Genomic DNA, 286,230 nt, shown 5'->3' on the forward strand with positions numbered 1-286,230 from the left:
ATGTTCTCCCACGTGCCCAACCCCCCAGTAGAACATTGGTCTCACCTGTGGGTATGCAGAGCTGGGCACAGGGAAGACGGCAGGCCGGGGCATATGAGGCATGGGGTGGGCAGGGTGAGCTGGGTGGGTGAGGTATTGAGGGCTGCAGGGCAGGTGGGGCTGTAGAGCCGTGTAGGGGTGCAGGCCAGGGGAATGACCATGCCCCAGTCCTGGACCCGGATATAAACTGGACCCCACCGAGATGACTGGCACCACTGTGGCTGCTGCTGTCACTGCTGCTGCAGCCACTGTAACCGGCTCAGTCCCTGGGCCCCCCCTGCCCTCAGGCAGCCCCCGCCCAGCCTCCCCACCTGCCCTGATCCCACTGGCACTACAGCTTGTAGCCCCTTCACGGGCTGTGGATGAGCCACCTGCTGTTTGCTCATATAGCCAGAACCACTGGTGAGCAACCTCAAACAACACTTCGGGGTATACACCCCCACCCTTAGCCGCCTCTTCCACTGCCATGCAGGCCTTCTCCAACATCAGGTTATCCTGGAAGGGAGGGGCATAGAGGGTTAGCCGGGAAGGGCTTTACTCAGGGATGGTTTTAGATGACATTCCAATGCCTCCCTTAGAATTGGCTGGTTCTCTGGGAGGCATCAGAGGTCAGGGCCAATGCTCAAAGTCAGTGTCAGAGCAGTGAATGCTTCACACAGATACTGAACAAATAACTACTTGCTGACCAGTAGAAGTCAAGACCCAGGTTATAGTCCCAGTTACAAACTAAGTTAGCCACTCCCCCCAATCCAAGTCCCATTATCTCCCCTAAGTATTCCATCCTGGTGATCATCTTGGTCCCTGAACTACAGACCTCCATTTCCTTATCTGTAAAATAAGAATAATCCTAAACTCAGAGTTGTAAAGCAAAGGAAGTAACAGATGTGAAAGCATATTAATACGTCAAGTGTCACTGTAAGAGGAAAAACTGAATAGTTTGTGAACTCCAGGATATGGGAATCAAGAGCTGGGTCATCAGCTTTTCCCATGCCCATCCTCCCTGCCCAGATGCCCCAAAGCAGGTCCCCGGACTGCCTGTAGAAATACCTGCTCCTTGCACTGCACCAGGGCCCGCTGGATCTCATTGGGGTTCAACGCATGGGCATGAGGGAGGCAGCTTAGGGCTAGCTCTGCTGCTGCCCTCACCATATTGGAATCTCGTGCCCGTGATGCCCTGTCAGCCAGGGATGCAACCTCAGGGGGCGTCAGGTGCCCATCCCAGCACTCTACCAGTATAGTCAGGGCTGCACTGCCAATCTCCATTGCCTGGCCTTCAGGGGAAGGAGAGAAATGCAGAGTGGGGTTAGCATAGCACCTCTGGGGAGTGGGAATGGTATCCCTCCTATCAGATTAATAATCCACAAGGATAATGCTCTTTTCTCTTATCAATTAACCCCCCTCCCATACCTAAATCAAGACATTGGATTTACCTGTAATCCAGGAAACGTGGGAAGAATAGGTACGTGAGAGCCAGTTAGGAGAAACAAAGTTGTGCAGGCCAAGGGCATAAAGCCCAATCTCGAAGGCGCAAAGGTGCAGGTTGCGGTGAGGACCCTGGTGGCCCCCTGAGGAAGATGGATGTGTGAAAATGGAAGTGCTGCTGTTGCCTCCTGCCTTGATCAGCACTGTCTTCGCCAGCTCGAAGTAGAAGTGTGCAGCTGCCTCTGACGGCTGATTGGGTACATGGGGGGCATGACTCTCGGGACGACGGCCCTTGTACCTGAAGGGGCAATGGGGTAGGGACGGGGATTGGGGTTTCTCTGAAATGGGTGTCCAGGTAGGTTGGGTAAGACTAGGGTATAAAAGTGAGGATGTTGCGGGGGACAATAGTTGGATTACACTAGGGATGTGGCTCTGAGGGTGAGCCAGATCAGAGGAGATGGGTATTTCTTCCCACTGACCTGCCAACTTCAACTGTCTTCGCCCGAGCCCCTCCACTGGCACTGGCCCGGCGACTTCCACTGGAGGATGAGGAGCCAAGGGAGTCCGAGGAAGAGCTGCTAATGCTGTCACTGTCCTGTCCTCGACCCCAGGAGGTAGGTGCCCAGCCCCCTCGAAGTGGCCTCCGGCTTAAGGTGGGAGAGCTATCTGATGTTGTTTCAGGGGCACTGCTGTCAATGCTGGCCATGCCTAACCCCACAAGACAAGTCAGTCTCAGAAGGCAGACTGCGACCGTCAGGAATATCCTTCCCTCCATGTCATCCCACAGGCTGGCATACCTGTGTGCTTCTTCTTAGGCCGCCCTGGGGAGCCCCAGCCCCGTCCATTGTAGCCTCCACGACTGCCAAGAGCCAAGCGGCTAGGAACCTTCCCTTCTGGCCTTGGGGTCAAAGCTGCCTCAGATGGGAGACCCTCACAGGGGGAATGTGGGGAACTCTCTAGGTGGGGAAAATAGGACACTGGGATGAGCCCAGGAAAGGGGATCCCAACATGACTCCATACCATTCATCCCCCCTGCCCAGTGCCCCCACCTCACCAGGCACATTCTTCTCTGTGAAGCCCTCAGCGGGGCCTGGCCCAGCCCCTGCCACACTCCCTGGCTGAGCAGGCCCTGCAGAGCCTGAGGTCAGTGGCTGCAGGGCCCCTGGGGCAGATGGGGCCCCATGCTTTGAAGGAGACCTCTGGCTGGCTGTGGCTGGGCGGCTAGATGAGTAGAACGAACTCAGTGTCTGTGGCTTATGCGTCTGGCTCTCTCGGTCCAAGAGTTTGTCTAAGATCTGGAGGACAGAGAAGCGGTGACAGGATGCCCTTTATCTCCTGACTTCTATTACCTTTCTTTCTCCTTGAAACAGCTTAAAACTATCTCCTCAGGAAGGCTTCCCCAGTAGGAGAACCTCCTGAAAGAGAGGCTGGGTTACATATCCTGGTGTCTTCTATAACACTTATCACAGGGCTGAGTATATTGATATTCAATAAATATTGAAATAAATGAATGAATGAACAAATTACTTTATGCCCTTTGCTTCTCCTTCACCCCTTGCCCAAGCACTCCTATAAGAGTCATTGGTCTCTCTTGTGCTTTATGAGGTGTACCCAAGATTCTCCACTTATTTCTTTACGGGCAGAATAGACCTTTTCTCATTGTACTCCCAAGAAAGGTGGTAAAATCTGCTCTCTTTGCCTGTCAAAATCCCTGTATCTCAATCTCTTACCTTTTTGAGTTTGGCCTGGTCATCCTTGTAAGTGATCATTAGTGCCAATGCCAGGTCACCCTTCTCCCGACGTGTGCCTTCACATAAGAGGGGGTGCTCTGCCTCACTCACTGTTGTCTTCATGCCTGTGAGAAGGAGGAGCCCATGGGGACTCAGAATGGCCATAACTCCTAAGACAGCAAAGATAAACAGGCCAGGGCTCCCCAGCCACCAGCATGTGAGGCAAGGAGTTCTCCTGGTCCAACTCACATCCCCTAGGGAAGGTCCCCATTGCCTATTATATCCAGCCTGAGCTCCGGTCTGCTTTTTAAGACCTTCATAACCTAGCCCACTCTACCTTCCCAGCATACCCATCACTTCAGAGAAGATGGACTCTCATTAAGATGTGATTGCCCCTGTGTAAACTTTACTCATAGTGTTTTTGTCCCCCTACCTAGAACTTAACTGATCTTTTAACCCACATTCCATATTCTACCTCCTTCCTGGGGCCTTTCCCTAGATTTCTGTTTTGCTGTCCTTCTAACACCCAACACCCATAGCACACATTTCTGCCCTAAATTCTTGACTGCTTCATAGGCATTACTTGGTTCATACATGTCATCCTGGCTTTCCCATTACCATAGAGCCCCTTCGGAACAAAGCCCATGCCTCATGTCCTTCAAGGCCCGAGCCAGGCTTAGCTCACAGACATGCTCAAGACACTGACAGACTCACCCAAGGCAGCAACTGCTGCTTCAAATCCCAGCTCCTCATCCCCAGGCATCTCATTGTTCCAGTTGCGACTTGGGGGCCGGGAACCCGTGGGGGAAACCACTGGATAAAAGTTGAGGTAAGTCAGGCAGATACAAGTAGCATGAAAAGAATGAAAGGGAGGGAACACAAGACCCTCATCATTCCAGACCCTCCCATGAAGCTGCCTCATGAGTCCTAAAGGCGATTCAGAGCCTTGGGGCTCTTGGTTTTTTCTTCAAGAAAGCTACCCCTACCCTAGTTCCTGATTTGCTGTAGAATCAGGCACCATACCTGGAGCACAGAGAACATCAAAGATGAAACTGGCCAACATGAGAGGCAAAACAGGCCGATAGTCACAGAGTGTCCCCTCCCGAAGTTCCTCTGCCCGGCACCGCATGGTACTCATCTCACTTGGACCCAAAGGAATCTTCTTGAGCAAAGCGGCCACCTCAGACTCCTGGTATGCCAGCTTCACCTAAGGGCACAGGAAGGACCATAGACCTCTAACAGCTCACTGGAGATCAATGGAGACTTCAGTACAAGGCTCAGACAGAATCTCTGACCTCCAAGGCCTTGGTAGAAGCTGGGGGCCTCTGGAGCTCCAAGGCAAACATGCCAACTCGGAAGGCCAGGTTGTGATGCTCTGGGCGCTCACTTAGCACTGTCAACAGGAAGGCTGCCTTGGTCAGGGTGTTGGTAGCCACCCAGGTCTGACGGCTTGTAGATACCTTGTTCTTCTTGCCCTAAAGAGGGAAGCACAAGGAGGCAGGCAGATGAGTCTGACTCACCTTGGTTGAGGGAGAAGGAAGCTCTCACTTGGGGTGGGGCATGGGAGAGGGTTAGGGATAAGTGGGGAGGGAAAAGGTGGGCGGTCTCTCTCACCTTGGCAGGGGGCGGCTCTACCTTGAGGTCAGGTGGGTTGGCTAGCAAATCCTGGGCAAGCTCCACAGTGAGACGGGAGGCCTCACTGCTGTAGCCATGTGCATGCAAGGCCTCAGCACAGGCAAATAATACCTGGAGAGAGGACATGGGCACCAGACATATTGAAGCCCCAACTTCCGGGGGCAGGACACCATACTCACTCATACAGCAAACATCCCCAGAGCACCTGCTATATATGTGGGCTCTATGCTGGTCCTGGGTGTACCACAGGAACTCACAGTCTGGTTAGAGAAACAAACACACAAACATACAAACCAGTGTGAAGCCAGCCGCTACTGGGAAAGGTCAAGAGGGGAGGTGAGTGGGATACCTTACTGGGACTTGGGGCAGAGAGGCAGTCTCAGGGAAGACTTCCTAGAGGAAGTGATCACTAAGATCTCTGAGACCTAAAGAAGGAATAGGAGCTAACCAGGTAAGGGAAGGGAAGAACATTCCAGGCAAAAAGGCCAATTTGTGCAAAAGTATGGATGCAAGAGAGAACATGGCAAGTCACAGGAATGGTGCAACTGACTGCAGTATAAGGGACAGAGTAGCTAGATGAGGCTGGAAAAGCAAAGATCAGACCAAACGGAGCCTCATAGGTCATGCCAAGGATCTTCATTTTTATCCTAAGGGCAATGGGAAACCACTGAAGAGTTTTAAGCAGCAGAGTGACACAATCAGATATTGCAGGAAAATCAATATGGAAGCAGTGAAGAGAATGGACTGCAAGCAGGGAAGCCAGTTAGGAGCCTGCTATAGGACTCGAATAGTCATGCTATGGTCCTGACACTCCCAACTAGAGCCAGATGGCCCCTCTCCCAGCTGTGGCTAAGGAGCACCCTCATAGTCCCCTCACCTCCATGCGGCTCTCCTGCTCCAGTGGCTTCAGCCCAGCAAACAGGTCGTGCTCCTCCCCAGCCCCGCCCTCGGCCTTCTCTTCCTCGCCCCCAGCCCCATCCTGGGCATTCAGATAATATGCCTGGTAGTCATCATCCTCCTCTCCAACAGCAGGGGCTGTCTCTTTGGTTTTGGGGAGCCCATTGCCACTCTCATCTGTGGAAGGGAGGTCATCCCGGGTACAGACCTCCCCAGGCAATAGGCCAGGGGGGCCAGCAGAGGCTGTGGGAGGCTCAGGCCCTTCTGAGAAGTACACGCCACCATCTTCTTCATAAGTATCTGGGGGTTCAGGAAGGAAGGTGGAAGGGCCTCGGGAGCCACCAGGGGGAGGGCAGGGTGGCGGGCTCTCAGGGAATCCGCCAAAGGTGCTGGCCTCTGCACCCAGGGCGAGGCTGCTATCATCCAGGCTCAACTCGGCCAGATCCGGCTCCAGGGAACTGTCTTCACTGCTCAGCCGTCGCTTGCTCCCACCGCCTGTGGAGCCCTTGCCCCCACTGCCAGCCCCACCCAGTGCCTTGGCTTTGCCCCCACCTGGACCCGTCTTATGCAGAGCCTTATCTCCCCCCTCAGCTGAGAGGCGGCGGGGACCCCGCTGCGATGAGGGGACCCCCTCACCCAATCCCTTGCGCTTTGCCCCAGGCTCCTTGGGCCGCACTGCTGGCTCAGCAGGAAGAGGGCGAGGCCGCTCCCGAGATTCCTCCAGGCCCCCAGATCGGGAGGCACTTGACCGAGGAGGCAGGGCCCGGGCCCAGCACAATGCCAGCTTCCGGTCAGTGCCGCTGTAGGTGACGCCGGGAAGTGGGTAAGCCTCTTCCCAGTTGAAGTAGCAGGCCTCCACTGCAGGCCGGAAGCCAGGGAAGAGCCGCTCCAGGGTCTTCTTGTGCTGTCCCCGCTTCACATTCTCAATCACCTTTAGTTGCCACTGGCGTAGTTGCACGCACAGTTCCCGGCGGCTGTGGGAACAAAGGGGAGGAGGCTGCGGAGGGCTATACTCTGCACCAAGAAGGGATGGGAGGGGATGGAGTAGGCATATATCCTGGAAGGGGGGCACAGGGAAGGACCTAGGGAAGCACTTTTTAAGCCCCACAGACATCACTCCAACACTTGTGAGTTTTAGAAAGCGGGTGCTATTTAAGGGAGAGAAGGAAGAAAGAAAAGCACTCATAAATCACTGGTAACCCTAATGCTCAGCACCTCCCATTGCCCTAGGACTAGAAGAATGTACGTCTTTATGTATACAAGGAGAAGAGGGCTCGGTCTGTCCTAGGCTGGCCCAGTCTCCAAGCTGTGGTGAGCTTAGGGGGAGACTCACCGCTGGGGGCTGAGTGCAGGGTCCAGCACAGCCAGCCTCCACAGTGTGACCATCTCGTCACACATGCTGGCACATGCATGGGCTGCCACCTCTGACTGCCCATTGCTACGGCCTGTGTGCCCACTGGCGCTGCTGTGTGAGGCTGAGGTGCGCACGCTGTACCACCAACCTGTTATCTGGAAACAAAGAGGGCTCTGAGATGAACCTAATAGCTTGGAGATAGAGTAGCCCTCCCCAGTGTCCCTGTCACCAAGAGGGGAATAAGGTTAAGTGAGGGAGAGAATGAACCACCATGGGGCTACCCAACTCTGGGGGATTACCTGTTCATAGGTGAGGCACTGGTCAGTGAGGATTTCCAACAAGGGAGCAGCATTGCTGTCCCTCCGTTTGAACATCTCCCGCACGATGCTAAGCAGGTTCCAGACGCCCTCTGGCTCACGGCCCCTCAGAGGGCGCAGCAGACATGCCCACTCAGCAGCAGCCGGAGGCTCCGTGGAAGACAAATACATGGAGTTCACATCACTGTGAAAGTAGCAAAGTGGAAAATGATGGCCCTAAGATGGGGCTGAATAAAGCAAATGAAAGTGCAACAGGGCTTTGACACATAAGGCGCTCTGACCCAAAATAGAGAGTACAGGGAAAAAAGAACGTCCATGCCAAAAATTCTTAATCTCCCTCTGCCTCAATTTCCCAATCTCAAATGAAGAAAAATAGCTCCTGTTGTACCTAGCAGACCACTCTGTGACTACATAAAATTATAATTGTGCACTGATTTCATTAGTGACATCTTCTGTGTGCCAGGCACCGTACCAGTGCAGTGAATAAAAGGTGGAAGATGCAGGTATTAACAAAGTATCTATCAACAGCCTGAGAGATGCTCCCCTTCCACCACAGAAACAGGCATGAAAAGATCCAACTTACCTAAAGACCACAGGAGAGGGGCCACAGAACTTGTGCAGTGTCTTCTTGATGTTGTCAGTGAGTGTCGATTCATCCAAATACCAAGTACTCTGGTCGGAGGCTGACGGCCCTGCTGTGGGGTCTGGGGACGATAGGCAGTCAGTCACCTAGAGATAGGGGCCTGGATTTGCCTGACAACAGCAAGCCTTTAGTAAGTGGCACTCTGCACTACCAGCTTGCTTTCTTCCTACTGCCCTTCTTTCTCACCACACTCACCTGGGGCTCCACACACTGTATTAATGGCTGTTGACTGGGAGGAGAGGAGTTCATCCAGGAGACGCTGGGCTGTAGGGAGGATCTGAGGAGGAAAGGGACAAAGGCATAGGTGACCCAGAGGCCTGGGCCTAACAGGAAGGCTGATATGCTGCCCTGGAGCTAGTTGGAGGAGGGTGTGCCAACCTAACTCACCTGCTGAGGGAGCTCACTGATGAGGTACTGAGCAAACTTCTGCAACTGGTCCCTCTGCAGCCGAGACAGGGATTCTGAGACTGGGGCCCGCAGGCAGACTGCAGAAGCCTGAAGGGGTCAGAGAGAAATGGAACAACCTGAGAAAAGGCTCACTGATGCTGGAGCTGGGGACAGAGAGGCAGAGTAGGGGAGGCGAGGGGGCTCACATTGTGGCCAGGCATGCAGCAGAGAAGGGGGGGATGGAGCGTAGGATAGGGCCGGGATAAATTGGGAGGGCCTCACGTTGTGGATGCGGAAGAGACAGAGTGCCACGACGTGGGTGCACCATTTGGCCCCAGCCCCACAGGTGCAGCTGCAGGAAGTGACCCGGCAGCGGTCAAACATCACAGCCACATTGTAGGCCCCTTTAGGGGGGACCATCTGAGGTGGCACCACTGTAGCACTCAGGTGGAACCCTGGGGAGAAACATGGGTATGGTCAGGGAGAGCTGCCAAGACATAGGTCTCTGCCCTTGACCCTGGCCCTGCAGTTATTCAGACAACCTGCTCCAGCTTCTTGCAGTAGGTCCTTAATTCATAACCCAGGAGATAAGAAGAGCAGGAGGTACCACAGGGCATGGTGAGACTCTTACCTATCTGCAGTGGGTCCTTCACAGCCCTCATACGGAACAGCTGATCCCCTCGCTGGAACTCATCTGCACTGCCGTTGGCCAGGCAGGAATACAGCCTGGGAGTGAAGAAGACAATACAGCCACAACTCAGCAAATAACCTACAGACCCTGTCAGAGACCACAATGCCCTGGGCACTCTCTCTCCAGTGTCACTCCATCCAGGCTCTCCCTCCTCCCCTTGTCTTCTGCTTACCACAGCCCCAAATACAGTATCTCCTTTGTTCTACAGGAAGCCCAGCATATGGTGTGGAACATCAGGACCCCACTCCCAGCCATCAGTCCTTTAGCCTCACCGAATATCCTCTTCATTCTCAGGGAAGCTCCAAAAAGCAATTCGGAGCTGTAGCTGCTCAGGCACTGGTGGGTAAACTTTCTCCACCACTTCAAATGGGATATGAAATGCCACCTGTTTTGCTGACAGCTCCACCAATGGGATCACCAGTCCATCTTTGGAAACAAAGGTTGAGGTGAAGAGAAAGAGAAGGGGAAATGAAAAGGGCCATGATTACTTAGCACCAAGGCCTATGCCACATCTAGGGTCCCACCTTCACTAAGAAAGAGAGGGGAGGGGCCAGGGCCAGCCTGGTGGCACAGGGGTTAAGAGCGCACATTCCACTTTGGCGGCCCAGGGTTCGCCAGTTCAGATCCTGGGTGTGGACATGGGACCGCTTGGCAGGCAATGCTGTGGTAGGCCTCCCACATATAAAGTAGAGGGAGATGGGCATGGATGTTAGCTCAGGGCCAGTCTTCCTCAGCAAAAAGAGGAGGATTGGCGGCAGATGTTAGCTCAGAGCTAATCTTCCTCAAAAAAAAAAAAAGAAAGAAAGAGAGAGAGGGGAGATTTGGATGAAATACCAAGGGGACCCTCCTGTCTGGATATACTAATTCTTAAGACTCCATCTGGGGGAGAGGAGCTAAACAATCCCTAGCCCACAGTCTGCTACCTAAGGTCTGAAACAGAGGATATCAGAAATATTCCAGAAACTCCTGACCAAACAGGTGTGTTCCAGGATCCTAGCAAGTAACCCCTCCCACATGGATTGGCATCTAATTTCCCATATACCTAGCACATTAGATTCATATTACATTGTTAATATCTCTCCTCTGGCATTCTCTTCTCTAACTGCTTTTTTTACTGTCGCTTTTTCTCTAGATGACTCCAGGCCTCCATCTAAAGTGGGAAGATAGGCCAGAGCCCAGAAGAGTTGAGAGAGGGACCTCCAGAAGCAAAAGAGTCTGCATTTCTTTTGGCACACCTGAACCCTGGCTTCCCACAATGGAAGCCTGGGGTGGGGTGGCGGTGGGGGGGCAGGGAATAGGTTATCCCAAGGGAACATAGCTGCTGCTCCTGGATCACCTGGAGAAGGATGAAGTTACCACTCAAAATTTCCCACACTGTTTTAATCAAAAAGCAGTGAAACACAACAGACTGCATATCTTACCAAACTGCTAGTCAGATTAGAAGACAGATCAGAAAATCATGGAGCTGAAAGGAACCTTTTTTAAAAAATTTTAATCTCCTTATCTTACAAGTGAGCAACTGAAGGTAGCCCAGGAAGGAATGGGGAAATGACATGCTTTCCTAGATTTTAACCTATTCAGGTAGATAGCAATATATTGAAACTCTTCACTACCATCCTCACCATCTTCAGTTACTTCTCTCAAAATGAAGGAGCTCTAAGCCCCAAGGCTACCCACACATGCCAAAATGAAAGAAGGGAAAGGCCAGAGATGACCCAGAGTGAAAATGCCTATGATCTGCATGTGAGTGTGTGTGCATGTGTGTGTGTGTACATGTGTGAACACAGAGCATATACTATCTCTCCAGCTGAAGTCGAATACAACTCCTAAAAAGTGACACGTGTAAATTTCTCCCTGAACCAAAGGGATGCTAGGAATCTCTGGAGGGAAGTTTGGAAAACAGGACTCTTGGAATAGCCAGAGTAGACTCACAAATTAAACCCTTTAACTGCTGAAAAAAGTTTCTCTTGAGGCCCAGGACAAAAACTCCGCCATGAGAATGGCAGGGAAAGGATGTGGTGAGTCCCGAGCCTGAGGGGCTTCTCTTACCATTCTCCTTTCTATCTCCTTTAATAAAAGCAAAATCCTTCACAGCACTAATCAGTTAATTCCCTGAAAGACTCACAAATGAAAGAAACTCACGGTGAAAAGCAGGAAGAGTGTTTCATAAGGAGACTCCAGAGACAATTACCCACACTCTTTCCCAGGCCCCAGATGATGTAAAGCTGAGGCTCTAATCCAGCGGTCCCAGCCTTGGCTTCTGACAGATGTTCCATATGGCCAGGAACCAAGTCTCTGATCTAAACCTATGTGACATCTCCTCTCACAGGCCAGTTCACCACCACTTTCCTCTAAGTGGAGTCCCTTCGTAGTGCAACTGGGATCAGAGATCATCACCCTGAATCAAGGAGCTCCCAATGCACTTTGCAATGGGGTGACACACCTAAAGTGGTCACTTTTTCATAGTCTACTCTCTACTCACATCCTCTTATGTCTACTTTCTGGCTTGCCTCAGGCTAAACTCGGTAAGTATTCCCAAGTGTGAGAGGAGATTCTTCTCCCTTACCCCATTTCTAAGGCCAATGAACGACAAGAGATCTACTTTCTGTCGCTAATCTTATCCAACCCAGGATTTCCCAGCCATCACCCCAACACACACACACACACACACACACGCTGGTGTGGAAAAGCCAACCCCAGGAAGACCGGAAAAGCGAGTCCTGAAGTCTGTTCTAAGCTTGGGACAGCTCGTGGTCCGGGACAGCTCCTGAGCAGGGACAGCTCTCGAGCAAGACTGGAGCAGGGCCTGCCCGCTCCCTTCCCCCGCGCTCACCCTCACCTCGCATTCTGGTACCGCCACCGCCACCTCCACCGCCGCCGCCAGTGGGGGAATTGGGCCCCGCTGACTGTTTGCGCCATCCCCGCCAGTTCTGGCAGAGGCTCTCGGCCTCGGAGATGAAGGAACAGAGCGAATCCTCCTCAAAGCGGTCCGAATCCTCGAATGAGAAGCGCTCTCCATCCTCCCACTCCGCGAACATCAGCTCCATGGGGCCCGCACCCCCCTGGGCCGGGTCCCCCCCCGCGGATCCGGGGCCTGGGCCGCCGGCCGGGGGCTGAGGGGAGGCCCGGGGCCTGAGGGGCGAGCCGGGGCTGGGAGTGGCCGGGGCGCTCAGGGCGGCCGTCCCGGGCGAGGATTTCAGGCCTGAGAGAGATAAGGTACAGTGCCTCGCCCACCTGCGAGGTGCAAATAGGGATCGTGGCCAGTCTCGGAGACTCAGGGCCCGGACGAAGCGCTCGGCAGCCGGGGCCTCTCCTGGGCTGCGGCGCCGCCTCCCCCATCAGCTGATCTGAACTTCCGGCCGCGCCGGCCACCACCACTTCCGCCCTCGCGTGCTCGGCAACCGGACCGGGTACGGGCGGATGTAGGGGATCTGTTTATTTAATTGCTGCATTTCCTGCTTTTTTTCCTCGAGCGCACCCTCAGATATCATTAGAGGAAGCCAACCCTCAAAGGTATACGAAATAACTACAGATCCCAGCGATAACTCGGAGTCCATAATGTCCCTAAGGAATAAACAGCCGCCACGCATGACGGGAATCGTAGGCTGTCAACAGACAACACAGAAATCACCGGGTGGAGTTACTGTCCCAACTCCGGATAGGCCCCGAGCCGCAACACATTGTGGGAATTGTAGTCCAGAAGTCTGCATTCCATAAGACTATTTTATAGGGTCTAATTGGGGAAGCACTAGGAAAAGAAGGCACTTTATTTCAGGAAGTGATTGTACTGTTTGACAGTGGGGCCTTTGAGTCTAGGGGTTCTTAGCCTTTTTTTTGTGCCACAGACCCTTTCCTAGCCTGGTGAAGTCCCTAGACCCCCGCTCCCTTCTCAGATTGTAAATGCACAAAATATTAGAATTACAAAAGAAACGAATTATGTTGAAATACAATTATCAAAATATTAATGAAAAATTTTGTAGGAGCTGGCCCAGTGGTGCAGCACTTAAGTTCACACATTCCGCTTCAGCGCCCCGGGTTCACTGGTTCGGATCCCAGGTGCAGTCCTATGCACTGCTTCTCAAGCCATGCTGTGGCAGGCATGCAACATATAAAGTGGAGGAACTTGGTCATGGATGTTAGCTCAGGGCCAGTCTTCCTCAGCAAAAAGAGGAGCATTGATGGCAGATGTTAGCTCAGGGCTAATCTTCCTCAAAAAAAAAAAGTTAAAAAAAATTTGTAACATGGTAGTAAGTTTTTATCTACACATTAAATAAGATCTAGCACTAAGTGTAATTACCATAATTTTGAAGCTAGTGATGAATATAAATAATATTGAGATATCTGTAACAAACTGTAACACGATATGAAAATACTGATTTCATATAGGTATTGCTAATGGTACTGTGGTTTGTTTCCCACAGTCCTAACTGAAATGCTAAACTCTGGTTGTGGTTAAAGATAAAAGTTTTTCCCATCCATGTTCACAGACCTCTTACTGGGAGTGTCTTGACCAGAGGTTAGGAAGTCCTAAGTCTAGTTCAAAGTGCCTAAGTACTAAGCTTCTTCCTATAGCTAAAAGCCTCAGCTTGCAGAACCAAGCAATTGCCCAATTGCTGTACCTATGGTGTATGAGGACTACTAAAAGAGGCAGCTGTGGCGGGTCAGGGAATCAAGACTCATCTTTATCTTAATAATTATCCCACTGGAGCTTTAAACCCCACTGATCCCTTCGTCCATTTAATACTGTGAAGTACATAGAAAAAAAGTTAACTCAGTTATGCCTGAAAGGGGAAAGTATACATAAATGCTATACAATTGTTTCTAATATCAGGGGGTCAGAAAAGCACATATCTTCCTTGACTTACAATGGGGTTACATTCTGATAAACCCATCATTAAGTTGAAAACATCGTTAAGTCTAAAATGCATTTAGGGGTCCGGCCCCGTGGCCGAGTGGTTAAGTTCGTGCACTCCGCTTTGGTGGTCCAGGGTTTCACCAGTTTGGATCCTGGGCACAGACATGGCACCGCTCATCAAGCCATGCTGAGGCGCCATCCCACATGCCACAACTAGAAGGACCCACAACTAAAAATATACAACTATATACCAGGGGGCTTTGGGGAGAAAAAGGAAAAATAAAATCTTAAAAAAAAAATTTTAAAATGCAATTAATACACCTAAGCTACTAAACAATCATAGCTTAGCCTAGCCTACCTTAAACGTGCTCAGAACACTTACATTAACCTACAATTGGGCAAAATCATCTAACACAAAGCCTATTTTATAATAAAGTGTTGACTATCTCACACAATTTATTGAATTTTGTACTGAAAGTGAAAAACAGAATGGTTATATGGGTACAAAATGGTTGTATCAGATGTTTACCCTCTTCATGTGTGGCTGACTGGCAGCTGTGGCTCACTGCAGCTACCCAGCATCACAGGAGAGTATTGTACTGCATATTGCTAGCCCAGGAAAAGATCGAAATTCAAAGTATGGTTTCTACTGAATGCATATGGCTTTCTCACCATCATAAAGTCAAAAAATCGTAAGTCAAACCATCGTAAGTCAGACCATCTGTAAATGCCTTCAGCAACCAGGTAGACAACTTAATGAGACTTAATAAGAGAAGTGGGCAGGTGATACACAAAGAAGATAATTGCCAATTAAGTCTCTTTCACCATTTGGGAGAGTCCTGTGGCCAGCTCCCTGGAGAATGGAGACAAATGATAATCAGCTCTACTTGATCATTGCTATGTGGGAATAAGAAACTAGGGTTGCCAAATCTCCTGTTTTCTTTCTAAAAGCTAAAAAGTGGATTCTTTATGACATTTTCCCTATTTTTGAATGTGGTCAGTTAATTTAAAAAAAGTTTTAACTGTGTGAGCCAAATAAAATACATCTGTAGTATCTTTCGGTCACGAGTTTGTGAACTTCTGATTATTCTGGCAGCACATTGCAGGCGCTACGCACAAAATAGGTAGTCACTAAATACAGATGATGGCAACAACCAGTATATAGACAGATTTCAACATCCTTAGTGCATCCAAAGGCAAGGGCACCAAATGGTGAAAACGACTTCAAATGCAGGATAAGACAGATCTTTGTCCCGCTCCTGGGGCAAATCAGGGAGCAAAGAACTTCTAGGGGAGGATACAGGGTTCAAGTATGAAGGGAGTACCTAATCCACAACAAAAGGCCAAGTTCTCTTCAGAGGATTTTATTTCAAGATAAAGCATAACTTCCACAGAGACAATGGTTCCAAAGGACAAAAAAAGTGGTTTTGTCTCCTTTTACTCTGCAAAGAGAGTATAACAGTGCAAATGTTTCTAAAATGCCTCTGCATAATTCTCAGAAGCTACAGTCCCGTCATTGAAAAGGCTTCTCCATTTTCAGCTGACATGAGGTTTGTTAGGAAACCTCTGTAACAAATTATTAATTTTCTTAGGGGGTAAACTCCCGGACTCTCCCAGGTTCTCCTGGATTGATCTCATCTTTCGGGCTGCCTGAAAACACAGAACAAAACAAAAATGACAGCTTTACAGTTTGCCCTGACGTAAGCCAATAGTTCTCTCCAAGTCCCAAAGCACACTAAAATATTAACCAGCCTGAAGAGATTTGTGTCTCCTTTCAACAAAAGGGGCTTGGGACCTACAAATGACTGTATGATCTGAAACTACCATGCCAGCTGGCAACTCAGTCTAGGCTGAAAACCAAACAACCTGTCCTTCACTATCTTCAATTCTATTTTAGACAATAATGTCAGTTTGAAAAGCAACTTTAATTTTACAAAGTGGTTCTCCCATTACTTCCTTCATTTGACACTCGCAAAATTCTGTGAGGTGGGTGTTTAATACTAACTTCATTTCACATCTGATAAAGCTAAAGCTCAGTACAAAGAAACAATTCGCTCAAGATGACATTGTCTTCAAAACCGTAACCTTTCCCACTTCGGCGTAGGTGAAATAGCTCCCAAAACTTTCCTCACCCTTCTAGAATGAGAGGGACTTTTTTTTATCACCCAGCAAGAGGCAAGGAGAACCATTACTATATCCCCCCCATTCTCCTCCCAGGAGCATCCGAGGAAGCTTGTCACCTCAGCCTTCGAAGCACAATCGAAGAAGGCCTGGATCTCTTTTCTGCAAGCTTCGTCGCGGAATTCATTCCGCTTCCAGCAAGCCATCATTACCGACATCTCCGTGATACAGGTCGCCTCTGAAGGGGCAGAACCGGGAGACCCTCAGTCACAAGGAGACCCCCTTACCTTCCGGTCCTCCCCCCCAGCCGCCCCCTGCACCCCTCCGGCTTCCGCTCTGGGGCCTCCACGGCTCTAACTGCTCACCGCCCCTCTCCCGCCGCCGTTCCCCGACACGGTTAGTGAGGATGAGGGGCTTGTTGGGCTTCAGTATAGGTTTCCGTGCGTTTCCAAGCCGCGCTAGGCGACCCCTAAGGCTGGGCGTCGCCATTGCACACCGAGCTCCCGGCGGGCTCCGCGGCGCAGTGCGTGAGCCTGCGTGACCCCTACGAGCTCGGCGACGCTCGGCGCGCGGCCTAGAGCAAGCTCCGCCCAGGCAGCCCCATGCCCCTCCTTCTTTTCTTTGCCGGGTCTCCCGGATGCTGGGTTGGGACACTGGTGGATCCAGACTGTCGTGCAGGTCAGAAGGAGACTGTTTGGAGCCCGTACCCTGACTTAGGCCGCTCTTTTGTAGGGTCTGGGCCCTGAACTCTCGGAGCAATGCCAGGCCGAGAACACGCAGGAAAGGGCCCCGATACGTAGACACTAGTTTCTCGTGGCAGCAGGCGGGACTAGAGGGTGATTGACATAGGCAAGGGCAGAGACAATGGGAGCGAATCAAAATAGGCGACTTTGAGATGTTATGTTGGGAAAGATTTTTGCTTTATTTTAATGAACCTTCAAGAATTGTTGATTTTGATGCTGTGGTAGGCGTCCCACATACAAAGTAGAGGAAGATGGGCACGGATGTTAGCTCAGGGCCAGTCTTCCTCAGCAAAAAGAGGAGGATTGGCAGCAGATGTTAGCTCAGAGCTAATCTTCCTCAAAAAAAAACCCCCTCAGTCCAAAGATGTGCCATGGATTCTCTAAGGCATTTACAAATAAGCAAGAATGTTTCTGGTAATGGAAGTGTAACCTGAACAAGCCTGCAGTTCATAAGATGACGACTTTGGAGGTGCAATATTTATTTGGTTGTGTAAATTTAGTGTGCTAAAATCAGGGTGCTGGCCAAGTGGCTACTGGTTAAGTTCGCCTTCTCTGCTTTGGGGACCTAGGATTTTCAGGTTCATCCTGGGTGCGGACCTACACACGGCTCATCAGGCCATTCTGTGGTAGTGTTCCACATACAAAATAGAGGAAGATTGGCACAGATGTTAGCTCAGGGCCAATCTTCACACACAGACACACACACACAAAATCATTTATCACGTTTGGAATCTTCCCAGTGATCTCCGCATCACTGGTTCTTTTTCTTCTGTTGAGTCTGAGAAGCATTCCCTGACTTCCATCCCCACCAGTGTCGACCTGTTTTATTTTCTTCATAGCACCTATCATAGTCTGAATTGTCTTGTTCATTTATCTGTTTAAAGCCCTACCCTCAACACCCATTGTTAAAAATTTTTTTAATGTTTTTTCTGAGGAAGATTTTGCTGAGGAAGACTGGCCCTGAGCTAACATCCATGCCAATCTTCCTCTACTTTATATGTGGGACGCCTACCACAGCATGACTTGCCAAGCAGTGCCATGTTCGCACCTGGGATCCGAACTGGTGAACCCCAGGCCGCTGAAGCAGAATGTGCAAACTTAACCGCTGCGCCACTGGGTCGGCCCCTCACACCCATTTAAAATATAAGCACCACGAGTGTAGGGACCTTGTCTATATTGTTCAGTGCTGAATCCCCAGTGCCTAGAGTAGTGCCAATAAATACTTGTTAAATGAACAAATGTTTGAAATATTTTTACAAGTCTCCAGCTTTATCATGCTCAACCCAGAAGTATAACCAAGCAGAAGACACTGTTTAAAAGAAGCCATTTATTACACAAAGTGAAACCTGAGATAATAGAAAATAGCAACACCTGGAGTAATAAAGGAATCAGCCCCATGCTCCACCCCCGACTCCAGCAAAACAAATAAAACTGATTCCTGTCAGACACTTCTACCACCAGTAACCCCAAGCCTGCTGCTGTATACAGAGCAGGCTGGGCCCCACCAAACCAGAGAAAATTCACAATGCTTGCTTTCTCCAGAGAAGAAATGAAGCCTAGTAGTTAAATACCATGTGGCTATTCCTGATTCTGCTTTCCCTTGTGGAAATGTAGCACCTGGTTTACCCTGCTCTTTTGTGAATACTTTTATGGTGATAGCAATAAAGGAGAAAGTCTAGGAAGCACTGACTACAAAGCAGGCATGAGTCTTCAGCCACAATCATTCATAATCAACTGGCCCACTTTGTACATAAAAGTGCTAAACGAATGGCAATGTGAACTGGTGTAATTAGATAAGGGTGAGTCTACACCTTGCATAACCATTACTTACCCCTTGTATTGCACATGATTAAACTTGAGTCCTAACCTTAGTTTGCACTTGGGAAATACATATTTTGCGCTATAAAGCAGCACCTGCATTGAAATAGATTGCAAGCTTAGAAATCAGAGTCCCGAATTTGACTTCTTTTGTGGATCCCTACTAAATCAAATTTTAACATAAGTATTTTTGAAGGTCTGTCTTTCCCTCTTGTTCTTTTCTGCAAAAGTCCAAACAGGGTAAGCAAACTTTCCATGCTGTTTTGAAGAGCACTTTTATTAAAGAATAAGATGAAAAAAGAACTGCCATGGCAGTGAAATCCAGCCTAAATTATAGCTTTTCCACATCTTTAGATGTCACAATAAGTATGAGACCCTCTTGAAGCATCTAATATATATACATTTATATATCTGGTTGTAAGTTAATGTGTGTGTGTATACATATACATACACACACACACTAAACTAGATATATTGATAAGCTATGGGACTTCTCTAGTGATAATTCATAATACAGCATTACAACCAGGGTAGCTCTAAGGTCCAATGTCTAAGGTCTTGTCCCTCTGCCCCAGGAAAAGCTCCCTGCCCATTAAGCTGTATGTTCAAACCACAGCAATAGAAGCATTTAGCTACATCCCCAAATCTGACTAAAAGCTTTTTATTTAGCTAGCCACTTGTGGTAGCTTAAATCTCTTGCCTCGCCTTTCATCACCTTGAGCTTAGGGCCTTGGGTGGGCTCCATCAAAATGCAGACTCAGTAAGTACCATAAAGTTGTATAGAAGGATATCAACTAGTAATAGAATGAATGAAGTTGGAATATTCATCCCACTTAGAGTGAAAAGTGCTAGAGAATATGAGATGATTTTTAGAGCTATATTGCTGGGCTGGTTTTTTGACCATAATTTTCATGACTCTTTGGGGGAAAATGAGACTTGTAGTATATAAAAATAATAAAATAGAGGGAATAGTTCACTAGGTAGACAAAAGAACAAAGACCTATAAAAATTTGCACTTTGATTTACATTGGCCTATTTTAACATTTCAAAATCATTTAAATATTTTATGTATATATATATATATATATATATCTTTTTCTGCCATCATTTCCAGCCTTAGTCTCCATCTGAGCAAGACAATTCATTAAACTGACATGGCATACATTAGCTTCTGAATCTTGCTGTTCACGAGGAGAGAAGGCATTCCAGATATGCCCTAGATAAGAAGCAAACACTCAGTAAGAAAAGCTGTCAAATCTATAACCAGTTTAATGCAGGAGAGAATGAATGTGGGAATGGTGGCAAGGCTGTTGCATCTCCATCAGAAATTGTGGAAAACCAGGAAAGAAAAAGCCATTTAAAGGAAAAAGTTTGACATGAAATGCAAAGTAAATGATGTAAAAAGTACAACTCCAGAGAACCAGAATACAACCCACCAGGAGTTTTGCTTCGCCACCAGTGTAAAAGTTTATAAAGCAAGGGATGAGGAAAATAGATTAGGAAAAGTATTGAATAATGAAGGGTTTGAGGAATAGCACCGAAATTTTAAGACCCTAAACCTGGCTCATCTTACCTCATTCATAGCCAAGTAGTAAGGTATTGTTCCAATCACAACTGAGAGGATGAAATTGCTAGCGAAATAATCAGTTCTTTAAAAATTCTATTGGATCAGCACCTTGAATCAAATGGGTGTTTCAGGCTTCTGTTTCCCACTATACCATGAACTGGATGCCTCCATCTCTTCTTGAGTGGCCCTATTACCAAAGGCTGAGACCCTAGCTATACATCATTAGGATAAAATATCAGTGGATATAACTGGAATTCTTTGAATTCATGATAAGACAGTGTTGAATGAGAGTTTGTGCAGCGGATGCCTCTCATGTCCCATGGTAGATTAAGGACTTCCATCTCCTAAGCTCTACCAAGTTAAAAGCTCTCACAAGGGTAATTAGAGATTTTGGTTCCTTTTCATGAAGATTTCATGTAGGTAATCCCAAAATTTCCTCTGCTGTGTCTCATTGTTGCGGATCATGGCAGTAAGAGCTTCCCCCTGGTCCAGACCTTGCCAATAATCTTGCAGCCACATCTCCTTCCAGCTGAAACATCAAAATGGGTGTTGGATTATGGAACCTCAGCACAGCTGAGTCCTGCCTTTCTCTGAATGGGGCTAAAGAATCTTAAGCAGATACAGTGGTCCCTGGCTAGGACAGGCTTCTGCTTCAAAGCAAAGGAAACGTGAAGTAAATCCAGTACTAGTCCAGGTGACATGCAATAAGCCACAAACACGAATATATCACACAACCCACCCAATGAGTTAAACTTCCTGACTTGCCTGCTGTTGGTTCCCAAGTGTGGAGGGAGGTCAAAGGCAGGCAAGGCAAGGGGCCACACTATAGAAACAAGGGAGCATATTTAGATGGTTACCTTTTAAGTTGCACCTTTATTTTTAATAATCAAAATGAAGGTGCAGTGGCTTCCAGTGGCTAGATAAGACATAGCCTGAATGTTATTTTTTTTTTAATGTTTTACACTTTTCCTCTAGTAAATCATATTATGTTCAGCACAAACTAGATACAAATTACTTGATGGAGGACTCCACTCCCAGGGCCAGTGTGCCAGCAGCATATATCAACAGCCCTCTGCTGCCATCCACTGTCCAAGTCAGTCTCTGCAGCCCATTCTAGCAGCATCTTTCTTAAACTTAATAATCTTTTATGGCCTCTCCCCCAAACAGGTGTGGTTTGATGAAAGTGGCTTCAACATTTTCCTACCCTACCTCCCCTGCTGACCTTGTTTCTCAATGCCACCACCTTCTGCCACCTCCTGCAATAGCCTCCTCACTTCCCTTCCAATCCACACTGCTCACCATTGTTAATTATCTTTTGAAAGCATTCCTTCTATTCTGTCTAGGGTGAACATATAATTTATCATCCAATTCATGGTAATTTTAAGAGTGAAAGGAGGTGCTATATAAAATTACGCCAGGTTACCAGATGTAAACCCTGACTATTGCAGACAAACCTCCCTAAAAACACTCATCTTTGTATTTTTCATCCTCATCCCTACCAAGTAGAAGGTGCTCAATAAATAGCTGAGTTGATTTTCAGGACAGTCCAACTCCCCAGCCTGGTATTCAAGCTATATATAGCCTGGCCCCAGTTTGTCTGCCCAACTTTGTCTCTCCCGCATCACTTCCCTGAACAGGTCCTCTGCTCTGATTGAAGGGTTTTTGAATCACTATTGCACATACTGTCCACAAAAGCTGATTTTCATATGTTGTTGCCCTCAATTATATTTTACATCTTTTACTGAGCTTTCTCTTTTTGTCTTACCTACCCAACTAGATTCTTGACACCTTAAAGGCAAAGTGATCCCATGTCATAACTTCCTTATAACAACATTCCCTCAGCACCTAGTGCTAGTTCATTGCACACAGTAAGCAAGTAAGTACATCATTTGATTTGATGGCCGCAGGTAACCCCAGCTACCATTACCTGTCATTCTCAGGAATCTCTTCCACACTGCCAAAGCCAGGTGTGGGCATTGGGCAGTCCAGGTGTGAGAGCTGGGCAATGTGAGGCTCAGGGAGAGGAATGTCTCCAGGAGAGGCAGCATGGGCTTTCTCGGCCTCCAGTCGAGCCAGTTCGTGGTCACAGACGAAACACTCGAAGCCATTGAGGTAGTTAGGCAATAAAGGATCATTCACTCCCCACTCCCGATGCTTCAGACTATCCAGAAGGAATTGGTTGGTGATGCCCCCAGGTTCCTTGTATGCCAGATATTTCATATATTCCTCATCGTTCTTATCCAGAAAGTCAATAAACTCTGCCAGCTTCTGAGGTGATTCAAAGTCGTCAATGAGGATGATGGAGTGATTGTTGGGCATCCAGTCCCTCACAGAGGGAGAGCCGCGGTACACAGGCACAGCACCGAGGTGCATGGGGCGCCACAGTTTTTCTGTCATGTAGTCGTTACAGATGGCATTTTCGAGGGCCAAATGGAACTTATAGCGGGACAAGAAGGCCAAGAGCTCTGGATCCTCGGTGGTGGCTGTGGCTGTGTCCTGTAACCGCGGAGTGGGCAGCTCCCGATTTTGCAGGCATTTCCCGTACGAGTCCACCTAAGTGGGGTAGAGGACAGTACTCAGGAGGGTACGGCATGTCGGCCCGGACACCACCGGTCCTGGCCTCCGCCCCCCTCGCCCCCGACCCCCGCCACGCCCTCACCCACCCGGATGTAGCGCATGAGCTCTCGCACGTAGCGGTCCCGGTCCGCAGGCACGTCGCAGTGGGACTGCAAATAAAGCAGCGGCGCATAGCCGCGACGGCGCCACTCTGCGCGCTCCTGGAGCGGCGGCGCGGCGCTGCGCAGATAGACAGTGCCGGGCAGCCACTGCAGTGGCAGCGGGTAGTCTGAGTGGCGGCTGAAAGTGGCGGTAAGATTAAAGAGGCGGATGCCCGGACCATGGCTCAGCAAGAAGTTGTTTAGGGGCGACTCCTCATGCAGGAGCGCCCAGCTCTGGTGCCCCATGCGCGGTAGTGGCGCCTCAGACGCGCGGAAGTCGGTGCCGTAGAACAGCAGTGCGCGCGTCCGCGGGTCTCCCCGCATCCCTCGGTCTCGGGACGCCAGGCACGCGCCGCGCGCGCAATCGATGCGCTCCGAGTCTCCTGGGAAGTGGGGAAACAGCCCTGGGCTCCACCACAGCAGCACCGGCAAGTCCACGGCCTCCTCCCTCCCCAGCCGCGGGGTCCCGGGCTTGCGCGCCACCCCCACCGCGCCCAGCGCTGAGGGCGGCCGGAAAACCGCGCCATCCCACGGCTCCGCCCACCCCGCGTCCCCACCGGTCTCCCTCTCCGCCTCGGGCCCCGGGCCGCTGACCGCACAGACACTAAGCACTCCCAGGGCGGCAAGTACAGCCCCGGTGCGGCTGGGCCCCATATCCACTCTGGCAGCCGGCACCCCTCAGCTAGCACTGGACTCCGCCTCGCAGTGAGTCGCCCGGGGACGAGGTCCTACGCCACGGGAGCAGATTGCGCATGCGCAGCTCCGCTCTGCCGGCCACTCCCCAGGAGCTGCTAATCCTGGCAGGAAGAACTGGAGGGAAAGTGATAGTCGCGGGTAAACATGAGACTACTGGTTACATCTTAATTTATTTTATTTCTTTACAAATTAAAGATGCATTGAAAAATAAACCAATGAAGAGAAATGAGAGGTCCAGAGCAGGGGCATCCCAGGCTGGGAGCAGGCAAGCCTGGCCACCGTCAAGCCTAGCCCTTGTCCTGCCCCAGCCACTTCGGGTTGGAAGATAACTGTCAGCCACTCTGTCAATACCAAGGCCTGAGTGGTGTCCCAGCAGGAGAGGGCAGAGCTCCAGCCGCCTTTGCCTCTCTCCACAACAACCCTCATCTTGAGGAAGCAGTGTTTCCAGTGGGAGCTCAGAGTGGGATGTGGGCTGGCTCTGTGAGGTATTGCAAGTTGATGACCAGGCTCCCTAAAGAACCATCCAGTGTTGGGGCCTCTCCAGCTGGAAAGAAGGCTGATACCTCTCACAGGTATTAATATACTTTGCAACTCAGTTCCCAGGCTTATTCATCTCTGACATTGTGCCTCTGTCCATGGAGTGATCACCAATCATTGCAAGAGAAAGAGCAGTGGAAGCAGAGAGAGAAAACTAATCAACCACTCTCAGTAACTTTGACTTGGCTTGCTGACTTCCAGGCCCAAGAAGGACCAACCACTTTTCTCTCCACCATCTATGGTCTATACCCCAGCTCTTGTGCACCTCTATGTTTTATCCCTAATATAGGAAGTTGTTGAGGACACTGAGCTAAATTAGCCACTCCCCTCACAGTAACGCTGGGATCTCCACTCCTTCTTGCCTGCCCCTTTCTTCTTGGAGGCTAGTCCAAAGGGATATGTAATATTGCAAGGGTCTGGGTGCCTCCAAACCCCCCAACACCAAATCATATACAGTGAACTGAGAAACTACATTCATTATGCAGGATTAGCAGGAAAAGGAGGATAAAGTGAGGGGATAGGGACACCTTCCATCAGCAGGACGTGACAGAGTGTAGGATAACTTGAGCCCAGAAAGAAGGTGTCTCCTTACACTTTCCCCTCCCCACAAAGAGACTGAGGTCAGATTACATGACTTATTAGATATGGGACTGTCCCGATTTCTCTGCTGTCCTGGGTACTTTCTGGAAGCTGGCCTGGGACCCTATGACATTTACCCACTTTCTCTAGCTCAGTAGCTGCCGAATCTCCTTGTGCATATGACAGAGAAAGTCCACATAGGATGCTCCCCCACTCAGGCTCTTGTCTTCCACCAGGAAGTGCTTGAACAGCATCTCCAGCTTGTCCTCCTGTTTCACCACGATAAGCTATGGCCAGAACACAGGGTCATGAGGCAGAGCCAAAAGGAATTAAACATGCCCTGAAATCCCATTATTCAGTCACTTACTCACTACCCACCCCCTTTCCAGGTGAGGACTTGACAAGGTAAGAAATCTAAGGTTCAGGATCAGTGTTACCTTCATGTACCGCGATCTCTGTGCCCTTAAGCTATCAACGAGGCCTCGCACCTTCTTAGATAGCGGATTATCCAGAACTGGCAGAATACTCTGGAACACAAAATTCATTTATCCTTATGGTAAGGTACACTGAGTCCAGTCAAGATGGGGCAGCAGAAATGTATGCATCATCTAAAACAAGGAAGCCTGGAAAGAATGACAACACCCTTCCTCCCCTCCAATTGTCCCCTGATATTTAAGGGGACTAGCACATGAATTTTATTGGCTCCTAATCATATCACAAAGTGCATTTCCACACCCATTTCTCCTTGACTCCCTGCTCTCACCAAGCCACTGGTGATCTGACTGAAGGAGGAGACGCTGAAGAGGCTCTGGACCACACCTTGTTGGACACTTGCTCCCACCCAGAGGAAGAGGTTGAGCCCATTCTCCAGCAAATATATATCCCCATCACTTAGACGTTCTTCAGATGCTCGAACTGCTGGTGGTTCAGTAGTACTCTCAATGGGAGACTTTGTCTGGACAAAAGGAAGGGGTGAAAGGTTACCAAGAACCATAAGACATGTTTGGCTCATATACACACACAAAATTTGAGAAAGCTAAGTCCCTCAGTAACTCTCAGTGTGAAAATTACATCAGATAATGTAAGTAAAAGAATAAATTCATTAGTGTCAGACACAGATAATGTTAACCCTTCCCTTCCTCCTTCTATGATGCCTCTTTCTCAGTGCAATGTCTCAGACTTCAGCCCTCAGTCGCACCAATGGTAGAAGCCGAGGATAAAAGAAGACATTGGTCTCAGCCACATCCATGGAGGTAACCAGCTGTCGGACATAGGCACGGTCATCAGTAGTGACTTCAGCTCCAGGCTGCAGGACATCACTCTTCAACACACAGTTTAGGTAAACGGGGAGTAGCTTCATGCACTCAGGAAGGATCAACTGAGGGGGTTATCAAAGTAAAGATAATGATCATGAGAAGTCCCTCCCAAATGCAAAAATTTGTCCCAAGAACTCCTCCACTGACATGCTTGCCCTACCTGTCCTGCAGAGGAGGGGCTGGCACAGTTCTTTCTGTAACAGGCCAGGATCTGGGCACACTGGGTGATAAGAGCATCACGAACAGTCTTCACAGGGCTGTTCAGGACCCCTCGGTATGCTGGATGGGAAAGGGAGATAGCATAGTCACCAGTCAGCCACTCCATCACATGTGCCTTCCCACCACACCTACCCACGAATGTTGAATCATTGACTATCCTGGACCTTTCTCTCATCCCTAAGCCCACCCTACCCTGCCTCTACCCTCACCAAACTTGGCCATGTAGTTGATGAGCGTGTCAGTCTCACAGTTTCGATACAAATCAGCCAGCTGGGTGCAGCAGTTCAGGGCCAGGTTGTGGATGCGGAGCCGTCGCTGCCCTGCACAGCTGGTGTAGAGCAGGGCACACTAGGGGAAGGGAGAAAGGGGGAACTCACACCCCTCCCTCACCAAAGCCCTCTGAAAACTGCCCCTTTGCTATATTATTAAACTAGAGGAAAGACATGAGCCATCCCTTCCCCAGCCTCTTCTAGTCCTCTCTGCTCGCCCCCTCCCTCTTCCTTGCAGCCTTATTATATACAGTGAAATGACACCTGACACTTCCTCCCCAGCCCCTGCCTTCCGCCTGCCACCTGCAGGAGGGCTCCACTCTCTTCATTGAGCCGATCATCATGCTTGAACTCCACGGTCACCGTCTTGTCTCCATCCAGCCCAGCCAGCTCCACATCTGTTGTGTTGCTCATGTAGAAAGCCCCAAAGAAATCTACAGCACGGATACCTGAGGCCACAGGGACAGAGCCAAAGGTATGACAGGTGCCACTTGCTTCACTCCCAGATTTGGCCCCCTACCTGCTCTTCTCCAACCAGGACTGACCAGTGCTTGTCCGGACTCGCATCACAGCATCAAAGCCAACGACCTTCTGGACATCCCGACGCAGGTCACTCAGGAACCGTTCCTGGTCATTCTCTACCTGTAGCACCCCAGGCCCAGAGTCACATCACCAACTACATAACATCCTGCAGACAATCTCCCTGCACCCCCTCTACTCTACAAGCCTGCTGAATCATAATAACAATAACAGTGAAGATGATAATAATGATAATGATAACTTTGAAGCACTTATTACATGTCAGGTGCCACATTAAGTACTATACTTAATCCTGTTGATAAATCCTAATTAATAAGTATTAAAATCCCATTTTATAGATGAAGAAACAAAGGAGAGAATAATTAAGTAATTTATCCGAGGTCATCCAGAGAGTTAAGTGGTAGAGCCAGAATATCAACACTTGCGGCTCTTTTTTTTTTCCTAAAGATTTTATTTTTCCTTTTTCTCCTCAAAGTTCCCTGGTACATAGTTGTATATTTTTTTAGCTGTGGGTCCTTCCAGTTGTGGCATGTGGGATGCCGCCTCAGCATGGCTTGATGAGCGGTGCCGTGTCCATGGCCAGGATCCAAACCAGCGAAACCCTGGGCTGCTGAAGCAGAGTGCACGAACTTAACCACTCGGCCGTAGGGCCGGCCCCTTGTGGCTCTACTCTTTACACTATGCAGTTTCTCTTCCATTCCTATTAATGAGTCAGCAGCTAAAGAGCCACTCCACATCTAGACAGACATTCCCAGTCCTGCTTCTACCTGCCACCCAGAGTCCCATGCTGTACCTGAAAGCAAGCATATTTGTAGACAGAGCCACCAGTGAGTTGGGGAACAACACAGAGTGTGGCCACATCCACATACTGGTTAGGGAAGAGGAAGAGGTCTACACAGCAGCCTTGGGCCACACACTCTTTGGCCAGGGTCTGATAGGCACCTGTCTGAGGCTGGAACAGAGTCTAGGGAGGAATAGAAGAAAATGTTCAAATATCTCAGCTCCACCCTATTTGAGAACTGTATATGTAATACAGAACATTCAAATAAATGTAAGATTTCAGATCTACCTCATAGGAGTTTGCAATAGTAGTACAACGTTCTCTAAAAAAAGGGGTACCAAGGGCTTTGGGATAAGATGGGATAGAGAGGTGTGGGAGCGGTGGAGAAGGTTGGCAGTCACGATGTGACATGGGAAAGGGCAGAATGTCTAGTTCCAGTCCCTCTCAAGAAACTTGAGAGTATTGCATTGTGAAGAGTCACCACCTTCCTCTATAATGGAAAATCCTCCCCATCTCCCAATCCCACACCTTCTCCTTGTCTGTGTTGATCAACTTCCTGTCATCTCTGTTCTTCAGTTTCCCTGGGGCCTCTGCAATGGGCAGGGAGGTGTGGAACAGAAACAGCTTCCCTGCACACTCAGCAGCCTAGAAAAGAAGAGAGGACTACTTGTTCATTCTTTCCTTTATTCATTCATCCCTTCCCTTGTCATTTATTCACTGCCAACTATGTCAGATGGCCTGACTCACTGGACAGTCATCAATGGCTGAAGAAATTGGGGTTGTATCCCAGGGGGTAAGATGGTCAGGGGAAAGTGGGGCAGAGGAGGTTGCCAGGGAGTCTAGCCCTACCTTCAGAGCCTCCATTCCAGCCTGGATAACTGGGGCAAATACTGTCTCCGTCTCCCTTGTGTCTGCAAACATTTCCGGAATCTGATCCAATAAGCTGAAGAGATAGGTGATGTGAGGCAATCAAAACTGCTGTCCAGATTCCAGATTCCTCCGTCCTCAAGAGTCTCTCAAGAGTCATCTCACCCCCAGACTCTGAAAACACCTGAAGCACAGCCCCTGTCCATTTGCTGACCTCTTTGCTCAACTCTCTGGCTTTCTGTGGTTGTACCCACCCCAGCCTCGCTTTACCCCACAATCTGGCTCTTACCTGGTGATGACTGCCCGTGACTCATTGACATTGACCAGGAAGCCATCCAGCAGTGGCACAAACATGTCAGCCACATCAGATACAACCATCATCTGTGGCTGGGCCAATGAACTCTTCACATTGTAGAAGTGGAGCACTTTATTATAGGTGACAAAGCCAACGCGGATTGCTGACTCTTCTGCCCTGCCCTCCCTGTAGAAGGTGACATTGTTACCCAAACTTGCCACCTTCTCCACCACCCAACTTCATGACATGAGGTGCCATCTGCTGAGTCAACCCAGGCCACCCACCCCCATCATTATCCAAAGGAAGCACCTGGGCTCCATAACTCTCACCTAGGTAGACAGTCTAACAGTGACTTGAGCTCCTCACAGAGGAGCCTAACAAGACCACTCCTGATGGCATTGTAGGAGACGTCAATCATGAAGATGAAGGCAGGAGGGCTGGGAAATTTATTATTCTGCAAAGGAAGGAAATGTTGGGGGGAGCGAGGTATTGGTAAGCAGTGCACTTGACTAGTGAGAAGTCAGCATCAAAGGGGACAACAAAGGGTTCAGGGAAATGATCACAGCAATTCTTAGTTGTCTCATTATCCTCCACCCACTGCTCCTCCCCATGCTACCTTCCCTCACCTTGCAGTAATCTACAGTGGCCAAGAATTCATAAGAGCCCAGGGATAGCTCAGGACGGTCATAAGCATCCACACGTTTGCCGGTATGATCCAGATGTTGAAAATACTGGGGGGGAACTGTGGGGAGTATGACAGAGTGTTACTCAAAGGTCAACTCTCAATCTTAGTAAATCTGGCCCTGGCTGAGCTCGCTCTACTGCCCCATATCCCCATATGTGCCCTACTTCCCCAGTTCCTGAACAATGGACCCTCGTCTATCTAACTAGAAAGAGAAAAATGAAGATGCAATCCAGATCTTTCCCCCAGTCCCAGCCTCTGTGAACATACCATCATTGATACAGCTGCAAAAACAGCACTGGAAACGCCTCCCTCCCTCAATGAACTGCATGAAGGGGCACATGTATGCTTTGCAGCGATTGCAGCGCAAAGGGCCAGATTCTCCATGATCGACGACATACGGTGAAGCCTAAGGAGCAAAGGGCAGGGGCTCAGACACAGAGGGAAGTTATGGTGGGTTGAGACACGTGGCAGTAGATGAGGAGGAACAACCTGAATGGAGAAGAGCATGGCTCAGATATTCTGTGTGGGATGGAGTACAGTGAAGGAGGATGAGGACAAATGATGAGGGTACTGGTCACAGGAATGTCCCTAAGAGTTTAAATTCTATAGTTCCTGCTCCTTGTTCCTCATCTCCAGAATTTCACTTCTTCTTGAAAGAGAAGAGAGACTGTAAAACTGGCTCTAACAAGCCAGGGGCTGCCATGGGCATATGAGGAGAAAGCCAAAGATTACCTAGGATTCTCCTTTCTGGCCCTATCTTCAATTCCCTTCACTCTTGCCCTAGGGATCTTGACTCCTGCTTCATTCCCCAACCAAGTATCTATGACACTTGTCCTCCCCCATCCCTGGGTTTCTGTGACACCTACTGATGTCCCAGGCAGATGTCATCCTACAAATAAGAGACCAGCAGCCAGGTGTCCAACCATCCCCACTGAGATCCAGGAAGAGAGAAAGAGATAAACACAGAGCAAGACAGAGAGAAAAAAGCAAGATGTAAAGTGAGCCTTGAGCTTCCAGTTAGAGAGCTATCCACCCTAACTTTGATAAGCTAGGCATGAACATGAGGGTATCCTACCAAGGCCTGGCAGAGCAGCTGCCAAGCTCTTTCTCTTTTCATGCTGATTTCAGGTATTAGGGTGACAGATCAGGGCCCAAACTAGGTAAGAGAAGGACTACTGGATCCTAATCTACCTTTTTTCTTACATGTTCTCCTGACATTCCTAACCTACCTGAGATGATAGGATAGCATAAAAGAAAAAATAGAATGATGTGCTTCTAATCATCTGGAGGTGACCATGCTATGTGAGACACCTGTAGCCAGCTGTCTCTTCCCCTACAAGTTGGCCCTGCCTCTTTTCATATTGTTTGTTTTTCCTATGGACCCTGCTCCCATCCAGCAATTTCCTGGGCTTTTGCTCTCATCCCTACCACCCGCTTCAGGCATGGGCCCTTGGATAGAAAGTTACTGAAGATACTCTCTCCCCACACCCAACCAAGATTCTTCCTTTGTGATTGCCAGAATCACATCTAGGAAGACATCTTATTCCCCCACCCTTCCTCCCTTTCATTATACTCTAGTGCCTTCCCTGACTTACCTCCTCTGGGGGTAGCCTTGCTAGTGGCTTGATGACAGCTGCCAGAGGCACCTGAGCCTGCTTAGCCATGTCAGATGTGCAAGGGATATTATAAGATGTGCATCGGATGTATCGGGGACTTGCATTCCCTGAAGACAGAGGAAGAAAACCTGAGTCAGATCATAGAATCCCTCCAGACACCAGCTCTCCATTGTCAATCCACCCCATTACCCCCACAAATACTAGAGCAGATTGTGGCTTTTTTCCCCTAGAGAATAATGAGGGACTGGTCTCTGATTAAAGATTGACGAGCCCCATCCATAAGCTGATAATCTTGGAGAAAAAGCCCTGTAGGGAGGAGTTAACACCCTTCTCACCTTGGTCTTTCACCAGGAAGTTGGTGGTGACTAAGGGTGGCACCTGGCCCCGTACTCCAGTAACAAATGGCTCTGAACCCCGGTTATTCCTGTCATCCTCAATAACCTGAATCTGTAGGGAAGAAGTGACATGAGTAAAGTGACAGAAGAAAAGGAAATACCAGGTCCCAGAGAGCCAAGAGAAAGAATGGCTGGAGCTGAAGCACAGAAACTAATAAATTGCCAAGGAACATCTCATGCACCAGAACTGCTTTCTTTCTGGAGATAATATAAAATGCCACAATACCAATCTTTTGCTCTATAGTCAGCAGCAAAATGTTGGACGGGCAACACTGAGAATGGGCTTCTTTATGAATCACCCTGAACCCCAATCAATGGTGATCACCCTGTTATTCCCCCAACTCCAGGAAAGCTCCAGCGCTAATCACAAACCTTCAAACATGATCAGATTCCACTTCCCTCCCCAGCAAGCATTCCCCTCCCCTTCTCTCCCCAGGACACATTTTGAGTCAGAGCAGGAAAACAGACAACAGTAACCATGTAAAAATGAATCTACCTGGAATGACTCTACAGTCAATGAAAGTAAAAGGGACAGGGTGAGGAGAGGATTAAACAACCAGAAATGATCAGGTAAGGTGAGGAAGCCGATGCTGCCTTATTTTCAGGTTAAGCATCAGTGTGTAAATATGGGAGAAGAGGATAAGTACCCAAGGCTTATAGCCCAAACCTCAGTCCCCCACATTTTGACAGACCCAGTGAAGGAAAAAAATGTTTTGCAAAACTGGTAACCAGATCTTTGTGCAGGCTGATAACCTGTGGTCAGTTACTTCAGGATGGGTTTGGTAAAACCAGAAAAAGTAAAGGGAGACTAAGACTCTGTATCTCATAGCAGAAAGAGTTGAAGCTTAGAAATATATCAGAGTCAAAAAGACTCTCTAGATGAGAAAGTGACCCACACTTTCCCAAACCAGCAGTCCCTTTCCCTGTAAGAAATGCTAATATCCCAAACTTGTACATTAGTGGCCACCTACCCAAATGTTTCTCCACAACAAGCTGTAGACAAATCAAACCCAAAAGAGAAAGATCTACTGCTCAGCTTTGTCCTGTTCCACCATATGTCACATGCAGGCTCCTAGAGGAGCCAGAAAGCCTAAAACCAAAGCATAACGTGCCACCTGACCCCGCCCTTAGAGCGTGACTTTCTACCATCCCATACTTAGGGCACTGCTAATAGCTTGCTACTTCTCCATTACATGGCAATTTGAGGCATGCACATCCTTCTAGTTTGTAAAAGTGAGGGTCTATAAGGACTAAGGGAAGAGGACAGAGAGGGATGGACATGGTGGATGAGGCGAAGATGAGGTCACAGGCATGCATGGATGGCACTAATACAGGATGACACGCACACGCACACACCCCCACCCTCTGCACTTACTGGACTAGGAATGGCATCAGGGTCTATTCTGTGCCTGGTTTTCTGCTGAGGAGGCAGCTCAGTGAGTTGCTTTTAGTGTTTTAATAATAAAGGCAGCAGGGGAATACAGGGAGGGAGACAAAAGAACAAGAAGCAGATGTTACTTCTCTCAACCCTGATGAGTTAGACATGAACAGCTGGAGCCCAGCTCAAGCTGCTGAAATCGGGCCCCCTCTAGATCAGAAACTCCAAGTCTTTCTGGCCCAACACAGAGGCTTTAATGGCTCAGACTATGATGTAGAAAGATAAGGAAAGGTGCAAACAAGAGGCAAGCAAGGGTTATACAGGGAGGGGCTGAGTGGGAGAAATCTTAAGAAAGAAGACGAGGGATGTTCCCTCCAAAAGGCCAAACCTCCCATATCTAAGGACTATTCTTATACTGAAAGAAGCTTCCTCTCACATCCAATCAGATTCTCCTTCTCACTGAAGAAGGGGAAAGGAAGGAGGGGTTGTTTAATCCTTTCAGGTCCCCTTTAACCAACAGGGTCCCTCACCATGGTAGTTCCTCAAAGGAAGAGGGAAGAGAACAGAATGGAATATGGCAATGGCTAAGCATGGTGAGGTAACTGACATAGTAAATGTTGCAGAAAGAACCCTAAAGTGGTCCCCACTTGGGAGTACAGTCCCACCCTCTATTCCAAGTATGATAAGGAAAGCCTGAGGATTCTGATGGCTCCAACGGTGAGGTTCACTTTCTTCCTGGGAGAAGCAGCTTGCCCTTATTGCCTTGGTAAACTATAGATCACTCTGCCCCATCAACACAGCAGGAGCCTAACAAACAAAAGTACTGGAGGCTTCCTCTTAAAACACTGTCCAATTAGGGGCAGAGAGAAACCAGTGGGGCTTTCCTTCTCTTAACACCTAACACCAGAGAATTCTCACCAGCTCTACCCATTAAGAAGACTGCTATCCTACTAGATCTAAGCGGACAAGACTTGGACTTAACGAGTACTCCACAGAAGGGCAGAGGTTACTATGCTATGTCCAATAGTGACAGAATGCAGCATTCAACCCAAAGCTCTAGTGAGAGTGCTCATCACTCTTGGCTTCCTTCCCTTCCTTTCCTGGCCAGCTATGGAGTAAAAGTGCCCCCAAAAAACTTCTGAGGCCTCAAGTTCCAGTTCAAAGAGTCAAAAATTACACCTAGGTTCTAGACCTACAAGATGATGAATGAAAAGGGAAAATAATCAGAAAACGCTAGGCAAACCATCCATCTAGGTTGATTCACTTACTTGGCAGTTACAAACTCCTTCCCCAGGACCACATAAAGTATCTACTTACAGGGCTCGGGATGGCATCAGGGTCCAGGCGCTTAGGAGGCAGTGGTTGAGGAGGCCCAGGCTGACTGCCAAAAGTGGGTGCTCCTGGGTAGGGACTTCCATAATTGGGCTGAGGGCCCCGACCTGGTCCAAAGGAACCTGAGAGACAAGGGCATAAGGTTGATGAACTCAGAATCTCCTCCCATCTCTTCTTAAGTCCTCAGAGAAATGCCTAAACTCCTATAAACGTAGAATTACGAGGTACAGTGATGACCATTCAGAGATAGACTACACTATATGAATTACAATAAAAAAGACTGTCCTATAAACCCCACATCCTAGGACTAATTCCCTGAAGCTATCCATTTAGTTCACCACTTAGCAAGCAATACTAAAAGCAAGCAAAAACAAAAAACATCTTAAAAGTGAAGCCTTTGGCTCCTAAATAGACCTTGGGAAAAACTCACCATTTTGTTGTAGCTGATAGCCTGGCTGCTGGGAGGAGTGCATAGGTGGTGGTGGTCCCGGGGGCCCAGTCATCTGGGTGCCAGGGGGCAGAACTTGAGGAGGAGGTGAGGACACATGATTGGGCTGGCTCACTGGGGGTCCCCCAAAACCCTGTCCAGGCAGGAGTGGACCACTCATTGAAGGCATCCGAGGACCCCCTGAAGCTGGGGGTGTGAAGCTGGAGGCCTGTGGTAGGGCAGATCGCTGGGGAGGCTGGGCCCCAGGATGACCCTGGGTCTGGCTAAGGGGCGGAGCCTGGCCCTGAGAATAGGAGCCATACAGACCAGAGTTAGGGAAACTTCCTGAGGCTGAGGCCAGCGATGTTGGTGGGCCTGGGAAGTAGAAGAGCTAGAGTCAGAACCCCAGTCATTCTGTCTCCTTGTTCAGTAAATCACTTCCCTTTCCACATAACAGGAGCAGGAATGAATGTCCCATCTGCTGGGCTCAGAGGCACAAGAAATAAGAGATTCAGGTATACCCTCAGAGCCTGATGCTTCTAAAAAGAAGGGGACAATAACATTCCTGTGGTCACAGCTACTCACCATAGCCTAGCCCCAAAGTAGGAGGGGCTGGGGCCATAGCACCACTGATCTGCATTCCAGCCAGCTGGGCAGTCACCTGTGAACTTGTCGGGAGAGGGCCATAGGGCTGAAGGACAGTTGGCTGGCTGACCACAGGGGCCAATGGGGCTGACCCAAATGGCTGAGACCCAGAGAGCCTGTGAAAAGAAGGGAGGAGAGGTGACCACTAGGCTGGGATACTCTTCAAAGTTGGCAGAAGCTCCACATCATACAAGAAACTATGTTGTTTTACAGCATCTTACTCTCATCTTGAGCTCTTTTATGGCTTCATATTTTTGTATATTTGTGGATAAATTACATTCCTGATGATCTACACTGTGATTATTCATGGCAAATCTTGTTTTCCATTAGGTTCCCTCCACAAACATATGCTGAGCACCCTCAGATCAAAGACTATTTACTCTACTAGTTAGATTATCACCTCCTCGACCTTTTGTTGACAAACCACCTCAGTTTTGTGATCAGAAGCCCTGAAGGAGTTGAAAGGGAAAGTGCACAGGAGCATTAACACAACAGATGCTTAATAAATATAGGATCAAACAAATGCAGTTTGATTAACTTTTAAACCAAAGTATTTATTAGTTTATCCTGGGAGAGGTGTTAGAAAGATCTGTAAGACCAGAGAAGCAGGTCAGCTGAGTATGGCATTCTGTACTACTCAGAAAGAAGGTGATAACTCGACCAGAAAAGGACTAGAGAAACAGGACATAAACTAGGTAGTCTTCTAGCTGGGTCTATCTAGCAAAGCCTCCCTGTTTGGATAGCTATGGGGACACTCGCATGGTATCAGATGGCACACTAAAATATAAATACAAAATCACTCCAGTATCATTGTACACCAACTAGCAACTGCACTGGTGTTTACAGTGATATTACTGCAAAATCTATAACATAGATTATTATACATAAGCTCCTTCTGGGATTTCAAGAATAAATCAAATTCTTCACAACAGTCTCTGTTACATTGAAATTCTGATTTATCCTCCCTTCTTATTTTGTCTCTACTAAATATCTGGTCTTTATTAACTTTGCTCAGCTTCTGTTAGTTCTGCAGTTTAACACTTTTCTTTGATTCATTCAGCTAAGACACTCTTCACCCAGATCTTTGGATAGCTCCCTTCATCATTTCACTGAGGTTTCAAATATCACTTCAGAGAGGCTTTCCTTGACCAATGTATTTAAAACAGCTCCCAACCTCCTCACCAGTCATTCTCCATATGTTTACTCTCTTATTTCTTATTTATATTTGTCTACTTGTTATCTTCTGTGTACTCCACTAGATTTTAAACTCCATGAGGGCAGAGACTTGGTCTGTTTTGTTTACTGCTTCATCTCCAACCTCTAGAACGACGTCAGACACATAACAGTACAAAATAAATATTTCCGAGTGGATGAATGACTGAATGACTACCCTATACTGCTTCTGAGTTTTCTAACAGACAGGGTTAAGAAGAGCTTCCCAGACTCTTTCTCACGCTTACATTCAATGGTAAAAATGCATATCCTGGACACACAATAAAACTGTCAGAAAATGACTTTTCCACTACCACACATTCTACCCATAGTTATACTTTATTCTTTGTTTACCAAAAAACAAACAATACTCCAACAGAGAAGACTGCCCTCCTTTAATGGACTTCCATGGGAAGACAGGGATTTACTGAATCATGCACCACCCAACATTTCATCATTCATGTCGTTTTCCCTTGAGTATCTTTCTTTTCATAACTTTTTCATGGTCACACTCAAACTTAACCAGTAAGTCCTACTAAGTGCCTGATTTAGAAGATAAGGGGAAGTCAGAGAAGAAATAAATAATCCTGAGGTCCCTTCTTTCTGTTTCTCCCTTAGGGTAGGCTCAGTAGGACCACAGCAATTATTGAAGACATATGTGTAGTCAAGGAAAAAATTCAAGTTCATGGAAAGAGAAAGAATACACAAAAGAACCAAGTACTAAGATGGGTCAATAATCCGGAGTGGACACCAGCAGCACCTATAACCTGGAAAAATAAAAACAAAATACAAAAAGTTGGAGGGAAGAGAAAAAGAGATCTAAGGGAAAGGCAAAAAAAGAAAAAGAAAAAGGAAAAGGAAATAGGCCCTCACACATTCCTAATCCTTCATTTCATCAGACCAATTTTAGGTTGACACAAATACATACCTCTGCATCTGAACAGTGGAGCTTGGCCCATTCTGTACATCTCCTTGGCCAAACTGGCCATATGCAGCCTGGCCACGAGGGGTCTGTGCTGTCGTTGCTGGAGGTGCTCCCGAAGAAGGTGGGGCTCTTGACACACCTAAGGGTAAAGGACAGAAACTAAGTGAGTGAGAAATAACTCACTCCTCTACCCTAAGCAAGGAATACAAAGCAAGGATCAATAAGCTCAGACCTTCACTGGCCCAATACTACAGCTTTGTGTTTTTTGAGGGGGTTTTTTGCTGAGGAACATTTGCCCTGAGTTAACATCTGTTGCCAATCTTCCTTTTTGTATATGAGTCACCACCATAGCATGGCCACTGATGGATGAGTGACGTAGGTCCGTGCTTGGGAACTGAACCCAGGCCATCAAAGCAGAACACGCCAAACTTAACCACTAGGCCACCAGGTCTTGCCCCCAATACTACAGTTTTGCAATGAAAACACCACCATCAACAAGCAACTCCAGCTACAGCAGATTCCAAACACAATGCCCAGCCAGATAGCCTCCACTCTCCTAGACAGGTATACTATAGGTGAAGCTATAGCTAGAGACACAAGAATGTAGGGCCCTCCTATGATCACCATACACTCTCACTCAATCCAGGACAGTCTAATGTTCTTACCCTAGACAAAAAGTCAACTTTTTTAAGGAAAAGATCCTACTCCAGAAATTTAGAGCATATAAGAGAAAGGTGGCACAGAAGACGACCAAATAATATACTCAACTAGATTGTAAAGAAAGGCACCTCTTGGAAAGACTATTCTGCTAACTTCTTCTTCATATAGTCTACTTATCCTAACCATCTTCTTTTTCATCCTCTTCTAAATGTTGACACTCCTAATAGCACATGACTCAGGAAAGTGTTCTCATAGATTGGAGACTCCCTTTCTGCCCAATAGTTTAGTCAGGACAGTTGGCCTGCTCTCTCATTAGCGCTGCCACCTATGTCTTCACAAAAGCTGTACTCCATTCTTTCCACTCATCAAAGCTGCCATCAAAGCTACTTCTACTACCCCCAATCATCCTTCCTGCATACTATCCCCAACCATCCTTCTCACATGAAATGCAGGAAGAAAGTGATTAGTTACTTGGCACATCCCTTTGAAACAATTGTTTTGATCCCTGCTCAAACAATTGCTTTTCTTTTCCTCTGTCCTCAGTAGAGATTAGACACTATAGAACCTACCTATAGGAACACAATTAATCTGAATCTGCTCTCTAGCCATCACAGAACCACATATGTTTTCCTCTTAATAACAAAGCTTCCTCTTGAGACAATGCCAAACTCCATCTTGATAAGCCAGGACTCGACAGATCAGAGGTGGACTCTGTCCAGCCAAAGTCCCAACCTAGAGTAAGGCTCTTCCAAAGACCTGAGACCTAATCTCACCACTTTGTTATAATTAAAATAGTAATACTTCTTTTACTTCCCAAATCTTACCTATGGTAACTTTTTTTCCCTCCATATCCCTTTATGCAATTTACTCTCTTAAAAAGCATTAAGTGGGGCCGGCCCAGTGGCACAGCAGTCAAGTTCGCACATTCCGCTTCTCGGCGGCCCGGGGTTCACCAGTTTGGATCCCGGGTGCTGACATGGCACTGCTTGGCAAAAGCCATGCTGTGGTAGGCGTCCCATGTATAAAGCAGAGGAAGATGGGCATGGATGTCAGCTCAAGGCCAATCTTCCTCAGCAAAAAGAGGAGGATTGGCAGTAGTTAGCTCAGGGGTAATCTTCCTCAAAAAAAAAAAAAAAGCATTAAGTGTTTGCCATATCTTAAGTCCTCAGCTAGCCTAACCAAAGATCTACTGTTAAGCGTTTTCTAAAAGGGGCTTATGGATAATCTGTAGTGTACCAGCTCCTCTTCTTAAAAAAGTAACATAAAAGCCAAACACTGATCCTAAGTCATCACCAGATTAGTTTTCTCTAGTTGCCCTGAAATTAAAGACCATCTAAACAGCAGAGGAAATTCAAGCAAAAGAAAAGGAATGAAGGGGCAGGCCCCGTGGCCGAGTGGTAAAGTTCCCATGCTCCGCTGCAGGCGGCCCAGTGTTTTGTTGGTTCGAATCCTGGGCGCGGACATGGCACTGCTCATCAAACCACGCTGAGGCAGCGTCACACATGCCACAACTAGACGGACCCACAATGAAGAATATACAACTATGTACCAGGGGGCTTTGGGGAGAAAAAGGAAAAAAATGAAATCTTTAAAAAAAAAAAAAAAAAGAAAAGGAATATCAGCAGAAAGATATGACAGGCACCAAAAATCAGGCACACAAACACCACACTTTTCATTTATGAACTAGCTCCTTTTGTCCCAGAGTCACTTATAAATAGAATCATTAATCCAATGAGAGATATTATCAATATACACGAGGAACAAGTGATTTCAGGGAGACTTTAGGTCACCAGGAAATATTCAATCCTGGTCACAGGCCCTGGAGGAGCTGTGACTACAACCCTTTCATCTAGCTATGAACAATGCAGGAGAGGCTGCACAGGTAACACCCATAGGAAGTGAACTGCCATTGAGCCTGGAAGATGTGCTCCCACTAGATGTCTTAAGGCAGAAACACAGTCACCCTATACAAAAACAGGGAAGGGAAGACTGCCCACAGGCCTCTCGGTGACCAAGAGCCAGATTCATGTTCCTCAATCCCAGTGACTTCAACTCTTTAGGCAGTTTAGGCAGGGCAATACAACCCAACCTGAAGACTACCGATTCCCCTTCTTAGCTCAAACGAAACTTGGAAACATACCCGGGGCAAGTGTTTCCTGATAGCCTGGTACTGGGCCATTGTAGGCTCCATAGTGGGTAGGAGGAGCTGTGGACCCTGGTTGCCCACCATAGCTGGATTGATGATACCCTGGGTAGACAGGCTGGGGCTGCCCAAATGGCGGCACAGGTGGAGCTGACTGGTTGACGTTCATTATGAGAGCATCCCCACTTGGTCTCACCTATTAGAAGAGAAGAGAGAAATTAGGCAAAATCAGCTTTCTGAAGAGAGAGCAACTATTCAGGGTAGGAAGCAAAGATAAAAAAGGACTGGCCTTATCGGGCATGATGAACCTAATCATTCCCACACTACTATCGGATCTTTGTAATTTTCTGCTCCAGCCAGTAGCCAGATTACTTCCTCAAAGTAAGGATTTTGTTACTCTGAACCCCACGCTTTGTCACTGCCAAGAGGGTATAAATTTCAACGTCAGATAGGCCCACTGGAATGGAATAGCTGCCTCCATTCCCTAGTGGTATGATTTCTAGTAACTAGTCACACAAGGAATCTTGCCACGATAAACTATGGTGATATCACAGGTAAATGAAACACTGTTCTCACTCTCCATTCACTCACTCTAGCATCCATTCATTCAGCAAACACCAAATACCCTCTAGTGTGTTAGTCATTTTTAACCACTCAGGCTATACTAAAAAAGATCAGATAAATTCCTTTCCCCTCAAAAGACAAATTTTAGAGTAACTGATTAGAGAAATGACATTCTTTGGCTAAACCGTAATTATCCCCAAAATGCTACTCCATCACCAGTCTTCCCACCAAAAGAGTGTATGGACGTTAGAACTGAAGTATTAAAATCATTAATTGTAAAGGACACCTGAAAACTCTAGCAAGGTACTAGATTAGAACTGAGTGCAGGCCAGACACAAAAACTTCTCATAATAACCTAGGGAAACAGTTCAGAGATCAGTGGAAAAGTTAGATTTCATGGAAAAAGATCATTCACCTTGTCATTCAAGCAGAGGGACTGTGAGTACTCCAAATCCCAGTGTACTTCTCCGACTCTCTTGTTTCTGCTCTCCTTATATGCTTATCATGAATCTGGACCACTACCAAAATTATTACAATCTTGCCCAGCAACAGAAGAATGAATTAGAGGGCCTTTCAAGAGTGCTTCCAAGAATAGGACTATCTGATCACATCTACTCTAAAAAGCCTTATCATTCCAACCATCCTTTAGACAGCAGGGACCCAGGAAGCAACAGAGCTCACAGCTGCTGCAGTGGAACAAGGGACTTTCCCCTTTGTTAAGAAGGGCTATCCTGACTATAGAAAAGAAAAGCTGAGCTGCCCCTGGACTAGAACTCCTTAAACCCAAAGCCATCTCAGGAGCTGTTCTTCCAAATCCTAAACCATGCACAGGTCACAACACTAAGCTTGACAGATGTCCCTCTCCCCTTTATCTTCCTAAAGTCAGTGTGGGGGTGGGAGTGGGAAGAAAGGAGTTTCTTCTCCACGAAATAACCCCCTCAAACACACCCAAGAGTTTGGAATCAGGCTCAAGTCTCGACTCCATTCAGGGTAGAAAGTCGAGGGTGACAACCTAGGGGGCGGGGCAAGCTTCCCATAGAACTCTGAAAGTAGTCGAGCTGTGGAGGCTGGGAGCGCCGGGCATCAAGACAGAGAAGCCAAGCTAGCTTCTCAGGCCACGATGAGAGAGAGGGCTACTCCATTAAACGTGGAGATCGAGCGTCCTGCACCCTTCAACAGGCTCTGGGCAGGAAGCGGGAGCCGGAACCTGGGCCGGGAGGCGAGAAGGGAGGGTCTAGGACTAATCCTGAATTGTGGATGCGTGAGGCGAGGGTCTCTCCCCGGGCCCCGCCCGCGGGCTCCTCCCTTCCTTCTCAGACTGAATCCCGATCTGGGCAGTGATACCCGGACCTCTCCTCTTCTTTCCTACCCACCCAACCTCCCGATAGCTGTCCTCACCCGGCTCCAGATCCAGGTTCGACTTCGTTTCTAACGTCAAGGATCCCAGGCTCCACTTCCGGTTCCGAGGAGGCCGGCGCGTCGCCCCCGGAAGTTCCACCCTCTCGCTCCGGGGCGGAGCTACTCCTTCTGCCACGTCTGCAGTAAGCACGCGTTCAGGAACCCGGATGCTGCGCATGCGCTACTTCTCTCTTCCCATCTCGACTTCTTCCTGGGAAGCTCCGCAGATTGTTAGGCATTTATAGGGGGGCGCTTTCTCCCCTCAGATGTTCTGGTCACTTTATGATCCCACCCACTGAGATGGGATTGAGAAGGCTGGGTCAAACTATCTTTAGTAATGCCCACTCAATCCGCCTATGACATTAGTGACCTCTGATCTAGAGTCCTGTAGTCACTTCCTGCTGACCCCTGACCCCATTGATTTCCATATTCGAAGTTGTTCTCACCCGTGACCTTTGCTGGTCATGAGATTTGAAGAACGTATAACGGTGAAGGGCAGTAACTCTGCTTTCAGGCTTCGTATGTTTGAGTTCTGGCTCTGCAGTTCGCTAGCTTGGGCAACTTAATCTTTGCCTCAGTTTCTTTCACCTGTAAAATGGAGAGAATGCTAAATGCCCTTATAATAGCTTGTTGAGAGCATGAAATTAGACAAGTCACATAGATTGCCTGGCACCAAAGTAAGCACTCAGTGCAGGTCAGCTGTTATTACTTAACCATTTTTATACAGCACCTTGGTTTAGATGCAGAGCTCTGCCATAAAGCCTTTCCTGCCCATTTCCCAACTCCCTGCGTATAGAATTAATCCTTCCTCTGGGCAACATATGCATCTTGTTCATAGTTCTACTGTTGTATTTCTAAGTCAATATTGAAGTTTGTTTATATGCCTGTCTCCCTCCTAGACTGTGAGTCCTTGAAGGCAAGGACTGTGTGCACAGCCTGTTAACACCATAGAGCAGTGACTGATGTACCAGGTGCTCAATAAATGTTTGCTGAATTAAATTACTTCTTACAATACATAGGGTGATGGAAAGGTGGATACAGATAGGTGTGCATAAACATGCCAAGCCGTGTTAATAAAATATCTACTTATTTTTGGTTTCCAATACATGAATGTGCCCTATGTTAAGAGATCTCTTTCTATTATAAAACATAACATTATGGTGCTGCAACTGTAATTATCAAGAGTTTCCAGGAATAGCTGCTCTGCTAAGTGCTAAATGCTGTTTGCCTTGGTGTATGATATAGTCAAAAAAAATACTTCGGATTTACAGTCAGATTCTTGTTCCATCATTTATTAGCTATGTGACTTCAGATAGTTACTTTACCTCATCAGAGAAGACAGTATCTAAATATCCATTTATTTGCTATTCAAACATTTATTGAGTGCTATGTGTCAGCTGTTATGCTATGCCAGTGGCTTTCAATTAATGCAGAGTGCTCATTAGAATCACCTGGAAAACGATCCTATCAGGGAAGGCACAGTCCCTGAAAGGGTGTACATCAGTTATAGAGCCCAGAGAGCTAGTACTCTGAGTCCTGAATAAAGGACCCGTGCAGGAGAATGGGGAACAGGGGAGGGCAAAAGTTTTTACTATAATTAGTTCTGGGAGTAATACGGCTGGGGAAGGGAAGGGAGTACAGCCGGAAACTATTTTGAGCACAACTTCGATTGACAGGACACGTGTGCTGGACTGTACTGATCCCAGGGCCAAGCTGCCTGTCTGTGGTGTGTGGTGTGGCGGGGAAGGCCTGGGGCAGCAGGAGCAGGACAACCAGACAGACAGGCCGGACGAGGTACCAGCACCTCGACTTCTCTCCCTGGGACACTGTCCAAACTCCAAGGGCCATAGGCCAAGCTGAGCGATGGGTGCTGAGGAGGAGGTGCTGGTCACTCTGTCAGGGGGAGCCCCCTGGGGCTTCCGACTTCAGGGGGGGGGCCGAGCAGAGGAAACCATTACAGGTGTCCAAGGTAAGGGAGAGCCCATATATTGAGGTTGAGGGAAAGGGGAACTCAAGGGAACCTGGGAAGTGGAATGTGGTGGCCTATGTGGGAGAAGCGGGAGGCTATGAAGAAGAGGAGTCGGGGTGGGTAGGTGGGCAGGGAAGCATGCTCAAGTCTGGTGGAGGGAGTAGTGTCTGAGCACTGGCTTCTTGTGAGGGGCTATTAAAAAATTCCTGCTTTCTGGGAGCAAAGAAAAAGTAAGACTCTGCCTCGGTTCCCTGCAGCACCATAGTAGCAGAGGCCCAGTTCTGGCCATCCAGTCTTTGCTCTCCTGAGTCCTTTACTCCAAACTCCAGGAATGTAGGGAAGGTTCTAATTTCTTTCTAACTGAACTGATATGTGATGAACTGAGGCTGTCTCATGCAGCCCAGCTCAGCTCAGTCCTGCCCTGCCCATGGCTTCAGTGCTCCTTTCCTTATGCCAGATCCTTCCTCTCACTAGGCAAGACTTTTTTAGGTGCTAAGAGGGTTATGGCAAGATCCAGCCTGTCAAATGAAGTTGTTACCCTTTTGGTTTCACCATATAGGCTTAATTTTCTCAATTGTAAAATGTGGGTAATAATAGTACCTACTTCATAGACCCATTCTAAGGATTAAATGCAGTAATACATGTAGAGTGCTTAGCACCATGCCTAAAATTTAGTAGGAACTCAATAAATGATAGCCACCACTGTTATTATTACTTTAACATATGTATGTGCACACATGGAACACATATACACACACAATCACAATCTCCCAGAATCTGCTGGACTCCCTCCAATCTGGAATACTGTTCTAAAATCTTGACTGTGTAGATAATGATGCCTGGAATTCCAAGGCCTAGAAGAGAACTCTTGGCTAGTATAGATATTGCCCTTAGAGGAAAATCTTGAGGGGCTATAAGCACATTTCTAGCATCTCCCCCCTGCAGTTTTCCTCAAACCTCTTTCATTCGGTGATTACCCTACCTCCCCTCATGTGATGTATTACTTCCTCCAGTTGCACCTTCTTCCCTCTAGATAGGCCCCCTTAACTGCAGCCCCTCCCTACCCTTTCTTACTCTGCAAAGTAAAATCCCCTCCACACATGGGTCCTTCCTGTCCTAACTCCCTTCTATCTATTCCCCCTTAGAGCCCTCCCTCACCTATAATCTCTCCTCTGTCATCTTCTCAGATCCGAAGACGGAGCCAGGCTGGCAGAGCAGGACTCCGAGAGAGGGACCAGCTTTTGGCCATCAATGGTGTCTCCTGTACCAGCCTCTCTCATGCCAGTGCCATGAGCCTCATTGATGCATCAGGGAATCAGCTTGTCCTCACTGTGCGACGGTATGGAGCCCTCCCATCCCACCCTACTCCTGTTCCCCTAGTCTAGGGCTCCCATTGCCTGTCTCAACTCTATGTCTCACTGGCCTAGCTTCAGTAACTAACAAGTACCCATTTCTGCTTGTATGTTTGTTCTGGAGTGTAGATGTTAGTATAGGCATCCCAAAGGGCTTGAATGTATCTGCAATTAAGGGATGTGGGTATCGAGTGGACATTTGAGTATGTGGGCCTACTTCACCCCTTGCCTGTCTCCTTATCATCACATCTCCCTCTAAACCCATTTGCACTCACAGCCCTCCAAGCACATTTGCCTCCCAGTTTGTCTTCAGATATCTGCTCTTCCCAGCCCATCCATTCCACCTATGTGCCAGTTCCCTCTCTTCCCTTACCTCCTCCTCCTATCCCCTCCAGATCTCTCTAGGTGTCAGTCATCCACCCCATCTCTCAAGTTCTGTCATCTTTCCTATCCAGGGTAGAGGATGAAGGGCCTGTGCGATCTCCATCACCTGGTGAGCTTCAGGTGCTGTCGCCCTTATCTCCGCTGAGTCCTGAGCCCCCCGGTGCTCCAGTTCCCCAGCCTCTTCAGCCTGGGAGGCTCCTCTCACCTCCTGACAGTGAAGCTTACTATGGAGAGACAGACAGTGATGCTGATGGCCCTGCCACCCAGGAGAAGCCCCGCCGACCCCGCCGCCGAGGCCCCATGAAGCCTACGCCTCCAGGAGCCCCACCTGATGAGGTCTACCTGTCTGACAGCCCTGCAGAGCCAGTGCCGGCTGTCCCTGGCCCTCCCAGCCAGGTTGACAGCCGTGTGAGCTCCCCATCTTGGGAGGACGGGGCAACCCTTCAGCCACCCCCAGCAGAGGCCCTGCTGTTGCCCCATGGCTCCCTCCGGCCTGGCCCTCATCTCATCCCTATGGTGGGGCCTGTTCCCCACCCAGTGGCAGAAGATCTTACTACCACCTACACCCAGAAGGCCAAAGAAGCCAGTGAGTGCCTGAACCCTTTTTCCCTAGCCAGGATCCTTCAATCTGAGCCCTAAATATACCCCTCCATAACCATACCTTATGCTTCCCTTGGATATAGTCTTGGTGACAAGTGGAGAAGAGTGATGAGTAGGAGGGGAAAATAATTATTCTCATGGTCCCCATTATTTTTGCTGTTTGAACCAGTGTGGCAAAAAGGTACAGGTGGTTCAACCCAACCCAGGAACAGGGTAAGTAGGGAAGTTGGAAAGGGATATGAATCGATGAAGGGTTTGCTTATTGTTGTTGCTATGATTTTGTGGATGTCAGACGAAGTGAGGGCGGAGTGTAGACATGGGGCAGGGAAGTATTTGGAAGCAGGGCAGTGCTTACAGGGGCTCTTCAGTGTTAATTGCAGGCATGGCATCAGAGATACCTTTGACATTGTAAGTTCCGTTAGGATTCCTGGGGACTGGGAGGCTATGGGATAGTCATGAGATCCCTAGGAAATGGTAGAGGGAGGGATCTTTGGCTCCTTATCTCAGGCAAGAATGTAGGCCTGGGCAGAAAAGGCCAGTTCCACTTATCTCAGGCTCTTTGCTATTTTTGATGTGAGCTACAGAACAATGGCTAAGAGCGAACTTTCTCCCTGTCCTATGCCTTCCATGCCCCTCCCCGAGATACCTTTCATGTCTCCTTGGAAATCTCAGGATTATCCCTTTAGTTCTCATCTCTTATTCCTCCCTTCCACCATTCTGATTCCTGATCCATAGAATTTTGTGTCTCTAAGTCTGGAATAGAGGCTAAGGACGTAACAGTTTAGGGTCTGACATCGCTGAGAGTGTCCAATATCCCACAAATTCCAGATGCATGTCCAGGATCCCATGCTTATCCCCAATTCTCATTTTAGCATTCTCTCCCTTCCCATCATGCGGGGTGAGACTGTAGTTAGTGGCTCAGGGATATTTTTAGCCAAGCAGACCTCATTGTCCAGTGGGTTGGGGTGGGGGGAGGGTAGGCAGGTGCCCATGTCCATCACACCAGGGCTTGTAGGGCAGCCAAGAGAAGGCAGGGGGTCAGGCCCCAAAAATAGCACAGTGAGCTCATTCAGCTGCCAGCTCTGGGGATAAGACAAAGGGGCTTTAAAAGGCATGGGGGGTGGCTCAAGCTGGTCCTGCTCCAGCCTACACTGCCTTTCTCGGCATGGAGACCTTTGAGCCCATCAGCCAAGAGTCCCTCAGCCAAGCCAGCTGCGACAAAGTCCCAGGCCCGTTTCCTGAGCTCCAGGACCAGTTCTATGCAGGTACAGACCTCCCATAGTCAGCAGAGTTCTGGGATCTAGAATGGAGGGGAATACATCAACAGTTTAGGAAGGGAGGTCTTTGGGAAAATTCTTACTCTGTCATCCCCTCCTCCTTTTTGCCTTCCTCTTCTTTTCTCAAGAGAGTTTCACTGCCTTTTTCTCAGAATAGGCTGATGCTATGGCCACATGTCAAAGGGGTTTGTGACTACATGAGCTGTAGAAAACTCATGGGAAGAGTGTATGTGAGAGACAGAAATGTGAACAATCCATAAATACATGCAGGGATGTACGTGGGAGTCCGTGGGAGAAGATATGTGTGAACAAGAAAGTGTCTGTGTACATGTGAGCCAGTCTAAAGAAAGCTTTGATAGTAATTGTTACTCACAGTGAGCCTTAGGGCTGCTGTTAAATGCTAAATTTACCTACATTATCTCACTTAATCTTCATAGCAACCTTATGAGGTAGCCATTATCATCCTCATTTACAGATGAGGAAAGTGAACTTCAGTGGGGTGAAAACGCTCCCAAGATCCAAAAATCTGAATGGAACTCTGACTCCAGTCCCTATCTCTGGTCCACAGTATTAGTCTGTGGTATAAATGTTGGGATGGGTGGAATGAGAGCCCTAATTAGAAAGGAGTTTGGTATCTTGAGTGGAAAGTAGATGGAATTTCAATAATTTTTCAGAAGGGGATCATGGGGATCATTGATCAGAGAGTATTTGTGTCCATGGCAGGGCCCTAGCAGCAGAGCTGCCTCTCCCATTTCCTGGTCCCACCTCCCAGGCCCTGCATGGCATGGGAAGCCCTGCCCTGGCTCCCCTTAGTACATATTCCTTGTGTGCCTGCCTGGTAATGGCTGCCCAAGCTCTCTACCTAGAAGGTTTGGAAAAGAGGGGACATCTCTGACTCCCACAAAGCCCTCTATAGTCCCACCCCCAGCTTGGGGAAAAGGAGAATATATTTAGCTGGTGATCTTGAGGTATCCTAATGATACTGAGGGTTGCCTTAGAGAGCAGCACTCTGGCTTTTCCTGCATCTCCGATCTGAAGCTCTCCCTGGCTGTGAGTAGCAGGGGTGTGAGGCACAGAGGAGTGCCCTGGTGGTTGGAAGTCCAGTATTGGCACTAAATTTTTGTTCAAACTATTAACAACAGGGTCTTTGCAGGGGGAACCCTGGGAAGAAGGGCCATATGTGTAGGCCATATGTGCATAAGAGTATGCATATGTGTGAATGTATTTGACTCTATGTGTGTTTTTATGTAGGCACATGTGTATTTACATGCATGTATGTGAACTAGGGTGTATATAAGCTAGGTTATATAGGAATGAGAGAGAAAAGTAAATAGAAAAAATATGCCCACAACCCATATTCTTGTTGAAATGATGTGTGACGGGAGTTATTTCTATGAACATATATGATGTGGACTGCATAATGGGGGTGGAATAGTGAATGAAGACCCTCACTGCTATGGATCCTTTGTATCCTTATCATAAAGGATAAGGGGTGAGAAGAGGGAATAAGCCCCAAACTTTCTGAGAAGCCCCCTAACATGGTCTCTGTGGTGGGAGAAAATTGTCCCTTCTCATCTCTTCTCTCCCTGGGACCTGCTTCATGTCCCTGCCTGCCATGAGAAGTGACCCACCACCTCAACCCCAACCCCACATTGCCAGCCAAGAATGGAGGGAGGCAGGGGAGGAATTATTTGGTGTGGGTAAGAGCACGTCTCTGGGAAATAGGAGCAGAGTAGAGGGAAGAGAGGATAGGAGGAGAGCTGTAGTCAGCGTGGCGTCAGGGCAGCCAACTACACTCTGTTTTCTCTTCAACTGTCCTTGGTTTCACCTTTCACCTTCCACTCTGCCCCTAAGTTAGAGGACTTTGCCACAGGCAGGAGACCGTGTGGGTAAGGTCAATGAAAAAACCAGGGGTGGGAGGCCTGAGGGAGCTGGCTGGGGTTGAATAATACTAGAAGAGGCTCACTGACCATTTTTCCTCCTGGCCTCCTCAGAACTGCAACGGGCAGAGAGCCTCCAAGAGAAGAGTGTGAAGGAGGCCAAGACCAAATGCCGGACGATTGCATCCCTGCTAACCGCAGCCCCCAACCCCCACTCCAAGGGGGTGCTTATGTTTAAGAAACGTCGGCAGAGAGCCAAGAAATACACCCTAGTGAGCTTTGGGGCTGCAGCTAGGACAGGCGCTGAGGAGGAGGAGGATGGCATCCCTCCAACTAGTGAGTCTGAGCTGGACGAGGAGGTCTTCTCCGATGCCCGAAGCCTCACCAACCAGTCGGATTGGGACAGCCCCTATCTGGACATGGAGCTGGCCAGGCCAGGCTCAGGCACAGCAGAGGGTCAGGGCCCAGGGCTGGGAGGGCAGTTGAGTGAGGCCTCTGGGAGAGGGGTCCAGCTCTTTGAACAGCAGCGCCAGCGCACAGCCTCCAGCACCCAGGAGATAGCCCGGGATGGTCCAGCAGCCATGCTCAACGGGCAAGGCCTGCAGTCACCACCTCGGGCCCAAAGTGCTCCGCCGGAGGCGGCTGTGCTCCCATCCAGCCTTTCGCCAGCCCCTGCAGCCAGCCCTAGACCCTTCCTCCCAGGCAGTGGAGCCTCTACCCCAGCTCCAAGCATCTTCAACCGGTCAGCCAGGCCCTTTACTCCGGGCTTACAAGGACAGCGGCCAGGTACCACCTCAGTTATTTTCCGGCCCTTAGCCCCTAAGAGGGCAAATGAAAGCCTGGGAGGCCTCAGCCTCGCTCCACCGCCTTTCTTGTCCTCTCCGCAGGGGCCCACCCCTCTGCCCAGCTTCACCTTAGGGGTTCCCAGCCATGTGCCAGCCTCCGCTTCCCTTAGTACCCCACGCCCCTCGGGCCCCGTGACGGCCACCAGCTCCCTGTACATCCCAGCCCCTAACCGTCCTGTTACGCCAGGCGAAGCCCCAGAGTCCCTCGCTTCCCCTAGCGGAGCTGCCAAGACCTCCACCGCTTCTATTTTCCTATCGGCGCCTCTGCGATCCGCTGCGCGCCCAGAGGCGCCCGCCCCAGGCTCCGCGGCCCCTGAGCCCCCCAGTGCTCGGGAGCAGCGCATCTCTGTGCCAGCTGTCCGCACCGGCATCCTCCAGGAGGCCCGGCGTCGGGGGACCCGGAAGCAGATGTTCCGGCCAGGAAATGAGGAGACGAAGAACTCGCCCAACCCCGAGCTACTATCGTTGGTGCAGAATCTGGATGAAAAACCCCGAGCTGGGGGTGCTGAATCTGGTCCAGAGGAGGATGCTCTGAGCCTCGGTGCTGAAGCCTGCAACTTCATGCAGCCACCAGGGGGCAGGAGTTACAAGACGCCGCCTCTTGTGACACCTAAAACCCCGCCTCCAATGCCTCCCAAGACCCCACCCCCTATGACGCTCAAGACTCCACCCCCAGTGGCTCCTAAGCCCCCATCTCGAGGGTACCTTGATGGGCTGGTGAATGGGGCGGCCCCTTCGCCTGGAATCCCTGAACCACCAAGGCTTCAGGGCAGGGGTGGGGAGCTGTTTGCTAAGCGGCAGAGCCGAGCGGACAGGTATGTGGTGGAAGCTACACCTAGTCCTGGCCTTGGCCCTGGCCCTGGCCCTCGGCCCAGAAGCCCTTCTCCTACTCCCTCACTGCCCCCTTCCTGGAAATATTCACCCAACATCCGTGCCCCACCTCCTATTGCTTATAACCCACTGCTCTCACCCTTTTTCCCCCAAGCTGCCCGAACACTCCCTAATAAGGCCCAATCCCAGGGGCCCCGGGCAACCCCCAAGCAGGGTATCAAGGCTTTGGATTTCATGCGGCACCAGCCCTATCAACTTAAAACTGCCATGTTCTGTTTTGATGAGATTCCCCAGACTCCTGGCCCCACCTCCTCAGGGCCCCCTAAAACTGCCAGAGTCCAGGAGATCCGCCGATTTTCCACTCCAGCGCCCCAGCCCACTGCAGAGCTCCTGGCCCCCACTGTGCTTGCTCCCCGAGCAGCCACTACATTGGATGAGCCTATCTGGAGGGCAGAGCTGGCCTCAACCCCTGTGCTTAGCCCAGCCCCTCCTCCAGAGTCTCCCAGGGGTCTTGGGGCCTCCTCCAGCTCCTGTGGCTTCCAGGTAGCCAGGCCTCGGTTCTCAGCCACCAGAACCGGATTGCAGGCTCATGTGTGGAGGCCTGGGGCAGGCCACCACTGAGCAGGGCACAGCTCCCAGGACCAAGGAGAGGTGGAACATCCAGTTCCTAAAGTTGATTCTCCTACCCATCCCACTCCCTCTTTCAGGTATCTGGAGGTTAAATTCCCTTTTCCATAGTTTTGGAGTTGGTGCCCCATCCATCAGCTTCCTCCTCACTCCCAACCTCCCTGTTGCTTTCCAACATACTATCCCTGCGTTGCTGTCTGTGCTTCTCTTTGTCTCTGTGTTCCCTGCCTGGCTCTCTGTCTTTATCTCTAGGTCTCTCACCCATACTCCTCCACTTGTCTCTATTTCTCTACTTTGAGCTTTTCTCCATGGGCCTCATTTTAACATTCAATGAGAAGCACACAGAGCAGATACCACTGAGACTTCAAGCAAGAAGCTCTCCACCAGGCAGGCAACAAAGGGACTGAATTGACCTCTTCTTGCACTTAGTCATTTGCTATTCCTCACTCTTCTTTCCCAAGCTTGGCTGGCATATACCTAGGCATGTATGTGTGCATGTGTGTATGTGCAAGTGTGTGTGTGTACACACAGATTTGCTCTTCTGTTTGAGGCATGAGTAAGAAGAGAGGTCTAAATAAAGACCCAGTTGGGGTTTTACCCTTTTGCTGATGAAAGAAAGGACAGATATCCCCACATGGAGTCTAGTGGAAGAAAGAGATGCACTAGAGTTAAAGACCAGCATCTGTAGTAAGTGTACAGCATTTTGTGAAACTCATAAAGTATGAGAAGACTTGAAGGGCTAGGGCAGTTTGTTTAGGCTGAGTTATATCAGCTAGACCAGGAATAGAACTGAGAATTCTATTCCTCAGGATTTCAGAAAGTTAGCAACTTGAGAGGCCCATGCTAAGCAACAAAGCATCCAGGAAGTGAAAAAAAAGAAAGAAAACTTCCTCTGAGAATGGATAAATCATTGACTTCATTGCCTTATGAACTTAAGACACAAAGGAGGGAGAAAAGAGCCATGGTGTGGAAAGTGAGATAGAAACTAGGAGCAGAACAGAAACGAATGAAATTCACTGAGCCCCAGAGAGGAGCATAGTGAGGGAGAGTGCAGTGTTGGCAGAGAGTAAAGTTGGGTAACAAGAAACTAACCATGTACAAAAGGGGGATTGGGGAAAAAGTTGAGGGAGAAGCATGTATTTGTTAGAGTGAAGGGGGATGATGGTGGAGGGATGTGAGAGTGTGTGCTGAGTGTTGAAAGAACATTTTGTATCTGCGCTGCCTCCTTTGAGCCTGTCCCATTGTCTTCTGCAGCTTGTCCTGACTACCTGGGAAAGGGCAAGGAAACACCCAGAGCCAAAATCTCTTTTCAGTCCTACCCCATACCTCAAACTCTAGCTTTTGTTCCTTTCCAGCTTCAGGTCCTGATCTCTGATCCTGGAGGGGCATGGACTCCCCTCTCACCCTGACTTCTACCAGTCACATTTGCTGCTTGATCTGGAAATTGATAATTTCCTTTGGCATATTGGGTGTGAGTCACAGTACTTTGGTTTGTGCACAAGAATAAACTTATGACCCATACCTTCTGTTGCTGTCATCTCTTTTAGTTTTATACCCAAATCTTGATCTTCTCTAACCCATTTCTCTGATCTCCTGATTCCTGATCTCCCTCTCCATTCCTGACCTCTTATTTTTCATCCTTTTGCCTTTTACCACCTGGTCTTTTCTCTACCAGTTCTGTCCAGCTCCAATTTAACCACCTCCACCACTCCCTTTGGTTCCCTCTTCCCACATTCTCCGTTCAGATTCTCCCCTTTCTCATCACCTGCTCCATATTTCCCAGGCAAGTCCTCAGCTTATAGAACAAAGAGAAGTCAGAAAGGCCCTCTGAGCCTTTTGCCATCAGTATTTTCTAGCTCCCTGGAGGAAGAAAGCAACCATGTTAAATGGTCGCTAGGAATTAAATGAAAGGAAATCAATGGCTGGAGGTAAAGGTGCGATGGGAGAGGGAAGAAGGAAGAAGGAGAGAAAGTGCATCAGGGTGGATGGAGAGAAGAAAAGGCACTGGAAGGCGGGCTAGAATTAGACTTCTGAGAAGGAAAGTTCTGTTGCCCCAATTTTACCAGCAGGGGGCATATTTGTGTCAATAACCAGGCCCGTGACTCATGCTCCTAAGTACACAGTCTCTCAGAATTCCAAAGGAAGGGCTCAGAGAGCATAGGCTAAATATTCTGTGTTCATCCACTTGGTAGTTCTAGGTACTCCATCATAGGAGACCAAAATTTCGTTTTGTCTTTGTTTTTGAGAAGAGGATGGTAGTGATGATGAAATCACCTTTTGTTATTTATGTTTTTTTCTTCTAATTGCTTCTTTGGGTTAGGAGGGAATGGAGAGGGAGGACAAAAGATGAGGGATGTGGAGATTAAACAAGTCTAGGCAGAGGCCAACTAGAGGTGGGTAGGGTGACTTTTCAGCCCCTAGACTGAACCTGAAAAGTTCAAGATGGGAAAAGAGGCAGGGCCAGCCCCGTGACCAACTGGTTAAGTTTGCGCACTCTCCTTCAGTGGCCCAGGGTTTCACCAGTTAGGATCCTGGGTGCAGACATGGCACTACTCATCAAGCCACGCTGAGGCAGCATCCCACGTAGCACAACCAGAAGGACCTATAGCTAGAATATACAACTATGTACTGAGGAGCTTTGGGGAGGAGAAGGAAAAAGTAAATAAATTTTTTTAAAAAAAGAAGATGGCAACAGATGTTAACTCGGTGCCAATCTTTCAGAAAAAAAAGATGGGAAAAGGGCATGGTCAGAAAGAGTAGAATGCTCACAGAGGGACAGAAGGCTATTCTGGGAGCTACAAAAGCCACTTCCTAAGGCAGCCACAACAGTGTGGTGGTGGCTATAGCAGAGTTGTAGGAGCAACTGGTTAAAGAACCTGAGCAGAAGGTGAAGGAGGATCTAAGATGTTCATGCAGCTACTGAGGAAGGGAATAGGCAAATGACAGGTTTCCTTCATGGGGGTTCTCAAGCTTGTGCCCCTTCCCAGAGACTCCTCTGAAACAGTGTGAATGGGACAGTCCAGATCCCATGGGGTATATGCTCCCTCTGAAGAAAATCCCAAGTAGAAACCTCAGAGAGTAAGGCCCTGGCATGGCAGAAGCCTACATGTACTTTTCAGGAAGATATTGACATCTATCCAGCAGAGCAGGCTGAACTGAGCACCTCAACAGCAAATGGGGGTGAAGAGGCAAAAATTGGTCAAGTCTTCCCCACATCATCACTGACAGCCTAGGAAGCACTGGATTTGGTTCATTTTGTCCCTTATTCTGCCAGGAACTGATCCTCCCAGAGGAAAAACCAACCCATCCAGGAACTTTCAAAGAGCAGCTCCATTGTGAACAGACTTCCCTTCCCCAAACAGAGAGCCTTAAGTCCTCTCACATCCAAAATGCACCTGCATGTCCCTCCAGCTCTGGCCAGGATTGGCTCTGAGTGGCTCTCCAGACCTGTTCTCTAGGTTCTCACTCTCCCACTCTGAATTCCTCTCCACTACTTGCTGCCTGCTTCCTCTCTCCTCAGTTTTCAATTTCTCCCTGAATGCTTCTTTGGATCTCAGACTCTAGGAGCCAAGGAAGGGGAGTCCCTGGGCAGACTGATCCCTAGTTCAGACAGCTTAGTGGGAGAATCCCAAAGGCCTTTTCTCCCCTTCCTGCCTCTGGGCAAGGGCAGGATCTTGGTTTCAGGGTCTCAGTACCCCCTGTGCCATTTGAGCTGCTTGCACTCATCATCTCTATTAATAACCACCCTCCCTCCCCCACTGCCAGTGCTTCCCCCACACCTGCCCAGCTCGGGCTCTCCGGTCATAGCAGCTCAGTCCTCCAAAGCTGCTGGACCCCAGGGAGGGCTGACTACCGCCTGAGCAGCCGGTAAGTCTCTAGCTCTTTGGCCAGAGCTGCTGGAGCCCACTCTGCTGACAGCTGTGTCTGTGTCTGCAATAGTGACCCTTGATCCTGGGGGAGTTGCCCCCCCCCCCCCATCTATGCTCAGCTCCCAGCTGTCCAGTTTAGGGGAGCCACAGAGAGTTGGAAGGAGAAGGGCCGGGGATGGAGGGGGCAGGGATGGAGATGTTGGGGGAGGCACTGGAGGAATGGAAAGGGGGTCTGAGAGGTTAGATGGAAAAAAGAACCTGGTTGGGGCTGAGAGAGGTCCAGGGAGAGTCTATTTAGCAGTCCCTGGATTCTGGCCTCAGCAGACCCCATTAAGGCAGTAGAATTGCAGATGTGTTGTTGAGATAGGACTCAGCAGAAGACAGCATTTTGCTGAGTACTAGCTTCTGATAAGGAGGAGCTGGAGTTTGTATCTTTTCCCAGCTTGTCCCCCTCCACTGTGAGATTATTATGTTCCTGTCTTCTCTCAATTCCCCACTGCTATGATATTGCTGAATTGACATGCATCAAGGTTCAAATGTCCCCTGACCGCCTCTCCACTCCAGTTCGGGGGTCTGGGGCGGGAGTGACTGAAAGGGAGCGGAAAACACTGCTGTGACCTCCCAGGCTATGTTCCAGCTGGCCCAGTGGAGGAGCAACAACCTCTCCTTCCTATGGGGAATGTTTTTGGCTGCATCTCCTCAACCCTGGCAGAACATTTTTCTTCCCCACCTCCCACCCCACTCTGGGCTTAGGGAAGACTGAGGAGAGACCAGAGCTTGGAATGACAGCCCCAATCTGAGATCCTCATGCAAGTAAAACTTCAAGTCATGCCAAGCCGGTGAAACCTGGGTGCATTGCCCTGCCTGTGTTGTTTGTTTGTTTGATACTCTTCCCCCCAACACACACTGTGTTCCTCATCCCTGTAGCAGCTCTATGTAAAATAGGTGAAAAGAGGCTGGTAGAAGATAGGGGCAGGGGGTGCATCTATGCTTTCTGCCCTGCCTCCCAAGAAGAGAAGTCCTGAAGCAGTAAGTGTTCACCTTTTAGGAGAATATATATTTCTTTGGAAATCTAATGAAATTTTGCTCCCTGAAGCCCTTAACTCCAGGTTAAGAAGTACTGCCTTACTGTAGACACTCAGCTTTCCCAGTCCCTGTCCATCCTCCAACTCCCCCTTCCCACCCTATCCAGGCTGAATCTGCCTCCACAATGCCACTCTCAGGAACCCCGGCCCCCAACAAGAAGAGGAAATCCAGCAAACTGATCATGGAACTCACGGGAGGTATGACATGTTTGCACCTACCTAGTGTGGGACGTATTAAGAGTATCTCTGGCCCAAGAGTCCCAGAAATATCATAAGGTTCTATATGTCTTAGGGTGAAGAGACATAAAGAGACAAGAGGATTTCCGGGGTGGGGAGGAGAGAGACAGAGGGAGAAAGGATTCAACACTGACTACTTACCCTTCTACCCTTTTCACCTTGTAATCTGAGACAATAACACCCATGCCATCTTGCCAGTGCAGGTCCAGGACGAGAGGCCCCACACAGGTCAGTGAGGGATGTTTGAGGAAGAAAATCTATATGATAGAGACTGGCACAGAATAAGGTCTCGATAAATGATTAATTTCCTTACTTCTTTCCCCAGAGCTTGGGAGCCTGTGTAAGCACTTAAAATGGAAAACTGCTCAGGCATTTTTCCCGGGGGTGGTAGGAGTACATGCCTGTGAAGAGCTCTCTCAATACCTAGAGGCTGTTCGCAGCCAGAATTCCCTGAGGGGAAGAGAAGGAAAAGAAGTTAAGACAGGAGTCTATATTTAGAGGTGGCCAATTCCACACAGTGTTGGCCTTTGGGCTTTCCCCCATACTACAGTTTCCCCAGTGGTCTCCATCTATGACGTTCCTTTACTCATTTTGCCCTGTGCCCCTTGCCCCTTTTTTACCCCATTCACCATCTCCACTCTAGTATCCCCAGTATTCCTACTCTGCACCCCAGTTCCCATGCATTCTCTCCAACTCCAAGTGCAGGAAATCAAAATCTCTCACAAACTAGACAGAATTTGATCAGATATCACAGACAGCATCTGCTTCCCTCAGTGATCTCTGCTGAGACACAAACACTTAGTTGTAGATGGTGTCCGCATTCTAAGCCCAAAAACCCTACTTTCCTCTTTCCCTTGTCTTTTCCTCCCTACTTCACAAAAAGGTGGACAGGAGAGCTCAGGCCTGAACCTGGGCAAGAAGATCAGTGTCCCAAGGGATGTGATGTTGGAGGAGCTGTCGCTGCTTACTAACCGGGGCTCCAAGATGTTCAAATTGCGGCAGATGCGGGTGGAGAAATTTATCTATGAAAACCACCCTGATGTCTTCTCTGACAGCTCAATGGTGAGTTCGGAACTTTACTATTCTCAAGACTAGTGCCTTTCCGGACAGCTTCTTGGTAGGCCCTGAATCTCCAAAACATCACCAAGCTCCTCTCCTTGCCAATTTATAAGCTCATTAAACCCCCAGATATATTGAGCTCCAATAGCACAAGGGCAAGTAACAGCTCACCTTTGAAACTAAGTGGCTATTTGAGAGCTAGTGAAGGGGGATGGGGAGTACCACAACCTCGGGAGAAAATTCCTTCCCAGTATGGTTGTGTTAAAGATAACGTTGCCAGATAAAACTCAGGAAGCCCAGTCCTGTATTGTAAAGTTGAGATACACATGAATCCTTTTTTAGTAAAGTATGTCCCATGCAATATCCGGGACATAAAAATTAAATTAAATTTGAAAAATACAGGACACCCAGTTAAATTTGAACTTCAGATACATGATGAATACTCTCTTATATATAAATATGTTCCATGCAATGTTGGGGAATATTTATACTAAAGAAGTACTGTTGGTTATCTGGGATGCAAATTGAACTGGTGTCCTGTAATTTTCTTTGCTAAATCTGGCAACTCTAGAAAGAGTTAAGTGAATTTTTATAGCCATCTCCTTCTTGAGCCATTCTTTTATCTAAAGGTTCAGTCTAAGGACCCCAGATATGGGGACTGAAACCATTCTTTAAGATCCTACTTCCCCTAGTCAGGATCCTTCTCCAAAGAGAAGTAGGGATTGGAGAGGGGCCAGGCACAAGATGTTATAGCGGAGTAGGTGAGGATCTTCTCCATTTCCTTTCTTTCCCCTCCACCTTCCCTGGGCAGCCAGGGGAGAGTGGAAATAGATGTCTATATGGGGCCAGGGGCAGGAGTGTCTGTCATTGGCCTGTATGTAGGAGCACAGTAAAAATGCTGAGCCAGTCATCTCTAACTTTAGGAGGCCAAAAGTCCTCCTCCCTGCCTGGGTCTGGTTACACTGGGTGGAGCATGGGGGTGTGCATGGTGGGGTGGCCAGGAGAGCCTCCTGAAGGAGTTGGCGATGTTATTTTTAGGCTTTGGGGATGAATCCAGTGTTACCCTTTTGGCCACCCTTCCCCCATCCACTGCAGTTTCACTGTCGGGAAGTCCTGGTCCAACAGGCACCAAGAGGAGAGAGGGAGAGGAAGAGAAAGAGAAAAGAGACTTCTGTCTATTACACAAGATGAGGAGGGGGAGGGGCGGAGATCTCTCTAGTTCTTCAAATCAAGTCTGGGTTCTCTAAGCCAACTCCACCCTCTGAAATTTTAGTTGAGCAGAAGTCTTGGTCCTCTTTGCCCTGGTAAGGATGGGAAAGGGGAGTATGGAGAATGGGTTGCCTCTCTCCTAAGGTGTCATTGGAGGAACTGAGCCAACGGGGTCCTACCCCTTAAGGAGAGTTTAATTCCTCTCATTCAGGGTATGTACTATCCACCTACTGGAGGGAGGAATCTCAGAGGATTCAGTGTGTTCGGGTTGTCCACTGTCTTTGATCACCTCCTCCTTTCAATGCACACCTGTGTCTTTGTATATTCCCCATACCCTTTACTAATCTTCCCCTCACTTTGTCCTTTCTTTTCAGGATCACTTCCAGAAGTTCCTTCCCACAGTGGGGGGACAGCTGGGCACAGCTGGTCAGGGATTCTCCTACAGCAAGGGCAGTGGCAGAGGCCAGGCAGGAGGAAGTGGCTCTGCTGGACAGTATGGCTCTGACCAGCAGCACCATCAGGGCCCTGAGTCTCAATCTGGAGGTACAGGAGGTCCTGGGGGCCAGACTGGCAGAGGAGGAGTTGCTGGCACAGCAGGGGTTGGCGAGACAGGAACAGGCAAGTATCCTCACCCAAGAGTAATGTGTCTGGTCCCTAAGAAGAAATATCTCCAGAAGTGAGGCCTAGACTAGGTGTAGGGCACAGAGGAGGCTTCTGAGATGTCTCGATGTACTCTCTGGGTCCAGGGGGATACAGATGTGTCTGTTCCATCCAGAAGCCTTGTCTCTCAGTCACCTTTCTGGCTTTTCAGTGTTAGTTACAGATCTGACCCCAGCCTGTTATTATTCTACAAACCTTATACAATTACCAGGATGTTACACCTTTGCTCCCTGGCCCCAGCAACTTCCCTACAGCAGATGTGTGAAACTAATTTCCACTGGCTACTAACTGCTATTATTTGTGTTACTTTTCTCTCCCATGGCTGCCAGGAGACCAGGCAGGTGGAGAAGGAAAACATATCACTGTGTTCAAGACCTATATTTCCCCATGGGAGAGAGCCATGGGGGTTGATCCCCAGCAAAAAGTGGAACTGGGCATTGACCTGCTGGCCTACGGGGCCAAAGCTGAACTCCCCCAATATAAGTCCTTCAACAGGTAGGCTTGGTGGGGAAGGAACCAGATGCATTCTACTGTGTGGCAACATGTCCTTAGTTGGGATGGAGACTTTGGTTCAAATGTTTCAGAAGGAGGCTGAGGAGGCATGGGAGGAATATGGGGGCCCTAACTGAAGGCCTTTTCTCTTTTCATTGTAGTTCAGAGAAACAGTATGGTAAGATGAAGAAAAAATTTGCTGGGAGGCAGGATTTGAATTTTAGTTCATAGGCCATTTATTAGCTGTGTGGGCATAGGAAAGTCACACTACTTCTAAGCCTTGGTTGCCTTGACTGTAAAATGAGAATAACATTACACATTTGAAGCCTCTTGAGACTCTCTTCATTCAAGTTTAGGATTCCATTAGTATGATTCTATTTCTTAATACCCTACTTTAGTAAGGCTTAAATATCTATTCTTTTGGAATTGGGCTTCTCTAGACTGTGGATAGGAGATCTGTGTGAAAGCAGGATAGGGAAGTGCTGGAGAAGTGCTTTTGCATTTGGTCCTAAAGAGCCTGGATTTTCCAGGAAATATTAATTCTTCTCATCCAGGCCATGCACTATCCACTGGAGGTGGGGTAAGGGTTTTGAGGGGAGTCTCTACATTGTAATTTAAGGTGGCCTCAGACCTTTGGGTCTATAGTGTTTGGAGTCACTTTCTCTGAAACGCTGGTCTGGGTCACAACTATCCATGAGACTCTCTATCTAATACCGCTGGACTCCTTTTTCATTGTTAGCTTTGGGGAAACAAGCAAACCTTGGAGTGCTAAGTGAGAAGAAGAATAAGGAGTGCAGAAGTTCTCTAGTTGTATCTGGAACTAGAATTCACAGACTTCCCCATCCTCAAATCAGGGTGACATCTCACTGATAAAACTCTGTTCCTTTTTTTCTAGTTATTAATTTAAAAATGTTTTTAAAATGTGTCCCCTTTTCAGGACAGCAATGCCTTATGGTGGATATGAGAAGGCCTCCAAACGCATGACTTTCCAGATGCCCAAGTTTGACCTGGGGCCCCTGCTGAGTGAACCCCTGGTCCTCTATAACCAGAACCTCTCCAACAGGCCTTCTTTCAATCGAACCCCTATCCCCTGGCTGAGCTCCGGGGAGCCTGTAGACTACAACGTGGATATTGGCATCCCCTTGGATGGAGAAACAGAGGAGCTGTGAGGTGTTTCCTCCTCTACTTTGCATGAAGTTTCCCCTCTCTGGTTCCAATTTGGAGAGGGAATGCCGATCAGGATACCCTCACTGTAAATCCAGTATCCTGTGGGAATGGAGGGAAAAAGGAGGGAGAGATTTGTCTTTCCATCCTTCACTCCAAGTCCCCACTCCAAGCGTCCTTCCTCAGAGCTCCCCTTTCACTTGCTCTGTATAGAACGTGCTCTTTTATGGAATTTGCTTTGCCACTGGTAACAGTCAATAAACTTCAAGGAAATGAACTCATTCTTCCTCTGATATTTGAGGGCAGACAAAAACTGAGGCTAACAATGCACAGAGACTAATTAAAGTAAAATACTTAACATTCATTATTCAGACTTCAAGACCAGACCCGAGCTCTGGTTGCTTACACACCCACACCCACACCCATGAAACCACATTCATAGGTGTATACAAAGACATATTTATTCAGTAGTACATAAGACAGATAATCACGTACAAATACATGTGCTGGCCCACATGTGGGCAAAGCTAAGAAGCTATTGTGTGCTTTGATTAGGAAATGGGTGTTGGTGATCCTGGTATTAGGTCTGTTTATGTAACTGATTAGAAATTGGGATAATCAGGATTACCCAATTATCACAGAACTAGAGCATGCCATAAAGTTTCCAGATGACACCAGACTGGGCTTGGGAATGTATGTGTCAAAGGTTACAGATTCCCAAAAGGATGAAAGGGAATAGGGAGCTATGTAGGAATCCGGAAGGAAGTGGGAGAAACTGGCTGCAGTTATAGTATGCCTGGCTATGTGTGAACACAGCAAGAAAGATCTAAGAGTCACAGGGGCACTGCAGTTGCGTCCAGAAAGCACTGTGATTGGAAAGAAACCATGAGAGTCCAATAGGAATGAGTAGCAATATTCTTTTTATTGATTTCAAGCATAGGTTTCTTTAAAGTCCCAGACTTACTACTATGTTCCACAAAGTAAGAGTGATGCAGACCAGGAAGAATAAAGAGATAATGTAATAGGATGTAGGAAAATAATTTCTGAGGAGAGCTGGCTAAATTTAGTCAACTCCATGACCCGTTAATGATTATATTAAGTGCTAGACTCTGCATAGACTGAATCAATTTTCACAGACCTTGAGTCACATGACATTTCCCCTGGTCACTTTCTGTTAACAACCTAAATAAATTTCAGGAGATTCATACTTCCTCTAAACTTGTACGCAAAACTCTATTTCTCTGTGCATTTTTCTTTTCTTTTCTTTTTTCAAAGATTTTATTTTTTCCTCTTTCTCCCCTAAGCCCCGGTACATAGTTGTATATTCTTCGTTGTGGGTCCTTCTAGTTGTGGTATGTGGGACGCTGCCTCAGCGTGGTCTGACAAGCAGTGCCATGTCCGCGCCCAGGATTCGAACCAACGAAACACTGGGCCGCCTGCAGCGGAGCGCGCGAACTTAACCACTCGGCCACGGGGCCAGCCCCTCTCTGTGCATTTTTCTAAGAAGAGTCTTGTCATAGTTTGGATTTCCCCCCAAACAGACCTTGAAACAAAGATATGGATGCAAGTAGTTAATTTGGGAAGTGATCCCAGAATCCAAGCAGTGAGTGAGAAAAAGCCAGTAAAGGCGCTTTGGGCAACTGGGGCTGAATATCATTGGGGATTCTGAGAAAAATGCTATTCAATGAGTGGTCCATGGACTGGCAGCATCATTATCTCCTGGGAGCTTGGTTAAAAGTGCAAACTCAATAATGTGCTTTATTAATCTCTCCAGGTGATTCTTATGTGTTAGTAAATTTTGAGAAACACTAAAGTAGAACATACCTCAGAATTGCCCCACTGAGGGAGTGAGGAACTGGAGTACTTAGCCACCAAATGCCATCTCTCATTGGTTGCAGATTGCTGCTGGAAATGTTAACTCTGCTGGCACTTGTAGGAAAAGAGATACTCAGATGTTTGAAGTAGGAAGCTATGGGCTTGTACAGGATCTGTCTACCAAAGCTGTAGTGAACTTTGGGTTAGGCTGAGGGAATACAGGTAGAACACAGACAGGATCTGGATAAGGGTTCATAACTTTCATCAGATTCTCCTGTTTAAAAGTCCATGAGCCTTCCCAACTAAAAACCTACCCTTAAAGTTGGGGTAAAAAAAAGTCCAGGGTCTGCTAGTCAATAGCTCTGAAAACCTAGAAACTTAATTTTTCCAAGCTCAAACTGTCTGAAATCTTAAATACAACAAAAAATCATGATAGAAGCTTATTAATTTACAAGGAGCCCAGGTTGGTTTGAAATCATCCACTAGAAAAGTCTACTTGAAAGTCAATTATCAGAAGTTGCAATGGTGCACACTTGTACAGGACCCAGCCAGAAATCCAGTCAAATCCTCAAGCTTTGCTGTCCCTTTGTCTGAACACTATTCTTCTGTTAAAACATCCTTCCTTCAAAAATGTTTCATATATTTGAATACCGTGGTTCACAGAGGCCACATATTGGCAGCAGAGCTAGTTGTCTATACTGCTCATAGACATCTTCTGTTTGCGATCGCTGTGTTTTAAAACTTCGGAGCTCAGGAGAGCTCCCTTGTAGATGGGAGCTTGTACTCCACCCATGCGTCCTAGTTCCCACTACTGCTTATTGTTTACACCAGGTCACCTTTTATTGTTACATGCCTAAGCTCTGCAGCCATTTGAGTTAGCAACTTCAAGGGTTTCTTTTACATAAACCACATGCCCATAATACTATGCCCCTAAAGTCACCCAGATAGTGTATTCCCTAGTCTAGGGTCTAGAACTTCACTGTCCAACTGTAGCCACTAGCCACATGTGGCTATTGAGCTCTTGAAATGTGCCTAGTCTGAACTGAGATGCTCTGTAAATATAAACACTGGATTTTGAAGACTTAGTATGAAAAAAAGAACGTAAAATATCTCATTAATAATTTTAAAATATTGATTACATGTTGAAATGATATTTTGAATACTTAGGGTTAAACAAATTACCAAAATTAATTTCATATTTTTTACTTTTTAAGAATGTGGCTACTGGAAATTTTAAATTGCATAATGTGGCTCGACATGCATTTTTACTGGACAGCACTGGGATAGATTATGAGAACTATTTAGAGGCTTCGGAGAAAAGAAAATGGATTCTCCATTTATTATTTCTATTCCCTTATTTGTTCCCCTCTGTTCTTTAAATTCCCCTTCTATCCCACATGCTACTCAATCAGTCTGCATTTACAGTTGTCTGAGAGCAGCGAGAGAAAGCCATACAACTAAGTGTGGAGAAAGTCACTAAAGATGTGTCCATAGGGCGGCAAGCAACAAGTACAAAGTTCAAATCACACACCAATGCCGTCCTCTTCCGCATTCAAGGCCAAACACCAGTGCTTAAATATAATTTTTCTTTTTACTTTTTTCCCCTATTTTGGTCCGGCGAACTGATGGGGGTGGGGCACCTGTGGGTAAACGTAAACATTTCTGTGAAGCCAAATACCATTTGCAAACCAGGGTAGGGGAAGGACGGATGAAAACTTCCTGAAGGAAGGTAATGATATGGGAAAATCAGTTTCTGGCTTGCTCGCTCTATCTCTAACTACTCTGCATCCAGAAGGAAAAAGCCGAGAAAACGGAACTTCAGTTAAAGGCGACTCTGCCTTTGAAGCACTTGGGAAAAGAAGACCACATCCGTAATATTAAGTCCAGTGTAGGCTTCGCCATACTAACTTCCTCTATCCCAGATTGTCCTGCCTACGATAGTTTTCCGGCTTTCCGGGCAGCTCAAGATTCTTCCCCGCCCTCGTCCACTTCCAAACCTCTCCAAGCCACCCCTGAAACGCTGTGCAGTCGCCATCTTACACAGTATGTACTATCGCGAGACATACTTAGCAGTCTCAAGCCTGACTCATTTACTTTCTTGCGAGAGGCTTTTCTTGCCTGTTCTCGCCGTAGCTGAGGAAAGTGTCGCGAGAGCTGGTTGCCTTGGCTCCCTGTAGCTATAGCAGCCGTGGCGGTTAAGGATGCGGCAGCAGGAGCTGTGAGTGCGACACCCTCAAGGGGGCGGGGCCGGAGGTATCAGGGTACAGGGGGTAGTGCCTAGGGAGGGGGTGGGGAAGGTCGGGTCGCGGGAGGAACGGGTCCAAGTGTGACGTGTGGGGAAGGACCTGGGTCCTGTGGGTATAGGGACAGGGCGCCAGTTTGCACTAGGGCACGCGGGGAGACTGGAGCTGCTGGGAGGTCCAGGGGGAGGGACTGGGGTGTAGTAGGGTTCAAGGGGTAGGGGCTGGAGCGTAGAAGGGTGTGTGTGTTGGGAGCAAGAGGATTACAGGGGACTCAGAGTTGGATAAAGGGACCGGGCTACATCGAGGAATACGTGGGAAGAAATGGGGTACAGCGAGGAGGAGGGTATGTTGAATGGGAACACAGAGGTTGGGCCCAGTTTGCTTTGCACTGGTCGGGATGGCAGGGGCGGGAGGGTGGGGGGAACGGGGTGCAGTGTCAGATCTTCACAGCTCCCCGGGATGCGCCTGAGGCTGGTCGGGGATTGCGCGCCAGGACCCGAGTCCTAAATGGCGTGGGGGAATGGTGGCGTCCCAGACCTTCACCGCCCCGCGTCCCTACCAAAGAAATCCCATATGAAATCTGAGTTGTGAAAGGAGGGTCCTGGTGGTCTAGTATTAGTTGGGAAGGTTCTTTCAGTGGAGAGACTGTGAGTGGGGTAATGAATGATTGCTGCTCTAGAAGTGTGGGGTGGGGGCGGGAGAGAGAAATTCTTGAGAAAAAAGCCTAGGAGGTGCTTCCTCTGGAGCATATTGAGTTGGAAGAAGGGGGTGTGTGCTAACATCATATTTCTTCCCAGATTCATTCAAGTGTAGAATTCCTTTACGATGTACTTATGAAATTATATGTGCAGTGTAAAAATCAGTTTAGATGATACAGTGAAAGGATGTGCAGTACAACACTTAAACCTTCCACGATGTAACTTAAACACTAAGAAAAGTGTTTCTTTGCAGCAGCAGCAGGCTGAACACTAGGGATAGTTTTAGTTACTTGAATATAAAACCTAGTGTTCCCAAAGTGTGCCTGTTTAGTTATTTGCTTTTTAAGAAGTGGATGACCTTTTATTTTAGGAGACAGAACAGATTTTGAATGTCTGTCAATCTGGAAATAGAAGGAGTCTCCCGGGAGTTAAAATTGCGGAGAGGGCAAAACATTTAGTCTCGGAATCTCAAGGATTGTTTTCTAGAGACAGATTTGGACCACTTTGCTGGTTAACTCTTTATCTAGTGAAAACAGTGGCTTCCATTCAGTCATAAAAAATAATTTATCCGTTTCAATCTATAGATACAAGCTTTCTGATAATTTTTCTCACTATCTTTTGTAGCTATAAATTTGCAAGGGATAACCTCTCTTTTGATTATGTAACTGGATTCTTCCATGTTAAGCGTCACAAATTCCTTAATTAGAATAATGGATTTTAAATCCTTCTAGAGCCAGCCTTGATGTAGTTAGTCATTGAACCTCTTTATTTGATATGTGTTAGACTAAAACTGTTAATTCGTAATGTCAGTAGCTAAACTTTAAAGTATAAGTGCTTTTCTGAGGCAAGATAAAGCTTTATGTGGTTGGGTCCAAAGATTTCTGCATGAATTTATTAATGAGCTTTACTGAGTTCTTATTATGTGTAGAGTACTGTGTAAGGCGTTGCAGCGGGGAAAAAAGATTAATTTATTTATCCATTCAACAAACATTTATTGAGACCTACTTTGTGTCTGATTGCTAAGCCTTCAGGATACAAATACAAGTAAGTCTTGCTCTCTACTTTGGAATTGCTCAGAGCCTAGGAAGGGAGAGTGATAGAGAAACAAATAATTACAATATAATAAGCACAATATATAAACACAGGCTTATGAAACAAGGTTCTGGCCCTGAGGAGTTTACATAGTAGTTGACAAGACTAAAAAGGAGATAAATTTTTTTCTCCCAAAGGAAGTAATTTAAAAAATTACAAAATATTTAGCAAGTTCTAAACTGTATGCTGGATCAATAAAACATGTATTAAATTTCTCAGAAGATATAAAAGTTAGAATGGAAGCCTGAGGAGAAAATTCACGGGTCAGTTCATAATTTAATAGTCTTTTTTTTGTACTTTTTTTTTATGAGGAAGATTCACTCCGAGCTCACATCCATTGCCAATCCTCCTCTTTTTTTGCTTGAGGAAGATTAGCCCTGAGCTACCATGTGTACCAGTCTTCCTCTATTTTGTGTATGGGATGCCTCATCAGCATGGCTGATGAGTGGAGTAAGTCCATGCCTGGGATCAGAACCCACAAACCTGGCCGCCAAAGCGGAGCACGTGGAACTTTAATCACTTGGCCACTGGGCCGGCCTCCTTTAGTACTCTTTTAAAATGAATATCACTGGACATTCTTAGCTCAATATTAGTAATAAGCATAATAGGTAACATTCATTGGGTGATTATTAATGTGACAGGCACATATTATCTCACTTTATCTTCCCAACATTCTGCTCTTCAGCTGGTACGAGTACTTCAAATTTAAAGATAAGAAATGGATGACTGAAGCTTAAAAACTGAAGGAAGTTGCCAAAGATCCCAGAGCTAGTAAATGGTAGATTAGGGATTGTAGTTGGAAATACATGTGATTGGAAAAACCTAAGCAGGTTTCCTTTCTTTCGCAGGGGTGGAGTCCTGGGATGGGGGTAAGGGGATCAGAGAAAGAAGGTGCAATTGGCCAGAAGACCAGAATTCAAACTGTATTTTTATTTGTAGATTTTTTCCCCCTCAAATATTTACACTATGTATAGGGAACTAATTTGAATATTAGCATGATGGTAAGTGTGTGGTTTGTACTGTTATATAGAGAACCGAGTAAATTACCATATTCATGTATATAATTGTATAGGGAGCTATGCTTGGGAAAATAATTGTAACAAGCAATTGTTAACATCTGTAAGCTTCCAGAAAGTGATCATTTTAATAGTAGAAATAGTTATCTATATTCGTATATAGGGCAAATGTTATTACAATGGACTTTAAGGGATTGAGTCAGGCTTTTGTACTGTAGTTTTTGTATTGAGAAAAAAATATATATGTGTCCCATGTATTTACATGTTTGCTTTTGGATTTTTTAAACTCTATATTCCAAAATCCAAAATCTGATTTTCTGGTTGAAATTCAAATTTTATCTTAGTTCATGATTTCTTTAAAAATCTAAGTGAGGGGCCTGCCCCATGCCTGAGTGGTTAACTTTGCATGCTCCCCTTCGGCGGCCCAGGGTTTCGCCGGTTCGGATCCTGGGCACGGACATGACACCGCTCATCAAGCCATTCTGAGGAGGCATCCCACATGCCACAACTAGAAGGACCCACAACTAAAAATACACAACTATGTACCAGGGGGCTTTGGGGAGACAAAGGAAAATTAAAATCTTCAAAAAAAAAAATCTAAGTGAGAATTGTAAATACCCTCGGTGAAGTGTTGATGCTTAGTTGAATGCTTAGAGGTCAACCAGTTTAATACATTCCTTTTATACTGAGGAAACCAGAGCCTAGAGAACTTTTAAATGACTTGCCCAAAGTCACACAGATGCAATATACCAGGTGTCCTGATTTCCAATTAAGTGTTCCTTCCACTGTACCACATTGCCAAATTATGTTTAATAATTGCTATATGTAGAGTTATAGATGCTCTCAGCTAACTTTAGGAAACCAGTGTTAGGAGACTACTGATAGAAGACAGTACAAACTGATTACTTGTTTCCCTTCCTTCTTATACTTCCTACTTAGGATAAGTACATTTGGATAATTTATTCAAAATCGTCCTATATTCGGTTTATTATATTACTGTTTCATTTTTCTGTGTCCGGCTGCATTGCTGGCCCATTTTAATAAATGTTTTTGTGTCTTAAAAAAAGTGGATGGCTACAACTCTGTTGTAATACGTAATATTCTTAAGAAATACATGCAGATTTGAAGGTAAGTCAATGATGTAGTTTTTTTCATTGAGTTGACTTTCTGCAGCAGTCCCTCATCTGTATAGATTTTAGCAGGAATAGCACATGGTTGTGAATGAGATTCTTGTATTTTCTAACACCTTTTAACTAAGTGGGTTGGGTGCCCGTGTTTTTTGTGTGCATTATTTTTGAGGCATTGAGATATTTTTTCAGGAAAGGTCTAGAGCAAGAGAATGAGAGGAGAGGAAGAACCTTGAGAGCAGAGAATGAAACTTCTCCACCAAAAGGGTTGAAAACTGAAAAAGTAGTTGAGGATGTGTAAAGAAGATAATGGCCTAAAAGTATTCCTTAACTCTCACCCTCCACAGGAGAGCCTGAAGAACTTTTCTTTGATACAGATACCCTCTGGAAAGGTTCTATCCATTTACACTTCTCCAGGGATGAGTGGGAGAAAGTATTAGTTTCCCAGGGCTTACAGTAGCAATAGTAAATAGACATTGAACAAACCAAAAACAATTTATTCTACATGATAGGTGAAAAGTTAGATCTCATTTTAAATTTCCATTTCTTTGATTTCCTGTGAAGTTGAATATTTTCCCATATTTAGTATTTTTCTTTCTTTTTTTTTTATTTAAAGATTTTATTTTTTTCCTTTTTCTCCCCAAAGCCCCCCAGTACATAGTTGTGTATTCTTCGTTGTGGGTCCTTCTAGTTGTGGCATGTGGGACGCTGCCTCAGCATGGCCTGACGAGCAGTGCCACGTCTGCGCCCAGGACTCAAACCAACGAAACACTGGGCTGTCTACAGGGGAGCGCGCGAACTTAACCACTGGGCCACGGGGCCAGCCCCAGTATGGTTGTCTTTTTTTAAAACACTTAAAAATTTTATAAACATTTAAATTGTATGCTTAATTTAAAGAAAGAGAAAAAAACAGTCTTTTAAAAAAATAATACTGTATTTAGAGGCTAAGAAGCAAAGATTCCCTTCTGTTTTGTTTTTTTTTTTCCCTTTTTCTCCCAAAGCCCCCTGGTAAGTAGTTGTATATTTTTAGTTGTGGGTCCTTCTAGTTGTGCTATATGGGACCCTGCCTCAGCATGGCTTAATGAGCGGTGCCATGTCCGCGCCCAGGATCCGAACTGGCGAAACCCTGGACCGCTGAAGCAGAGCGAGTGAACTTAACCACTCTGCCACAGGGCTGGCCCCTCCCCTGTTTGATGGGTTTTCTTCTAGTCTTTTTTCTATGCAATATATGCAGTTTCTATTTATAATCTATATATCTATGTGTAACGTTTTAAAATCAGTGGAATGATAATATATTTTTTCTCTACCTCTTTTTTTAAAACTTAGCAATGTGCCTTTGAGATCTCATCCTGTCAGTACATACTTTTTAACAGCTGATTGTATTTCAGTTTGAATTACCGTAATTTATTTAACAGTTCCTTTATTGATTAACATCTAAGTTGTCTCAGTTTTTGCAAATTACTAACAACACTCAAATGAGCATCACTTATTCTTGTCTCTTGTGCAAATATTCTAGAATACCGCTAGAATAGGTGCCTAGAATTGTTGCTTAAAGGGTATGCATATTTTCAGCTTTGAAAGATACTGCCAATCTGCCCTTCAGATCGTCTGTGTATCATTCTGCATTGCACCAGCACTTATGAAAGTGCCTATATCCTTACATACTTGCCAACGCTTGATATTATCAATCTTGTACATTTTTACTAATATAATGGGCAAAAAATTTTGTTTTAATTTGCAGTTGCCAGATTACTTGTGAGTTTGAACATCTTTTATTTCTTTATTGGCTGTTTATATTTCTGGGAAATTGCTTATTCTGTTCTTTGCCTATTTTTTAACTGGGTTGTTTTATTTTTTAAAGATTTTTTTTTTAAAGATTTTATTTTTCCTTTTTCTCCCCAAAGCCCCCCGGTACATAGTTGTATAGTTTTAGTTGTGGGTCCTTCTAGTTGTGTCATGTGGGACGCCGCCTCAGTATGGCTTGATGAGCGGTGCCATGTCTGCACCCAGGATCCGAACTGACGAAACCCTGGGACACCGAGTAGAGTGCATGAACTTAACCACTCGGCCACGGGGCCCGCCCTAAAGATTTTATTATTATTATTTTTTTCTCCCCAAAGCCCTCAGGTACATAGTTGTATATTCTTAGTTGTGGGTCCTTCTACTTGTGGCATGTGGGATGCCGCCTCAGCATGGCCTGATGAGTGGTGCCATGTCCATGCCCGGGGTCTGAACCAGTGAAACCCTGGGCTGCCAAAGCAGAGTGTGTGAACTTAACCACTCAGCCATGGGGCCGGCCCCTGGGTTGTTTTCTTTCACCTGTTGATTAACAAGAACTCTTTATATGTATGTAGATACAGTACAAATCTGTGTTTTTAAAATATATTGCACATATTTTCTTCAGTCTGTTGCATTATCTATACTGTCTGTTGGTGTACTAAAATTTTTATATTTCATCTAGTCATATCTATCTTTTTCTTCATGGCTTCTGGACTTTGAGACTTGCTTAAGAAGTCTCTCCCCGTCCCAAAATTATAAAAATATTTTACTATAACACTTTACTAGCTAAAAAATATTTAGCTCTTTAACCAATCTGGAATTTATTTTTGTAAGTTTTATGAGGTAATTTTTCCTCCAAAAATATATAATTGATTCAACCCTTTTTATTGAATATCCTATTTTTTCTTCACTAATGTGAAATCTTATCTTTATCATGCTCTAAATGGCCATATATACATATGAATGTGTGTTTGTTCCTGACTCTGTTCTTTTCAGTTGATCTGTCTGTTTATTTCTGGGCCAATACCACTCAGTTTTGATTATTGCTAATTTATGGTATGTTTAAAGGTCAGGTCCCCTCTCAGTCTTAGAATATGTATAAGAACGGATTTTTTTTTCTTTTGGGTTTTATTACAAACAAAAATTCTTTTAGAATTGTAATTGGGATCGATTGCAACAAATAGAAAGATTACTTTGTGAGAGAATTTATATCTTTATATTGTTGAGTGAGATTTCTCATTTAGAAATAGGATAGTTTCTTTATTCAGGTTTGAAAAAATCTTTTAGAAACATTTATAGTTCTCTTCATATTGGTCTTGTGTATGTCTAATTTCTAGGTATTTTATAGTTATTTAAAGTTGCTATGGTAATTGGGATCTTTTACTTCATGACATTTAAAAAATTGGTTATTGCTGACATGTAGGAAAGCTATTGATTCTTCTATGTTGATCTTGAATTGGATTATCTTACTAAATACTTTTATTAAATATTTCATTTGATTCTTTTGGATTTTCTAGATAGTCATGTTTTCTGGCTGTTCATATTTTTGCCAATTTTCATTTTGGCATATACAATTTTTTCTTATTTGACATGTTTTAAAGCTCTTTATAGTAAAAATGTTAATCCTTTATCTTAAAGTTTGCAATTTTTTTAGTTTGCCATTTGTTTTTATGGGAAGCCTCTTGATCATCAGTGAGTAAAACACTAGAATGGGCTATTGCAATGCTTTGAAGTTATCTTTTTTTTTTAAAATTTTTTTCCTTTTTCTCCCCAGAGCCCCCTGGTACATAGTTGTATATTCTTCATCGTGGGTCCATCTAGTTGTGGCATGTGGGATGCTGCCTCAGCGTGGTTTGATGAACAGTGCCACGTCCACGCCCGGGATTCGAACCAACGAAACACTGGGCCGCTTGCAGCAGAGCGCGAGAACTTAACCACTCAGCCACGGGGCCAGCCCCTGAAGTTATCTTGACACTAGGAAAATTCTAAGAGGGTTAGAATTCTTTAAACAAGTCTGGTGGCTAAAACTGTGAATTAAAATGAGGGATACAAATGTGATTTGGTTATAAAATTCAGAAACTCATTTAATCTTATTTATAGTGATGTGCCATCTGAGTTAAAGGAGTTGAATTTAAAGTTGGGGAGAAGATAGCTGAATAAAATTGATCAGATTGCAAATCCACAACAGAATATATAGATAATAACTATATCTAGTATTTAATGATACATATAGAATAAACTGTTTTTTCTGATTATTCTTATGCTTGGGGAAAAAAAAAGTTCTTTAGGAGCAATATACCCTCCACAGCTCTCTTATGAAGGGAAACCCTGACATGTGGACATTCCTGAATTTAGCATTGAGAAGGAGGTTGGCATAGTACAAAGAACATGGGCATTGGAATCAAACAAACCTAGTTCCCGTTTTAGTTGTCAGTTACTAGCATTGTGATCTTTAGCTCATTAAGTCATATCTTCCTCTGTCTAATAGGATATTCAAATATAGTAGCTATTATTAATTTTCAAACTATGATATATCATACCGAATAACATCATCGATTGCTCAGAATTCATATTGCCTTAGAGCTCCATTACATGGTGCAAATATTTGATGAAAGAGAAAGGCATGCTATAAGTTAGGGAGTCTGAATTCATATGTTTGCTGCTGAGCCATCAGTAATGTGGATCCGGTAAGATTAGGGGTTAGGAGAACCAAGAATCTAGGATTAGGACCACCTGAAACATGTTAGAAATGCAGAATTAGAATCTTCATTTTAACAAGATACCCAGATGATTCATATACACCTTAAAGTTCGAGAAGCAGTGATCTAATGTGCTGTATCTAAAGGAATGTGGTAACTTCAAGCTCAAAAAGTTCAACTTAGCAGTTGGAACAAAGCAGCAGGAGTTGAGATGATAGGAGTCACAGAAAATTAGACAAATAATCACCCTGTGCTTCCAAATGACTCGTTTATTCACTGTAAGACCCTCTCAACAAGCTGGGGGATACAAGGAACATCTCCCAGGAGAAAGGGCTGGCAAGATCCTAGTTGGGTATCTGGTCACCAGCCAAGGGGTTTGGCGTCAAGTATGGACATTTTAACTGTGTTAATTCTTCCAATCCAAGAGCACAGAATATCTTTCCATTTCTTTGTGTCTTCTGGGGTTTGGCATCAAGAACAACAGCTTTAGTTGCTGCAGGAATCAAGACTAGCTGTGGTGTTAAATACAGAGGCCACTAGCCATATGTGGCTATTAAAATTAAAGTTATGTAAAGGTAAAAATTCAGTTCCTCAGTTGTACTATCCTCATTTAAAGTATACAGTAGTCACATGTGGCTACTATATTGGACAGATATCAAACATTTCCATCAGTCCGAAAAGTTCTATTGGACAGCACTGAGGAATAGGCAGAGATACCAAGATAGAATGTCTGCCTTAAAGGCTATGTTATAATGGCCAAGTATAGAAGGTGGGAAAAATCCATGACGTGCTGGTCACACATGTACCTCCCCACCCCATTCCAGATCCTTTCCATTGCTGATAGCTGCTGATACATTCCCTGTCCTGTTTAGGTTTGGATGGGTCTGCAAGTGAAAGGCATCAACTAAAAGGAAAGGGAAGGCACAGGCTGACGAGGAAAACATTCTGGGAACTGTGTGTGTTAAGTAAAGAGATTTTCCAGGCATAAAAGAAATTGTTGAGCATTGGGAAGAGTAGCCAAGGTTGGGTATGGAGTTGGGAAAATAATATGAAATACTGAAAGGAACATTTAGCTGCTAGAGAAACAGTATTGCTTCTAGAAGAAACAATACTGAAAATGAATTCCAATGTCCAGGTTAATGCCGAGCCACTCACCAACTTGATCATGTCTTCACTAAAGTTTTTAAGTTGGTCTGTAAATATTAAAAATATGGGTGCTGGCCCGGTGGTGCAGCAGTTAAGTTCGCATGTTCTGCTTCAGTGGCCTGGGGTTCGCCAGTTTGGATCCCGGGTGCGGACACGGCACTGCTTGGCAAGCCATGCTGTGATAGGCATCCCACATATAAAGTAGAGGAAGATGGGCACGGATGTTAGCTCAGGGCCAGTCTTCCTCAGCAAAAAGAGGAGGATTAGCAGCAGATGTTAGCTCAGGGCTAATCTTCCTCAAAAAAAAAAAAAGCACACTTTTTTTATGTTTAGTGAGAATTGGTGGGAAAGTGGAATTCACTTTGAGCTTCACTTTTCAGTCATTTTCCCCCACAGAATACATCTATGGAAAAGGCTTATCCAAATTCTATTTAGTTTTGTTTTGGGGACAGTGGTGTATAATAAATTTGTGAATTATTTCTTTCTCTCTTTCTTTATTGATGGTTTATATCAGACACATACATGAATATTTATATAATTGTAGTATGTACAAAAATGTTTTTAGGGTCTGGCCTAGTGACATAGTGGTTAAGTTTGTGCACTCTGCTTCAGTGGCCCAGGATTTGCTAGTTCGGATCCCCGGTGCCGACCTGCACACTGCTTATCAAGCCATGCTGTGGCAGGTGTCCCACATATAAAGTAGAGGAAGATGGGCATGGATGTTAGCTCAGGGCCAATCTTTCTCAGGAAAAAAAAATGTTTTTAATCTTCTATTACTCTTCTGGAGTGTTTCTTATTTCTTTCAGTTTGGCTATATAAATGTTCGTTATAGACCAGTGGCTTTTAAGAAAAAGCTATTGCATTAATTACTTAGCTTTTTGCAAAAAGGAAATATAGCCCTGTCGTTGCTGGTATTGCAACTAATGAACTTTTCTGAAATCCATGGTTCAGTATTTTAGCGCTTTCTGTTAACAATACCTTTCTGTACTATGCTGAAAGTAGGAAACATGTTCTACAAAATACATTTTTCAAATAGCATTTGAGTTTTTGCATGAAAACAAAAGCTGAGGATAAGACTATATTGGACTCTTGCAAAATATATTTTTCTTGGTCTTATTTTGACCCGTGTGTAGGTTCATTGTTTCCTAAGACATGAAAGTAGGTTTTTAGTATAAAGCTGGCAGGAAGTCAATGACTTGTTTGCAATTCCCAGAAGAAAAAATTTTTGTTTGCTCCTAAGAAGAAATTTCTGAATAAATATCTTTTAGATAACGTAGTAGCTTCATAGTCAGGCTTGTAGCAAAATTCATTCACTATAAAACAGAACTTTCTTGGGGCTGGCCCTGTGGCTGAGTGGTTAAGTTCGCACGCTCTGCTTCAGCAGCTCAGGGTTTTGCCAGTTCGAATCCTGGGCATGGACATGGCACTGCTCTTCAAGCCATGCTGAGGTGGCATCCCACATGCCACAACTAGAAGGACCCACAGCTACAAATACACAACTATATACCGGGGGGCTTTGGGGAGAAAAAGGAAAAATAAGATCTTTAAAAAACAGCAACAACAACAGAACTTTCTCCTTGTTTGTGTACCATTGTCTTATTTCTGACCTGGGCTCAGCTCTTGCTTCTCTGTGCAGATCCATTTCCTTTGTTGGTACATCCTGTCCTGGATGTTGACCCCCAGTGAAAGCTTTATAGTGGCAAAAGAAAGTAAGTTTCTTGATCCTCTTTTGCCATTTCTTTCAGCCTCTTATTTATCTTTACTCATGGTCATTGAAGACAAGAAAGGTGCTTGTGAACAACTGAGAATTCCATCATGTGTTCCTTCAGTGTTGGGGAACCTCAGAGGGAGGGAATATCATTTTAGTCTTGGGTTTTCATTCTTCCTGGAGCCTCCAGCTCTAAGGAAACTTCTAGTTATTTCACAGAATTGAAATAAGAAACTTTGTAATTACAAAGGTAAATTTTAGACACCTCAGAGCTTTAGCATATTTACTGATATTGAGAATACCATTTATATTATTCATGCTTTATCAATCAAGACCAATGTTTAAACCACAAATTGCCACATAGCAGGTTATTTTGAGTAGGAAATCTGTATGAACCAAACTCTGGCCATGATTTTAATTGGGCAAAGTAAAGAAATCTGATTTAGAGTTGTCTTTTCCTATGCCTCCTCTAAAAATCCATGAAAAGAAATAATAACTCCCTTTCTACATTCAGTTTGCAGTCCTTATTCCACAATGACTTTTATCCTTTTTATTCCTCCTTTCAATGGATAGTTACTAAGCACCTGTTTTTAAAATAACAGTTTTATTGAGATATAATTCATATACCATACACTTTACCCATTTAAAATGTACAATTCAAAAGTTTTTAGTGTATTTACAGAGTTGTTACAATTGTCACTACAATCAATCTTATTACATTTTTGTCACCCCGAAAAGAAATTGTATATCCATTAGCAGTCACCCACTATTTCCACTCCAAACTCTAGCTCTTGGCAACCACTAATGTACTTCTCTCTCTTTAGATTTCTCTATTCTGGACATTTCATATAAATGGAATCATAAAATATCAATATGTGGTCTTTTGTGACTGGCTTCTTTCACTTGGCATAATATTTTCAAGGTTCAACCATGTTGTGGTATGTGTCAATATTTCATTCCTTTTTACGGCCAAAAAATATTCCATATTCCACTGTATGAATATAACACATTTTATGTATCCATTCGTGCATTGATAGGCATTTGGATTGTTTCCACTTTTTGGCTATTATAGATGAGGAAAATCAAGTGCTTAGCCTGCAAATAAGGATACTAAGGGTTGTGCAAATCCAGAATTTAAGGAGGCACTCACTCTCAGGGTCAATCAAGTGATGCTGTGTATGCACAATCCTGAGAGTGCGTGCCTCTTTAAGTTTTGCACCTGGGAGCCTTATGTGTCCCACCATGTCCTGCCTGTGGATTGGCTCTGATAATACTCTCCTTGAGCTCCAAAAACCAGCGACTTTTGAAAACTGAGTAAAATGGTACACTTTGCTCTTTTTCACTTTCCTGTTGATCTTCCATTGATTATCAAAGACTGACCAGTGATTCTGGCTTTATTTCTAGTTAGATTCCCACTATTTTATTCTTTCAGCCGGTCTAAATTACTTTCTATTCCCTAAACAAATCAAAAGTTTTCCCTTTATCCTGACTTCACCTGTGCCGTTTTTCATCTGGAACTGATAGAATGAACAAAATCTGTTTGTGTTGGCATTGATCAAAGTGAACCAACTGTTTGAGCCTATGGCACTAATCTTGTTCATACTGTAGTTCCCAAGTATTAGAAGTAGATTGCTTTGTCTCTGGATCACAGATATTTTCCGGGAAACTAGTTAGGAACTTTCTAAGTAAATTTCTTACTCAGAGTGCTGAAAGACATAAGTGTCCCTAGTCAGGACAAATTCCATAGTTATTGGTTCAAATTGTTCTTTTTCTTACCATTTCCTCAAAGTGCTTTGCTCAGCTGTTGCCTAGCAGTGCCCAAGGGGATTACTAACATTATGCAGCTGATTTGTTTGTGCCAACCTCAGAGAGAAAGCCACGCAAATCTGAAGCTATTAAAAAATAAAATCAGGGCCAGCCCAGTGGCGCAGCAGTTAAGTTTGCATGTTCTGCTTCTTGGTGGCCCGGGGTTCGCCGGTTCAGATCCCAGGTATGGACATGGGACCGCTTGGTACACCATGTTGTGGTAGGTGTCCCACATATAAAGTAGAGGAAGATGGGCACGGATGTTAGCTCAGGGCCAGTCTTTCTCAGCAAAAAGAGGAGGATTGGTGGCAGATGTTAGCTCAGGGCTAATCTTCTTCAAAAAACAAATAATTAAACATACATAAAATGCCATAGATGATGAGTTTTTGGCTCTTTTAAATGCATATACATCTTGTCCCTTATAGTCTCAATATAGTTATGTAATTTGGGGGGTTAAATCATTTTATATTATACAAATATTGAACCTGAGCTGCATAATGTACAGTGATTATAATTCTTTTCTTATACAACTTTTTATTTTCCTTAGGCATAATAATTGCCTTGCTTTTTTCATTTGCTCAGCTTTTAAAGTTCTGATCATTAAATCATTCCCAGACTCTTAGCCAGGCCCATAAAACTCTGCTCCATTCTTCAAATCCAGCAGATAATTTATCAGTCTTTTTTTTTTTTCACCCTTTAGAGACCTACCTTGTATGTCCTTCTACATTCTGCTCTGGTATGGCTTGATTGTTACCTAGGCCTGCTCTATATCTGTCAACGTGGGATTGTCTCTCTCTGTCATCCTGGGAACTCTGTTTCCTGAATTACATGTCATCTTCTTTCTTGGTTTACTCCCTCATTTTCATGAAGTACATATCCTCTAGAAGCTTTCTGAGAGTTAACATTTACAGGGGATAAAATTTTTGAAACCTTGCATATATTAAAATGTTTTCATTTTACCCTCAAAATTAAATAATACTGTATTTGGGAATAGAATTTTTTGTTGAAATCCTTTTCTCTTCTAATTTTGAAGATATTGTTATTTTCTTTCTTCCTGTGTTGCTGATGAAAAGTCTGATGTGATTCTTTGTATTTTATTTTTATAAGAACAAATGGTAGTTTATTAATAAATAAATAAAGATATGTAATTTCTAGTAAAACAGAGACTGAGTGACATTTGCAATGCATACATTTACTTCAGAATTCTACAGAAAATATAGTGTTTTCATATGGCCTGATTCTTGTCTAGGAGTTGGGATCTGACCAGTGAAGTGATCCATCATTCTTTTTTAAAAATATTTTTTTTTTGTTAAATATACGTAACATAAAGCGTACCATTTTAGCCATTTTTAAGTGTATAGTTCAGTGGTATTAACTACATTTACTGTATTATATATAATATATATATATGTACTATATAAGTGCGATCTGACGCTGTTTCTGATTTCCATTCCTTTGTATAGTTACTTCTTTTTTTTCCTCTTTCTAGAAACTTACAGAATTTTCTCTTTATCCTTAGTGTTCTGCAGTTATCTGTGCTTAGTGTGGGTTTTTTAAATTTGTTGTGCTGGGGACTTTGTGGTTCCTTTAAACTTGAAAACTTATGATCTTAAAATCTGGGATACTTTTTGTATTTTTTCTCAGATTCTTTCCTCTTCTCTTTTTCTGGAAAGCCTGGACAGATTCTCTGATTTTTAAATCTGTTATCTTTTCTCTGCTATTTCTGTCTTTTAATTTTGCTTTTTGGGGGATTTCCTTACATTTTTTTTTCTGCTTTTTCTCCCCAAGTCCGCCCAGAACATAGTTGTATATTTTAGTTGTGAGTCCTTCTAGTTGTGGCATGCAGGACGCTGCCTCAGTGTGGCCTGACGAGTGGTGCCGTGTCTGCGCCCAGGATCTGAACCAGCGAAACCCTGGGATGCCAAAGCGGAGCGCGAGAACTTAACCACTCAGCCACAGGCCGGCCCCAGGACTTCCTTAAATTTGTCTTTCAAACCTTCTATTGAATTTTTAATTTCTTGTTTTATAGATGCAAAATCTTACCTGTCTGAGAAATACGTTTTATATTTTCGTTTTCTTGGATTCTCTGGATTGTCTGTTTCCTTCCAGCTTTCTCTCTCTCTCTCTTTTTTTTTCTGTTTGAGGTACCATCAGCTGTCAGTATCTATAGGTATTCTTTTGGACTGGTCAATTTTCCCAGATGGAAATCCTCCAATCTCCTGCCTGGAGAGTATAGAGTCTGACTGCCAGTGGTTTGGTGCTGAGAGGGAGAAGGGGGACTGGGGATCTCCCCATTTAGTATATAGACTTTTACTTAATCTCCACATTCTTTTTCAAGTTTTAACTTTTTATTAAAGTAAAAGTTTTCTATTTTAAATAAGGCATCTCACCCAATTTAGTTGTGCCTGGTGTCCCAGAATTATACCGTCTCTGGCTCTTACTCTTCAGAAAGTAGCCTACATTCTTCAGCTGTAGTGGGAGGGCATTTGCCTGGCTGTATTGGGTTGAAAGAGAGAATCTGAAGCATCTAACTGCTTCTTAAACTCATTTTTTAATTGCTGTTCCATTTTTAAGTCCCATCTTAAAATTCCACCTGCAATGGTTTCCAATTCCTGAGCCTTTCCTGGGTTCTGTAGTGGGAGTATGAATGCTTCTGGTTGCCACCATTTACCTTCCAGTTCTTTCTCTGGTATGTTAATCAACTACCACATATTCATCTGCTTTTGTTTCCAAAATTTTGTGTAAAATCTACCTCTGCAGTCTTTTCCCAAGTGATATGAGTGTCTTTGTTATTCATTGTGAGTCCTTCCAGCCACACTGAGTTTATGCTAACCAGGTGACTCATAGTGTACTCCTGGATAATTTCAAGATAGGGGCTGGTCATGCTGGAAAGACCAACCATGTGATTAGAGGGTTGGGGCTTTGAGCCACGTGATATCAGCCTGACCTCTGGGAAGTAGAGGGAGGCTGGAGACGGAGTTCAGTCACATAGCAATGATCCAATCATTTGTGTCAACATAATGAAGCCCCAGTAAAAACTCTGAACATTGGCAGTCAGTGAGCTTCCCTGGTTGGTGATACACATTGATGTGCTGGGAGGGTGACACATCCTAAGGACACAGAAGCTTTGCTTTTAGGGCCCTCCAGACTTTGCCCTATGCATTTCTCCCTTTTGCTGGTTCAGATTTATAAATTTTTGCTATAATAAAACTGGAATTGTGCATACTACACATATCACTTGGGAAATTCCAAAAGTTTAGAGGCTTTCCTCCCAGGAACCAGGGACAAAGACAAGTCAAATTCTTTACTATACAATAGTGTTGAAACCTAATTCAGATATGACTTTTTCTAGAAAGCCTTTAAAAACTTCCCAAGAGACTTTGTTCATATTTCTGTTATAGTTTTTCTTTCTCCCTCATTAGATGGTGAACACTTTGAATGTCCCCTGATTTTAGTCATCTTTGCATCTCAAATATTAGCACTGTGGCTGTCTGGCTTACAGTAGATGCTCAGTAAGTATTTAATACATTAAGATATTTAAGATATAACTCATGAATAGGTGGGAAGTACAGTGTAGAACTGTCTTATCAGACTTGTTTTAAGATCAAATAGAATCAATGGTCTTGCTTCATTCCGTCTTGTTCCATCCATCCTCATGTGCTCTTCTTTAAATATTTTTATTTTATGTGGACATAAAATTTACAAAAGAAATAAAAAGGATGTTTTGCTTTTTAAAATAATTTAACAATCCTTTAAATAGCAACCTTTTCTAATGCATTTAAAATATACCAAATTTCCACTTACACACAGATGGTAGGGACTGCGTTATTATATGATCACATAAACGTTCTCAGGCCTAACCTCTTGGAACCTTAGAGAATCTTTATAGTTCCTTCTTCTGATTCTAAGGGTGAATAGGTTCTAATGCCATCTTGTTTGTCTTGTCTGTGCAAAGGAAATAGTGAGTACTTAATAAAAATGTAGTAGTATTCCCTAAACCATTTTCTTTGTGTTAAGATTTAAAAAAAATATTCTGGATATTTTTATCATGATTTGGGCTAGTTCCTATGAAATCATATTTCACTGGAATATGTCCTTTTTGGAGTAGTAGATACACCAGAAGTTATTTGATGTGATTTGTTTTTCCTTTGTTATGTAATTTTCCCACTTGTATGTGATTTTGTACTACTGATTTTTATTAAGTTCCTATCTTTTCTGTAAACTTTAAAGTAGGTTTTATTTTTAAAAACAGTTTTAGACTTACAGAAAAATTGAGATGATGGCACAGAGAGTTCCCATATACTTCCTCACTTAGTTTCCCTTACTATTAAGCATCTTAAATTAGGGTACATTTATTGCTATTAGTGAACCAATGTTGATGCATGATTATTAACTGAAGTTCAGATTTCCTCAGGTTTTACCTAATGTCCTTTCTTTGTTCCAGGATTCCATCTGGGATACTACATTACGTTTGCTCATAATGTCTCCTTTGGCTCCTCTGGGCTGTGACAGTTTCTCAGTTTTGATGACTTTGACAGTTTTGAGGAGTATTGGTCAAGTATTTTGTAGGTTGCCCCTCCATTGGAATTTATCTGTTGGTTTTTCTTATGATTAGACTGGGGTTATGGGTTTTTGGGTGGAAGATCACAGAGATACAGTGTCATTCTCATCACATCATGTCAAGGATACATATTATCAACATGATTTCTCCTTGTTGATAATGACCTTGATCACCTGGCTGAGGTTGTCAGGTTTCTCCACTGAAGTTACTCTTCCCCTTCCCCATTTCCATACTGTACTCTCTGGAGGGAAGTCTCTATGCGCGGTCCTCCCTTAAGTAGTGGGATTTATGCTCCTCATCTTTGCAGGTGGAGTATCTGTATAAATTATTTGGAATTCTTTTGCAAGGGAGATTTGTTCTTCCCCATTTATTTATTTAGTCTTTTCTTTATATCAGTATGGACTCATAGATATTTATTTTATACTTTAGGTTATAATCAAACATTATTTTTTTGCTCAAATTGTTTCAGATTTAGCCATTGGGAGCTCCTTTGGTTGTCTCGTGTGTCCTTTGACATGCCTCCATCAATTCAGGATTTTTGTTTTGTTTTGTTTTGAGTATTTCCTTACTTTCTGACATTACAAGATTCTCCAGGCTCATCTTGTATATTTTCTGTCCCAGTCCTAGAATCAGCCATTTCTCCAAGGAACCTTCCTTCCTTTTATTGAAGAGTGATATTAGAAACTAGGATCTCGGGGAAGCCCGGTGGCGCAGTGGTTCAGTGTGCACGTTCTGCTTCTCAGCGGCCCAGGGTTCCCCGGTTCGGATCGCTGGTGCGGACATGGCACCCCTTGGCAAAAGTGATGCTGTGGTAGGCGTCCCGTGTGTAAAGTAGAGGAAGATGGGCATGGATGTGAGCTCAGGGCCAGTCTTCCTCAGCAAAAAGAGGAGGACTGGCAGTAGTTCGCTCAGGGCTAATCTTCCTAAAAAAAAAGAAATTAGGATCTCTGCTCTAGGTGTGCTTGTTGCAACGGGGGTGTCATTGATTCTAAGTACTTTTCAGCTGACAGAGCAAGTAAATATACATGTGTATACATATACACATATCTATAAATATTTCTAGATGTAACATCTGTATCTTCATTAAGCTGAACACAAGTTCATATTCCAACTCTAATCCATTACCACATTGATCATTTTAGCTTTTTCCCTGGCTTATCTGTAACCTCCCATTCCAAAAGTGAGAAACCTTCCACCATCTGCCATTCATTTACTTAATTGTTCAATTCCAGTATACATGTATAGTGGTTTCAGAATTGTTAAGCTGTACACCTGTGGGAAATAGCTTTACTAGCTGGAGTAGGGTGCTAATATAAAGTTTCTTGTGTCTTTAGTCTTAACAGATTCCAGTCATCTCGAAAGTTACTTAGGTCAGTACCTTTATCCACTACCCCCTTCAGTGAAGTTGTTTCATACGTTTGTATCTTTTTATTATGGGAAATGTCAAATTATACAAAAGTGGGGCCGGCTGGTGGTGCAGTGGTTAAGTTCACATGTTCTGCTCCTGCAGCCCGGGGTTCACCGGTTCGGATCCTGGGTGCAGACATGGCACTGCTTGGCAAGCTCGTGCTGTGGCAAGTGTCCCACATATAAAGTAGAGGAAGATGGGCACGGATGTTAGCTCAGGGCCAGTCTTCCTTAGCAAAAAGAGGAGGATTGGCAACAGATGTTAGCTCAGGGCTAATCTTCCTAAAAAAAAAAAGACTTATACAAAAGTAAGGAGAAGAGTGTAATGAACCCACATGTACCCATCACCAGCTTCATGAATTATTAAATACGTGATCAATCGTGTTTCATCTATACTCCCCTCTAGTCAACCCATAATTATTTTGAAGTAAATCCTATATATATTATTCATCTGTAAATATTCCCAAATGAGACCTACCATAATTTAACCAGTCCATTATTGACAGACACTTAGTTTTTATTTATTACAAACAGTACAGCTATAAATATCCTTGTACATTTATCTGTGCAAACTATAGGATAAATTTCTGGAAGTTGAATTGTTGAAATAAAAGGTATAAGACATTTAAAATTGAAAAATGCTGCCAAATTTATTTTATTCCTACCAAGAGTAAATGAGAATTTACCCTTCTCCACACCCTCACCTATACTGGTTTTATCCAATTTTTAAATATTTGGCAGTCTGAGATATGAAAAATGGTATGGATTTTTCTTTTGCATTTCTTTAACATGAATGAAATAGGACATTTTTTCTATCTTTATTGGTCATCTATTTTTTCTTTCTGTGAACTGCACATTTACATTTTTTCCTTTATGAGGATTTAATTTTTTTTGTGAGGAAGATTTGCCCTGACCCAACATCCGTTGCCAATCCTCCTCTTTTTTTTTTTTTTTTGCTTGAGGAAGATTAGCCCTGAGCTGATATCTATGCCAGTGTTCCCCTACTTTGTCCGTGGGGTGCCTCCACAGCATGGTTGATGAGTGGAGTAGATCTGCACCTGGAATCTGAACCCTGCAAAGCCTGGGTTGCCAAAGTGGAGCATGTGCAACTTTAACCACTTGTCCACAGGGCTGGCCCCTAAATTGTTTGCTTGTTTAAGAAAAGAAATTAAATTGGCACAAAGGGCCAATTTCCTTTCCCAAACCGTTAATGCTATGCTGTCATGTCTCTCTTTTCCCCTATTCCCAGTTCAGATCACCAACTCAGGAGTGGTGCTTAAATCTTTTTAATAAAGGTAAATACCTGCCCATTTTTTTCCTTTCCTTCAGACCCCTTTTCACTCATCAAAGGTTCATTAACTCTCTGTTTTCTGTGCACCCCGGGTACAGTCAGATTGTTTGTCAAACAAATGGTTTTAAGTCAGCTTCTGAGTGAGTACTCTAGGGAAACATGCCCAAAAAGCAACAGGAAGGATTTCTATAGGCACGTGGGGCGAATGTTTGTAATTCGTTAGCAAAGAGTGTGCCCAGCAACTACTACTTCAGTCTGCCCTGTTTATCTGTTCTGTCTTTCCACCCAGACACCAAACAGGTACTGTGACTTTTGCTGCTGTGCTATTTTGGTGGCATTTTCAGCCTTATTTTTTTCAACGTGGATTATCTGTCTCCATCCACTTTGGACATATATGTAATTAATAGTAACACTGTTGTCTTCTTTTTCTTTTCTTTTTTTTTTTTTGAGGAAGATTAGCCCTGAGCTAACTACTGCCAATCCTCCTCTTTTTGCTGAGGAAGACTAGCCCTGAGCTAACATCCATGCCCATCTTCCTCTACTTTATACACGGGACGCCTACCGCAGCATGGCTTTTGCCAAGTGGTGCTGTGTCTGCACCTGGGATCCGAACCAGTGAACCCCGGGCCACCGAGAAGCAGAACGTGTGCACTTAACTGCTGCGCCACTGGGCTGGCCCAACACTGTTGTCTTCTTGATTAGGGAAACGGTAATCGCATTCTGTCCTGAATTAAATGACAGTGTCAGAGAGTAAGAATGCACTGACAGCCTGATTTTCTTTGCCTATATATTCTTTGAAAACAACTCTTCAACATCTCATACACACAGAAGTTGTTTGCCAAGCGCTTGAAGCCATCTAGTTTTACCAGGTGGCAGCTGCTGTTGTTTATGGGGACCTAATTTAAACCACAGACATGAAACAGAGTGTCCTTGTTTTGCAAAAAAGGAACTGTGGGGGCCAACCCCGGGGCCTGATGGTTAAGCTTGGCTTGCTCTACTTTGGTTGCCTGGATTTTGTTCCCAGGCGCGGACCTACACCACTCATTGGCAGCCATGCTGTGGTGGTGACCCACATACCAAATAGAGCAAGATTGGCGTAGATGTTAGCTCAAGCAAAAAGAGGAAGATTGGGAACAGATGTTAGCTTGGGGCAAATCTTCCTCAGCAAAAAAAAGAAAAAAAATGAAAAGGAAACTGTGATTTTTTAAGTAACAGCTTTATTGAGATATAATTTACATACCATGCAATTCACCCATTTAATAAAAGTGTACAATTCAATAGTTTTTAATATATTCACAGAGTTGAACAAACATTATCACAATCAATTTTAGAACATTTTTATCACCCCGAAAAGAAATGCTATACTTGTTAACAGTCACTTTCCATTTCCTTTACACCTTCTCTCAGCCCTAGGCAACCACTAATCTGCTTTCTGTCTCTATAATTTGCCATTTTTGGACATTTCATATATTTGGAATCATATAGTAGGTGGCCTTTTGTGACTGACTTAATGTTTTCTAGATTTGTACATGTATTAGTACTTCATTCTTACAATGGCTGAATAATATTCCATTATATGAGTATACTACATTTTATTTATCCATTCATCAGTTGATGTACATTTGAGTTGTTTCCACTTTTTGGCTGTTATGAATAATGCTGCTATGAACATTCATGTACGAGTTTTTGAGTGACCATATGTTGTAGTTTTTCTTGGGTATATATACCTAGGAATAGAATTGCTAGGTCATATAGTAACTCTGTGTTTAATCTTTTGAGGATCTGCCAGACCGTTTTCTAAAGTGGTTGCAACATTTTACATTTCCACCAGCAGTGTAGGAGGGTTAAGATTTTTCCACATCTTGTTAACACTTGTTATTATCTGTCTTTTTGATTATAGCCATCATATTGGAGGAAAAGAGGTATCTCATTGTGGTTTTGTTTTTCATTTCATTGTTTTAATTTACCTAACCTGTGTTTGTTTGATTATTATTACTAATAGACTTTATTTTTTAGAACAGTTTTAGATTTACAGAAAAATTGAGCAAATAGTAGAGAGAGTTCCCATATGGTCCCCTCTGCCCCAAGACGCACACAATTTCCCCTATTATTAACATCTTACATTAGTATGGTACATTTATTTCAATTAATGAAGCAATATTGATATGTTATTATTAACTAGAGCCCATATTTTATTCATATTTCTTCAGTTTTTATCTAATGTCTTTTTTCTGTTCTAAGTTCCCATCTAAAATTCCACATTACATTTCTTGTCATGTCTCCTTAGGCTCCTCTTGGCTACAGTGGTTTTGCACTCTGTTTTTTTTTCCCCTGAGGAAGATTCGCCCTGAGCTAACATCCATTGCCAATCTTCCTCTTTGTTTTTTGCTTGAGGAAGATTAGCCCTGAGCTAACACTTGTGGCAATCTTTCCTCTATTTTGTATATGGGTCGCTGCCACAGCATGGCATGATGAGTAGTGTGGGTCCATGCCTGGGATCTGAACCCGCAAACCTGGACCACTGAAGCAGAGTAGGCCAAACTCAACCACTATGCCATGGGGCCAGCCCCTGCAAACTTTGTTTTTGATGACCTTGACAGTTTTGAGGAGTACTGGTCAAATATTTTGTAGGATGCCCTTCTATTGGAATTTATCTGATTCTTTTCTTGTGAGTTGACTGGGGTTATGGGTTTTGGGGAGAAAGATCACAGAGATACAGTGCCATTCTATATATCATATCATGGGTACATATTATTGACATGATTTTTTATGTCCATATGCCGAAGCACTGTTTGTCAGGTTTCTCCTCTGCAAAGTTACTCCTCCCTCTTTCTATACTCTATCGTTGAGCAGCTTTTCATGGGCTTATTATCCATTTGCATATCTTCTTTGGGGAAATGTCTATTCAGATACTTTTTAAATTGGGGTTTTAAAAAATAGCCATTTTTATTTTTTTGATGAGGAAGATTTGCCCTGAGCTAACATCTGTGCCAGTCTTCCTCCATTTTGTATGTGGGTCACTGCCCTAGCATGGCCACTGACGAGTGGTGTAGCTCTATGCTGAGGAACAGAACCTGGGCTGCCAAAGTGGAATGCACCAAACTTAACCACTAGGCCACAGGGCCAGCCCCCTAAAATACCCAATTTAAAATGAGTTGTTTTTATTATTCAGTTGTAAGAATTCTTTATATATTCTAGATACAAAAGCCTTATCAGATATGTAATATGAAAATACTTTCTCTCGTTCTTTGGGTGGTCTTATTACTTTCTTGATGGTGTCCATTGAAGCATAGAAGTTTTAATTTTGATGACATCAAATTTAGCTATTTTTCCTTTTTGCTGCCTTGTCTTATCTAAGAAGACTTTTGCCTAATCAAGGATCTTGAAGATATATGCTTATATTTTCTCCTAAAAGTTTTATAGTTTTGGTCATTCATTTAGATGTTTGATCTATTTTGAGTTAATTTTTACAGAAGGTGTGAGATAGGAGTCTAGCTTCATTCTCTTACATACAGATAGCCAGTTGTCTCAACACCATTGGTTAAAAAGACTATTCTTTCCCCCATTGAATTGTCCTTGGCACAACTGTGTGATTTTTAGGGTTCGGTTAAACGTGGGGAAAAATGTTGCACGTCTATCTTCATACATTATTAGTAGCTCTACCCAAAAGCGGTTGTAGTTTGCTGAAGTGTGTCGGGGCAAACTACACTTTGCTCCAACAAAGGCTTTCACTACAGAAGCTTTCACTACAGTTAGAGAAGACCAAAAATGATTCAGGAAACAATATTGCCAAAAATATGAATTACTTTGCTGACAGCTTACCACAATTGTAGACTCACTTTGGTTCTTATGAAATCTTTTAAGGAGTTTTTGCCTTTAGAATCTTGTATTTTAGCACACATAATCAATTCAGTGACAAAGGGAGGTGGTTATCAGAACTGGGAGCAAATTGCTCTTCAGTTTATTCCTGATTTTAGTTTGTGGCCATCCTGGACTTTTGGCACTGTCATCATTTGTCCCTTACTCCTCTCACTTATGCCTGTCCCAAATCTTTATAGATTTGGAGTTAGAGTACTAGTAGAAAGAGCTCTAGAAGTAGTGGTGGGCTCTAAGAGTTTGAAAAGGTTTAGGATAACAGCTATAAGGATAGAGCAGGTGAAAATGAGAAAAATAATACATTAGGGGTCATACATGGTATGAGAAAATTGGAGGGATGGTGTCAGATATAGAAGTAGGATAGGGGCAGGCCCGGTGGCACAGCGGTTAAGTGCTCACATTCCGCTTTGGGGGCCCAGGGTTCGCTGGTTTCGATCCTGGGTGTGGATATGGCACCACTTGGCATACCATGCTGTGGTAGGCGTCCCACATATAAAGTAGAGGAAGATGGGCATGGATGTTAGCTCAGGGCCAGTCTTCCTCAGCAAAAAGAGGAAGATTGGCAGTAGTTAGCTCAGAGCTAATCTTCCTCAAAAAAAAAAAAAAAAAAACCGGCATAACTGGGGCTCAATGGCTTCCTCTATTTACAGGAAGTAGTAAATTCAAACTCTGTGTGGTCTCATGAGATCACCTTGACAAGGTTTGTCTGAAATTGTTTGTCCTGGAGTCTATAGAATAGGAATAGGCTGCCAACATAATTTTTACTGCCACTCGATATTTGGTCAGCTCCTCCCCTCCTCATCATTTTCTTCTTTCTTCTTTTTTTTTTTAATAGGCATGTCTCTCTTCTTTTTTGATTCTGCCTTAAACTTTCAGGCTTACGGTTTAAAAGAGAATGAGAGATTCATATTTTTGACCACTTTCTGTGAAATTAGCATTTAGGTGGTCCTGTGGAGCACTTTGGAAATATTTCATATTCTTACTGCTCTCTAGGAGCTTTCAGTCTATTTGAAGAAATTTTAAACCCTTGATCTAGAGATATGTTGGCTAATGTTCATAATGACATAATGCTATTTCAAATAATTTTTAGGATGATACAAGATGTAATTGAATGTATAAATTTAAGTAATAATGATATTATAACATTGGAAACCAAAATAAGTGGCTCCTGACTGCCTTTCCTCTATTTCAGAGTCCATTTGTGTGAGAAAAACAACGGAAGTTTTCTTGGATGGTTTTGCTGCTTAGGTCTGTGGTTAACAGCCAATTTCTCCAAAATGTGTCCTTAGGATCGTAGTTTTTTTCCTTCTTTTTTCTTCCTTTCCTGCAATATATGTGTTAGTAATATGCACTTGAGTGAAACAACCAGCTATTTAAGGTACACACACTATTTACCAACAGTGTGAATAAATCTCGGAATCAGAACTAGATACAAATTAGCTATATAGTTTTATTGTTTTCCATTGACTTTCCAGTATATTCTTCGTTACAATCTAGAGTCAAAGGCTAGAATATTTTCTCTTGATTTCCTTGTTTACTAAGATCAAGTCCATATCTTAGTTTCGTTTTCCAAAACTACAGTTTAACAGCTCTGAATTAAGCTTTTTTTTTCCTTCCTCTGAGCATATAGCCCAGGGATCAAATGCTACTGTTCTATGGGCTTCCACTTGATATAAGGCAGTTTCTACCCTATCCCTCCCTCACCTCAATCCTCTATAGTTTATTTAAAAGTCCCCAGATTTCCTAATTATTCTCTCGGGTGCTAGAATCAAGAGGCTTTTTTTTTTTTTCCTATCTGCCTCCTACTCTGGAGCCACTCAGATCCTGCCTTTACTGCCAACATCAGTATTACATTAGCATCTCAGAAATAAAAACCAGCAAAAATGATTTTGCTTTGGGGTTACTCCAGGAGGGAGTCACCTTGGTTTTTCTTAGGAAAATTCTCTAAGAAATTAGAGAATTTCTCTTTTGTGGTTTTAAGAGAAGCAAAATGTTCTTTCATTAAATCGAGCATTCTGCTGTACCCTACCCCACTTGCTAGTGGAGACTAATAATGAAAGGTTGTGGGATCTGACCAAGTAGGACTTTTCAGTCTATGTTCTCCCCTCCCCTGGGTTTCTCTTGATTGTTTTTTTCAAGTCTTAGAGGTAGTTTCTCCCTGCTAATAATATTTTTTCAGAGGTCTTTGTCTGTTATGGTCAAAGGTGGGCTATTATGCTATAACATTCCCAGCAAAGTACTTGAAAAACATGACAAGTTTTGTTGAGGCCTGGTTTTACAAAGTACTGTTGTAACCGGTCATCCAACTTTAGGATCCCAGGACATTTAAACTGGACATCTAAATATGTACATCTATAAATATGTGGATATATATTTCATCATATATGTCACTCTCCCTCTTGGCCTTGCAATCATGCCCACAAAAACTCTCCTATAGGCAATTTGGCACTTACCTAACACAAACCTATAATTACTCAATTTATTTTGAGTGGAGAGGCCACCAGTGTTTGACATAGGGTTCTCAATCTATATGAGACAGAATCTCCTGTACAGTCTTAAAAAGTAAATAAGAAATGTCCCCAAATAACTTATACAAAGTGGAATTTGAGTATGTAGAAGAGTTTTATGTGAAATATTTTCTGAGGGGCTTTCAAAAGAGATTATAATATATTAGGGTGAGTTTTCCCTGTGGATCACCTCCCTTGCCTGCCTGGGATATGAAAAATCCTGTTTCTAGTTGCACTGAACCAGGGTTGAAGCTGTGTAACTCTGCCCCAGTACTCTAGTTTTATTTGAGTAGGTCTACAGTGAATATATAACCATCTCTTAACAACTTGATTGGAGAGCTTGATCTAGATATTTACTCATTGTTTCTTTGCTTTTAGCACTGATCAGTAGAAATCCAGTGTTTCACACTGAAATAGCACTAACATCCCCACCCCCACCCAGCACTAAAAGACCTGAGTTAGAATGCTAATGGTTAGCAAAAGAAAAGCAATAATATATATATATGTATATATATATTTTTTAATTTTGGCACTTCCCTTGTTGCCAAAGAACCACTTTAGTTTAGCATATTGTTAAAATGTAAGAACATAATTAGTTTTAGGCAATGCCTGCATCTGTTTAATTTTACCAATAAATCTTAACTAAGTCTTTTTAAAAAATCAACTCATTTATTTTCTTTCAACCTATAGAAACACAACAGATCTTCATATTTGGCAAGGATCCTGCTGATGAGTTTTTTCATCAGTCTGCTTATAAAACAACTCCTTTTAATAAAGTTGTTTTATAACTGGGAATAATACATAGATGGGTGTGTGTTGGTCCTCTGGGGCCTTTTTGCCCTGCTTACAGATGTAAGTTCTGGGCTGACTGATCGCATGTTTGGGGGCAGGACCCTGCCTGCTGTTTGTTCTTGGTGATATAACTTGGTTTCTTCCTGAAAGAAGGGTGGAGATCTTTCACTGTCCTTGCCTTTGGGGTTGGTAACCTTTGAGATCCCATGCATTTTAAAATTGATTCTTGAATCCAACAGCTCAGTTTACACAATAATTTTCTTTAAGAGTGTGTCTTGTTTAGGACAATTGGAGGAGTTTTGCCTATTAAAATGATTTAATTTAAGTCCAGACAGTCTTGGAATTCTGAATTAAGGATTCAATGACGTTGTTTTGGTTTTTCTCCAAAGCACTAGGAAAGTGTCTTCTAGTGCTCCTTTTGACTGTAGCGGGAACGACTGTTTTTTAGGACTGGCCCTCTGGGAGCAGCTGCCACCCTGCAAACGTTATTGTTACACTGCTGACCTTTGTCATCAGGAATGCCCCTGGAGGAAATAACCTCCTAATTGTTTTTCTTAAGTCTCTATGAAGTTTGTGATATGTCCTTTCAAGTTACTTTTGATTAGTTTCTTAAGTTTACTTTTTTGCATTTACATGGAGACTCCCTCCATCTTTTTAGCTTTATAGTGAATTGTCAGTGCCCAGTTCCTAGTAGATGGTAAGAAGAATTGCCCTTTCCCTGCTATCCTGTTCTGTGGGAAGCCTTTGTGGTTAGATTCAGTCTCCCATTGTTGCTAGTTGCAGTTGTCTCCTCCCTCCATGCCTTTCCCTCCCCACAACTCTGGCTCTTCCCCTGTCCCTCCCATTCTTGTATCACTTGCCCCACAGATGCCCTTGTGATTGCTGGAGGTTGAGTATGCTGTCTGGTAAGTGTTGTGCTTGTGGTAAAACTGAGTCGATGTGGGGATGTAGGGGACTAGTCAGTCTTTGTGAAGTGTTGCTTTTAACAGCAATAGTTTAAACTTTGAAATTGAGGGTTTAGGACTGTCTTAACATTTAGGAGGCTTCTTTCATGCTGACCTGTTGTTTCTGCTCTTCTCTCTGTTTCGATTATTAAGGCTTTGGAAATCTGATTTTTTATTATTGTTTAAAGAACTATTCTCCTAGATTTTCTTGAGCTCGTTAGAATTAAAGGTAAGTGTTGTGGGTTTGGTATTTTAAATTTCCTTCAAATAGAGGTTATTTGTAATTTCTTTGTACTTATTTTCAGTATTAACATACTGATAAAAGTAATAATGAAAATATCTTATTTTTTGGCTAAGCTGGAAAGTAGCTTTTACTTCCAGAATCAAAATGATTCTTTTTTCCTCTCACAGACTGTTGTTGGCAAAATTAACTAAAATCTTGGCAATTTGTTGTCAATTCTGGGAAATGGTTTGCTAAGTACTTCAGGATAACAGATCCTTCTGGGAATTATTTTTGGGAAGTTAGATAGATTTGTTTATTAGCACCTGCTCCCTTGAAGTGTGAGATCTGTAATCCTTTTGACAGTAAATTATTTAATATTGGGTATTCAGATTGAGTCAAATATCACTTTCTTAATGGGTTTTCTAGTTCCTTGTATTGTTTGTTTTGATCCTGAATAAAGAAACTGTGTGTGTGTTTGACACTGATGGATATGGACTACCATTTTTATGGTAGACGATGTGAGGGAAAACTTGTTCGTGGGATTTTATTACTGTTCATTTGAGTCACTTAGTCAAGTGGTAGTTGCAGTTGTACAGTAATGATTTCTTGAGCTCCTACTGTGTGGCGGATGCTAGTTTCTATGCTAAGTGCTTTGCATTTACTTCTAATTCCCAGTACAACCGTGCCAGGTAGATAGTATTATCCCTCGGGGAAGTTGTCATACATAGGTAGAAAGATCATGGATTTTTATTTTCTGCAAAATAAGGAAAATAATCCCTACTTGGTAGATTAATTGTGAGAATTAAAGGACATACCATGTATCTGGTGCTTAGCACAGAGTTGGTGTTACTATGTGGTGGCTACTATTATTATAATTTTACAGCTGAAAGAGCCAGAGAGGCTAAGTAACTTGCTGAAGGTTTCAGTTGTAAGTGGTAGAACTGGGATTTGACCTGGCTCAAAACCTGGAGTCTCCTAGCACGTTTTTGTTTGAGTACTGTGAAGGCTTTTAGAGTAGATTTCAGTGGATCCCTGCCCATCCTTCCACCTCCTGCCCCCACAGAGGAGGGGTTCTTTAGAGATGCCCTTCTTTCCTTGGTATCCTCTGTCACCTTCCCAGTCATGTGCTTGGTCTCTCACACTGGAGTTGCTTGTGCCATTCAGTACCAGTGTTCTCCCAGCAGAAATGAGTCAGGCCAGTGCAGTTAGTCTCTTCCCTTCCTATTTTCCTCTTGTTGATACAGCCATCATGCTTTCATTATTGTTTGTGCTGAAATAATTTGGGTAGTGGTGTATTTATAACGATTCATAAATAGTACATAGTTGCAATCAAGCATTTACATTTAAAAAGCCTTAGTGGTTTAAAAAATTAGGGAAAAAGATCTCTGGTTCTAAGTTATTGAACTAGAGGAGAATACTGTATAGGGCAACTTTATGGAACTCATAGTTTTCATTTTGCTATCCTGGGGCCTAAAGTAATTGCTATTGATTCTCTTTCCCTTACTACCGCTGTTACTGGTTTGGTGTTAATTAGTGGGATGTCTGAGAAAGAATGCTGTGTTTGTCCTACTGGTCATAGAGTGCAGTTGGCCCTTCTTATCTGTGGATGCAGAGGGCCAACTGTAAGAACTTGAGCATCTGCATGTTTTGGTACCTGTGGTGGGTCCTGGAACCAGTCTTCTCCTGCCATCCCCTCCACCCTCTACCCCGATACTGAGGGAGGACTGTATCTTTCTTCCATAGACCTTTTGGAAACACAAGGTATGATATAGGTGTGATATGATTGAGGCAATCGATTCAGGGAAAAGAGAGAGAGAGAGATGACTGGTCATGCTTATAACTGAGTTATCTCTAAACTGAAAAATGTGTTTCACAAAACTTAACTCTTCATTTTTTCTTTTATTTAACAAGTATTAAGCATTTGTTGAGTTTAAGGCAGTGTAACTTTCTACATTGTATTCTAATAAAGTACTAATGTGCTGGTTAAGTACTGATTAATGAAGTTCCTGGTGGAAGAGATTAAGCCCCAGTTGATGGGGAGCAGTATTTAGACAGTCCTTTGGGAAAAGAATTAATATAAATGATTACTCCTTCCTGATAATAGGGTGTGACTATCATTAGTCTCTATTACTGTAAGTTGCCAGCAGAATGGCTTCTTCAAACAGGTTTGCTGAGTGGAAAGCGTTACTAGTATTGGGTAGGACTGGGAAGATGGGAGTGAGGAAGAGGGTAATATTCCTTATTGAGCAAAATGCTGGGCGTATACACAGAACAAATCTTTTCTTGTGTTTTAAGGGGAGTAGGGGTGGATGGAGTTGGAAATGTGCATGAGTTGATTGTGGAAGGCCATTTAAAGCCACGGAGTTTTAACTGTATTTTGTCACTGAAGTTTTCTGAGCTAGTAGTGATCAGAGTTCGTTTTTGGCAATATTTTATAGATAGAATTAGAAGAGGAATAATAGTTTGGAAGTTATTACAGTAGTCTAGGTGAATTGTATTGAGAATGTATTATTTTTAGAATACATTTTCCCTCATTTTGATATGGCTTTGGGTTTGTACTATCAATTTTAGTTTAATCTCATAGAATTTTTACTGTGTGTGTGTGTGTGTGTGTGTGTGTGTGTGTGTGTTTGCTTATGTAAGAGAAAGGGAGAAAGAGGGAGAGAGGAGGATGGGTATAGGGGATGGTCAGTCATCATAATCATAGCTACTATGGAACTGCTATTTTGTACCTATCCCTAAGTATTTTGCATACATAATTTTGTTGAATATTCTCAACAAATTGCATTTATTACAGGAGTAAATGACCTGAAAGTGGTGGAGCAGGATTGGAATGTAGTTTCATTTTCTTCCTCTTCATCATCATCATAATTAAAATATTTATGCCTCACTTACTAAATACCAGGGACTGGGCTAATTATACATCTATGCATTATTTCATTTAATCCTCATAACAGTCCTATGAGATAGATGTTATTTATTAACCTCATTTTACTGATGAGGTACCTGAGACTTCAATAACTGATTCAATAACTTGGTCAAGATGACACAATTGTTAGGTGGTGCCGTTCATATCTGTTCTACTTTGCTAACTCTGGGTCCCTAAGTTGTATAATTCACGTTGTGTTCTCTGGGAATGGTACCTCTTGGATCTCTACTATGAGTGTGGTGTTTCCTGAAGTTATGCAATGTGGTTTGCCCTGCAGAGGCTGCACTTTGAACCACTATGTTCTTTCCACTATCATGCTGCCTCCCTTAGAAGTCAGTAAATTATCTATACACCTCTGGATCTTTATAAGGAGGGGCTAAGTAGCCTGCAATTTTCATTTTTTAGTTCTTAAAGTTTGTAGTTATAACAAAGTGAAACATGTCTTCTTGTCTTTTTATTTTCTTTCCAACTGGTTGTGGACAAATTTGTTGTAAATGACAGTTTCTCTTCTAAGTTCTTATGAAAGAAAAATTGAGCCTTTCTGTCCTTTATTAGCTTACAACTCTTGTTGTACATGATGTAATAATTTGAAGCTGCCAAAGTCCAACCCTCAGGAAATTGTTTGAGTTGAGTAACTGTATTCACTGGGGAGTTGGAGATAACCAGCCCATAAGTCAACAAATAGCTTAGCCTTTTTATGGTTGTAGATGTTTATCTCTCTTTATTTTCAAGCCTGAATCAGAAGCAAATATTGAGTCAATTGACATAGTCTCCATTAGAAAAAGTTGTCTGCAGTATCTCAAGCTAGATATGGACATTTTGGGGGCTCTTTCAGTTAAAGAGAGTCAGAATTTATCATGATGTTAGATTTGGTTGTTCTAGGTACTTATCCCGTCAAACAAAAGGTTTTCTCTTTCAATTAAACTTTCAATGGTTCAATGTCTATTATATTCAACCTCTTTGTGGAATAAAAAGATGTCCTTAAGGAATATATAATGTAGTCCATGTACACAGATAACTGTAACATGGAGGAGGATGGGAATACTGTAATCCAAGCCCCACCTGCACTGAGAGCACAGAGGAGAATGAAATAAATGAAGACAATGGAAAGGTGAGAGAGGGAGAGGCTTTGATGCAGCTGTTCCTTGAAGGATAGTTGAGTTTTAACAAGAAGAAATGGAGAGAAAAGGCACTCCAGGTGGAGGAAATATTAGAGGCAAGGCACTGAGGGAGTACAGAGCATATTCATTATACAGAAAAGAGTCCAGTTTACCTTGAGTGGAGGATGTGAGGAGCACATAATAGGTATTCAGTGAAATGTCTGATCAAAGAATGAGTGAGTAGAAGATGTAGCTAGAAATGGTGGTTAGGTCTAATGATTCTCAAACTTTGTGCAGGTGCCAGACATTTAATTCAATCTTATAAATTAGTAATTAATTTTACTGGCAGAATATGTAAATATAAAAATATGCAATATGAAAATCGCAATCATGAATATGAGTCAATAAGAAAAATGCTATCAAAATAGGTCTGAATGGGGCCAGCCCCATGGCTGAGTGGTTAAGTTTGCAGCTCTTGGCTTCGGCAGCCCAGGGTTTCACCAGTTTGGATCCTGGGTGTGGACCAAGCACCGCTCATCAAGCCATGCTGAGGTGGTGTCCGGCGTCCCACAACTAGAAGGACCCACAAGTAAAAATATACAACTATGTACTGGGGGGCTTTGGGGAGAAGAAGGAAAAATAAAATCTTGAAAAGAAAAAAAATAGGTCTGATTGATTGCTTTGGGTTTTTTTCTTTCTTTTTTTTTTGAGGAAGATTAGCCCTGAGCTAACTACTACCAAATCCTCCTCTTTTTGCTGAGGAAGACTGGCCCTGAGCTAACATTCATGCCCATCTTCCTCTATTTTGTATGTGGGATGCCTACCACAGCATGGTGTGCCAAGCAGTGCCATGTCCACACTGGGGATCTGAACCAGTGAACCCCAGGCTGCTGAGAAGCGGAACGTGCACACTTAACTGCTGTGCCACTGGGCCGGCCCCTTTTTTTTTTCCTTAAAGATTTTATTTTCCCTTTTTTCCTCCCAAAGCCCCCTGCTACATAGTTGTGTGTTTTTAGTTGTGCATCCTTCTAGTTGTGGCATGTGGGATGCCCCCTCAGCATGGCTTGATGAGCGGTTCCATGTCCGCACCCAGGATTCGAACTGGCGAAACCCTGGCCTGTCAAAGCAGAGCCCACGAACTTAACCACTCGGCCACGGGGCTGGCCCCATGTTTTTTTCTTTAAGTTTGCTATTTGTTCATGTTTTCTGTGTTACCAGTAGAATAAGTGGACAAGAAAAAATTACAAGAGAGAAACTTGTGAAAAATCCATCCATTAATTTTCCCCCTTGAGAATTAGAAAAATAGCATTTTTCTCTAGCCAAAAGAACACCCTTCTCTGGGAGGCACTAAAGATTTTTGAAAGGAGGAGTAACCTGGTGGTTTAGGAGTCCTCTGGTAGTCATGTAGAAATGGAGGCCTGGCAATGAGTCAGTACTGTGGTGCAGTAGTCCAGAGGTGAGTATCTGAGCCTTAGCAGCAGCAGCAATGAGAATAGAGTGAAAGGCAATAGATATGCAAATTTGTTATCCTGTTTCTAAATAGGAAATAGTACAGTTATTAAACAACCTTCATACTGTTAGAATATTAGGTGTCTCAATGATTGATTACCTCTGGTCCAGAGTCCTTTCATTCTATTTTTAGGGAAAATGAGTTTAAATACTGATTTTAGTTTTTCTTTAAGTAAGGAAATGATGAATTATGGATAATTTACCTCTGAATTATAAGAAATTTAGAAAATAGAAAAAAGGGGAAAAAATCCATATTTCCATCACCCTAACAAGACTCTTATTTTTTACATTTACTTTTCCTTGATCTTGTAGATTTAAAAACTTTCTAATAGTTCATTCTAATTAAATCAAGCTCTGAGAAACAGGTTCCTGAACTAATAAAACTTAACCCATTAAGTTATGCTGCTATACTGTGATGTTAAACATAGTAAGCCCAGAGATTTCACATGAAGACTTCATTGGACTCTAATTTACCAGGATCACAAACTATTTCAATATGTCTTCTTTTCCTGTAAATCTGTCTTAGTCCACCTACCTTTATATGTACAGATATTAATCCCCCAAATGCCTTTATTCCTGGATGGGCCCAAGGTTCCATCTCCTTCTATGAATTATTTGCAAAATTTAAAAAGTTTTTTGGGGCCAGCCTGGTAGCATAATAGTTAAGTTCACACACTCCACTTTGGTGGCCTGGGGTTTGCGGATTCAGATCCCGGGCATGGACCTGCATGCCACTTGTCAAGCCATGCTGTGGTGGCGTCCCACATACAAAATAGAGGAAGATGGACACAGATGTTAGCTCAGGGCCAACCTTCCTCACCAAAAAAAAAGTTACTTAATAAAATAAAAAGTTTTTTATTTTGAACCAATTTTGGATTTATAGAAATGTTGCAAAAATGGTACAGAGTTTTCATATATCCCTTACATGTCTTCCTCTAACGTTATCATCTTATATAACCATAGTACAATGATCAGAACCAGGAAGTTAACATTGGTACAACACTACTAACTAAAGCCTTTTTTCAAACTTCACCAGTTTGTCCACCATTGTTTTTGTTCCAGGATCCTGTCAAGGATCTCACATTGTATTTTAGGTGTTTTTCTTCCTTAGTTTCCTGTGTACTGTAAAATTTTCTCAGTCTTTCTTTGAAATCTTTTGTAATCTTGACATTTTTGGACAGTATTGATCAGTTGTTTTGTCAGATGGCCTTCAATTTGGATTTGTCTGATATTTTCTCATGATTGGGCTGAGATTATATGGTTTAGCCAAGAATACCACATAGATAATGTTGTGTCCTTCTCAGTGCATTATTACCATGGGATTCATGATGTGAATATGTATTATTGCTGGTGATGTCTACCTTGATCACTTGGTTAAGGTGGTTTCTGCCAGGTTTCTATACAGTAAAGTTACAGTCTTTCCTTTGTAGTTAATAAATACCTCGGTGAAGATAGTTTGATACTGTTATTTGCATAAATGTCATGGAGTTCTCTACAGGTGGAATTAGTAGTGTTTACTTAAAGACCTCACTGAACTTTATTTAATTATTATGAAATGAATTCCCTTAAGAGATCTATCCCCCTCTAAGCTTCCTGCACCTTACACCTGGTGTCATCAAAGGGCGCTCAGGGTCTGCAGGAACAAATCTTTTCTAGTTAATCTTCATTGGTCTCAGTCCCATTCATGTTCCATTCATAATGAAGTCTTCCAATGTTAATAACCTGTAGCTCTCTGAACCTCATTTACCCCCCTGTCTGTTAGGGTGACAGGCTCTTCCTAGCCCAGTGCCCTTCCAGGCCTTCTCTCTCTTTATGCATAAGCCAGTTTCATTTTAGCAAACAATTGAATGACTACTACATTTTTTTTCAGAAAGAGAATGACTACTCCAGTAGGGGATAATTAGGGTGGTTGCAGCTGTAGCCTAGGTTATTACTTCGGCCTGAGAAAAATGGCAGCATATTATGCTGTACTGTGTATATTTGTTGTGAAGTAAGACTGTATTTCATTAATACAGAGACATAAAATGTTTTTTCTAAAAGTTGTCAGCTTCTAGAGCTGTACCCCTAATGCTGTAAGTCTTGAGCTATGATCTTTTAAATTTAGCCCTGTCATTTCTACTCTGTCAACTGTGGATCCCTGGTAGAATTATTACAGTAGGCCCAAGAATGCAAAATCCAAATGTGCACCAAAGGGTATAATTTAGATCTGTTTAGGGGTAGCAAAATTATATAATGAATAACGTATTAGATACTGCTTTGATTAATAAAATACAAATTTATTAGTATTACTGAATTTAAAGTAGCTTTTTGAATTATGTAGTTTCTCAAGTAGTATATCCTATAAAAGTCCAGTTTCTGTAATATGATTCAGATTCTATGGGGGTCTGGAGCTTGTATAATTCAGGGGGTGCTCTTTAAGGAAAACTTTTTTCTTTCTTTCTTTTTTTTTGCTGAGGAAGATTTGTCCTGAGCTAACATCTGTTGCTAGTCTTCCTTTTTTTCTTTTTTTTGCTTGAGGAACGTTGTGCCTGAGCTAACATCTGTGCCAGTCTTCCTGTATTTTGTATGTGGGTCACCACTACAGCAAGGCTACTGACAAGAGGTGTAGGTCTGTGCCTGAGAACTAAACCCGGGTCACTGAAGCATAGTGTACCAAACTTAACCACTAGGTTGTGGGTCCAGCCCCAGGAAAACATTTTCTTTAAGGTAAAAATTAGATATTGAGCCTTGAGAGTCTGTTCAAGAGAGGGGCCCTGAAGCTTAATCTTCATTAGTTTCTTCTTAAATCTGCCTCTAGATGTAGGGGTCTTCAAAAAGGTTGGAACCCAGTGTTTTCCATCATCTCACATGTGGAAAGGTTTTTAGCCTGCCCACAAGATGTTAGTGTGTTGTGATTGGAAACAATGTGGAACATACAACTAAGTAACCCTGCTACCCAAGGAAATAGGTAATAGATAATAAGATGATAGACTTCTTTCCCAGTTTTGGCTTCTGGCTTCCTAGAAGTTAACCTGATGTTAGAGACAACAAAGTAATGCAGACTGTTTTGACTTAGTTAATCCCAGGCACTAGGTAGTAAAGATAATTAAATAAGTATAAAGAAGATTAAAGATTTTTAAAAAAATTTTTACTTAAAAAAATTTTATTTTTATTTTTTTATTTTTTGAGGAAGATTAGCCCTGAGCTAACATCTGCCACCAATCCTCCTCTTTTTTGCCAAGGAAGACTGGCCCTGAGCTAACATCCATACCCATCTTCCTCTACTTTATACGTGGGACGCCTGCCACAGCATGGCTTGACAAGCAGTGCATAGCTCTGCACCCGGGATCCGAACCAGTGAACCTTGGGCCGCCAAAGCCGAACATGCGAACTTAACCGCTGTGCCACCGGGCCGGCCCTAAAGATTAAATAAATATAAGAATTTATGTTTAGAATGATGTCAGCATCATGGTGGAGTGAGCTGTTGCCTCAGTCTCTCCCCCTAAGATACAATGAAAAAGACATTTATTAACTAACAGAGGACATCCATACAACAATGAACTAACAGAAAGAGAACTCAAGAATAGAGTCCCATTTACAATCGCAACAAAAAGAATTAAATATCTAGGAATAAATTTAACCAAAGAGGTGAAACACCCATACACTGAAAACTAGAAGACATTATTGAAAGAAATCAACGATGACATAAAGAAATGGAAAGATATTCCATGCTCACAGATTGGAAGAATAAACATAGTTAAAATGTCCACATTACCTAAAGCAATCTACAGATTCAGTGCAATCTGAATCAGAATCACAATGACATTCTTCATGGAAATAAAACAAAGAATCCTAAATTTATATGGAACAATAGAAGACTCCAAATAGTGAAAGCAATCCTAAGAAAAAAGAACAAAGCTGGAGGCATCACAAGCCCTGCTTTCAAAATATACTACAAAGCTGTAGTAATCAAAACAGTATGGTAGTGGTACAAAAACAGACACAGAGATCAATGGAACAGAATTAAAAGCCCAGAAATAAAACCACACATCTAAGGACAGCTAATCTTTTTTTTTTTTCTGCTTTATCTCCCCAAATCCCCCCTGTACACAGTTGCATATCTTAGTTGCAGGTCCTTCTAGTTGTGGGATGTGGGACGCCGCTTCAACGTGGCCTGATGAGCGGTGCCATGTCCGCGCCCAGGATCTGAGCCCTGGGCCGCCGCAGCGGAGCACGCGAACTTAACCACTCGGCCACGGAGCCGGCCCCTAGGGACAGCTAATCTTTGACAAAGGAGCCAAGAACATACAATGGAGAAAGGAGAGTCTCTTCAATAAATAGTGTTGGGAAAACTGGACAGCCACCTGCAAAACAATGAAAGTAAACTATTATCTTATGCCATACACAAAAATTAACTCAAAATGAATTAAAGACTTGAAGGTGAGACTCTGAAATCATAAAACTCCTAGAAGAAAGTATAGACAGTACACTCTCTGACATTGGTCTTAGCAGCATCTTTTCAAATACTGTGTCTACATGGACAAGGGAAACAATAGAAAAAATAAACAAATGGGACTACATCAGACTAAAGATCGTCTGCAGGGCAAAGGAAACCAGGAGCAAAATGAAATGACAACCCACTAACTGGGAGAAAATATTTGCGAATCATATATCCGAAGGGATTAATCTCCAAAATATGTAAAGAACTCACACAACTCAACAACAAAAAAACAGACAACTCAATCAAAAAATGGGCAGAGGATATGAACAGTTTTCCAAAGAAGATATACAGATTTTCAATAAGCCCATGAAAAGATGTTCAACATCACTAATCATTAGGGAAATGAAGATCAAAACTACAATGAGATATCACCTTATACCTGTTAGAATGGCTATAATTACCGAGACAAAAAATAATAAATGTTGGAGAGGATGTGGAGAAAAGGGAACCTTCATCCACTGCTGGTGGGAATGCAAACTGGTGCAGCCACTATGGAAAACAGTATGGAGATTTCTCAAAAAATTAAAAATAGGAATACCATATGACCCAGCTATCCCACTACTGGGTATTTATCCAAAGAACTTGAAATCAACAATTCAAAGAGACTTATGCACCCCTACGTTCATTTCAGCATTATTCACAATAGCCAAGATGTGGAAGCAACCCAAGTGCCCACTGACTGATGAATGGATAAAGAAAATGTGGTGTGTGTGTGTGTGTGTGTGTCTGTATGTGTGTATGCAATGGAATACTACTCGGTCATAAAAAAAGACAAAATCATCCCATTTGCAGCAACATGGATGGACCTTGAGGGTATTATGCTAAGCAAAGTAAGCCAGACAGAGAAAGACAAACACTGCATGATTTCACTCATATGTGGAAGATAAACACATGGACAAAGAGAACAGATTAGTGGTTACCAGAGGGGAAGGGGGTTGGGAAGTGGGCAAAAGGGGTAAATGGGCACGTATATATGGCAACAGATAAAAATTAGACAGTTGTTGGTGAGCACAATGCAGTCTATATGGAAATAGATCAATAATAATGTACATGTGCAATTTCACAATGTTATAAACCATTATGACCTCAATAAAAAAAAGATTAAAAATCAAAAAAAAGAAAAGAAGAGTGAGAGAGAGATCTCTCTGTGTGCATGCACCGAGGAGAGGCCATGTGAGGACACAGTGAGAAGGCGGCTGTCTACAAGCCAAGAAGAGAGCCCTCAGCAGAAGCCAAATCTGCTTCCCCCTTGATCTTGAACTTTCCAGCCTCCAAACTGTAGGAAATATTCACTGTTTATTTTTTTAAAACAAAGAATTTATGTTTAGATTTTTTATTTCTTCATGATTCAGTCTTGGTAGGTTATATATTTCTAGGAACTTACCATTTTTTCTAGATTATCTAATTTGTTGGCATATAATCGTTCATAGTTTTTTTTATGATCCTTAGCATTTCTGTGTTATCAGTTGTAATGTCTCCTCTTTCATTTCTGATTTTATTTGAGTCTTCTCTCCTTTTTTTCTTAGTTAGTCTAGATAGTGATTTGTTAATTTTGTTTGTCTTTTAAAAAAACCAGCTCTTAAGTCTATTGATTTTTTCTATTACCTTTCTAGTATGGGTTAATTAACTTGATTATGGGACTCCTTTCACAACATATGCGTATATCAAATCATCACGTACACTTTAAATATATTACAATTTTATTTGTCAATTATACCTCAATAAAGCTGGAGAAAAAAGGAATTTATGAACAAGCTTATTTGGCGCTCCTCAGAATCTATTCAGCATTAGTAAAATCTATGTGGCTTTGTCTTTTTCAGAGTTGAGAGCAACACAGTAATAAGATTCTTATCTGCTCTGTCTCTTCCTTCCACCTTTGACTGATCACTGCATAATTTTAGAACTTGGCCAGAAACTAGTAAATGTTAGTAAAGATGATGGTACATTTTCTACAAAGAGTTTGGGAATAAACAGCTGCCAAGTAGCCTGCTGCTTGTGAGTTTATTGTAATCTAGGACTATTCTCTGCATGATGTTGTGAGCCCTTTGCTGCTGCCAGAGGGGCAAAATCAATCAGATAGGAGTAGTACTAGGGTATGAAGCAGTTTTAATTTAAATTTGAATAAATTTGCATACAGGACTTAGTTGCCTTTATCAAGTGGTGGTTGTTTTTAGTCATCATCTAACTGACTGTCATTAAAATTAAGCAAGATTCTGTATTTTTTTGAGAAGATTAGCCCTGAGCTAACATCTGCCACCAGTCCTCCTCTTTTTGCTGAGGAAGATTGGCCCTGAACTAACATCTGTGCCCAGCTTCCTCTATTTTATATGTGGGATACCTGCCACAGCATGACTTGATAAGCGGTGCATAATTCTGTGCTCAGGATCCACCCTGTGAACCCTGAGCTGCCAAAGCAGAGCATGCAAACTTAACTGCTGTGCCCACCAGGCTTGCTCCAAGATTCTATATTGAAAACTGTATGTGGACCACTTGTTTGAAACAGATTGCCACTGAACAAATAATGCATGCTCACCAGGTGTTTTTTTCCTTTTTTTAAAATTAAGTATATAAGGATGCATTTGTGCAGAACTACCTCGCTAGGATCTCATCAGTGTTTATATTGATACTCATTATATAAACACTCATCAGTGCCTATATTGACAGTGAGAAAAGCTTAAAGTTTCAACTGAGTCACATTAATATAAAAATATCTTGCTTTTATAAGATGTAGCAATTGTATAGAACGTTAAAAAATACATATTTAGAATCATACTTTTTAGTTAGAATTACAATTTATAAATAGAAAGGTGGATTATCTGACAAAAGAAACTATAGTAAAAAATCCCATGATAACGTGTCCCACAATAACAGATGTTTGGATATAACATAAGTGGCTTCTGACCTCCATCCATTCCCCATCCTGAATAGAGTAGGGTAAAGTCCCTTATCCTCTAGGGATGGAAAGGAAGATGAAGGAAGGAGGACTTCAGAAATATTGGCCTATTAGAAACATTAATTGCCCTTAAAATTATAGAAAATTTATACAAGAGCTCAGAAATGGGGAAGATTCCTTCAGGCTTGGGGTGGGCAAGGAATGTTTTACAAAGAGGCTGGGTTACATATAGAGGGGAAGAAGGATATTGAGTATCCTATGTAGGTAAAATGGAATTAATAAGATCACAGAAATGGGAAAACCTTTGTTTGGGAACAAGGTTAATGTAGGGAAATAGAAGGAGATAAATATAAAAGGTAAATTAAGGTCAGATTATGTTATTAAGAATTACGCTAAGAAGTTTGGACATTATTCTCCAGGAAAGACCTGGGAAAATTCTTTGTTTTTTTAGATTGATATTTTAGAACATGCTTTTAAAAATGATTTTTAAAATCTTTGGTAATTTACATAAAATTACCAAAATTTGCATAAAAATACCAAAATCTTTTTTGATATAGCTCTCGAATTTTGCTAAATGCATAGAGGTAGTGTAACTACCGCCACAATCAAGATATAGAACAGCTTCATCGTCCTAGTACTTCCCTACCCTCATCCCCAACTGTTGGCAACCACTCATCTATTTGACTTTAAATTTTCCAAAATGTTATGTAAGTGAAATCATATATTATTACATAACCTTTTGAGTCTTCTTATGTCACTTAGCATGATGTATTTGAGAATCATCCATATTTTTGTGTATGTCAGTATTCCTTTCTTTTTATTGTTGAGTCTGTTATATGGATGTACAATTTACCACTAGAAGAACATTTGGGTTGTTTCCAGTTTTTGGTGATTATGTGTAAAGCCACTTAAACACTTGTGTACAGGTTTTTATGTGAGCATAAGCTTTCATTTCTTTTGGGTAAAATACCTAGGAATGGGATTGCTAGGTCGTATGGTAAAAAGTGTATTTAACGTCACATGTAACTGCCTACTGCGTTTTGTATTTCCATCAGCAATTTAGGAGAGTTCCAGCTGCTCTGATTCTTCCTCATTAGCAGTTGTTATTGTCAGGTTTTAAATATTTTGTTTGTTTGGTTTTGTGTTTAGCTATTGTAATAGGCATGTAGTATGGTTTTAATTTCCATTTCCCTAATGACTAATAAAATTTAAAATCTTTCTGTATGTTTATTTGCCATCTGTATATCTTCTTTAGTGAACTGTCTGTTTAAATCTTTTCCCCATTTAAGAAAATTGGGAAATTTTTTTTATTATTGATTTTAGAAGATTCTCTATATATTTTGGATACAAGTCATTTATATGATTTGAAAATATTTTCTTCCAATCTTTGGCTTGTCTTTTCATTCTCTTAACAGTGTCTTTCAAAGAATAGAAATTCTTGATTATGATGAAGTCCAGTTCTATAATTTTTTTTCTTTTATGAATTGTGCTTTTGTTGTTGTATCTAAGGGTCTTTGCTTAATCAAGGGTCACAAAGTTTTGTTCTGTCTTCTTGAATTTTTATAGTTTTCATTTAGGACTATGACCCATTTTGAGTCATTTTTGTATAAGGTATAAAGTATGCATCAAGGTTCAGTTTTTTCCACGTGAGTGATCAGTTGTTCCAACATCATTTGTTGAAAAGACTGTTCTTTCTTCATTGAGTTGCCTTTGCACTTCTATTAAAAATCAATTGACCACATATGTGTAGGCCTGTTTCCAGGCTCTCTGTTCTGTTCCACTGATCTATGAGTCTGTCCTTTCACCAATACCATATGGTGTTGACTTCTGAGTCTTCCAATTTTGTTTTTCTGTTTCAAAATTATTTTGCTTACTGTAATTCCTTTGCCTTTCCATATAACTTTTAGAATCAGCTAGTCAATTTCTATAAAAAGAAGTCCTTCTGGGATTTTGATTTGAAATTGCATTGAATCTATCAATTTGGAGTGAATTAACATCTTAACAAAATTGAGACTTCCAGTTTATGAACATGGCATACCTGTCCGCTTATTTAGGTCACCTTTGATTTCTTTCACCAGTGTTTTATAGTTTTCAGCATATAGATCTTACATATATTTTGTTACGTTTATACCTAAGTGTTTCATATTTTGTGGTATTATTGTAAGTGGTACTTTAAAAGAATTTTAATTTCTGATTGTTCATTGCTAGTATATAAAAACACAATTGATTTTTTTTTTTAATATTCACTCTGTATTTTGGGGCCCTACCAACCTCACTTATTAGTTCTTAGAGGTTTTTTTTGTAGATTCCTTGGGATTTTTTAAATGTAGAACATCATGTTGTCTGTGAATGAAAGTTTTATTTCTTCTCTTCCAATCTGTATATTTTTCATTTCTTTTTCTTTCCTTATTGCACAGGCTAGGACCTCTAGTATGATGTTGAATAGGAGTGGTAAGAGTAGTCATCTTTGCCTTTCTTGGGACCTGAAAATGGTGGGAGTGGTTCTATCAAAAACTTCCTTTGGCTGGCAACTGACATTGCTCTGCTGGTAAGGAACAATTCAAGATTTCTGCCTCTTTGTATAAAATGAGCAGAAATAAGTATTGAGACATGTTAAAGAGAAATATTAATAAAAAAGCTAATTATATAAATGAATTGGAATGGCAAGAGACAGGAGACCAGAAAGACTTATCTATTGTAATAGTTTAAATGGGAGGTAATTGTGGTGTAAAGTAAGGTGATGACAATGGAAGTGAAAAAGAAGGATCAATATAAGAGATTTTGAAGGGAGAATTGACAAACCTTTGTGATGTGAATAGGGAAGGAGGAAGAGGGATTAAAAGGAGACAAAAACTACAGAGATTTTGAACCTGGGTAATTGGAAATGCCATTAGTCAAAAAAAAAGGTGGGGCGGGGAGGGAATCAGAGGAGGAACTGTTTTTGCGGGGAAGGCGATCTGGACATGTTGAACTTGTTCTGAAAGTGGGACAGTGTGCACGTCATTGGTAATTTGGTTTTAGAGTTCATGAGATTTGTGATTTATCAAACCAGAAGTGATAGTTGAAGTTCCGACAGAGAAGAGCATGGGAACACCCTGGAAAGTACTATAGAGAGGAGCAAGAAGGTCTGATTTAAACTTTAGTGTATGCCCACTTTTAAGAAACCAACAAAGGAAAGAGAAAATGAACTGTCTGAACAGTAGGAGAACCAATAATATTCATTTGTCATTCTTTCATTTTATTCCTTCTGTCATTTTCTTATTAATTTACCCAATGAATCCAAGACTGTGTAGCATTAAGGCAGCCAGTATTAGGTACTACAAGAAAGTTAAGAAAAATGAGGCCCATGGAAAAGTCAGTAGGTTTTTAAATTAGGAGATTGCTTTAGAAAACGAATGTTCCATGAAGTAAAATTGTGGCGGTGGAGTGAAGGAGCAGTACCAAGTTCTGAAAAGATTGGTGGTGAACAAGGACAGGCAGCAGTTGTAAAATATTAATTGTGGAGATATTTAGTAGTAAAAGGTTGAAAAAAATTTAGGACAGGGGCTGGCCCTGTGGCATAGTGGTTAGGTTCAGTGCACTCCACTTTGGCAGCCTGGATTTGCAGGTTTGGATCCTGGGCATGGACCTATACCACTTGTCAGCCATGCTGTGGCGGTGACCTACATACAAAGTAGAGGAAGACTAGCACAGATGTTAGCTCAGGGCTAATCTTCCTCAAGCGAAAAAAGAGGAAGATTGGCAATAGATGTTAGCTCAGGGCTAATTTTCCTCAGGGAAAAAAAAATTTAGGACTGTAGGCATAGAGTTAATAGGTAGTCTTTGTTGTTGCTGTTTTTTTTCTTTAAAGAGTATAGGATATCTGTGTGTGGTTATTTTTAAAGTGGAAAGAGCTAATGAGGAAGGAATGTTTGAAAGGTAATAACAACAACAGTCATTTATATAGCAATTGCTTTATGCCAGATGTTGATATTAGCACTTTGCATGTATTAACTAACTTTAATCCTCATAATAACCAACAAGATACTACAGATATGGCTGGGAATTATTGACATGTGGAGTGTACCAAGGAATTGAGGTAATTGCATATTGATTTATTTGTTGAAATATAGTTTCTTAACTAAATTACAAGTAAACTGCGATATAGAAGAACAGAAACTAGAAACGTGATCAACTTTCCTGGCTGAACTGTTTGGATATCTCAATGTAGTACAGTTTGACTTCCTAATGTTTGGGTTACTTTTTATTTTAATCACTAGGGGCTACTGTTCCTTCATTAGAAACTGAGATGCTCTTCATGGTTTTTCCATTTGAATCATTGATCAGTTGAACGTGGTCATTCTTTGCAGACCTTCTAAAATGTTAGTGTATTCCTTGTGAATAGGTTCAGTTGTTTTCCTTTCTAAGTTAAACTTTGTATTTTTAAAATAATTGTAAAATTTAAATGTTTCTCCAGGCACATAGCTAAATTATACTGACATATCACTTATCCTGTGTGAGGCCTGTTGTTCTTTTTATACAACTAGATTTATTCCTGGTGGCTTACAACTTTCTAGTATCCTGAGGTCCCCAAACCAGAGTTTACTTTTTTTCTTTTAGGTATGGCAGTTCACTCATTCAGTGAACTCATTATTCATTCCTTGTATTAAAAACTTGCTGGTTCTTTCACATGACTGTCTCATTAAATCTCAGCCATTGTCTGAAATAGGTATTGTGTCACCATTTTACAGACCCAGACAACAAAGTTCGAGATACCTAAGTAGTTTGGGATTATACAAAGTAGTAAAAATGTGGGAATTGAACCCATGTCTTCTAACTCCAAGTCTAGTCCCAGTCTTTATGATATCACAATTACTCTACATTACTTGCTCCTTACAAATTTGACATTATACTGTATTTTGAGCTCTGCTTTTCATAGAAATAGTATTCAAGCTTTATTCCATTTTATTTTGTCCTCATATCACTACTTTTTTGTGTTTGTCTTTCTCTCCCTTTTTTTTTTTTGGTTTGGGATTGCCAGTATGATGTAGCATGGTTAGTATCTAGCTCAATGCTTTTAGTCATGATTTTGCATTGAATCACAAATACTACATACAGTACAAGGTAATTTTTACATAATTTTAAATTCTTTTTTTATTTTGCAGATATCAGTTTCTTTCAACTTAAAAAAATAATTTAAAACTTACAGAGAAGTTGCAAGAACTAGTACAAAGAATTTCCATATACCCTTCATCTAGATTTACCTATTTTTAACATTTTGCTGTAATTTACCATTTTCACTCTTTCCCTCTTTCCATATATATATAAAGATATACACACACACAGATACATACATACATATATGATTTTTTTCTTCTGAATCATTTCAGAGTAAGTTGCTAATTTTATGCTCTTTTGCCCCTAAATACTTAAGTATTGCTTAAGAAGTTATTTTCTTCTTTAAAATAGGTTGTTAGAGCCTGTGGGTAGAACTCTTAATTGACTTTCTTTAGTAGATGGCATTGGAGAAGGATTATGTTGTTTTGGTGCTAGACCTGCAACTTAAGGTCTATTTTATCATCAATATTTCTTTGGACCATTTGTTACTGCCTCTCTTGGCTTTGCTCTTTTTGGCTCTCACCTCTAGTTTCTGACACACCTAGAGCAAGTGTGAGAGCTTATTGCCTTACTCTACGTGATGCTGCCATTCAGAGCCTGAGAATCTTTTTTTTCTGCCGCTGCCTTTTTTCCCTTTGCTCCCTGAACTCAGGGGTGTGTATCATAGGGCAGACTGAGTTTCAGTAAGCTTCTATTGTGTATACTGGAAACCCTGCTGCCTGCCAAGTCCTTTTGGCTGTGAGCAAAGTGGAGGCTTGGTACTTGTCATTACTTTGCAGCAGTTGAGCTGAAGGAATGCTGTATAGCTTGTTGGAAGTTGCTTCATGGGCTTGAGTGGGGTGTGTATGAGGGTGTGTGTAGAGAGTTGAGGGTCTTGTAGTCTGTGTGGGAGACATGGGATCCTTGCTGATGTCATGCTAATCATCAGGCAGTATTTATTGAGTGCCTCCTTAAGCTTAGGACTGTGATAGGAGCTTTTGGAATAGTATAATACAATTCATAATTAAGTCAAAGTATAATAGTCAAACAGTTCTAGCTCTGCCACTTATTAGCTTTGATTTGGGCAAGTTAGTGTCTTTAAGCCTCCCTTTACTCTTCTGTGAATGGAACTATGAATACGTACAGGATAGGGCTGTTGTGAAGATCAAATAAAGACTGCAAATAAATAGTGTTTAGCACATGTCTGGCACTAGTTAGTATTTCATTTCCTACAGTCATATTCAGAATATATGACTATCATATAAAATAAGTAGAGTAACATGATACTACCGTGTATAATCAAATATTTTAACTGTGACATGTAGTCTGGGAATTTAGAAAAGGGAAAGAATTTAGAGAAGGGAAAGAGCATCTCCCTTTAGAGGAGGAAAATGGTCTTGTGCAACCATGTAATGTTTCTGTACCTCAGTTTTTCCACTGGACACACTGTGGATAATGCTAAGTGATCTCCCGGAGAATGATTAAGATGTTATAACATTTTCGCTTTTTTAGGTGGTCTATATGATGGTGGGAAGGAAGGGAGAAGCTTGGGGAACTGTTAGAAACCAATTTAACACTTAATATTCTTAATTTTTTCCTGGTGTGGACATGGCAGCCTTATAAGAAAACTTAAAGTTGGAGATTAGAAGCGTTTCCTTCCAAGGAAGATGCTTGCTTTGGTATTTCTCTGTCACCTCACTGGCATTTTAATTAGTTGAAAACTAATGTTGGTCAATTGATGGCCTCTGATTGTGAGTGCCTCAGATATAATCTGAGGATTAAGTGATTTGTAACCTAAATTATCTCTGTGATCCTCTGTATAAATATAATATACAAACAAACAGGGCAGGAGAAGATTTAGTTCTTTTGGACTGAATGTTAAAGACGTATGGTTTACTCACCGTGAATGTATCTCTGGGTTGGGCCATGTTTACTCATAACTGAGTCCAGACTGATGACTTGGCCTTCTTCCCTTTAAATAAGCTTTGAAAGCCATGCACATGTGAAACACCTTTAAAAATTTCTTTACTTACAACATCCAAAAGAAACTGTTTCAATTCCTAGCTTGGTATGTTGCTTATTTGGTAATTTTTTTGTTAGCCTGATTTTAGAAAGTGTATTTGGTTTTTATTTTTGTCCAGATCAACTTTCTTCTCCTTCTAGAAAATTTCAGAGAAGTTTCCCACGAAAGTTAAGCTTCACACACCTTTTTCTTCCCCCTCTTTCGTTTGATTGTTTCTCCTTTTTGTTGTTGTTAAGGTAGTTTTGGGTTTTTTTTGGGGGGGAGGCATTGTTTGCCAAGGTTTCAAGTTTATAGTAAGAGGTGAGGCAACGTTGATCTTGGCAGAACAGCACAAAGCCAGTAGAGTCATTAAGTGACGCAAGCTTTTGATTTTTTTTTTCTTTTTGTTAAAGCTCTCTGGCACAGCTGGCTATTCTAGTCACAGGGGAAAAGAGAAGAGAGTTTCTGAAGTTCTGGATGGAATGATAGAAGATGTTTGAGACATATTAAAAAAATAGCAGCTGCAACAACAACAGAAGTACCGTATAATTCAAACAAGCTTCTTAGTTTTGTGGGATCCATGTTAGTTGCTTAGAACCTGAGTTTTTACTTCAGAGGATGATGGGACAAGGAAATAGAAGGCAAGAAGGTTGCGTTGGATTCTTGCTTATCTGTCTGCCTCTCCTTCCAGTTGGAAGAATCTTCAATCCACAAGAAGCATTGTAAACAAGCCTAACGAACACGTCCTACCCTGATCTGGATACTGTTGGAGTTGAGGATTACAGCCAGTTCACCAGGATTTTATGGAGGCAGTTCAAGAAAAATAGAAGGAAGCAATAACTTAAGGATTTTTCTGTTTGTATTAGTCCTGTGCTATGTTAAACTGTGGACATTATTTGGAACAAGTAGGAGACGGCTCTGTCATGTGGATCTAAGAAGATACCTGAGTTCCTTGAGCTACATATATGATGTTTGGAAGGTTATAAACTCAAAATCTTTCAACATAAATTCATTAAATTCTGGATTATCTTTCTATTAAGGACTTCACCAGACAGAAACTCCCTCCCCAAAAGATACAAAACCTTCTCTGTGTTTTCAGACTAAATGTGAACAATAATGTCTTGGAAGAGAAATTATTTTTCAGGAGGCCGTGGTAGTGTCCAAGGGATGTTTGCACCTCGAAGCTCAACCTCCATAGCCCCTAGCAAAGGCCTCAGCAATGAGCCAGGGCAAAACAGCTGCTTCCTCAACAGTGCCTTGCAGGTAAGGGTAATTTCTTTCCTTTTGGTGGACTTTGACTTTTAGTTGCTGATGCTGTATTTCTGATAACTTTTTTTTTCTTTCTTTTTTTTTTTTGGTCAGGAAGATTGGCCCTGAGCTAACATCTGTTGCCAATCTTCCTCTTTTTGCTTGAGGAAGATTGTCACTGAGCTAACATCTGTGCCAATCTTCCTCTATTTTGTATGTGGGATGCTGCCATAGCATGGCTTGATGAGTAGTGTGCAGGTCTGCCCCCTGGGATCTGAACCAGCAAACCCTGGACTACCAAAGCAGAGCATGTAAACTTAATCACTATGCCACCAGGCCAACCCCTGGTAACTCTTTTAAATATAATACTTGGCAGTCTGTTTGAGGTTGGCAGCTTGAGATCCTTTTTTAAGTTTATCCGTGTGATCTTAGGCAAGTCACTTTATCTCTTTGAGTGTCAATTACCTCATTTATAACAAAAGGGATTAATTATGATAGTAGAAGTAATAACTGTAACTACTACTACTTACCTGCCTAAAGGGAGGTGCATGGACTAGATGATCTTACTACTTTTTTATTTACTTTTTTCCTGAACAGTCTCTATTGTTTCCTTTTTTTCTTTTTGAGACCAATGTCTTATCACCCTGATTGTTTTTCTCTAGTATAAAAAGCAAAATTCTTTCAACGAGTCAAAGACCTTCAGGTTTATCATTCTTGTCTCATAATATTCAGGCTCTTAGCACACACACTGAATGGAGTTCACTTTTTGACTGTCTACTTCATCTCCTTCCTCTAAGCTCTCCTCCAGTGGCTCATGATTGGTGTCTGGTCAGACATGCTTGAACAGAGCAAGTGGAAAGTAAAGTCCCCTAAGGTGATTATCTACTCCAGATTTTTCCCTTTTGGTGTTGCTTACCATCTTAGTGGTCTCAGAATCCCAAAGCTTCCTTTCTGTCTGCCCGTTCTGCCTAGTGAGGCTTGTAAGAGTGTTAGGTTCATCCCTCTTGGCCTAACTTTCAAGTAATTACTTTCTCCTCTTTTCTGCTTTTCAGAGTAAAAGTAAATGAAATTTGCCATCCAAGATAATTATGCTTGGGTGAAATACTAGTTTACCCTCACATGTAATGAGAAAATAAGTTGCCGTGAGAGAAGAAGAAATAAGAAATGTATTTAGTGTAAAAGCACCGGACTTAGGGCTGAGGAGACCTGGTTCTATTTCTAGCCCTTCTGTAGACTAGCCTTGTGATCTTGTGCAGGTAATAGTGTTTCAGTTTCTTCGTTCATAATGCAAGAATCTTGTCAAGATTATTTATGTAGTAGAAGTTTCATACTCTCTCTCACTTTTCAAAATTTCTATTTGAAAACGTTAAAAAAAATCCTATGCTGTCAAGCCTATAAGAAGAGTTTAAGTACTTTCCCTAGTTACTAGTACAAATTTCATGCAGTTGGATGGGCTTAGTTAGGTTTTTTTTCCCCCAGATGATGCATATTAGGTTTTTGAGTGACTTTGTGTAGACAAATAATACTTTTATAATTTAGAAGCAGGCAAGATAGGGTATTGATGTAGGTGTGTGTGTTTACCTTCTGCCTCACCATAGTCCTGTTTTTATAATTCTGTTTCTTTCTATATGTTTTATTATACTGTCAGTTGAAACAATGATATTTATGACTTTCTGTTCTAATTTCCAGTGCCATATGGAAGACATACTATACATACATACATATATATGTTTCTTTATCCATATTTAAACATTGAGTCATTGATGGTTTTGGAGTACCTATTATAATCATGTTACAAGTTGAAAATAATTGTTTCTATGAGCTAATATTCTAACTTTTGATATGAAAGCTGTGTTTACCACAGATGTGTTAAACCCATTACATTTATTATAAAAAGGTGTGACTTGTTTGGGAGCATAGTGTGTTTCAAAGAACTTTTGGAATATATACCTTGAGATACCTAAGTAAGAAGAAGCTCCAGAGGTGTGCTGTGAATCTGGGGCTCCAGAGTGTAGTGCCTTTTCCTATATGATGGCATTTAAATGTTTTCCAGGCAACAGGACCTTTGTAAGGCATTATGCTATATATTATGCCATTTCTTTTTTAACTAAAGCCCATAGTCTATTCAGATTCCCTTAGTTTTTACCTAGTGTCTTTTTCTATTCCAGGATATCACATTTACATTTACTTGTCTTGTCTGCTTAGGCTCCTCTTGGCTGTGACAGTTTCTCAAAATTTCCTGGTTTTTGGTGATCTTGACAATTTTGAAGAGTACTAGTCAAGTATTTTGTAGAATGTCCCACTATTGGACTTTTTCTGATGTTTTTCTCATGATTAGACTGGGGTTATGGGTTTTTGAGAAGAAGACCATAAAAGTAAAGTTCCATTTTCATTACATCATATCAGGATTACATGCTATGAGCATGATTTATCACTGTTGATATCACCATTTTTTAAATTCTGTTAACTTAAGGACATCATACCACTCTCAGAGAGGTCCAAAAATTGAGAAATCTGGCAAAGATAAAATTCCACACTGCAATTAAAGCTTCTGAATAAGTTTTAAAATATTCTTGCTTTTCTTATGTGGACCATTAAAATAAACCCTTACTCTGCAGCTTTTAACCCATAAATTTCCTCTTCAGGATCACATTGGATGTATGTCGTACCATATTTTCTCTTGTGACCTTCATTCATGTTCAGATCAATGTCTTTTTCAGAATATGATCATCTCTCCCTCTTGTTAGATACCTTACTTTTTTGACATTTGTTTTAATATACTAGAATGAACTTTTCTCTTGGGAATAAAGATATCTTCTGCAGTCATCATCTGTGTTTGCTTGAACTCTTGAATTTAGAATTAAATGGTGGCTTTTTATAGAGTAAGGAAGTATTTTCCCTTTTTCACCAGGTTTTATGGCACTTGGACATCTTCCGACGTAGCTTTAGGCAGCTTACAACTCACAAATGCATGGGAGATTCCTGTATCTTTTGTGCTCTCAAGGTAAGTACTTCAAATTTGTTTCTTCTCACTACCATTAGGTTGCCAAATGATCAATATTGAGGTGGTTTGGTTAATCAGAGTGGTGCTAAGGAGTTTATTACTGAGTCATCTGCCTGTGTTTTAGTGCAAAGGATGAGTATGATTAGTTTTGCTTGCTTTAGAGAATTACTACTTGGCTTGGGCAGAATGTTTTTCTCAACCTTTTTGCCCATACACAGCTCTATTTCATGTGATAGGATATGATTCAAATATGCTTAGATTTTGAGTATTTACCTGAAAAACTAATTCTAAATTTTCATTTTGAAAGAATAAACAACAACTATTTTTAATGGAATTAACTATTATCTATTAAAGTTAAATTTAGCAACAAACTCTTCCTGAGAAAAGCCAGTACTAAAATTTTCCTATTCCCTAATGTTTCCCATGATTACATTTAACAGATTATTTATAGCAGTTCTCTACCTCATAATCTGACTCCATGTTTTTCATTTTTTAATAAAATGAAACTGAAGATTCATGTAGAGACACAGAAAACGGCCTAAAGTGAGAGATTTCTGACTCAGAGATTTTAGATATACTGCTAAAGAGGAAGAACTAGGATGTATATAGGGTCTTGCATTACTTTATTTGCTTTTCCAACATGTAGCTTCTCCATGTGTTCTTGGTCCGGATATACAATGGATTATATGTGGTTGGATGAGTCTGCTTGAGTTCTGAGTAAGCTTCCAGAGTCGTTTATCAGTCTCATGAAGTCTGAATTCTTGGTTTGTCACAGACGTGCTTGGATGTGATCATTATATGTTTAGTTGCTTTTACATATTAGAGTAAGAATTGTGACCAAAAATTCGAGGAGAATTTTCTAGTTATGTTGGTTATTTGCAACAACTGACTCAAAACGATTTTTTGACGGGCATCACTTTGGAATTTTAAGTCCATGATTGGCAGATATCTTTTTATTTTATTTATTTTTTTTGTGAGGAAGATTGGCCCTGAGCTAACATCTGGACCAGTCCTCCTCTACTTTATGTGGGACACCGCCTCAGCATGGCTTGATGAGTGGCACTAGGTCTGTGCCCAGGATCCAAACCTGTGAACCCAGGGCTGCTGAAGCAGAGCTTCGGAACTTAACTACTATGCCACTGCGCTGGCCCCTGGGCAGATATATTTATTTTTTAATTTAATTTTATTTTTTTTGAGGAAGATCAGCCCTGAGCTAAATCTGCTGCCAATCCTCCTCTCTCTCTCTCTCTTTTTTTTGCTGAAGAAGACTGGTCCTGAGCTAACACGCATGCCCATCTTCCTCTACTTTATATGTGGGACACCTACCACAGCATGGCTGGCCAAGCAGTGCCATGTCCACACCCGGGATCCGAACTGGTGAACCCTGAGCCACCGAAGTGGAATGTGCACACTTAACCGCTGCGCCACTGGGCCGGCCCCTAGGCAGATATCTTTAAAAAGAGATAACTGAGTCTTCTGAACTTTTTGCCACTTGGGTCACAAACATCTTTTTTCTCCACTCTTTCTTTGGAACCATTATAACTTTTAGCAAAATATAGAATATAAATTGTTGATTAATTGGAGAGTTTAAATATGAAAGTTTATTAAAACCAGATCTTTTACAAGATGTAACATTTCTGACTATGCCCATTCAGACAGAAGTCCATCCAAAAGAGTATTTGGCTTGATTCTGAAAGGTACATTGCTATTAAGTATCTAATTTTAGATAAACAAGAAATATAATAGTCCTTTGGTCATCAAGTTTGAGGGAAGTCTGGTTCGTGGCATTAAAACCAAAAAACTAAGGCAAGATACTTGCTAGAGAGATTTGAATCCTACAGGAATTTCTGGTAGAAGAATCTCCTGAAACTGGAAATTCTTAGCTGTACCAGGGAGGGATGATAGAACTTATATGACCCCCTGACATGCCTTTTATTAGTCAGGATTGTGCCATACTCTTTATCAACCCAGGTGGGACTCTGGAGAACTAGCTGTCACAATCTTTTTCTGTTTCATTTTCCAAAGGGACAAATTGTTATTTTAATGTAAATCAGTATCGTTGTATAAGCCAGAGAGATGAAGAAAACCAACCACCAGACTTTATGGGACATCCTCTGAGACACCCAAGTACAGAAAATAAGTCGTTTTTTAACCTGTAGGTACTGAGGATGTATCTTGGGACTCTTTCAGAGAAGCAATTGCTTATGATAGATAGGTAAATGGGCTTAGGGGATCAAAGGCTGTATTCTGGGTCTTCATAACTCTGAAGTTGTGTTGGAATTCTGATATCTTTACTCATCACATCACCGCTTGATCTATTCGTTAGATTTCTTTTCCTTCAATGACTCTTTTATTACATTGGGAGTATATTAAAAATTTGATTTTTTCCTCAAGTGCTTTTCAATCCCTCAGCACTATATAAATATAAATAATTAGGCTCTAGGTTACACAAAGTTCATGTTTTAGGTGGCACTGTTAGCAGTCTTCTAATTATGGTGTGCTTAATTTAAAAATTATAAATAGACTTATAATGCAGATGGATTAATTTGACAGTACGGATGAGCTGAACTTGGTTCTAATAACTGAGAAATTTAAATTTCTAGAATGGCCATAGTTTCTAAGAGATATTCCTTTCATCCAGACTGGAGGGCTTTATTTTCTGAGAGAACACAGGGATGATGAGTGTATAGAAGAGTAAACCTGGGATGGACCAGCAGCACCTGGATCTTCCCATAGGATATCTCTTTTGTTCCCTATTTTAAAAATATTTTTATAAATATGAAAATAATACAATTCATCATTGAGCTAGGTTCTAGTCAGTATAATAAGATAAGAAAAACAAAGGAAAGATAAAGATTAGAAAGGAAGCAACAAAGTTGTCATTATTTGCGGGTGATGTGATTGGCTATTTGGATAAATCCCAAAGAGGGGCTGGCCTGGTGGTGCAGCGATTAAGTGCACACATTCCACTTTGGCGGCCCAGTTCTCTGATTCGGATCCCGGGTGTGGACATGGCACCGCTTGGCAAGCCATGCTCTGGTAGGCGTCCCACATATAAAATAGAGGAAGATGGGAGGAAGATGGGCACGGATGTTAGCTCAGGGCCAGTCTTCCTCAGCAAAAGGAGGAGGACTGCCAGCAGATGTTAGCTCAGGGCTAATCTTCCTCAAAAACAAAAACAAAAACAAATAATCTACTGATAATTTCAAAATCAGTAAGAGAATTTAGCAGGTTGTTGCCAATAAGATCAAGATATAACGTTCAATTGCATTTAGCAGCTAACAGAAAGTACAATTTAAAAAGAGCTTTTTATAATAGCAACAAAGTATATAAAGTAGATATAAATAAATCTTACAAAAAAGATGTAAGACATTTGTGTAAAACCCCCACAGAGATTCCGTATAATAAGTAATCATAAAGTGAACATCCTTGTAGCAGCTCTTGAGGTGAAAATAGAACGCTGCCAGTACCATAGACATTCTCCTTCCCGCCTTTCTCAGTGACATCTCCTGCCTTCTCCCAGGGGTTACCACTTTCCTAATGTTTGTGGCAATCACTTCCTTATTTTAGCTGATAGTTTTACTACCTATGTATCCATATTTAAACAATCTAATTTAAAAATGACCTGTTTTTGAAACTTTGTTGTAAATGGAATCACTCTGCATAAACTTGTGTGTATGTGTGTCTTTAGCTCAGCAATATGTTTATAAGATCATCATGTTGTGTGTGGGTTGAGTTTGTTCATTTTCATTATTTTATGGTATTTCATTGTGTAAATAAAGGACTCTTTATCCATTCTGCTGCTGGTAATCATTTGGATTATTTCCAATTTTTTACTTAATTTAATTATTTTTTTATTTTTTCATTGTTTTTTAAGATTGGCACCTGAGCTAACATCTGTTGCCAATCTTTGTTTTTTTTTCTTCTTCTTCTTCTCCCCAAAGCTCCCCACTACATAATTGTATATTCTAGTTGTAGGTCCCTCTGGCTGTGCTATGTGGGATGCCGCCTCAGCATGGCCTGATGAGCAATGCTAGGTCTGTGCCTAGGATCCAAACCAGTGAAACGCTGGGCCGCCGAAGTGGAACGTGCAAACTTAACCATTTGGCCACGGGGCCGGCTCCATCCAGTTTTTTATTTTTTATGAACAATATTGCCAAGAACATTGTTGTACATATCTACATATGTGTATACATTTCTTTTGCATACATGCCCAGGAATGGATGTGCTGGATTGTAGGATATTTATATCTTCAACTTTTTTAGGTAAGGCCAACTGTTTTCCAGTATATCCACATGTTTTCCAATGTGGCAGTATTAATGTATACTCTGACCAGCAGATTTTTCCTGAAAGTTGAGAAAATTCAATTCTGAACTTTATATTACAAACAGTGAAGAACAGACAGAACATTCTTGAAGAAGAATAACAAAATGAGCAACTTGCCTTTTGTGTTAGAGTAGGCTAAGTTATGTTGTGGTAACAAACTAAAATCTCAGTGATAAATATATAAAAGATTTATTCTCATGCACATTACTTGTCCACTGTAGGTTAGTAGGAAAATCCTACTTATAGTCACTCAGGAACTTAGGTGCCAAAGCTACAAGCAAGTTGAATATTACTAAGCCAGAGAGAAAAAGAGCTCTGGAGGGTTTTGCACAAGCAATTAAATGTTCAGCAGGTCACTTCTGTTCACAACTCATTGACCAGAGCTAATCATATGGTGCTAATCACAAGGGGGCCAGAAAGTGTGATCCTGTCATAATCCTTGGGAGAGGGAAGAACCAGAAATATTTGGGAAACAGTACTAGTGGTTACCATACTTTATCAGATATCAAGACTTATTATAAAACTGTAGTAATTAAGACAAAGTGAGGGGTCGGCTCCGTGGCCGAGTGGTTAAGTTCACACGCTCCCCTGCGGCGGCCCAGGGTTTGGATCCTGGGCGCGGACATGGCACCGCTCGTCAGGCCACGTTGAGGCGGCGTCCCACATCCCACAACTAGAAGGACCTGCAACTAAGATATACAACTATGTATTGGGGGCGGGCGGTTTGGGAAATAAAGCAGGAAAAAAAAAAAAAGATTGGCAACAGTTGTTAGCCCAGGTGCCACTCCTTAATAAAAAGGAAGATTGGCAACAGTTGTTAGCCTAGGTGCCAATCTTTAAGAAAAACAAAAAAGACAATGTGGTATCAACACAGTATGACTACTCAATGGAATAAAATCAAGAGTTCAGAAACAGACATGTGGAAACTTGCCTTTTGCCCTGTGAATCAAAGGAGTAAGTGGTGCTTAGATGATTGGTTATCCATATAGAAAAAAAAGGAAATTAGATCTCTACCTCATATTATACCAAAAGTAAGAATTTCACATGGATTAGGAACTAAATTGTGAAAGATAAAATGTTTACAGTATTAGAAGAAAATATGAGAGAATATCATGACATCAGGGATAGAGAAGATTCATTAAATAAGACATGAAACATACAAAGTTAAAAAATTGATATGTTTTACTATAGAAAACTCAAGAACTACTTTTCATCAGAAGACTCCATAAAGAGAGTAAAGGACCCAGCCCCGTGGCCAAGTGGTTAAAGTTCTGCGTGCCTCACCTTGGCAGCTCAGGTTTGTCGGTTCACATCCTGGGTGCAGACCTGCTCTACTCACCAGCTGTGCTGTGGAGGTGTCCCATATATAAAAAAATGGAGGAGGATTGGCATAATTGTTAGCTCAGGGCGAATCTTCCTCACCAGAAAAAAATAAAAAAGAGTAAAGACACAAGGCTACAAACTGGAAGAAAATACCTACAATATATATAACCAAAAAAGGATTGGTAATCAGCATAGAACTCCAGAGAAGAACTCCTATAAAGAAAAAGTAAAAGATAAAGGAGTCAACAGGAAAATGGGAAGAAGACATAAACAGACATTTCTCAGAAAAAGAAACCCAAATGACCTTTAAACATGTGAGCGATGCTTACCCTCTTTAGCAATCTAAGAAATGTAAATTAAACCATACCCTTCAAATTAGTAGAAATTTAAAAATTGGGTAAAATTGGGGGCTGGCCTCATGGCCGAGTGGTTAAGTTTGCACGCTCTGCTTTGGTGGCCCAGGGTTTCACCGGTTCGGATCCTGGGCATGGACATGGCACTGCTCATTAAGCCATGTTGAGATGGTGTCCCACATACCACAGCTAGAAGGACCCACAACTAAAATATACAACTATGTACTGGGGGGATTTAGGAAGAAAAATCAGGGAAAAAAAAGAAGATTGGCAACAGTTCTTAGCTCAGGTGCCAATCTTTAAAAAAAAAAAGATTAAAAAAATTGCGTAAAATTGTTACCTAAAAGGTAGAATAATGAGAACGAACTTAGATGCTAGTTGGAATATAAACTGATGCCACTACTTAGAAAAACAGTTTGTCATTACGTTTGTCAAGTAAAATTGAACTAGCATATACCTTGTCACTCAGTAATTCTACTCCTAGATATACACTGTAGAAAACTTCCTTGTGCATACATACCAGAAGATATATTTGAGAATCTTTAAAGTAGCATTTTTTGTGATTATGGGAAAATGGAAACAACCCATTCCAACTATAGCAGCATGGATTCAAAAAACTATGGTTTATTCCCAGAGTAAAATACTATATAGTAGTGAAAATGAATAGGCTGCAGCTACATATATCAGCTTGGATTAATGACAAAAATATTACATTGAATGAAAAAAGCAAGTCACAGAAGATTACATAAACTGTGATTTCATTTATATACAAATCAGAAACAGGCAAAACTAAACAACATTTTTCAGGGATACATACATGTGATAAAACTGTTGAGGAAAAGGGAATGATTTTCACAAAATTCAGGATAGTAGTTGCTTCTGAAGGGTGAAGAGGGGAAGATATAATCAATTGAAGAGTCTCAAACTCATTATTAATTTTTCCATTTCTTGGGGCTGGCCCAGTGGCATAGTGGTTAAGTCTGCGTCCTCTACTTCAGTGGCCCACGGTTCGCCGATTTGGATCCCAGGCACAGACCTAGCACCGCTCGTCAAGCCAGGCTGTGGCAGCACCCCACATAAAATAGAGGAAGATTGGCTTGGATGTTAGCTCAGTGACAATCTTCCTCAAGCAAAAAGGGGAAGATTGGCAACAGATGTTAGCTCAGGACCAATCTTCCTCATATACACACATATAAAAAAAATAAGTAAATAATTTTTTAAAAACCCTGTAATTAAAAAAAATAATTTTTCCATTTCTTAAATTGTGTCGTGGGCACATGGCATTTATTTATTGTTCTTTGGGTGTATGTACACATCATGTTTGTTCTTTTTTTGAAGGATGACTTTTATTATCAATATGGAAAAATACTGCAATCATTCTGGAAACTACACTGAAGTGTAAAGAGTAAAACTGAAAAACTGCCTGAATTCCACCACAGAGATTGTCATTTCTCTTTATGCCTCCACTCTGGTCTATGATAGTTCTAGTAATAAGTGTTTTTGCTCACTGTTTTAGCAAAAAGAGTATTTTTTTTTTTTTGCAGACCTGTAAATTGCCTCTCTATCTCTAGTATCTTCCTATTTTATTTGTTCTAACCTAAGAATACCCTGGAATGCTATTTTGAAGTTACTCTCTTCTTATAACCTTTAAGTGGCTCCCAATTGTCTCTTAAATCATTAAAAAAATGCATGATTATAGACATTTAAAAAACTAATTTCACACTTTCTTTTACCTTCCTTTCCTTCCCCAGGCACTCTCCATTTCAGCTGTGATAGCAGATGGTGCACTTGCTATGCTGGCCTCTTAGATATTGCAGATGTCATTCACTTTGCCTGGATTCTTTGGCACCCAAAACAATAACAACAATAAACAAAACAGTAACACATCCCTTTTAAACCAAACCACATCCACCTTTCAAAACTCCACTTAAGAAATTTATCTTCTGATAAATTTGATTTTTTAAAATGAAGTTTTAAAAATACTTTCTCTATCTGGATCCATGATTGTTCAACTTAGAAGTGTTTATCATGGCTGGGTGAATTTTTAGGAAGGTGGCTCAACCTTTTTTCCTTCTTGGTGTTCCTCATAGTACCTGGACCACAGTATAAATACTTAACTTTTCTGAGTTCATGTATCCTTTTAGTAGTTCCTGGATTTTAGTTATGGAGTTTTGGATACTTGCCTTTTCCTTCTCTTTTTCTTTTTGTCTTTTATGCTCTCTCTCACTCTAGTCCTGTTTAATATTTTCATATTGTGACTTTTGGTTTCACATGTTTTTTTAGTAGGTGTACTAATCTAGGCCTTTCTGCTTTATTTAGTAAGGGAAGAGTGAGATGTGAGTGTGTATTTGCGGGGGGCGGTGTGAGTTTATGGTGGGAAAGATCTGCTGAAGGAAGAGTGAAAGCCTGGGATTCTGTCAGCAGAACAGTCATCTGGTATCCTGTAGTTAAGTTACATGTTAAGTTTGTGGCATCCCAGTGTGGATGTAATTCTATATATTTGTTTTTCTGTGAGTGTAATTATATATATTTTCTCTCTTTTTTTTTTGCTGCCTCCTATTTAAAAATTAGAGGAATGTTAAGTGAAGCTAATAACTCATTTTTGCTCATACTTCGTGTCTGTTTGTATTCTTTAATGCTGAGTTTGATATGTAAAATTATTTCATAGGTTTTTTTTCAAAACAGGAAACTCCACAATTCCTGAATTTGAAGTACTCTATAAAAGCTTGCCAATTCTATAAAGTCAGAATTCTTTATGTTGGAGCATAATTGTTTAGTTCTAGAACCCACTATTAAGGACAAAAGGAAACACAAACATCTTGCTAAATGAATCAGAAACTAGCCGACTTTCCCTTAAGCTGATGTTTGGATGAAGGGTTTGCCCTTCTAAGTCTAGCTGAAAGATATGTATCCCTGCTCTTCAGTTTTTTACTTTACCTTGCACCAACCCTTAAAATGCATTTACTATTGGCCTTACACGAACACTTTTTGGTTCACGTCTTTGTTTAATATTTTTGCTTTTTTCTTCTGCTCTGTGAACAGCTATCAGTATTCCTGTGCCTCGTGATCTTCACCAGGTACCATAGTATATGTTTTATCCAGTCCTTATAATTGCTTTTTGGTGGTTTGTACACAATATTTATGATAATCCATTTCTTTTGGTCCTGCAAAACGTACTGGGTTTTTTTCTGTTACTTGATACAAAGTCCCTAAAGTAATTTCAGCCTCAAAATCTTGCATGTAAATTATTAATGATGGCTTTCATTAAAAAGAATTTGTGTCAGTGTATCTTTCTGCTTACTTTGAACCACAATGCCTTTCAACTCTGACTTAGCAAACAGAAGAGATTTGTGTGCTAATTTCCCTGTTCCTTCTAAAACCCGAAATTTATTCCTATGTGGTGTTACTAAAATATTTTCCAAACCTAAACTATTGTCGTGCTTATAGTCCAGAACTCTTATTTATTATTCATCTTGAATTTGCTCTTACACCCCGAGCCCCCAGAGTATAACTTTACTGTGGAGTTGGCTTATTTATCTCTGTCCAGGGGAGGAAATCCGTCCACTGTACTTAGTATGCCACAAAGATTTTGTTCTCCTTCCAGGGATTGTACTAGAGGCTTTGGAGTGCCAAGTTGTAGGACAGAGTGTTTTTTGTTATAGGCAAAGAAGAATGCTGCATTGATTGATTAAATTCAACAAATCTTCTCAGTTAGTAATTTTTCTTTTAAGAATGCTAGTATAAGGCTTAAAAGCTGGGAATGGTGGTGGTGGGGGTGGGTGGGAGGAAACAGGGTTTTGTATGTAAGGTGTGCTGAAATGTAAGTCTGTATTGTTAGAGCAGTAAGACTGTTCTAAAGGAGCAGGAAAGTCTGTGTTCTGCTGGTAGCCCACTTGTTAATTAAGGGGAAATTTGAGAGTTCAAGGAACAGATACCTCAATATATATATATTTTTTTGGTTGAGGAAGATTGTGGCTGAGCTGACATCTGTGCCAATCTTCCTTTGTTTTGTAAGTGAGACACTGCCACAGCATGGCTTTATGAGCAATATGGAGGTCTGTGCCTTGGATCCGAACCCGTGAACCCTGGGCTGCCAAAGCAGAATGTGTGAACTTAGCCAGTACAGCACCGGGTCAGCCCCTCACTATTTTTTGACTGTGTACCAGTTAGCTGTTCCTGTATTGGGTACTGTAGCTTAAGTTTAGGGAGTAAAACATATAGGAAATTACTCATCATTCATTATCAATCCTGTCCTTTTTTTTGTAGATTATAGGAATGGAAGGATCTTCATTGTCTTGTAGTCATGGCCAGTATAAGAGACGAGTAAATCAATTATCCTGGACTGACTATTTAAATCAGGAAATTAGATTTCTAGTTTATTTCCTGGAAATTTAAGCTAGTAATAAACAGCCCTCATGTAAGGAAGGTGTGTCCTTATGTCTAATGCACATATCATCTACTTGAGTTGAACTTCCTTGTTTTGCTTACCTATGGGACATGAACATATTTGTGTGGTCTTTTGGTTAACCTTTCTTACTCTTGAAGTCCTATTAGGCTGTACCTAAATATTCTCAACTAATTTAACTATTGACATAACTTGAATAGTATAAAATTGAGTCTTTTGTCCTTTTTAAAATTTTACATGATATTCAAATAGAAGGGTATGACGGCAAGGAAAAATATAGTAGATCATCATGATTCTTTCCTTTCCAGAGTTTATGGCAGAACCTGAAATTTATACAATCTCAAAATCTTTGTGCATGTCCAGAAGGGTCCCCCTTTTCATTTCCCCTGTGGGGTAAGTGGTTATAGTATTGATTCTCAAAATTTGATTTGAATACTGGTGGTAATATATAAGGTCCTACATTTTTTTTTAACGATTGGCACCTGAACTAACATCTGTTGCCAACCTTACTTTTTCCTTTTTTCTTTTCTTCTTCTCCCCAAAGGCCCCAGGTACATAGTTGTATATTCTAGCTGTAGGTCCTTCTGGTTTTGCTATGTGGGATGCCACCTCAGCATGGCTTGATGAGCAGTGCCATGTCCATGCCGAGGATCCAAACTGGTGAAACCCTTGACCGCTGAAGTGGAATGCGTGAACTTAACCACTGGGCCACGGGGCCAGCCCCCTGCTACATTTTTTATCTTGGCAAAAAGTAGCAAATTGACTATGATATTTTGTAAAATTTAAACATTAGTTTATGGTTTCCCACTAAAAGTAGTATCATTCTCTGGTGAATTTGGCTTGTGTCTGCCTCTGTGTCTCTGTCCAGTGTCTTGAAGTCTTGATGTTTCTCTTTATCTGTGTCTCTGTTTGTGTGTATGTGGATGTCTGTCTGTTTTATAAAGGTAGCAGGAATGACTGTCTTAGATAGCTTATGATAGTCTTTAACTTCACCACTGCAAGTCCAAAGTATTGGATTATGAACTGAGTGCAAATAAAGCCCTAAACAGATGGGGAGATATGATATTGATAACTGAATTTAATTTTAAAAGACTGATATAGGATATGTGGATAATTTTCTAATCAGGAAGTCCAGAAGGTAGCTATTTTCAGACATAAGGTTATGTCTGAAACTAGGGAGAAACTAGCCAGCTATTCTCTGCCTTCCCCAATGTTGGAGCAAGAGTTTCTATTAAACTGACTGGATATTTGATGTTATTAAGGAATTATTGTTATCTTTTTCTGGGTGTGGTAATGATATTATGGTTATGCTCTAAACAAAAAGAATTTTTTTAGAGCCATATCCTGAAATATTTACAGATGAATAACATCTGTCATTTGCTTCAAAATGATCTGAGAGTGGGGTAAGTGGGTGGGTGGTACATAGGAAATGAGATTGATCACAGACTGATAATTGTTGAAGTTGGATTATAGGTACTTGGGAGTTTATGTGGTATTTTGTCTACTCCTGTACATTTGAAATTTTCTGCAATAAAATGTTAAAAATCCAATGTTATTGTTTGGGCTGCCCAAATGGTAAACATTTAGATACTCTTTCCCGTCTTGAAAGAGAACATTCAGCATTCTTTTGAACACAGAAAACTAGTGTGAAAGTTCTCTTTTCCAATGGTCAGCGACCTTCAAGGACTAGCTCCTTTATCTTCCTTTGAGAGAGTTGTGTTTACAAACAGGCTCAATTGGCCACATTTAGGTTTACAGTTTATTTAGGTTTATGGTTTCCAGGAGGTGTGGAGAAAAAGAGCGATTATGAGAGTTAAAATGATGAGCGATTTGGGAAGCCCAGATCAAGAGGAGAAACCGCTAAGAATTGAATTAGTAGCAGTGCATAAAGTGTGTCAGGCCTTTGCAGAGGTGTTGCTGGAGACATCTCAGGGATGAGTTGGACTCATGACTGGGGCACTTTCCAAAGACTTAAGGCCCATAAAACATGAAATTTAGTGACAGCCCTTCTCCTTGACCCCTATCTTCTCTACTCATGACTTCTTTTAGATGCACAATTAGGAAATCCTGAAAGATAAACAAACAGCTGTTCCCTGCCTAAAGACAAGAGCTATGTTTTAGAGGGAAAAAACTTAAGCAACAGCTGCATTTGTAAATGCCGAAGCACAAAGACTTTCTGTCTTTATGGCACTTCTTATTTACATGGTGTTTTACTAATCCAGATAATTATGTGTTCATCGGGGTAGAATTATTTGCTACTTGATCCAAGAGAAATGGGTGGGGAAGCACCTGCTTTTAGTTATTAAAGTCGTGTTGCTTTTGCACTACATCCAAGAAAACAGCAAACAGACAAAAAGTCACTTGCCTTTTCCTGAAAATGAAAAGGAATACCTTTGGTTTCACCCTGTGAAGAAGAGCAGAGAGAACCCTCAAAGGTGGGTTTTCTCTGTTTATTGAAATGAAACCATCAGAGACCCCACAGGGAAAAGTGATTCCTAGGTTTCGGTTCTTCCTGCCCTTTCTCCCTCTCTGCCATAGAACTCAGCAATTGGAAGAATACCAGTTTTTGTTCCTTATTGGTGCTACCACCTGTTCTTATTGCTGAACTAAATGTTCTTGGCTTTCTTTGCTGTGAACAGGATCTCCCTCTGGGAAAGGTGGGAGGAGGGTGAAAAAGGGAACAGGAGGAGGCCCGTTCCAGCCCTGTGCTCATGTGAGAGGGATACACAGAGGTTAGTGTGCTGCCCTAACAGAGGGGCTTTGTGCTACAGCTTCTTCCAGAGCTGCGGCTCCACAGATGCATGCTGGGCTAGCTCAGCCTGCTTCATCCCTGATACACTTGCTTCTTCCTGACAATAGCAGAGCAAGACCAATAACAATAATTAAAATAAGAAAATAAAGAAGATGCAGGCAGAGGCCATTCTGAATGCATTCAGATAGTCAGTATGCCTGGAGAAAGCTGCCTGTAATTAAGAGGTGAGAAAAGAGTATATCATGGGGAGGTTGGTGCTACTGAACGCAAGTGCCAGATCTGTTGTTGCATATCCACTGTGGATGCAAGCAGAGCTCTGACTAGGTCTTTCCCTTTCTGCACTAAACCTTTGTTATTTAGGTCAGGAGAAATCTGCCTCTCTTGAATAGGAGCAACAGAATAGAGAAGAGTTTTGTCCTTCCTACCCAGATCTGAGAGACTGGGAAGATAGCTCAAGGTAGAAACATTTCTGACTCAAGGCCCTTCTTCAGCGTAGGTCAGTGGCAGATAGGCTCCTTAGAAACCTAAAATGCTCCCAAATAGAATAATAACAATAGCTAACACTTAGATAGCACTTATCATGCTGCCAGGCATTAGTCTAAGATATATAGATAGACAGTTGGATAGAGATAGACATAACTTGGTTAATTCTTAAATAACCCTAAGAGGTAAATACTATTCTTAATCCTCTTTTAAAAGAGGAAACTGAAGCCTAGAGAAGTAAAGTAACTTGACCAAAATTATGTAGATCATAGGTAACAGGGCTGGGATTTTGAACCCAGATAGTGTGGTTCCAGAGTCCACGCTAACTATTACTCTATGCCATCTCTCAGTGGAGCCCTGTCCTTTCTCAAATGGGGTCATCTGAATTGCAGAACACAGAAAGTGATTTGAGTGACTATTTTCTTAATTCTGTCTCAAGGATGGTAACAACTAGTGCTATGCATAGAACAGAAGTTAATTCATTAGGAATGTTGATGCCTTAGAGTATTAAGGCTTAATTTTTGAGGAAAACCAGTTGAGAAAGACTAAAGGGGCTGTAGTTTGCAAATATCATATTTGTACAGTATAATCCTGGAACTAATTTCCTGTTGGTTTGTTTTGGGGAACCAGTTTTGGACTCTGGACAAAGGACCAAACCTCCTCCATCCATTGCTCTAGAGATGTAGAGCCTTTGTCAGCAGTAATGTCTTACCATTAACAATTGAGAAGAGCAGCAGTTTGGGATATGATAGTGAGGTGACTTTCTTTCAGCAAATCATCAAGTGGTCAGACTACCATTATTTGCAGAAGCAGTCACTGCTGCTTTTCCCACCTTCATTGTCTTTTGTTTCTCCACATTCCAAGTTTCAGAATCCCATAGGTCACTTGGCAGGTATCCATTTGCCCTCTGGGAGTGTTTAACTATGGACCTAGGCCTTTCCTTTTCTTTTCTTTTCTTTTTTTTTTTTTGCTTAAGGAAGATTAGCCCTGAGCTAACATCTGAGCCGGTTTACTTCCACTTTATATGTGTGTGGCTGCCATAGCATGGCTGACAAGTGGTGTAGGTACCCACCTGGAAACTGAACTCACAAACCTGGGCCACCAAACCAGAACATGCCAAACTTAACCACTGTGCCACAGGGCCAGTCCCCTAGGCCTTTCCTTTTGATCTAGTTGAAGAGGTCATTGATAGACATTCTTCCACTTTCAGCAACAAATTATGGAAGGTCGTGCCCTGCCTTTATCTGATCTTATAATAGGCTTGTGAAGAATTTCTAGGTTAGCTCAAAATAACATGGAGTAATTATAATAGATTCCCCCCCATCTCCTAGCTTATTAAATAATACTAAATATGTATTGCTGGTACTGCCTCCTCCACATCATAGAGAATCATTTTTAGGGAAATAATAGCAAGTTACGTAGTAAGTTTTTCTTGAGCTGCTGTGGGGATAGATGTTTAATATGTATGAAGAAAAACGATGCTAATGAGAGTAGAATGAGGAAAGCAGTTCTGACTTTAAATTAGTAGAATGAGATTTAGTACAATTTTGCTCTAACCAGTTATATTACCTTAAGAAAAATTTTCATCGTTTCTAGGTAATTCTTTATCTGCTTAAAAAAGGGTAGGGGACTTAATAATATCTTCCCTTAGTAAGATCTGCCCATATCACACGATTCATTCCTTTAAAACTAGTTATTGGCTGCCCTCTATATGCCAGCACCATTCTAGGTGTTGGGAGTAAAGCAGAGAAGTAAAAGACAAAAAGTTCTGTCCTCATGCTTATATTCTAGAGAGTGTAGTCAGACAATGAATAAGTAAAATATCTGGTATGATAGATGGTGGTAAGTGACACAGGGAAAAATAAAACAGATAAGGCTGGGAGGTTTGGAGAAGAGGTGGTGGAACTTGCAATTTTAAATAAAATAATCAGGAAATACTATATTGAGAAGGTAATATTTGGATAAAAACCTGAAGAGAATGAGTTACTGAGCTGTTGGTAGGTCAAGTAAGATGACCATTCTTGATCTATGACTAGGTTGATGGGGCCTCCTATTCTTAGATCACATAGGTAAGTTTAAAAAGTTAGGAAGTTAAAAAGTTCATTTCTGGTCTTATTTGTAAGTCTGAAAAATAACCCTGGGATTTTTACATATGAAGAAATTACTAACAAGAATTTCAAGCGAGTGACGTTCTTTGGCATGTTGACAATGGCATGTAACTCATTGTTGAGTGAGTTGTTTATCTGAGTGGTTTAGTGAGGATCTGGGCCACATGATGTCAAGGAGTACATTCTGACCTCTGTGGGGAAGGTCCGATACCACTTGAGAAGGACTCATCAAGTCAGGTGCCACTTGTTGCTACTCCTTGTTTCCATTCTCTGGACATCACATTCATCATTGTTTTAGATGTAAGTAAAGATGGAGAAGATAGATATGTTTAATTACTCCAAAATAAAAAACTGCTGCACGTAAAAGACACCAGAAGACTGGAAAAAGATACTTGCCACAGGACAAGACCGGTAAAAACTAAATGTAGTTATAAAGACTAAAATTAACCAGCCTGCCTTATCCCCATGATAAGGATTTCGGGAAATTTATTTATTTTCATGCACTGGTGGAAGTATAAGTTGGCATAGCCTCTTTACAATAGCAAAAAATTGGAGACTGCCAAAATGTCTGTCAATAAAGAAATGGATAAATAGATGTGGTATAATCACCTGATAAAATACTATACAGTAGGGAAAAGGAATGAACCAGGTCTCTCTCTCTCTCTCTATATATATCATTATGGGTAGATCTCAAAAACAATGCTGAATTTAAAAAAAATTAAAAGTCAGTGTGATACTTTTTACATAAACAAAAAACACACACACAAAAGTGTATTATGTATTATTTAGGGATATATACATACATACATATGTAAAAGTATTAAAAACAGAAGATTATGCAACAAACTCATAAGAGTGAGTGGCTGGTGAAGAGTGGGCAGTCTTAAGCAAGACTTTAGCTTTATGTGTGCATTAGAAGTAAGCATGATAGAAGGTTTATTTCTGGGTGTTAGACATGTAGGTGTTTGTTATATTATTCTTTGTACTTTGGGGCAATTTTAAACTAGCTGAACAGTTTAAAAGAAGGGGCCAAGTTTCATAGGATGAGCCCCCAGAGAATAATTTTCATCCATTTACATATAATTTATGCTTGTTGACTATAGACCACCTACCTCTATCTGTATCAGAAGAAATGAGGTAACTGCATTACATTAACACGTGAGGTTAATTGTCTCTCCTAATGTGTTCTTGATGGTGTCACATTCGGGTGGAAGAGCAAGGATTCTTATTAGCACAGAACATGCCCTTTACTCTGACTCTTGATTTTTTCCTTTTTTATTACTAATTGCAAGCATATCAACTCACGAGAAGTACATTTGGTTCCATAGCTATAAGCATGGAGATGCTAGCATGACAGATGGGGATGTGTGGAAGCTTCATAACAGCACTGTGCTCATTCCCTTGTCTAACCTCTTCCCTACAGGGAATCTTTAACCAGTTTCAGTGTAGTAGTGAAAAAGTGCTTCCATCTGACACTGTTCGCAGTGCTCTGGCAAAGACATTCCAGGATGAACAGCGTTTCCAGCTGGGAATTATGGATGATGCTGCGGAGTGCTTTGTAAGTGCTGGCCTCTGGCACTCTTTGATGTGGAGTGGAACTGCTGATAGTCTCCATCAGGGACTGGCTACTTTCCTGTGGTATTTACTGTGCCCCTTGTCTCTACAGTTACAATTAGGAATTTCCCTGGTTTCTCAGAGCTCTAGGGTGTCTCTTCTAATGCAGTATGAATTGCCTAGTGGGTTTATTCTTTTTTCTTCAAGCTTAGGGTAATTTTGTGCTTGCCATTGCATAAAACAGTGGCTCTCACCTTCAGAGGAGACAGGACTCATTGAAATATAAATTGCTGGGCCCCATCCCCTTGGGTTTCTGATTAAATAGGTCTAGAGTGAAGTCCAAGAATATCTAGCTGTAACAAGTTCCCAGGTGATGCTAATACTGATGCTGCAGGTCTGGGGACTGCACTTTGAGAACTCTTGCATTACTAAGGATAATTAAACAGAGAATAGCTGAATCCCTAGCACAAGTGTGATGTACTATTTAGATGGCTACATTGTTCCCTGGGACTTTTAGTAGAAGACCCTAACTCTTCTGAACTTGGTTCTATCCATCAATCTTCAAAAGACTCTCTGTGCATCATTAAAAACATCTGAGAGTCATATACGTCCCATTACAGGGTAAAGTGTACACCAAAATCAGAGGTACTCCTGAGAAACTGGATCATTGATATATTGCTGGTGGGAATGCAAAATGGTATAGCCACTCTGGAAAACAGTTTGGCAATTTCTTAAAAAACTATACTTGCAAACTACCATACAATTAAGCAGTTGCATTCCTGGACATGTATCCCAGAGAAATGAAAACTTATGTTCGTACAAAAACTTATACATGAATGCTCGTAGAAGCTTTATTTGTAGTAGCCAAAAATTGGAAACAACCCAAATGCCTTTGATGGGTAGATGATGAAACAAACTGTGGTACTTACATACCATGAATACTGTGCAGCAACAAAAAGGAATGAACTGTTGATTTACACAATAACTTGAATGGATCCAAAGGGATATACTGAGTGAAAAATATAATATCAAAAGATTATATACTATATACTATCCCATTTATATAACATTCTTGAAATAAAATTATGGAAATCAGAGAACAGATTAGTGGTTGCTAGGGGTTAGGGTTGGGTTTGGGTGGGTAAGGCTATAAAGGGCTAGCATGAGGGAGCCTTGTGGTGATGGAATAATTTTATATCTTGGTAGTGATTCCATGACTCTCTATATGGGTAAAATTGCATGGAGCTATACACACAAATGAGTGTGTGTAAAATTGGTGAAATCTGAAAACTCTGTATTGTATTGATGTCCATTTCCTGGTTTGGATATTCTACTATACTTATGCAAGATGTTATCATTGGGGGAAACTGAGTGAAAGGTACATGGACCTCCTGTATAATTTTTTTGAGACTTCCTATGAATTTATAATCATTTCAAATTAAAAAGTTAAAAAAAGTCAGGGTATTCCTACATTCTAGGAGAATTGCTGTTTCTCTGAGTAAACTGCCAACCAATTTGTACAATACATTTGTATTGTGATTTACTGCTTTTGTTCTTTGCCTATTAGGAAAATCTCCTGATGAGAATTCACTTCCACATTGCTGATGAAACCAAAGAGGATATATGTACTGCCCAACACTGCATCTCCCACCAGAAATTTGCAATGACTTTGTTTGAGCAGGTGAACCTTATCTCTATCTCCATCACTTCTTAGATTTGGGTACGAAAACAGTTAATGACTGTGGCTGCTTGGTTTTGCTTTTTTCTCCCTGGGCCTAGTGTGTATGTACTAGCTGTGGCGCCACTTCTGATCCACTGCCTTTCATCCAGATGGTGCATTACATCTCCACCACTTCCCTTTGGTGAGTCTTACAGGGTTTCCTGATGGTACTCTTAGGCACTCCTTTAGTTTGGGTTTTAACTGAAGGCATCCAAATAGCTTATATCCTTATTGCTGAGTCTATGCTATATGGTAGGAACCCAGAACAGTAGTTTTAACATAACCTGTATTCTCCTTCTTTCTCCTTCCGTCCCTCACCTTTTCTTTGGCTCAGTTCTGGCCAGCAAAGTGGGAGGAGGAATGGAGATTCTATGAGCTTTGGACTTGGGGACAGGCAGAGGTACCCAGTGTGTTTGTGGGACACTGAGGCTTGTTAGAACAAGAGGCTTTGGTATAGTGGGCAGAGGAAGTCAAACATGTGAGTTAGGAGTGAGCATGAATGATTTATTTGATTTAGATATATAACTCTATACAATTCCCACCATCATCCCACTTCCATTCCCCATCTTGAAGCAATCAGGCTATTTGTATGCTGGAAAGACGAGAAAAACCCTCACCAAGCATGTTTGGTGAGCTGCTGCAGAATGCCAGCACCATGGGGGATCTGCGGAACTGTCCGGTGAGTCAAGTCAGGGGTGGGGATTGGAGTGGTGAGGGGAACCCTAGAATTAGTAGAATTGAGGCAGAGCCAGTGGGAAACATGTCAAACTACCCTTATATATGTATTTCAGAGCAACTGTGGAGAGAGGATTCGGATTCGCCGTGTGTTGATGAACGCTCCACAGATTATCACGATTGGACTGGTGTGGGACTCAGACCACTCAGACTTGGCAGAGGATGTCATCCACAGCCTGGGCACTTGCCTTAAACTGGGTGATGTGAGTGTTAGTTACCTTTATCTCTGACTTAGAGTTCTTGTGTCTTAGTATTGCTCAAGAGCAGTGAACACTGAACACAAAGGTATATCCTAGATGACAAACATTATAGAGCTTTGGACAAATTATACTAGTGTATATGTGTTCACATACAGATGCATGCATGTATATGCTCACATACCTTCTTTGGGTGTGGTGGCAAAAGACTTTAGAAGAAAAGGGATGACCTTGGCCTTGAAAAACATGATGGGCAGAGCTTAGCTACTGATAAAAATCAAACAGTTTATAGAGTTGTGTGCTCTACTCATTGCTGGTTTATATCAGTCTAGAGTAGGGAGGTGTATTCAACCATGGGAGGTAGTAAGGTCAAAGAAGTGAGCAATGTTGACTACAGCTGCTATGGGAGGTGAAGGAGGTAAAAGTTGGTGACCTTAGCCCTAGAATACGAAATTCACAGTGAAGAACCAGTGTCTGTTGAGAAAGTAGTAAAATCACTTGGAAGAGAATTTAGTGGTTTAGTGATTTTCCATGTATCTGTTTAGGGAAATAGGGAAACAGACTTCAGATGTGATGGGGTCTTGACTTTATCAGGTCTGTGCCCTGGTGTAGGTACAGCCAGGGTTTCCTTCAGTTCAAGAGAAGAACCAGAAACTCTGTGGTTTTCTTTCTACTGGTTATTCTCTGGGATAGTTTTGTGACTGAGAAGATCTCCTGTTGTTTTTTAATGTCATTAAGCCACTAATGAAAATAAATGAACTATCTGAGATCTTGTTTTAGGTCTCCTTCCCAAGTAATCTCTGACATGAGTAGGCTATGCACAATAGAATCTCTTTTTTACAGATTTCTGTAGCCTACATATTCTGTACTGTTCTAGTTTTATTTTTATGATTGTTTTCTCAATCAGATAAGTTCCTCAAGGCAAGAATCTTTTTCTTCAAATTCTTTTTGTATGTCTCTTAGCACCTAGGACAGTCCTGGACATCTAGGAATTGAAATGCTGGTAATCAGCATGGCAGCATTGCTCCTCCTAAGGGCTTTCTTACCCACTACTTAGGGTATCAGCAGGAAATTTCTATTTGTGGTGCTAGGTGATAAATAACTTTTGAGACTTGAGAGTTGTTTTGTTTTATTTTTTCAACTTTCCTGCCTCCTCCTATGATAGGACCCAGCCAGAAAATATTATTGAAAGGTATGAAGAAATATCACCACCTTACCAGTTTACTGGCCCTATCTGTCTTGCTTTTCCCTACATTTTGCCTTTTTAGGTTCATTTCTGATGATTAATATGGACTAGCAAAAAAATTGTAGACTGAAGGGTGGAGAAGCAAGTCAGTACCTTAATTAAGAAATGATGGAGTCTGCTGAGAGAAGATGTGAGAGGGTTGAGTATGTGACTGTTCCTTTTCTCTTCTTTCCCAACAGCTGTTTTTCAGAGTGACAGATGACCGGGCCAAACAGTCTGAACTGTACTTAGTAGGAATGATCTGTTACTATGGCAAACATTATTCTACATTCTTTTTCCAAACAAAGATCCGCAAATGGATGTATTTTGATGATGCTCATGTCAAGGAGGTAGGAATATTCAAGCCCTTGTTGAAGCGTTCGGTGACTAAAACAAAAAACTGAGGATAATTATTTGTCTTCAGTGTTTCATTTTTATAATTTTGATGTCTGCCTGCTTATTTGTTGAATTTATGAGAGTATCAGTCTTGTCTTCCCCAATAGACAGCACGTTCCTTGAGGACAGCCTCAATATATCTTCTATTATTTTCTCTGAAGTGCATCACAGTTCTGTATTTATAGTTGACGAAGTATTTTTTTAATGTGTTAATTGGTTGATTTGAGTGAGAACAGTCTAATGCCTTGAAGTAGGTTATAAGGTTAGCACAAAGTTCAGAATTCCAAATCTTGGAATTATCAGTGGGTAATACTTTGTCTCAGGGTGGCTATAAAGTATTCTCTGATTGTTAGCTCCCTAAGGTGCTCTATTACAGCTTAACGTGTTTTGGGATAATATAGAGAAAATAGGGCTATGGTGATGTTTAAAGCTGGAAACTTGGTATTATCTAAACCACAGAGTCTTTGCTGAAGTAGTTTAAGTGATCTGCGTGAGTTAGGAAGCTTCTTGTGGTAAAGTTAGCAGCTAGGAGACTGCTGACTATAAGCTACACCAATCCATGGGCCTTAAAACCGTGTGTTCCACAAATAGGAAAGTCTCTGTCAAATTCCCTGACTCTCTTCATCTTCATCTCTTTTTTTTGCTCTTATAATTTTGGGCAACTTATATAAATTCTTTGAGCTTCAGGTTTTTTATTGAAAAATAATACCTGCCTTATGAGATATTAAATAAGATTTGTATGTAAAAAGCATATGTTTTAGTTAAAATAGTGAAAACTCAGTTACAAATTTACTGAACATCTATTATGAAATGAGTGTTTTGCTAATTGTCTGACTCCGACTAAGAATGTGACCTGGTTCAAGCTTAAGAGAGGATGAGTTTGGGCATTTGATTGAATTGTTGTTCCCATGGCTATTCTGTCACTCTTTTCCACTGCCATGACAACACAGAATCCAACACAAACCTAAGGCCAGGAAGTTCAGCTGTCAATTCTAAGCATTTTGACATTTTATGTCCTGCCATGTGTAAACTCTGAAAAGGAATGTCATTGATTCTAAGGCAGTCTGTGAAAGAGTTTCTGTCTGCTCTTTAGCTTTATAAAAGTGATTTTAATATTTAGGAGCAAATTATAGAAATGCAAACTTCAAGCAAGGGCCTTAATTTGGTGTTTGTAAAAAGAAATTGATCACCAAGACAGCTGAAGCTCCCTCACATAACCTATTCACCTTTGAAAACTTTTATTTATGTTTTACAATTGAATTGATGTAATAAAAGTAATTTTATTCAGCATTCCTATCTCTTACAGGGTTTTAATAAAAGTAATTTTTATTACTTTTTACAGGGTTTTAATTACAGGGTTTTAATGCTTTCTAAAAGGATTTAACAAAAAATTTATTAAGTTTAGTTCTAAGATCTCTTTCGTTGTCTCTTTACCCAGTTCTTTTTTTTTCTTCTCCCAAAGCTCCCCAGTACGTAGTTGTATATTCTAGTTGTGAGTGCCTCTGGTTGTGCTATGTGGGACGTTGCCTCAGCATGGCCTGAGGAGTGGTGCCATGTCTGCAACCGGGATCTGAAGCGGCGAAACTCCGGGCCGCCGAGGTGGAGCGTACGAACTTAACCACCTGACCATGGGGCTGACCCCTCTTTACCCCATTCTTGTCTTTTCATCTCTTTTATTTTCTTTAGAAAAACAGAACATGGAGGTATGTTTTGAATTGTGGATATGAAGTATAATTGTCATGTTGTTCTGTTTTTTTCTGATTCAGATTGGACCCAAATGGAAGGATGTGGTGACCAAATGCATCAAGGGTCATTATCAGCCTTTGCTACTGCTTTATGCAGACCCTCAGGGTACCCCAGTGTCTACCCAGGACCTGCCTCCCCAGGTTGAGTTCCAGTCGTACAGCAGGATGTGCTACGATAGTGAAGATTCAGGTGAGCAGCCCCGCTCTTTGCCTTCCCCTTCTCCCCTCCAATGTGATCACTGGACATTTGGGACTCATACTTAATCATGAGCCTACTATATAACCTAGCTTGGAGAAAGAGGCTCCATTAAAGATAGGAGAGAAGTGCCAACTTATGCTGAAGCCCAAGTTGTGCCAGGCTTTGTTTCCTTCAGCCTTCAAGAATGTGTTGCCTAAATCACCTGGCCCCAGTTCAAAAGTGAGAAGGAAATTATGTTGATTTAGACTGAGATAGTAAGTTTGTGAGGGAAATCTCAGTATTTAACTTCTAATACTGGTAGAGATGACTGATTCTTAACAGTGACTTAAGTGAGTTGTTAAGACCAAGAAAAATGATATATGTTAGTACAAAGCTAGCCATTTTGTTTGAGATAAGAGATTTTTTTTGGTTTTAAAATGCCAAGTGCAATAGCAATATGAATCAGTTGTTCACTTCTAATTCAATTGTTTGGAACTTGTTATGCTTTCCTGTAGAAACAATTTGCTAGCCCACAGAGGCTCATAATATATTAGAAATATAACCCTAAAGGTTTTGGCTTGATTCCTGAAAAGGAGGAAAAAGAATTGTTCTTTTCCTCTGCTAGAACTGGCCCTGAGTATAATTTTGAAGACAAGACACTTGTCTTTAAAATCTTTTTCGCTCCCTTTTGTGCCTCCCTCCTGCTTGGTACCTGGTGTTCTTCCCATCCTTGTACCTCACCCAGACCTGCCCTGCTTCTCCCTTCAGTCAAACACTCATTTCCATTGTTGTGCATATTTCAGCTAGGTGTTCAGAAGAGAGTAGTCTGATTGAACTAATTCACACTAAAGTATAAATAACAGCTCCATAATTTCTCAGAGAGATTAAAAATGCTTATAATGTCAATTAAAATCTTTAAAGTGACATTTCTGGCAGTATAGGAGAAAAATTATGGGACAGGGGAACAACTGGTTATGTATGCCAGGTTGGCCTGGGACTCTCCATCTAAGTAGATCTTACTTTTCACAACTTTTTCCTTTCTTCCGCTTTCCCCCCCCATAGGTTTTCTAAAAACACCACAGTTTTTCACAGTGGCAGGCAAAGTGAGGGCTTCAGTAAGCTAGGGGCAGGAATGGGAAGAATTGTTTGTGTGTCTGGGTTATCTGGAAGCTGGGTGTTGGGAAGAATTGTTTGTGTGTCTGGGTTATCTGGAAGCTGGGTGTTGGGAAGAATGGCTCTAGTATATCCTTCTCACCCTTCCATCTAGGAAGTTCTTGCCTTATGGACCTTTGTTACCATCCAACTCTTTTCCCCCTCTCTATCACTGTCCTTCTCTCTTACCTCACTTTTGCATATATGTCTCCTCCTTCCCTCAGGGAGGGAGCCCTCCATCTCAAGTGATACTCGAACAGATTCCTCAACGGAGAGCTATCCCTACAAAAACTCCCACCATGAGTCTGTGGTCAGTCACTTCTCTTCTGATTCTCAGGGGACAGTCATCTATAATGTGGAGAATGATTCCACGTCTCAGAGCAGTCGGGACACAGGTAGGGACTTATACAGTGGACCCAGCTAGCCTGATTCAGTTCCTACATAGAGGGTCTCTCAAGAAAAAGAAACTGGGGCAAGTCAGAAATATTTGTCATGCAAAGGGGGAAAGGCACAGAACTTGGGTAATTGAATGGGATGAAAAGAAGCAATGCAATTCTGAATAAACGATAATGTTCCATTCCACATATTCCTGTCAACAGCAGCATATCAGTAAGAACCATTGTGATGTGATTATTGATGTGATTGTTTATTCTGAAATCTACTTTTCTCCTGCTATGCTCATGATCCCTGTCCTTCTCATAGTGCTCCATTAAACCCTTGCGGTCTTGCACCTCATCATATTCTCACGCCACGCTTTGTACCAAGTGAAGGACTTTGGGAGAAGGAGTATATTTATGGGCAGGGGATACTTGCTGATCGCCTTACAAAAAGCAAAAGAAGGAAAGCTAGCCTGTTTGCTATTGTGGTTCCAAGCAGAGAATGTTCTTGAATTGTTCTGTTAATCTATAGAAGACTGCACCTGTATCATGGAAGAAATCAATATAGGGCATAGGAGGAAGAACAGCAGGTGACTGACTGCTGAGATGAAAAGTTCGTCACTTAAGGCATAGAACAGTGCCCATACTCTTAGAGACTTAGGAATTAGTGAGCACATGGCTTCAGATTGGTGGTTTATACTCTGTGTGTGGCCTTTTTTTTTAAATAGAGAGTTTCAAACATATTCACAATTATACAGAGTAGTATACTGCCCCTCCAGGTACCCATCACCTAATTTCATAATTATAATTCATGGCCAAACTACTTTTATCTGTACCTTAACCCACTTCCCCACTCCTAGATTGTTTTGAAACAAATCTCAGATGTTATATCACTTTTTCCATAAATATTTTAGTGTGTATCTCAAAAACATAAGAAATCATTTTTTTTTTTTAAGGATTGACACCTGGGCTAACAGCTGTTGCCAATCTTTTTTTTTTTTTCTGCTTTATCTCCCCAAACCCCCCCATACACAGTTGTATATCTCTTACTTGCAGGTCCTTCTAGTTGTGGGATGTGGGACGCCGCCTCAACGTGGCCTGATGAGTGGTGCCATGTCCGCGCCCAGGATCCGAACCCTGGGCCGCCGCAGCGAGCGCATGAACTTAACCACTCGGCCACAGAGCCGGCCCCATAGAAATCATTTTTTAATATACCATTATCATATTTAAAAATATTAACAATAATTCCTTAAAACCACTAAATAACCAGTGAGTATTCAAATACACAATTATCTTACAAGTGTCATAAGTTTTTAATGGTTTGACTCAGAATCCAAATGAGGTCTACACATTGCAATGAGTTGATAAGTCTTTTATGTTTCTTTTAATCTGTAGCTTTTCCCTCTGTATTTTTCCTTGCAATTTATTGCTGAAGAACTAGGTAGTTTGTCTTATAGATTCCCCTGATTCTACATTTTGGTAATTGTATTCCTATGGCACACTTCAGCTTTTTTTTTTCTGTGCTCTGTATTTCTTGTAAATTGGTAGTTGGATTGAGAGATTTGGTCAGATTCATGTTGGATTTCTTTTGGTGACTATTGCATAGATGACTACTGCAAAGTGTGATTTTTTTTTGACCATATTTCTCAAACTGCAAACCAGGGAGAAGCCAAGTCACAGGATAAATAAGGGATATTTTCTGGGAGAGTCAGGTTTATGTTAAGGGTTTGTGAACAGCTGAGAGTAGGGTAGCATACCCCCATTGCTTTAACATTTGTAGATTTAGTTGCTTCAAGTGATTTCCTCCTGTCTTTCTTATGGGCTCAGAGGTAGCAAAGGATCAGATAAAAGTAATAAAAGATTGCATGGGTAATTGATTGAAAATATGTAGCCATATCACTACACTGCTGATACCTGAATATGTACAAGGATTTTCACATACTAACATATGAAAACAAAATTCTCTTAGCTCTCAGTGCATTTGAGAATCTAGATTTTCTCTAAGCCTGCCTTCTTATTTAATTTGCCTCTGACTTCTACAGTTTAGATGATTGTATCCTTTGAAATCTGACCTTTGCTTTTATCAAAACATACTCATATATTTACATACTGTGGGCATAAAGCAGGGCAAGTTACATGAAAGAGCCCAGATCTCCTGGATTTCCCAGTGATTAGTATTGAGGAACAGTGAAGTGTAATCTCTGGGTGGAGCCGAATTTGGGAAAGCATGGGTTGGGGCCAGGAATGAAAATTATTCAAATTTCAAATGTCTTTTTAAGTGATTCATATTTAAGGTAGGTTTAGAACTGTGGGCAAAGGCTAGGGCACTTGGGATAATACCAGATGTAATAAAAATTAGGCTTTATTGGTATGTATTGCTAAAGAAGTGAAAGTAAAGCTCTGTCTTCTATTTATGAGAGTGAAAATGTATTGGTACGTGACATTTTTATACAATCTTTAAAACTTTTGCCTTTTAAGATTACCAAGTGATGTTCCTTCTGGGTCACTGGGAAAGATTATGAGCAGATTGAGACTGCTAATTGCTCAGGAAACACTTTAAATTGGAAAGTTCCCAATAAATACTTGAGTTTCTCTGCATTTATCTATTGAGAGATTGCTGCTACACTTAAAGCAGATAGCCTTGGCCCCTACAGCTTCTGATACATGAATACACTAAATTTGTGGTACCTCCGTGAATCCCAAAGGGAGGCAAGGTTCCCAAGAGGTAGAGATTAGTCTCAGATACCAGCTTACCCCATTTCCTTGTTCTTCCAGGGCACCTGACTGATACTGAATGTAATCAGAAACTCACATCCAAGAAAGGGTCATTGATCGAGCGCAAGAGGAGCTCTGGCAGGGTTAGGAAGAAAGGCGATGAGCCACAGGCCTCAGGGTACCACAGTGAAGGCAAGCCACTCTGCATTGCTTCTCTTTCTTCATTCACTCTATCAAACTTTTGTCACACACCAGACTGGTTTCTCCTTTCTGCTCAAAGGGCTTTCCTTGTTTCTTCAACTTTAGGGTCTGGGTATCCATAATTATTTTAAATATTTATATTTGTTTCATTCTTTGTGTTTTTAGGAGAAACATTGAAAGAGAAGCAAGCTCCTAGGAATGCCTCTAAACCATCCAGCAGCACGAACAGACTGAGGGATTTTAAAGAAACAGTCAGCAATATGATCCATAACAGACCATCCCTGGCTTCTCATACCAATCTAGGATCTCCCTATGGGGGGAGGGGAGGAGACCAGACTGACAAAAAACCTCCTAGGAACCTGCCTCTACACTCTCATGACTGGGAAGTAGAGAGTACCAGCAGTGAGTCAAAATCCAGTTCTTCTAGCAAGTATCGTTCAACATGGAGACCCAAACGAGAGTCTCTAAATATTGACAGTATCTTTAGTAAGGACAAAAGAAAGCACTGTGGCTATACCCAGCTTAGCCCCTTTTCTGAGGATTCAGGTGAGAAGATAATTAGGGAAGAATTGGGCTTTTAAATAAAGTTGATTTGTGTAATTTAAAAAGCTGGGTTTTCTGGTAGACCTGGCAAAGTGCCTTTTTACCCTTTTGGGGATATGAGTTCAGTGAATGAGTAGCTGGAGGGAGGGGTTAATTATGTCTTGATTTGAGGCAGATGCTAAATCTACCTCCTTTTTCATACTTGTCCTTTGATCGGGATAGCTAAAGAATTTACACAAGATGAACGAAGCAAGCCACCTGCTTACGAGGTTAAACCTGGTGGACCAAGCCCCCAGCACAAGCCCTGGGGCCCAGCACGGCCAGGCTCTCACCTTTTAGAGCAGCACCCTCGCCTAATTCAGCGAATGGAATCAGGCTATGAGAGCAGTGAGAGGAACAGCAGCAGCCCTGTCAGCCTGGATGCAGCCCTTCCTGAGAGCTCCAGTGTCTGCAGGTATTGTTTGGCCTTTGAATAGCGGCATTGTCCCTTGCAGCAATGTGAGCCACCAGGAGGCTTTTCAACTCAGACAAGTGGAGAGATGGATTTTATTACCATTGTGTGGGCAAGCAAAGTATTGTGCTCTATCAAATTTCTGTGGCAACAGCACCCTCTGCTGGGAGAAAGAGCAAAGGCATTTGAGAAAGGAGATAACTTTTAATTAAATATTATATGTAAAATAATTGTTTAGTAAATTACTTTTAATGAAAGAATGAATCAGTGCAGCAAAACTTATATAGTCCTATGATCAGAGAGAAAACTCAATTGCTATTTATTCTTGCCTTTCATTTTATGATAGGTTCTTTTTTTTCAGGGTCACTGGGGATTCTGTGTTTAATGAAGCCAATGATATTCATAATTCCATAAGATAATGATCACAGTTTAATAAAGCTCATTGTACCCTGTCCATAGGGCCCATTTTGCTATAAATTTCATATCTTCATACATTGTTTTTACTGAGTTGCCACAGAGGCAAGTTTCCTAACTGTACAGCTGCTTTGGAAGGAGTGATTACACCTTCAAGGGTGGCAACCACATCCTCATACTTTCCCATTGTTCTTCCCTGGCCACAGGACCCTATTCAGTTTTATACATGAGAAGATGCTACAAAGGTGTAAGGAAGGAAGGCAATCCATATGAGAGCATTTGTTTATTAATTCATTAAGTAAACTTTGTGCCAGAAACTGTGCTAGATGCACAAAATGTGAATGAGGTGAGATAAGATGAGGGACTGAATGGATATTTCAATTTTTCAGAGGTAGTATAGTGGATACTTTAATTATATTAGTTTGATGTTTTGTTGTTTTTTTGAGGGAATTTAGTCCCAGGAATGTTGCTAGTTTATCACCCTTCTGTTTCTTTTACTGGACTCTGGTTCTCTTTTGAAGGGATCCAAGTGCTAAGAGATCAGCTGGATTGGCACCTTCCTGGCATCACATCCCAAAGTCTCACAGCAGTAGCATCCTGGAGGCGGACTCCACAGCATCCAGGAGTGGTTGGACGAAGAATCAGCCCATTGCAGGTAAGCAAAAGGACCCTGGATTTGGAGTATTGAATTTGACTGCCAATGCTATTTGGGAAACAGCCTTAGCTGAGCACATTTGAAATTAGAGGACAGTTGCACTTTGAATATTCCATCAGAATGTAAATGTACAGGCATGTGGGCTGCTCCATTTTTGGATTTATTTATTTTTTGTTCTCCATCACAGCTTGCCTGATTGTTTTTTTCTACCTTGGAGAGAGCCCTTGTGGGAGCAAGAAGGAACAGAAATATAGTGAACAGTGTCAGCAGCACCTGAATTCCATAGAAGAATAAGTCCTAGGGCTTTCCTTGATATAGAGGCAGCTTCTTGGGAATGGATTTCTTTCTTTTTTGTTTTTTTTTATTATGGTCTAAATAGTTTTTTAACATTGTGAAATTTCAGTTGTACATTAAGATTTGTCAAACACCATATAAATGTGCCCCTGCACCCCTTGTGCCCACTCTCTCCCCTCCCCTTCCCCCTGGTAATCACTAAGTTGTTCTCTTTGTCCATAAGTTTGCTTATATTCCACATATGAGTGAAATCATACAGTGTTTGCCTTTCTCTATCTGGCTTATTTTGCTTAACATGATGCCCTCAAGGTCCATCCATGTGACTGTGAGTGGGACAATTATGTCTTTCTTTTATGGCTGAGTAGTATTCCATTGTATATATGTACACCACATCTTCTTTATCTAATCATCAGTCGCTGGTTACTTGGGTTGCTTCCATGTCTTGGCTGTTGTGAGTAATGCTGCAATGAACATAGGGGTGCATAAGTCTCTTTGTATTGTTGATTTCAAGTTCTTTGGATAAATACCCAGTAGTGGGATAGCTGGGTCATATGGTAATTCTATTTTTAATTTTTTGAGAAATCTCCATACTGTTTTCCGAAGTGGCTGTACCAGTTTGCATTCCGACCAGAGTGCATGGGGGTTCCCTTTTCTCCACAACCTCTCCACCATTTATTATTTTTTGTCTTGGTGATTATAGCCATTCTAACAGGTGTAAGATGATATCTAATGTAGTTTTGATTGGCATCTCCATGATTATTAGTGATATTGAGCATCTTTTCACATGCCTGTTGGCCATCTGTATATCTTCTTTGGAAAAATGTCTGTTCATATCCTCTGCCCACTTTTTGATTGGGTTGTTTATTTTTTTGTAGTTCAGTTGTGTGAGTTCTTTATATATTATGGAGATTAACCCCTTATTGGATATATGACTTGCAAATATTTTCTCCCAGTTCGTGAGTTGTTTTTTCATTTTGATCTTGGTTTCCTTTGCCTTCCAGAGCTCTTTAGTCTGATGAAGTCCCACTTGTTTATTTTTTCTTTTGTTTCCCTTATCTGAGTTGACATCATATTTGTAAAGATCCTTTTAAGACTGATGTCAAAGAGTATACTGCCTATATTTTCTTCCAGAAGTTTTATGGTTTCAGGTCTTACCTTCAAATGTTTGATCCATTTTAAGTCTATTTGTGTGTATGGAGGAAGATAATGATTTACTTTCATTCTTTTGCGTGTGGCTATCCAGTTTTCCCAACACCATTTATTGAAGAGGCTTTCCTTTCTCCATTGTATGTTCTTGGCTCCTTTGTCAAAGATTAGCTGTCCATAGATGTGTGGTTTTGTTTCTGGGCTTTCAATTCTGTTTCATTGATCTGTATACCTGGTTTTGTACCAGTACCATGCTGTTTTAATTACTACAGCTTTCTAATATGTTTTGAAGTCAGGGATTGTGATGCCACCAGCTTTGTTCTTGTTTCTCAGGATTGCTTTGCCTATTTGGGGTCTTTGGTTGCCCAATGTGAATTTTAAGATTCTTTGTTTTATTTCTGTGAAGAATATTGTTGGAATTCTGATTGGGATTGCATTGAATCTGTAGATTGCTTTAGGTAGTATGCACATTTTAAGTATGTTTATTTTTCCAATCCATGTACGTGGAATGTCTTTCCGTTTCTTTATGTCATTCTCAATTTCTTTCAGTAATTTCTTATAGTTTTCTTTCTATAGGTCTTTCACCTCTTTGATTAAATTTATCCCTGGATATTTTATTCTTTTTGTTGTGATTGTAATTAGGGTTGTATTCTTGAGTTCTTGTTCTGTTAGTTCATTATTAGAGTATAGAAATGCCACTGATTTTTGTACATTGACTTTGTATCCTGCAACTTTGCTGTAGTTTTTAATTATTTCTAATAGTTTTCCAATGGATTCTTTAGGGTTTTCTATATATAAAATCATGTTGTCTGCAAACAGCAAGAGTTTCACTTCTTCATTGCCTATTTGGATTCCTTTTATTTCTTTTTCCTGCCTGATTACTCTGGCCAAAACTTCTAGTACTATGTTAATTAAGAGTGGTGAGTGTGGGCACCCTTGTCTTGTTCCTCTTCTCAGCATTGGGATGGCTTTCAGTTTTCCCCCATTGAGTATGATGTTGGCCTTGGGTTTGTCATATATGGCCTTTATTATGTTGAGGTATTTTCCTTCTATACCTGTTTTATTGAAAGTTTTTATCATGAACAGATGTTGTACCCTGTCAAATGCTTTCTCTGCATCTATGGAGATGATCATGTGGTTTTTATTCCTCCTTTTGTTAATATGGTGTATCACATTGATTGATTTGAGGATGTTGAACCATCCCTGTGTCCCCAGTATGAATCCCACTTGATCATGGTGTATGCTCTTTTTAATGTATTGCTGTATTTGGTTTGCCAATATTTTGTTGAAGATTTTTGCATCTATGTTCATCAGTGTTATTTGCCCGTAATTTTCCTTCTTTGTGTTGTCCTTGTCTGGCTTTGGGATCAGGGTGATGTTGGCCTCGTAGAATGTGTTAGGGATATTTCCGTCTCCCTCAATTTTTTGGAATAGTTTGAGAAGTTTGGTAGAATTCTCCAGAGAAGCCATCTGATCCTGGACTTTTAATTTGGGGGAGGTTTTTGGCTACTGTTTCAATCTCTTTATTTGTGATTGGTCTACTCAGATTCTCTATTTCTTCTTGATTCAGTTTTGGGAGATTGTAAGAGTCTAAGAATTTACCCACTTCTTCTAGGTTGTCCATTTTGTTGGAATATGGTTTTTCATAATATTCTCTTATAATCTTTTGTGCTTCTCTGGTATCTGTTGTAATTTCTCCTCTTTCATTTCTAATTTTATTTATTTGAGCCTTCTCTCTTTTTCTCTTAGTCAGTCTGGCTAAGGGTTTGTCAATTTTGTATATCCTCTCAAAGAACCAGCTTCTTGTTTCATTGACCCTTTTTACAGTCTTTTTTGTTTCAATTTCATTTATTTTTGCTCTAATTTTTATTATTTTTCCTCCTTCTGCTGAGTTTGGGCTTTGTTTGTTCTTTTTCTAATTCTGTTAGGTGTAGTTTAAGACTATTTGAGCTTTTTCTTGTTTGTTAACATGGGCTTGTATTGCTATAAATTTCCCTCTTAGGACTGCTTTTGCTGCATCTCATAAGAATTGGAATGATGTGTTTTCATTTTCATGTGTCTCCAAATATTTTTTGGCTTCTCCCTTTATTTCTTTGACGACCCATTGGTTGTTGAGTAGCATGTTGTATAGTCTCTACATTTTTGTTCCTTTTCCAGATTTTTTCTTGTAGTTGGTTTCTAATTTCACCGCATTATGGTCAGAAAAGATAGTAGATGTGATTTCAATCTTCCTAAATTTATTGGGGTTTGCCTTGTTTCCCAATATATGGGCTGTCCTTGAGAATGTTCCATGTGCACTTGAGAAGAATGTGTATTCTGCTGTTTTTGGATGGAGTGCTCTCTATACATCTGTTAAGTTCATCTGGTCTAGGTTTTCATTTAAGTCCACTTTCTCCCTGTTGACTTTTTGTCTGGATGATCTATCCATTGATGTAAGTGGGGTGTTGAGGTCCCCTACTATTACTGTGTTGTCGTTGATATCTGCTTTTAGGTTTGTTAATAGTTGCTTTATGTACTTTGGTGATCCTGTGTTGGGTGAAGTCATGTTTATAAGTGTTATGTCTTCTTGGTGGAAAGTCCGTTTTATCATTATATACTGCCCCTCTGTGTCTCTCTTTACCAGTTTATCCTGAAGTCTACTTTGTCTGATATAAGTATGGCAACACCTGCTTTCTTTTGATTGCCATTAGCTTGGAGTATTGTCTTCCATCCCTTCACTCTGAGCCTGTATTTGTTTCTAGAGCTGAGATGTGTTTCCTGGAGGCAGCATATTGTTGAATCTTGTTCTTTAATCCATCCTGCCACTCTGTCTTTTGATTGAAGAATTCAATCCATTTACATTTAGAGTGATTATTGATATATGAGGGCTTAATGTTGTCATCTTATCACATGTTTCCTTGTTCTTCTGCATTTCCTTTGTTTCTTGTCCTGTGTATTTCAGACTACCAATTTGATTAGGTAGTTTTCTCTGTTGGTTTTCTTCATTTTCTTCTTGTTTATCATAAATATCTCTATTCTAATTATTTGTTTAGTGGTTATCCTTAGGTTTGTATAAAAAATCTCACAGTTGAGATAGTCCATTTTTCTGATAGCCTCTTATTTCCTTAGGCTATACTGATTCCATCCCTTTCCTCTTCCCTTCTGAGTTATTTTTCTCCTACCTTTTTCCATCTTGTGTGTTGTGAGTTGGTGGTTAAAATGATGAGATCATTTTTGTTTTGGTGTTTTCTTTTTCTTTATCCTTGATGTTAAAATTAAGTGTTTACTAAGCTGATCTGATAGAGAGCTGTCACTTTCTGATTATTGCCTACCCATTCATCTCCTTGCTCAGGGCTTTGTAGCCCCTTTCTTTCTTTCTTTTTTTTTTTTTTCATGTGTGAGGGCCTTCTTGAGGATTTCTTGTAGGGGGGGGTCTTGTGGCAATGAACTTCCTTAGCTTTTGTTTATTTGGGAAAGTTTTTATTTCCCTGTCATATCGGAAGGAGATTTTTGCTGGATAGAGTATTCTTGGCTGAAAGTTTTTGTCTTTCAGGATTTTGAAGATATCATTCCACTCCTAGTCTGTAAGGTTTCTGCTGAGAAATCTACTAAAAGCCTGATAGGGGTTCCTTTGTAAGTTATTTTCTTCTGTTTTGCTGCCCTTAGTATATTTTCTTTGTCCTTGACTCTTGCCAGCTTCACTACTATAGGCCTTGGAGTGGGTCTTTTTACATTGACAATGTTAGGAGATCTGGAGGCCTCTTTCACATGGATTTCCAGCTCCCTCCCCAGGTTTGGGAAGTTCTCAGCTATTATTTCTTTGAACAAGCTCTCTGCTCCATTCTCTTTCTCTTCCCCCTCTAGAATACCTATAATACTTATGTTCCATTTCCTGATTGAGTCAGGTATTTCTCTGAGAGCTTCCTCATTTCTTTTTAGTCTTAGTTCTCTCTTCTCCTCCCTCTGAAGCATTTCTATAGCACTATCCTCTAACTGGCTGATTCTCTCCTCCATATTGTGAGCTCTGTTGTTTAGGGAATCCAGATTTTTCTTTATTTCATCCATTATGGTTTTCATCTCCAACAATTCTGATTGGTTCTTCTTTGCGGTTTCAATCTTCTTTGTGAAGAAGCTCCTGAATTTGTTAATTTGTCTTTCTGTGTTTTCTTGTAACTCATTGAGGTTTTTTAACGATAGCTGTTTTGAATTCTTTGTCATTTAGGTTGTGGATTTCTCTGCCTTCAGGGTTGGTTTCTGGGTACTTGTCACTTTCCTTCTGGTCTGGAGATTTAGTATATCTACTCATACTGCTTGATGGAGTGGATTTTTGCTTCCTCATGGTGCTCTTATCTGATCATAGCTGCCACGTATCACCACTGGGTGGGGATCAGGTGCTGTGTATTCTGGGTCCGGCACAAGCAGGGGCTCCTCAGCTCTGGCCACTGACTGCTTTTCTCTCTGAGCAACTGATCAATAGCAGATCTGGAGCACTGGACAGGGGGAGGGATACTCCCCAGTGCTTCCCCCAGCCCCTGATTGTCTCTCTGTTTGGAGCTCTGGGCGATTGTAGGACTGTGCACTTTCCTTTTTCTTAGCTGCTGCTCCCTTGCTCACTACTCTGTGCACCAGGTGATAGTGGAGCTGGGGTGCTGGGTGGGGACAGGGTGCCTCTCCTCACCTGCACACTTTCCCTGCTGCTGCCACCAAGCTCTCTGGGCTGTGCTGTGGGTGATCCTGGGGCTGGAGTGTTGGGCAGGGATGGGGCACCTCCCTCTTCTGTGCACTTTCCCCTACACTGCTGCCACACCCTCGGCACTGTGCTTCAGATGATTCTGGGACTGCACACTTTCCCTGCTGCCCTTTTCACCTGTGTACTTCCTGCTGCCACAGCCTGTCTCTCTCCATGGAGCTCCTGCAGATCAGTTTCCACTTCCTCTGGAGGACCCAGCCCCATGACCACCTTGAGGCGTATGGCTGCCTGGGTCTCTCACACGTCTTTTGTGATATGTATATGTCCTCTGTTGGTGTATGAATGTCCTTTTGGTTGTATCTTCAAGGGGAGAGGCCAAGGGAGAGGCTCACTCCGCCACGATGCTGACGTCACTCTCCTCCAATGCTTAATTTCTCAATAAATCAGACATTAACTCAGGAACGGCCAGATGGAAGAGATGCATAGGGCAAGGTGTGAGGAAAGGACACAGAGCTTCCATGCCCTTTCCAAGTGTGCCACTGTCCCTGAATCTCTCCATGTGTTCACCAACCCGGAAGCTCTGGGAATGGATTTCTTATTGTTTAGTACTACGAATTGAGAGACAAGGTGGAGTATGTAGGCTATGGGCAAAACTGGGAAATAAGCAGGTCAAGCCTACCCTTGCCTCTACATCCTGTCCAGTATCCCTGTTTTGTTTTCCATTCTTCAGAGTGCCTTGTGTCTCATACTCCCTCCTTCTCAAAGCAAACTCTCAAGGAATGATCTGACTCCTTCACACTAAATGTGAGTGATGGAAAACAGTTTAGAGAATGCTTTCTCTAAGAGGAACTAGCATTTTAACAAGTCAAAGTCTGAAGATAAAGGGATACTGGAATTTCAGGTGTGAAACACCAAGGGTAGATATTTGAGGTAGTCGTAAGGTTTAGCTACCTTTTACGTTCCTCTCACAACACACATATATACTTACAGTGCATGTTCCACTTAAGTGAAGATGCAGTCCAAATGGTTCAAAATAAATCTTTTATTTAGAACTGAAAATTGAGGTGCTAGCTAGGTAGTGTGCCCAACATGGAGACTTTTTGCAATGACTGAGGGAAGGTGGTGAGTATACAATATCGTTTAGCCTGCTGAGGAGTTCTGGGAGCTACTTGTCTAACTTAGAGGTCAAGCTTCTCTGAAAGATACGTTTCATCTTCTTTTCTGCTCTGTTAGATCAATTGGAATAGTGTGTGTGGGCAGAAATCTAACTATGGTCTGATTTGATAAGATTCTCGGTGTAGATCTGTGGCCAGCTTACTAGGGAATGAGGACAGAATACTGTGTGCAGGCCTGTAGAGATGAGACCAGGAACATTATTGGTATGACCAAAAATTCTCAAGATAACTATTGAAAGTTCTTAGAGGTGGCTGGAAGGGAGGTATGGAGCAGTAGTAAAACATCATGAACTCTTTTAGGCTTGCATGCTATAGGTTGTTGACATCTAGCAGAGCAGAACAATACCTGTAGAAGCAGTTATCTCTGAAATCCTGGGCTGGAGTAGGTTATAGTTAGAAACTTGTGGAAGAAATTCATGCTTCCTAATGAAATTATGCATTTAGTTTATTTCCCACATTTTAATTTATTTCATATTGACTAACATTGCTTTGAGAAACTGTGATCATGCATGAGCCTATTCACCCTTCTCTTTTCTTGAGATAGCTAATACCTTTTCAACACATTAAAAACAGAATCTGATGATTTCTCTAATAGCCCTAATTCCAGACCAGCTGGGTAGATTCCTCAACTGGTAAAAGATATTTAGCAAGGAGTTATAACAAATTCCTCACACATCATACCACCCCAACATCCTCTTTATAAAGTGAACCCTACCTATGCCCCACAATTTGATCCAGTTATTTTAGTCTGGCACAAAACAAATATTTTTATGTGGTGACTTTGATCACTCTTTTAAAAAATTACAGAAGTAAAATAAGTCCAACAATTCAGTAACCTGCCCTTTGCCTCTTCAAATTGAACGAACCAATGTTACCATTATGGTATATATCTTTCTACATCTTTTTCTATGCTTATACAATTATATAGATAAGTTTATTACTACCATTTTTTAAAAAATAAAATGAAGGGGCTGGCCCTGTGGCCGAGTGGTTAAGTTTGCGTGCTCTGCTGCAGGCGGCCCAGTGTTTCGTTGGTTCGAATCCTGGGCGCCGACATGGCACTGCTCATCAGACCATGCTGAGGCAGCATCCCACATGCCACAACTAAAAGGACCCACAATGAAGAATATACAACTATGTACTGAGGGGCTTTGGGGAGAACAAGAAAAATAAATAAATAAATAAATAAATAAATAAATAAATAAATAAGTAAATAAAAATAAAATGAAGTCATACTATACATATTATTCTGTCACTATTTTTTGCTTAATATATCATGGACATCCTTTTAGATCTATTTGGTTCCATCTGTGAACACTGATAAAATTAAGTTTTTACTACTATAGGTATTTTACAAACTCATTAAAGAGATGGTAGAAATTATGAGTGAGAAATTGACTTGCTTGAAGCTTCCCAGTAAGTCAGTGGCAGCATGTGGCAGAGAATGCTCCCTGATGATTAAGAGCATGGGTTGTGAATTTAACCTATTTGACTTTAATTCTGCTCCACTATTACCATCTGCGTTATCTTGGGCAAGTTATTTATCCTCTTTGTGACTCAGTTTCCTCATTCCTGAAATGTGGGCAGTAATAATATCTACCTCACAGGTTGTGAGAATTAAATAAAATAATATATGTAAAAGAGTTAAAACTATGCCCGTCACATAGTAAATGCTCAACAAATGTTAGTTGTCATGTTATTAAGCGTTCAATAAATATTCATTATTATTATTATCATTCACAGTCCAGGTCTCATGCTGAATCTGATATGGAAAATGCTATCCAAAATATGAACTCCAAATTGAAGCCAAGAGTTCCAAAGGAAAAGCAGTGCAGTGGCCATAAATGCAGCAGGTGCTTAATCTTGGTTGTGGAATGCTGGCAACTTCTCTTCTCCCTTGCTTCTATTCCAGGTGGGGAGATATCTTCCAAAAGCGAACTGGATGAATTGCAGGAAGAGGTGGCCAGGAGGGCCCAGGAACAGGAACTTCGAAGGAAACAGGAGAAGGAATTAGAGGCAGCTAAAGGGTTTAACCCTCATCCCAGCCGCTTCATGGACTTGGATGAACTGCAGAATCAGGGTAATTGTTGGGAGATTAGGTTGTAGGTGATGGGGACAGAGAGAGAGGGGGAAGAAAAAAAGTGTTAAAGCTTGTAAATTCCCCGTCTTTTTAGCAAAGTTATATTTTATTATAATTCAGCCATTTTAGTGAGAGCTAAAGTAGAAGGTGACAAGCCTGTTGACTGCAGACAGTCACTGATTTGGGGCCCATCTATTAAAAGCCTATAGCCTAGAAATAGTATATTGTTCACAAAAAATATTTCTCATGAACATCTATAGAAGGTGTAAATAAAACTAGTCACAATTCAGAAACAGAAGAAAGGGCAGTGAACAAGCCACTCTGACAGTGAGGGGAATCCTACTTGCTGGGCAGAAACATACCCTTGAGATTTCCCACCTGTAACTTCAGGAAAGTGGATCTGCCAAACAGGTTCTAAGAAACACAGAGCCTGATTGCCTTTTGCTCCTCTGATGATTCATTTCCCAATCTCATACGATTTTCATGGACTTTACTTAAGCTTCCTCAGATGCCCCACATTAGTCACATTTTTTTCTTCAATTGCTTTAGGACGTCACTTTGTATCATAAGAGACTAGCCTTCAAAATGTGAGTTCAAAAGGCTGAGGTATTTAACCTTAAATAGGCTCTGAAAACTGTATCTCCATTTTTCTTTCTATAAAATGAATTTATTACTCTATTATTCAGAACCCCCAGTTATCACAAATTGTGCTAAAGAAGTGTAAATAATAGGAGTCAATACTATTTTGGGTGATGACTTTCTACTGATCAATTCCCTCTTTTTATCAACACTTAGAGAAGCTTCCTGGGTTAATTTGGGGCCCTATTTGGGGGCCACTTTTCTCTTCTAATCCTATTGTCTTTTAATTCAAGGCAATTGTTGCCTTATATTTCCCAAGGCGTTATATTTGTTTCCAAATTAGTTTTAAATTCCTAATTCATTCGCTGTCCCTATGTTTGGATAGTCTTTTCTTACTTTTTGTCCTCAAGCTATATCACATTGGTATCTCAAGTTTATATTGCTTCTGAAAGAGGGATCTTGTCATCTCCCTCCCTCGCCTTTATTTCCCCCTCTGTCAGTTGGGTAGTACATTAAAGTTGAAAGGGAATCCTTCTGGCTGTATTTCATTGTCAATTCTCCATACTTTGGTTCAGCATCTCCTGGAGGAGCAAGGAATAGAGTGCTAAAATTCTAGAGGGTAAGAATTAAAATCTAGCATAGTGATTGATCAATTGTAGTTCACCCATATCTCTGTAGGGAACTTTGTTTTAATGGCTCTAGCCACTACCTCAAATTATAAAGGTTGTTTATAGATTAAGTTGATAGATTAAATTGATTTCAATATGAGAAAACTTCAGGCCTGGAGAGTGGGGGACCAAATCTCTGGAGGTGGGCTAGAACCTGAATGCCTAGTTCTTCAGAACCAACTTGCTGCTTCCACTGCCTTCCCATTGCTCTCCAAAAGCCATGGTGAGTTAGGGAGTGAATGTTAGGGATGTGGAAGAACCGTTACTTGGCTCTGTTACCTGGAGGTAAGTGGAGGATGGAGACATTGTCAGAGAAATGACTCTGACATTTTGATTTGTTTTTCTTGTGAGCTTGTGAAAACTCACTGTTAAGCCCAACTGTAGGTCAACTTACATTACAGCTTACTACCAATTTACGGTTAGGAGTGAGTAAAAGGCGGGGGGGGGGGGGGGTACATAAACTTGAGGATTCTTTTGCAAAAGTTGCTCTTATGGTACTTTCTCATTTTTTCACTTGGACTCTCCTGCTCCTGCTTTGGCACACATTCACTTTCAGAGGTGTGAATATCTCCACTTACAGATATTCAGAGGAGGAATATCTCATGCTCACTGTATGGGAAGTTGACTTTTTTTGCAGTAGATTTGGTGAGCAAGGGCATGATAAAAGTAAATACTTAGCAGTGTTGATGAAAGGTATGTGTGTGCAAACCAACAACAAAGACGGTTCAACTGGCCTGGTGGATATATTGAGGTTAGGAACTGTAGATCACCTGTGCCCAACAAGTGTACTGATTTTTCAGTTGAGGGTAGTGCAGAGTGGACTGTGAATTGATGTAGGAAAGAAGTGTTACAGATGGCTTTCCACAGAGTAGTAAAGCCACTTTTGCCTTAACACAGCAGTGGAGGTCTCAGCAGACATTCTGACACTGGTTGGCAAGATGTGTCTTATTGTGGGAAAGCAGGTCAGTTCCAGGCATAGGAACCCGCCTTTATGGTGTAGACAATAGTTTGTTCTTTCTTTGAAGGACCCCCTACGAGGTCTTGAAGTTGGAATCTGTAGGACAATGACATGCTTCTCTTTCATGACCTTGGTAAGATCTCAGTTAAGGCAAAAATGGGTGTCTTGTGTATTTCAGAGAATTCTTAATAGCAGTGGACAGTTGGAATAAGGGTAGACCAAAGGCTCAGCAGCAAGAATCTATGTGTACTGAAGGGAAACAACAGTACATAGAAAGAATTGGAATGAATTGTAATGAAAATGAAAAGTGCTGGCCCTTTCAGGGAGGAGTAACGGCTTTGAGAGGTCCCTGCAAGAGGCAGATTCAGTGTTTGAAGAGTCGCTGCATCTGGAACAGAAGGGAGACTATGCTGCAGCTTTGGCTGTCTGTAATGAAGCTATCTGTAAGTAACTCTAACTGCTATGGCTATGGCACTTTTAACTAACTTCACAGTAGGTATTATTAGTGTCATCACTCAGATGGGATAAAAACAGCTTTTATGTCTCCTCACTCTCACTCTCCCAAACTGAGGCCCTTTAGCTATATTTGCCCTTGAGATTTCTAAGTGTGCCAAGCACTGTCACTGAGGCCTATGGATATGTACTGGAATAACCTCAGCAGGAGTCCACAGATGAACTATCCAGCTGTGCCTGCCTTCTCATCCCAAGATAAAGTTAGACCTCAGGTGTGAGGTTAGTCTACTCTTTCTCTAGTTACTGACTAGTGAGGTGGAGCTTATGGTAGGAAGAAATGAATAAGTTGGCTGTGACTTCCCAGGCCCGTGACTTTGCACTGCATATTTGATTCTTTGTTTCTCCCCTGCTTTCCTGGTATGGCGCACCCTAAGGTTACAGCAAGGGACTAAGGCTTAGAATTTGTATCTGGTTCTTAAATGTGACCCATAAGAGGCTGTGTTCTATAAAGACAGATACAGGTTTGGATCTTATTTCTGCTGTTGGCTGTCAGGAAGAGGGAGTTGGGAGCAGAGAGTGGAGACTAGAGTCGGACAGGTCAGTTGCAAAGGACAATGAGAGTGGCAACCTCTAAGACGGAATCACCAGTTTCTTCCAGACTCATTTTAGTTTAGTTGTTTTCTTTTCATTTGTTTTTTTAAATTTGAATTAACCTCTTTGGCCTCCATGGCTTCTATGAATGTTCTTTATAGCCAGAGCCTGTTCTGTGCCCTGGACAGCATAAGCATGGTCCACGCCTTGCATTCCTGCTGCATATTTTGAGTTTTACTGCATATCTTTGCTCATTTTTGGTTCAATTTTATTCTTTTTATTTTTGTTTGTATTTTGTGTTCTGTTTCTGCTGTATTTTCTTTTGCATTTTAGCTAAACTAAGACTTGCCCTGCATGGTGCCAGCTCTAGCACGCACAGCAGAGCCCTAGTCGATAAGAAGTTGCAAATCAGTATTCGAAAAGCGCGGAGCCTGCAGGATCGCATGCAGCAGCAGCAAGCATCGCAGCAGCCGTCGCAGCCCTCAGCCTGCCTCCTCACACAGGGGGAGGCCCTCCCTCAGACAACAAGGTAGTGCCTGGGAACCACTGTAGTTTATGGATGCCAGGGGAGGAAGTGACCATGGGTGCTCCACAGCCAGAGCTCTCATTGTCTTGGCGCTACAGGGGAGATAGAAGAGTCCTCTGAAAAGATTTCTTCTCTCAGGTCAGACATACAGTGAAAAACTCTTCTCACTGCTGGTCCTTTTCTTTTTTTTTATTTTGAGTAAGATTAGCCTTAAGCTAACTGCTGCCAATCCTCTTCTTTTCGCTGAGGAAGACTGGCCCTGAGCTAACATCCGTGCCCATCTTCCTCTACTTTATATGTGGGATGCCTACCATAGCATGGCATGCCAAGTGGTGCCATGTCTGCAGTTGGGATCCAAACCGGCGAACCCTGGGCCGCTGAAGCAGAACGTGCGCACTTAACTGCTGCGCCACTGGGCTGGCCCCTGCTGGTCCTTTTCTTAAGAGTTCCTAGAAAGATGCAGAAAGTATAGCATAATAAGTAGACCACTTGTCCATATTTCCTGTGGGTGAGTTTGTGCCTGGATTATGTAATAACATGATTATTAAGTTTGTATGTATTATATTCTTAGACATGGCAATCTGAGCTACATTTCATATTGCAGGAGAAACTATATGATTTATTTTGGTATTTCAGTGCTTCCTATCACTCGTGGAAGCAGAGAAAGCAGTCTTCCTTGTTCTCTTGAACCAGAAAGAAGAGACACAATGCTTCCCTTTGTTTTGCTTCCCTATAGTAAGGACTAGGAAAAAAGTCCCTGTGGCCATTGGTGTAGTTCCCCCATTTTAGCCCTTGAATTTGGCTGTTACTTAGAATAGATAGATTTAAGTAAAAATTATTTTTGGCTGTTAACAAGCCTGAGCAGCTTTCATAAAATAAATATTATAAAAGCAGCTAAGAGGTTTTTAACATTTATTTATGCCTTGGCACTAAGCTAGACACTTTATGTTTTATTTTATTTAATTCTCACAATAACCTTAGGAGATAGGGACTATTATTTAGCAATGTTTTATAAATAAGGAAACTCAGGCTCAGAGAGGATAATATAAATAAAGTACCCAGGATTACTCAGCTGGTAAGTGGTAGAAGCATGGAATCCAAACCCACATCTGTTTGACTCCCATTAGTTTCCCATATAAGTATAATATCATATTCTTCATAATGTGGTAAGGGTGACTGGGTGACTATACCCGTAAAAGTTTATGGTATATTATCATTCAGATTTAGTGCTTGTAGCTAGGATCTTCCTTTTTCTTCTTTTCTCCTGTTTTATATTCCACTATTGAATGCTGATCCAAGAATCCCATCAGAGATGTGTTTTGAATTTAGGCAACTAAACTCTCCAGAAAACTTATGCCATTTGATGTATGTGAGTGATTGAAGTTTTTTTTTAAGTGCTTCTAATACTGAGTTTTTTAGTTCAGAAGTACAAAACAATTAGTGAGAAACCAGCTAAATGCAGTTAATCCCTACTTCCACTCCCAAATCTCAAGAGAGTTACAGTACATTACTTTGGGGAAACATCTCAGTATGTAATACAACCAAATCCGGATTATGAAAACACACTTGAAATGGTTGATTTCTATATAATCTATGAGCCAAAATCACCCTGTCCTGTAAATGTGGCCTTTTGGTGCTTTTGGCTGGTCTGCCTCTCAGGACCCCAGGTATGAGTGATTTCTAGGCTTTGCTTACCTTCCATGTCATCTGCATGTGGGACTAGCAATTTTTGTTTTCTAATTTGTGAGTAGAATAAGATGGGAACAGGACTTCACAGGTAGTGAGGAATATTGGTGAGGGCTTCATGTAATAATATTGTGTGCAACTGTGGTGAGGGCATTCAATAAAGAGGATTAATATTACCTGTTGTTTGGGTGTGAGCTGACCATATGCCTTCTCTTGTAAACCTCTGAATTATTGGCTCTACTTATGCTTTTCTTTTCATTTATTTTCACCATTCCCTCTGTGGATAGCTAGAAATGAGAACTGAGTGAACAGTTCTTTTTGCAAGTGGAATCAAGGCAGCTTATGACTGGCTCTCTCCATTTCTTTCAGTGAACAGCCTATCCCGCTCCAAGTATTGTTAAACCGGGAGGCCCAACTAGAACCCTGCACGACTACAGAGTTTGGGGCCAGTTCTTTCGTCCGCTCACCTGCTTCCTGCCATGAGTTGCGCTCATCACTATTCCCAGAGTCATCTGCCCTGTCTGCTCCACAGCACAATTCCCCCAATAAGTCTGCCTCAAACCTTCTGACTTCAGCTGAGGTGGATAGCACTGACCCCTCTGCATTCCATAGGTCGGGCTTACCTAAAACACCAGGGAGGACTGAGAAGAATTCTCATCATCGTTGGGAACCACTGGTTGTACCAGAGGGTAAGCTGCAAGGCTGCAGGGGTGACAACAGCAGTTGCATCAGGTACCCCCCACAAGAAGGAAGAGGCATTGATCAAGAACAGCTATTCCAAGACAAGAGGGATCCTGCTGACTCATCCCAGGTGATGCCTTGGTCACATCCAACTGGAACAACCACCTCTGAGAGAGGAGATGCACACAGCCTAGGCTGTAGTCCTTCAAGTTCATCAGTTCAGCCCAAACTTCCCCTGTACAGAGGCTGCCACCCCATAATGCCTGCTGCTTACTCATCTGTGCTTCACTCTCCTGATACTGTACAGAAAAATAACCAATGCTTCCAAACCAAAAGCCTGAAAACTTTGACTTCAAAAGTGGATGGAGGCAATGAGGAGCCCTATAGGCCAGAGTTTCCCAGCACAAAGGGGCTTGTCCGCTCTCTGGCAGAGCAGTTTCAGAGAATGCAGGGTGCCTCCACAAAGGATGGTACAGGTTCCCAGGATAGAAGTTTGCCAAATAGTCTAAGGAAGAACTCTTCTTCTGACTCTAAGCCTCCTTTCCTACAGGGTCAAGGGAAAGGCCATTGGCCTTGGGCAAAACAGCAATCCTCTGTGGACGGTAGGGGCAGACTGCCTTCCTGGGAAAAGCCTGTTGATCATCCTTCTCTTGGCATGAACTCTGGGCTACCTAATGGTGAAACTTCTAGGAGAGGACAGCTCAGGTTGGCAGAGCCAGGTATGTACCAAGGAAAGCCGTCTCAAGTGAGCAATGCTAGGCCTAAGGAGCTGGACAGTGGCATTGACTTGGGGACTTCCTTGCCTTTGGATTCCTGGGTGAATGTCACAAGGCTCTGTGATTCTCAGCTTAAACATGGGGTCCCTGTGCCAGGAATGAAGTCCTCCCCCTACGATTCCCATATCTGTGTAGCCTATCCAGAAATAAACCACATCCATTTGCATCCACATTGGAACCAAGACACAGAGCAGGAGACCTCAGAATTGGAGTCTCTCTACCAGGCCAGTCTTCAGGCTTCTCAAGCTGGCTGTTCTGGATGGGGGCAGCAAGATGTGACCTGGCATCCACTTAGTCTAACAGGTAAGAATGCAACAGGGGCAGGGGGAGCGGGGGACATATGAAAGCTAAAAACAGGAGGAAAAGATCAGAAGGGGGGGTGGTGGTCTGTTCAAATAATATCCCTAGCTTAAGAGGTGGTAGTAGAACTGACTTTATTCATAAAGAATTCAGGACAAGGGCTAGATACTTTTCTAGCTGGAGTGAAGAATGGGGACAGAATCATCGCTCACAGTCTGGTTCCCTCCTTCTAAAGAAAGAGACCAATGAGTATATGCCCAGAGATTCTGTAGTATGCAGTATTAAGGAATGGTTCATAGGTCTTTGAGAGTGACTCAGGATAAGGTGGGGGAGGCTGAGAGGAAAAGTCATCCTTCTGTGGCTTAAAAGCTGAACTAATCCCAAGATCTAGCTTTCAGATCTAACTTGCAACAAGGATGTCTACATTGAGCCAAGTCTCCAATGTGGTATTTCCAGATCATTACTGAACCAGCAATATCAATAGTTTTCCTTGATCCCTTCAGGAACTGCCAGGTTTAGAATTTTCAAGGTGATATGCCTATAGGGTACCTGTTCACTGACTCTCCATGAGATTATATGATGTGAAGAGTGATGTCAACACCTTAAATGCACATCACAGACTTAGTTCTGGAAATTGAAGAGATGAAGAATATTTATAACTTAGATTGATGCACTTAAGAACTCCAAAGCCTGGAATATTGTCCTGGCTCCATCATTGACTCTCAGTATAAATTTGGACAAGTCACTAAAATCCCAGGGCCAAGTTTTTACCTGTAAAATGAAAGAATTGATTGAATAATTCTTTTAAAGATACCTTCCAGCTCTTAAAATGATACGTATGATTCTGTGAAATTGAACTTGGAGAACGTTATCTTTAGCTCAGGTATGACAGTTTCCATAAAATGGTACAGGTTCCTTGCATACTGCCAACCAGTGTTTAATTACAGCCAAACAACAAGTGTTAATTGAGTACCTACTATGTTCCCAGAGCTGGCGGGGTAGGGGGGATATCACATAAATATAAGATTTGATATTAAGTTTTTTAAAAAATCTGCATCTTAGGGTAGACTTTGCAATAACATTTATAAGTGATCCTTAGGTACATGGGACAGGGCAGTGTGGGAATATTCTAAAAAGTGAGGAAGAACTGGAGTCATCCTCAATTAGCTTTCTGTTTAATATAAGGGAGAAAGAAGACACAAATGTCAAGTGTTTTAAGAATAATAATAAACACATATAAAAGAATATATTGCAATTAAAATTGAACTAAGTGAATGTCAAATATTATATTACCCCCCAAAAAACCCCTTATATCACCCAAAATAGCAACATTTTTCATTGTAGACAGTTTTGAAAATATATCAAGTAACAAAAATCATTGATAATCCCACTCTTAATAATTTCATGAGTTTTCTTGTGGCTTCGTTTTTATGCACATATATATTTATTTCATTTTGATTTTACAGAAAGTAGGATCATTACAATATATGTATATAGTTTAGTCCTGTGATTTTCTTACATTATATCCATGAGCATTTTCCCTTTGAAAAAAATTACTTTCAATGACTATAATGTGCTACATATGAATGTTCCATAATATATTCAACCATTCCACTGTGGTTGGAAACTTAGGTTACTTCCAATTTTTTGATAATATAGCACTGTGATGAATATCTATATTCTTAAGTGTTTGGCTACATTTCTGATAAGCTCCTTAGAATAAACTTTTAGAAGGGTATTAACTAGTTGAAGGTTATAAACTTTTAAAAATCTTTTAATACATACTTGCAAATTAGCCTTTAGGAAGATTATACCTCTGGAAACAATATGAAAGAGTACCTACCAACCATTAATTTTGTACTTGATAGTGAACAAGAACTAATTTTAAAAACCCATTTAATAAGTCAGTTCTTAAAATACTTGTCAAACCAAACACATTTTGGTTAGAGTCTCTGTTTTAAATTGAGTCTTTAAGAAGTGACATGAGATAGAATAAGAAGTGATCAGGTGAAATAAATCAGGAAGTAGATGATGAAGGAGAATGCCAAGTAGCACCCATATATGACAGGATATATCTTTGGGGGGAGTCCTTTATCTTATTGTAAGCCATGCATTAAGCACCAAATTAGTTTTTCCTGCAGCTTTATTGATATAATTTACAAATAACATTGTGTAAGTTTAAGGTGTACAATGTGATGGTTTGATACCTGTATACTTTATTGTGAAGTGATTATTACAATAAGGTTAGTTAACATGACCAACACCACAGATAATTACAATTTTTTTGTGGTGAGAACATTTAAGATCTACTCTCTTAGCAACTTTGATGTATATAATACAATATTAACTATAGTCATTATACTGTACGTTAGATTCCCAGAACTTATTCATCTTATAACTGGAAGTTTCTACCCTTTGACCAATATCTCCCCATTTCCCCCAGCCCCCAGCCCCTGGTAACTACTGTTTTATTCTCTATTTCTGAGTTTGGCTTTTTTTAGATTCCACTTATAAGTGAGATCATACAGTATTTGTCTTTCTTTATCTGACTTTTTACTTTAAAAAAAAAAAAAGCTTGGGGCTGGCCCTGTGGCAGAGTGGTTAAGTTCGCACGCTCTGCTTCAGTGGCCCAGGGTTTCACTGGTTCGAATCCTGGGTGCGGACATGGCATGGCTCATCAGGCCATGCTGAGGCGACCTCCCACATGCCACAACTAGAAGGACCCACAACTGAAATATATACAACTATGTACTGGGGGGCTTTCAGGAGAAAAAGGAAAAAATAAAATCTTTTTTTTAAAAAAAGCTTTATTGATATATAATCTACATACCATACAGTTCACCTATTTAAAGTGTACAACTCTGGGGCTGCCCCGTGGCCCAGTGGTTAAGTTCACGTGCTCTGCTTTGACGGCCCAGGGTTTCGCCGGTTGGGATCCCGGATGCGGACATGGCACTGCTCATGAAGCCCTGCTGAGGCGGCATCCCACATGCCACAACCAGAAGGACCCACAACTAAAATGTACAACTATATACCAGGGGGTTTGGGGGACAAAAAGGAAAAATAAAATCTTTAAAAAGTAAAAATAAAATAAAGTGTACTATTCAATGATTTTTTAGTATATTGACAGAGTTGTCCATCTAGCACCACAATCAGTTTTAAAGTGTCTTCACCCCAAAAAGAAACCCTGTTACCCATTAGTAGTCACTTGTTATTTCCCCCTCCCCTCTATCCACTAGCCCCAGGCAACCTCTAATCTATTTTCTGTCTATAGATTTGCTTATTTTGAACATTTCATATAAATAGATTCATATAGTAGATGGTGTTTTGTGACCAGATTAATTTTGACATGATTATAATTTCTAAAGAGTTATATAAACACTGCCTTTGACTTATATTCTAAATTTTGTAATATTTTGAAGCTGGGTAGACATCAGCTTAAAAATACAAAATAACTTTGTTATGGAAAATTTCAAGTATATTCAAAAGTAAAGAGTAAGAGTAAATGTTGTAATAGCCCCCCTGTACTTACCTCTGGTTTCCATAGTGATTATCTTGGCTAGTTATCAACATGTGGCTAATTTTGATTTAGCTGTAGTGCACTTCCCTTCCCCACTGAATTATTTTAAAGCAAATCCCAGACATTATATCATATATTGTTATATCATTTCATTCATAAATAGTTTGGAATGTATCTCAAATAAGGACTCTTTTTTAAAAGGCAAAACTATAATATTATTACACCTAAAAAATTAACAATTTCCTTTTTTTTCCTTTTTCTCCCCAAATCCCCCCAGTACATAGTTGTATATTTCAGTTGTGGGTCCTTCTATTTGTGGCATATGGGATGCCGCCTCAAGATGGACTGATGAGCGGTGCCATGTCTGCACCCAGGATCTGAACCGTGGGAACCCTGGGCCACCGAAGCAGAGCACGTGAACTTAACCGCTCAGCCATGGGGCAGCCCCAACAATTTCTTAATACAGTAACTAGTCAGTATTCAGATTTTCTCAATTGTTCCACTGATGTCTTTTCACAGTTGGTTTATTTCAAATCAGGATCCAAATCCACACATTGCATTTTGTGGATATGTCTCAAGGCTTTTTTTTAGCCTGTAAGATTCTTGTCTCTTTTTTCCCCTTGCCAATTATTTATTGAGAAATTTGGTCATTTGTCTTCCACATTCTAGATTTTGCTGATTATATTCTAGTAGAATTTTTCCTTTTTTTAAACATGTTCTTCTAGCCCATTTTTCCTGTAACCTGGTACTTAGGACTAGAGGCTTGATTAAAATCAGGTTCAATTTTTTTTTCCATTAGGAAGATTGGCCCTGAGCTAACATCTGTGCCAGTCTTCCTCTATTTTGTATGTGGGATGCCACCACACTGTGGCTTGACCAGTGATGCCAGGTCCACACAGGGATCCGAACCTGCAAATCCTGGGCTGCTGAAGCAGAACCTGTGAACTTAACTGCTATGCTACTGGGCTGGCCCCTCAATTTTTTTAATAAGAATATTTCATAGGTAGTGCTTTGTACTTCTTACATCATATCAGGAAGTACATAATGTCTGGTAGTCTTTCTTCTTGTTACTATTGATCAGTGAGTAGACATGTTAACCCTACCTTCTATCAAATCCAGTAATCCCCTCAACAGTACTACTTATGGATGGTCACCTCCAACTCTGCTTAACTATCTTTAAAGGAATCATAGTCTACTCCCTTCAGGAGGTTCCAATGGCCACATCTTTGTCTAGCAATCACACTTGATTAGGGGAGCACCAAATTTTAACCATTACAGCTATGATTCTTAAATCTGGCTCCCCATCATAGTCACCTGAGGAGTGGCTTTTAAAAAAATAGAGAAATAATTTTATGTAAATAGGATCATATAGCACACATGCTGGTTTTATTATAGACAGTTTTCCTGTTTATCTCTTCTCCCCTTCTATCAGTCTCTACTTTTTATCCCCCACTTTCCAGGTAACAATCTAAACACGTATTTCTGTATTTTTCTGTTCATATAATACTATATAGACCTACATATACTGTGTTTTTTTGTTTGGGGATAATATTACAGATTTTTTTTTCTTTTTAAATCAACAGTACTTCATGAAAATCCCCCCAGGTCATCTAGTTTTACTCAATTCATTCTTTTTAGTAGCTGGGCAATATTTGATATTGAGGATACCATAATGTTTTTTGCCATTTTGCTATAGATGGATATTACATTATTTCTAGTTCTTGGTGACTACAAACAATGCCACAATATACTGGTATTTTTGCTTCTTATTCCCAGGAGTAGAATTGTTGGGTAAGAGGGTAAGTATATTTTTAATTTTAATGGCTATTTCTAGATTGCTTTTTAGAAAGACTATAACATTTCACATTTCCTCCAACAATGTTTGAGGATATTCTCCCACACTTTTTGGGGAAGCCTCTTAAAAATAAATATTCCAGCCTCTAACCACAAAGATTCTGATTCAGTACATCTGTGGAGAGGTACAGGAAGCTGTGTTTTTAAAAGAATCTGAGTGGTATTGGAACCACTACATTTAAGCACCAGGAAACATTAAAAATAACTGGTCAAAGCAGAAAAAACAAAAAAAGAAGATTTGCTGGGCCGGCCCCATGGCCGAGTGGTTAACTTTGTGCACTCTGCTGCAGTGGCCCAGGGTTTCGCCAGTTCGGATCCTGGGTGCGGACATGGCGCCGCTCATCTAGGTCATGTTGAGGTGGTGTCCCACATGCCGCAACTAGAAGGACCCACAACTGAAAAATAGACAATGTATACTGGGGGGATTTGGGGAGAAAAAGCAGAAAAAAAAGAAGAAGAAGATTGGCAACACTTGTTAGCTTAAGTGTGAATCAAAAAAAACAAAAACAAAAATAACTGGTCTCCTAGCTTAGTATCAGCAATATCATGCTTTAGTCAGATACGTATATTAGAATCAAAACATCAAATCAAGATGAATTGGTGATAGACATATATATCAAATGTCAAAGGCACGTGCATTTTCAGAATGGAAGGCTTAATTAGTTGTGTTGGGGCAAGCGCCTTGGGAATCACATATCCAGTTTGGAGCAGCTCTTGTATTAACAGTCTAGCAAGATTTGGAAGAAGAGATAAGCATTGAATGATTGTTTAGAATTTAAGTGATTGAGAGAAGCTAATGCAGGAAATAAAAGAGCATCACATATAAGTAATGTTGTTGAAGAGCTCCTGCTCATAGTAATAGGAAGGTGTGAAAATCAAGAGACTTGAATTTTGATATTGGTCAAACTACTTACTATCTACCTGTCAGACCCTGGAACTCATTTTCCTGTTATGTAAAATGAGGAGGTTTTATAGATGATTACTATGGTCATTTCAATTCTTAACTAGACTGGAGATAATAGCTCCCTTTATCATCACAGATACTTTAGAGAATCACCATGTCAGACAATTTCCTCTGTATATTATAAGTCTTGGGCCCAAGTCTGACAAGCAAAGCTGATTGTATTTACAAAAATGAAATGAAGCAAGATGGGAACATTCAGCTATCTGTTCACAGAGACCCCTCTCTACAAGGTTCTTCAAGGCCTGTATCTGAGACCCATGTGGCCTGTAGGAAACTATCTATATTCTGAAACTCATGTTTCTACATTCCAGGAACACTTCCTTCATTGGGTTAAGGGATGCATTTTTGTTATTTAATGAAATAAGAACTCCTGTGTTTTGTGTTGCCAGGCTCAGGGTTTAGGATCCAGAAGAAGAGATGGCTTCAACTTGTATTTATGTTTTTCTTCTTAGGCTCTGCAGATGGTATGGGGAGGAGGTTGCACTCAGCCCCTGGCCTTGGTCTCTCAAAGACCCCAACAGCAGAAATGGAGCACAGTCTCCATGGAGCCAGCACAGTGCCTGCTTCTCAGGTAGTAGCCTCAGATGCTAAAGTGATGGGCCTGGGAATGGTGTATTGGGGAAGGAAACGTGGAGAGATATAAATAGTAGGGCTGGTAGTAAGGCAGGGGTATGGTAATATTGGGCTATTAGAAGAGAACAGATTTATGAGTGGGCTTCTTTTGAGTGAGAGGAAATTGCCACATGGCCAGTACTTTTCAAATATATCTGATTCAGGTCTCTGCTAGTGAGTTTATCCTGTTCTCTCCCATATCCTTGGGGACAGGGTCTGTGGGAAAACCACAAGTCTGGTATTATGTGTCTGCCTGTGTGTCTTGTGTGTTTGAAGGCTGCACATTGCCGAGGCCGCAGCAGAGGGTGTGGGAAGGATGATCAGTATGGTGCAGAGAACTTTCGCCGCATCTCACGCAGTCTCAGTGGCACTGTTGTCTCAGAGAGGGAAGAGGCTCCAGTTTCTTCCCACAGTTTTGTAAGTAGGATCAGGGTCTGTCTATTCAGAGTACCCTCTTTTCTTGCTGGGTAAAAATATAGTGCAGGTGAAGGGGCAGGAGAAACTGAGATTGTAATTTGGGGGAAAGCCATGTGCAATCAGCAAAAATGAGGGTACCTAGCCTTTGTTTTATTGACACACATTAAGATTGAGCCCAGAGGAATGTCCTTTCCTTGTAGCAGTTCTGGAAGGTATATGGTTGGGTTCCCCAGGGTGAGAAGAGTCCTAGTAGTCTTGAGAAGAGTCTCCGAGAAGCAGTGGCTGCTGATTGGGTCAGAACCCATTGCACTAATCAAAGGAAGAAGAGATGGAATAGAGTATTGTTTTGCCTTTTCCTCCCCACCCCAGTAGATGATTGAGTGGGGTCGAGTGTACTTTCAAGCTAAAATGAAGCATGTGCATTAGCAAGTAAAGGAAAATGATTTAAAATCCTCCTCCTTGAGGCTTTTCATATGGAATTAATGCAGTAACCTATAGGCGAAAGGGACTGGGACACTCAAGTCAGCAGAGGTCAACAAACTCAAATAGTTTCAGTGGCTGGGTTTATAAATCTTTCCTTTTGAGAATTTCACACACTTGCCCAAGGTAAGTTGAGTTTTCAGTAGAGGTCAGATGCAAAGTACCAGTGCACTGAAGCTTGTTCATCAGGTCAGTTAATAAAAATTTAAAAACAGGTTTTAAATACATGGTACAAAAGTAAAAAGGTATAAAAGGATATACAATGAAAACTAAACCTGTTCTACCAGTCCTTCAGATCCAGTTTCCCTTCCAAGAGGCTGTCATTTTTTTCCAATTTATTGTTTGTAAGTTCCTAAACACCTTTGAGCAGGTTGCCATTCCTTTTGGAAAAAGTGGTGTTTTCTGCTCAGCATTTGTTCTCATACACATTTAATGGCAAATTGTTATTTTCCTAGGAGAATTGGCTTTCTTTCTCCTGAACTCTGTTTCATTCATTTATTCATTGATTGCTTCTTTTAAACGAATGCTTATTGAGCTTATGTTCTAGGTATTGTGCCAGGTGCTGGTGATACAGTGGTGAGTGAGTCAGATATAGTCCCTTCTCTCATGGACTTTACAGCCTACCTGGTGAGACAGATAAATAAACAAACAATTACAATATAATATGTTAGAATTTAATGCTATGGGAAATAGAAGGGACATCTAAACCAGGCTTGAGGGGATTAATGAAGGCTTCCTGGAGGAAGTGAAAAGAATACAGCAGGTAAATAGACCTGAAGTAGATATTAACTAAATTAAAAGAAGCTCATTTGGTATGGCAGGATTAGAGTCTGGTGAGGGCAGGATGGAGAGTGTTAACAAGTGAGACTGGAAAGAATATAAACAAGGGTCATATCATGAACCACAGTAAATAGTTTGGGAATATAGAGAGAAGTAGACATATTGGAGAACCAATTAGGAAGTAAAAGTCAATGAGGTTTGGTGCCTGCCTACATGGATTTGAGGAGAGTAGAATCAAGGATGATACCCAGGAATTAGGGTTCACTATGATATATTTGAAGGAAGAGAAGTGTGCAACTTTGGATATATTAAGCTTGAGTGAAGATATCTGGTAGGCCTTTGGATGTGAGACATAAGCTTGAAACTGAGATTTGAGAATTGAAAAACCATTAAAAAGAAGAAAAGAGTACTGCAAAAAGAGGCGAGGAGTCAGAACATCTCCCTGAAGAGTATCAGTTTAAGATGGTTCTTCTGAAGAACTCTAAAAGGAGACTTAGTAGAAGAGACCAGAGAGATAGAAGGGAAACCAGGGAAGTGTGGTGTCACTTTCTTCTGTCCGGAAAAAAAAGACTAGTTGGCTGTGTCACTGCTCAGAGGACTGGCACCTGGTCCTTAGGCTGTATGGTAAATGCTTACTATGTGCCAGGGTGTAGGAGGAGCTATGAGCTAACACTGATGAAACAGCACAAATTCTGCCCTTGAATAGCTTACAATTTAGTAAAGGAAATAAGATATTCTGGCATATAGATTATTTTATTTAATATATTATTTATTTAGTGCCTATAATGTTCCAGATGCTGTTTAAGGTGCTGGGGTTACTGGAGTGAAAAGAAATGTATTCTACTAGGAGAGAAAGACAATAAATAAGTAAACAAACCCCAGACAATGTGTGATAAAGAAGAATAAAACAAAGCAAGAGGATAAGGAGTTATGAGGTAATAGTAGTTATTCTCAGGGCTATTTTTGATAGAGTAGTGAGGAAAATCAGCTCTAAGGAAGTAACATTTGATCAGAGACCTCACTGATATGAAGGTGTGAGCCATGGGAAGCACATTCCGGGTAACAGAAACAGTAACTGTAAAGGCCTTGAGGTGGAATGAGCTTGGGGTGTTTGAGGAACTTTAAGAAGAGTGTTAAAAGACACAGGAATGGTAGGAGATAAAGTGAGAAAGATCGGTATTGCCATATCACATAGGAACTCGCAGGCCACAGTAAGGAGGAGTGGGCTAGAGGTAGGAAGATCAGATTGGAAGCTGTTGCAGTGGTCCAGTTGAGTTTAAATATGAAGCCTATAGGTAGAAATGACTGTATTTGGCAAAGGCAACTAACGGAATTGTGGATGAGAAGTACAAAATTAAGGGCAATGTCAACATTTGAGTCTAAGTGACTTAGGAATATGTGGTACCAGGAGGAGGAGTTTGGAAAGACGTTGGTTAGATTTTGGACATATTAACGTTTTAGATGTTGAAGGGGTTATTTCTGAGATTTGCCACAAAAGTGAATGACTAATGGTGTATAGAGCAGGACATAGGGATTAGGGGTACAACCTTGACAGGCAAGAGAGGAGACTGGAATGTAGCAGTGACAGGAGAGAAGATGGCCTAGTAGAGTTCTTCTCGACTGTACATTTAAGGAGATATAGTTTAGTTCCCAATATTTAGAGAGTACATAGAATTTTCTTTCTCAATCTCTCAGATTTTTTGAATTTTTCTCTCTCATTTCTTCTATTTTTTAATTTTGATCTCAATCTTTCTAATTCTACTGTTAGAGTTACAGAGTTTGCTAAAGACCTAAATGATAGGGTTGGGAAGGTGAGGGCTATGAGGAAGACAGGTTAAGGGAAGAGGATCTGCAGTTTGGTGTCTCCAGTTCATAGTGGTCAGGATGTTTCCTAGAGAGGCTGATGGGGAGAGTGACTGAGTAAACTGGGTCCCTCTCCAGAACAAGGCATGTTTGTATTCTAGTTCCTTCCATCTCCCTCTGCTTGCCTCACTGTGTTTACCCAACCATATCCTGCTGTGTGTTAATCCTCATCTCTATGGTTTTTTTTGTCTTGTCTCATTATAAGGATTCATCAAACTTGAGGAAAAAGCCTTTGGAAACCGGGCACCGTTGTTCCAGCTCCTCTTCCCTCCCTGTCATCCATGACCCTCCTGTGTTTCTCCTTGATCCCCAACTCTACCCACCCAAACCACAGTTCCTGTCCCCAGATGTCTTGATGCCCAGCGTGGCAGGGGAGCCTTATAGACCCCCAGGTAACTGTCCCCAAATCTAATATCATGTGCCAGAATGTGGTACCTTTCCAGGGACCTAGAAGGATCAAATCAGTACACTTTTTGGGGGGGAGGGTGTCCCAAGGTGGGATTGTAAAGGGATATGAATTACTGCTTTAAGGTCAAGCATTGATCTAGATGAATTGTGATTGCATCATTTCTTGGGCAACATGGTTCTTACACTAACCTAACTAAGGATCTAGGTTCTAACACTAAGGGTCTAGACCAAAGCTCCCAGAATCTAACTACCCATGAAAATGAACTGCTTCAGTCATGATAGGATAAGCTTTTAAGTGACCAAGGGGAGTTAATGCCCAGTCTTTAGGATTCTCCCCAACAAGGAGTGAATGGAAGACTTGGAAAGACCCTGTACATGGAATACCCATGCTATGTGTACAAACCCAGACAATCTTGGGGAAGGTGGGCAGCATCCTCTGGCTTTCTTTGACCCTCCACAGCAAGATTTGCTCCTTTTCCTCCTCATAGGCTGAATCTATGGTTTAAGGCAGTAATTCTCAATGGGAAAGGGGAGGTGCTACTGACATTTAGTAGGTAAAGGCCAGGGATGCTACTAAACATCCTACAGTGCACAGGGCAATTTCCCCACACCTGCCCCTGCAAACAAAGAATTATCAGCCCAAAATATCAGAAGTGCCAAGGTTGAGAAGCCTTGGCTTACGGATATAAATGCCCTGGGGTTGGGGGGAGGGGATTGTGGTTCTAGAACAGAAGATAATGTAGTATTGTTGATATTTGTGTCCAGATTTTAGGGAGCTTTGGATAAACAGGCCTTCTGGATAGATGGACTTCCTATTACACAGTGGAGCAGCCAGGTAGCCAGCCTCCTTTGACAGTTGTTAGGGGCATCTGATCAGTCAGCAGCATTTATTACAGCCTGTTCTGCACCAAATGCTGCAGTGAATACAGAGGAGAAAGAAGGCGGCTCCCTGCTCTAAAGAGCTGAGTTTAAATAGTAAATATATATACATATATACAAGAGTATAATGCAGATGTTAATGGGTTATAAAATAAACAATGGAAAGTATTTTTTAGAAGTGACTTTTGAAAAATTAGTTATTTTGTTTCTTTCAAGGGGAATTAATGTATAGAATCTCAGAGAATAAGCAAGAATATAAGCAGAGACAGCTTAACTGGAGTGAAGGTACTATGTTAAGAAAAGCTGAGTTATGTTTTGGAGTGGTGGTTCTAGGAGTAGAGTTGTCACAATGAGAGTATACATTTGCAATATTAAGGAGCCATTCATGAGCATGTGTATATGTGTTGGAGGAAGGATTATGGTGGAGTAAGGTAGAAGTATGGCAACATCCAGGAGACTATTTCATTTGCACAGGTTGGAAGTAAGAGACTTGATTTTGATGTATATTAAGAATTTTAAAAAATGAAATTAAAAGCAAAGCTAGGCTCTTTCCTTCCTTGTGTGTGTATGCTGTTGGAGGGGTGGGGAGTTGGGAAGAACAGCCAGGAATGGTCTTCTGGGAGGAGAATGATTTACTGAAAATGCTCAATCTTTGGGTTTCTTTTCTCTTCCCAGGAACTTCGAGGAGTGTCCAGCAGTTTCTGGCTATGTGTGACAGGGGTGAAACTTCCCAAGGGGTCAAGTACACAGGAAGGACTTTGAACTACCGCAGTCTCCCCCATCATTCCAGAACAGATGCCTCCTGGGGACCATGGTCAGAGACCCACCAGCACATTGGGGCCAGATTCCTGACTACTCCAGGATGCAAGCCTCAGCTAATGCACACTGCCACACTACCAGAAAGACGCCACGGCCTTCAGGTTCCTCATGCTCAGTCCTGGGAGGATCTTTTCCATTCACCCTCCCATTGTTCACTCCATGTCTCCACCATCAAGCAGTCTTCATGTACCCCTAAGGTCTGCTTGGAATTTGGGTCCTGTTCCAGGGTCTCGAGCCCCTGGTCCTCGAAGAGTAGATATGCCCCCAGATGATGACTGGAGGCAAAGCAGTTATGTCCCGCAGTCTGGGCACAGGAGGACAGAGGGAGAAGAGTTTCCGTTTGTTCTAGCAGATGCCCCTGAAAGAGAGCAGATCAGGGCTAGAGCCCTGCAGCACAGCAGGTGGTAACGGTCACCCCTGTCCTTTCCTGGAGCCACAGCTTTCTCTGTTAAACCGATGTGGCAGAGTTGGTACCCTGCATCTCTACCAGGATTGTGCTAGTCTCATCTCAACATAGAGTTGGCAGTTTCTCCTAGGGGTGCCAGGAACATCTAACAGGACTTGGCTCTTTGAGAGGGAATATTTGAAATTCCAATTTCCATTCACCTAGCAAAAGGAAGCAGCTGCTGTTTAGGGCTTATTTGATCCACTTTAAAGATGAATTCATATTCCTCTGGATACTAGCCATTCCTTAGGATCTTAGGGTTACCATTTTATTCCTGGATACTTTAGGCCTTCACCTGCACCTGATCCCTTATCTAATTTTCCCTGCTATATTACCTACTTCTAGTCTTTGTTTTATCCATCTATCCCTGTTATCTGACCTTCTGTCTTCCCCATACCCCATCCTTTGAGGGACATGTAGTCCCGTGGTCATGGTCCTGACCACATCATTCAGGGCAGCCTACCTGCCCAGGTATTATGGACTGTCAGTCTTCCCTGTGTCCCCAAACCTTAGGTGTAGAATGCAGAGGTGCCAACATAACATTTGCCCCTCTGAACAGATGGAGTCAGGCACACTAACACACCCTCCTGTTCTTAGCAGCAGAGCCATTACTGCTACTTGCTCAGTCGCCATTATAAACCCTCAAAGTCAGCTCAACTGTTTTAGGGTCAAACATACTGTTTTTGTAAAGTATTTTTCATGAATAAATCTGTAAGATAGTTCTGTTTAATTCCTTGTCATTTGTCTATTTAATTCCTTTTGTATGCTCTTGCTCTTTTGTATTGGGGTGGGGAGACCTTAATAAGCAAGAAATACTAATTCGCAGTGGCCTGGGGCTCCCAAAGCCAGAGCCACGGCACAAACATATATATGTATGTGTGTGTGTATATATATATGTATATATATATTTATAGTCGAGAGAGAGAAAGAGAGAGAGAGAGACTGAGTGAAAGTGAAGAGCCAAAAAGGATTAGAAGGATATATACTCAGTAAGGTAGGAGTCAATGGGCCCTAAAATGGAGTGACTTTCCTTGTTGTTACTGTTGCTAGTATATTTCCTACCCCTTTCCTGCCAAGAGGCACTCAATACATTACACACTTTCTCCATCCTCCCTTAGGGAGATTTTCTGGGCATTCACACTCCTCTTACAAACTTAGTTCTGTTCTATGTACTCTTGGTGCCCTCCCTCTACAAGTTTGTGATGGGCCTCCTATCCTTTCCTTGTTCTCTTCCCATAGCTGGCCCTCCCCTTCCCTTCCCCTGTGGAATTATTGCACTTCTATGCCAGAAAGATACATTTTCACCCCTGCCTCACTCCCAAATTCTCCTCCCTCTAAAAGATATTTTGTGGGCTCCGTTTGCAAAGAATACCCATTGGGCATTTCCCTCCTCTCTTACCCCAGGTCTCAGAATCATTGAGATTGACAAAAAGAAAGGGTAGAAAGGTACTCTTTGAGACCTTTGGACCACAGCTTAACCTAATTATCACCATCCTTTATGAACAGATTCTGAGCACGTGTAGTATTGAGCAGGAGGATGGGGAGGAATTTCTCACTCCATCCCACTTGGATCCTATGCTATCACGATAAAGAGATCTTAGTGGTTACACTGGTGGTCCCTGACTCAGTACATCTGGTGTCATACACACTCTCTCTTCTAATAATTATTGATTAATCAGTCAGTTCTTCTCCCACTACCCCCTTCCCCATGAATGTCCATCCCTATAAAGGTTCTATAAGTCACCTGGGCCCAGATTCTGTATGTGCACAGAAATATTTATGAGGAACTAATTTCCAATTCCCCATTTACTCCTCTGCCTTCCAAATCTCTATTTTCTGAGTGAATCAAGAGGGAGGCCGTGTCCTTTTCAGGTGAATTCTGTAGACTCTTTGAACATCTCTTGGTGTCATCCTTTCTCCTTACCTGTTTTGATTCTTAACCCTTGGAGCTAGTCTGCTCTTTCTGCATTCTTATACTGTGCCTTCAGACTCTTGACAATTCCACGCTCTTAAAACAAGGGCCAGGTTCTCAAACTCCATTTCAAATGATCACTTCTGCTCTAGAACCTACAATGCCTTCTCTATTCTCCTGTCCCTTACCAACCAAATTACCCAGGTCTGGTAGCCAAATTGTTATACACTTGTTTCTCTATTAGTAGGAGATTCTGAGGTTTGATCACGTCTCCCCATCTTACTGAGAGCTCCAGGAGAGCCGGTGTCGTGTTTAGCACTCCTTCACAGACAGCCCTCTCTCCTCACTCTTTTTTTCTGCCTGCTCAGAATTTCAACCTGATCCCTTGGCCTCGTCCTGTTTCTCTCCCAGCGTTAGTAATTTTGCCCAAGTCCCTAGAGCCTGCTCCGCCCCCGCCCCCGCACGCGCGGTGCATGCCGGTCTTAGCCCCTCTGTAGGGAAAGAGGGTCCGCCATGTTCCCCGGCGGCGCCGCCGCTTGGCTCTGGTAGCCGCCGCCCCCGCCCCCAACCCCGCCCGGCCCAGCGCCTAGCCGAGCCCCGGGCCCAGCATGGCCGCCCCGGAGCCGGCCCGGGCTGCACCGCCCCCACCCCCGCCCCCGCCGCCCCCTCCCGGGGCTGACCGCGTCGTCAAAGGTGAGAGGTGGACGAAGCCCTGGGGGCCTGGCCTGAGGAGCTGTGTGTGAGGGCGGGCGGGAGACCGTCCCCTCCGGAGCGGGCCCGGAAGGGCGGGCGAGTGACTGGCTGCCTCCCTTGGGGAGTGGCCCCTGGGCGGGCCCCTGCTGGGCTGGGCCGAGTCGGTGGCAGCGGCTCCGCGGTCTCTCGCTTGCCTTCAGGCCGGGGCGGGGGTTTCGTTCTTGTGGTCTCCTAGCCGAAGGGGTGAGGCTATTGGCCGCAGTGAGCCACTTTCTTTTCCTCCTCGGCCTGTCGAAGCGGCCCAGAGGCCGCGATTAGCTTCCTGCTCCGTGACAGCTGCACGCCTGGCTCGCCGGAGCGGACCGAGGGGCTCGGAGACCTTCAGCCACGCGAGGCCGGGCGTTGAGCAGTCAGAAATCACCTCGGCTTTGGCCCACGCCTGCTCCCCAGTGACAGCCGTTCGCCCTATTCGCGCCTAGTTAGCGCCAGCCCCAGGAGTTCGCGCCCGGCCCTCAGGTGTCACCCCCCGCGGAAATTGGGGGAACCATATGGGATTGGACAAGGGTGAAGGGACGAGGCAGGATTTGGGGGCCCCGGCTTTAATTCCAGAATAGATGGAGAAAAGCAGTATAAAAGAAGAAAAAAAAAGCCTCGTGGATAGGAGGAAGCATTTACTTACAAAACTGTCAACACTGTTTGGTCAAAGGCCAAAAGGAGTTACCGTTCCCTTGCAAATACACACCCACACACTCCTCCTTGAATAAAAAGTTAAATATTTCTCAGCTGGGGCAGAATTTATGGATGTTTACCGACAGTAGGTCAACAGATTAATTTAAAAGAGAAATTGAGAGTTGCCTAAGATTTCCATGCTCTGTGGGAGGGCCCATCAACTTCAAACACTGCTGTGGAGGTGAAAAACAGAATTCGGAATGATTTTTCTTTGCTATGTAGCTTGGTTAATAAATTGAACTCATTTTAGAATAAAGTTTTCTTTATTGTATTACGTTTATTTTGGAAAGATAGAACTTTTATTTGTTTTATTTTTTTTCATTCACCTTCTCAAATCTGCTGGCACAATGTTTAAACACGGTTAGCCCAGTTTTTGAAATCTGACCAGGTATGTTTCTATTAAAATATTTAAAAACAAGAAAAACTTTTCCCTTTGTGTTTTTCAGTTTTAATTTTTCACTTTGAGCCTCCTTTAATAACACTAATTTGTATCCAGGCTTCTGTAGATAATCTTTAAAAGTTAGTAGTCTGTCTGGTTGGGCTAGGTGTTGGAATGAGCTGAATAAAGAGCTATGGAATTCTTGCCCTGAGAAGTCTTTTTAAAAAGAGAAAAAAATTAGTAGTTCAGGCGTTCATCCTATCATGAAATCCTGGAGTTTTGTGGAGGTGGGAACGGGAGACACAGGCTGCTGCTTCATCTTCTGACTATATATCTGTGTTGTATGTTCATTTCCTTGGGCACTTTCCACCCTACTATTAGATGGGACACCAAACACATTCCTGAACAACGGGTCTATGCTATCCTTACACTTGTGAATCTTCTTGTTTCTTGTCATATATATGGTAATGTTTTCCCTGTACTGATTTAATACATTAAAAATAAGATTCCAAGCATAAGGCATATTCCTTAGGGGTGAGTTGTGAATCCAAGACATAGGCATGTTTGCAGCTTATTGGTAGAATAAAAGTGATTTGATTTAGGTAAATAGGAAAGGAGCTTGTTAGTATAGAAAATTATGGTTAAATAGAGCTTACGGATATAAGATCTCATGTCAAATAATATATTCTTCATCAAGACAAGAAATTTCATTTCTTTATGGAATTTGTTACACATTTAGAATGCCTGATATGGATTACATGTTTAGAGATGGTGTGCAAGAGACTAGTTTGCGCTGCTAGTGGAGTCTCATCTCTGGCTTCCTAGAAAGTTACTGGAAAGTTCCCCTTTCATCTGGAAATCCACTTTTAGATTTCATCTTCAGGCCTCTTTCTTGGCTTCTTCATTCAGTAATCGTACTGTAATGTTACATTTGATGACAGAAAACACCATTGCCTGAAGATATATGACCACAGTGCTAGTTCAACTTAAGTTTAAATTGTTAAAATCCAGATTTCTTTTAAGTCCAGTATGTACTAGTTTTGCATCTGTACGATTTTATAGTAGTAATATTATGGAGACCATTGTTGACATTGAATACAAGTGGTCTTTTACTGCCTGAAACTTTTCCTTATTGTCTCTAAATTTTATACTCTTACACTCCTAGTCAGTGGCCTATATTTTATGGTGACTTAGGTTTTGAAGGGTGTATAGATCTTTCTGTGTTTAATATCAGATGCCTGAAATTCGCTTCATGTGAAGTTTGAGATCTTGGAATAGTGTAGGTGATTCATGTATAAATGTGATGGTAGCTCTTCATTGAAATTATTAGTGATAATTCCATATCGTTGATTATGGGTGATTAGGTTCCATCATTAGTTAAAGCAAATTCTGTTCTGACTCTTCTCCAGCTGCTGGCTTGGGTCAAATTCTCTTGTTTGAAAGTTGATGTAGCCCAGGTGGTGTAGGTGAGATAGTATGCCCTTTTAACTATTTTCTGTTAAGCATTTTTCTATTTCTTAATTAAGATAAGAAGTTGGAAATAAGAAAATAGAAACAAACTAGGGAAAACAGCTAACTGTATTTGCTTGAGTGTCTTACTGCCACATAAGCAAAATTGGTGTGGGTAATTTAAGCATAAAACCCTGAATTTATGTGTATTGATCTCCACCGCCCCTGAAAATTACTTGACCTGAATTGTCCAGGTATTTCTTTTCTTTCCAGATATTTTAAAAATGTACTTTTTGCTGTATAGGTGAGGTCCCAGATTTGTAAAATTAGATTGTACCCTGGGATTATTAAATCTGTTAGTCTTGGTATAAAAATTCACCTGTATCACTTAAAGGGCATTGTCGATGTTGTGTATATGTTCATTTTAGTACCCACAATGTGACTCACTCTCTTTTGCCTTCAATATATTTTCTTTATTTCCTAGGTTATAGTAACCCTATGTCTTAAATTATCAGACTTTCAGATTGAACCAAAATGCTGAAGTGTATGTGTGTTTTAGGTTTTTAAGCTGATATGTTTCTGATGGGCAGCCTTATGATTCACTTAGGTTCTGTTGCCAGCTGCTCTGCTTATAAATCCGAGGTCATTTGGCTAAAGTGTTTTCCAGTACCTTAGCTTTATTAGGATTGCTTATTTCATTACAGATTTTTAGATGACCCACATAGGTCTTGGGGTCGCATTGCTACTTCAGTGTTTCTTACTAGTTCTATTTCATGTTTTAAAGCAACTTGAATTTTAATTTTTGTTTATAAAACCTGTTTTGTGGACCTAGCTATTTAAAAAGATAACTATTGAAAATGATTTTTCTTTTTCATTGCACCCCTATTAAAGTATTAAGCAAACTAAAATAAATCTTCAGTACCATGTGTCCTAGAGAAAGCAAAGGAACAGAATATAGTGTGTGTGTGTGTGTGTGTGAGTGAGAGAGAGAAGAGAGAACATTGGTAACAAGTCATCTTAGAAGGAAAATGCCAAGGAGGAAATACACCTCCTCAGTTATGAGGCAAAAGCTTCAGGTTCCAGAGCTATTGAATGAATTGGTAAGAGTTGTAAGGAAAAGTTTGGTGAAAAGAACCTTGGTTTATTAAGTGAGGTGTGTTTTAGTGCCAATTATATGACTTCATTTCATTATAAAAATGTTTACACAGAGATGAAATAAGCTGACGCTACTTGGGCATTTTTTATGGTATGTAAAATTTATTTTGGAACATGAAAGTAATAAAATAGCAAATGTTTATTAAGTACCTGCTGTATGCTAAAAACTGTAGGGAGACAACAGACTTTATAAAAGATGAAATACAGTCTTGGTCCTTGGGGAGATAAGTACTCATTCAAAGTTATTATATATGTCATAAGGATGGATGTGATTAATAATTGCCAGATAAGTGGCAGAGCCGGTGAGTTGTTCGAGTTCGTAGGAGGTCGTAATGACTCTGGACTGAAATGGTCTAGCAAGGGTTTGTATAGGAGGAAAGAGGCTTTGAAGGGTGGGTAGGATTCAAATAGGCAGAGGATTGGGCCATTTATTTGTGCAACATTTATTGAGTACCTACTTTGTACCAGGTGTTATACGAGGCATTCGGGATACAGAATTGAATTACATACATTAAGTAAGACAAATTCTCTTGGAGTGCTGGCACTCGAATGGGGGAGACATTATTGCAAATAAATAATATATTGAATTAGGTACAAAGTGCTTTTGGAACTATAAAGAAGGAATTGACTATCTGACTTGGAGAGAAAGCATCACTGAGAGGATTATGTTTTGAGGTGGGCCTTGAAGGATGAGAATTTTTCCAGAAATATATTGTCTAAATATATTGTCATTGCTGTGTAAATTAGTGTCAATATGTACAAGTATTTTAGAAACTATAATATATCATTCAGTAAACATTCATTAGTACCTGAGTTCTAATCACTAGGTACGTAGAGATGAAAGACATAGCCCCCTCCCTTCAAGGAGCTCATAAGCTTGTGGGGGAGATGGATATTTACATTGCAGTTGCTAAGTGCCATGGTATAGGTGTGCATCGTATGCAATGCTATGGGATCACAAAGGAGGAGGCACTGTTTACCTAGTCTGTGAACATCAGGAAAAGTTTTCAAGAATTGGAACACTGAAATGAGGCTTAAGGACAAGGAGAAGTAGGCAAAAGATGGAAATAGTGTACCCCCAAATGATAGGGCATGCAAAGTACAGAGATTTTAAAAAGTGATGTAATTAAAAAATGAAAAAGTGTTTGGAGTGTAGGATGTGTCTGGAATGTGGGGTAGTGGCAAAAGTTGAGGGTTGGAAATGTAGGCAAGGGTCAGATCACAAGGGGTCTTGTATGCCATGTTAGGATAAAGAATTTGGATTTTATATAAAAATGAAGTCAGTCTTGAAAAAGAGTTTTGAGATTTGAATTTTAGAGTGTTTTGAGTATTGTGGAGCATGGTAAAAATTGAAAAGATCGTAATAATTTTAGAAAAAAAATCTTTATTCAGACAAACAGTTCAGACAATTATTTAGGACCTATTGGCCGTGTAGGGTGAGGAAGAAAGAGACTTCTGAGATAACTCCCAGATGGATAACTATTGGTAATGGTTTAGAGGGGAAGAGCATACATTAAATTTTGGACATACTAAGTTTGAGATATCTAAGGACCATCCGAGTGGAGATACTTGATATTTTAATAAGGATCTGGAATTTAGGGGTGGAGTCTGGACTGAGCGATCTGCATATTTGGGAGTCCTCAAAATGTAGATTTTAGTTGAAGCTGTGTTTATGAATGAGATGACTAATTCAGAGTGGTGTGATAGAGGCCAATAACAGAATCCTAGGACACATACTGACATTTAAGGGTCAGGAAAAGGACTAGAAGTCCATGGAAATAGGCCAATCAGATATGACCAGAGAAGTCAGAGAAAAACCAGGTGAGTGATTTCAAGAACCCAAGAGAGAGTTACACTGTGGAGGAATAGAACAGAAGCCAGATAAAGGGATTGAGGAAAATAGACAAAAAATGAGAAAATGAAGTTATCCATTATAGATTACTCTTTCAAGAAGCTTACTTGTCAAAATAAGGGATATATATGGCAGAAACAAGGATAAGGAGTAAAAGAGAGTTACTTGTTTGGGTTCTTTTTAAGATCATAGAGACTTATGTATGTTTATCTGCTCAAAGGAAAGATCCAGTGGAGAATCAGAGGCAGAAGAAACAGAATAGGGCCATGGTGGGGTGGGGAGGGTGATTGAAGTTAAGAGGCTGGGGGAGAGGGATTCAGCACAGGTAGAGCACAGTTTTGGATGGAAGGAATACGTCTTCCCTGAGAAAGGAAGAAATGTAAAGATCCATACTGGCATAGGTATGGATAGAGAGAAAATGAAGTTTGGTCTGAAGGCCTCAGTTTTCCCTGAAGTTAGATCCAAAGTTGATTACTGAGTAAGGGATAAAGTGAGTAATGGGTTCAAGGAAGAGGTGACCATTTGAAATCTCCGCTGAGGAGACTGGGAGAGGGCACAGACTAGAATGTTCAGTAGGATTGCTGGGAAGTACCAATGACCGATTAAGTTGGAGACTATGAATTTGTAGTAGCACTGGGCCATTTTGATGATTTTATACTTAGCACCCAAGTTTAGAAGCTCATCCATCTAAGAATTGGAGAAGGTGTGTGAGCCAGGAACCTGAGTTTCATGTGAGACATGACTAGATGTTTAGTGGATGGAAGGGACCTCAAAGGAGGCATTTTTTCCTCATTGGAATGATTACGTTGGAAGTGGTAATCGGGAGCTAAAAGAAGACTGAAGCCTTCTCTGCTGGGAGCAGTGGAGTGTGGGAGAACTAGCAGTGTCCACTTGGAAAAAAGTATTTGAGAAGTGTTATCCTTCAGGGCAACTACGGTCTAATTAAGCTAGAGAGATGAAGACAACATTCTGTGAAGAGCTAAAGTGTGCGTGTGTGGGGGCAGAGGGGTGGATTTCTTTTGTTTTTTCTAATGGAGTTCTGGAGGCCTCAATGAAAAAGATTGGTAGGGAGAACAGACAGAGGATGGAAAAGAAAGCCTCTAGAGAGTAAAAGAAAGAGAAAAAAGTATAGATGACAGGAGAGACTTTATTTTGGACAGTTGCCAATAGGGCAACAATGAGAAGCACAGGCATCTGAATGATAACTTTGTAGTAAAGTTGTTCAGTTGGCACAGGCTGCACCTCAGTTGGTGTTGGAGTCTTCACAGGGCTAATAGTTGCAGCCTTTGCTTAGAGTTGCACAACAGGATTAGTTAGTTCCCAGAATTCCTTACCCAGTAGTAGAAAAAGTAAGATCTCTGCCCCTCCTGCCATCCTTGTGATCAATTTGGGTCGCTAGTTTATTTTTCCAACTTCCCGAATGAGAGCTTTTCGGGGGCCTTGTTTTTTTAGCCACTCTGTATTAAATCTGAATGAAAATACCTTGTGAATGTTACTGATTACTGTACGCATATGCTCCTCATGCCAAAATTTGGGTTAAAGGAAGTTTTTCAACAAAACAGTTTGGTCAAAATGAATACTACCAAATCAGGTTTTCTAGTGTTGGAAACTTGGTGATTTGAGGTGATTTTGTAGCTCTTTAGGTTGTTCCAGTTAATCCTCCATTTTAGCCATTTCAGTTATTTGCCATTTACATTACATTTTACGTACTTTATGTTCTGGTTTTTCCCTATTACAGATATGGAAGAGTAGGAGAAATAGTCTGAAAATAATAAGAAAAAATATATAGGAAGAAAATCCTAGACGAGCAGGAATAATTGGCTGAAGATGAATTAGAAATAAAAAAGAAAACCTTTTAAAAGCCTGAAAATAGATGGAAGCACTTTAAAATGCCTTAGGAGTTGCAAAACAAAGTAGTAGCTGAGAATATTAATTTTTTTATTGAGTTCATAATAGTTTACATCAATGTGAGATTTCAGTTGTACATTATTTCTTGACTTGAGAATATTAATTTTTGGTGAAAAAAATTGAACCCTCTATTGACCAACAGGGTCAATAAGCAACCCCCTGTTAGGCCAAATGCTATTTGGTCAGTTTTCTTTTGCCTGGTCAGATCACTTGCTACGGCTCCTTTCTCTAGCTGGCAAAGAACACATGCCATTTTCCTCTTATTTTCTTATTTACTGATATATTGAAACGTATTCTTTTGAAACTTCCTATTTTCCACTTTCAGTGTCATGTTAGAATGACACCAATCTCTAGTTTTCATCTACTTTTATCTATGGTAGATGGAGGCATACTTGGTTATAACATATGTAATGGTTTGTTTAATCTTTGGAGAAAAATGTACTTTAACAGAGGTTTTTATTTTATTGGAATCTAGATGTACTATATTTGGGAGAACAAAATGTATTTTAATGCCTTATTCTAGATGTAGGAAAACGTAATGGACATAAATGTGATCTAGTGAAGGGAAAATAAGCAAGTTCAGGTTTTGTTTTACTATGTATCAAAAAAAAAAAAAGAAGAAAGCAAGAAGGATTGGTGATTTCAAAGTCTTTTAGAAATGGTTGCCACCCCTCTGCTTTAGTTCTTATCTCACTTCTAAAGGATTGTGTTCTTACTAAATGTTTTTTCCTGCTACAAGGACGTGGTTATTTATTATTCTTTCTTAGGTAATACAATTCTAATCCAGCCCCTTGTTTTGAATTACTTTAAGTTGAAATGTGAAGAAACAATTGGTCCTATACATTTCCAGTCTTCTTTATAATAGTTGATAAAGTGATGACCCTGAAACATCAAAAAAATACTGTATACTGTATACTTGAATATAAAGTGAGTTTTTTCTAAAAAAGTTTTATTTCAGGAAAGAGGGAGCTGCCTTACATTTGAGTCTGTATGTAGACTTACTGTAAATTTCTCTCTTGCCATCTTATTTTGAAAAACAAAGTACTGTTTGGTAAAGAGCCTAAAACTACTTCAATCCAAGCAGATTTTGAATCCATAAAGAGGTCGCTTGTTGGATTCAGTAAAAAAGGAATCAAATAAATTTAACAGGTGTATAGTCATTTTTCCTAGGTGTATGACCTCAAAATTGTGCTAGATACCATTGAAAATAGACCTTCTTGTTTCCCATAACGTTTAACAAATACCAGTTTAAAACAGTACAGTTGGTGATTACCTGTGGAAATCATAAATATACACTACAGGAGTATAAAGGCCAACTATTTCGGTAGTTAGAAAAATGGGAACTGTAGCTTAGGATGCATTTATAGTGATAGCATTTTACATCTATTCGAAAAGTGCTGTGTCTCAAACAACTTATGGAGGTGAAGATGATTTGCTTTTGAAAAGTGTTAGATGACTCAAAAAGTAGCTTTATTGATAAGGAATACACTGATGTTGAAGATATGCATAATGATTTTGAATGAAAGTGTTTTGTGAAACAAGAAAGTTGGAGTAAAAGCAGTATTCAAAATTGTCATGATTTGTTAATGTTATTTTAAATCTATATGTGCATCTCAATTAATTTAAATTTCATAAGTAAGCATTTGTGTGTTTTATCTGTATCCCTAAAAGTTTTTGTTCCAGTTGGCCAGAAAACATTGTTTTTATATTCTTTTTAGGAACATGTGGATCACCTTATATTTGAGATTTCTTTTTATTCAGGCTTATATGGTATTAAGTTATATTTGTTATACTTCATTTAAGGTGAAGAGTATAATGTTTTAAGAGTTCTGCCAAAAAATGTTTTGGCTTAAAGAAAAATGCTTTAGTTATTTTGAAGGAACTTTTAATTTTGTGAGACAATTCATTCCCTAATAATTCTCATCAAAAGAGATGTTATATATAGATTAACAAAAAGTATAATTTGATTACTCTTTTTTTAAAAAAAGCTTTTTAGAAATTAACTCCTTATCTAATAAATGAAGAAACAAAAACTCCAGCTGTTCAGTTTTTACTCTTATTTACGTAGGTCCACTGATTAGTTTTTATGTTAATGTATTAATAGTGATTTTTTTTATTAATTAAAAAAATGCAGCAGTACCTTTCCCCCCAACACATCGCTTGACATCTGAAGAAGTATTTGATATGGATGGGATACCCAGGGTTGATGTTCTGAAGAACCACTTAGTAAAAGAAGGTCGAGTAGATGAAGAAATTGCGCTTAGAATTATCAATGAGGGTGCTGCCATCCTTCGGAGAGAGAAAACTATGATAGAAGTAGAAGCTCCAATTACAGGTACACTTATGTATGTCTTGGATATTAGTTCTTTATTACACCATTATTTAATTGCCTGGATATAAAGCTGTTTTCTCTTCGTATTGTATACTAAATTAGTATTACATGGACGTTGTCTTGAATTTCCAAATTGTTTTCTGTAATTTTTTTTAGTTTTTGCCTGTTTTCAGTGAATAAATTTGATCGTGAATAATTTGAGTGTAGAAATTAGTATAATATGCTTTTGTGAAGCTTTCATGAGTTGTGTTGGCCACAATTCAATTTGGTTCAACAAATACTTATTTACTTTGCTTTTGATCATTAGGGGCAAATACCTCAATGTCCCATCATGTACCAAAGATGATCATTTAGAAGTCAACAGAAAGTATTGAGTTAGAATGGAGATTTTACCACCACCATTATAATTTTGTCATCCTGAGACAAACATGCTTGGCTTCCTAAAGAGGAGCTTCATAAATTTAGATGAAAATTTTGTCACTGACTACAGATTTCATTATTTTTGTTATATCTTGTTCTAAATCTTGAGCACATGAACACTTGGGTACACAGCATCCCTATCATGACTCTTCATAGATGACTTCCTTCTCAGACATTTCTTGATAGAATTTATACTCTCTCTTATGTAAAAGAAAGTAGAATTTAAGTAAAATTTATTATTTTAGAGGGTTTTTTTTCATATCTAATAATTTTCTTGTTTCAGTGTGTGGTGACATCCATGGCCAGTTTTTTGATCTGATGAAACTTTTTGAAGTAGGCGGATCACCTGCTAATACACGATACCTTTTTCTTGGTGATTATGTGGACAGAGGTTATTTTAGTATAGAGGTAATAATCATATACTGTCACTTGATTTGCTTTTAAGTGTTATCATATGATTTCCATTAATTTCTAGTAAAATAAGTTCCTTAAAGTCTGTATATTGGATTCTTTTTAATACTTATCATATTCTGAAGTTTTTAGGTAAAGCTATTATTTATTCTTCTTCTGTCTTTCACGCTATTCTATTAATTTTCTTGTATTACTCTGTTTATATAATTATAACTGCCGTTTTTCCCAGTGAAAATTATGAGCAAACTGAGGGGTCTTCATTGCTCTGTTATCTAGTGGCTCCAAGGAGCTAGTGCTGTTTCTCTCTCTTGCCCCTAAAACCATTAACCATATGTCAAAAGATTAATTGAATTTTCTCTAATTAAATAAAGCATATTATAATGCTTTTATTGCTTAAACCCTAGTGCCTCTATCCCTCCTGTGGCTATTAAGACCTAAGTATATCATATGGAATCTTTGTGTATTCTGAAAGTATTCATTTGTTTTAAAAAACTTGAGAGGCATTAAAATGACCTGTAGATCATCACCTAACAGTAGATGGTTCTTTTTACTCCTTTTACTTTTTCTAATTATATAAATAAAATAAGATAGAGAAAAATTTGTATTTTCTAATATATTCATTTCTCTCTCTTCCTTTTTAAAATGAAAATGGGACCATCTTATAATATTGTTCTTTAACTTGCTTTTTTCATACATCTCTATACTGTGATGTCTTTCCAGGTCAGTAAATATAAATTTACAGCATTATTTTTAATAGCTGCATCGTATTCCATTGAATAAACAAAGCACAATTAATTTAATCAGTTCCTTATTGTTAGACACTTAAGTGTTCCCAGTTTTTTGCCATTACAAATGATGCTTCAGTGAGCCATGTTGCTTGTACATCTTTGCATACTTGCCCAATTATTTCTGTAGCACATATTCCTAGGTAAAATTTCGGGGTAAAAGCTCTACCAATAGATACTTGTGTTGAGCATTTAATATGTTCCAAGCCTGTTCTAAGCACTTAACACACCTTGATTAGTTTAATCCTCACAACAATGTTGTGAGGTAAGTGCTGTTATTTTATCCATTTTATAGATGAGGAACCTGAGGCCTGGAGAGGTTAAGTGACTTGCCTGAGGTCACATTGTTAGTAAGTGGTGCAGCCATGCACTCTGACTCCAAGCCTATGCTCTTGAACCACCCTCTCGCAGTATTGAAGCCTTAGCTGGTAAATGTTCATGCTGGTTATTGTTTATATCCCCTTCTCTAGTGTTTTCAACCTCCTTTCTGACGTATGCTAGGATTCCTAGTGGGGAAGCAAGTTCAGGGCTCTGTCCACCCAAATTCCCTAAGGAATTTTCTTATCCTGAGTTGTTCTTCCTTCCATTCATAGTTTCATCATCAGCCCTCTCAGCCTTCCTCAAGACTTTGAGAAAACCAGAAAATGGCACTTCTTCACAAAAAGTTTGGGGACTTTGACAAAAACAAAAAATAAATAATTTTAGGAGGCTTGGCTGGTAATTGAGCATATTGGTTTGTATGTCCTTGTATTGGCGTGTTTTGTGGCTGACTTTCTTCATACCTTTTATTCTTATAAAAGGAAAATAACAAAGAATCAAAATAAGCAAAAAGGACAGGTAGAGTTTAATAGGTAGAATAAGTTTAATTTTTTCTTGTAAATAAAGTGAAGCTGTGAATAGTTACACATTTCAATATACCTTAACTTGTTAAAAAGTTTGTTTTTACTTTTTGTATTTCCATATGAAGTAGTCCTTCCTTTCTTCTTAAGCAAATAAGTAAAATGTGAGTCTTTTCCTTCTAAGTCTATTTAGAGAAAAGCTTCTGCTATACTGTTTGTTTTAATATTCTTTTTAAAAAAATTGCACTTTCTTTGAATCAGTTTGAATAATAAGCACTTACGTTATGTAAGGCAGCAGTTATAACCAACAAAATAAACATAAAACATGACTGTTCCCTTCATGAGGCAGTGTGGGGTAATGCTTAAGATTAGAGGATCAGAATCCTGTCTCCGTTACTTACAAGTTTTGTAATTTGGGACAAGTTACTTAAGGTCTTTGCTTCAGTTTCCTCATTTGTAAAATAGAGATTTTATTGCATATTTCATAGGGTTGTTTGAGGAATAAATGAGAGGGGATTAATTATATAGTGCTTGACACATTGTAAGTACTCAGTAAATGTTAGCTGCCTTTATTTTTGACATTGTTATTTTATTTATTGATATAGCTAAGGAGGAGACCAGTCTGCTAATTGTTTTTACAGTAAACAATCTGCAAATCTAAAGTAATTAAACAGATTATTTGACTCATCCATTCCATAAATATTTGTTGCTCTTGTACTATTTGCTGGGTAATTTTCTAGGAGTGGAGAATCAGAAGTGAATAAGATGACAAAGTGCCTGATTTCATGGAGCTTATATTTTAGTAAGGGATGAAGAGAAAAAGATAGTAAAGAGTAATAGAGATTATAAGGATAATAAAGTTAGAGGAAAAAGAGCAAAGATCAAACAACTTAGTTAAACAAAAATATAAAATAAATTCACTGGAAACATTTTCTTTTGCAGTGTGTCTTATATTTATGGGTCCTGAAGATTCTATACCCAAGCACATTATTTCTTCTGAGAGGCAACCATGAATGCAGACACCTTACTGAATATTTTACCTTTAAGCAGGAATGTGAGTACTGCTATGAGAAATATTTTTACTTCCTCAGTGATCTTTTGGAGTGATGTGGGTAGTAGGAGTTTGAAGACTTTACAGTGCAACACGTAAGAACAGATTTTGTGTCCAAACATACAGAGCTCTGAGGAAGATTGTTCAGAGCTCTCTAATGTTTAATGACATTTTATTCAGACGTTTTCATTTCACTGTTTCCTATTAAGTTTGATTTTTACGTATTATTTAGGAACAGCTTTGAGTTTTGTATATAGTCTTTTGTTTTGTTTTGCTTTGGTAAGGAAGATTGGTCCTGAGCTAACACCTCTTGCCAATCTTCCTCTTTTTGCTTGAGGAAGAGTAGCCTGAAGCTAACATCTGTGACCACTTCCTCTATCTTGTATCTGTGCCACCACAGCATGGCTTGATGAGTGGTGTAGGTCTGCGCCCAGGATCTGAACCCATGAACCTGGGCTGCCAAAACGGAGGGTACCAAACCGAGCCACTACACCACCGGGCAGGGCCCCATGTATATAGTTTTTATGTTAAAGTTTTTTTTTCTAACAGGAAGAATAAATACCAAAAGCAAAAACAGTTGTTGTTGCTATTACATTGGAGATTTTTGTCCCGCAATATTGAGGCATTCCCATGAAGATTCTTAACAAATTATTCATCCTATCATCATTGCAGATCATTGCAAACACATCGTTAAAGAATTGAAAGTCTTAACCTACAATGTTTATGCCTTTTCTCTCTTAAACTATTATAGCAATGGTAATCTTAATAGCTGTAAGCAACCATATGATAGAGAGCAGTGTTTGGCCTTTTTTCACACCCTATAGCTCTGTGCTTGTTAATATTCATGACTATATTAAGTCTTACTGCTAAGTTCTAAAAATGGAAATAATTTCAGAATTATCGAGACTCAAAACATGACCCAATAAAGATCATAATAATAAAGACTTCCAGTAAAAGGAGAAAAAATATAGTGATGGGTAATGAAAGAGGTGGCAAACTCATAACTTCAAGGATAAGGTGGGTAACCTAAATGAATATAAGATGAAACCTGAAAAGTGCATGCTTGACCTAAAAGCAATCAAAGTAAAATTTTTATTAAACCACAGTGCTGGAAAACAGGTCTGTTAGTACACTACCAATTTAGAAGCTCTGGTTGCTGGGTATAGATTTTCTCATATTTGAATGCTACAATATTAAAAAGGGAAATAGGAGCTGAGCTCTTTTTTTTTTTCCAGATAGTTAACAAACCACCCACCAAAATCCCAAAAACATAAAATATCCAGAAATTTAAAGATATAAAAAGTAAAGCAATGTATCTGATATATCCTTAAAAGTAAATGAGTTTCATTTGGTGAAGTTTTGTCTTTCTTGTGTTGTATTACCTTCCGGCTTCACTGTCCATTTTAAACGTGCTTTGTAGATGAGAGGAGCTCTACTCTTCCGACATATGAATAAGATATTTTCTTTTCTTTTTTTTAATTGGATGGACCTTGAGTTTTGTTGTGGTGATGTGGTGGTCTTGTATGTAACAATGAAGTTGTTACTGACTTTTAGAATATTAAAACTATTTTAGTTTTAAATATAGTTCTAATTTTGTTTACTTGGCTGATAAAGGTGAAGAGTTGAGCTGTTTTTAGATATTTGACTTACTTATTTTTAGTGGTATTTTATGACTATCTGCTGCATACCCAAAATAAATTTAGAGAGAGCAAATATTTTGTCTTCATAAAACCCAACAATGTTGCTCATCTTTGTTAATTCTTATAGGGCAAAGATGCTTGCCTTTTGAAAAAAAAAATTGTATACAGTAAAATTCACTCTTTGTGGTGTTTAGTTCTGAGTTTGACAAATGCTTAGAGCTGTCCACCACCACAGTCATGATACAGAAAAGTTTCATCATCCCATGAATTTCCTCTTGCTGCCTTTTTATAGTTATCCCTACACCCATTCTCAACCCCTGCTACCACTTGGCTGTTTTCCCTGTCTGTAGTTTTCTTGCCTTGGTTTTAATAGTCAATTTTATATGTATGTTTTCAAAATGATCAACTAGTAATATAATTTTTAATAATTTAATTTTTCTTTTTCTAGGTAAAATTAAATATTCAGAAAGAGTCTATGAAGCTTGTATGGAAGCTTTTGATAGCCTGCCTCTTGCTGCACTTTTAAACCAACAATTTCTTTGTGTTCATGGTGGACTTTCACCAGAAATACACACACTGGATGATATTAGGAGAGTGAGTATATATTTTAGTTTCAAGGGTTGATTCCTATTTATAGTACTTTGTAGGGTAGGGAGTAGAAGCTTCAGACTTCTTCACTGCCAAGATTAGGTAATGGCAAAAATTTATGCACTGATATTTTAGGGAGATATCTTCTAACCATTCAGAACAATGTAGTATGAACAGTATTTAAAGTTGGTACCACTTTCCTATGTCCATTCTATTCTTGCTTTTTGACAACTTATTTCTCTTCTTTGTTTCTTTCCTTTTCTTTCTTTCACAGTTAGATAGATTCAAAGAGCCACCTGCATTTGGACCAATGTGTGACTTGCTATGGTCCGATCCTTCTGAAGATTTTGGAAATGAAAAATCACAGGAACATTTTAGTCACAATACAGTTCGAGGATGTTCTTATTTTTATAAGTAAGGAAAAATATCCAAGATTAATCACATTTTAGTTGTTAAAATAGCATAAACTTCATATAGAAAACCGTTTTTTTACCTAATCTACTCTTTTTCCCCCACAGCTATCCAGCAGTGTGTGAATTTTTGCAAAACAATAATTTGTTATCGATTATTAGAGCTCATGAAGCTCAAGATGCAGGGTAAGAATTCTGTTTCCCTGACCCAAATTAACACCTTATGTACAAATCAAACTTAGTAACCATGATTGATGCTTTACGATGCATATTAAGCTATTTGTTTTGCAGCTATAGAATGTACAGAAAAAGTCAAACTACAGGGTTCCCTTCATTAATAACAATTTTTTCGGCACCTAATTACTTAGATGTCTACAATAATAAAGGTAAGATGTTGTTGATAAAAAAACTGTTAAACAACTTAGCATTTTAATTGACTTACTTTTTTGAAAATATAATAGAAAAGGGGCATTATTTGAAACTGTGACTATCCAAATCTCATTATAAAAAAGTATAAGATATAAGGGAGGGGAGAGAACAAGAAATAAAAATCCAAAATGTGAAACTTAAGTCATATGTAACCATTCCACAACTTGTCACTCACAAAAGCTGTCTTATAAAAATGCTCTGAGTTAAATACATCAAGCAAAACTAAACATGATTTTCTCAAACTCCCCTTTCTTAAATCTTTTCCCTTATAATCAGGACAATGTTTTCTTGTTTGCATAAAGCTGCTGCTGCTGCTTTGACCGTTTCGTGTATTTGCAGTGTATAGTTGTTTAGTTTATCGTGTTTCTTGTTTTATGTTCACTGACCTAGGTTCTCTTTCCCTTTCTTATTCCCTACTTTTACCTCCACAGTCTTATCACTGCCCCCTGAAGATTTATAGTTGAACCTTCTTTGATTAATTCACTGACCTCCTTTCAGGGATCCATTCTTCCCTTTCCTTTCTTTTTACTGCTCTTTCTTCATTTTTTCTTAACCTTCTGTTCCAGTGGTTTCCATTCCCCCTTCTTCCCTCCAAATTTGATCTGTCTATAATAATTGGGTTTCATTTAACTTTGAACATAGCTGATTGACAGATATTACCAAAGAAGCTTAATCTGGTTGTGTGTGTGCCAAGGACATTGAAGATGAGCTTGGATATATTTACGTAGTTCACATTTTAAGGAGAGGAAATTAAGAAGCCAGCTCCTATTCTGTCTTGACGTGTCTGGAATTCAGTTGACTATGCCATAGTTTCCAGGGTCAGATTGGTGTGGATGTGCCAAGAGGAAAGAACAGAAGGTTAAAGACTTTTAAAAGTACCTTTAGAGAGATAATTCAATAATTTGTGGTGTTAGTTCAAAAGAGGAGCAGAATAAGAGTTTTTTTGAATAATTAGAGGTGACGGTTAAAAGATTAAAACATTTGCCTGAAATCAAACAGTACCATGCAGTATAATAGCTTTGATATGGAATATGCTACAAGAACTTAATACTGTATTAATTACCAAAACAACTATACCATTGACGTTAATTGAGTTGCTAATCTTTAGAAGCTAGTATCACTGCAGACTCTAGGATTATGCCAGGGCTAAAATATTCTTTTAAATTATCTTTTGATTTATAAATTCTGAAACTTCTATAAAGATGCCTAATAAAGTGTGGCTTCCATTTTTGAGGAGAAGCATATCTAAGTTTTGACTCCATTCTCAAGAACAGAATGGAGTGCTACGTTTAACTTTCTACCAGTGTTCTAATTCCTCAACTGTGACCTCCCCCTTGTCGATATTAAAGGAGCTAGTGTTCAGTGCTCAATTGATTACTGTCTTACTGTTTGTCCTTTGTTAGTTTGACTCAGGAGGTTAAGGGATCACTTTTCTTGGTGCTCAGAAAATAAATTCAAACCATTGAATCTGTCTTGTCAAAATCAAATGTCTCTTGATAGTTCTGAGTCTGTACATAGTGTTAATGATTTGAGTGCTTACATGGTATAGGTATGTTTGTAATGTTTCATTCCATCCATAAGGCAATTTTCTAGATTCTCTCCCTTTTTTTCCTTTTCAAAGCTGAAAGCTTAGTATCAGCCCTTAATTTCTCAGGCTAAATTTATAATACTTTTATTTCATGGGAATTTCGTAAAGGAAACAAACAATACTTGTGACTCTGTATTAGCCAGAATTCCAAATCTTGGAATTTAACATCTGCAATTGAATGTTTTTCATTAATTGGAAAGAAAAAAAGTAACTACATAGTTATTATAATATCTACAAAGCATTTTATACTTTTATCTACTTTCATGTGAAATGCGTTCTCTGATCTTAAAACAAACTTCTGAGGTAGGCAAGGTAGATGTTTTAATCCTATTTTATAAATGAGAAGCAGGCTAGTTAAATAATTTACCAAGCATTGCACAACTAGTACATGCTGTAGCTTAGATTAGAAATCTAGCCCGTATAACCCAGTGTTCCATAAAATAATATAATCAGTGACTGAAATCTGTATTAGTTAATTTAAGGTATTATTTATATCAACATAGTGAAGCATTAGAAAGATACCTGCAATTGACATGAGTATGTTACCTTTGGGTTATTTGGTTATAATATTTTCTCTTTTAGTATTTTAATAGAATTTTTTCCTAAATGAAGTAAAATATTTCTTTGTGGTAGTTTCACTTGATTTCTCATATTAAATGAAATAAATACATTTATACACTTATAAATAAAATGTTCCAAATTGGTTTTGTTCTGGTTTTTGTTGTTTTTTTTTGTTTGTTTGTTTTCTTTTTGCTTTATTACCATTCAGCTATCCTTTTCAGGTTGCCTGCAACTGAAAAGACTCTCTTAAATTCCTCCAACTTGTATAAACTTTTAAACCTAGAAAATTGCTCTTTGCCATTCTGTGTTTCCTCTAAAAATTGAGTTTTCACAATTTTGGATTTAGTAAAAGTGCATGTTTATCATTGGATTATAAAGTACAACAAACATTCTAGAAAGAATCTGGAAATTTCGTTAATAATAAGTGAAGATTGACTATGGTGTACATAGAAGTGGGTTAAAAACAAAAAGTGAGTTATTACTAAAAATTAGTTCCTACCTCCCTCTGTTAGCACTCATTCCACTCACCCCTTGATTTCCCACCCCCTTAAAAAGATATTTTTCTGCTTTTATGTGTTTTAGACTTTGGAGCTAAAAAACAAGTTGTTACATTGACATTCAAACTTATCTTGCAGCTGCTGTATTAAAGTATGAAAATAATGTGATGAATATTCGACAGTTTAACTGTTCTCCACATCCTTACTGGTTGCCCAATTTTATGGATGTCTTCACGTGGTCTTTACCATTTGTTGGAGAAAAAGGTATGATTTTTATTTTAAAAAAATAATTGTTTTATTACTGTTACATTTACTCCAGTTTACTATTGCAGGCACATACTTGCTAAAGGAAGCTGAAGTCTAGTTTCACTGTGGGTACAGCTCTGCTTGTGTCAGTGGGTGTGAATATGAGAGCCTCAAAGATATTTTAGTGAGCTGTTTACAGCCCCCATGTGAGGGTGTCTCGGGGCCTGGGAGAAGACTTATAAATAGCCTGATGTTGTCTTCAGCTGTTGGGTTTTCTTTCTTTTTTTCCTTAGCTTAAATCTTTTATGAAGGAATGGAGGGATAGCTTTGCTTTGGAATGGATACTTTTGCCTATTTTATCACCACTTTTGGGGATGTCTCTGCAATTCATGGGAGAATTTAACAGCCCTTATTTTGGGCAATGTTAGTCATTTTATAGCAGTCCTGCACTCTGAGAAAAATGATAGAGAAATTCAGGTTCTAACCTATATAAAAAATATGTATACAATTTTAGTGGTAATGCTTTTCTGATAATTTATAAGGATACCCATTAGTATATACCTTATAGGCTTTTTAAGAGAACATAAATGCTATTTAAGAAATTTTCTTTCTGTGTTTTGTTTTGGTTCTATAGAATTCTTAGGATTTCCTTACTTTATCACAGTCGTCTTTTCCATTTTCGTGTTAATTTTTCCATAAGGCAATGCCTCAGTTTCCATATGTGGAAAATGACAGTGTGAGAGTACAGACATGATTGTAAAACATTTTGTTCTATATTCCTCTCTATTTTTTCTCACCTCTTCCGTGTTACAAAATGTTCCTTTCTGTTTAAGACGTTACTTCTGCCAAGGCAATTTTTGGTTCTAAAATTTAGAGTTACTACTTAAACTGCGTATGTTAAAGAGATTTTTGCAGATTGCCTTAGGTCTTTGTAAGTTACTCAATAGGTCAACATTAAGTTATTATGGAGATAGAATTACACACTTTAGCATTTGAGAAGGGGGCCAGTAAAGGGCTTAGGTGCAAGGGATGCATTACACTTATAACCTTCTATCTTTGGTATATGAGAAATAGTTCAATCATAGCATCATCAGGCTAAACGGGAATTTAAGAATTCATCTTGCTCATTCTCCTGCCTCCAGGCTAGACTGCAGCTCAACTATTTTAATGTAATATGAGTGGAGAGGAGGGTGGAGAGAGCAGGGAGGATAGGATAGGAGGAAAATAGACGTTTCATAGATTCTAATTTGATTCTCTGATGCCTCCACAATAAGAAATATTTCCCTATATCTAATCTAAAGGTTTTTTCTGTGAGTGTTTAAACAAGGAAAGAAATAGAGATAATAGGTTTTCTCACCTAATGTGCCTATCAAAAACTATGACATAGTATTTTAGAACTCATAGTGAGCAAACAGTTATGCAGTCTAACTCCTTTTGAGAGGTGAGAAAATTTAATCTAGTTTCTGTGGATCTCTTATAAGTGAAGATGAGGAACAGTAGGTTTCTATCAGTGTTCTTGCATTTGAAGTCTGCCCCTGAGTGATCTTTTGTTCTTTTGCTACTTTAAATCATCTTATCTATTATAAGATGAAGAACTATTCAAACCTTTTGACCGTTTTTGTTGTTTTTCTGTGGATCTTCTCTAAATTATTCACATCTTCCTAAAAAGATGAACCTCAGATTTGACCATTATATGCAAATAGAATTCCAACCAATGTTGAGCACAGTAAGAAAATTTTCTCAAACTCTGCATATTTTTCCATTTTAATACATGTTAGCTGGTTAGATAGCCTAACTACTTCTTGATTCTAATGAAAATTTTCTTTTGGTGTGAAAAGCGGCATATGACATCTCATTTGTTCCACTTAGAAAAAGCCAGTTTTACCCTGATCTAGTCCCTGGAAAGCAGCTAACCTAAGCCAGAGGCTTCCTCAGAAGCCGGTTTAATCCTAAATTTGGATGAAAACTTTTTAACCTTTTTAACCTTTTTGGGGCTTTTTTTCATTTTTTAAAAAAAATCTAACATTGGAAAATTTGTAACATATACAAAGGTAGAGTGAATAATATGATGAGTTCCTGTGTACCAGTTACTCAGCTTTGACAATTATCAAATCATGGCCAATAGTGTGTCATTTATGTCCCCAACCACTACTCCCCACCTCACATCTCCATTATTTTGAATCAAATCTCAGCTATTATTTTTGTTTGTTTGTTTTTTTGAGGAAGATTAGCCCTGAGCTAACTGCTGCCTATCCTCCTCTTTTTGCTGAGGAAGACTGGCCCTGAGCTCACATCATGCCCATCTTCCTCTGCTTTATATATGGGACACCTACCACAGCATGGCTTGCCAAGCAGTGCCATGTCCACACCTGGGATCTGAACTGGCGAACCCTGGGCTGCCGAAGCAGAACGTGCGCACTTAACTGCTGCACCACCGGGCTGGCCCCTATTTTTTTTTTGTATCTATAAATATTTTAGAATGAATCTCTAAAAAGTAAAGACTTTTTTTAAATTATTAAACTGCACAAAAATGTTTACTAATTTTCTAATACAAAACACTTTTGAGAATCTGATGAAGGTTACAGACTTTTACCCCAGAAAAATTCGTGTACAAATATATGTATATCTGTACATACACATAACATTTTCAGGATGCTCATAGATCTGACGTGAATTAGTAACCCCCTCACGTTTATTGGCCCCAATTTAAGAACTTCTGTTCTAGAGGGTCCACTGTGGTGTGATCTGCCATGGAAGGTCAGACATGTAAGATTTATTCGTTTACTAGATTTTTTTTGAAAGTCTATTTTACTCAAGATATTAAGGATACAAAAATACAAGTAAGATATGCGCCTTTGTAGATTAATAAGGGACTTAAAATACATAAATAATGATAAAATGTAATATGGTAAGCACTCCAAGACAAGCATAGTTTTATAGCAATTAAGAGGAGAGAGGACATGTTTGTCAGAGGGATTAAAATAACATTTGAACTGGGGCTTGAAGAATGGTGGAATTGTGCTTGTAGATATGGGCAAGAGAATTTTAGGTAAGAGAACTTCCAAAGACTGAGTCTGAAAGCAAAGAAAGCACTGGTCACTGAGAAATGTTGAGGGCTTCAGTCTGATTAGTGAGTAAGATGCATGAAGGACAGTAGTAGAAAAAGAATGAAAAGTCAGGGCTAAATCATGAGGATCTTGATCACCACACAAGAGGATTTGGAACTTGATAAATGCTGGGAAGCACCTAAAACAGAATATGACCATGAGAGTCATTTAGAAAATTACTCTGGTGAAAGAGCCTGGAAGGCAGACTAGGGTTTGGGAGACCTGTTATGAAGCTACATCGAGTCAAGGGGAAACATAATGAAGCCCGGTAGCATTAGGAATGGAGAGCACGGGAGAACCCAAGAACTGTTGAAGTAGAATCGGTGAGATTCTTGTTAACAAGAATGTTTAAGGGGCGGGAATGATTAAAGGTGACTTGGATGTTTTGAGTCTGGTAGTGATAGTTCTGTTAAAACTCTCTGATGAGGGGCTGGCCCCGTGGCCGAGTGGTTAAGTTCGCGCGCTCCGCTGCAGGCGGCCCAGTGTTTTGTCGGTTGGAATCCTGGGTGCGGGCATGGCACTGCTCATCAGGCCATGCTGAGGCAGCGTCCCACATGCCACAACTGGGAGGACTCACAACTAAATATACAGCTATGTACTGGGGGGCTTTGGGGAGGAAAAGAAAAAAACTCTCTGATGAAAACCCCTGTTATTCTAGCAAACCTTCACAGCAATTACAGCTGCTCTTCATCTTTATTAAGATTGCTAGCTTTGACCGTGTAATTTTCTTAGTCAGATCACTCCTTGCCTCTCTTCCTTTTCAACACACCCTCAAACTCCTTTCTCTCTTGCTTTTCTACTTTGTTTCTTCTAAAAATCTTGGCCCCAGTAAAGTCCAGCCATCCATTTTTTCCATTCTTACAGCCAGGGTGTAGAGCGCTGCTGGAGATATTTATACAGCCTTCCGAATTGGTACCACTCTTTGATTTCTAGCATCAGCTGGGCTCTCGATAGTACCCAGACATCCTTTATGTCACTAGTCTGCTTCCTCTTGCATTTCCCTTAGGATATAGTCTAAATTTTCTTTTTTTTTTTCTTAAACTTTCTTTTTCCAGCCGTTTTGCTCACTCTCAGAGAAAAAACATACCGCTAATGAGAGCTTTGTCTACTTACTGTTCCCCTGCTTTATAAACTGCACTCATCTTGAATTCTTGTCTTATTGGAGAGGTGATCCCTCCGTCCAGAGCTACCCCTTCTAAGTTGTTCCTAGATTCTGTTGTGCTTCTGCTTTTTCAGGAAACTTGCTTCATCAGTTAGGTCCTCTGTATCTTTAAACTCTCTCTACTAAGCTCTTTCATAAATTGTTCCAATCTGTCTAATCTTTAAATAAAAAATAAATAACATTTTCCCAATCTGATACCTTTCTTTGGCTATTACCATACGGTGACTGTCTTGCCTTTCCTTCCTTCTTAAGTTTCTGGATGAAAAGTACTATGTGCTTAAAAGCTACTATTTAGTATCCATAAATGGCTTCTGGTAGGTTCTAAGATAAATCTTCACCTGTCACACAAGGTCTTTGGACCTTCCCTACTGTCTCTTCAGCCTAATTTCTTGCCTTTCTCTTTCACATTCTCTATGTTCCAGCTAAAACACAGCACAGCCAATTTCCTGAAAGTGCTCTGCCCTTTAAGTTTCTTGCCTTATATTTTTTATTTTTTCATAATAACTTTATTGAGATATAATTCACATCCCTTACAATTAACCTATTTAAGTTGTATAATTCAGTGGTTTTTTTTAGTATATTCCCAGAATTTTGCAACTATGACCACAATTTTGAAACATTGTCATCATCCTTCAAAGAAACTAGTGTGTCCATTATCAGTCACTCTCCATTTTCCCCCACCTCTCTTTGCCAACCCTAGGAAAGCACTAATCTACTTTCTGTCTCCATAGATTTGCCTGTTCTGAACATTTCATATAAATGGAATCGTAAATATGTGGTCTTTTGGAACTGGCTTCTTTCTATAATGTTTTCAAGGTTCTTCCATGTTGTAGCATGAATCAGTACTACTTCATTTCTTTCTATGAGCAAATAATATTCTATTATACGGATGTACCACATTTTGTGTATCCATTCATCAGTTGATGGGCATTTGGTTGTTTCTACTTTTTTGAGCATTATTAATAATGCTGTGATGAACGTTCATGTTCAAGTTTTTATGTGGACCTATGTTTTCATTTTTCTTAGGTATAGAACTGAGAGTAGAATTGCTGGTTCATATGGTAACTCTGTGTTTGGCCTTTTGAGGATCTGCCAAACCGTTTTCCAAAGCAGCTATACCGTTTCACAATCCCACAGCAGTGTGTAATCGTTTAATTTTTCCATATCCTTGCTGACCCTTACTATGTATCATTTTCTATTTTAGGTATTGGATATCAAGTAGTTTCTCATTGTGGGTTTGTTTTACATTTTCCTATTGAATAATGATATTGAGTATATTTTCATGTGCTTATTGCCTATTTGCATATCTCCTTTGAAGAAGTATTTATTTAAATCCTTTTTCATTTTTAAATGGGTTTTCTTTTTGTTACTGAGTTGTAAGAGTTCTTTTTATATTCTAGATGCAAGTCCCTTATCAGATATATGATTTGCAAATATTTTCTCCTGTTCTGTGGGTTGTCTTTTCACTTTCTTGATGGTGTCCTTTGAAGCACAAGAGTTTTTAATTTTGGTGAAATCGTATTTATTTTTTCTTTTTGTTGCTCATGCTTTTGGTGTCACGTTTTAAGAAACCATTGCCTAATCCAAGTTACGCATGAAGAATTACCCCTATGTTTTCTTCTAAGAGTTTATAGTTTTAGCTCTTAGATTTAGGCCTTTGATCCATTTTGAGTTAATTTTTATTTATGATGTGAAGTGGGGGGGTCCAACTTCATTCTTTTGCATGTAGATATCTGGTTGTCCCAGCACCATTTTGTTGGAAAGACTCTTCTTTCTCCACTGAATTGTTTTGGCACCCTTGTCGAAAAGCAGTTGACCTTAAATGTGAGGTTTTATTTCTGAACTCTCACTTCTGTTCCATTGATCTGTATGGCTACTTCATACTTTTTCTAAGTTCTGTTTAGAGTACTTTGTCTGCCCTCTCCAACTGGCAAACTCCTACTTCATGATTCCTCTACCAAAGCCTTCCTTTCCTCAGCAGGTCTTTTGTATACCTCTGCATACTTATAGCATATGCTCGTCACTCTTTTGTGATATATGTATTTATCTATCCTTCAGTAGTTAGTAAGCTTTTGGAGGATAGAGACTAGACCTTTTGTATTTGAATCCCAGAGCTTCAGCACAGTGCCTGGCATGTGATGTACTATTCATATATTTATAGGAGGAATAATAGGGACAGTATTGAATTTTGTTTTGATGTATTCATTTCTAAGTGCTGTCAGGACATCCAGGGGCTAATATTCAATAGCTATTTTTATTAATTGAAATTTGCTTATATCTTTTTTTTTAATTTACTCATTTCTAAGGTATTTATTGGATGACTGTCATATGCCAAGCACTGTAGTAGGCTACGGGGATACAGTGGTAAACAAAACAATGCCCTGTACTCATGCTTTCATTCTAGTAGGGAAAACAGACAATGTATAAATAGTTTAAGACGGTTGGCAATACAACCAGCAAGGAAATCCAGAGCCTGATTGAGAGGTCAGACATACTGGTGATACAGACTTTGGAATCATCTTCAAAAAGTTGATACTTGAAACTATATAGTAATGGATGGAATCACCAAGAGATTGAGCATATAAAAAAGAACAGGACTGCAGAGAGAATTTTGAGAATATCCAAATTTTGGGAAAAATGGTCTACAAGGTAGGAAAACTAGAAGAGTGGACTACTGGAAACCAAGGGAAAAAATATAGAGATGGTAAAGGAGAATTAAGCCTAAGAAAGAACCATGGCTTCAGGATGTTAGATAGTCATTACTAATCTTAAGAATTAAGTTTCAGGGGAGTTGCTGGAGCCAGTTGTTTGAGTTTTTTCTTTTCTGTTTTTTCTCCCCAAATCCTCCCACTACATAGTTGCGTGTTTTAGTTGTGGGTCCTTCTAGTTGTGACATGTAGAACACTGCCTCAGCATGGCCTGATCCATGTCTGTGCCCAGGATTCGAACCAGTGAAACCCTGGGCTGCCGAATTGGAGTGCACAAACTTAACCGCTCGGCCACAGGGCTGGCCCCTGGAGCCAGTTTTTAAAAGATTGAGTCCTGGGACTTCTTTGAAACAGTGGAACTGTGCCGTGATTTTTTTTCTTACTCCTTAATGCTGTATCCATAAATGAAGATTTGAAATGTATACATTTAGATGTTCTACATCTCTATGCCTATCTCTGTGGAACTTTATGTTTTTTTTGAGAGACCTGAAAACTTATTCTATAAAGAATCTCTCTCAGACCTCTTATCTATTGAGTTTCTTTCCTTTGGAAAGCTTTTATCTCTTTTAATTCCATCATTCCTGTTATCAGAATGTGTTAGTCTTCTTGGGTTAAAAATCATTTGACCATTTATATAAATAATTGTTGTGTATACATATAGACAGTTGAATATGGTCAGCTAACATACTTTTTTTTTTTGAATAGTGACAGAAATGTTGGTAAATGTTCTGAGTATTTGCTCTGATGATGAACTAATGACTGAAGGTGAAGACCAATTTGATGGTATGATTATTCATTTTACTCTTTTTTATTGTGAAATGGTTTCTTTTAACTGCCCAACTTTAATATACACTCTTTAGCAAAATGTAGTCATTGTTCTCAAATGGCTATGCTATTTGATAAGTGACAAGTCACTTTTTCAGGTATTGTTTATTTTAAAATTTTAAAATAATTTTAGTGATTTTTTTTTTTCTGTTGGTGTGGGGAAGAAGATGAATTTTGGGAAAGGGGATATTTGGAAGAAAGAACAGAAGAAAAGAAAATTGAAAAGTACTAAAGGGATGTGGTTCTTCATGAATATTGACACTTAGAAAAGGGAGGATAAAAATGCTTTTTTGTTTCATTGGTGGAATATTCCTAGTCCATCAGAAACATACCTGAACCCCCAATGTCATTATGACTTCTTTCTTTCAAAAACCAAAGTAGACTGTTCCCAACTTATAAGTAGTTCTGTTCTAAGGCACCACTTGTTATTTTAGTTTTGAGATTCAGAAAGCATTTTTTCCATAGAAGCAAGGCTATACATGGTTGTTAGTTCTTGTGTAAGGCAATCAGCCTATGTATCTAATGTGCATTTATAGTATACATTGATATCATAGAAACAAAATTCCTTTTATTTTCGTTTTGAAATTTTTATTTAAAACTTTTCAAATATTTCCTTAAATTAACTGAGTGAACAAAAATGTAAACAACTTGTAAGCTGAAAACTCTTTATTTCCTTCCATAGTCCTCTCACATCTTTGTTGTAGCATGCTTTTCATAAGTGAAACCAGTATATAAATGTTTCCATATATTCAATGTGGTCTACATATTGGTAAAACTTAATAGCTACATATTTCTAGGTATATTTATATACCAAAATTTTCATAGTTAAGCTCATATTGTTTGACCTTTTGGTTGCTTTAAATTATCCTTATTATGACTAGCATGCAAGAAACATTTGTACAATAGTTTTTATTTTCCTTCTTAGAATAAATTTCTTGACAAGAATTATAGAGTTAAAGAATATAAAGAGTTTTAGCTTCACTATTTTAGCTATAAACTGCCAAATTGATTTGCAGAAGAATTGCACCAATATGAAGTACTTCCAGCAATGGATTCATAGACCTATTTCTCTACAGGCCCATCTCATTGGGTTTTGGTCATTTTTACTTATTTTGCTTGGTGGCTATATAGTAGTAAGTTGGTTTAATTTACATTTCTTTAACTTCTAATGATGCAGAGGAAGAAAAATTACTGTCTGCTTTTCCAGCTGTGTAAACTGTCCATCTCAATCGACCACTTATTAAGTAAAATCTGAATAAAAACTATTTAGAAATTTCTCTACTTACAAATAGGATTGATTCTTAAACACTGTTGTAGCCCATTTGTTGAAAGTACAAAGTGTCTTCTATTGCCGTATGTTGGTGACAGGCAGAGATGTGCTTTTACTCTGACTTGTAATTTGGTTCACTGAAATAAATCATTTATATCACTTCTTTTTTGGTTTGGATAATAAGCTTTAATGAGTAATATTCTTCCTTATTTTAATTATCTCTCCTTTTGATTTTTCTGTAGAAGTTTTTAGTTCTAACATTTTATCATATCTGTCTTTTCCATAAAATTTTTAAATAGTTTTAATTAAGTATTTCTTTTCCTTGTTCTGCTACCACTTTGTAAGACTAGGTCTGGGTTCAGATTCTAGTTACTCACAAATGGCTATATGGCCTCAGGCGAATTACTTAACCTTTCTGAGCCTGTTTTCTTATTTTCAAAATGAAGGTAATAGTACCTACTTCATTACGTTATAGGTATTAATATAATGACTAAAATAATTTTTGGTACATAGTCCACTAATTTTTTCAGATAAAGTTTTTTGTTAACTTGTCAAATGCTATGAAATATCTAGTAGGAGTTTTAATTGATAGTATATTAAATTTTCTCTGAATCTAGGAAATTTTTAAAAAAATAGTTTCCTAAATTTAGATCAAGATCTCTTACTTTATATAATTAGTTCATGTACTATAATTACTCCACTTAATATATTTAATATATGATTATTCCACTTAAAATTACATAGTCTTTATTTGAAAATATGTATTATTAGCAAGTTAAGTTAGTACTTCAGTATTTTGTATTCTTATTACTGTTACAACTGGTATCTCTCTTAACATATTTTCTGTGTATAAAGGAATTATATCTTTGTGGGTTTATTTTATGTTCAATAACTTTGATTAGCAGAATTATTTCTTATGGTAATTTTAATTTTGTTTTCCTTAACTTTTAAAAATATGTCATTTGGATAAGGCTGATACTGTTATTTCTTTTCAACTTTTTAACCTTTTATTTCTTTTTATTCTTCAAAAATTTGTATCAAAGTGGAGGAAGATTGGCGCAGATGTTAGCTCAGGGCTAATCTTCTTCACCCCAAAAAGGAAAGAAAAAAAAATTGTATCAATATCGCTGAGTGTATTAAATAGGAGTAATGATAGATGATGCTTTAGTCCTCTTCCTATGATAAGAAGGAAAAAAGTTTCCCTGTTAAGTTTAATATAGTACTTGGTTTAGAAACTTATGTGAAGATAGACACTCATTTTTTGGGATTCAACCAGGAATAGATAGAAAGTTTTATTATGTTTCTTCAAATGAGATTTATGTACCTCATCAACATTTTCCCTATTAATGGTAAATTATGCTTATTTATCCAATTGTATCATTCTGGTACTCCAGGAATGAATCAAATTTGATCATTAAAGAGGCAGTATAGTTTAGTGAAAAGGATCAATGGTTTAGGTGTCTTGGCACTACAGTTATACTAGTTGTGTAATCTTGGAAAAGTCACCTAACTTCTCAGGATCTTCTCATCCATAAATTGAGGGAATAGAGAGGATGAAAATTCTTTCCCACTCTTCAGTAATTTAAAAAATTGATAAGCACCGCTTATGACAATGTTTCTATGGGAAAATATACTGAGTTCCAGCTTTAAATACTAGAAATAGATCTCTGTTCATTGCCAACATGGCAGGTGCAATTACTCCTCATTTCTTCACCCTTTCACTATCAAGTATTAGGAGCAGGGATTCCAAGAAAATTTTAAGAATATGGGTCTGGGAGTTTTCACGGAGAAATGAGAGTGATGTTGGGGAGAAAGAACATTGAGGAATGGAGGAAAGGGGAGGAGATCTAGCATAGGGTAGGGAAAAGAGCTGCTGGAACTAGGTTCATTTCCCTTCCTTATTCACATTCCCATATTTCTTCTCTTTAACTCCGTCCATCTTTTCTCCTTTCCTTTCACCATGATAGCACGCCTTCGGTTCTCTCCTTCCCCTTTTCCCACTCAGCAGTGGGCCTGGGGAGAAATCTGATTTAGAAAGAAAACTTGGTGGGGTGGGGATTACTGTCGAGGCAGATAAGGATTTAGCTTTTCTGTAGGGATTTCTGTGGGGAAAGAGAGCGGGCAGCATTATAGATTTCCCAGTTGCAGGTAGGAAAGAGTAGTTTTTGCATATTCAAGGCAATGGTCTTTGGTATTCTGTATTGTTTAATGTATGTGAGGGGTTATTTTTAAAGGCAGAGATTTGCATACACATATGGCATGTATAAATGCACATAGCATTTGTAAAGAGGCATTGTTTAATCATTAAAGAGATTTTTTTTTAAAGAGAATTTTCGAACTCTGATTTCTGTGATATTTAGAATGCATACTGTTTCTTTCAGATGTTTATCTTTTGTTTTGAGTTTGGTAAAGGAAATACATAATCCATATGTGTTACAGTTTTACTAAATTAAAATTTTACATTTCCTACAATTGAATCATGTGTTTCACCATTCGAATGGAAGATATGGAAAGCTCAAATGAAACATCTCTGCTGCCTACTCTTAGAGCTATTACTTGCTTTGAAACAATCTGTTACTATTTCTGCAAAAAGATGTCCCTCAAACTTCCAGATTGGATTGGGAACAGACAGCACATATTGTTGATCCTGAGTATGTGCAAAAGTTCTATAATTGAGATTCAAGAAATTGTACGCACTTGTTATTATGAAGTGTGGGAGGCTTAGCCTTTCCTTTATTGGGGTGGGTAAGATTTTTCACTGAGGTAGTTTATAAAGTTATCTACATTTCTCTGTATATACTACAGATTTTGCAGATGTTGGTGTCCTTGAAGAACCACATGAGTTTGTATCTCATTTGTGTTATTACCTTTCACTTAACATAGTTCCATGGGTGACACATTTCCTTAGGGGTATCAATATAAATGTGCAATTGTTGTTAGCACAGTCTTTTATGTGTTTTCACGTGTTTTTTTTCCTGTCCCTAATTTGTCTACTTTCATCAAATACTGTAGTCATTCTGTCCATAATTTCTTCTGAACATGTATCTTTTAAGAAATCTTCCCTTTAGAGCTTTACCCAGTGGCATCCCTCTTTCACTTGCCAGTTGCTACAGTACTGCATTTTTCAAATTTCAAATATGAAGGCCTTCATTTTTCTCCCTTTCTCTACATTCATTCTTCAGTACCACTGCCAAGTTAAATCTCTATCTTTTTATTTGTCTCAACCACCTTTTCTCCATCATTCACTTCCTTTTTTCTGGACTCTCCATCTGAAGAACGGCTCATATATGGCAGTAAAAAAGGTACAGACCAGACAGAGTAACATTGTTTTGAAATATGACTTCATAAGTTATCCTCATGTTCATGTAAGTTAGCACATTCATTGAGTAACTATTTATGCAGAGTCCTCTTGGGCCTTGTGCAAATTTAGTTTAAGTTTTATCTAAGTTAGAATTTGATGTTTTTAGAAGTCATATTCCAAGATATCTGTCTTTCTGTGCATGGAAATATTTTTCCCTCTTTTTCATTCCTCTTGTTTTTAAATTTCATTCTTTTGCTTATTTGTAATGTTTTGTACTTTTCCCTGCATGATTAGGGGTGTTTGATTGTCTGTCTTATTCCCCAAAGTAATTTTACTGTGGACATTTACTTTAATATTATGCATGATGTGTTTGTAGACTGATTTAAAATCCTGATTTGTACAGTGTTTTTATATTCCAGTGAATTTTAAAATTTGAAATCAACATAGTTTACATATCATTCAGTTTTATAGATATATAAATTAAGGCTGAAAATATGAATGTACCTCATTACAGCCATCCTCTCCCATCCCCATACCTTTCCCCCAGTCTAGCTGTTTTAAAAATTCTGTCAATTTTAAAATGAAATGTCTATATTAGTTTGTTTGAAAAGAATTAGACTTACCTTATGTCCTTGAACAAGACACTTAGTAAACTTAGTTTCTTTGTCTATAAAATTAGAAGATTAAATTTTGCAAGATCTCTAATGTCTCTTCAAATTCTAATATTCTATGATTCTGAGACTTATAATTTTTTTGGCATTTTAAAAATACCTGTGTAGTGCCATGATACCTACGCAGTTTTGGACTTGTAAAAACTGTAGCTTCAGTGCTCAAAATATTACCCTTTAGAGTATCATAAATATGGTCATGGAGCCTATTTTCTCTAAAATATGTCTTTTGTTTTCATTTTGAGATTGGATTTCTTTTTCTGTTTCTTTGCAGTAAGATCCAGTCATAATCTTAGTTTTTAATTATATGTGTTTGTGAGCTGCTTGAATTTTAAATGAGAAGCTCTAGACCAGAAGACTTAGAGTTGTTCAGACCTCTGTATACCTAAGACCCCTTTTGGTCTGGTGTCTTTAGCTTTTCCTTAACCTTCTCCTCAACCATGGTGCTTCCATATGTGTGTTTTCATCATGTTGAAGCACAGTTCTAAGGAACCACACTCTTGGGTCCAGAGTGATTCTAGTTGCTATATATGAGATAACAGGACTGAGGTTGTTGTTCTTTCTGGAGGCCAAGGGAAGGAAGATAAAACCTTTGAGGCTTTCTTCACCCAAAGATTCAGTTATTTTGGTATATTCTCTTCTGTATCAGTGATAGGCAGCACAGCTAACCCTTCAGAGATGAAGCATTAGTTATCTTTTAGTCATGTTTTTTTAGGGAGTCTTTTCTCATTGCTCACTCTCCTTGTGTCATACTCACCTAGGGATGTAAGGGTTTTGCATGACCTTAGAGGACACCTGGTTCATGAGGTTGAGATGTACATTGTTGTTGAAATGCTGGTATTGTCCTTAGTTTGGGGTTGCCTGAACAGTAGTCGCTTTGTACCATTGTTTTTAGACCAACTTAGAACAAGGAAGCTCATTTTGTCTTGGTATGATGGGATATTTCCAGCCTGCATGTCAAAGGCTTTTATGATAGTTAAACAGAAGACTATAGGCTATTACCAGTTCTTGTCAATCTGCATGCCAAGGCTCTCATGAGAATTAAACAAAGACCGTAGGATTGTTACCATTTTTTTTTGTCCTCTGGTTTATGATACAGGTTGGGCTCTAGTTTCTTTCCCATAGCTATTTTACTGATTAGTCAGTACTGTAAGAGTCATAAAGTTTGTGGATTACTTTTCATTTGTATCTGTATAAGACCCTAGTATTAGCCCAGTGCTGAGCTAAACATTGAAGGAGTGAAAAGCTTTTTGGCATGAGTTCATCTAGTCTCCTCCATGTGAGCTGGTGGCAGGGGGCTTGGTGTTGATTCTGATGAGCGTGGAACAGGCTAATAGAATGGTGCATGTGTGGATACCCTAAACTTGAGTCTTTCTTTCTATTTATTGCATTGAAAGTAGGTTCAGCTGCAGCCCGGAAAGAAATCATAAGAAACAAAATTCGAGCAATTGGCAAGATGGCAAGGGTCTTCTCTGTTCTCAGGTAATGATGTATTTTCCTGATTATTTGTTTTACAGAAATTACTTTTGTTGTATTTTGTGAGAAATAGTGGCCTGTTTGACATCTAAAAGCAATGTAGTAGTATTCTTCCTGTAAAGAAGTTGGTTGTACATTTACCTATTGAAGAAGGGAACGCAAATCCCTTTGAAACTAGGATTTTTGACCCTTGTGATTAATATTGTTCACCTTTTGTATTTCTTGTCCTTCTGTGATGAAAGTACTGGTCTGCACCTTGAAAATTAGAGCAGGATAAGAAGGAAGGGTTACTTTTTAGAATATTCCTGATGAACTTGCTTATCCCTGTAGGAAGTCCCTTTTGCTGGAGCCAGAAATTGTCTTCCAGGGGTTAATTCAGGAAGACCAAGTTTAAGGGTACACATGAAAGGGTCAGTCCTTAAAAATTTGTTCGCAAAACTGATTATATCAGACATTTGAACTTAAAAGCATGTGAAATACCATATTTTCTCAATTGTATGATGCCCGTTGATGATGAATCTCATCACATATTCAATAAAACTTTTCAGGAAAAACAATTTATACCTCAGTTGTAAGGCACAACTTCATGTCTGAAACATTTAGAATACAGAAAAATGTGTATCTTGGCATTGAGAATATAGTAATAACAATGAATGTCATAAATTATATGCATGGCCTATATCTGGGCGCCATCTCCTTTTTTAAACTAAGTACTTGGTGGAAGTCTCTGATGTTTATTATATCTCTCTGCTATAGGGAGGAGAGTGAAAGTGTGCTGACACTCAAGGGCCTGACTCCCACAGGGATGTTGCCTAGTGGAGTGTTGGCTGGAGGACGGCAGACCCTGCAAAGTGGTAATGATGTTATGCAACTTGCTGTGCCTCAGATGGACTGGGGCACACCTCACTCTTTTGCTAACAATACACACAGTGCATGCAGAGAATTCCTTCTGCTTTTTAGTTCCTGTCTCAGCAGCTGACACAGGCAGAATTCTATCTGATAGGTAGTGTCTGATTAATAATCTGACCATGGCAGAAAATTGATAGAGTGGGTATTCCTTTCAATTGAAAATAATGGTCGGTCTCTCAGCTTTTCATGAAATGATATGGGAGAGGCTCACATTATAATGTCTGAAATATTTATTCATTTGTCTAAAGCACCTTTTTCTTTTAAAAACCCTTTTCTTTTAAAGTTTCAGAACGTGAATCAAGGATATCCATATTACTAAAATGGAAATGTAATTCCAAGTTTCCTATTTTTTATTTTTTTAACTTATGTAATTGTATTAGACTATGCTTATATTTTCAGATACTTAATTTTAGAGTTAGCAATCTGCTTGGGCCCCAGAACATTACTTATTCACTTCACTTGCCAAAAGATTTGTGCAAGGTTTTGTACCGTGGTAAATGATGCCAAAGTTTGTTTTCTGTGGTGTTTGTCAAATGTTCTATGTATAATTGACTGTCTGTAACATGCTGTTTCCTTCCTCTGCAGATGTAGCTGCTTTCCTAAACTGTCTGTCTTTCTTTAGGTTAGCTGTATGTCTGTAAAAGTATGTTAAATTAAATTACTCTATCAGACACTTGTCTGTCTTTTGATGTAGAAGCAACTTCGTAGCACCTTGTTTTGAGGTTTGCTGCATTTGTTGCTGCACTTTGTGCATTCTGAACATGAATGTAACATTAGATATTAAGTCATTGTTATAAGGGGTTGAATTTAAATCCTGTAAGTCAAAATTGAAAGGGTGTTATTAAGTGTGCCTTTATTTTGCATGAAAATAAAAAGAATTATACGTAAAGCATTCCTGTAATCTGGCTCATTGAATATTTTACATTTTAAAAAACCTAACTTTTTTTGGCGTAAATATCTGTGTAAATACTGGGTTAACTTTTTGAAAGCCCATTACAGATTAAATAGAAGAGAGTGATGTGAATGTTATAGATTATACACAGTAACCCAAACTCTAGATTTCTTTCCCTTGTGATTGGAAAGCAAAAAATGTGATATGGAAAGCCTTAATTTATATGTTTTCTTGTAGTCACTTTTGACAGCCCTCCAAGGGTCATTGCTTTATTAAAACAGGCAGCAACAGATCTGATGTTTTCCTTAGTCATGATTAACAATTTCTTTTTGGTGTTATAATTAGAGAATTTTTTAAAACAAAAAAAATTAGGAAATTTTAATTTAAATTTTTGAATAAACTTCAATTAGATCAACTTTTCACAATTTCATTTCACTCAGTCTCTTAATAAATGCTTAAATAAATTTGAAAAGGGAATTTTTCCTGTAGACAAATAATTTCTACTTGTAGCCTATACGTGTTCTATTTTATATGTTATTGTGTTGTCTGCTACCACCACTGGTATGTGTGAAAATACAACTATGTTTTGAAATTATAGCTTCACATTTTCATTCTGAATGAGGTTTCTTTTTTTGATTTTACAAAAAACAAACTGCTTTGATTCTCTTTATGTTTCCTACCCTCCATTTTTCTTGTTATATTGTAAACATTAGAAAAGTGAACTAAAAAGAATTTCATGAAAACAAATTAAGATTTTAAACATTCAATAAAATTAGGAAAAATGTTAATAGGAAAGAATGAATTTTAATAGCTTGAAAAATGTTATCCATTTCCTGCTCTTTGTTCAGAAGAAAATAAAGAAAACCACAAGGATCTCATACTTAAATAAATCTACACTACAGTCGTCTCTCAGTTATCCTTGGATGTATTATTACTTTTACATTATATCCACAGCAGATCTTTCTTTCAGATTTCACAGTTAGCACCCGCTAGTTACATGCTTTGTTGACAGCTTGGCTCTTCTATTTATTCTTAATTTGCATGCAGCCTGAAGCTCAGTCTTCCAACTTTGAAATCACCCCCAACCACAGGAAAGGTTTGAAAGACAGCTTTACTGATGGGACTGTCTATTTCCATCATAGAGTGAGTTATTGGATGGTGCTGAGCTTAAGGGGTCTAATCTGGGAAACTAGGTAGCTCCCTAGCTCTACCAGTGATGGGTCTTGATAATATGGTTTGAGCATTTGGTTGAAGTGATTTCCCTAGCATAAGACAATCCCATTTTGAAACAAATAACTCATACAAAAGCTGTATCTGCGTGATTTTTAAAAACTTATCTAACATTTAAAATTTTAGGAGACATGTTCCCCGATGTGAATAACTGAGAGTTGAGTATTGCCAAAAGAAAGTTTTTAAATTCTAAAACCTCAGTCCTATTGTCAGAAAATAAAAATTGTCCTCTCAGTAATTTTAAAGTTAATTTATGATATTTCTCAAGTGTTTTTACAAACTGCACAACTCTCTTTGAGTAGGATTTGATATTATATTTTATGTGAGTTTGTTTTCTTCATGGAAATTTGATTGGGAGCTAGTCCTATAATGCTACCTTCACCAGGACCTATATGGGAAAATATGTGGCCATTTCTATTTTAGTAATGTCAAATTCCTCTTGATCTGTTATCCTGTGTAGTATTGAGGAACACAGTTTGAGACAGCATTATACTCAAACTTATTAAGGCCATGCCAAGATACATAATAAAACTGAAAACAAATAGAGGAAAAATAGTGCCTTTCAGATAGAATTTGCAATTATCAGATCTCTTTCTTTCCAGCTTAATGTTTAAGCCTCAAATGACCTTTCAATTCTAAGCATTCAAGCCTGACATGGTATGCAGTTTTGAGTGTGATATCTAGTTTTTATTCTGAAAAGGATAAAAGCCTTTAGAGGTCTCAGGAAAGAGCAGAGAATATAATTGACCTAGAAAATGCTTTTACACGTAGAACTAAAAGCCCATAGAATGATTTCAAAAGTATATTGTCACATTTCATAATTTGAAAAACTTATTAATAGACATTTTTTTTTCCTGAGGAAAATTAGCCCTGAGCTAACATCTGCTGCCAATCCTCCTCTTTTTGCTGAGGAAGACTGGCCCTGAGCTCACATCTGTGCCCATCTTCCTCCACTTTATATATGGGATACCTACCACAGCATGGCTTGCCAAGCCGTGCCATGTCCATACCCGGGATCCGAACCGGCGAACCCCAGGCTGCTGAAGCAGAATGTGCGCACTTAACCGCTGCGCCACCGGGCCAGTTCCATTAATAGACTTTTAAACTGTTGATACACTCAAATAGATACAAATTCTTATAGTGATACCAGTTTTATTTTTAATTTATTACCCTATATGATACAAGTTATGAAATATTTCATATAAAATCACTTCTGTTACCACAAGCTCTTTAAAACGTATTCTGATAGGCATTTTATTTTTTCCTCATTCCATTTCTAAATTATAAAGAAAATAGTTCACATTTTGAAGAATAGGAATTCCGGGGCTAATCAAGTAGAGGTGAGTCATTTATCCCATAGTTTTCTGTCTGGGCAAATTCCAAGAGTGTTTTCCAAGTGTACAGGGCTGGATTTTGTTAAATGATGATATGTACAGTGGGTATACAATAAGTATGTCTGCTTTGATTTGTGGTATAATTTAACAGTTAAGGAAAATTAATTTTTCCTTCATTCAGTGTTCATCCTACTTCTTTTGGGTCCCCAATTCACTTTACTGTCTGGTTAAGGTCAACAAACTTGTCTAATTTAGTCTACTTTAATTCCTTGATTCATCAGAGTCCTTCCACATTAACAACTGCTTTGGATAAAATTTATCATTTCTAAATCATTTGTGCTGTTAAAAAGTCATTTCAGGAATGATTATTCTATTTGGCCTTATTGTAGAAGAAGTGAAATAGAAGGGATGGGGCGTTATTGGTATAAATAATTCTGAGTGTGTGCACTTTAGATAAAGTGGAGAATTGGCATTATTATCAGGCAATATTGTCCTCTGCAATCTTTGGTCTTGGTCCTGAATGTCAGTGCCTTATACACTTTGAGCCCAGAGATGAGCCAAAGAATCTTTGACTATAAAATGTATGACTAAACATGTTGGGATTCTCTAACTGGACCAGAGACAAACTATACCAAGAATGCATTTCTCATTTATATGACCTGTATGTATGTCCATATCATGAAATAATTAGGATTTATTGCCTGTAAGAAGTTAATTCTCTCTCTTCATTCCTTTCTAGTTAGTGGATGGGCTTGAAAAGATGCTCAGTAGCCTTTCTATCTTCGCTTGAGAATGCGGGCTGTTACTACCTGAGGCAGATTTGAGTTCATGATAAACAACATAAGTGGATTTTTTTTTAGGGCTATAGATGTTAATATCTTTAGATATTTGGAACGTCAATGTTGGAATAGAAAGGAAGTACCTAGTAGACAAGAGGAGTCCTTTTAGGTTACCCACAAAGAAGAGAACTATAGAACTTTTCTACTTAGAGTAACTTACCATGTTTACTGCCCTTAAATTTCACTGTAGCCATACCAACTTTTGCAGCTTATGTTTTGCCCTATGAATTAGAAGTGACAGGAAAAGCACTGTTGACCCCTTCTAGTTTATATCTCAGGGAATCAACTGATGATGAGTATTATTTCAATTAGACATGAAGGAAAACAGTCTCCTGTTTGCTCTTCTGCCACAAATCTACCATCATAATTTCACCTTAGAGAACTTCCTTGTGATTGTGATATAATAAGCCTGTTGGAAAATTCTAAGGCCATCAAAATACTGAATTCAAGATGGGTAATTAATATTGGAGTGCATTTGCATGGGTGCTGAGGTGTTTGTGTTTACAATAGGTCTGTGTGTTCTGTGCTCTGAGCGATGTTGTCATAGTGCTGTGTGTAAACTGTGCTGTGTCAGGATTTGGGGAATTGGATGGGACTCTCTAATATGGGTAATATTTATGTTAAATTGTAAATGATGATGTAGTATGGGGTATTGTGATATTTTAAGTGATCATTGCCTTTTCTGCTGTACAATATGACCCTTCTCATCTCTCTCATTCATTTTGCATGCCTCTGCTCACTTCTGTACAGCCACAGTTGAGGCTATTGAGGCTGAAAAAGGTACGATCAGAGTCCTTGCACTGGGCAGAGATCTGTGGTGTGTGGGTGGGCATCAGAGAATGTCCTGTGGGTTTGTCTTATTCCTAGCTTGCACAGGCCATGAATTAGACTCACTGACTCATCAAGTTTAACAGTCACATTCCTCCTTTTTTTTTTTTTTTTAAATCACACGGGCTGATTTCCATAGTGACAATCTGGTTTTTTCCTTTTTCTAGTATAGTATGCAATCAGCAGTTAATGTTCCTGAATTCTTTAAAATTGTTTAGAGTACAGCATGATGTTGTGCTATGATTTACCATTTAAAGTTGCAAATAAAGATCTATTCCATATTTTGCATGATTCTATGCTATGCAGATAATTTTTTCCTAAGTGAAACCCTCTCTAAATATAGGTTTGAGTTTGTTTTTATTCATTTTCTGTAATTCACTTAAGAGTGCAGGAGCTGTCACTATGATTTTTTTTTTTGCTGCAATTTGGGATAGTGTTTGCTGATAATATTATATTTATGTATATAATGTGTTGGCTTGATATATTACACATCACTGAATGCTTTGCTGCCCCAGCCATTTATTTGGTTCACATGCACAGACTCTGAGTCCCAAGGATTGCATATATTAAAGCAAGCAGATTATAACCAGTAGTGTGGAAATTGTTTCTATGCATATTTTAATAATGGAGGATGCATCATTCCGGATGAAGTGAATGAGAAACCATAACAATTAGAGGAGAATTGCCATTTATTTTGATTTTGGTTTCCAGAGAACATGCAGTGAATAGCCAGTGAATTAAGGAAGACAACTCCTAAAATATGAAACTATAAATACTTTTTGCTGTCAGCCAAACACACATCTAACTCTGGAGGCATTTCCCACCTTTTTCAGTTCATATTGGTGGTGATGGCATGATGATACCTTGACCTCCAAGAAAGTTCTCATCTGCTAAATTTTAACTTAACTTTATGTCTTTCTCCTCCCAAGCTCTTGGAACAGATTTGTATGTCGAGGATTAACCTTATTTAGCCTCCTCACTTGCCCCTACTCTTGTTGCCGCCTTACTATGATAGTCATTGGTGATCTTAGAGTCCGAGGTAGGAGATAATTGATGTAGTAGAAGTTAGACTGAGACCCTGAGACCATTGCTTGGAGGTTGATTGTGGGGGCAAGGGAAGGTTATTTTTGTGTTTGTTTTTTTTTTAAAAGGTTATGTTAACCTTATCGTCTTTGAAGTTATCATGTTTATATTTAGGTTTAAACATTTCACATTTTAAAGGGGAAGTCTGGAATGGGGATAGGATTCAGTAAAGTAAGATTTAAATGTTGCTACATACAGCTAATTTCGTTCTTCTTAAAAATCATTAATTATGTTTTTGAAATCTCAGAAATGTTTTTCAATTACTGACTTATCAAATTTGCATTTTGTTAAGCAATACGAGGATTCTCTCCACCACATAGAATCTGCAGTTTTGAAGAGGCAAAGGGTTTGGATAGGATCAATGAGAGAATGCCACCCCGGAAAGATGCTGTACAGCAAGATGGTTTCAATTCTCTGAACACCGCACATGCCACTGAGAACCACGGGACTGGCAACCATAGTGCCCAGTGACCCACGGCTTCCCAGGGACTCTCACATCTCGGGCCCCAAATGGACAGATCACCCGAGGAGCTGGAGGGGTTGGCCAAGCTGACTGTAAATGTCACAGTCCCTCCGGAGAAACCATTGTGCTTTTGAGACCCCGGCCCCTTCCTAGATGGAGGCTTGAGGGCCCTGGGACATGTTGTGCTATCTGATAAGACTGGGTCATCGCTGCCAATGTGGAGAGCAGTGAGCAAGGGGCTTGGGGCAATTTCCAGTGGAGGGCAACTACACCTCCATTTATGCTTGTGGTTCACACATTTAAGTTTACAAATGAGATTTCTTTTTCCCCTCGGTAGAATTAGATTTTGTTTTTCAACCCTGACTTCAAATGCAATCGTAGTAGCTCATGTGGACATTTTCCCCCCATGAAATGTCTTTAAAGGATGAATTAGCATGGTCTTAAAATACATTTCTGAGGTTACTAAGCTGTATTTTGAGTTATGGGCAAAATGCTGAGAAACCCAGTTGGCATTTATACAAAATGCTGATGTCAGGTTTATAGTTCTTAAATGTGGCTAATTCTGTAATATAGTCTTGGTATTTTTGAATTATGAATGCATAACCTATTTCTAGGCAGACTCTCTTACTTGAACACAAATCCAAAAACCAATTTAGAATCTTTTTTTGCCCACATCTTTTGAGATTTACACCCCAGAGATTTAAGAAGAAAACCTCTAAATTTCAAAATTATAAAGAATTACAGAATTAATCATTTAAGGTACTTTAAAAGAAGTTTGTACATTGTCAAAGTAAATTTTAATTCAAATCATGTCTGTAAAACTTGACGTATTTTGTGTATGCATGTTTTCATTTTGAAAATATTTAATATATAGACCTATGATGTACAGGTACGACATGTATAGGTTACCTAGATGTTATGAGAAATTTTAGTTTATTGTGAGTACTCAAGTTGCTTCAATAGCCACCAGGGTGATTTGCTGCTGGCTTTCTATCATTTTTATGTTTCGATGCAAAGGAAATTTTAAAATGTTCTGGAAGTGTTTTTGGTTAAGCAGTGCAGCATAGAACCAATGGTTCTGTTCAATCATTCAAATGTTAGTGGAAGCATAAAAGTCAAGACTGCATGTTGAACATTTTCTTTTGATAGTTACAGAACTGCTTGGTTAAACTAAATGGAATCATGTGCTAATTTTTCACAATTATTGATCTGTATTGATTACCACTGTAGTTTGGTATTTCCCTTTACTTTGGTGGCCTGCTTCCCTCATGCCCTGGAATACAACTCAGAGCTCCAGGCAGCGGAACCATCTATTGTTTTGTTTGCCAGAAAGTGCACCCTGTATGGTCTCCTGTCTAAGTTGGAAATATTATGCATGTGCAGGACTATTCAAATATTTTATAAACAGTAGCACACAATAAATTCCATGCATGGGCCGCTGCTCCTATCTCTGTCTTGGGTTTTATTTGGAAGATGTAGTCTAACTGGACCTTCTTATGCAAATCAGAAAATCCTGTTGATGGAACTGGGATACATCCTTCAGAGAAGATTACCTCATGGATAGTTCATGGTAATTTGATGAATTAAATTCTTTTATTTTTTTTCCTCCCAAAGCCCCAGTACGTAGTTGCGTATTCTGGTTGTAAGTCCTGCTAGTTCTTCTTTGTGAGCTGCTGCCACACCATGGCTACTGATAGATGAGTGGTGTGGTTCCACACCTGGGAACCAAACCTGGGCTGCTGAAGCAGTGAGAGTGAGCAGCTTTAACCACTAGGCCATCAGGACTGGCTCGATGAATTAAATTCTTCTAAATTTTGCACCTTTTTTTCTAACTTTCGTCGCACTTCTTTTAGATGAGCATTGGTAACTGAGCATGAGAGAACTTTGGATGCCTATTATAGTCCTCCTAAATTGAATAATTAAAATCACTGTTTCACTTAAGTTTTAATTGAAAGAAAATGTTTTGGCTAGAATTTTGTTACTCAGCAACAAGATGTTAGCTCAGCAACAATCTTCCTCAAGCAAAAAGAGAAAGATTGGCAATGGATGTTAACTCAGGGCCAGTCTTCCTCACACATACACAAAAAAGATTCTTCTTAATGTTATTGTTTTATGAAAACTATGCATCTCTAAATTAAGAGTTTAGTATATCAGGTACCAGGAACTTCTTTACCTCTTAGGTCCTTCACTGGAGTTGTATAATGTTTGTGGGAATCATGGGCAAACTTAAAGCATCATTGGCAAACTAGAAGAATTATGAGTTGATGGTAAAGTTTAAAAAGAAGTAAAAGAAAGGAACGGAACTCAGAAAAAGTGGCACATGTGAAGGGTGGTAGCAGTGCCTCATAGACCGCTTCCTCCTTGTTGAATAGAAACCTCTTTGTAGGCTTTCTTCATAACTGGTTTCGCAATCAACTATAAAAGTATTTTTTAAGGTTTTTTTTCAGTGTAACTCATGATGAATGCAAATTGTGAGAAGTTCAGATCTTTCTAAATTGTAAATTTAAATGTCTACCAGACAAGTAGTAGTGATGGGAAAATGTAAATTAATATTCAGTATCAAATTTTTTTCTATGTATTATCTCCTCTTATATTCAAAGGTGACACTCTTCAGTTAGAAAAGATAATCTCTGACTTCTTATACCTTCTGCAGTTCAGCCATTATTAACAGAAATCATAACCTTTACATGTTCTGCCAGTTAAATTTGAAATTGGCGTGAAGCCTTTGCTTAAATGAATCACCCCTATTTTATTCAGGAATTTTGTCTGTTGCAAGTGATTTTCCTTTGTCCACAGCTATTCTACATAATGTTATCTAATGTTTTGTTGCATCCTTAACACTTTCCTTTCACCTTCCCTGCTTGTAGCTTGTGCTTTCTACAATTTGGGGTTCCTTTGAAATCCATTCTCTGCATCTGTTCATATGTAGATTTGATTTGTCACATTCCAGGACCTCTTTGCAAGTGGTTCTGTTCCCCAGTTTGATGATGTTCACAGAAGCAGGTAAGTGACATAGCTGGGGCCCGATGTAAGCAAAAAGTCAGGTCTTGCAGCCATATGGAACCACTACCCTAACAACTTCTGATAGGTTCTGGAGCTTGACAGTTCTAAGTGAAAAGGAGCCTGGAATGTGGATGGATCACATCTATTACAGAAGAAATGAGAAGGTGTTTGGGTTGATTCTTTTCTATTTTCTGTTCCTAGAAATAGTATGCATTTTTAGTCCTTAATATTTTGGTCTTGCTTACTTTAATATTCCAGAAATATTTATTCCTCTTTTGAAATACACAAACAAGTGGAGTGCCCCTGATTATAATGACTCAGAAAGTATCTTGCTCTCCTTTCAGGGAAAGTGAAATTTACAAATTAATTCTGGATGTTTCCCCTAAAATTGATTTCCTTCTATACCATTAAGTAACCATTTCTATTTTCCTTTCCTGGTTATTATATTTGTGCTTAAGCCTAGATTGGTCATTGTTGAGTTGTGTTTGAGCAGTGTTTGTTATGCTAAAAAGGACTTTGAGCTTGGGGGAACTCATCCTGGGTCTAGATTGACATCCAGAACTCCAGGGGTTCCTGTTCCTCTGAGCTAGTGCCTACTCTTCCCAACCAAATACCAAATACTGACTTCTAAACTAATCCCAAGGGTTTTTTCCTGATGCTCTGGCCTGAAAATAGAAATACTGCCTTAATGAGAGGGGTTCAGGAAACAGTAGGCTTCATTTTTCCTCAGCCTGCCTGGTCTTGGGTGCGTTCAGGAGTGTTGAGAGAGTTCTGAGCCTTCCTGGCGGAGAAGGAAGGTCAGAAAGAGACAAGTTCCACAGGCAGGGGGCCAGGTCCCTACTTGCCTCGTTAGGGAGAATTCAGCGTCGTCTGTCTGGTTGGCAGGGCACACCTAATGACAGAGACTCAGCATTTCAGCAGTTTACAAAGGAAAGTGATATGAAAGGACAGCTGCAAGTCAGCCACAACCTAGACCTGAGAAGGTCAAGCATTCACTTCACTTGGAAGAACGAGCAGGAAGGAAGCCGAGGGCTTAGCAGGGTAAGTTACTTTTCCATCATTCGTCTGCTTGCTTAGTTTATAGTTGAGTAAAGCATTTATCACCCTAGGGAGTGTTAATCACTGATTAAGCAGCTGAATGTGCTCGTAATAGCAATGTTCCTAATATATTTCTCCTTTTCTCTTTCTCTTTCCCAACCCCTTTTGAGAATCCCCAATGACTAACTTCGCTTCACCTTCTCTTCCCCACCTCCCCAAAGATGTTTTGTGTTTGCTGGTGAGTTAGAGAAAATTAGATGGACCTTCCTGATCTGGAGATGGTGAGAAGATGACTGTGGTTTAGGTGAAACTTGAGGCTTTTGGTGGTAAGGAGGAAGAAATATGAGAGACCCAGGTCTGGGACTAGGCTAATATTTTAGGGAATTTGGAGATGAAGGATAAGAATTTTTCTAGGCATCCAGTTCATGTCTCCTCTCCTCTCCAGTCCTTGGTGTTGGTGTTCTCTGTCTTAGTCACTGGAAATGGTTAGAAAAAAGTTAAAGCGATTCCCTTTCGAGGTGGGGTAGACTCTGAACTCTGGAAAATTCTGAAAGTTTTCTAATTCTTTCCAACTTCTCCCTTGTCCCGTCAGTTTTTTGCCTTTGTATCTCTTCAGTTTCCCATGCCCCACCCCTGCCTTGAATTTAGAGGATCTTGGGGCTCACTGCAGGAAAGTTAGGACCAGGGAACCTGCCTCTGGGCCTGGGGTATACAAAGTCAGACATGAGCCTGATGATATATGTAGATGCAAATGCAAAGACCTGGCTCCTCATTCCCACCTTCTTACCTTACTGTCAGAAATTTAGTTCATTTGTATTGTGAGCTTGCTGTAGACACAAGAAACTATGACATCAGAGATTTTACCAGCACTACTCGTCTCCAAGCTGTGTGATCTGTTGAATTTTAGCGAGTTGAACCAGCCCCCAGAGAGCCAAGAGTTAATCTTCCCTTGGAGGAAGACCTCTCTTTGGAAAGGCAGCTAAGTGAGGCAGTACCTTTCTGGTCTTAATTGGCTTCCATTACAGCATAAAGGCTTTTGGTTAAACATCAGGAAGATATTTATTGTTACATCTGGTCAAGACTCTTGAGTTGTCTTGAATCCGGATACTTTTCCTCCATACCTAAAAAGAAAAGATGAGTCCATTCTTTCAGTTTAAGAAGGTCTTATCTTGCCTGAGGGAGCTGGGTAGACAGAGCAGATAAATGCTGCTTCTAGAATCGCAGTGATTCTGGAAATGTGATGAGAATGTATGGTGTCAGGTCAGTTTTAGGAAAAGGAGTCCTAAGGTGTGAAGGCACCCTTTAATAAAGAGACATGACCCTTAAATCCTAAAATAATCTACTGACTTTAGGTCTAATTTCTTCTTTATTGGTGGGAACATAAAAGATATGGTATGCAGATGAGCTTAGCTATCTCTGTTCTGCGGGCTCCGAAACCATCCATTCATCTGTGGGACAAGGGGAGAGATTAAAGGGGTAGAATGAAAGGATAAGGAGAAAGAAAGTATAAAGGAAAATATAAATTAGTTCCTCCATTAACCTGAGCACAGGGATTTGCAAGAGCCATGGTATAAAATAATAGATATTAGCTGGATGATTCTTGCAGGTTTTTTCCTAACAGATCTGGTCCAGAAGGATTAAATATCAGACTATTTTTGTAACAAAACATGATCCCTGATTTGAACTTTTTAATAGTTAACTTCATTCACAGTAAAACCAACCACTGTCAGCATTTTTATCCTCTGTCATTTACCTATCCCTGGAGGCAGTTAAGCTGGGGGTTAATTTTTTAGCTTTTCAGTCTCTATTGGTACCTTCTTTCTTTCCTTTGTTTCAACTGAAGGAAAATTAACATAAAATTAATCCTTTTAAGTAGGCAATTAAATGATATTTGTTACATTCACATTGTTGTGCAGCCACCACGTCTATCTAGTTTCAAAACATTCTCATCACCCCAGAAGAAAATCCCATAACCATTAAGCAGTTATTCTCCATTCCCCCTTCCACCCAGCCCCATGAATCTGTTTTCTGTCTCTGGATTTACCTATTCTCAATATTTCATCTAAATGGAATCATATAATGTGACCTTTTGTGTCTGGCTTCTTTCACTTAGCATAATGTTTTTGAGGTTCATCCACGTTGTAGTGTATCTCAGTACTTTATTTCTTTTTATGGCTGAATAATTACATTATATATATATATTTTTTTATTTGTTTATTACTTCATCTGTTGATGGACCTTTGGGTTGTTTCTACCTTTTGGCTCTTGTGAATAGTACTGCTAATGAACATTTGTTTTAAGCATTTGTTTGGGTACCTGTTTTCAGTTATTTTGAGTCTATACCTAAGAGTGAAATTGCTAGGTCTTATGGTAATTCTACATTTAACTTTTTGTGGAACCAGTATACTGTTTTCCATAGCAGCTGTACCATTTTACATTCCTACATCAGTACCTGAAGGTTCCAGTTTTTCCACAATCTTGTCAACACTTGTTATTTTCTGTTTTTTTAATTATGGCCATCCTAATGGATGTGAAGTGGTATCTCATGGCTTTGATGTGCATTTTCCTAATGCTTAGTGATGTTGAGCATCTTTTCATGTGCTTATTGACAATTTGTCTATATTCTTTGGAGAAATATTTAAGTTCTTTGCTCATTTTTTAATTGGGTGGTTTGTTGTTGAGTTGTAGGAGTACTTCACATATTCGATGTTATTAATCTCTTAACAGATATGATTTGCAAGTATTTTCTCCCATTCTGTGGGTTGCCATTTCACGCTGTCCTTTAGGGCACAAAATTTTTTGATTTTGATGTAATCCAATTTATCTATTTTCTCTTTTGTTGCCTGTGCTTTTGGTGTCATATCCAAGAAATTGCCAAATCCAATTGGCAGCTTTTCCCCTATGTGTTCCTCTAAGACTTTATAGTTTTAGCTCTTACATTTAGGTCTTTAGACTTAATAATCATACCCAAACCATTCTATTTCATTAATTCCCAGAATGTTCCCAACTACATTTCTTTTTTTCTTTTTTTTTTGAGGAAGATCAGCTCTGAGCTAACCACTGCCAATCTTCCTCTTTTTGCTGAGGAAGACCGGCCCTGAGCTAACATCCATGCTTATCTTCCTCTACTTTATACATGAGACGCCTACCACAGCATGGCTTTTTGCCAAGCGATGCCATGTCTACACCAGGGATCTGAACCGGTGAACCCTGGGCTGCCGAGAAGCGGAACATGGGAACTTAACTGCTGCGCCACCGGGCTGGCCCCCCAACTACATTTCTATTCTCATGCTCTTCTCTGTGCTTAGAATTCCTTTTTCCTTATCTTTATGTATTCAAAAGTATTAGCATCTTTCATGGTCTATTCCTACTGCTTCCTGCTTGATAAAGTCTTCCTGTAGCTCACCAACTAAAGAGACTCTCTTCTTCTGATCTTTCATTAGTGTTTCAGTTTCACTTTTCTTATAGGATTTATATACTACCTTCTATTATAATTTATAATTTTTATAATTTTTTTATTTGTAATTTTAATTCCTCTATAAGACATTTAGATGTTAAGTATATTTTTCATATTTGTTTCCATTGTAGTATTTTGCAAATGATTTTATCTGTTTATCAATAAATATTTGTTGAATGAATGTATGTTTTTATTGTTTCCAATATCGTCCCTTTTGTTTACTCAGTCCTTGTGGAAAGAATGGGAGAAGTCAAGCCAGGGAAGGAGGACATCATAGAGTTCCTGCTAGGTAGTGGGTGCGTGTGGGCTTAGTTCTACTTCAAAACTCACTACTTTAGGAAATTTTCCTCATAATTTGCATAACTTGCTTTGACTATGCAACTCAGCATTGTGGTGCTCATTTTGTCTTGCATTTAATTTCTACTTCTTGGTTTATTGCTTATAAATGTGACGATAGGTCTTTTAAAATGAATGTTTTACTTCCCCAATTAGATTAGATTGACTAATTCTCCAACTAGATGGTAGTTTTGGACAGCCAAAACTTCTGTTGCTTTTTCTTCTCTTTCAAGTTGATTTTTAAAATACACTAATAATATGTGAATCTATTCTTTGTATAAAAAAGTCAGACATTACAGATAAATCTAAAGTCCACTTTAATCAACCCAGTTCTCATCCCAGTGCCTCTTCCTCTCCTCAGAGTTAATCACTGTTATTGGTTTTATATGGTCCCTACAGACCTTTTTATATGCATTTATTTACTTATATATTTATATTATATATGGAACTTCATATGTAACACATATATGTATAATTATATATAATTATTCCTCACTATTTTTCACAACTGCCTGTGGTGATCAATTCTAGTCAGTAGATACTAAATAAATCTTACTGATACTGGGATCTGAGAGACTGGAATGAGAAGTAAAAGGTCAAACATATGAAAACACATATCCAGCTTGTGAAATTCCATTCCATATCTGTTCTACATATAGTCCCCAGATATCAGTGGACAGGCCATGGCTCCACGGTCCCGGCGACGAAGGCACAAGAAACCTCCCTCATCAGTGACTCCCATGGTTGTGACCCCACCCACAGTTGTGACCTCTGTGCCTGTGACCCTCTCAAAACCTGGCCCTAGCATTGATGCACTTGGCTTCTTCTCCTTGGAGAATAATGTTCCTGGCCTATCGCAGCTGATCCTTCAAAAGCTGAACATGAAAAGCTATGAAGAATACAAGTGAGTGACTAGCTCTATGAGAGAGTGATATATTATCTCCGGTAGAAGTGATTTCAGAAGGTAGAGAGGGAGTAACTTGGAGAATATACAAATGAGGGGTTCTTGGAGTGAGGGATTTTCTCATCCTAACTTTTGCTAGTTTTATTACTATAGAAGAAATATAATTTGCTTAAGTGAGAAATGATGGGAGTAGGTTACATGGGAGTAGGTAGAAATATATAGGAGGCAAGGTAGGGTTCATGAGAGATTTTGGAGATATTCTTTTTCCTATTATCACTCCTTCTCCATGCTGTCTTTTGCAGGTTGGTGGTAGATGGGGGTACTCCTGTGTCAGGCTTTGGATTTCGATGCCCTCAAGAAATGTTCCAGAAGATGGAGGACACATTCCGATTCTGTGCTTACTGTAGAGCACTCCCTAGTGGCCTCTCAGACTCCAAGGTCCTCCGGCAATGCAAGAGGTGACTAGTTGGGGGCTAATAGGGGAGATATCCAGAAATGATCCTGTTCTAAGACCTCATTGCTGGAGGAAAGTTCTTAGAGTTTTCAGAATAACTTAAGGCCAACTCCTCATTTTGTGTGATTCAGGCCACAGAGAGATTAGAAAAGGGTTGGGCTCCTCATTTTTCATGTTATGGAAAGGTCAGACAGAGACCACAGTACAATCTTCTCTACCTCCCTCCTCTTGAGTACTCCACGGGTAAAAGCATATCTATTCTAGGGAGGTTGGGGTTGAGCCATACCTGTGATAAGAGGGCAGCTACAAACTCCTGATTTTATTGTTGTTGTTGTTGTTTTTTCCGTCAGGGATGTAAAAAGTGAGTTGTTCCAGAAAGAGACTGAGTTGTCACTCTGACCCAAGAGGATAATTACATTCCCAGTCTCTATTGCGTCACCTACCCAATAATAGTCCCCAAATTTGGTGCATCAGCTATTACTCCTCTCCCTACCTTCCTTACTCAGTGATCTTTCTTCCTAGGTGCAGGAATATTAATTCCCTCCCAAAGACTCTCCCAATCACCTTTGAGGTATAGGAACATTATTTCTGGGACTCATTCTCTCAGGTGCAGAAATGTCTATTACTGTGGTCCAGAGTGCCAGAGGTCAGACCAGCCAGCACACAGGAGGGTTTGTCAAGAGCTGCGTCTTGTAGCTGTGGATCGTCTCATGGAATGGCTTTTGGTCACAGGTGGAGTGGTGGTTTTGGGGAACTTTGTCATAATGGTCATAGTTAGTCATACTAGGGGAAAGATGGGAAAGCATGTTGTTATGAGGAACTGGGTAGGGCAGGGGAGTGGGGCACTCCTGGTCACACGTTGGGAGAGTGGACATGGAGGGAATATTGAAGCCAGGGAAGGATTAGGTCACTACTTATTCTTTCTTTCCTGCAGGTGATTTTGTCCTACCCTCAGGACCTTGGCCATGGCTGGCTGAAGTTGTACAGGGCTGGGACACCTGGTTTTCTATGCGGCATTTACAACTAGATGCTACACTGGATGCTGTGCTACGTGGTCATGCCATGACCACCCTCTGGGCCAGTGTAGGACGGCCAAGGCCAGACCCAGATGTCCTGCAGAGCTCTTTGAAGCGGCTGCTGACAGATGCCCTGTCACGGCCCTTGACACTGGGCCTTGGGCTTCGGGCCTTGGGGATAGATGTTAGGAAGATTGGGGGAAGCACAGTGCATGTGGTTGGTGCTTCCCATGTGGAGACATTCCTCACTCGCCCTGGGGACTATGATGAGCTTAGCTACATGTTTCCTGGACACCTTGGCCTCCATGTAATCATGGTGGGTGTAGACATAGCTGCTGGCTTTTTACAGAGCACCTCAACTTCACCCTTGGAACCTGGCACAGTTCAGCTTAGTGGCCATAAGGGCCTCTATCATGACTTCTGGGAGGAGCAGGTAGAGACTGGGCAGATAGCCCGTCCAGATTTGGTGGTGGCATTCCATCCAGGTAAGAGGCATTGGTTCAAGGGAACACTGGGTGGCTTCTCTGGGAATTTTCTGTCCTGACTCTTGCGTCTTCTATCTTTGGAACCTCATTCATTTGGTCATGTAAAACAATATAACGATGACCTTGGTTGGTCATTAGCCATATGTGCTACACCTATGTTCAGAATTTTCCATTGAAGAACCTGGGGTGGGTGATGGTGGTAAACAAGGTGAGGAGTGGGGTGGACACAAAGAAGTATCTTGCTTAGGGTCTACCTAAGCCTTTCCTCTCTCTATTCCCATTGCCATTTTTGTTCCATAGGTTTCCATGCTTCCCCAGACTTGATGGAGGCTTGGCTGCCCACCCTCCTGCTACTTCGTGATTATGAGATCCCTACGTTGATTACTGTTTACAGGTTTTGACCTCTTCCTATTTGTGATACCTCCCTGATTCACTCACACCTATCTTTATATAGATGAGCTTATTTCTCTCCCCTTTGCTCATCTGCCTTCTGGTGAGGATTTTCTTCCTTCTCCTAGTTGACTTTCTCATCCCCTTGGAACAAAGTACTGTGCTAGTTAATTGGATAATTAGTGAGACATTTGGAAGGGAGGGTTAGCTCTTGCCTAGTCTAGCCTGAGGTAGTTTTTGGGATCGCTGAGTTTAGAAATGTCAAGTTCTGAGCAGTTTCTCTCCTCACTCTCTCATAATCAGCAGGCCAATTTTTCTTATCTGTCTCTTATAGCCATCAGGAGTTGGCAGCCTCTTTGCAGATTCTAGTGGACCTGGATACACACATCACTGCCTATGGAGCTAACCCTTTTGCATCTCTCAAACCTGAACAGGTCTATTCCAATCCCAACAAGCAGCCCGTATACTGCAGTGCCTACTATATCATGTTTCTTGGAAGCTCCTGCCAGCTGGATAAAAGGCAATTGGAAGAGAAAGTAGATGGTGGGGTTTAAATAGCTTAACCAGATCCTGACTGGATGTCTAGAAAATGGAGAGATTGTGATGAAATTACCCTGCTGATGCCAGGTTGTTGCCAACTTTGAAACCCACTATTTTCTAAACCTTTTCACTTGTCCAGGTAAAGATTCTAAGCTGAATGGGAGCTCCTGTATTATGTGACTCATTTCTAAGAAGTTAGCCACAAGTGCCTTCTAGAGACAGGATTCTAGATTTATTGCATGGCAAGAGGCCCTGATGTCAGTCTTTCCAAAGCATAGAGTTCTAACTGTTTCCTTTATGAGAAAGTTATACCTTTTGACTTGAACCAGATGGCACCAAGGAGAAGAATAGCACCTTATTCTTCTGAAAAAGACTTTCTTCTTATCCAGCAGTTTGGGCTAAAAAATGGAGAAGTGTTAATGACTTGAAGTGGTGTGAGAATGGGCAAGTCAGAGAAATGGTTGGGAACAGGGAGGAGGTTGTGAGGATTGGCACACTGTTCTATTTCCTGGCTTTTTTGAAATAAATGTCTCAATTTCCTATTTTCTCCTGGGGACTTCTGACCCTAGAGCAGCTTTTTGTCCTGGTGTTGTATTTTAGATATCCCAGGGTATATCAGACTTGACTTTACTATACTGGAGTTACTTGTTATCACCTGATCTATACTGCAGTAAGCTCAATTTGGGGCTGCTTAAGTCACTTTTTTTATCTTATTTCCTATTCACTGGCATGTATTACTTGTCTACACACAACACCTGAAGATTGAAAGATTCTCTCTTGCCAAAGGAGTGGTAAACATCAGCTCTCTGTTTGGGCCTCCACTTTACCATACCCTATTTCACGTCATCCTTCTTTTGTCATAGTCTCAGGATTAGGATATTCCCTAGGTATTCTTTCCTGCAACCTTCCATGACCTCAAGCCTCCACCTCCAACCCTAATACATATATACATTCTTATTGCCCACTCTGATAGGGATAATGTTAGAATTCATTTATTCATTCAAGACAGTTAGTACCTACTATGTCAAAGGTACTGTATTAGGGCTTTGAGGAGATACAAAGGTGAATAAGATATGGTCCTTATTCTTAACCTAGGAGGAGAAATAATATGTATACATAGTTACCTTTATTACAAGATGTAATGTGGAATAAGAACCATGAGAGAGGCTTGTAGTACTAAGGGAATAGCGTGAAAAGAGAGATCACTTTGCTAAGTGATGGTGAAGGTTTTGTGAGTTAGAATTTTATGCAACAGATGGAGGGCAGAGCATTTCAGATGGAAAGAACAACAGGAGCAGAAGTTCAGAGGCAGAAAAGCATGGAAATACTTTAGAGTACATTGGGGGATTAGTATAAATTAAGTCTGAAACGTAGATTGGGACCAGATTATAGAAGAAGCATAGCCTACTGGTTACCTTTAGATTTATATAGTTCTGAATATGAATCCTAGGACAACCACCAAATATTTTTGTGCCCATAGGAAAGCTAAACTTCTCCAAGTTTCCTCATCTGTAAAATGTGAATAATGCCTAGTACCCAGAGATACATTAAGCATTAAATGAGAATGTTTGCAAAGTGGGAGGACTGACACATCCCAATTTCAAAATTTACTACAAAGCAACAGTAATCAAGACAATGTGGTACTGGCATAGGATAGACATATAGATCAATGAAATAGAATTGAGAATCAAGAAATAAATCCTTACATTTATGGTCATTTGATCTTCGACAAGTGTGCCAAAACATTTCAATGGGAAAAGAACAGACTTTTCAACAGATGCTGCTGGGACAACTGGATATCCACATGCAAATGAATAAAGGTGGACTCTCACCTCATACAATACACAAAAATTAACTCAAAATGTATCAAATACCTAACAAGCTAAAACTATACACTCTTAGAGGAAAACATAAGGGTAAATCTTAATGAAGTTGGATTGGGCAATGGTTTCTTAGATATGATACCAAAAGCATAAGCAACCAAAATAAAAACAGGTAAATTAGACTTTATCAAAAAAAATTGGGGGCTAGCCTCGTGGCTGAGTGGTTAAGTTCGCACGCTCTGCTTCTGTGGCCCAGGGTTTTGCAGGTTCGGATCCTAGGTGCGGACATGGCACCACTCATCAAGCCATGCTGAGGCAGCGTCCCACGTGCCACAACTAGAAGGACTCACAACTAAAAATACACAATTATGTACCGGGGGCTTTGGGAAGAAAAAGGAAAAATAAAATCTTTTAAAAAAAATTTAAAAGCTTTGTGCTTCAAAGGACATCATCAAGAAAGTGAAAAGAATGGGAGAAAATATTCATAAATCATATATCTGATAAGGGACTTGTATCCAGAATATATGTAAAGAACTGTTACAACTCAATAAAAAAAAGGAACAATAACCCAATTTAAAAAATGGGCAAAGGATTGAATAGATGTTTCTCCAAAGAAGATATACAATTGATCAATAAGCACATGAAAAGATGCTCAACATCATTAGTCATCAGGAAATACAAATCAAAACTATAGTGAAATAGCATTTCACCCACTAGCATGACAATAGTCAAAAAGATAATAACAGATGTTAATGAGGATGTAGAGAAATTGCAACCCTCCATACACTGCTAGTGGGGACATAGAGTGGTACAACTATTTTGGAAAACAGTCTAGCATTTCCTCAAGAAGTTAAACATTGAGTTACCCATTTGATCCAGAGATTCTAGTCCTCAGTATGTACCCATGAGAAATGAGAATATGTACACACATATTTATAGCAGAATTATTTCTAATAGCCAAAAGGTAAAAAAAAAAAAACAAAAACCAATGTCCATCAACTTGATGGATAGACAAAATGTGGTATATCCACTGTAATGAAATATTTGGTCATAAAAAGGAATGAAGTAGTGATTCATGCTACAACATGGGTGAACCTTGAAAACATGTTCACCTATGTTCATGTTAAGTGAAAGAAGCCAGTCACAAAAGACCACATATTGTATAAGTGCACTTACATGAAATGTCCAGAATAAGCAAATCTATGGCGACAGAAAGTAGATTAGTAGCAGCATAATGATGAGGAGGGTGAAGGTTTTGGGGGTGATGGCTTAATGGTATGGGCTTTATTTTTGGGGTGATGTTCTAAAATTGATTGTGGTGATGGTACATCTCTGTGAATGTATTAGAAACCATTGAATTGTACACTTTGTATGAGTGGATTATATCAATAAAGCTATTGCCAAAAAAATTTTTTCAATCTTAAGAGAACATATAAAATGAGAATATTAATTGCTTAACATACTGCCTAGCACATAGTATGTACTTAATAAATGGTAGCTGTTATTGAATACATACCACTTTGAATTTTACTTAGCAACATAAACAGATGGAACTGGCAGTACTGTGTAAGATGGTTTGATGATGGAAAAATAGTTGGGACGCTATTGTCATGGTTCAGGCATGATAATCGGATGTCAGCTAAGGTGATAGTAGTGGGCATGGAAAGGAGGTAATTTCTAGCTATAACAAAGTAAATAAGTAGGTAGTGACATTTTATAGGTAGAACATGAAAGTAAAATCTCTCGAGTTTGGTTACTGATTGTGATGGATTAAGGGTGACATATCTATCAGACTCTTATCAAGAGACAGAAACCACACAGTAACAGGTGACACAAAAATTTCCACCTTAGTAGAAGAGTAATGGTAGTACCTGAAAGTCTAAATGCCTAGCTTCATGCTAAATGCTGAGGATTCTAAGATGGCTTCTGCCCTTAAAGTATTTACAGTTTAATAGAAGACTGACGTAAGCAAGAGCAATGTAATGGAGTTATATTTTTAAAGTAAGCAAATGAAGTGAAAAAAATTGTATTTTCAAAACTACATTGAAAATCTCTTAGGATAGCACTACATTAGATTCCAACATATCCTCCTCTCAACAGGTCTATTAGAGTTTGTTTTTCCTCCAGTATTCAAAACAAATCTTTGTTTATTTAGTTGATCACCAGATGAAATAGTTGGCTTGGGTTTTGGGGGCTGTGTTGTAGTCAATCAGATATTTGTTGAGCATTTATTACTAGACTCTAGGGATATGCTTGTTCTCAAGGAGCTCACATTCTAGTGAGGGAGACAAACAGTAAACACAGAATCTCAGATGCTTTTAAGTGTTATAAAGAAAATTAAGTAGGGGAATGAGTGTGTATAACTGGTAGTGGTGGTGGTGGCAGTGGCAGCTACTAATGCTACAATGTTCAGGGAATACCTACCTCTGAGGAGATGGATGACATTTGAGATGATACATACAGTGAAGAATATAGTAGAAGGAACAAGTGCAAAGATCTGAGAATCTCTGGTGTATTTGGTCACAAGCTTGGTATGTTTGCACAGAAAGCCACTTTGACCAGAGTAGTGATTGAGAAGGAAGGTGAGGAGGGATGAGATCAGAGAGGTAGGCAGGGCCTAATAGACTATGACCAGGAGTTTGGACTTTATTCTGGTTCCAGTGGGAAGCTATTGGAGGAGTTTAATCAAGGGAATGACGTGACCTTTATTTATTCTTTAGAAAGATCACTCTAACTCAGGGTTTCTTAACCTTAGCACTATTGACGTTTTGGAGTGAGTAATTCTTTGTTATAGGGAGCTGTCCAGTGCACTGTAGAACATTTAGTAGCATCCCTGGCCTCTACCCATTAGATTCTTGTAACACTCTCCCCCCGTGTTGTGACAACCAAAAATGTCTCCAGACATTGCCAAATGTCCCCTGGGGCACAAAATTACTGCTATAACTGTACAAAAAGTATATTTAAATACTAGACTCTGACACAATGGGATATTCACATTGGGAAAAGCATAATGACTCCTACTTTACATGAACATATGATGACCTTCATAGGTGTTTTGTTTTTGCTAAGTTTATGTGGTTGAATGCAGGGAAGTTAAATGCTCATGTGTTATGACTCCACTGTTAAATGTGCTACAGTGGACATCTATAAAATGTTTAGTTGGGCGCAAAAAGAGAGTAAGTCTATCCAAGGGAAGGTAAGGGAAAGGAGGAGGTCAGGAAAAGTTTCTTGAACCAGGAAGGAGATGGGCAATCTTTGAATTGAGTCTTTTTTAGTTATTTTATTGAGGTCTTATTGGTTTATAACACTGTGTAATTTCAGGTGTACATTATTATATATCAGTTTCTGTATAGATTGCATCATGCTTACCACCAGTAGTCTAGTTTTTATTCATCACCATATATATGTGCCCCTTTACCCCTTTTGCTCACCCTTTCCCACCCTCTTCCCCTCCAGTAATGAGTTGAGTCTTAATAGATGAATAATTGTTCAAAGGTGGGAAGTACTTTCTAGGCAGAGGAAGCATGAGGAAAGGGCCTCTGATCCTGGAGGGCCTTGTATGTCAGGAAAGAAGGGCAAGTTGAAAGAATGAAGGGGGAAATCTAGTGGTAGTGTTTGAACAACAGACTTGGATATTTGGGCCAAAGCTCAGGAAAGTGGGCTGGAAATAGGAGGTGTGGAAAATAGCCGCTTATGGTGATAGTTAAGGCCATAACTAGAGAGGGAGAGAGGTGGGGATGAAATCACCAAGGGAGTAGTGTGAAGAGGGGACAGGCTTCTTAGGGAATGCTTAAATTCTGGAGGTCTCTAGGGAAGAATGTACTGAAAGGCCCCTTATTTGCCAGGTGGACAGACTGGCAGGAGCTGGGAAATGAATACTGGGTACCCAGAGTGTTGTGCAGTTTTGTTTAAATTTGTTAGTGACCTTCCTCAAGTACCTTCCACTTCACTCCTGTTTTGGGGCCATGTATATCTTACTCTTCCCATTTAAAATTTAATTCACCCTATCCCACCCCCATGAGGAAGCTTTTGGGTGGAAAAGCATGCAGAGTAATAGATTAATGGTTCTCAAACTTTAGTGTGCCTCAGAACCACTGCAGATTGCTGAGCTCCACCCCTAGAGCTTGATTCAGTAGGTCTAAGGTGGAGCCCAAGTATTTGCATTTCTGAAAAGTTTCCAGGTGGTGTTGCTGCTGCCGGGCTCGGGACCACTGTAAACGGTAGCTAACAGGTTTTTGCTCGGGAATACAAATTTCTTAATGAGTTTAAGATATTGGTCTGGGCCCTTGAAATTGCTTCAAATGTTTAATGCTAGTATGAGGAGAGCCTAGAATCACCTAACTCCCTGTGGAGTGGTTTTGGTTAGTATATTTCAAGTTCCGACTAAATATTAATTCATTTCATAGGGGGCTAATAAAAGACACTGTCCTTGTCCTTATAAGATACCAGGGAGGACGGCATATTAGAGGCGGAGAGGCTGCACCTGGCCTCCCAGTCTCAGCCTTTCTCTGCCGCCCACCACTGAAGGGGCTCTGGAATTCCTTAGAACCGCCGCAACTTCCCAAGTGACGTGAGAGAGCCCAAACGGGATTGGAGCATGGTCCTTGAGACCGAAAAATGTGGTAAAACTGGCTGGTCCACCGAAGGGAGAGTCTTTTGCGGCAGGTGGAGCTGCGGGGCGGGGACGAAGGGAAAGCCTAGCTCGGGTCCTGCTGGCCGCCTGGGCCTGCCGGGCCCCGCCCCCTTCTGTCCAGGGACGTTCCCGGCTACGAAGGCAACCTAACGGGCTTGGGCGGTGGCCCCCGGCGCCCCGCCCTCTCTGAGCCCGCCCCCGGCTCCATCTTGCCGGAAACCTGGTTGGGCTGTGACGCTGCTCCCCGGGGTGAGGTGAGGAGCGGAGCCCCCTACCCTTCCCGCCCCTCGTCTCCCTGGGTCATGTCGCCCCGGTGCGCTCTGAGGCCGGACGTTCAGGAGATGGCGGGGCCTCGCGTGTGTCCTCGCGTTAGGGTGCGGTGGAGGGGCCTCTGGGCCTCCGGGTGGTGGGCGACTCGCTGTGCGCGTCTTGGGACCCGGGCAGCCCGGCGGGGGCGTTAGGACGGAGGCACGTTGGGATGGGGTAGGTGCAGCGGCCAGCCGGCCGGCCGGGATCATAGAAAATATGTTTGCTGGTCCTCTATGCCCTTGGGCTGTCCGGAGATCTGAGGGAGCAGTGACGCCCCGCGCGGAGGCAGTTGGGCTACAGGTGGAGGGAGAGGCCGGAGAATGGCTCTGCTGAAGCGACCTCAAGGAGGACTGAGTAGGGAAACCAGCGAGCAGCGCCGAAAGCTACGTCTGGATGATGACTAGACTTTCCGGTGACATAGCAAATTTAGGGGAAATTGGGAAATTTATTCTGTGCTTAGTGAACTGTTGGAGAGAATGCGTAAGCCTAAAATTGCACACTGGCTCAGGTTTATAACTCTTAGAAACTAGGAAATAGGATTCCGGATTTGATTCCTATTCTCTGAACAGCAGCAAACGTGCGGGTATCAGCCTATCCTGTGGGAATACTTCTTGTACAGAGGGAGATGATTGATGTCCACCGTAAGCTGACAGAAATGAGAAGTTGCACAATGTTTTTTAAAAAAATGTTTTCTTCTTCCCAAAGCCTCCCAGTACATGGCTGTATATTTTAGTTGTGGGTCCTTCTAATTGTGGCATGTGGGACCCTGCCTCAGCGTGGCCTGATGAGTGGTGCGAGGTCCATGCCTAGGATCTAAACCTGCGAAACCCTGAGTGAAGTTCTGGGGGGGAACTTAACTGCTGGGCCTTGGGGCTGTCCCCCTAACTCCGTAATTTCTGCCAGCTGTTAGGGAGCTGATCTGATAATCTGTCCTAATTAGATAATGAGTTACCACTCAGAGAAGGAGTTTTAAGCACCAGATAGGTAGGAAAGTAGAGAATTTTGGCCACTGGAAATTTAGGCCTCTTTTCAGTTCTCACCGTGGTGGCTGCCTACTCTGTCCTAGCAGAGGCTATCTGTGCCTCTTGTTCTTTATCCAAGGACCCTGCTGACTGATTTAAGTGGTCCTTCCTAACCAAGAGACAGGTTTTAGAAAATTGTAGTATCTGCTTTGGCCGTCTTCAGTCACTTTTCCTGTTCCATATTTGTTTCATAAATTTGCAACAGTTGGCTTCTTGTGTTACTGGGCTTCTTGCCATCTTGATACTCCCCTAGTGAGACTCACCCTTGTAGTAACTGACTCACTGGGTGGAGATGGTTTGGAAAACCAAGGATGATTTTTTTAATGTTTAAAAAATCTTTTAAAAGCAGCCTTTTAAATCTTTTAAAAGAAAATAAAAGCTCTGGTTCACCAGTATAGTCTGTTGTTCCGTGGATAAAGTGAGTAATTTGTTGAGTCGCCCTGAGGTGTGTTTTGCTTTTGACAAAAACTTTTTTTTTTGGCGTGAGGAAGACTGGCCCTGAGCCAACATCTGTTGCCAGTCTTCCTCTGTTTTGTATGTGGGATGCGGCCACAGCATGGCTTGATGAGCGGTGTGTAGGTCTGCACCCAGGATACCAACCGTGAACTGCTCCACTGCTGAAGTGGAGCCTGAGAACTTAACCACTACACCACTAGGCTGGCCCCTACAAAAACTTTTTTAATCTACCTTTTGAATTGATGATACGTGCACAATTCCAAAAGGTTCATTGAAAAGTATGTCTCCTCCTCATTATGCCCCAGCTCTCCTCCCTGGAGGGAGCCACTGTTTCATACTTCCTTGAGTATATTTTCAGGGATATTCTCTACATATACAAGGAAATAAATGTATTTTTTACATGTATGGTTGCAAATGATCTATGCAGTTTTTCACCTTACTTTTTTTTACTCTTAGTGATTTAGAGATGGTTTCACATATGAGTAAAAGAAGAGCTGGCACCTGAGCTAACAACTGTTGCCAATCTTTTCTTTTCTTCTTTTCTCCCCAAATCCCCCCAGTACATAGTTGTATACTTTAGTTGTGGGTCCTTCTAGTTGTGGCATATGGGACACCACCTCAGCATAGCCTGATGAGTGTTGCTATCTCTGCGCCCAGGATCCAAACCAGCGAAACCCTGGGCCACCAAAGCAGAGCACAGGAACTTAACCACTGGGCCACAGGGCCACCCCCAAGCTGCTCATTTTTAATAGCTGCATAACATTTCATTGTATGGCTATCCATAATCTATTTCACCTGTCCCTTATTGATGGACTTTTAGGTTGTTTTTAACCTTTTTCTCTTACAAATAGTGCTGCAATGAATAGCCTTGTACAGACATAATTTTGCATTTGTGCAAGTATTTCTGTAAGGTACATCCCTGAAAATGGAATTGTGTTCCAGTCCTTTATATAATTACATTCTTCAAAATGCACTCACATTCACTTTCTTAAAATTGCTTTAAGTTTTCTCATATACAGAGAATATTTACTTCATTTTCATTCTGTTTTGAAACTCTTGTTGACATAATTCTTCTAGGCCCTTAAAGGTAAGATTTAATATAGTAGCTAAAGAATGTAGAAATAGGACTTTGTCACTGAAACAATTCCTGAGATTTAGAAATTTAAATTGCTTATGTAACCTTTGGTACTGTAATTACTTGTTGCCTTTAAAATTATTCTTAATTTCTGTCATGAATTATTTTCAGATTTTTTTCCCTTTCTTTTGACCCCAGCCTCTTTTGCTGTTGGACCATCTGACTGTTCTTAGGTACTCTTGTCCTTCCTTTACTCCTTACAGCAACCAGGTTTAGAAAAGAAGAAAGCGAAAGCGATAGAGCCTGTTTCTGTTTTTACATCCCTGACTTTGGATCCCAAATGATTATTTTAGAACTGACTGGATCAGTTTTCTTATTATTATCTTTCTTATAAACTTATAACTTTGACTCAATATATGCCCATTCATTTTCAGTTTAGCAAGTTTTTAGCTTCTATCCTTTGATTATGTCATAGGGACACTAAAAGAACTTAACTTTATTATCTCATGTTCCTATACGTACTCAAAAGGCAGGATGCTTTTCCCCCTGTACCTAGGACAGTGCCTAATACATAATGGGTTTTCATAAATGTTGAATTGGATTTGTTTGAGGTCTTGATATAAAAGATATACAAATCATTTACAGCTGTTTTGGGGAGATGAGCCAAAACATTTAGTGAAAAATTTAGCAAATTATATGGTAGATCCAGAGATGCCAAAATATTTTGATACTAAAATATGATTCACGGACCAGCGTTATTAGCGTCTCCTGTAAGCTTAGTTAGAAATGCAGAATCTCAGGCCCCATCTCAGAACTACTGAATGAGTCTGCATTTTAACAAGATCCCCAGGTGATTAACATGCATATTAAAGTTTCAGAGGTACTCTTTTGTCTAGTACATTGTTCAAAAGAGGGAGAGAGAAGATTTGAGCTGAATAGGTTGGGAGGGGTGAGTGAGCTCAGGCTTGAGGACCAAGTCAGTTAATGATAGCAGTGGCAGAAGCAAAGCCATGTTGGGAATGGTTCAGAGAGAGAGATTTTGCATTGGAGGTTAGGTATTGGTAAGAGATAAATTGAATAGATAAATTGGAGCCAGTACTAAGGAAACCTGAATGTCGGGCTGATGAATTTTCATGTGATATTCCAGCAGTAGTCACTGAGGAGTTTTGACCTAAAGAGTAATGTGTTGAAAGAGCAGCATTTTAGGAAAGTTTATCTAATGATGGTGTCCAGGAAAACTGAAAGTGTGAGAGCATAAGCAAGGATATGAATAGAGAAGTAATTTTAGTAAAATAGGCGTCAAGTAATGACAACCTGATCTAAGGGGTATGGCCATGAGAATTGAAATGACAGGAAGGAGAGGCATTTCAAAGGAAGAAAAGAAAAATACTGGGTTACTTAACTATATTGGAGTAATAGTAACTGAAATTGTGGTAGCATACCCTGCCCCTTCTTTTTCTGTTTTGATGACCATCTTACAGTTCTGTCCCACCTTTTGCTTACACCTGACATTCTTCTTCTACTTCCTTGTCAATGTGTCCAGCACCTTAAAACCTGGTTTAAACTTTTGGTGGTTTCTTTACTTTCCGGACTCAGTACAGTGTTTTATGGCAGATGCTAAACAAAAGATTGTTGACTTTATATAGATATATTAGCCAGGTATATTACATTTGATCACTAATAGTTTTTTAGATTTGATAAAGCTATAGAAGAGTATTCTTTTGAGCGTTTTTGTCTCTTGTTTATTTGCATTTGCTTTAGGTTAGTAGTGTTTTCTTCAAATGCAAAAGGCATATATCTACAGGTAGATTTGTTTGTGGTTTTTTGGTTCACCCTAGCTCCATTTGTTTTATATGAGCAGTCTTTTAAAAAAAAAAAAAAAACTTTTTAAGTTTAAACATGCAAAAGTGGACAGAAGAGTGTGATGAATCCCTATGTACTCATCACCCAGGGTAAACGAGTATCAACTCATGACTGATCTAGTTTCAACTATACTGCCACACAACCCCTTCATGTTATTTTGAAGTGATTCCCAGCCATCATATCATTTTATCTGTAAATATTCAGTGTGTAGCTCTAAAAGATCATGATTCTTTATGAAAATCACAATACCATTATTACACCTAAAAATATAATAATATCTTAACATCACCAGATGTCCAGGTGATTGTTTGCAAAATCTGGTGCAGACTGTGGTTCCCAAAAGATATTTCCAGTGTTATGTTTGCTGATCAGAATACTATCAAATCTTCATCACTATGCATTATCACAGAATAGATAATCAATGTGTGAGTGCCTCTTTAATCCCAGGTAAACTGTACTATACTACCATACTTTCTTTTCCTGTCAATCAGAGAACATACACAAATTTAAAAATTAGTCTAAGACTATTAAAATTGGGAATGCATTAGCAAATATTGGTAATATATGTAGAGTGGTATCTGTACAAGGCTATTCATAGCAGCACTGTTTTTAAGAGTAATGTCTTTAAAACACAGTAATTTGACCACACATTCATAGTGGGATATATTCCAGTATAATAATCTGAATGTTTGTGTCCCCCCCCAAATTCATGTGTGAAATCCTAACCCCCAAAGATGATATTATTAGGAGGTGGGGCCTTTGGGAAGTGCTAAGGTCATGAAGGCAGAGCCCTCATGAATGGGATTAGTGCCTTATAAAAGAGGCTCCAGAGGGATTCCTTCCCCTTCTGCTGTGTGAGGACGCAGGAAGAAGGCACCAGCTATGAACCAGGAAGAGGGCCCTCACCAGAAAGTTTGACCATGCTAGTACCTGGTCTTGGACATCCTAGCCTCCAGAACTATGAGCAATGAATTTGTTGTTTATAAGCCACCCAGTTTATGAAATACTGTTATAACAGCCCATATGGACTAAGACACCCAGGGACCAAAAACAAATTGCAAAAAAGGATTTTTAATTGTTTTTTAGTAAATGTGTTGTTAGTAACAATATGGGTATTTGTACTAATTTCCTATGGCTGCTGTAACAAATTATCACAAACTTGAAGGCTTAAAACAACACAGGTTTATTCTTCCAGAGTTCTGGAGGCCATAAATCCAAAATCAGCATCACTGGGCTAAAATCAAGGCTTTGCCAGGGTTGTACTCTCCCAGGAGGCTCTGGGGGAGCAGCTGTCCCTTGCCTCTTCCAGTTTCTGGTGGCTCCCAGCATTCTCCAATATCTGTCTCCATGGCTACATTACTTTCTTCTCTTTACTAAATCCCCCTCTGCCTCCCCTTTATAAGGATACATAATGTGACTGCATTTAGGACTCACCTGGATAAGATAATCTCCCCAGTTCAAGATCCTTAACTTAAGCACATTATTTTTGCAAGATAAGGTAATATTCACAGGTTCCAGGGATTAGGATATCTATTGGGAGGCCATTATTCAGCCTACTAGAGTATTACTATTCTGAAACTCATAGTAGAATAAAGCAGGTGGTTGTGTTAAGGCATTAGGAAGTAAGAAGTTCAGTGTAAGGGAAAATATACATAAATGTAAAATCAAATCAGTTAAATAAAAAAAGCTTGTAATCCTAATTTTGAATTGGAAATATCAGTATGAATGTTTTCTTTGGAGAAAAAAAAAAGTATTACTAGCCCTGTTTCACACTGAAAAGGCCTAGAAGCAATGATCAACTAGTAGCAGTGAGCACCCCTATTACCCAAGTTGTAATTTTTAAAACATTTATCATTTCCCAAGAAAAGTGAAGAAGGCTCCTTCTTCAGAGAGTAGACTGATTCCAGGTCTGGGGCAAGAAAAGTACAGGATAAGCCTGGAATATCTTGTCCTATAAAATGGCAGGGAAACTATCCAAGAGATCTGAGGTTGTGTCAAAACAACTCATTAGGCAATGTAAAGAGCCTTCTCTTGGCCAAAGATGGGAGAAATTGAGCAATAATAAGAATAATAAGTGGATTGAAATATATCAAATATGTTTACATCTTTGAATTAAAATTGATAAAAAAATTAGTCATCTTGTATGCTATGGAACCAACTCATTTTGAAAACTGGAAAGGAAAAGAAAAAAACAAATATCATGTCTTTCCTATATAGACTATTTCAGGAAAACCGTATAGTTGATAAGGGGAAATTTCTCAAGAAGTATTCCAGATAATGAAGAATGATAGAATTAGATCTAGGCATCAATCATCAGCCACAAAAAAGAGTGACAGCTGGTCATTATGTGTTTCCTGATGGAAGTACAGAAAACACCTGTTGAGTATTCTTGCCAGAAAAATTAACCTGAATATGACCAAGCTTCTAGATCTGACTACTAATTTATAGGAAATAACTGTTAAAGAATATTATGGAGATTCAATCAGCAAAATCTAGATGTGAGAGATTTCAGAACAAACTGCCTAGTTTCTTCAACAAACTGTAAGGAAAAAGGAGAAGGGAGGCTTATCGATTAAAAGAGACCTCCAAGAGACACGTCAATTGATTAGAATATGTGGACCTTATTTGTATACTGATTTGAACAAACAAACTATAAAAAATATTTTGAGACAGTTGGGGAAATTTGAACATTGACTGTATATTTGATGATACTAGGAAATTGTTAAATTTTTAAGGTACGATTTGGTAAATGGCTATGGTTTAAAAGAGTCCTTGTCTTTTTACATATACTGTATTGAAGTTCTTATGAGTAAAAGGGTATGATGTCTGGGGATTTGCTTTAAGATTATCTAGGAAAGGGTAGTTGTTGGGGTACAAATGAAATAGGATTAATCATGATTTGATAATTGTTGAAACCGAACATGAAGGTTACATGGACATTCATTATATTAGGTTGAAACAAGAATTTTTTTTGTATGTTAAAAACAGTTGAATCTCAGTAATGCTGTGTAGTTCAAGCTAATACTGTTCTCTCTACTTTTAAATGTTTGAAATTTTCTATAATAAATTAAACAAATATAAAAAACAAATATTTAAAAGATAATTGGAAATTTTAACACTGACACATTGATGATATTATGATTATATTTTTAAAACAGCCCTGTTAATTAAAAAAAAGTTATGTTTTTAGTGATATGTACTTAAGCATATATAGGTTAAAATGATAGATTGTCTAGTGTTTGCTTCAGAATAACCAGTGAAGTGATGGGGAGTGAGTGAGAGTATTGAAAAAACAAGACTGGCCATGAATTGGTAACTACTGCGGCTGGGTGATGAGTCCATGGAGTTTCTTATACTGTTATCTTTACTTTTGAATAAGTTTGAAATTCTCCATAATCAAAAGTTTATACAAAGAAAGAAAGCCAGGGTTTAATCCAGGTACATATGACTACAGATTGTTAACTCTTAACCATTATATCATTGTTACCCATGATATGGTTGTATCACCATGTAAGGAGATTTCTATGGCACCTAGGAAGCATTTATTTTAATATTTATAGATTCATTTTAATGTTACCTTGTCTTTGTGGAAGAAACTATTGCAGGTTTTCCATTTATGGAAGTGATATATAGCAAACTTTTAAAATAGATTTAAGTGAAAAATTAATTGACTTGAAGAAAAATATTCCATAAATAATAGTACCAGTAGTATTCAGATATGACAAAAATTGTGTGGTATGAGGAGAATGAATTACCGCGCTATACTGACTCCATTGGTACGAATAGTGAAATGAAGAAACATAGTATAAGCTTTGCTTATACCCCTAATATCTATATTTGAATGCCTGTCACTCTTGAAAGGTGTATTTTGTATAGAACTCCATGATAATATATATCTTCAGAGGCTTTAACCCTTATAAGAAATTACAGAAGACATTTTTTATTTTTGTTACAGAATGTCATACCCAGGGTATCCCCCTACAGGCTACCCACCTTTCCCAGGATATCCTGTAAGTATTGCCACTTATAATACTAAAATAGCTCATATCCTTGGAATAGGTGTTGTGTAGGACTAGCCCATGACAGATCTTACAGATATGATACAGCAGGGGTCATAAACTTAAATGCCCAGAGATCCTGAGTAGAATAAGTAACTGAAGGCAGTTGTTGTGGGGAACCAGAGGGCATTTGCCTTACCCATGGAAAGCCAGCAGCTACTCAGCTGTAGCCTGATGTGGCCGTGCCAGGAGGCCAACCAATGTTGCTAGATATTCCATTTCTTCAGGTAAAGCCAGAACTGTGGATTTTATGTGATATTGCCCCAATTTTTTAAATTGGGAAATTAATTTTTGAAATGTTAAATGCAGGCCAGCTCCAGTGGCCTAGTGGTTAAGTTCAGGGTGCACTGCTTTGTTGTCCTGGGTTCAGTTCCTCAGCACAGACCTACACCGCTCTGTTAGTGGCCATGCTGTGCTGGTGGCCCACATACTAAAAAATAGAAGAAGATTGGTACAGAAGTTAGCTCAGGGTGAATCTTCCTCAGCAAAAAACTAAAAATAAATAAAATGTTAAATGCTGTATGAGCCAATAAAACATATATGTGAGCTAAATCCATCTCATGAGTCACTGTTTTTTAATCTTTGTGTTAGCACGTTTAAAATAATTAAGAAGGACTTGATTCAGAGATAACAAGTTGTAGCGGATTTGTAGTTTGAGTATTTTTAGTATTTGGAGTGCATTTTATAAATGTGCTACCAAGTTCTGCCTTGTTGATGTCTATCTGAGGACTAAACTCACAGCTGAAGCATAAGTGAGAATTATGCATTTCAATTTTATATTCATAAGTATGTAGGGCATCTTTCTAACTCAGTGAGAATAGAAAGAGGGGCCTATATAGATTAATGGTAATGTGTGTATCTTATGTGAAGTGAATATGTAGCTCTCCTGAATTTATCATAGGAGAGATGAGAGTTATGAATATGTTCCCAGGTCCCTATGTACTAACTGGATTCTGGCAATCATTTCAGTCAGTGTAAGCTAATTGCTGAAATACAACTCCAACATCCCAATGACTTAACACAATAAAAACTCATTTCTTGCTTACTTTAGTCTCCTGGAAGTCAGTGGCAGGGGCAGGGGTGGGGGAGTGGGCAGTCGGCGAAGTGGCTTTGTTCCATGTAGTCAGGTTCCAGGCTCCTTCTGTGTCTTGGCTCTACCATCCTCTAGTGCCTTGGAGTCGTCCACTGGATCCTGTGCTTCTGACTGGCAGATGAAGGAAGAGAGAGGGTAGAGGACTGGGCAGGAGGTGTTTAAGGGCCAGGCTGGAAGTGATTTACGTTTCTTCTGTCCACATTCATTCACCAGTATTCAGTCATGTGGTCCTACCTAACTGCAAGGGGATCTGGGAAATGTACTCTAGCTTTGTGGCCAGGGAAGAAAGTTCAGTGAACAAGTGACAGTTTCTGCCACACTCAGACATAGTTCTGAACTGAGGTCCAAAATATCACACCCCATGTGTGACACAGGTCACCTTTTTTTTTCCCAACTATGCAAAGATCCAGGTGTGTTGCAAGAGAGCCATGAATTCCTCTCTTTAGGGTAGGGAGGCGGGTCTTTCTCATGTTTCCAGGTGCTAGGAAAGTGAAGGAACTAATGAGCTTTGTGAGTTGTTCCTGAAGCCTTGAGGTTTGGAAAGAGCCTGGGTCTTACTCCTGAGTAGAGAAACAGACCCCTCTTGCCTGACACAGGTAGAATTAAATTTAACTGAGTTCTGACAAACTTGTGTCCTGACAAGCTAGTACTGTATACTTGTAAACTGGTATAAGATACCAAGACTTCTAATGAGACTTTTAATATGTAAAAGAACAAGTTAGACCTTAACCGTTGCCTCTGTTCCTTTTTTTAGACGGCTCATATTCCTCTATGATCATTTGAAAATTTTTCTGGTTTTTCAGCCTGCAGGTCAGGAGTCATCTTTTCCCCCTCCGGGTCAGTATCCTTATTCTAGTGGCTTTCCTCCAGTGGGAGGAGGTGCCTACCCACCAGCACCAAGTGGTGGCTACCCAGGATCTGGAGGCTACCCTGCCCCTGGAGGTTATCCAGCCCCTGGAGGCTATCCTGGTGCTCCACAGCCAGGGGGAGCTCCATCCTATCCCGCAGGTGAGTTATGGGTTGTGGTCAGTCGTGGTTTAGAATTGCTGTAGCACTTTTTCCTTCTCAGCTTTATTCTCATCATTCCTGCTTGTTTTGTGTGAGGTCAGAGTTGCTCTTAGCCTATTCTCTCCCTTAGATAGTAAGGGCTAGCTGGCGAGATAGAAGCATAAAGGTTCTCAGGGGGCGTGAAAGGTGGGAGCAGTCTCAAAAATTCTGTTGTGAAGGGAATTGGAATAAATCTTATGGTAATAAAGAACCAATGTATAAAACTTTGCTTGATTATTTGTAATCTTAAGAACTGACTAAGACACATTTCAATTAGCATGATTGTGACCTTTAGGACAGCTTTCTCCGAAGGTTAAAAAAAAAAAATTACCACTTTTGTATTGTATGTTAGTAAGGCAGATGAATGAAGTAAAAAAATTTCAATTTCTTTTTTAATGGGGAAGGAATTGGTGAGAAGTTGAATTTAGATGAAAAGGGACAGCTATTATAGCATTAATAGCATATTTTTTTACACTGTTAATAGTAGATAATTTTCTAAAGTTTTCTCTTCAGTCATGAGAACTGTCACTATAGTTTGTTTATTCTTTTCTCTAGTTCCTCCAGGCCAAGGGTTTGGAGCTCCACCAGGTGGAGCAGGCTTTTCTGGCTATCCACAGCCGTCCTCACAGTCTTATGGTGGTGGCCCAGCACAGGTCCCCCTACCTGGTAGGTACCAGCTGTCCAGAGAAAAGCAATCGCAAATTATTTTGAATTTTTCACTTGTCATTAAGACAACTTAGTTTATGTTTGGGATAGTCTTCCGTAAACGTTTATACTAAGTACTTCTATAAGTAATTTTAAATACGTGAATGGTTTCATGAAATGTATTAATTTTATGGAAAAGTTTAATCAATAAGTTGGAAATAAGGACCCGCTTTTTCAACGAAAAAAGGAAAAATCTGTCCCAAAGCCATAAAGCAAAACCTTCAGGAGCTTCTCTGTTCATTTCTGTACCAGAAATAAAACAACCCCCAGAACTGTGTCCTGATATCCTTTCCAGATGGAATCAGAATTTAATCTGGTACAAGTGTTTAAATTAAAAAGAGGTATTATTCATTAGGAAATTATGTAGGACATGGATATTTAAAAGATTCTTAAGACCAAAGTTGGTTTTAGATCCAGTAAATTATATTGAAAAATTACCCTAGTGATAATATAGTGTGAATATTCTCATATGTTTCCATATTCATAATAATCAATGCTGTTTTGAAAAATTAAATCATATAAGACCTGTTTGTATTTTTTTTAACACGTAGGTGGCTTTCCTGGAGGACAGATACCTTCTCAGTATCCTGGAGGTCAAGCTCCTTACGCTAGTCAGGTATTTTTGCTCCTACCTTTTAAATTTAGTCTGGGTAACTGGATAATGCCAAGAAGGGCACCACTCCTTTGCTGCCGTTAGAGGTTTCCATGAAGCAGAGGAGATGGTCTATAATAGTCACTTAAGAATTTAATCTTTGCTTCTGATAGACTCCATGCTATCTTTGGTCCATCTGCTTTAAGTAGTGTCCTGATGACTTTTATCAGAGAAACATAGGTCCCTTCTCAAGGATGATGATCTCATAACTTTTTCATAGAGATTCACTTGGGTTCTTGGCATTGGTTTTAGTTCTTTTTCCTCTTCCTTTGTTGCCAGTTATAACTATGAGCTTGGGTGACTGAGTGATTGGTATTTCCATCAGTGTTTTATGAAGTGAAGTTTCATTTTCTATTTTTACCTTTATAACTTTCCACTCTTCTTTCAGATCAATACAGAATCCTTTCCTTCTTATCCTGTTTTCTCTCCTGTTTTTTTGGATTATAGCAGTGAAGTGAGTAAGGTTTTCTAATGTTCACTAATCACTAGGTCCCCTATATGTGTTTTCATTTGTTTCTGATTTCTCCTGTATTTGTCTTTCACCACTTCCTTGAGGGCTCAACTGTGTCTGTTTTATCTTTATGTCTGTGTAGTGCTTGGCACAGCTTTAAACGTGGTAGCCAATTAATGTTCATCAAATTAATTTCTCAATGGCCCTAGAAAATCTCCCATTTATCAAATCTTTGCCCCATCTCTGTATGGCTCCTTATTTTAATATTAAGTTTTATTCTTTAATTGCCTTGTTAATTCTGTTATATTCTGTGCAAGTTACTAGGAACATAAGCAGTATACTTTCATGCTTATCTTTATCTTGATTTTCTCATTTATTTCCATACTGTCTATTCATAAAGATCTAGCATTTTCAAGTTTCTTTTAGGCTTGGATGGGAGAGGGATTACAGTCTTGGAAGAGAAACACCTTAGCCATTTTTTGGCTTATTTCCCTAATTTGATGAATTTGAGCTCCAGAGAGATTAAGAAACTTGTTCAGGGTCCCACAACTAGTGAAAGACAAAGCTGAAACTAGATCCTACGTCTTCTGACCCCCAGACCTGTGTCTCTGTTATACAGTGCTTCTTTGCAGATACAGTAAACAATATTCCTCCAAAGCACATAGTAAATTGCTTTCAATCCTCTTTTTTATTGTTGAAGTTGATTTTTAATTATGTTATAAATCTGTGGCTATTTTAATCATTTGTTAAGAGAATTTTGATTTTAGTTTAAGCATGCATATGATTTGAGACATCATTTTATGACTGAATATAAAAGATTTTTAAACATAAAACACTAAAAGTAAAACACACATACAGTGCAACTTCTTTTGTGTAACAATTACCACCTTAAGATAGAACTAAAACCAGTAGGGGGAAGTTAACAGAGTGTTAGATTTTGAAAGGGGTTTTAGATGGAAGTGGAGGAATAGGCTCCCTTGTGAGGAGTAAGCTCCCTGTCGCTGGAAACCCTCTGGTAGAGGCTGGTTGTGCATGTATGTGTCAAGGAAGATGTAAAGAAAATTTGTGTCTTGGTTGGGCAAGTGGGCCAGGTGACCTCTCCTGGTTGAGCCAATTCTAGTTCTATGGCAGTTTTTCAAGAGGAAAGTTGGAATCAAGTGGGTGTCAAAGGATGGAACTTTTGGTGGCAGGTAGTGTGGGCTTTACTGTGCTGAGAAATCTCCCCTAGTTAGAGTTTTGACCTCAAGAATGTGGACCCTGATTTCTTTGAATTCAGTATAATGCCTGGAGGATGATAGTATTCTTGATGAAGATTCACTTCAAACTCAGACTTTTAACAAAGAACAAAACAAAACGATTTTCCCCTACAGATGAAAAATGGGGGGCCTGCTGCATGGCTGAGTGGTTAAGTTTGCCCGCTCTGCTTTGGCAGCCTGGGGTTTCGCCAATTCAGATCCTGGGTGCAGACCTGGCACCGCTCATCAAGCCAGGGTGAGGGGCATCCCACATGCCACAACTAGAGGCTCTCACAACTAGAATCTACAACTGTGTACTGGGGGGCTTTCGGGAGAAGAAGAAAAGAAAAAGATAAAAAAGAAAAGTGGAATAGGTTTGTTTTTTAGGAAAGAAAAGGATGACAGAAAATGAGAATCATCAAACAGTACATGATGAGGGTTAGTTTCTCTTACTATCTAGTTCAGTGTATTATAAACAAAGGTTTATGCCCTGGTTAGATTTTAGCGACAGTGGTTATATCAAAGGAAACTTTCTTAGTTTCTCAGTACAGTAAGGCTCATGTAAAGACAGTATGTTGAAAATATTTTTATTCTTGAATGTTTGCTACAAGTAGAATAATTTTAGTTTTTCCTTAAAACCGTATACAAATATTTCTTGTTAGTTCTCTGCTTACATTTCTAGCTTAGAAACTAGCAAAGGATAGTTGTTAAGGCTTATTGGGGGCCGGCCGGGTGGCATAGCGGTTAAGTTCGCATGTTCCACTTTTCAGCGGCCCAGGGTTCACCAGTTTGGATCCCGGGTGCGGACATGGCACCGCTTGGCAAGCCATGCTGTGGTAGCCATCCCACATATAAAGTAGAGGAAGATGGGCATGGATGTTAGCTCAGGGCCAGTCTTCCTCAGCAAAAAGAGGAGGATTGGCAGTAGTTAGCTCAGGGCTAATCTTCCTCAAAAAAAAAAAAATAAAGAGAAATGGTAAAAAATGAAAAAGAAAGGCTTATTGGTAGAAGAAAATGTTAGCATAAGAGTATAGATGAGTGGGAGGAATTGTTGATCATAAAACTGTTTGCTGGAAGGTGGTCCCGCCCCCTTTTCCCCATTTACTTCGACCTCACAGGTGCTGGCATATTGCTATATTCAATGTGTGTAACTCTAGGACAGTTTCAGTTGCCTGAAAAGCAGTTGCGTCTTTTTTTTCCCTTGAGGAAGATTAGCCCTGAGCTAACATCCACTGCCAATCCTCCTCTTTTTGCTGAGGAAGATTGGCCCTTAGCTAATATCTATGCCTATCTTTATCTATTTTATATGTGTGTGTCGGTCCGCGCCCGAGATCCAAACTGGCAAACCCTGGGCTGCTGAAGCAGAGCATGTGTGAACTTAACTGCTATGCCACCAGGCTGGCCCCTGAATCATTTTATATTTTGAAATGATTTTGATTGCATGTTTAAATGATATTATAGAGATACTGGGTTAAATAAAACATATTACTAAAATTAAATTTTTGAAAAATGTAGTGAGATATCATCTTGCTTCATTTCATCCCTCTTACGCCCTGATTTGAATATTTTAGGAAAATTATTAAATTGTTTCGTAGCTTTGTAATTTTAAATTTTTTTAACTTTTAATTTTGAAATAATTTCAGACTTAGAAAAACGTTGGAAAAATTGTACATAGAATTCCTGTACCCTTTACTCGGATTCTCCAAATGTTAACTTCTTATATAAACACAATACAATGATCAAAATCAGGAAATAACATTGAAATACTATTACCCAACCTGTAGACCTTATTCAGACTCCACCAGTTGTCCCAGTATTGTCTTTCTCTGGTTCAGGATCAAATCCAGGATGAAACATTACATTTATTGTCATGTCTCTTAAGTTTTCTTTAATATGAAATAATTCTTCAGTCTTTGTCATTCATGACCTTGACACTTTTGAAGAGTACCACCAGTTATTTTGTAGAATATTCCTTAGTTTGGGTCTTATATTTTCTCATGAATTTGGGTCTTATATTTTCTCATGAATTTGGGTTATGACATTTGGCAGGAATACCACAGAATTAATGTAGTGTCCGCAGTGCATCTTAACAGGAGGGACTTATTGTTGACTTATTCCATTTCTAGTGATAATTGGTTCTGATCACTTGTTTAAGATGGTGTCTGCCAGGCTTTTGCTTTCTGGTTTATTTTCTTACAAAATCAATGGATATTGTACCTCCTGGAATCTCTAATCATCATTTTCATTTTGTGCTTTTCTTATTTTAAACTGTTTTATTTCATGTTTAATAACCAGGGCCCATAGAGGAAATGAAGAGTTATTACCAAAATTGTATTGCTTGTTCGGAACTTCATTGGGCAACTCATATTCTGCTTCACTAAAGCCATTATGATAGTCTTTAAATCAAACACTGACTCATCTCCACTATCCAGGGATCAATCTTTTTTTTTCTCCTATTTTACCAAGAAGGAGCCCAAGGCATAGGAAGATTGTGACTAATTTCACAAGCTTGACTATCTTATCTCCTGAAAGTTTGGTGTTTGGTTGTCTATCAACAGGAGGGAGATAGGTCTTTTCTGCCTGTTCCAGAATGAACCCTGATAATAAAATGTTCATATTCTTGTCCTAAAACCCAAACACTGGCTTCCTTGCCTAAGAGTGATAACTGGGGAAATCTTAAGTTGTCTTCTTGTCAGCAGGGAATCCTGATTTGGATTTTTTTTAAATTTATATTTCTTTTATTAAAGAAGTTGAACATCTTTTTCATATTATTTCTTTTTTTCTCCAGTTTTATTGAGATATAATTGATGTATAACATTGTACTAGTTTTAAGTATTCAACATGATGATTTGACACATGTATATATTGTGAAAAGATTACCACAAGAATTGACTTGGATTTTATGCCTCTTGTCCTCAGGCTGCTGCGATGACTCAGGGCTCTCAAGGAACAATCCGACCAGCTGCCAACTTCGATGCCATGAGAGATGCAGAAATTCTTCGTAAAGCAATGAAGGGTTTTGGTAAGGGAAACAAATTTTTGTCTTATTTATAATAAGTTCAAGTGATTGAATCTAAAATTAAAAAAATAAGCTTTATATTGTAAACCAAGTTTATTTGAGAGCCTGTATGCACGTACCTCAGTTTAATCTGGCACCAGGTACCTTGTAAGCATCCAAGAGATGTCCTCAAGGCGAACCCAGCACAGACCTCATCCTTACTTAAACATGTATGGTTCTTTCAGGGACAGACGAGCAGGCAATTGTGGACATTGTAGCCAACCGTTCCAACGATCAAAGGCAAAAAATTAAAGCAGCTTTTAAGACCATGTATGGCAAGGTATGTTTGTTTGTTTTCTTTTTCTTTGCTGGGGTCAGCATGAACAGTGGCCTGTAGTCCCTGCATTCTTGTCAGGTTGGATACTATCTTTTTATTAGTACTGGTGGTACAAAGTAGAGACAACTAGACTTGAGAGACTCCAAGGGAGGTGTATTCACTATTTATTTCTCATAAGAACCTTTCTAATTCTAGAGTAGTCTTTGATCTCATAGTCATACCTTATACTATATCTGGTATGTGATAGATGTTCAGTAGAAAATAGATTATGACCACAATCATGATCAGTACCTCGGTTCTCAATCTTCTTCTTACAGTGGGATTCAAGGACTTATTATATAGCCCCTGCTTATTCTTGGTCCTTGGCATCATCTCCCACTACTCTCCCTGCCTCTAAACATATCCTATATTAGAATTGTATGCAACTTCTTGCCATTCCCTGCACACACCATGATCTTTTATACTTCTGTGCTTGGTTTATGTTGTTCTCTTAGCGTAGAACACTTTTCCCTCTTTTTCTGCGTGGGATGCAACTTCTCCAGGTTTTGGCTTAAATAGCTGCTCTGTGAAGTTTCTCTCATTGCTCTGGGCAGAATTTAGCTGCTGTTTCCACTGTGGTCCCGTAGCACTTTGTAAAACCTCCGCTATAACTAATCTCACTGGCCGCCTCCGGAAACTGAGCTCCTCTCATGCAAACCATGTCATATTCATCTTTGTATTTATAGCACCAAGTATAGGAACAATAACAATAGCCACGTAATGTTTGTTGAATGGATGATCAGGACTAAATCCAGCAAGATTCCATGGCTAAAAAGTACTTCTCAGATATAAAGGGAAAAGCTGAGTAGCATTGGTTTGCCATTTAGATAGGAATCCCCAAAATTTCCTAACATCGTCTGGATCCAGTTTACTTTTCTCAGAGTGGGAGTAGAGATCCATCAGTTGGTCCCAGCTTGCCTATTCTACTCTGCTTTTCCCTCTCCGCCTAGCGTGGATCCACTTCTTTAACCTTAAGGCTGATTAAGCAACACAAACTCTAGATTTCCCATGACTCACTCTCTCCCCAAAATATTTACCATATTATGAATTTCTTTAGTTCATGTATAGTCTGTGCTATACTGTCCTGCGTTTTCTCATATATTGCTTTAGAATTAAAACTAAATTCACAGCCTATTTTCCTTACCCTGAGCCACGTTTTCTCTTGACTTCCTAATAATTAATAAAAATACTATTCTTCTAGCCTAGGGTGGAGTCTTCTTTGATTCCACATTCTTCTTTATCAGTCAGTCAGTTAGTATTTACTCAATGCTTACTGTATACCACGCACTGCTTTGTCCTAGCAATTGATTATTGACTATGTCTCGTTGATCTAATCTGTAAAAGGGCTCTTTAAAAATGTGTCTTCTATCTCCTTTTTTTCTTTCCATTTCCATTGCCACCACTCAAGTTCAAGCCTTTATTACTTCTTACCTAAATATTTCAGTAGCCTAAATGTTCTCATGTGTACCCTCTTTGTCATCATGGTCCATACTGCCTACTGTTGCTACATCGATGTCATTTTCTTGCATAAAAGTTTCCAGTAACTCCTCCTAGCATGTAAAATCAAATCTACATTCTTTAGCTTGGTATTCAGGGTAACAGTCCAAGCATATAGTTACAACTTAGTTTTACTAATCTGTGAAAACATTCCCACCTAACAAAATTGGTTATCTTACTGTACCATTGAACAAGATTTGCTCATTCTTGTCTCTATACTAGTGATTCTCAACCATAGCTGAACATCATAATCTCCTTTAGAACTTAAAATCACGTGCAGAATCTTAGTATTTGTCCTTGACATGATATTTTTTTTCTTTTCTTTTTTTCTTCTTAAGATTTTATTTTTTCCCTTTTTCTCCCAAAGCCCCCTGATACATAGTTGTATATTCTTAGTTGTGGGTGCTTCTAGTTGTGGCATGTGGGACGCCACCTCAGCGTGGCTTGATGAGCAGTGCCATGTCTCTGCCCAGGATTCGAACCGATGAAACACTGGGCCGCCTGCAGCAGAGTGCATGAACTTAACCACGCAGCCACGGGGCCGGCCCGATATTTTTTTTCTTAAGAAAAATTCCACAGATGATTTGAATGCATAGCAAAGGCTGGGAACCACTTTTCTGTTCCTTTTTTGTGTTCCTTCTTCTTGCCTAAAATACCTTTCTCTTTTTCCCTCTTTACCTGCTAATTTTTACATACTCTAAAAGATAGGAACTGAAAGCTTTCTTTGAGCTCTCTAGCCCACTTTAACTTTTCCTGTTTCAACTTTCTGTTATTTATTTCTGTATTACTTACTTGTCTGGTGCTGGAGTGCAGGCTGCCTTATATTATCTCTTTTTAGATGTTTGTCTTATTTTTATAAATAAGAACCTGATGATGATGCTTTCTGCTTCCTCATAGAACAAGAACAATTTCTTATACTAAGTAAATATCTGCTTATCATTTTGTTAATTTGAATTATTCTTTGTTTCATGTATCTTTTGTCTTTGTACCTGGGACAGTGGTACAGCTATAGTAAGAATTATTGTTAACTGTTTATTGATAGAATGAATAAAATTCATCTGCTTGAGTGTAACAAACTTTAAATGTATATTTTGTTATTTCTTAGTCTATAATATTCAGATTTGAAATTTAGGTTTTCCTAAAGCAATTCAATTCCATTTTTCTGTTAAAAAAATTAAGCAACAAAATTTGGAGAGCACATATACCTAGTTTGTATTTGTAATCAAACAGGATTTAATCAAAGATCTCAAATCAGAGCTAAGTGGAAATATGGAAGAACTGATCCTTGCTCTGTTCATGCCTGCTACGTATTATGATGCCTGGAGTTTACGGAATGCAATGAAGGTACTATATGTCATTTATTTTGAATATTCATCCTATTTCAAATGTAAAACCCCATAAATTATGGCAGTTCTGAATTTACAGTGACAGCTAAATCAATACATTATTTCATAACATTTGAATATATAGAGCTTTTCAGGTCTGGAGGCCAAAGAAATATTTGATGGAACTGTAAGATTTATATACATTCAGAGATTCCATTTTCCTTTGTATAATTCTCCCTTTCCTCATTTCACACAGGGAGCAGGAACTCAGGAACGTGTATTGATTGAAATTTTATGCACAAGAACAAATCAGGAAATTCGAGAAATTGTCAGATGTTATCAATCAGAATTTGGAAGAGACATTGAAAAGGACATTAGGTCAGATACATCAGGCCATTTTGAACGTTTACTTGTATCCATGTGCCAGGTGAGTATAGCATCAATGTGTGTTGTTGGAGGGAACGTTCTTTACTGCCCATTGCCAGTTACCATTCTTTATTCTTTGTAATATTTAGCTATCTTGGAATCTTGCCTTCTTTAAGAGGGTTAACACAGAATCCAGTGTGTAAATTTCTTTGTAGTCATTTTTGAGGTTTATTTCTGCAGATCTGGCGTTTGTCAGGAATCAGAAATTAACCTCTTTAAGGTTATATAGAATCAGAAATCAGCTGGAGGGTCTGTCTTAGAATGGGGATGAATCTACACTTAAGCTTAGCATTGTACTGCCACTTAAGTTGGACCGTCAATGAAGATATGCAGGACTGCCGTTGAAATGCTATGGGAGGTGAGAACTGTGTGAAGAGAGCCAGAAATGCAGAAAAACATTTCAGGGTTCACAGTAATATTGTGATTAGCACTTTCCTCATTCTGATTCCCGCCAGATGTGCTGGAGAAGTGACAGAAAATTCTCCAAATAGGGTATTTGGAATGATATAAACACACGTAGAATGGGATGATGAGGGTATATTTATTTGAAGAAGATGATGCCAAAGACTAGCACACTGCTTCAGTATCTGGAGTTATCGGCTATTCTGTTAGTGCACAAGGTTGGACAGTCTTGAGGGTTCTAAAAGTAGAGGAGAGGCTCTTCAGAGCAAAGGGAGGTAGTTGCAGAAAAGATAGTTTGCCAAAGTGAGTGGATGTGTAAATGAGAAAAGAAAGTAATAGGTGGGAGGAAATTAAATTTACCTACAACAGAGTTACAAAGCAGGAGAGTAGGTTAGCATTTAAAAAGAAGAAGAAGAAAACAGGCAGGCACAGAGATTTAATGCTAAAAAGTTATTATTAAGACTTTATATGAGGTGCTGAGTATCTCTGTATGCAGGGTTCAAGGCCCAGCCATTTTACAGAGTAAAGGGTCCTCTTCCGGGGAGTGAGCAGAGGAATGGCTTCCTAGGAAAATGGGGCTGTATTGTGTGTTTGGCTCCAAAGACAATAATCTGGGAAGTTTTTCCTGCGCACCTTTTTCTATGCTATATTCAGTCACCCATTTAGAATATGCTTCTATATATTCCCTGTGCCCAGTGCCCTTCAGAAGACAGTTTCTCACCTTCAGGAAACACCTCTCCATTTTGTTCGCCAGACACTGAGACTCTAGAAGGCGGCCTTTGCTTCATTTGTGTTTGTGTTTCTATTTTGGGGAGAAAATAACTGCCCCTCTAAGCTTCAGTCTTGCTCAGGCCCAGAGCTTTCTCTCTCCCTCTCTCCTTCCTTCTCTCTCCTCCTAGGGAAGGGTTTGGTATACAAATTGGCACAGATGAGCAGAACTTGAGTTATTTATAGCTTCTTCTAAAGAGCTCATGTGGCATATTTATGTATTCATTTATAATAAATACTTATATATTAAGATTACACTTGGATGAGGGAAAGGAAGTTCTTGAAGCCTCCATATTATATGTTCCCTTCCTTGACTTCAATCCCTTGAAGGTAGGGACCTTGTCTTTCTTGTGTCCCCACCACCTAGTACATCCTGTTGGTTTTGTTTCTCTGGAGAACCCTGACTAATACAGCCTGGCACAAAGCAAGTGCTCCATACCTTTTGGATGCATGAATGAATACAAAGTGGAACTCTGTACAATGCATATTAATCTTAAATTCCGGCTAAGGAGAATTATAATTTCTTATTTGAGTGGTAGTTTATATCTCTTACGAGATATTTTTCTATATGTGCTTATGTATAATTTCTTATGGAAACCTTGTATGGTTTAATTTATCTCTCAAAGCCCTGAAAACCTGTCATTTTAACATAACCTCACTAAACCATGATCATATATTATAAAATCCAACGTTGGTAGTGTAATAAAGTACTAGTTACACTAGTACAGTCTCTTTGGAAATGAAAGATATGCATGATAAACTTTATGCATTAATCTTTAACAAATTGTCCCTTAAAATCCAAAAGTGACTAGATTGGAAAAAAATTTTTTATTGAACTTGTATCTCTTCCTTCCAATTTCTGCCTTTCTCTTTTGCAGGGAAATCGTGACGAGAACCAGAATGTTAACCACCAGTTGGCTCAGGAAGATGCTCAGCGTCTTTATCAAGCTGGTGAGGGGAGACTAGGGACAGATGAGTCTTGCTTTAACATGATTCTTGCCACAAGAAGCTTTCCTCAGCTGAAAGCTACCATGGAGGCTTATTCCAGGGTATGAGCTTTTCTTTTCAAGATTTGGCTTCTTTTTTAAGGTATGAAAATATTTTAACCACTGTACTTTTTGTTTGCAGATGGCTAATCGAGATTTGTTAAGCAGTGTTGGCCGTGAGTTTTCTGGAAATGTTGAAAGTGGTTTGAAGACCATCTGTAAGATACTTTTGTATTTTGCTTTGTTTTGTTTATAAATGAGTGAGAATTTAGATAGTTGTTCCCATTAAGTAACGATAATTGATACAGCCTCCCTGGAATCTGCTTAGGCAGAGGCAGAGCTAAACCTATGTTTTTACGTGCAATTCCCTATGAATGGCTGGGGGTGTGATCAGTTCGGGTTGTTTGGGAATTATTTGGACTTTGAGGACTATGTAAGAGATAAGTTGTAGCATTTCCATTAAGGTGAATGGGAAAGCATTGAGGAACTACAAGTACCACCACACAAAGTATCATTTTGAGCCCCCCAAACAATACCTCTCAACTACTCAGCCCACTGAGACTCTTCCCTTTTGAAATTAAAAACTCAATTTCTGGTGTCCTGACGTTCAGATGTCTAGTGAAATAGAAATTTCTTTCTCATGGAGAGTGTAGCACTAAAGAGAGTATTAGTAACGCATTGGTATTAGCAATTGAATGTCTTACAAATATTACTATAGTAATTGTAGCTAAAGTAATAATGTAAAGTTAGTATATCTCTACCATCTACAGGAAGAGACTTAGCTAAGTAATTTTTTTTAATAGAAAATGTGACAGATTTCTTATTCTCAAATCTTTGCTCAGATCTGTGTTTTCTTTTTTATATTGGAGTGTATCTCATATCCTTCTCTCAGCCAAATGAGATATTTGACCTCTAGAATTCAGATTTTAGTCATTATTCCTTTTAAGTAAGACTTTATGAGGGCACAGTTGCTACGGATCTTCCCACTGAAAGGGGTAAAATGTAAAGAATCTAAGCTACTGCATCTGTGGAGAGAAAATGGTTTTTTTCAGCCAGAGAGAATCTAGAATCGAAAGTAGCCTGTCTGATGCAGCTACAAAGAAAGATGGATGCTGAGAAAAATCAAGGGGGAGAATACCTTTCAACTCACCTCATGTGTTTCTGAGATGATTACATAGAAAATGATCAAAGAGAGGGTAGACGTGCTAAATGAAGCTGGAGCGAGGACATTTGTCAAGTCATGATTCCATGTCTGAAGCATCTCTAACTTGCAGTGCAGTGTGCCCTTAACCGCCCTGCCTTCTTTGCTGAGAGGCTCTACTACTCTATGAAAGGTGCTGGCACAGATGACTCCACCCTGGTCAGGATTGTGGTCACTCGAAGTGAGGTGAGGCTTTATCTTGTTGTCCGACCTTACTTGATTTTGAGTGTTGATTTATTTTTTTTTCCCCTCCCCCCTGAATGTTGATTTCTTGAAAGTTCCTCAGTTGGTTGTCAGTCCCTCAGGAATGATGTTAAGAAAGAGCTCTCGGGGGCTGTCCCCGTGGCCAAGTGGTTAAGTTCACGCGCTCCACTGCGATGGCCCAGGGTTTCGCCAGTTCGGATCCTGGGCGCAGACATGGCACCACTCATCAGGCCACGTTGAGGCAGCATCCCACATGCCACAACTAGAAGGACCTGCAACCAAGATATACAACTATGTACTGGGGGCATTCGGGGAGATAAACCAGGAAAGAAAAAGAAAGATTGGCAACAGTTGTTAGCTGAGGTGCCAATCTTTAATTAAAAAAAAAACAAAAGAAAGAGCTCTCTTTGTCGCTGCTGGTAGAGGTTGTATAGTTCACTTTTCTCATGTCATGAGAGAGGCTTGCTGTAGTGAAACAGACCACTGTACCTCAATGAAGCCGGTGCCAAGAGATTTTCCTACTTGAGAAGGTCTGTGGAGAATACTAGTTTATGACAAGCTGGAAGATATTTAACTTTTGGTTTTCATTTTGCTTATGTAAAAAATTGTATGAAAGACCTATGCAGATTACTCCTTTTTATTGTTAGTGCTGTTGAGTCGATTCTGACTCCTAGTGACCCTGTGTATAGCAGAGTGGAACTCTACCCAGTCTTTTTGTCCCATCCTCTTACCTTCTGGTGCTGTATCACACAGAAGTTCCTTTGCTATTGATAGGGTTTTCATGACCAGTTTTTTAGAAGTGGGTGACCAGGTCCTTCTTCCTAGTCTGTCTTAGTCTGGAAGCTCTGTTGAAACCTGTGAAACCTGTAAACCTCCACTGGTATTTGAAATACCGGTGGCATAGTTTTCAGCATCACAGCAACATGCAGCTGCCACAGTATGACAACTGACAGATGGGTAGTGTGGTTCCCCATCTGGGAAATGAACCCCGGCAGCATTGGTGAGTGTGGCAAATCCTAACCACTAGACCACCAGGGCTGGCTAGATTAATCCTATTGGATATAAAAATTCTTGAAAGTTAGCCTACCTTGTTAATTATAGAACAATTTTTAAAGGAAATTCATCTTTATCTCAGTACCTAAATATAGCCTCAAATGTTTTCCTTTCTTTGATTGTGTGTATTTATTGGACTGTTTTTTAATTGAAAGAAAACATACATTACTACATTATACTAAAGAAGGCAAATCATTTTTAAAAAGGAAACCAGAAAATGATGTTTTAAAAAAACTTTTTGTATGTTTGTTCTTAGACCTAAATTTTCTAAGCAGGATTTTTTTTAATTGTAATAAAATATACATAACGTAAAACTTACCGTTTTAACCATTTTTAAGATTACACTTCAGTGGCATTAAGTACATTCACATAGTTGTGCAGCCATCCACCACCAGAACATTTTCACCTTGCAAAACTCAAAATCCATACTCATTAAACAATAACTCACCGTTTTCCTCTCTCCCCTGCCAGTACCTGGCAACTACCATTCTACTTTCTGTACCTGTGAATTTGGCTACTCTGGGCACCTCATATAAGTGGAATCATATAGTGTTTGTCCTTTTGTGACTTCTTTTACTTAGCATAATATCTTGAAGTTTCATCCATGTTGTAGCATGTGTCAGAATTTTCTCCCTTTTTAAGACTGAATAATATTCCATTTTATGTATATATCACATTTTGTTTATTCATTCTGCCATGAGTGGACACTTGGTTTTCTTCCACCTTTTGGCTGTTGAGAACATTGCTGCTATGTGCATGGGTGTACAAATATTTGAGTCCCTTCTTTCGCTTTTGTGCATAAACCCCGAAGAGGAATTGCTGTATCATATATTAATTCTATTTTTTTTTTTTTGAGGAATCATGATACCATTTTCCACAGTGGCTGCACCATTTTACATTCCTATCAGCAAGGCATAAGAGTTCCAGCTTCTCCACATCCTTGCCAACACTTGTTGTTTTCTCTGTTTCTCATAATAGCTATCCTATCAAATGGTTTTTAAATGACTAATATTTTTGGAATAATAGATGAAACTAGTACCATTCTTATCCAACGTTTTTACAGAACAGTGAATCAGACCTTCATTGGGTGATGCTAGCACTAGTCTGAAAGCTAGCTGTAAAATGTCAATCATGTGGGTGTTTTCCCCCCTGCTTTGATTATAATTAGGATCTTTTCACTATTAAGAATAATTCTAATGAATACCAGTTTTCTTTTAACAGCTTTTTTCTAACATCAAAATATCATCTCTTGCATGCAGATTGATCTTGTACAAATAAAGCAGATTTTCAGTCAGATGTATCAGAAGACCCTGGGCACAATGATTGCAAGTGACACGAGTGGAGATTACCGAAGGCTTCTTCTGGCCATTGTGGGCCAGTAGGGGGGATTTTTTAAATGAATGAAGCTATTCAAAGCTTATCCTTCAACACAATGACCTGCATGCAGCAATATCAACCATCAACCATCGCCTAACCAAAAGAGCTTTTTACCAAGGAGTGTGTCAGGGTATTGTGCTTGGTTTGCACATGTGGTTATTGCCTTAATTCCAATGTTATTTTTTCTCTATACAATTACTGTAAAGCCATATCATAATGATATAGTAATAATGCAATGTTTTTAAAGTACAATTCTCACTGTTCTTATTCTAATCAGGATACAAAATTGAATAAAAACGACAACAATCTCTAATTCTGTGTAATAATATTGAATTAAAAAAGGTTGCTGAAAACTCTGCCTTCCAAAGTCTTACTCGGTCCATTGGACAGGTATAGTTGGTAGAATGTCAAAACTGTATTACTTGAAAAAGAAAATTCAGCTCTTTGACCTAGAAGAGTATTTCACATCTTATTTTACATAAATTGGTATTTTATCTTCAAAAACACTAAACTTTCCACATTTTCCACATAGTATTGCTTGTAACAACTTTTTAAAAGGGATCAGATGTTTATATGTATAAAATATATAGCCTACTTTTATGTCTACTAAAACTCGCTAAAGATTTTTATTGGCCCTTGATTTAAAAAAGATATTTATGAAAGACTTTAAAATTAATTGCAATTTAATCATGATTCAAGAAAGTGAAGCTTGACACATAAGAGGTGCTCAATTAATGAGTGAATGAGGCTTAAAAGCATCTCCCTGGGAGAACTGAATGTTAGCTCTTTGGAGAAATAGTGCAGGAGGTCAGTTAGTGGTACAGCAGGGTGATTTCAAAACCCACTGGTTTATCCCCAGTACTGAGCAATTACTTACTGAGTATGTTGAGCATTACTATAGGTAGTCAGGGAAAGGAAGGAGATTAGTAATCCAGTGGGAGTTCTAAACAAATATTTAGGATACAAAGAAATAGTGTTAGACAGTAAATTCTGCTGAGTGTAAGAACCCTATTCGTTCTTTGTGCCAAGCTCCCTGGCACAAAGCAGATATTTAATATAGATTTGATGAATGATTGTACTAAAAATTGAGAGGAAGAATACTAAATATCAATTATAATTCAGTGAATATTTGTATAAGTACCAAGTCGCATACAATGCGATATAAGACACAACCTTACTCTTAGAAAGATAGACCCATGTACAATTGTAGTATGAGGCAAAAGCAAGATACACGGTAGAAGGACAGTGTGCTAAGATAGGTGTAATTACTTTTTAAAAGTTTCACTGAAAAATTTTGGTTTTGATCTAGGTTTTGAAAAAGTAACAGTGGTGGAATTTGGAAAAGATGAGAAAGGAGGGTAGGGTATTAGGGAAAGAAAAGATATGAGCAATATATTTTTAAACTTTTGAAAAATCGAGATATAATTCATATACCATTCACCCTTTTAAAGTATGCAATTCAGTGGCTTTTAGCATTTTCACAAATTTGTGTAGCTATCACCACAATCAACTTTTGAACATTTTTATCGCCCAAAAAGAAACCTTATACCCTTTAGCCATCACTCCTGATTGTCCCTGCTCCAGCCTAGTCCCTGGCAATCCCTAATATATTTTCTGTTTCTATGGATTTGCCTATTTGGGGCTTTTCGTATGAATGGAATCATACAATATGTGGCCCTTTGTTTCTGGCTTCTTTCAGTTAGCATACTGTGTTTAAGGTTCATCCGTATTGAAGCATGAATCAATACTTCATTCTGTTTTGTGGCTGAATAATCCATTGTATGGATATACATTTTGTTTGTCCATTCATCAGTTGATGGACATTTGGATCATTTTCACCTTCTGGCTATTGTGAATAATGCTGCTATGAACATTTGTATACAAGTTTTTGGGTGGACACATGTTTTCAGTTCCTTTGGCTATTGAACTAGGAATGGAATTGCTGGGTCATATATCTTTAACTTTTTGAGGATCTGCCAAACTGTTTTCCAAAGCACCTGCACCATTTTACAATCGTACCAGCAATGAATGAGCCTTCCAGTTTCTCCTTATCCTCACCAACACTATCATTGTCTATATTTTTGATTGTAGTCATCCTAGTGGATGTGAAGTGACATCTCATTGTGATTTTGATCTGCACTTCCCTAATGACAAATGAGCATATTTGCTGTGGTTATTGTCCATTTGCATACTTAAAAAAAGTCTATTCAAATACTTTTCCCATTTTTAAATTGGGTTGTCTTTCTTTTGTTGAGTTGTAAGGGTTATCCGTGTATTTTGGATAGTAAACCCTTATCAGATATGATTTTGTTTTGTATTCTTTTATTAAGTAGTCAGTCAGGGGTGGCTACAAGAGGAGACACAGGAGAGGCTCAGGAAAACAATTTATTATACTCAAACCTCCTAGAGACAGGAGGCACTGCACACACACGGCCACATGGAAAAGACACCAGAGAGGTCAGGAGGCTGGGGGGAGTGCTTAGGCCATGGGCTTTATTGGAGTTTCCAAAGGAAAGGCAAGGCAGGACAGGGCAAACAGTTTAGGACTGGCTAGTTTGAATAATGTAGGCAGGCTTTGGGCTATATGTGTGGTTTCTAGTTACCTGGTCCCTGGCCCTGGGATGATTAAGGTAGAAGAATATTGCCTCCTGGGGTGCAGGGACAGATACAGGAGGTATGGCTCTAGATTGTTTAGTTTGTATATCAAAGGCATGCTCCTGGCTGGGCCTTTTGCTATCACTAAGAATTGGCTACCCAGGGAAGTGCAGTCTCTCCCAGCTAGAAGGTTTTTTTAAGATGTAAAAACAGCATAATATACAGACAATTATACACATACACAGTACAGTTTTACAAATATTTTCTCCCATTCTGTGGGTTGTCTTTTTTACTTTCTTTTTTTTTTTGAGGAATATTAGCCCTGAGCTAACATCTGCCGCCAATCCTCCTCTTTTTTGCTGAGGAAGACTGGCCCTGAGCTAACACCCATGCCCATCTTCCTCTGCTTTGTATGTGGGACACCTGCCACAGCATGGCTTGACAAGCGGTGCGTAGGTCCGCATCTGGGATCCAAACTGGCGAACCCCAGGCTGCTGAAGCAGAAGGTGTGAACTTAACTGCTGTGCCACCTGGCCAGCCCCATCTTTTTACTTTCTTGATGGTGTCCTTTGATGCACAAAACTTCTTAAATTTTTATGAAGTCCAATTTCTCTCTTCTTCTTTGATTGCTTATGCTTTTGGTGTCATGTCTAAGAAACCTGCCTAATGCAAGCTCACAATGATTTACCTCTATGTTTTCTTCTAAGACTTTTATAGTTTCAGCTCTTAGATTTAGATTTGTTGACGTTTTTGGTTAATTTTTATATATGGTGTGAGGTAGGTATTCACCTTTTGCTTTTGGATATCCAGTTGTCCCAGCATTGTTTGTTGAAAAGGCTATTCTTTCCCCATTGAGTTGTCTTGGCACTCTTATAAAAAATCAATTGACCATAAATATAAAGATTTATTTCTGAACTCTCAATTCTATTCCATTTATCTATATGTTTATCCTTATGCCTTGATTACTGTACTTGATTACTTGATATCTGTAGCTTTGTAAGACTGTAAGAGGAAGTCTGAGTCCTCCAACTATGTTCTTTTTCAAGATTGTGTGGGCTGTTTGGTCCCTTCCATTTCCATATGAATTTTGGAATCAGCTGTCAATTTCTACAAAAAAGCCCTCTAGGATGTTGATAGTGATTGCTCTGAATCTGTCGATAAATTTGAGGATGAGCAATATATTTGATAGTATATTGGATGTTGTCAAAAATAAATTGACTTTGGAAATAACCACAGATTAGCTAATTAGAAACAAATCTTTAGGAGTAATGAGATGGGAGTTTGTTGAGATATTGGTGAAGGTCTTTGAAACCCAGACTAAGGAGTTTGAATTTTATTAGATTTTATAGCTTGTTTTGCCCCCAAATTGGTTTGTATATGTAGATGATTTAATTCTGATTCTCAGTCCTGCTGTATTTTCTATAGCACTAAGGAGGGCCTTTTTTATGTTTCCATATGCAAATTGATACTTTAAATCGGTCAAAAAACATTTGAATGCCTTTCCTCATAAAGACTATGGGAAATGCAAACAGGGTTGTCATGGCTAAGCCCTCTAGGAGAATAAAAGAGTATAACGAGAGGTTTTGCCCTCCAGTACCCTATAGTCTAATGAGGATTAATTATGTTAAGGAAGTGACAACCTGTTACTTATCATTGCTTGCCTAGGCCTTGAAACAAAAATACTAAGTAGACCAAGATCATGAGTGTTCTAAAACAGTTCCCTAGAAAGACTTGGCCCTAATCTGAGCTTATTTTGTAGAAGAAGTATGTCATGCGCAAGGTAGGATGGCTGTCTCAGTGCAAATTCACTCACAGTCCTCACTTGAGAAAAATCCAGAGAGAAATGCCTTAAGTCAGTAGTTCCATAGTCTTATTTTGAGAAACCTTTTATTACTTATAACACTGCAACTTTTAAAAATCTTTTTTCTTAATTTTTATAATTTTAATGTTTATTAGCAGAAATAAAATTTATTTTTTAAATTTGGCTCTGGTAACTCCACGTCCTAAGCAAGGAGTTTCCATGGAGAGTGGTGTGTGCGTGTGTGTTTAGTTTAATCATTTGTTTTGAAATAATTCCAAGTCTGTAGAAAAGTTGCCAAAACGGTGCAAAGAACTCTCATGTCCTCTTCTCCCAGATTCTCAAATAGTTAACATTTTCTTGCTTCATTGCTTACTCTGTGTGTGTGTGTGTGTGTGCGCGCCCGCATGCAAGTGCATATATCGCTTGTTATTAGTCTTTTTCTGGGCCTTATTAAGGTTGAGAGTGATGGGGTTCAGGGCAGGCCACCCCAAGATGTGCCACTCTGGTGATGTGCCACAATAAAGGCTCAAAAGACTCAGGAAGAGCATCCAACCTTCCCCCCCAAAACTGCCTACAGGACTTTAACATAGAAGGCCTGTTCCAGGAAGGAGCTCATATCATGTGATAGCTATAGTATGATGGAAAATAGGTGTGAAAAAAGGACACCAATAAACCCAGTTTTTGGGCCCAGCAAAACCTGTTTAACAAACATTTGCATTTCATCTCTCTGTAAATTGTCTTCCTCCCCTTTGAAGTCCCAGATCACTAACCCCAATGTCCTCCTTGTCTGTAACTGAGGTTACTTAAACAGGTGGACTCAGCCAGATGGCTGAGTTACTCAGTTTCTTCTGGGTTTCTCCCATGTGTACATGCTATTAAATTCTGTTTGATTTTCTCTTGCTAACCTGCCTCTTTGATTATTTAACCAGCCATAAGAACCTTAAGGAAAAGCAGGGAGGAATTCTCCCACTTCCCCGACAAGAGCAAACTGTGGATATGATGTCCCATCACTCCCAAGCACTCCAGTGTGTATTTTCCCCCAAACAGGGACACTCTCCTACCTAATGGCAGACAACCTTCCACATCAGGAAACAATATTGGTGCAACACTACCATCCAATCCACTGAGCCCATTCAAATTTCACCCACTATCCCAACAATGTCTCTTTTCCTCTTTGGTCCAAAATGCTATACAGGAATATACATTGCATTTAGTTGTCATGTATCTTCACACTCCTTTCATCTGGAACAGTTCCCAGTCTTTTGTGTCCTGGACAGTTTTAAAGAGTACAGGCCTTTCTATAGGATGGCATACAACCTGGGTCCTTCTAATGGCAGGAATACCACAAAATGATCCTTTGCTTCTCCCAGTGAGTCTCATCAGGAGGCATGAAATGTAGACTCCTCCCAACACTGGCGATGTTAACTTTGATCACCTGATCATGTTGGTTTCCTCAGTTCACTGTTTTCCCCTTTGTAATTGATTAGTATTCCAACATCATGCCAATATTCTCCTCTTCATCAAACCTTCACCAACCAACCTTAGCATCCATTGAAGATTCCTGCCTGAATCATCCATCTCTATAGCAGGATGACAAATGGTAATTCTCTATTTCCATCATTTCTTATCCATTATTGGATTGGCATTCTAGAAACAGCTTTCCTTTCTATTTATTTATATCAATGTGAACTTGTGTATTCCTATTTTATTCAATGGATTGTAATCCATTATTACCATTGTTTATTTTGATGCTCGAATAGTCTAATTTGGCCAGTGGGAGTCCCTTCTGATGCGGGCTTGGTGAGTCAAGGAGTCAAAAGAAAGATTTCTTGGACTCTCAAGGTCTGGCAGTAGTGCTCTTTTATTCAGAGAATAGTATGGAATAGCATGAGGACAGGACCCATGGGCAGTAAAGAGCTGCAGGCATGGGGACAGGACCCATGGGCAGTGAAGAGCTGCAGGCATGGGGACAGGACCCATGGGCGGTGAAGAGCTGCTGCAATGTGTTGAGCGTTAGGGCTACATTTATAAGGCATGGGTACGTTGACTTATTTTTACTGGAAAAAGAAAAGATGATGTAAAAAGTCATTAAATGGTTTGAGTGCAGATGGGGTCTGGTTATTGTGCGGTCGTATAACTTTAGATATGAATCTGGTCATATAGATCGGCATGTAGGTGAGGATGCCCTGGGCTTCTCTCCCTGGGGCAGCCCTAATCCACACCATAAAATCCATCGGGTCATATAGATCAGCATGTAGGCCAGGATACTTTGGGCTTCTCTACCTAGGGCAGCCTCGATCCACATCACCTTCAAGCTGGGTCTTCACATTGCAACATTTTAAAGTACGTATATTGCTAAGATTCATCCATGTTGGGAGTAGTTGGAGTGCATTCATTTTGACTGCTTTGTAATATGCTGTTTTGTGACTATGTATCAGTTTATTCATCCACTCTTCCTTGGATGGGCACTTGGGTTGTTTCCAGGTTTTTGCTATTGTATTTTGCTATTCCAACTCTAAAGTAATGTTGAATTTCAAATGTATTAAAATTTTGCATTAACATCATATACTTCGTCTGTTTATGCTATAAACATTGAGTACTAGAAGCATCACTGTTTTGCCCTCTCACCAACAGTGTGTGAAAGTCAATAAAATACTGTCTTATCTGCATCTTTGACGGAGAAAGATTTAAATGATCTATTTTCAAAACCGTTTAATAAAGGCTTTTATTTTGTATTTAAATTTCCTTTTGGTTTTTCTTCTCCTATTTGTGGAGGGCTACTTAAAGAAAAGGGTCGAGACAGTAAAATCGAAAGGTAGAAAATCCTTCCCTTAAAAATAATTTTTGCCAAGGAAAACTAGCACCTGCGGAAACAGAAGACACCCCAAGGCCGGAGGCAGACACTCAACGGGCACCGTTCCGCAGCGCAGGCGCAGAAACTCACCCTGCGACCCGCTCCTTGTTTCCCTCCCCGAAAATGTTATCGCGATTCTGGAGAGAAACCTGTGGTGACTGCAAAAACTAAGTTCTCGCGAGAGATAGTTGGTTGCTATAGTTGCGAAAAACACGACTGTGGCTGCCGGAGGTAAGACAGTTATCATTCCTTAGAGAACCTTCTCTTCCTCGTCTCTCCACCACGGCCCTGCGGCCATCCCCTGTCACTTTAAGCTATGCTCCCTCAGCTATGGCCAGGCTGAAAGGCACAAACCGCATCCCTTGCACCGCTGCACTCCGGCACAGACCTAGTCGCCATCGACCCCGCTAGGCGTGGACGCTTCCGCCAACCCCAGGCATCCCGCCCGAAGCCAGACGTAGACTTCCTTCCCACTTTGCGCCAAGATCCTCCGGAGTAAGCGCAGACTGCGCATCTAGCCCCAGATCTCACCCCGTCACAGCGTCTCCATCTAACCTGTTTCTAATTTGACTCTGCCCCTGCATCTTCTTCTGAACAGATGACAAGAAATGTGTGCCTGTTGGGGGCAACAGTAGCTCGCACCTGACTGCCCTGACCATAACTTGTAACTCGCCAGAGTTTTTGCGCTCGTTATTCAACAAATACGCTGTCAGTGCCTCTTGAAGACAGGTGTGGTGCCAGGCATTCAGAGGCTGTAAGTATGAATGACAGATTACTTGTCTTTAAGGGGGTAATTGAGCATTCAGGAAAAGCAGTGCATATTAATAATACCATTTATACAGTGCTTCATACGTTAAGTAGTTTTATTATTTTAGTGGATATTCACAACAAATATGAAACAGGTCAGAAATTGTATTATCCTTTATACAGAAGGTAAAACTGAGGCTCAGAGAAGTTAGGCATTTGCCTAGGATCGGTCAGGCTAGTGAAGGCCTAATTCATGTGGTCCTATTATTGAAAAGGAAAGAAGGAGACTGATGCAAAAGGTCATTTCAAATGTAAACTTGATAAGAAAGTTGTCAGGGCCACTTAGGCCCTAAATGAGCCTGGAGACTTGGTGTTACACAAGTGATCTGAGACTTTTACGTGACTGAGAAAATAAGAGAGTTGGTGGAAAGAGGCAGAATAACCATAAAGTCTGGGGGCAGCAAAATATCTTTTTTGTTTTTGTACCACCAGTCCTGGACACACTTAGAATAGTTGCATTTAGTTCTACTTTGAATTGAGTCAGAAAGCATGACCGTGTTAAAAAAATAGATATCCAATTTATTTTTGAAATTGTGTCCTTAATGTTGCAAAATAATTAGAAACTATCTTTGACTAAATAAGACATATGTCAGAACTTTTTCTAGTGGATTAACTTCCATGTGGCTGCTTCTTTCCTGTTATCAAAATATATTTTTGTAAAACTGAGAGATTAAATAACCCTGAGGGGAGCTTTGCACATCAAAAAAAGCTACCAAAGAACACTACGAAAGATGTAGGGGATGGGAGGCGGGGAGATGGCATTCCTACCCTCTTTGTCTTGTGATAATTTGTGCTTAATGGATTAGTTACCTGTATAAGGATCTTTTTAGCAGTAGTGCTCATCTTTTTAGCACTAACCAGTGGAATCATCCTTGTGACCAGCTTCCTAAAGCACTGGCTATCACTGCGAAGATTAGAAGGGGCACAAAACGATGTGAGACTGTGGCATTTCCCTAGGTTCTCCCCTGGTATTGGTTATGATGTAATGTGGGTACTTGTAAGGGGACAGGTTCACTCTTTATGTTTACAGAGACCAAAGAAGACTTTGCCCAAGTGCCAGTATGGAGCAGGTGTCATCAACAGGCAAACCCGTGCAGATCACTGTGACAGATGGATATGACTTGGTAAAGTTATTTTTGGAAATCCGAAAAGTCCCTAGTTTATTCATTCTTCTTTAAAGTACGTTTGCCTTTGGGCTCAGGTCTCCCTGTCAAACATCTACCTGCGGGTGAAGCTAAGATGTGTTGGGAGCACCAGTGGGAGGAAAGCAGTTTTGCATCATCCGATACCACCAAACCTGCTGGCTTACATAGTTGCTTTCCAGTGTTCCTTATTGTTAGTCTGTAATCAGCAAGTCACATTACTGTATGTATAAAATACCTGGCAATTTGAATACTAAATTTAACAGGGGTGAAACAAGAAGTGGTTTTCATTTTCGTAGATAGCAATTTCTTTCTCCTGAAGCATCTGAATTCTTCTAGAGTTTCTCTTGTGATTAATTTCATTTGACGAATTTAAATAATAAAACTATAATATGATGTAACTATTAAAAATTATGAGAATAATGATATTGCAAAATATTTGTTCACTATTATGAAACCAAAAAGCCCATTCCAAAACAGGTTTTAATAAATGATCTCTACTTCATTTTAAAAGGTATATATTAAAAAGTATAAATAAATGCATGTGCATATACACACACACACACACACATACTTGTGTGTATACACAGCAACACACTAGAAAATATATTCTACAGTGTTAATACTGCTTGCATATTACAGTGAGATTACAGGTAATTTGTTAGGAATGTGCTTTTCCCACTTTTTCAAATGTACCATAATATAATTTTATAATCAGGTAAACACAATAAATGTTATTTTTCAAAACTCCAACATAATGGCATTCAACTAGAATGTTGCATTCAGTTTGTTTAATGACTTTCTACGTACCCCTTTTGTATTTGTGATATAGCTTGTTAGGAAAACATAGAAAATGCTATTTAGTCCAAGTCAAAATGGGTTGCCAGATGGGTAGGAAAATCCTCTATTTGAGTATATTTGTAAAGTGGTATGTTTCTGTCAACAGAAAGGTTTTAAAGGAGATACTCCAGTTACCTTTGTTCGTGCAGAATTCAATCAGGTGGTTCTGGGAGACTCTGCAAAGATTACTGTTTCCCCAGAAGGAACTGCAAAATACAACTTCACTAGCAGTTTTGAGTTCAATCCTGAAGGAGGAATCACTTTAGATGACCTCGCCCACAAACCTGTGTTCTGTAAGTCCTTGTGGTTCTAAAAATGTTAATTCTATAAGTGTGTTATGAGGAGATCCTGCGCTATTTAGTAGCTGTTGTTGGGACAGATGAACACACCTTACCTTCTGAATCTAGGAATAACGCAGTATACTTTGAGTCCTACCTGCTTCTGGCAGCAGTCACCATGGCCTACTGATTTTAGTCTTTTTGTATCAAAGACCTTTTGACATATGACTGAACTTCACAGCCCTTATTTCCTAGACTGAGTTGGAAACTTTTCCTTGCTATTCTTGTATTTAGGGTTGCCAGATTTAGAACAAACATCAACAAACCCCACAAAATTGGGGACATACTTATTCTAAAAAAGTATTCATTGTTTTTATCTGAAATTCAAATTTAATTAGGCATCTTGTATTTTACCTGGCAACCCTATCTGTACTTCTGTATACTCACCATACTGTATAGCAATTATTAATTTGCCTCCCTTGCTAAAGAAGGCACTTTTTGAAATCAGGGCTGTATCTTATTTATTTCAACATTTCTAGTGCCCAGAAATATCTGGAACATAAAAGAGCTCATAAAGTGTTTGTTGATTGAATGGATGGATAAATGGATGGATGGTTTCTGTATCCACACTTTTACAGTTTCTAACTACACAGTATTATTGTTTTTTTAGTGGCACACCTCCTAGGGTACTTGCCAAAAACCATAGATTCCAAGATCCTAAATCCAGAGAGGTGGGACCTGGGAATCTATACGGTATTCTAGAGCAGTGCTTTCCAAACCTTTTTTCCCTTAAGAGTTACCAGAGGCTCTGGGAGAAAATAGTCTTCAGGTTCCCACCTCAGACCACTAAATTCGCAATTGCCAGGGAAGGGCCCTGGGGAGCTGCACCTTGGAACAAAAGTCTCAAGTGCCTCCTAGGAAACACTTCTCCAGAACAGTGATTCCTAGCTCTGGCCTAGCTGAGAATCAGTCACCCGTGGAGGCATCTGTCTGATCCACACTCTCTGACCACTCCCTTCTACTTCTTTCCTCTTTGCTCTGTGCTTCTCTGTCACCCCAAAATAGAAGAATGTCCTGATTGCCTTCCTCCCTAACATGTTGAATGGGAAAGGCAGAACTGGAATGTTCTTTTAAATGTGTTCACTGAACTCATGAGAAAGAAAGGGCAATCTCTTTGTCCAGAAAGCAAAGCAAGGATTGAAACCTGGAACTCTTGAACAGCTGCCATTGGTGTGTGGTGGTGTGAGGGGACAGGGCAGTAGTCCAAAACCTAGGGGCTTGGGTTTTAATGCTCTTAAAGGGACAGAGACCTTGGGCTGCTGTAGATGGGGAGTTGAGACTGAGACCACCACCCTTACCAGAAGCCAAGACTCTCAAAAAGAATGGATAGAAAAAAAAAAATCCACTGATCATATCTGTCTAGACCTTAGGTAAAGGAAAAAGTCTTCCCTAAGAATTACTAATTATAGGCTTATGCCAATCATTAATATATTTTTTCTTAAAACACACAAAGAACATTTATGTAATAAAAACTAGCCACATACTAGGCCATAAATCAAGTCCTGTCATATACCAAAGAATCAATAGCATACAGACCAAGTTTTATGACCAAAATACAACAGTCAACAAAATTAGAAATCAAGAGCAAAAAAAGAATTCTTTTGAAAATTTTAAGACACACTTTTGACTATTTCATGAGACAAAGAAGAAATAATAATAAAGACTGAAAAACATTTAGAATGAATCAACAGTAAACACCAAATATCAAAACTTGTGGAATTTAGTTATAGTAGTACTTAGAGATACACTTATAATCTTAAGTGCAGTCTTTGGAAATCAAAAATGATTTAAAACAGAACTTCTGCTTCCAAGAAGATGGAGTAGATATACTTTTCTCTATTCCTCTTACTAAGTTCAACTACAAACCCTGGACATTACATATGAAAGAAACATAAAAGACTCTGACAGGTAGAGAAAATAAGGAAACTTGAGACATGAGGAATGACATAGTAGTGAGTTCCTTGGGTTTTCTTTTTGCCTCATATATCCCAGACTTGATGCTGAAGAAGCTAGCAACCTGGAAACACTAAGGAGTGCAGATCCAAAAAAAAGAAGAAAGAAGAAAGAAAGAAAGCCCATCAAAAGTCTAACCAAACGACCAGGAAAGGGGCAGCCTAGCAAGACAGAAAACTTTTAGACAGTAACTACTCCTCCAGCCAAACACCACAGAAAAAATTGTGGCCCCACCCACACCCAGGTGGAGTGGGGAACCTAGACTTCTACTCTCACAAAGCTGAAATTAATTGCCCCAACACCCTGGCTAGGTGGTGTCAGAGAAGACCAAGTAGGGAACCGAGACTTTTATGCCTTCTGGGAATGAGCCCCTCTCGTACGGTGTGGTTTTAGTGGAAACCACATGGGGAGTCTAGACTTCTGTCCCAATATGGCAGTAACAAAGTGCCCCTCCACTCCCACTGGGGTGGTGTTAGAGGAGGCCTAGTATAGGGTAGAGACTTTCACCATCACCTGGTGGTAATGAGTCTACACCCATTTGTGGTATATCAGTGGAGAATGAGTAAGGAGCCAGAAGTCCTATTCCTCCTTAGCAGTGAAAAGGAGCTTTCCCCCTCAGGTATCAATGGAGGCTGAGTGGGGAACCTAGACTTCTGCCTTCACCTGGCAATAATGAGGCATCACCCTTCCCTTTCCTCTGTTGGAGTGATGTCAAAAAAAGCCAGCTAAAATAATGTTTAAGGAAGATTCAGAGTTTCATAACATCATACAAAATGTCCAGGTTTCACTTGAAAATGCCTCATCATATCAAGAACAAGAAGATCTCAAACTGAATTTAAAATGGCAGTTGTACTTGTCAACACCAAGACAATAGATGTGTTGGAGTTATTAGAAAAAGGTCTTGAAGAAGCCCTGATAAAAATGCTTTAATGAGCAATTGCAAACAAATGAAAAAATGGAAAGACTTAGAAGAGAAAGTCTCAGAAAGAAATTGAGGATATAAAGAAGAACCTAATATAAATTTTAGAACTGAAAACTACAACTACTAAGAAAAGGTTAGTGAATGGGCTCAACAGCAGGATGGAGGAGACAGAGGAAAGAATCAGTGAACTGGAAGATGGAACAATAGAAATTACCCAGTATAAGTAATATAGAGGAAATAGACTAAAAAAAAAGAACAGAGCCTCAGAAGCCTGTGAGACTATGACAAAAGATCTAACAGTGTCATCAGAGCCTCAGAAGGAGAGGAGAAAGACAGTGGGGCTGAAAAGATATTCAAAGAAGTAAAGCCTAAAAACTCCCCAAATTTGGCAAGAGACATAAACCTACAGATTCAAGAAGCTGAGCAAACTCCCAACAGGATAAACCCAAAGATATCCATGCTAAGAAACATCATAATTAAACTTCTGAAAACTAAGGACACAGAAAAAAATCTGAAAGCAAGGGAAAACAATTAGAATGACACCAATTTCTCATCAGAAACCATGGAGGCCCAAAGAAAATGGCATAATATTTTCAAAGTGATAAAAGAACTGTCCACCTAGAATCCAATACCCAGAAATTAAGGAAATCAAGACATTCTCAGAGGAAAGAAAACTAAGAATCCATCGCCAGCAGACCTACCCTTAAAGAATGGCTGAAGGAAGTTCTAACAGAAAGGAAATGACAAAAGAAAGAACCTAGAAATATCAAGAAAGAATATGGCAATCAAAAATTTGGATAAAGTAAGCTTTCCTACTCCTTGAGTTTTCTAAATTGTGTTTGACATTTGAAACAAAATATAACACTAATGCAGTTCTAAATGTATATTGAGAAAATATTTCAGGCAATTATAAACAGAGAGGGCAAAGGGACATAAAGGGGTTAGATTTCTGTACTTCACTCAAACTAGCGAAATGATGACACCAGTAGGCTGTAATAAGTAATGTATATATAATGCAATACCTAGAGCAATGACTAAAAAATCTATACAAAGAGATACATACATTCAAAAGTATTATAGATAAGTCAAAATGGAATTCTAAAAAACATTCAAGTAATCCACAGGAAGGCAGAAGAAAGAAAACAGAGAAATGAAAAAGAGAGGACAAACAAAAAAACCCCAGCAGACTTAAGCCCTAATATACTAATAGTTACAATAAATATATCAAGAGACAGAGAAATTGCAGAATGGATTAAAAAACATGACCCAACCATATGCTGTCTACAAGAAACTCGAAATATAACCGTGTAGTCAGGTAAAAAGTTAAAAGAAAAAATATATCGTGGACACATAGATCAAAACAAGGTAGAAGTGACCATATTAACATCAGATAAAGTAGACTTAGCAAAGAAAATAAACAGAGACAGAGAAGTTTCTTATATAATGATGAAAGAACAATCCACCAAGAAGGCACAGCAATCCTAAATACGGATGCGCCAGAGTTTCAAAATATGTGAAGCAAAATTGATAAAACTGAAAAGTGGACTAGAAAAATCCACAATTGTAATTAGATACGTAGACACCCCTCTCTCAACAATTTATAGAATAACTAGATAGAAAATCAGCAAAGGTATAGGAAAACTCAATACCATCAATCAACAAAATCTAATCAATATTTATAGAATGCCCAACAATAGCAGAAAACTCATTATTTTCAAAAGCCCACAGACTGTATACCAAAACCATATTCTAGGTCATAAACCTAACCTCAACACATTTAAATGAATTAAAATAATACAGAATGTGTTCTCTGACAATAGTATCAAAGTCGAAATCAATATTAGAAAGATAACAGGAAACTGTCCAAACACTTGAAAACTAAAAGACACACTTCTAAATAATCCATGGATCAAAGAGGAAATCTCAAAGGAAATTAAAAATACATTGAACTGAATGGGAATAAAAAGTACAGTATATCACATTTGTGGGACATAGCTAAAGCACTGATGAGAAAATTTATAGCGCTAAGTACATACATTAGAAAAGAGGAAAAGTCTCAAATCAGTAAGCTCTCACTTCAAGAATCTAGAAAAAGATGAGCAAAAGAAACCCAAAGCTTCCCAAACAGAGGGAAGAAAATTATAATGATGAAAGAAGAAACCAATGAAATGCAAAACAGAAAAACAATCGGGAAAATCGATAAAACAGCGGGCTATTTGAAAACATCAAAATCAACAAACCTCTAGAAAGAATAACCAAAAGAGAGAGAGAAGACACCACAAATTATCGATATTAGGAATGAAATGTAATAACACCACCGATGCTGCAGACATTAAAAGGATAATAAAGAAATATGAACAACTCTACAAACATAAATTTGACAACAAAATCAACTAATTCCTTCAAAAATACAAACCACAGCTCATCCTATATTAAATAAAGTTGCTCTATAACTATTAAGGAAATCAAATTCATAATTTGGAATCTCCAGGACCAGATAGTTTTCACTGCAGAATTCTACCAAAAGTTAAAATAATAACTAGCACTAATTCTACACAATCTTCCAGGAAATAGAAGAAGAGGAAACACTTCATTTTATGAACACTTCATTTATTCCCTGATACCAAAACCAAACAGTACAAAAAAAGAAAGTATAGGCCAATATCAGTCATGAATATGGACATAAAAATTCTAACAAAATATTAGCAAATAGAATTCAGCAATGTATAAAAGGAATTATACTCCATTATGAAGTGGGGTTGATTCTGGGGTTTCAAGGCTAGTTCAGCATTAATCAATGGATTCCACCATATTGATAGTCTAAAGATAAAGCACATGATCATATTGATCAAAACAGCAAAAGCGTTTCACAAAATTCAGCACCAATTCATGATAAAAACCCTCAGAAAAATATGAATAGAGGGAACTTACCTAATAAAGGCTAACATTATACTTAATGGTGAAAGATGGAATGCTTTCCCCCTAAGACTGGAAACAAGTCAAGGAGGTCTGCTCTCACCACTCTTATGAACATAGAACTGGAAGTTCTAGACAATGCGATAAGGTAGGAAAAGGAAATAAAGTTCATATAGATGTGAAAGGAAGAGATAAATCTGCCCGTTTGCAAATGACATATTTGTCTATGTAGAAAATGTCAAGGAATACACAAAACTTCTAGAAAGAAAAAGTAAGTTGAACAAGATCACAGGATGCAAGGTAAATATATAAAAAATTATATTTCTAGAGGCCAGCCCCATGGCCGAGTGGTTAAGTTCGTGCAGTCTGCTTCTGCAGTCCAGGGTTTCGCTGGTTCAGATCCTGGGCGTGGACATGGCACCGCTCATTGGGCCATGCTGAGGTGGCGTCCCACATACCACAACTAGAGGGACCCACAAATAAAAATATACAGCTATGTTCCGGGGGGCTTTGGGGAGAAAAAGGAAAAATAAAATCTTTTAAAAAATCAATTATATTTCTATATACTAGTGATAAATATATGGACACCAATATTAAAAATCAATACTATATACTATTGCTTTTTAAAGTGAAATGCTTAATGTAAATCTAACAAAACACATATAGGGCTTATGTGCTGAAAACTAGATACTGTCGATGAATGAAATAGAAAAAAATCTTTGTAAATGGAGAGACATACTGTGTTCATGGACTATAAGACTTAGCAATTAAGATGTCACTTCTTCCCAGATTGATATAAAGGTTGAATGTAATTCCTATAAAAATCCAAGAAAAACTTTTGTAGATATGGATAAGATTATTCTAAAATTTACATGGAAAGGCAAAGGAACTAGAATAGCTAAAACAATTTTGGAAGTGAATAAAATGGGAAGAATCAATATACATGATTTCAAGACTCATATGGCTACATTAATCAAAATTGTGTGGTGTTGGTAGAAGGATAGACTCATAGATCAATGGAATGGAATAGAGAACCCAGAAATAGATCCATCCAAATATGCCTAACTGATTTTTGACAAAAGTGCAGAATCAATTCATTGGAGGAAAGGTAGTCTTTTCAACAAATGATGTTAGAGCAACTGGACATCCATAGGCAAAAAAGTGAACCTCAACTTAAGGCTCATGCCTTATACAAAAATTAACTCAAAATGGATCACAGACTTAAACATAAAATGTAAAGCTACAAAACATTAAGAAAAAAATAGAAGATCCGTAGGATCTAAGGTTAGGCAAAGAGTTCTTAAATTTAACACCAAAAACATGAGCCATAAAAGAAAAAAACTGATGAATTGGACTTCATCAAAATTAAACTCTTGCTCTGTAAAAGACCTCATTAATAGGATGAAAAGACAAGCTACAGAGTGAGAGAAAATATTTGCAAACACAATCTGACAGAGTACTAGCATCTAAAATATATAAAGAACTCTCAAAACTCAACCATAAAAAAATTCCAAACAATCCACTTCGAAAATGGGCAAAAGACATGAAGAGACATTTCACCAAAGAGAATATACAGATGGCCTATAAGCATATGAAAAAGTGTTCAATATCATTAGCTACTGGGGAAATGCAAATGAAAACCACAGTGAGATATTACTGCACACCTATCAGAATGGCTAAGATAAAAAATAATGAAAAGACCAAACGCTGGCGAGGTTGCAAAGAATCTGGATCACTGATGATACATTGCTGGTGGGAATGTCAAGTGTCAAAATTTCTGGTGGGCATTTTGAATCACACTCTAGAAAGCAGTTTGGCAATTTCTTTAAAAACTAAGCACACAAACCACCATATGATCCAGCAGTTGCACTCCTGGGCATTTATCTCAGAAAAATGAAGACTTACCAACACAAAATCAGTACATGATTGTTTTTAGGAGCATTATAGTAAAAAAAAAACTGGAAACAACAGGGGCTGGCCCTTTGGCTGAGTGGTTAAGGTTCTGCACACTCTGCTTCGGTGGCCCGGGTTTGTGGGTTCGGATTCTGGGCACAGACTGACACCAGTCATCAAGCCATGCTGTGGTGGCAACACACAAGATAGAGGAAGATTGGCACAGATGTTAGCTCAGGGCTAATCTTCTTCAAGCAAAAAAAAACTGCAAAGCACTGGAAACAACACAGATGTTCTTCCATGTGTTAAACAAACAGTGCTACATCCATACCATTAAATGCTACTCAGCAATACAAATGATCAAACCACTGGTACACACAACAGTCTCAATGCATCTCTAGAGAATTATGCTGAATGAAAATGCCAATCCTAAAAGGTTACAAACTGATTCATTTATATAACATTTTTGAAATGACAAAGAATAGAAATGGAGATCAGATTAGTGGTTGCCAGGTGTTAAGGAGCGGGGAGGGTAGTGGAGATGGCTGTAAAAGAGTGAAATGGGTTGAAAGGGTAACAGCATCCTTGTGGTGATGAAGATGTTCTGTATCTTGACAGTAGCAAAGTCTATCCTGGTTGTGATATCTTACTACGTAATTATGCAGTGTGTTACTATTAGGAAAAACTGGCATACAAGATAGTTCTCTGTATTCTCACAAGTGCATGTGAATCTGAAATTATCTCAAAATAAAAATTTTAATTTGAGACATTAAATTTATTTTAAAGGGTAAAAAACATCTTTGGTACTGAGAAGAGTCACAAAACCCAACACCACTAGGTTGCTCACTGCTGTAATGATAGAGCATCACTGTCTGCTCAAGAGGGAAAGAAAGTACACAAATTAATGTCAGCCTCAAACCACCCCTCCTCTGCATAGAGCCCACAAATTAGACTGAAAGCTATGAAAACGGAAACACATTATTTC

At 40.4% G+C, this 286,230-nt stretch overlaps 11 protein-coding genes across 39 annotated transcripts in view; 7 read left to right on the plus strand and 4 right to left on the minus strand.

The window, feature by feature from the left end:
* The window catches only part of ZSWIM8 (zinc finger SWIM-type containing 8), a 14,526-nt gene extending 1,971 nt beyond the window's left edge, over positions 1 to 12,555 (minus strand). For 2 of the 7 annotated variants that reach the window (XM_046649437.1, XM_046649460.1), the window contains exons 1-21: positions 11,955 to 12,471; positions 9,388 to 9,541; positions 9,056 to 9,150; positions 8,707 to 8,879; positions 8,425 to 8,532; positions 8,233 to 8,314; positions 7,978 to 8,098; positions 7,377 to 7,578; positions 7,057 to 7,232; positions 5,704 to 6,697; positions 4,806 to 4,937; positions 4,487 to 4,666; positions 4,215 to 4,398; positions 3,906 to 4,004; positions 3,192 to 3,316; positions 2,516 to 2,756; positions 2,259 to 2,417; positions 1,941 to 2,169; positions 1,470 to 1,759; positions 1,087 to 1,310; positions 46 to 534 (exon numbers count right to left, since the gene is read on the minus strand). In XM_046649437.1, the coding sequence (XP_046505393.1) occupies positions 46 to 534; positions 1,087 to 1,310; positions 1,470 to 1,759; positions 1,941 to 2,169; positions 2,259 to 2,417; positions 2,516 to 2,756; positions 3,192 to 3,316; positions 3,906 to 4,004; positions 4,215 to 4,398; positions 4,487 to 4,666; positions 4,806 to 4,937; positions 5,704 to 6,697; positions 7,057 to 7,232; positions 7,377 to 7,578; positions 7,978 to 8,098; positions 8,233 to 8,314; positions 8,425 to 8,532; positions 8,707 to 8,879; positions 9,056 to 9,150; positions 9,388 to 9,541; positions 11,955 to 12,162 (4,665 nt within the window). In that variant the 5' untranslated portion in view covers positions 12,163 to 12,471. Of the gene's footprint in view, positions 1 to 45; positions 535 to 1,086; positions 1,311 to 1,469; positions 1,760 to 1,940; positions 2,170 to 2,258; positions 2,418 to 2,515; positions 2,757 to 3,191; positions 3,317 to 3,905; positions 4,005 to 4,214; positions 4,399 to 4,486; positions 4,667 to 4,805; positions 4,938 to 5,703; positions 6,698 to 7,056; positions 7,233 to 7,376; positions 7,579 to 7,977; positions 8,099 to 8,232; positions 8,315 to 8,424; positions 8,533 to 8,630; positions 8,880 to 9,055; positions 9,151 to 9,387; positions 9,542 to 11,954 lie in introns of those variants that run through there. The other 5 variants (XM_046649455.1, XM_046649445.1, XM_046649432.1 and 2 more) reach the window with 4 other exon arrangements.
* A 2,763-nt stretch (positions 12,556 to 15,318) lies between these two features.
* CHCHD1 (coiled-coil-helix-coiled-coil-helix domain containing 1) lies at positions 15,319 to 16,618 on the minus strand. Its single transcript, XM_046654049.1, has 3 exons — positions 16,457 to 16,618; positions 16,211 to 16,329; positions 15,319 to 15,620 (listed from the first exon to the last, which is right to left on the minus strand). Exons 1-3 carry the CDS (start codon positions 16,578 to 16,580, stop codon positions 15,507 to 15,509), a joined length of 357 nt encoding a protein of 118 aa, XP_046510005.1. The 5' UTR covers positions 16,581 to 16,618; the 3' UTR covers positions 15,319 to 15,506.
* A 1,528-nt stretch (positions 16,619 to 18,146) lies between these two features.
* On the minus strand, positions 18,147 to 23,646 carry FUT11 (fucosyltransferase 11). 3 transcript variants are annotated; one of them, XR_006887380.1, is made up of 4 exons: positions 22,883 to 23,646; positions 22,147 to 22,772; positions 20,226 to 20,748; positions 18,147 to 19,868 (listed from the first exon to the last, which is right to left on the minus strand). XR_006887380.1 is itself a non-coding variant. In XM_046652118.1 (4 exons), exons 1-3 carry the CDS (start codon positions 23,588 to 23,590, stop codon positions 21,015 to 21,017), a joined length of 1,362 nt encoding a protein of 453 aa, XP_046508074.1. In that variant the 5' UTR covers positions 23,591 to 23,646; the 3' UTR covers positions 20,654 to 20,748; positions 20,985 to 21,014. The 3 variants fall into 3 exon arrangements, 2 of the variants coding, with proteins under 2 accessions (XP_046508073.1, XP_046508074.1); XM_046652118.1 differs by lacking the exon at positions 18,147 to 19,868 and adding an exon at positions 20,985 to 21,042 and having other exon boundaries at positions 20,654 to 20,748; XM_046652117.1 differs by having other exon boundaries at positions 18,147 to 20,748.
* A 137-nt stretch (positions 23,647 to 23,783) lies between these two features.
* SEC24C (SEC24 homolog C, COPII coat complex component) lies at positions 23,784 to 42,549 on the minus strand. Of its 6 annotated transcripts, none has more exons than XM_046652115.1 (25): positions 42,416 to 42,549; positions 40,451 to 40,649; positions 37,654 to 37,789; positions 35,454 to 35,629; positions 34,872 to 35,243; positions 34,427 to 34,563; positions 33,107 to 33,175; positions 31,672 to 31,783; positions 31,316 to 31,443; positions 29,988 to 30,126; positions 29,662 to 29,777; positions 29,365 to 29,489; positions 29,030 to 29,221; positions 28,723 to 28,816; positions 28,402 to 28,518; positions 27,886 to 28,056; positions 27,098 to 27,194; positions 26,856 to 27,001; positions 26,493 to 26,631; positions 26,225 to 26,343; positions 25,947 to 26,126; positions 25,512 to 25,703; positions 25,186 to 25,275; positions 24,890 to 25,035; positions 23,784 to 24,261 (listed from the first exon to the last, which is right to left on the minus strand). In XM_046652115.1, the coding sequence occupies exons 2-24, from the start codon at positions 40,620 to 40,622 to the stop codon at positions 24,895 to 24,897; spliced, it is 3,360 nt and encodes a 1,119-aa protein (XP_046508071.1). In that variant the 5' UTR covers positions 40,623 to 40,649; positions 42,416 to 42,549; the 3' UTR covers positions 23,784 to 24,261; positions 24,890 to 24,894. The 6 variants fall into 6 exon arrangements, with proteins under 6 accessions (XP_046508071.1, XP_046508070.1, XP_046508069.1 ...); XM_046652114.1 differs by having other exon boundaries at positions 24,886 to 25,035; XM_046652113.1 differs by adding an exon at positions 41,433 to 41,554 and having other exon boundaries at positions 23,784 to 25,035; positions 42,416 to 42,462.
* Positions 42,550 to 44,137: 1,588 nt separating this feature from the next.
* SYNPO2L (synaptopodin 2 like) lies at positions 44,138 to 53,706 on the plus strand. The gene is given in 5 exon segments (XM_046649002.1): positions 44,138 to 44,341; positions 44,343 to 44,384; positions 45,572 to 45,723; positions 46,192 to 46,706; positions 49,992 to 53,706. Coding segments are annotated over 5 exon segments (2,955 nt in total). The 5' UTR covers positions 44,138 to 44,278; the 3' UTR covers positions 52,175 to 53,706.
* Positions 53,707 to 55,909: 2,203 nt separating this feature from the next.
* MYOZ1 (myozenin 1) lies at positions 55,910 to 62,232 on the plus strand. The gene is made up of 6 exons (XM_046654057.1): positions 55,910 to 56,047; positions 57,242 to 57,332; positions 58,255 to 58,433; positions 60,014 to 60,257; positions 60,629 to 60,794; positions 61,729 to 62,232. Exons 2-6 carry the CDS (start codon positions 57,260 to 57,262, stop codon positions 61,958 to 61,960), a joined length of 894 nt encoding a protein of 297 aa, XP_046510013.1. The 5' UTR covers positions 55,910 to 56,047; positions 57,242 to 57,259; the 3' UTR covers positions 61,961 to 62,232.
* A 52,747-nt stretch (positions 62,233 to 114,979) lies between these two features.
* On the plus strand, positions 114,980 to 179,287 carry USP54 (ubiquitin specific peptidase 54). Its single transcript, XM_046652933.1, is given in 23 exon segments — positions 114,980 to 115,937; positions 118,834 to 118,926; positions 136,100 to 136,234; positions 137,798 to 137,911; positions 138,010 to 138,092; positions 138,524 to 138,629; positions 138,742 to 138,888; positions 140,308 to 140,457; positions 142,270 to 142,438; positions 143,803 to 143,973; positions 146,731 to 146,862; positions 147,037 to 147,417; positions 147,637 to 147,868; positions 148,801 to 148,934; positions 158,131 to 158,298; positions 160,827 to 160,946; positions 161,881 to 162,076; positions 164,129 to 165,519; positions 172,307 to 172,425; positions 172,743 to 172,883; positions 176,212 to 176,398; positions 177,969 to 178,248; positions 178,250 to 179,287. Coding segments are annotated over 23 exon segments (5,067 nt in total). The 5' UTR covers positions 114,980 to 115,790; the 3' UTR covers positions 178,521 to 179,287.
* A 1,718-nt stretch (positions 179,288 to 181,005) lies between these two features.
* PPP3CB (protein phosphatase 3 catalytic subunit beta) lies at positions 181,006 to 223,973 on the plus strand. Of its 8 annotated transcripts, none has more exons than XM_046652934.1 (15): positions 181,006 to 181,162; positions 190,769 to 190,969; positions 191,670 to 191,794; positions 194,364 to 194,475; positions 196,561 to 196,706; positions 196,975 to 197,114; positions 197,219 to 197,296; positions 197,402 to 197,496; positions 200,324 to 200,449; positions 208,114 to 208,191; positions 212,779 to 212,805; positions 214,870 to 214,954; positions 215,705 to 215,802; positions 220,903 to 220,932; positions 222,356 to 223,973. In XM_046652934.1, exons 1-15 carry the CDS (start codon positions 181,078 to 181,080, stop codon positions 222,532 to 222,534), a joined length of 1,605 nt encoding a protein of 534 aa, XP_046508890.1. In that variant the 5' UTR covers positions 181,006 to 181,077; the 3' UTR covers positions 222,535 to 223,973. The 8 variants fall into 8 exon arrangements, with proteins under 8 accessions (XP_046508890.1, XP_046508891.1, XP_046508894.1 ...); XM_046652935.1 differs by having other exon boundaries at positions 214,873 to 214,954; XM_046652938.1 differs by lacking the exon at positions 220,903 to 220,932.
* Positions 223,974 to 224,282: 309 nt separating this feature from the next.
* Positions 224,283 to 236,186, plus strand: MSS51 (MSS51 mitochondrial translational activator). Its single transcript, XM_046655155.1, has 7 exons — positions 224,283 to 226,570; positions 231,020 to 231,264; positions 231,567 to 231,722; positions 232,326 to 232,450; positions 232,653 to 233,219; positions 233,520 to 233,613; positions 233,944 to 236,186. The coding sequence occupies exons 1-7, from the start codon at positions 226,469 to 226,471 to the stop codon at positions 234,161 to 234,163; spliced, it is 1,509 nt and encodes a 502-aa protein (XP_046511111.1). The 5' UTR covers positions 224,283 to 226,468; the 3' UTR covers positions 234,164 to 236,186.
* Positions 236,187 to 240,713: 4,527 nt separating this feature from the next.
* ANXA7 (annexin A7) lies at positions 240,714 to 267,497 on the plus strand. Of its 2 annotated transcripts, XM_046653881.1 has the most exons (14): positions 240,714 to 240,859; positions 249,286 to 249,340; positions 251,285 to 251,489; positions 252,084 to 252,194; positions 252,785 to 252,849; positions 253,274 to 253,339; positions 257,491 to 257,593; positions 257,815 to 257,909; positions 260,673 to 260,786; positions 261,024 to 261,194; positions 263,242 to 263,412; positions 263,492 to 263,567; positions 264,624 to 264,736; positions 267,067 to 267,497. In XM_046653881.1, exons 2-14 carry the CDS (start codon positions 249,287 to 249,289, stop codon positions 267,187 to 267,189), a joined length of 1,467 nt encoding a protein of 488 aa, XP_046509837.1. In that variant the 5' UTR covers positions 240,714 to 240,859; position 249,286; the 3' UTR covers positions 267,190 to 267,497. The 2 variants fall into 2 exon arrangements, with proteins under 2 accessions (XP_046509837.1, XP_046509838.1); XM_046653882.1 differs by lacking the exon at positions 253,274 to 253,339 and having other exon boundaries at positions 240,715 to 240,859.
* A 7,142-nt stretch (positions 267,498 to 274,639) lies between these two features.
* The window catches only part of CFAP70 (cilia and flagella associated protein 70), a 139,512-nt gene continuing 127,921 nt past the window's right edge, over positions 274,640 to 286,230 (plus strand). For 4 of the 8 annotated variants that reach the window (XM_046655213.1, XM_046655214.1, XM_046655212.1 and 1 more), the window contains exons 1-3: positions 274,696 to 275,188; positions 276,272 to 276,365; positions 277,330 to 277,516. In XM_046655213.1, coding sequence (XP_046511169.1) covers positions 276,303 to 276,365; positions 277,330 to 277,516 — 250 coding nt within the window. In that variant the 5' untranslated portion in view covers positions 274,696 to 275,188; positions 276,272 to 276,302. Of the gene's footprint in view, positions 274,666 to 274,695; positions 275,189 to 276,092; positions 276,176 to 276,271; positions 276,366 to 277,329; positions 277,517 to 286,230 lie in introns of those variants that run through there. The other 4 variants (XM_046655209.1, XM_046655207.1, XM_046655208.1 and 1 more) reach the window with 4 other exon arrangements.

The sequence above is a fragment of the Equus quagga genome, chromosome 2 (assembly GCF_021613505.1).
Source record: "Equus quagga isolate Etosha38 chromosome 2, UCLA_HA_Equagga_1.0, whole genome shotgun sequence".
In the NCBI taxonomy this organism is placed as follows: Eukaryota; Metazoa; Chordata; class Mammalia; order Perissodactyla; family Equidae; genus Equus; species Equus quagga.

What these genes read in the sequence shown, in the direction of transcription:
- ANXA7 (XM_046653881.1), top strand. Translation starts at nt 249,287, where the DNA reads ATGTCATACCCAGGGTATCCCCCTACAGGCTACCCACCTTTCCCAGGA. An exon ending in TAAAGCAATGAAGGGTTTTG is followed by an intron (nt 257,594 to 257,814) that starts GTAAGGGAAACA and finishes TGGTTCTTTCAG; the next exon opens with GGACAGACGAGCAGGCAATT. An exon ending in CCATGGAGGCTTATTCCAGG is followed by an intron (nt 263,413 to 263,491) that starts GTATGAGCTTTT and finishes TTTTGTTTGCAG; the next exon opens with ATGGCTAATCGAGATTTGTT.
- PPP3CB (XM_046652934.1), top strand. Translation starts at nt 181,078, where the DNA reads ATGGCCGCCCCGGAGCCGGCCCGGGCTGCACCGCCCCCACCCCCGCCC. An exon ending in AGGTGAAGACCAATTTGATG is followed by an intron (nt 208,192 to 212,778) that starts GTATGATTATTC and finishes CTCCATCTGAAG; the next exon opens with AACGGCTCATATATGGCAGT. An exon ending in AGGGTCTTCTCTGTTCTCAG is followed by an intron (nt 214,955 to 215,704) that starts GTAATGATGTAT and finishes TCTCTGCTATAG; the next exon opens with GGAGGAGAGTGAAAGTGTGC.
- SEC24C (XM_046652115.1), bottom strand. Translation starts at nt 40,622, where the DNA reads ATGAACGTCAACCAGTCAGCTCCACCTGTGCCGCCATTTGGGCAGCCC. An exon ending in CTGATGCCATCCCGAGCCCT is followed by an intron (nt 33,176 to 34,426) that starts GTAAGTAGATAC and finishes AAACACTAAAAG; the next exon opens with CAACTCACTGAGCTGCCTCC. An exon ending in ACAAATATGCTTGCTTTCAG is followed by an intron (nt 27,195 to 27,885) that starts GTACAGCATGGG and finishes GGGGTGCTACAG; the next exon opens with GTAGAGAATGACCAGGAACG.
- CHCHD1 (XM_046654049.1), bottom strand. Translation starts at nt 16,580, where the DNA reads ATGGCGACGCCCAGCCTTAGGGGTCGCCTAGCGCGGCTTGGAAACGCA. An exon ending in ACGGCGGCGGGAGAGGGGCG is followed by an intron (nt 16,330 to 16,456) that starts GTGAGCAGTTAG and finishes CTGCCCCTTCAG; the next exon opens with AGGCGACCTGTATCACGGAG. An exon ending in ATTGTGCTTCGAAGGCTGAG is followed by an intron (nt 15,621 to 16,210) that starts GTGACAAGCTTC and finishes CTGTGTTTTCAG; the next exon opens with GCAGCCCGAAAGATGAGATC.
- MSS51 (XM_046655155.1), top strand. Translation starts at nt 226,469, where the DNA reads ATGAAAGGACAGCTGCAAGTCAGCCACAACCTAGACCTGAGAAGGTCA. An exon ending in GTCCTCCGGCAATGCAAGAG is followed by an intron (nt 231,723 to 232,325) that starts GTGACTAGTTGG and finishes TCATTCTCTCAG; the next exon opens with GTGCAGAAATGTCTATTACT. An exon ending in GGTGGTGGCATTCCATCCAG is followed by an intron (nt 233,220 to 233,519) that starts GTAAGAGGCATT and finishes TTTGTTCCATAG; the next exon opens with GTTTCCATGCTTCCCCAGAC.
- FUT11 (XM_046652117.1), bottom strand. Translation starts at nt 23,590, where the DNA reads ATGGGGCCCAGCCGCACCGGGGCTGTACTTGCCGCCCTGGGAGTGCTT. An exon ending in AGCTCATGCGCTACATCCGG is followed by an intron (nt 22,773 to 22,882) that starts GTGGGTGAGGGC and finishes TACCCCACTTAG; the next exon opens with GTGGACTCGTACGGGAAATG. An exon ending in GAGATTCCTGAGAATGACAG is followed by an intron (nt 20,749 to 22,146) that starts GTAATGGTAGCT and finishes TTGATGTTTCAG; the next exon opens with CTGGAAGGAGATGTGGCTGC.
- MYOZ1 (XM_046654057.1), top strand. Translation starts at nt 57,260, where the DNA reads ATGCCACTCTCAGGAACCCCGGCCCCCAACAAGAAGAGGAAATCCAGC. An exon ending in GGTTGGCGAGACAGGAACAG is followed by an intron (nt 60,258 to 60,628) that starts GCAAGTATCCTC and finishes CATGGCTGCCAG; the next exon opens with GAGACCAGGCAGGTGGAGAA. An exon ending in CAATATAAGTCCTTCAACAG is followed by an intron (nt 60,795 to 61,728) that starts GTAGGCTTGGTG and finishes TCCCCTTTTCAG; the next exon opens with GACAGCAATGCCTTATGGTG.